The 288,358-nt window shown below is 39.6% G+C and overlaps 8 protein-coding genes across 14 annotated transcripts; 3 read left to right on the top strand and 5 right to left on the bottom strand.

The window, feature by feature from the left end:
- Positions 1-85,896: 85,896 nt before the first annotated feature.
- On the bottom strand, positions 85,897-96,818 carry LOC306902098 (transcription factor E2F3-like). 3 transcript variants are annotated; one of them, XR_013787408.1, is made up of 8 exons: positions 96,213-96,816; positions 93,474-93,585; positions 92,381-92,600; positions 91,083-91,241; positions 90,842-90,956; positions 88,900-89,041; positions 88,339-88,751; positions 86,969-88,221 (listed from the first exon to the last, which is right to left on the bottom strand). XR_013787408.1 is itself a non-coding variant. In XM_079470404.1 (7 exons), the coding sequence occupies exons 1-7, from the start codon at positions 96,480-96,482 to the stop codon at positions 88,510-88,512; spliced, it is 1,287 nt and encodes a 428-aa protein (XP_079326530.1). In that variant the 5' UTR covers positions 96,483-96,818; the 3' UTR covers positions 85,897-88,509. The 3 variants fall into 3 exon arrangements, 2 of the variants coding, with proteins under 2 accessions (XP_079326530.1, XP_079326531.1); XM_079470404.1 differs by having other exon boundaries at positions 85,897-88,778; positions 96,213-96,818; XM_079470405.1 differs by having other exon boundaries at positions 85,897-88,751; positions 96,213-96,818.
- Positions 96,819-100,699: 3,881 nt separating this feature from the next.
- Positions 100,700-111,481, top strand: mboat1 (membrane bound O-acyltransferase domain containing 1). The gene is made up of 13 exons (XM_079470440.1): positions 100,700-101,952; positions 102,254-102,399; positions 103,631-103,708; positions 104,211-104,306; positions 106,599-106,654; positions 106,781-106,835; positions 107,446-107,638; positions 108,033-108,225; positions 108,486-108,589; positions 108,695-108,759; positions 108,883-109,015; positions 109,512-109,663; positions 110,701-111,481. The coding sequence occupies exons 1-13, from the start codon at positions 101,863-101,865 to the stop codon at positions 110,831-110,833; spliced, it is 1,494 nt and encodes a 497-aa protein (XP_079326566.1). The 5' UTR covers positions 100,700-101,862; the 3' UTR covers positions 110,834-111,481.
- A 4,661-nt stretch (positions 111,482-116,142) lies between these two features.
- tmem65 (transmembrane protein 65) lies at positions 116,143-151,635 on the bottom strand. 2 transcript variants are annotated; one of them, XM_079470310.1, is made up of 8 exons: positions 151,163-151,635; positions 150,778-151,045; positions 134,472-134,516; positions 130,997-131,064; positions 130,526-130,580; positions 125,565-125,607; positions 119,183-119,288; positions 116,143-118,648 (listed from the first exon to the last, which is right to left on the bottom strand). In XM_079470310.1, exons 2-8 carry the CDS (start codon positions 151,010-151,012, stop codon positions 118,517-118,519), a joined length of 684 nt encoding a protein of 227 aa, XP_079326436.1. In that variant the 5' UTR covers positions 151,013-151,045; positions 151,163-151,635; the 3' UTR covers positions 116,143-118,516. The 2 variants fall into 2 exon arrangements, with proteins under 2 accessions (XP_079326436.1, XP_079326437.1); XM_079470311.1 differs by having other exon boundaries at positions 116,260-118,648; positions 150,778-151,080; positions 151,163-151,628.
- On the top strand, positions 150,921-156,804 carry ndufb9 (NADH:ubiquinone oxidoreductase subunit B9). Of its 3 annotated transcripts, none has more exons than XM_079470313.1 (5): positions 150,921-151,088; positions 152,255-152,453; positions 155,661-155,853; positions 155,965-156,078; positions 156,511-156,804. In XM_079470313.1, exons 2-5 carry the CDS (start codon positions 152,365-152,367, stop codon positions 156,640-156,642), a joined length of 528 nt encoding a protein of 175 aa, XP_079326439.1. In that variant the 5' UTR covers positions 150,921-151,088; positions 152,255-152,364; the 3' UTR covers positions 156,643-156,804. The 3 variants fall into 3 exon arrangements, with proteins under 3 accessions (XP_079326439.1, XP_079326438.1, XP_079326440.1); XM_079470312.1 differs by lacking the exon at positions 150,921-151,088 and adding an exon at positions 151,650-151,733; XM_079470314.1 differs by lacking the exon at positions 150,921-151,088 and adding an exon at positions 151,724-152,132.
- Positions 156,805-156,927: 123 nt separating this feature from the next.
- Positions 156,928-207,230, bottom strand: LOC306902034 (protein MTSS 1-like). Its single transcript, XM_079470309.1, has 14 exons — positions 206,692-207,230; positions 204,874-204,935; positions 200,107-200,180; positions 174,645-174,729; positions 173,545-173,636; positions 173,275-173,349; positions 168,653-168,810; positions 168,374-168,481; positions 166,808-166,905; positions 164,403-164,613; positions 161,635-161,871; positions 160,311-160,496; positions 159,880-160,039; positions 156,928-159,429 (listed from the first exon to the last, which is right to left on the bottom strand). The coding sequence occupies exons 1-14, from the start codon at positions 206,764-206,766 to the stop codon at positions 158,807-158,809; spliced, it is 2,244 nt and encodes a 747-aa protein (XP_079326435.1). The 5' UTR covers positions 206,767-207,230; the 3' UTR covers positions 156,928-158,806.
- Positions 207,231-213,101: 5,871 nt separating this feature from the next.
- scgn (secretagogin, EF-hand calcium binding protein) lies at positions 213,102-223,136 on the bottom strand. The gene is made up of 11 exons (XM_079469077.1): positions 222,920-223,136; positions 222,753-222,823; positions 221,359-221,451; positions 218,094-218,183; positions 217,492-217,548; positions 216,997-217,074; positions 214,667-214,722; positions 214,110-214,155; positions 213,941-214,000; positions 213,707-213,775; positions 213,102-213,436 (listed from the first exon to the last, which is right to left on the bottom strand). Exons 1-11 carry the CDS (start codon positions 222,987-222,989, stop codon positions 213,308-213,310), a joined length of 819 nt encoding a protein of 272 aa, XP_079325203.1. The 5' UTR covers positions 222,990-223,136; the 3' UTR covers positions 213,102-213,307.
- A 1,326-nt stretch (positions 223,137-224,462) lies between these two features.
- Positions 224,463-272,825, bottom strand: LOC306901350 (F-actin-uncapping protein LRRC16A-like; the record flags this gene model as incomplete). The annotated part of the gene is made up of 37 exons (XM_079469031.1): positions 224,463-226,142; positions 226,800-226,925; positions 228,014-228,130; positions 228,255-228,482; positions 229,006-229,054; positions 230,021-230,483; positions 230,674-230,786; positions 231,869-232,062; positions 232,777-232,843; positions 237,900-238,040; positions 238,288-238,375; positions 238,670-238,845; positions 240,092-240,223; positions 240,415-240,543; positions 240,764-240,862; positions 240,958-241,051; positions 244,546-244,614; positions 244,725-244,897; positions 251,749-251,803; positions 251,915-252,014; positions 252,751-252,832; positions 254,925-254,994; positions 255,097-255,201; positions 256,253-256,329; positions 256,701-256,778; positions 257,789-257,892; positions 261,545-261,631; positions 262,636-262,730; positions 262,840-262,928; positions 265,041-265,116; positions 265,497-265,570; positions 266,115-266,185; positions 266,279-266,376; positions 266,611-266,732; positions 267,293-267,352; positions 272,165-272,215; positions 272,805-272,825. The coding sequence occupies 37 exons, from the start codon at positions 272,823-272,825 to the stop codon at positions 225,994-225,996; spliced, it is 4,122 nt and encodes a 1,373-aa protein (XP_079325157.1). The 3' UTR covers positions 224,463-225,993.
- Positions 246,993-249,626, top strand: LOC306901280 (uncharacterized protein). Of its 2 annotated transcripts, XM_079468958.1 has the most exons (7): positions 246,993-247,138; positions 247,427-247,756; positions 247,838-247,927; positions 248,020-248,067; positions 248,146-248,247; positions 248,942-248,982; positions 249,059-249,626. In XM_079468958.1, the coding sequence occupies exons 1-7, from the start codon at positions 247,099-247,101 to the stop codon at positions 249,212-249,214; spliced, it is 807 nt and encodes a 268-aa protein (XP_079325084.1). In that variant the 5' UTR covers positions 246,993-247,098; the 3' UTR covers positions 249,215-249,626. The 2 variants fall into 2 exon arrangements, with proteins under 2 accessions (XP_079325084.1, XP_079325083.1); XM_079468957.1 differs by having other exon boundaries at positions 247,009-247,138; positions 248,020-248,247; positions 249,059-249,618.
- Positions 272,826-288,358: the final 15,533 nt, after the last annotated feature.

Below are 288,358 nucleotides of genomic sequence, written 5' to 3'. Positions count from 1 at the left end.
ATTAGAACGCAATCTACAGGTAACACACAATTTATCAGCTGATCTTTCAGGACCTGATTGAATATACCTGGCGATAAAATAAAGCCCTGTGGAAGTCTGTTATAAGAATATTGACATTTTCGGTAGTTAAAAGTCAGGCACGATTTAAATTCTTCTGAGATTGGTATACAGAAAAAAGCGTTGGCCAAATCAATGCATGTGAACCATTGGTGAGCTGGGGTCAAATTTGAGATGGCAGTATATGGGTTTGGTACGGCCATTGTTGGAGTTGCCACCAGGCTGTTTACTCGACGCAGATCATGGACTAATCTATATTTGTTTGTGCCTGGTTTCTTGACAGGAAATATCGGGGTGTTCCATGGCGATCGCCATGGAATAATGACACCTTTCTCCACTAAACCTTGAACAGTGGTTGCAATGCCTTCCCGTGCCTCCCTTTTGTTAGGATATTGTGGGCCCCAAACTGGTTCTGTCAATTTTAACTGAAATGTAACTGGCTTAATGTTACAGAGGCCAACGTCCGTTGGACCTTGTGACCAGAGGTCGTCCGGCTGGCTGTTAATTAACTGCTCAGCTCTGGGACCGTCTGTTAGTTTGCGACCATGGCTTCTTGTAATTTCGAGATGAGTCAATTGGCCCCTGTCGGCCGTTTTTTGTGGTACCCAATATGAATCTGTCATACGCGAATGCAAAACCCCAACAATGTCAGAGGGCTCCCAATCGGTCACCAAGCGCAACCTCTTTGTCATAGCTCCTAACCCTCGAGCTTCATGGCCTGGATGCAGTGCCATAGAAATGTGAGGTTCAGCTGTGTCTGCCATTTCATACCATATCTGTTGTTCTGGTGTCAGTGTAACAGGGACTACTACACCCTCTTGTCCTACATATAGGCCATCCCCTGTGAGTGTCCACATTTGGCCCTCAATGTCATGGAACATTTCCTGATATGTGACAGTGTCATTTCGGTCATAAAATAGTGTACAATGCAGGGGGTCGATGGGAGGCAAATAAACATCTAAGTCTTTGATCCAGGGCCACTGATTCTTATACAGTGCCCTGGCCCCTGATTGAGAATCATCTAATTCCACCCAATATATGTCTGCCATCTCCCGCAAGGGTCCTCCCAACAAAACCTGCTGGTGGCCCTCTCTATTGTATGCCTGTGAAAAGTCGACTTTAGCGCCGTCCGGGAACGTGACTGTGAAACCCTCTGGTGAGCATAACATTTTTGCACCCAATTTAATCAACAGATCTCTGCCCAATAAGGGAACAGGTGCTTTTGTGGAGTACAGAAATGAGTGTGACAGGGACTGATTTGCCACTTTCGTGGTAAGAGGAACAGTAAGATGCCAATGTTCTAACCCTCCAGAGAATCCCATAACTCCAACAGTCTTATCACTTAGGTCTTTGTCAGTGATTGTGCCCCTCGTTACTGTTGAGTATGTTGCTCCGGTATCTACCAAAGCTGTTAGTGGCCTGTTGTTAACCACTAAAATCATGTAAGGCTCAGCCAAACCTCGCATGATTGTTCTCTGTTGGCCTCTTCCCCTGTGCCTACCCCCTGGCCACATGTTGGGTGCATGTGCGCATGAAACGAGTGGGGAGGTGGGTGTTGTTGCTCCAGGTATTTTGGAGTTTGTGGTCCTCTGCCACGACCACTGGGCCCACCTCTATGAGGATCCCATCCCACCGCAGGTGGTCCCATATACTGGCTGTCCCCTGCCATGGGACAATCTTTCCTCCAATGATCAGTCCCCCCACACTGATAACATGCACCCCTTGGGCACTCCCCTCCCCCACTCGGCTTCCCCGTCAAAGCCGCTGCTCACAGGACGTTGTGGCATTTGTTTTGTTTTTTTACTGTCTGCCTTAGCCATTTCTAATTGTAGTTTTAACAATTGTTGCTTTGTCTTTTCTAATTCCTCCTGTTCTTTATCATGTTAATCGACTGATCTATCAATATGGAACACCAGATGTCTTTCCCACATTTCGTTGCTGGCTACTGGAGTGTCAGGATTACATTCCATTGCCTGCTTGACACCGTTGGGGGCCCCTGTCATCACGGCAGTTCTAAATATATCACACGTAATTGGATTATTTAGACTGTTTTCTTCTACCATCTGCTCCCATTCAGCTGCGCATCTAAAATAATAACTCGCTCCAGTCTCACCAAGCTTAATGCGGAACTTAATGTTTTGGTATACGGTTGGGGGTGTTGGAAATTTTTCTCTGAGGGCCCTGGCGATCGCTGTACTGACAGTGGTATACCGTACGTCATTGGGTTCATCTTCAAGGTTTGCATCCTTCTCAAACTCTGCCATCTGAGAAACAGTAAAAATTTGGCCCAAAAGGCATCTTATGTCACCTACCGCCAAGGTGGTGCCGTGGCACAATGCCATCAACTTTGTAAGCCATCTGCCTCCACCAGATGTAATGGGGGCAATTTTGCCAGCACAGCTGTCATGTCACTATGGCTCCAGGGCTGGTACTTTGGTACCCCTCGGTTGCCCTGTATCAGAGGCATATTAGTTGCCCCTCCTGACATTAGTTGGGCGTTTGGCACATTTACATTTCTTTCATCATACTCACTGCCTGGGCGACACAATGTCCCATTGTCTCTCTAGTACCCTGTGACACTGGGGTGGACATCATGGTCCCTTTAATGACTACGTCCCTACATACCTGCGTTGGCCCTCCATCCTCACTGTTATTACATGTTCCCTGTCCCTTCATGTCTTTGTCTTCCTCCTCATTGTGCACTACTCATGCACTTTGGCTTGTTATGCTATTCTTTCTTTGTAACGTTTCCTGTTTATTTACCATTAGTTATAATTGTGCTGTCAACACGTTTATTTGATCCTTTAAAACATCTAGATCTGGCATGTTTACCTCCACCCTGGAATCTTTCACATTCACTTGCACTTGCTGTGATGCTGGTATGTAGGGCAGTGGCAACAGCTTATTCAAATCAGGATACAAGGGGGCGGTCTCAGTATGACACGAGATACTGGCCCCTGCACTTCCAGACTCTCTCATCAGTTCTTTCTCTGACTTCTCCGACTGCACATGTTCTGTGCTCTTTTTAGGAGAACTCAAAGCTATTGCAGTCAGCGCAATGCATGTCCACAATCGTAATTCTTCTCTCAGTTTCTCTTCCTCCTTTTTATGCTTATTTTTCTCTAACCACTTCACATCTTTTCCTCCTTCTACATGTTTGTTTAAACTTGCATGCGCTTTTTCCTCCATTTCCCTGATTTTTGGAGTGATCTTAATCAACACTTTCTCCGATTCCTTCCATACATTTTCCATACATATCTGACTCCATTTACTTTCCCAGATTTTTCTCTCCTTTTTATGATTTTTCGGCTCCGACTGAGCCATTAACATATCCACAATCTTTTCCCACTGCATAAATACCGGGGAACACCCATACTCCACACACTTCCTTTCAAATTCAGACATTTTACGCAACAATATTACAGTATACAATACACAATTAATGTACACAGTTTAATCGGCTTTTAGCGTGCCGCAGGACTTTTTTTAATACCCACGGGCGTTCTTAAAATAATTTTTCTATAACTTTTAGCGTGCCGTGGGACTGTTAAGACCCACGGGCGTTTTAAAAGATATTTTCTATAACTTTTAGCATGCCGTGGGACTGTTAATACCCACGGGCATTTTAAAAGATATTTTCTATAACTTTTAGCGTGCCATGGGACTGTTAATACCCACAGGCGTTTTAAAAGATTTACCAACAATAGTTTCTGATCAACAAATATCAATGATTTTTAATTTCTAATCAATGGTACGGATATACTTCAAACTCAACACATAAATTTGGAATATCCAATCTGCAGAAGTTCGTTTAAACAGGTCTCTGCTTACCTTATTCTGTCGACAGTGCGTTGAATTAAAAGTTGTCTCGTCACGGTTTTCGGTCAGTCCCCGAGTTTTACAATTCTCTTTAGATGCCTTTTTCTCCAATCGCGTCCGGGGTCACCATCTGATGAACATAAAAACAATGTTCTACGTGTTCAAAATTGGAGAGAGGCCAGTTAAGAAAATGTTGAAATTTATTGATCAGAAGTCTCAAACAATACAGCTGCTGGGTGAGTTCTCAGACGCAAAGTCTTACACAAAGAACCGACCACGAAAAACAGTTTCACAGCTTTTTATAATATTTCACGACGGGTCTCTTCTCCAGTTGGGGGTTAGGACTCATCCAATCAGCTTTCTCTTCTTTGTCCTGTCTCAGCCAACCAGGTCACGCTGCTTTGCTCTCGGACCATCTGCAACACATTATATGGAAAAACACCCCACGCCACATTCCATGGGGCTCCGTGTGTAATCTAATCTTTACACACATACATACCGTTTCCTGTGGAAACACACTCAATATCATCCTAACTCTTGGTTATCCCAACTCAAAGACTGGTTATATTTTCAACATATTATGCACGGTTAGTAATCAATAATGAAATCATAAAGCATATTAAATGTAAAAGCACGTTTAAACCACAATAAAAATCACAATAAAAATCCTACAGTAGATTGCTTTGGTCATTATGGAAATCAGATATTGCTTATGTTTTTAATTTAGGATTCCCAAGAAAACCAATACAGAATGCTGCTGCTAGAATTCTAACTAGAACCAGAACATCTGACCATACACTAGTCCTCTGGTCCTTTTATTGGCTTCCAGTTACATTGCAGATTTGCAACAGATCACTAGCACTTGGATCAAGTCAGAAGTTTTTTAATTCCTTGTTTAAGTTTTTTATGTAAAACACTTTGAATTACCATTGAGTACACAATTTGCTATATAAATAAACTTTCCTTGCCTAAAAGAAACACAAGTAAATGTCTGTAACATGTATCTTTCAAATTTAGTTTTCTGGATCTCAGGAGGGTAAAGTAAACTAATTTAATATCTTATATATAATGAAAGAGATAGACATGTAAACAGAGACCGTTGCAATTATCTTGCAACATAATATGTAACCTTGGACAACAAAACTCTTATGGGTCCATTTTTATACAATTACATTTTTACATAATCCTAAAGCTGAATAATTAAGCATTCTATATCTGGTGGAGATAAAAAGGTTGCAATTAAATAAAATCTATGTGAAAGTTGTTAATCAGAGGCAATGTAGCAGGCCATCCACGTTAATACAAGTTTTTATGGTTGTAAATATTTGGTGTAGGAAATGTACAAAATATATTAATGGTACATGATCTTTACTTAATATCCTAATGGTGTTTGGCATAAAATAAAAATCTATTATTTTAACCCATACAATGTATTTTTGGCTTTTACTCAACAATGATCCCGTGCTACTTAAGACTTATGTTTTGTGATCCAGGTTCACATACTTATAACAACATTAACTTTTTATTATGCGTAAAAAACGCAAAGCAATGCTTACGTGTAATTTGCTGCCTTGCATGTGCTGGTGGGGCAGTTGGTGCAGATGGGACTGGTTGGGAAGGTGGTGATGGTGGTGGTGGTGGTGATGGTGGAACTGGCACAGATGGCTTTCGTTTTCTTATGATTTCTTCATCAGAAGAATAACACTCATCAGGGTATTTTGAGTTTGGTCTGGTGTAAGTAGAAGAAAACGATACAAACTAAATTTCAATAAACTACATTTTATAAAATGGTAAGTTCCAGTCCTTGATTTTGATAAATCCCTGTACCTACCGATTCTGTGTATCAAAGCATAGCACTATTAACAAAACATTGTGTTTTCATTCACAGTCGATCAGGGACTAGCCGTCTTTTTTTCAACAAATGCAAGACTTTTGATTTTACTTCATGAAGTTTTGCATTGATACATTGAACAATGTTTTCGGAGCTACTTCTCTCAGAGTCTGGCTACTCCAAGATGAAAACGTGGTTTGGAAGATAGATGTGTTTTAATTTTGATAACTTTATTCTGAAATAATCTGGGTACTTTTTCCATCTGCAAATTATGATATCAATCCAAAAACAAGGAAACTTACTTTCTTTTTCGGTGGAATTTTCCCAGCATGGTGTTGTTTTCTGAAGCAAGACAAGAGGATGTCTCAGCCTTTTTGGCCTTCTGCCTGGCCTTTTCATAATCTTCTACAGAAAGATAAATACATACAGTTGAAATTTGTAATACCATTTTACAGATTAAGAATTGTAGTTAACACACATAATCACAAAAATCACTCCAGTTTTGCCTTTAATCTGTATTACTATATTTATTGTGGTAATTCCATTACAAAGTTTGTTCAATTCTGTTAAACTCAAGAGTGACAAAATCAGACACACAGTTTGCCAAAACAGATAAAAGCTGTGAATAAAATTCAGGCAAATTCCATCATAAAATTAAAATTGAATTGCTCTTAAACCTAAACATTTTATTTATATTAACCTTACATTCACAGTAACTTTCATGATGTTATAACTATTAACTCTTGTTTTTACCACTTGAAGTATCTTTGTAAAGTACTTTTACATACAGTTATCAGTAAAAAGGATAAATGATAACAAAATAAAAGTTGTGACTGTGACTTTCGTGTGGTGATCACAAGTAACTACATTACTGTACTGTAATGTACAATATTACTGTGTGATGCATGATCCAAAATCTGTTTTTGTAGCGTTTATACAACAGAAAATGTGACACACGTAAGTAAAAAAAAAATCGATAGGTGGCGCTAAATAACTTCAGTCCTAATGACTCGAAAAAATCCTTGAAAATTATCATTTGTACCGGCTGGAGATGCACGTGTGGACCTGCTCGCCAGAGGAATTATTTGGATACATTTTCGACGGGACAAATTGTGTCTCCAAAGTGTAAGTGACTTACATTTCTTTAAATAATTGATCAGCAATCTTCCTGATATTTGCATAGAAAAGCACACTCTGTTGGCTTTAACTAGGGCCCATGTTTTGAAAACAAGAACACACACATATATATATATATATATATATATATATATATATATATATATATATATATATACATATATATGTTCTTGTATATGTTCTTTTATATATATTTAAAACAATAATAATATTAGAAAATCGATTAAAACTTTTCGATAATTATTTAAAAAATCGCACGCATGTCTAGGCTACACTATGGGAAACCAAACACACCAAGTGTGATACGAAACAAAGCAGTGTCGTAGAGCTCGCGCAGTTCTGACAGAAGGGCGACCTTGATATCCTGGGCATGATACAATGTTACAATGTCATACACATATTGCCCAATTAAGTTGAGCATATAATTTAGGGGATGCAAAATGGATCCTTATTGGTGCTTTTTCAAAATGTAGCTCTTGAGTAAATGCACTTTAATGGTAATGCAATATTTTCTTAATGGCTTACTTGTTTTGTAAATTGACTGCACTTTGTATATTTTCCAGTCAGCTCCTGGTTGCTCATGTTGCATCTGAGCTTTTTTAATATTGCTGGGAAATTTATGAGGAGGCCAATAGCAAGCATCCTCTCCAGACATCCACCTACTGCTCACAACTTCCACCTCTCCCCGTCCCAAAAAATCCACGACATGGAAAAATGGTGAGTTCATCTGGTGTATTAAATAAAAGATGAAACATGAATTAGACTGGTTAGGTTTGCCCATTATTAGTTAATTGTAAAAGTAAAATTACTTCTGGAAAATACTAACCTACTTATTTAACATTGTAGTTCAGCATTTTGTCAATACTCAAGTAAAGTCATTAAGATTTATGTACATGGTTTGTTAAAGTAGAATTAGGGGCGGTAAGTCAGGAGTTATCTCAGTAAAGTCTATGCTTATAAAACAATAATTTGTAAAATTCTCATAAATCTTGTTTTATTTACAGATTAGAACAATTTAACAATATAATTTGTCAAACAAAACTTCTCACAGGCTTTGAAGATGCCAATGTCTTGGGAGTAGTGATGGGAAGTCCGGCTCTTTTCCACGAACCGGTTCTTTCGGACAGTTCGTTTTAATGAACCGGCTCAAAAAACCGGCTCATTGGTTCATTTACGCCAGAACGTAATGACATATTTCTATGACGTAACGACGTTCGGTCGGGATGAAAATACATTTTGCTGAACATTTAATGAAGACACTTTAAGTCATTAATTATCATCACTTAAAACATCATCATGATCTGTTTATCACATTTAAGTTTGGCAAATAATGCACACAGATACAGACAAGGCAGTAATATGCAAGCGAACGTTATAAAGTGAATAATCTGTTATTTATTTGTTATTAATTAAACGTACGTTTTGTCAGATTGCCCCGCTCGTCTTCGTCACCCGTGCTTATTGTGTTCATACATTGTTTTTTCTCAATTCCAAGAAAGTGTTTAACTTCAGAGTGAGAGAAGGCTGCTAGTTTTCACATGCACGCATGCTCAGCCGCAGTTTATCAACTCACTAGCGCTGAACCGGTTCACATGTATATTATTCACAAATCGGACGTGTCCGAAAGACACACGGCTCTCGGTTGATGACCGGAAAGCCAATGCAATGCAACCGATTCGATTTTGTGACTCAAGATTCTCTGCGAGAACGATTCAATCCGCTTGTGTCGTTCCCGTGCATGATAATGTTTAGATTTGTAACATCTTGTTTAAAAATAAAATAAGATATGTTCATGAAAATACCATGGATTCAACATGAAAGAAATGAATGTGTAATTTAGTTTTACAAACTGATAGCCTATGAATTGTTTTCAATCTTTAAAGTAATTTTAATGCAAAAATGCACAATATTAATGCATTTTAAGCCACATCAACATATAAATAAAATACAAATAGTTCTGACAATTATAAAGTGTGTTCCCTGTTAATGTTTTTATGCTGCAAATGTAGTTTCTTATGTATAGTATATGTTTTGTGTTATTCTATTTTGGTGTATTTGAAAAAGCACAATAAACATTTTTGTCCACACCAGTAGCGGCGCCAGGATTTCGATTGTAGGTGGGCCTCCAGAAAACTGGATGGGCCAGTTAAAATAAGCCCAAAAAACGGGTTCCCCTTTATCTCCTTTCAGCGCTTTGGACAGAGGACAGCGACTCAGTAGCCGACCTGTGTGGCTCTTGTGTCGCTGTCCTCAGCTCAGTGCTGAAGCGGACAGAGACGTACACCTTGGCAGTAAGCCTAACTTCATTTATCTCTTTTGAACGTTCAATACACAAAAAGACTGAAACGGAATTATATCTTTGGAGGGTCTGTTTCTCTCTCCATTTATTCACCCAGCACAGCGGGAAGGGAACTGTCCAAAATGATGGAACTGTTTCTTATGAATTCAGAATGACAGAAGAATGGTAAAAAATGTAAACTACAAATCTGACAAATGTTTCATATTACCCTTTCAATTATTAAATTATGTTGATTTGTGGCCTTTTAAATGCCAAAAAAATATGTTTTTCATGCTTTCTGATGATATTTGTTTGGTGCACATAATCCATTAGTTCAGATTTAGACATGTTAGTTCACGTGTCACTGGAGGTTAATGTACGTAAAGTTAATAATGGTAATTATGTATGTGACAATAAAAATCTCGAACAGTAAGTGTCTTTGTCCAGAAGAGGGCGCTCACCCTCATTAAATCAGTATCAATCATTCTGTGCTCCGCTGTACACTGCTTTATAAAGGCCTGAGCGTTTTGGATACATTTTTAGTTGACTTAAAAATAGTTTTTAATAGATTCGCTAATTGTATGTAGAAAATCTTCGCTTTTATGTGATTCATTTAGTTTTCTACAATTGAAGAGTTTTAAAAGAATGGTACCATTTTTACCCAATGGTAGCGCCGCGGCTGTAGACAACCAGACACTAACGTTAACATTAGCCTAACTGTTAGCCTACTTGCCTTGCTGGTGTGAGTGGGTGGCTATGAGAGGACTTGATGGAGAGAGGGCGGCCGAGCAGGATGGTAGCTGGTCACTAACCGCATTACTTATGGCAGGAGTTTCCTCCTCCTGCTCCTCGGAGCGTTTCTTACTGAAATTAAATGAAAATAAGCTGCTTTGCTTTGCGTTTCATAGCTACCGTGTGCAAAGAAAAACTTGGCTAGGCTACAGAAAAAAAGAGAGAAGAAAAAAAAAGAAGAAAAAGTAGCGGCTAGTTTTTCTTCTTTTTTTTCTTCTCTTTTTCATTCATTGAGCTTGCTTAAAAAGCTTGCGCGCCAACGTCATTCATTTCATTGGATCACTAGCTGGTGACGATGCAGCCTGTGGGCGGGCTTAAGAGTCCACACGTGGGGTAGAAGGTTCTCTTAGCCGCTGAAAGCTTTCCTCGGCCTGGGTGAAAATGGGCGGGCCCAGACCTAAAATGGGTGTGCCCAGGCCCACCCGGGCCCAATGGTAGCGCCGCGGCTGGTCCACACTTTGTTTTTTTTACATTATTACATTTTATTCTTAAAATATTTTTAAGTATAAACGTTAAAAGGAACATAAAGCAAACTATTATATAGGCAAAGGGCTTATTAATATGCTAAGACTCTGCCAAGGTAAACTTTGTGTAACCTCAAAAGTCAAAGGGCATGAACTACCCCTTCCCCCATACAGTTGCATACTGTACAGCTACTTGAGGGAAGGGTTACCTCCTTTTAACACCTCTCATCCCAAAGGTTACAACAAAGACAGACAGGTAAAAAGAGCAGCTACAAGATGAGCTCCAGAAAAAGAAGCAATGTCTGGCTTCATTTTGATGAAACTGGACCTCAAAAAGCAAAATGTAAGCTTTGTAATGTCATTTTGTCAGGCCATGGAGGATCAACGTAAAATTTTCCGAGACATCTACAAAAAAAGCATCCAACTGCATTGCTTGAACATGTGAGACAAGAGGTTTCTGCAGAAGCTACACCAGCCACAGGTAGTACAGCTGCTCTCTCTTTTACTTCTACTCCATCAACATCTGGAACTGGCACCAGTGCACAAACAGCAAGGCAAAGCCGTCTTACAAGCTTTGTGCGAACACCTATTGGCCCTATCAGACAAAGCGAAGTGGATGAGGACTTGGTTAAAATGATTGCCCTAGACTTGCAACCTTTTTCAGTTGTTGATGATGTGGGATTTAAGAGACTCTTGAAGGCACTTGATCCATCATACATTTTACCGAACAGAAAGACAATTTCAAACACTCTGCTGCCACAACTCCACAGCAAAATCAAAGATGTGCAAGGGAAAGTCAGCAAAGCTTCAGCCCTTTGTCTGACCACTGATTGCTGGACATCGAGAACAACAACAAGTTTTATGGCAGTCACTTGTCATTTTATTGATGAAGATTTTTCACTTTCATCATTTCTTCTAGACTGCTTCTCATTCACAGACAGACATACTGCTGACAACTTGGCATGTGAGCTAAAAAAGATTTGTGATGAGTGGGGAATCACAAACAAAGTTGCTGCTTGTGTCACTGACAATGCAAGCAATGTAAAAGCAGCTATTCGGAAAAATGAATGGAAGCACTGTTGTGGAATTTTCTTATTCCTTAATCAAGGTGAGTCAATTTTGACAAACGCAACACACAGAGACATCAGGTACTTTGCAAAGTATTTTATTGTCGTTTAATCTGCATCATAAGCAATGAGCATGGTGCAGAGCAAAGGCACTCTTTCCTTCTGCACCCAGAGTTTATATATTAAAACGTGAAAACCCCCTCCCTTTGCCCCCTAGCCAGAATCCCGAGCTGGTTTCCGAGAAGTGATGCCCGTTATTCCAAACAGAACATCTTGGCCTCTGCTCGAGGGCAAAGGCAGAGTGGTATGACGCGTATAGAGAAAAACATGATAACATAGAGAAGAAAACATAGATAGAAACTTCATAAACATATAGATAGACACATCAAGAAGCTAGACTAGAAAATTTCCATTACATTCCCCCCTTTTATCATATATGATAACCAAAATCTTTATACTTTGACCCGTAAGATGAGCAACGCCCTTTCTCTTACAGGTTTCATTCTTCTATCTAAACAATTCTTAAAATCCCACTAGAATTGGTAACACCGCCTGCTTCAGCCCCACTCCCCAACTTTAGCAATTCCACCACTTCAACAGGCTGTTCAGTCATATCATGAATGTAGAAACAACAACTGACCCTGAGCATTTTACACACACAACGCTTTTCTCTGCGGTGATCACATCTAAAACTAACCTACCCTGCAATCCTAATTCCCTACTTCCAAACTGTTCAATTCTGTACTTTACTTACCACCTGGTTCTCTGCACTGTCTTTTCTTCGGCCTTGTTGGTACAGTTTGCAACTGTCAACAGGGTTGTGACTTCGCAGGGTGACCCTTTAGCCTCTTCCGGTCCTCTTATTTCAGAAGACTAACTTTCCATGCCTGCTCGAGTTGCATACACCACTAACAACTGTCATTCACTCCAATATTGCCTTAATCATACCTACGTTTGTCTCTCCTGGGTCTATCCATGTTCTAGCCTCTACTCCTTGTGCCTCTTCTTCTGCCTGCTCTGCGGCCTGAAAATTCCTTGGCTGCACTGATATCTGAACCTTCTGACCTGTGTCCTTTATCTCCTCAATCTCATACACCAATACTGACCTGCTTAAACCTTCATCACTTGCTTAAACCTTCATCACTTGCTTATTCCCACTCTTATTGGGAAGTTCCTCCCGTTACCTCATATTTAAAACACTTTCTTTTGCCTTTTTATTTGGCCGTCCCAGGGGACATAATGGCCCACATTTTCAAATTTTGTTGCCTTATCCAGAACATAAACTTAGGTACACGTACCTCTACACAAAGACATATTTGTTCCCCAGTACCTAACAGAATTAGGGTAACACTGTCCCTCCCCATACCATTTTATTAAACTTGGAATATAGTGTTGCACAGAAACAAAATTCTATAATCTCTAATTTCTCGGGGTTCGATGTGTCCCCGACTCGAACTGTTGATTCCCTTTGCGAGCACCAATAGTGCCCCTCCTGTCGCTTCAGTCAGCACGACCATTGCGAAGAGCCATTGTGGATGCCATTTTGATGGGCCTATGGTTGGAGTTGCCACTCCTTGGAGACCTTTTTGCAGTGGGAGGCGTGTCTTTTCCATGACTTCCTGGAAGCTGTGTAATGATTTGTCAGCTCCATTTGCTACTGCTCTTTTGACCTGCACAAATATTTTGAGAGCAAAAACACAAAAACACATTGCCTTGTAACATCCCCCCTTTTGACGCGTGGTCTAGGCCATGCGTCAAAATCGCAAAAGCAGAGAAAAAATGTTTTGGCAAACAGGTCAAGCACATTGTCTGTGTATTTACATGAGCACTTCTTCCAAAATGCACGCTCAGCTGGTTCTGCAAAATATTTGCATCTCTGCAAGAGAAAGAGTTTTGTTAGTGATTTCTGGAGAAAATCTGTCTGTCTCTGATGTTGCTTGCTTTGCTGCAAGGTCAGCTCGTCGGCTTCCTGCAAAAAAATAGTTTCAGATACAAAAGTGTGTGTGGCATAGTCACACACAACAATGGCTGATGGGAGAAGAATGGCAGATAGCATATCAGCAACCTGTGTGTGATAAGGAATGTTTTTACCATCAGCTTTTACAAAGTTTCTGTGTTTACACAGTGTGCCAAAATCATGAGTTACAACAAATGCATTTCTACTATCTGTGTGAATGTCTACATTTTTATTCTTTGCTAATTCGCATGCGCGTGTGAGTGCAATGAGCTCTGCTGTCTGAGCAGAGAAATGGTCCCTAAAAATGATATCAATTGCTTCTTTTCTTTTGGACTTGCGATGTCTGTAATTGCAGACACGCTTTGCGGACAGCTGTCTGCCGCGGTCAGTATTTTCGTGACCCAAAAAACGAACAACTTGTTTTGCCAGCTGGACTTTAGATACATTTACTTTGTGTTCTTTTCTCTTATCTTTTTAACTGGAAACAAAGACCTGCGCACCGGTAAATTTGGGCATGGCACAACTATGCCTTTATTTTTTAATCTTTTTAAACTCATTAAATATTGGCCTTATGCCATTAAGGTCTTCTGATTTTAGGCTTCTGTTTTGAGGGGGTATTGCTGTTTGCGTGGACGAAAATTACCCTTGGGCGTTATCACAACAGGTTCACAGTTCCTAATCAACCAAACATAATATTTTCCTGTTATCAACAGTTGAAAGGGCACCTTTCCCAAAATGTATGGTATGTCAATACTCATCATTAATCTTTTTGTGTGTGAAAACACTTCAAGTCCCCTTGTTGCTGACAGACAGGCATGATTCTCACGATGGGCGTGCAACAAATTTGAATATTGCACGTCATCCCTTTTAACCCATTCTATGGCGTGCGCATATTTGTCAGCAAAACACCCACATCTCCCCACACCATTGTAATCAACGTCATGAGGCTCTGTGAGGCAGAACTTTCTACATCATATTTACGTAATTCAATATTACATCGTACAGCTGTACGAGCGCTGCACTCGGGTCGTGTTGGTATCATGCTCAATCTGTCATCATACACATTATGACTCTGCCCAGCAAATGAATCGGGCAGCAGTCAGACATGAGAGACCTGTGTTGAAATTTGACACTCCCCAACTCACATTGCACCCTTTTGACATAAATTATTTTACATTAGAGCCACTAGCATTTAGGGAAAACACAGCTAGTTTAGACTCTGGCAAATTTAAACACTTCTTGTGAATCACAGTAGGCTATTTGTTGCCCCTGAATCTATCAAAAATTCAAGCGGTTTGTTGCACACAAGCATTGTGCATTTTAGCAAAGTTCAGAAAGCGTTTTCATTCATCATGGAATGTGAGCTAAGCAGATCTTCGTTGCATACAGTAGGAAAAAGCATTTCTTCATTGCATATGCTAAGGGAAATCATACTCACCACCCTCGGAATGATGCCTCACCTCCTCACTTCCATCTACCTTTTGTTTTGACCCCATTGGTCTCAGAGGCTCCGGACAATCATTTCGCCAGTGCCCCGTCTTTCCGCAATTGAAACATTTCTCTGGATCATAGGTGCTAGAGGGTTTAAACCCTCCTCTCCCTCTTCCTCCATGCTCTACTCCGATATTCATTAGAGCCATGTGGAGTTCTTTATCTTGTGTGTTTTTCTTCTGAAGCTCTTTCTTGCCTGTTTGTCTTTCGGCGTGTACAGCATGACGGACGATCTCACTCATTCTTGCGCGATCTGGCTCGATGCATGATTTTTCCACTTCTCGTCTCAGCTCTCCCCTTAGGTTTCGCAGAAAAGCGGATCTGAAATGTCCTTCGAACGGACCAATGTCTGGTCCGTCTGCATCAGGTTAAAGTTCAGAATGTTCTTTAAATACTTCCTCCACAGGCCATTTACCCTGTAACTTTCTCAGGTCAGATGGTTTCAGTTTGACTTTCAACAGTCTCTCTAATTCTTTCATTGAGGGTGAGAATTCTTTGCAAAAGGTCAAAAGTTCTTTGTCTGTCGGTGCTAGATGCACTCTTTCTTGCTTTTGACGCACCGCGGGCTGTGGCATGTGCGGCACTGGTGCTGGTGGAGATACTGGTGGGGGCACTGGAGCTACCTCGATCGGGTTCAGATGTCGGTGAGGAGGGACACAATCATCCTCCGGTTGGTGTTTGTACTCAGTCATAGATGGGGGTAAAGAAGACAGAGGGGTTAAATCATTATATTCAAGCAAAACAGGGTACAATGGAGTTTTCGGTGGTGGCAGTTCTTCCAATGCCATTCCTTTAAAAACATAGTCACGTCTATTAGCTTCCCTCTCCCATAACTCTAAACATTTACACGCTTCATCATATTTTTCCCTTTCTCTTTTGGACATTTTAAATATGTATTTTTTCCCCATGTGTTCTCTTATTTTCTCTAATTTTGTGGTACTAAATGTACCGTTTTCTGGAAAGTTAGCTTTTTCTATTAAATAGGGTACACCTTGTAAACTTCCCGTTCCCCACCTTTTCCTCATTTCTCTGTATGTTGGTTTATCCATAATTCTGAATAGTCTCCCAGACTGTTTAGAATCTATCTCGATTCTGAGTAGTCTCCCCTCTTTAACTGTCTTAAGCAGTCCTCCAGACTGTTTAGAATCTATCTTGATTCTGAGTAGTCTCCCCTCTTTAACCAGACTGTTTAGAATCTATCTTGATTCTGAGTAGTCTCCCCTCAGACTGTTTAGCGCTAAGTAGTCTCCCCTTTCTTCTTAGACTGTTCAGAATATTTTCAACTCACCGTTTTTCACTTTTGTGCCTTGCACTGAGTTCTTTTGGGATCACGTCAGCCTGGGGTCCGGAGTAGAGTTCTCTCGTCCCTGTATGGGGTTAGAGCTGGATTTGCTATGTCCAGGATGATCAGTCAACTCTAATCCGTTCTCCATCAGCCTTGTGATCCCATACCTCGTCGCCAAATTGTTGTGGAATTTTCTTATTCCTTAATCAAGGTGAGTCAATTTTGACAAACGCAACACACAGAGACATCAGGTACTTTGCAAAGTATTTTATTGTCGTTTAATCTGCATCATAAGCAATGAGCATGGTGCAGAGCAAAGGCACTCTTTCCTTCTGCACCCAGAGTTTATATATTAAAACGTGAAAACCCCCTCCCTTTGCCCCCTAGCCAGAATCCCGAGCTGGTTTCCGAGAAGTGATGCCCGTTATTCCAAACAGAACATCTTGGCCTCTGCTCGAGGGCAAAGGCAGAGTGGTATGACGCGTATAGAGAAAAACATGATAACATAGAGAAGAAAACATAGATAGAAACTTCATAAACATATAGATAGACACATCAAGAAGCTAGACTAGAAAATTTCCATTACAGCACCTCACATGCTTTGCCCACACTTTAAATCTTATTGTAAGGGAAAGTTTGAAACACATCCAGGAGACAGTGGCAAAAGTGAAACATGTGGTTGAATATTTCCACAGAAGCACTGTTGCATCTGAAAGATTAAAGGCAACACAAAAACAAATGGGCATTGAAGAGCTGAGGCTCAAGCAAGATGTAATAACAAGGTGGAACTCCACCTATTACATGCTAAAAAGATTTTGGCAGCAGAAAGAACCAATCATTGCTACCCTTGCACTGGTCAACCCCTGTCTTCCAACCCTGACACTTGATGAGTGGGACATCATCAAAGATGTGTGTGAGCTTTTAAAGCCCTTTGAAGAAGTCACTGTTGAAATGAGTGCTGAAAGGTATGTACAAATTAAATTAACTGGTTGAACTGCTGAAATATTTTAAGTATAATATTGTGTAAGTGTCATGTTTTAACCAACCTCCTTTATACTGCTTTATATTTTTCATAATAAATAATTACTTATTTGATTTTAATTGGTTCTTGTGTCCTTTTACTTTGAACAGATATGTGACTGCATCCAAGGTAATTTTGATGGCAAGGGGATTGCAAAAAATTGTCCAGCGATTGTGGGGTGCTGGGTCTAAACATGCCCCAGTTATTGCACTGATGGACTCACTGGCTGAGGACATGCAACATCGCTTTCACAATATAGAGCATTTTCGTCTGCTTTCTGAGGCTACCCTGCTTGATCCCAGATTTAAACAAAGGGCCTTTCATGATGCTGCAGCAGCAGAAGAAGCTTCCAAAAATGTAAGTGCTGCTGCTGCTGCAAGGGTATTGTCCAGTACAGATGGGCAAGCTCAAGCTGTGGGGACCTCTTCTGGTCCAGCGCATCCTGTATCCGAACATCAATCTTCAATATGGGAGGATTTTGATGAAAGAGTGGCTGATGCAGTCAGCATCACAAACTCAACATCTAATGCAGTGGCAGAAATGAGAGGGTATCTTGCAGAAACACTGATTCCAAGAGCAGAAGACCCACTGGCCTGGTGGAAAGCAAGGAAAGCTGTATATGAAGGGTAAATTGCTATTATGAAAAGGAGACTGTGCATAGTAGCTACATCTGTGCCCTCAGAGAGAGTGTTTTCAAAAACAGGCCAGATTATTTCAGAAAAACGAAACAGACTGAGTCCTAACAAAGTTAGGCAGATTGTTTTTTTGAATACAAACCTACCCTCACAATGAAGGTCAAGTTGCCTATCATCGTCACCTTTTAAAGTTTTTTTGTACTTTTTTGATTGGACATTAAAGTGTTAACTTGTACGTGCACTTTTCCTAGCAATTGTTTTTTGTTTAAAATGTATTCTTTGTTTTACAGAAGTTGTGTTTGGTTAAAACATTCAAATCTTTCTTTGTCTTTGTTAGACACAATAACTTTAGTTGTTTACAGAAAACGGTTATAATCTTAAATAGGCTACCTACCTAATAATGTGAAACATCAAGAGCTGACTGGAATGTGTAAGTGCACTTTTTTTGCAAATGTTCTTTGTTTAAATTTATTCTTTGTTAATAGAAGTGGCATGTTGTTTGAACAGTTTAATAAAATTGTATTAATATATTGCTTATTTAATACAAACAATTTTTCTTAGTTTGTGAATGTGACTTCATTACCCTCATTACATTAGCTACAGTACAGGTAGGCCTATTTAATAAAGCAGCATTAAACAACTTTTCTGTTATTATGGTTCAACATCCTTAAACAAGATCATAATAAATAAAAAATATATAACCTTGTCCTGATAAACACATTCTTTTAAAACACCCAAATAGGCCTACATTTATATTTAAAAAAATGTATTTGAGTTATTTAAAAAGCTAATCTATGTAGCTGAGCCAAACACATCTTATGTTTTACTTTATTACAGACTGTTTCACAAATATATTTTTATTTTTCATAAAAACACAAACACGTACGTGCATCAGCTGAGCTCATCAGTTGAACCGGCCTGGTTCACATCTCGAACGTGTCCGAAAGACCGTGAACCAGCTCTTGGTTCAATGAATGTACTGGTGATCCAAAAACTGTTGCAACCGGTTCTTGAATCATTAACGAGAACCGCTCTAGGGGGTGCATGCGTGGGTAACTGAGGAAATATGTGGATCAGTGCTTTCTGGAAGCGCGAACCACTTTGAACGATTCAGTTCGATTTGGTGAACCGGTTCGACCGGCTAACTATAAAGAACCGGTTCAAAAGAACGATTCGTTCGCGAACCGGTCATCACTACTTGGGAGTTTATTGGCTCTGTGTACAGAGGGGCCAGATCCAAAAAAATTAAGGAGAATTAAAGTTTCTTTAGTGGTGGTGTCGTACAAGATGTTCTCAACCAAGCCAAGTTGTCTATCAATCTTCACGCAGTTTTCTCCCCTCTTGCATTTAATTTCAAAATGTTTAAGTGTGGCACTCTTGTACTGTAGTCTTGACACATCATCTGGCACTGTTGGTCCATTAGAGTGTTTTCCATGGAGTTTGGGTTTACCTGGGTGGTAAGTGGATCTGTTTTGTGTAGACTGCCTCTCTAGAGCATTTGTGATTTGCTGAAGAATGTGTTGTGGTTTTCTGACTTTTCTTTTAAGGTGTCCCAGGAAGTTTTCAAAACAAAATGCAGACACACCATCTAAAGGACCAAACCTCCTCACATCATCTGCCAAATGACATAGAGAGTGAACGTTGTAGACAATCTCCTCAACCCCATACAAGGATCTGAACTGTTCAAGGAAGTACTTGATCAGGTTATTTGCAAAATCGCAGTAGTGGGTGCACAAGGTTGGAGAAAGCATCAGATAGATGCTAATGGACAGCGAAAGAAAGTTATTGTAAAGTGGAATTGGGAGGATATCTGTCACAGATAGCCTGTGACTTATGGCTAAAAGGACTTTTCTCAAGGCTTAATGTTTGTTGTGTTATATGATTTAACATTTACAGAAACCACTCCAAACTCTTTTACAAATGTTAAGTTTATTTTCCCTGTAACAAACCAACATACATATACACATATACAATACTATTGTACTCACATTGTGGGTTACCTTTCTACTGGCAAACCCATGTGCAGCGACGGCTGCCATTTTGAAAGCTTCTAATTGCCCAGTAGGAAGGGCACTTTCATTGTCAGTGACATCACAGGGGTAAATCAGGGAAACTAACATTTTTCAGACATTTCTCTTTGCAATGTTTAGACATCCTGTTGTAATTAATAGAGTGATGCATAGGTTGCATATTAATAACATTTGATTAAACTATTTGAGTAATGTGATCCTTCTTTAAAAATTATCAATTACTGCTACATGGTATGTTCCAGAAATGGGAGGAGCCTACTCCTATAAAAGAGCTCCTGGTAGCCTTTTTAAAGGGGGGATTTTCCTAGTATGTTTGGGCCTGAATATTGGCATAGCCAGAATACACAAGTGAACCTCGTATAGACTGATAATAATATTTGTTTTGCTTTAATTTTTGTCTTTTTGCTTGGGAATCACTTTTTGTACCAAAATAAACACCCTGGATTGTGAATTCTTCTCCATCGTCATTGATTTTACACCTTCACCGACGGTACACCCTAACAATATCCTTTAGTACTACTGGACCAGTATACAGGAGAAACTGCCTGAACTCTGTAGCTTTCCAGCTATCTAATTCCGACCGTGATCTTGGCTTCCTGGCAAACTCACTAGGTATGTACTTTGACATCTGTAAAAGTTTTTCTGAGACGGCATTGATCTTTTGTGAGCTTTGTCTGTACTTTAAGTTGCCTTTGGTCCAAAAATTTAGCATCTTCCTTGTCACACCAAGACAGACAACATGCATGTAGTCAAGCACAAATTGTGTGACCATTCCTAAATGTAATGATCGACCTTTATGATGATTTTCATCACGCAGGTCTGAAAATGACTCATCTGTTCTTCTGGTGGCATGTGTTTCATGAAATGTCAATTTCCGTGCCACATAAGATCCCTCCTGTGTGCAACTATCGCAACCACTGTAGCCTCCATGGCCCTTTGTTTGCTTTATGAATGATCGTGCAGGAGCATCGCAAATAAAACAGTCCAGGGACAAATTAAACTTCCTCTCACCCACAGTAAATCCTTGTTCCAAAGAAGAAACTTCCTCAACAAAGTATTGAAGAAATTGGTTGGGATTGTGTGGTTTGCTGTTTCCACAAAAGACCCCTATTACAAATGGATATCTCTCAAAAGGCAATTTCCCTAAAATTGGCCAAAGTTGCTTCAGAGAACTTTTGAATAATGGAAGTCCATCTATGTTGACCTGGGACCCGTTTCAATAAGGAGGTTCAAGCAACACTGAGTTAAAATATGTACTCTGAGTTGATTTACTCAGATAATCGCTACTCTGAGTTTTCTGTTTCAGAACAGCTGGTTTCAATGAGTTCAATCCACTCTGAGTAAATTCACTCTAGTTTACGCGTGATCACCGTGGCTTTAAAAAGCCATCATCAATTGAGCGAGGATAACACGATTCACCATGGCAACGCAACGTGACAAAAAGCGCTCCCTTTATTTCTCGCCAGTCGAATTGGAGGCACTATATATATATATATATATATATATATGTATATATATATGTATATATATATATGTATATATAAACATATATACCTACGATTTTTGTCATGTAGGTGCAATCCTTCTGCAATAAAAAGAACATGGCAGCAGCTGAAAATGAAATATAAAAACATCCTTCAGTCCGGTGAGTTTAAATGCTCTTGCTAATAGGATGGGAAATGTTTGATATATTTAATAAACTGGCCTTGAAAGTTGTGAGGACATGAGAACCGAGCACTGTGGCTGTAGAAGACAGAAAACTGGCCATGCTTGCCCCTGCTCCAGCTACGTGTAACGGAGGCCAGCTAGTGAAGAGCTGTGCAGTGTGTAAGCCTCACTCCCCGACCAACAGAGACGCACTAGCGACAGACGCTATAGAGACGCACTAGCGACAGACGCTATAGAGACTGCGGTCTTTAGCCTCCTCGTTAGAGCGCCCGTCTCTCATTCGGACCGACGGCAGTTCGAAGCCCGCGCAGAACGGGACGACTGGAACCTTTTAAATGTGCACCCAATCACAATGGGAAATCCTAAAGGGTATTTGAATTATTAGAGGTGGCAGCAAGACCACATATATTTGATCAGCCTAATTCAGAAAGACGTTCACCATTCACCTGCAGTCCTATGAAACTCCTCTTTGATGGCTCTCACAGGAAACTTAACAAAAATGTATAAAAAGTGCTTGAGGGCGATAAAAGTGCTTGAGAGCGATGCAAGAGTTAACTTACTCTGCATACAGTTGCCTTGCTAACGTGTTCTGCATCCCCGGTGTTATATAGAAAGCTTCCATAAGCAAAGAAACGTAAGGCCATACAAAGAATCTGCTCAGATGTAAGAGCGCGACCTCGACGAGTGAGGTTTGTGATGTAAGGATGAAGCAGATTGTGAATATATTTAATGGACTGTAAAGAAAAACGGTCTCGCTCAAAAAAAGAATCCTCCGGATATGAAAAAACAGCCAAATGGGGCTTCACCATATATTCTCTCCCGACGTAAATTTAACTCTCTCCGAATGAATGCAGCTTCCTCATCTACGGGTTCCTGAATAAACGGACATGCCATTTAAATGTCTGTGTTACGAACTTGTGCGATTAAGGAAAACGAATGAACAAACAATCGGCGAAGGCAATTTCAACACCGCTCGCGCTTTTTAAAAGGGGCGGAGATTGTAACAAACCTCGGGTTAGTGGAATAAAACCTGCTGCCGACCAGGTTAGGTTCACAGAGTAGGTTACTATGGTTACTCACTCTAAGTATAATATACCTTGATTTCTGAAACGGGCTTGACTTACCCCGCGGTCACGGGTTTGATATACCTCGCGTTCTGAAACTGAAAACCAAGAGTATCCTGTTTTCTGGGGTTAACTTACACTGAGTTTGCACTTACCCTGCTTTCTGAAACGGGTCCCTGTAGTTTAATAGTGTCAGTTTGTGACAGAAGTCCATCTTTATTACGGAGCAAATGTTCCAATATGCCAAAATGCACACACTCCCCACCGTCAATTATTTTCAAATCATGTGATAGTATTGTTTTATCAAAGTTCTTATACATTTTGGGAGTGAGGGGATGTATTTGTTTAACAGTTTTAGTAGGCTATCTGCTGCATTTTGTGTCACACCAGACTCTACCACCCACTGGCACAGATTGTTTGGGAGGTCATCAAAGTTGCCGGTGTCATCTGTGTCACTGAAAAAATAATCTTCCTCACTGAAGTTGCTCAGACAGTCAGTGAATTTGTCATTATCTTCATCAATATCACTGTAATTTCCAAAATCATTGGTAAAGTCACTGTTGTTGTCTGTGTTGTTTTCAGTGTTGTTGTCTGTGTTGTTGAAATTACTGAATTGTCACAAGTGATGTCCTCATAACATGATGCTTCATAATTTGACAGAAGAGATTCCTGGGGACTTGTCACTTCGGTGTCTGTGACATTTTTATGTGGAGCTTGGAGCTCATGAAGTATATTTTTCACACGCCTCCATTTGGTGACAGAACTCGCAGCTCCAAATTGTTCCATGTGTCTACAAAAATGTAAGCACAAAGTGATCTTGGCTTTCTCGCAGACTTGCATAGTATGTACTATGACATTCAAAAACATTTTTCTTTGCATGTAGCCTTTGTTTAAAAAAAATGTAGCATCTTTTTAGCCGTTTGTAGACTATATTCTGAGTTCTTTAGTTCTATTGTTCTTGTACTATTCCATTAAAGTCTGGTTGAAGAATGTTCTCATTAGCTGCTTAATTTATTGAAGTAATATATATATATATATATATATATATATATATATATATATATTTACAGTTGAAGTCAAAAGTTTACACCCCCTTGCAGAAACTGGAAAATGCTAAACATTTTGGGGGAAATCAGAGGAATTTAGAAAATTTAGTAAGTCCTGCCTTTAGCAAGTTATTTTACAAAAAAAACATGTTAACTTAAAGTTTACACCAAAATATAATAAGATAATTTCTTATCTTAAAATAGCTGAGGTCATAAGTTTTAATCCCCCTGATACTTAATAGTGTATGAAGTTACCTGAACAATCAATTACAGTTTTTACATTTTGGTTTAGTTGTTTAAGGGTTTCTTCTTGATTCTTGAGACATTAAACTTTCCACTGATATTCAGAAAAATCATCATGGTCCTCCAAAATCTTTGCTTTTTCATTATTTCTGTATTTTTGACTTATATCCAGCAGTAACTGTATGATGTTGAGATTCATATTTTACAATAAGTACAATCAAGAGACTTGTTGAAAGAAACATTCAGTGATGCTCATGAAGTAACACCATTAATTTAAAGTCAAGTGGGTGTAGGCCTGTAAATAACTACTGCTATAAATTGTTATTGTATCTTATTTTTTCATTTATTAATATCTTTCAGAAGCTATAAAAATACATAGATTTTCTTTCTCAGGAACTAACAGACTAACAAAAAACCCTTTAATTTTCTAAACTCCTCTTATTGACTGTTTAGCATTTTCCAGATTCTGCAAGGGGTATGTAAACTTTTGACTTAAAGAATAATCATATTTGCTGGTAGGTTTCTGCAAAAATATAGACTTTTGCTTTTTTGAAGGATAAATTATATGCAGAATAAAAGAAAGAAAAGGTTGGCACTACCAGAACAAACTGTCATGTGTAAAAATAGAAGAATTACTATCAATAACTTCATGCGTTGGCAACCCAAGAATGGAATAACAGTTACTGACCCTGAAGCAATCTTGTTTTGGCCTAAGTTTAATTGCTTCAACTTTACATAGTTTACAAACCATATTGAAGTTGCTGGGTGCAAGATCAGTAAAGCAACAAACAGTGAACGCACAATCATATTTGCAGTGAACTATGAGCATTTTAACTTTACTGATGTTGTTAATGCTCAGACGGCTATAATGCACACTAACTAAAGTAAAAAAGTTAGAAAACTGTTAAACAACAGTTTCTGATTTTTCGATATCTTGTCATGTCTCCGGAGGTAGTGTTTTGTAGTATTAGTCTATTGTAAATTATGCAGTATATGTAATGTGTCATAAGCATGCTTCAAATAAACAGTGCAAATAGTGTATCAAATTAAAGTTGAATGGTGTTGCATGTAGTTTGTTCTGGTTGTGCATACTTTTTTAATCATCTATGCATATAAACCTTTCTCCATCAGATGGAGAAAGACACAAAAACAAAGGAGAGAAGAAAATAAAACAGTAGTCATACTGAATTCATTGACATGTTTTTCAGCAATTGTCAGTCGTAATGAACATGAGCTGTCATCATTAAAAAACATTCAAGAGCAGTTAATCGAATTAAAGGATGGAGACAGATCGCATTTAGGCCATAAACTGTAGACCCCCAAAAAGCAATAACACTTGAAGCATCAGGAAGAATAAGTAAGTTGCGAGATCTTGTCACACACAAATATTAGTTAATATACACTAGCTAACAGCTTTGAACAGCTTGTCCCACAATTGTTTTAGCTTAAAAAAGGGCGATTGTGTGTTTAGCTTGTTTTCTGCACAAATGGACACAAACCAGTCTTTAAAATCTTTTAGTTTTTTTCCCCCACGTGTCAGAAATTACGAGGAAGGTAGTCACTGGATTGTTTTTCCCTGGTGGGCGTGGTTCCCATATTATGACGCATTGGGCTCTGTCTCTGGGCCTTCTGATGTGGTGACTGGACTTGCGCTGGCGCTATGATTTCTGACAGTACATGTATATCTGTCGATAAGGGGGGTGTACTTACAGAGTCAAAGATGATCTGCTGTGTCTCTAAAAAAGAGCCGGTGATAGCTTATTCTGACACAAAGAAATGAGAGAAAACAGTTGTCATACATTGCTGTATTGATTTATGCATATGGCAAATAAGGGATATGATGTTTATAAGATTTATCACTTACAACAGTCAGATGTCAAATATAACCCTAAGAAAGGACGTAAAGAAAGTGTTAATTTTAATTGCCTCAAGCTTTAGTGCTCTTTAATGTTAGTCGGAGCTCGCTCTTAAGTGAGAGCTTAAATCAGTCAGCGTTATATATATATATATATATCTGTAAAAAGTATAAATCTGTCAGAGAAAATAACAAGAGCCGCTTTCCCAGCTAAACCGAGAAAAATTAGCCCTATCATACAGTTGAATTCTTTTCCTTGGACTAACGTTATCTGCGCTACCATAAAATCTAAATATTTCCTTATAAATATTTGAAACCTCCATATAAATAAAAATTAAGATGAGTTTTTGCTTACACCTTTTATGCTAACTTTATATATTCATATATGTGTGTGTTTCTTAATACTTGTAATTAACAGTGAATAAAAGTGGAATAATAAATTTACCTCAAGAAGACGCTCAGTCAGGTGATGCCCTCAGAGTTGAGTCGGGATGCTCTCGAGCTTGCCGCCTACAGCTTTTCACGCAGCCAGGGTACAGTAAGCTTATTTAAATATATATATTTTTTCAATTTGTTTTAATTTATATGTTCAGTATTACAGTGATAAATAATATAATTTAGAATAATTTTTTTTTACGAAGGATAAATATAGCCTATAATATCTGGTCAATAGCAATCCTTCTTCCTTTTTAAAAAGTAAGATGATATTTTTTTGTTGCTGAAAGTGTCAAGCCTATACATTTATTTTAATAAAAATACGGTAAAACATGTTAAATATTATTACAAAATAAAAGTACAGTTTAACCCGAATTTTAGTGGCTCCTCCCCTAATCTCACGCCAAACGTTTCCTAAAACCTGAAAGCCTCAATTGTGTTTTATTGCGTTGATTTCTAGCTTGCACGTATGCAAACCCCAGCGGACATTTTAATAGGCCTGTGATCTTTTTTTAAGGGGTTCAATGTCGTAGACAAAATTTAAAGCACAAAGTGAAAAACTATTATTTGAAGCATTTCTTTGGGAAAAGAAAACTGCAGCAAGCACATGTGGATGGTCGTCCGTTACACACAAGGCCGGACTTACCATTGGGCTTGACTGGGCTCAAGCCCATGGGCCCCGCCCAATAGGGGGCCCCGCCCTTTTACGTTTGATTTTTTCAATAATTTGTCAGTCATTTAATTTTTAATTTAAAGCTTGTATCAGAGTGGCTCGCTTAAAAGAAAATTGAAGAATGAAAGACAGCAACGCAAAAAGGAAGTTCTCAGTAAAATGAAAAGGATTACTGGACTTTTTACACCACAACTTGATGTGCAAGCGGAGAATCCAGAGGACAACATTCTGAACCCGTTGGAAGAAACGGTTGGAGACGATTTGAATTCACGAGCAGAGCAGCCCATCGATGAATCATCATCTCTATGGTCAGAAACAGCGACCGAACAATGTCCAACTCCAGATTCTTTATCCACTGATCCTGCTCGCTGGGGTAAAATTTATGAAAACGTGCGTGCTTATTGGTCCCGAAAAGGTCCAGAATCCGTTCAAAATAAGGATGCTAATGTCAAGGCTTCTGAACGCCACTACAAACATCAGAAGAGACTGTTTTCAAAAACTCATTTCAAACGCAAGCATTTGAATGGTGAGTACTTGCCCAGAGAATGGTTGCTCTACTCACCATCCACTGGTTGTGTATTTTGTTTTGCTTGCCGCCTTTTTGGCAAGGGTGCCGGTCAATCCCTTTTTGAGTCTGGCTATAATGACTGGAACCATTCTACCAGACGCATTGCCGAGCACGAGAATAGTGACAGTCATAGAAAGGCTATGTTTAATTACATAAACAGAGCAGCAGCTGACGGAGTTATAGATTCTCAGCTTAAAAAGCAGTTCGAGTCGCAATGTAATTATTGGAGTGAAGTTTTGCAAAGAGTGGTTGCAGTTGTAAAATTTCTGTCAGAGCGGGGTTTGGCTTTCCGAGGCTCCAGTGAAATATTTGGTCGAGCTGACAATGGGAATTACATGGGAATCCTGGAACTGATCAGTGAATTCGACCCATTCTTGAAATCACACATACAGATATATGGCAATGCTGGGGTAGGAACCCCCTCATATCTCTCATCAAAAACGTGCGACGAATTTATCGAACTAATGAGCAATAGAGTGCTTTCTGAAATCATTGCTGAAGTGAAAGTGACAAAGTACTTTTCCATTTGCGTTGATTCAACTCCCGACATGACGCACATTGACCAGCTTACATTTATCAGAAGGTATGTTTCACCCGAGGGCCTCGTAGAAGAGCGATTCTTAAAATTTCTCTCTATATCTAGCCACACAGGGAAGGCACTCTGTGATGCAGTGCTCACAGCTTTACATGAGATGGACATAGATATTAGTAACTGCCGTGGACAGTGCTATGATAATGCCGCAAACATGTCAGGAGTGTGCAACGGGCTGCAAGCTCACATCAAAGACATTAATCCACTAGTAGAGTGGGTGCCATGCACCGCGCACATGCTTAATCTGGCTGGAGTTAATAGCGTCAACTGCTGCACAGAGACTGCCGATTTTTTTAACTTCATTCAGACTTTGTTGAACTTCTGCTCGAAATCCACAGCTAGATGGAAGGTGGTTACTGCAGGTTTGCAGCCTAATGAAAAGCACCACATTGAGACACTAAAATCTCTCTCTGACACCAGGTGGGCTGCGCATGCACAGGCCACCAAGGCACTGTGCAGCAATTATGCCAATATTCAAGAGTCACTGATTGTTCTGTTCTTAACAAATTACAGCAGTATGTAAATAAGCATTTAGTTTAGTTTCAAATGCATTTAGTTTAGTTTCAGTATTCTAATGACAAAACAAATTTGCCTTTATTCATGTATAATTTGTCATTGCTCTTTGTGTGTTGCAGTTTCACTATTTTCCTTTTAACTTAATTAAACCTGTAGAATTAAGAATTAATCTTCAGAGTCTTGGTGTTGGGAAAAAGTTTAGCTGGCTGTCAGGATATTAAGCAGACATATCGAGGACGGCACAGTGAAACGATGGCTATCAAGCAAGCGAGATAAAGCAAAGCAAGTTGGAAGCTACCCAAACATGTCTGCACACGCATCCAGTGGACGATCAACGGACCATACTCTACAGTCAAGTGCTACTGGAACAGCGCACGCCACAGAGCTACAGGCTAAAGAAGAGAGTTCGCATGGAAATATAGCAGCACAGGAGAACCCATACAGTGCATCAATAAGGACACGCTCGCAAGTATGTTGTTCCGTGAGATCCAGTTCATCATCAGTGGGGTCTGCAGCTGTCAGAGCGAGAGCGAGGGCCGAAGCAGCAAAGGCACGCCTATGCTATGCTGAAGAGGAAGCAAATCTGAGGCTACAACAAGCTAAGTTGGATGTGTCTATAGAAATGCTAAAACATCAAAAAGAGACTGCAGCAGCCATTGCTGAAGCAGAGGCATTTGAAGCTGCTGCTGATTTAAAGAGTGTGAAACATAGTTGTGACCTGAACAAAGACACTGTTCCTTTAGAAGCCTCACAACTGTAAAAAGCAGTATGTGCTTGATCAACTAAAAGAAAGGGATTCAGAACTTAAGTCATGTGAAAAAGGTGACACACCAGCAAAGGCAGAGCCGGTCACCAACCACAACGTGTCACCTCCACCACTTAAGCCTGAAGCCAGTCCCTTCTATCCGCACCAGAACAGTACTGCTCCACATCATCTCACCTCACAGCAGCCTTACATCAGCACATACGAGGAAAGCCAAAAGCCATTCAGTAGGACATCTGGAGATGTTCGTCTACCTCACTTCAAGTCCAATGGTGAGCATGCTTGGCCTACACACCACTTTAGAGCACAAAATCACGACACTCAGCCTCCTCTCGCACACCATGCCATACGGCCAGACTCCTATGACTGCAGCTCATACATAAATGATGGCGGATCACACATAAATGACTTTGTCAGGTATCTAGCCCGCCGTGAGGTCATGGCTACAGGCTTGCTTCAATTCAATGACAAACCCCAAAACTAAAGAGCATGGAAGCGTTCTTTTTTGACTGCCATCAGAGGCCTTAGCCTGGGGCCGAGTGAGGAGATGGATCTTCTGCTAAAGTGGCTCGGGAAGGAGTCAGCCGAGCATGTGGAGCAGATAAGAGCAATACACATCAATCGGCCAGAAGCAGGACTCGCCATGGCATGGGAAAGACTAGAGCTAACATATGGCTCAGCTGAAGCAGTAGAAAATCCTCTGTTCAAACGCATTGACAGCTTTGCGAAAATAATAAACCGAGATGGACCTAAGCTGACAAAGCTGGGTGATCTACTAATGGAACTGCAGGCCGCTAAGGCTGAAGGAGACTTACCAGGGCTGGCTTTCCTTGACACTGCGAGAGGTGTCCACCCGATCGTACAGAAACTCCCGTTTCATCTCAAGGAGAAGTGGGTGATAGCTGGTGCAGCCTACAAGCATTAAAACCAGGTGCTTCTTTGTTGATTTTGTCATCCAGCAGGCTCGCATTGCCAATGATCCAAGCTTTAGCCTCATCACCAACACAGACATAGCCCCCAGGACAGGGAAGATAGTGTGGAAGCCGAACAGACAGCGGGAAGTCTCCGTCCACAAGACTGAGGTATCACCCAGAGCCACATCTGACATGAGTGAGCCTCCAACAAAATCTGACGACAGCGAAAAACTGTGTTTGTTGCATAAAAAGCCACACCCTCTCTGTAAGTGCCGGGCGTTCAGAGAGAAGCCCATTGACGAGCGCAAAACACTCCTCAAAGAAAACAAGGTGTGCTTTAAATGTCTGTCTCACATAGCAAAGAATTGCAAACTCAATGTCCAGTGTTTTGAATGTAAGAGCAACAGGCACAACACTGCGCTCCACCCTGGACCCGCACCCTGGCAGCAGGAGGATGGCCCTGCTGAGCACGGCGGGGAGGGGGATGAAGCTTCAGCGTAGTCTCAGGTAACCAATAAATGCACGAAAGTCTGCAGAGGTGAACTCACAGACCGCTCCTGCTCGAAAATATGCCTTGTTAGAGTGTTCCCAGCTGGCCATAGAGGAAAAGCTGTGACGTTGTATGCAGTCATAGACGAGCAAAGTAATAGGTCACTGGCTCGCTCACAGTTCTTCGAAATGTTCCATGACCAAAGTCCTAGTGCTCCTTACACACTGAGAACATGTGCTGGAGTGAAGCAATCAGCAGGCAGAAGAGCCAGTGGCTATGAAGTGGAGTCACTAGATGGAGCTGTTCGCATCCCGTTGCCAAGCCTGATAGAATGTAACAACATACCGAATAACAGAGAGGAGATTCCAACCCCCGAGGTAGCTCTTCATCATGCTCATCTAAGGTCAGTTGCTCACCTCATCCCAGACATTGATCCGCAAGCCCCAATTATGCTTCTCTTAGGACGGGACATTATCAGAGTGCATAACAGTCCGCAAACAGGTGAATGGCCCTCACAACCTGCCTTACGCACAGAAGTTAGACCTGGGGTGGGTCATTGTTGGGAATGTGTGCCTAGGTAATGTTCACAGGCCACTGACAATTAGCACGTTCCACACGAACACCACAGAGCTGCAACGGCCCACTCTCTTTGATGCCACGAGTGAGCCTCCAGCATATCCTGAGGACCAGCCTATCTGCGAAACCGACCACCTTGGATGCACAATGTTCAGGCTGACCAAGGATGACAACCAGGTGGCTCCCTCCATTCAAGATACAAAGTTCATGGAGATAATGGCTCAGGGACTGCAAAAAGACTCGAATAACAGTTGGGTGGCACCATTACCATTCAAGAGCCCACGACCACGGCTCCCAGACATAAGGCTACAGGCGCTGAGGCGTCTCATGTCTCTCAAACGTAACTTTGAGAAAAAGCCTGAGATGAGAGACCACTTTCTCTCCTTCATGGGCAACATGTTTCGAAACGGTCATGCAGAGTTAACCCCCCCTCTCAGCCCGGATGAAGAAAGGTGGTACTTACCAACGTTCGGGGTATATCATCCGAAAAAACCCAAGAAAATCCGGGTGGTATTCGATTCCAGTGCCCAATATAACGGTGTATCACTCAACAACGTGCCGTTAATGGGACCTGACCTTAATAACACACTACTGGGAGTGCTGATTCAGTTCAGAAGAGAGGCCATCGCAGTCACAGCCGACATAGAACAGATGTTCTATTGCTTCTGGGTAAGAGAAACAGACCGTGACTTGCGTTTTCTCTGGTTCGAGAATAATGACCTCTCAAAAGCCATCATGGATTACCGCATGAATGTCCACGTCTTCGGCAACAGCCCGTCACCTGCAGTGGCTATTCATGGTCTACACAAGTCTGTCCAAGGCAACCAATTCCACGTCGACCCAGATGTGCAGCACTTTGTGTTGCATGACTTCTATGTCGACGATGGGCTGAAGTCCCTGCCCACAGTTCAAGATGCTATTAGCCTGTTGAAAAGGACACAGGATGTGCTCTCTAAGTCAAACCTGAGACTTCACAAGATTGCAGCGAACAACAAAGAGGTCATGGACTCCTTTCCATCCAGTGACCAACCGAGTGACCTCAAAGACCTTGACCTCGACGCAGACATGCTGCCGATGCAGCGCAGCCCCGGGCTTGACTGGAATCTCAAGACCGACTGTTTTCTTTTTAATGTCTCCAGTGAGACCAAGCCTTACACACGGCGGGTGTCTTGTCCACTATCAATAGCCTCTATGACCCACTTGGATTCGTTGCGCCCGTCACAGTCCAAGGCAAAGCTATCCTGCGAGAGCTCACGACGGAGAACGGTGACTGGGATGCGCCCTTACCTCCTGCCATGGAAGATGCCTGGATATCATGGAAAGCCTCTCTGTCCGAGCTCGCTAAGCTTTCCATCCCAAGGCACTACACAGAAGCTTCACCATCCGCAGCGGTAAGAAGAGAACTGTGTGTGTTCTGTGATGCGTCAGTCAAAGCTATCGGTGCTGTGTGCTACCTGAAAGTGACAGACAGTAATGGCAACAACCAGATTGGATTTGTAATGGGAAAAGCCAAGCTGGCCCCCCGCCCTGAACACACAGTACCAAGACTTGAACTCTGCGCGGCAGTGCTTGCTGTTGAGTTAGCAGACCTGGTCTCAGCAGAACTAGACCTACAGCTTGATGCCGTAACGTACTACTCGGACAGTAAAGTAGTCCTGGGCTATATTTGCAACGAGACCAGGCGCTTTTATGTCTATGTCAGCAACCGAGTGTTATGCATCCGAAAATCCTGTCGTCCAGATCAGTGGTGTTACGTGCCTACAGACATGAACCCTGCAGATCACGCAACACGTTCAGTCCCTGCTAGCCAATTGAAAAACTCCAACTGGTTTAGTGGACCCAAATTTCTGTCCAAGCCGGAGCCCAGCATTTCTGGGAGCACTTATGACCTTGTTGACCCGAGCTCAGACCCAGATATCCGCCCTTCGGTGTCTGCCTTAAGCACTACAGCCTCAAACCAGCAACTGGATTCACAACGCTTTGCAAAGTTCTCTACCTGGAAGTCCTTAACTCGTGCATTCACTCGCCTCATTCACATAGCCTGTCATTTCAAGACAGCCCACAGAGAGAACAGTGCATGCGAGGGCTGGCATTACTGCAAAGCTGAATTCACAGTTGAGGAATCAGAGAAAGCGTCAGCTGTAATCATCCAAGCAGTTCAAAAGGAAGTCTACAGTCAAGAGATAAAGTGCATTCAAAAACATGAAAGGATGCCAAAAACGAGCCCTCTCAGAAATCTGGACCCGTTCATTGACACACTCGGCCTTCTCAGAGTGGGAGGCCGTCTTCATTATTCAAGTGTCGATCAGAGCGAAAAGACTCCCCTGATTATTCCTGGCCAGCATCACATCGCCACTTTGCTTATCAAACACCACCACAAGCAGGTCCAGCATCAAGGTCGTCACTTTACTGAAGGGGCGGTCCGTTCAGCTGGCCTTTGGACAGTTGGAGGGAAGAAAAGAGTGAGCAGCATCATTTACCAATGCATAACATGCAGAAGGCTCAGAGCTCCACTCAGTATCCAGAGAATGGCTGACCTGCCAGCCGATCGTCTTTCAACAGATCCTCCATTCTCTAATGTGGGTCTTGATGTGTTCGGCCCATGGAACGTCCCCTCACGCAAAACCAGAGGCGGCTGCGCTCAAAGTAAAAGGTGGGCAGTGATTTTTACGTGCATGATCATAAGAGCTGTGCACATTGAAGTCATAGAATCCCTCGACACTTCTAGCTTCATCAACGTGCTACGGCACTTCCTTTCAATGCGTGGGCCGGTCAAAAACATTCGTTCCGACCGCGGCACGAACTTCATTGGTGCCTGTAAGGAACTGAAGATAGCCTCAAACATTGACAGCACTGCCGTTAAGACTTACCTCTCAGACAAGGGTTGCATCTGGTCTTTTAATCCCCCTCATGCATCCCATTGGGGTGGATCATGGGAGAGAATGATAGGGCTGGCAAGGAGGATTCTGGACGCAATGTTCCTCCAGCTGAAAGACAAGCTCACCCACGAAGTGCTGGTTACTTTCATGGCAGAAGTCGCAGCTATCATCAACGCCAGGCCACTTGTTCCAGTGACTATGGACCCTGATGACTCGTTCATACTCACGCCAGCTGCTCTTCTCACACAAAAGCCTAACAGTGTGCCTGCTCCTGCTGGTGAGTTTGTAGTTGCAGACCTCTACAAGTCCCAGTGGAGGCAGGTTCAGCAGCTGTCCAACACCTTCTGGGACCGCTGGAGGAAACAATTCCTCCCTACACTTCAGGCCCGCAAGAAATGGCAGTCCACTCAGCCAAACATTCAGCCTGGAAGCGTTGTTCTCCTTAAGAACAGCCAAGCACCTAGGAATGAATGGCCTCTTGGACTAATTACTCAGGCCTTCTCTAGCAAGGATGGGAAAGTACGCCAGGTTGAGGTAAAGATCATCAAACCAGGCCGCTCTGGCCTCTTTCTCAGACCAGTCAATGAAATTGTTCTCCTTCTACCTCCAGAGGCACAGTAAATGGACAGTTTAGTAAATGGACTATTTGAAAAAAAAGGGGAACTGTGCATGGACTGTGGGGTCACGTGTGTCACGTCAGACGGGGAGTGTTCTGTTCTTAACAAATTACAGCAGTATGTAAATAAGCATTTAGTTTAGTTTCAGAAGATTTAGTTTCAGTATTCTAATGCATTTAGTTTAGTTTCAGTATTCTAATGTGTTCCGGGAATATGCATTTTTTACGCACTTATATTCAGGTCATGGTCACTTAAAGATCGCGCTATTCTTATTGTCCTCTTGCGTTATCCGTAGGGGGAGAAGTGAACACTCACGCTCTTCATGCGCGTTTCTGCAATTTCCTCCAGTGTGTAAAATTCACAGTGCTTCCTTTCTGTCTACTCATGTCTGACGTAGCATCGTCGGTATTTATACTTTGTTTTGTGAGATTATTCTGGAAGAATTATTTGATTTTTTTTTTTTTTGTTGAAATCTTTTTATTGGAGGATCAAGGATGTAACATTTTACAGAAAATAAAACTGTTCTCCAGTTTCTTTTTATCTGAAACAACTTGAACATTCCCCCCCAAAATTAAACAAAAAAAATAAAATAAAATAAATAATAATAATAATAATATATATACATACACACACATATACATACTTATAGTAAAAAAAATATTTATATATATATACGTATATAAATAAAAATAAAAATAAATGTTTTATATTTGACAACATTCTGGGAAATACATCAGTTGGTTAGAAATTTAGACTTACTTTTTCACAATTGTTAAACAGGTTACTCCGTTCCTATCCCATGAGGATATTGACCACTGATTTGATCAAACACAAGTAGAATCTAAAAAAGGATGTCTCATACTTCAGGCAAGACTTTAAGATTCTCAAGATATGCCAAAAAGGGCTGCCATTTTAAGTAAAATTTCTGGACTGACCCTTTCAATGTGAATTTTAACATTTTCTAATTTAAGAAAGAACAGAACATCCATTAACCATTCGGACACCGCCGGTGGAGTAGCGGATGTCCAAACTAATAAGATTCTACGACGGGCAAGAAGTGATGTAAAAGCAATAATGTCCAATTGGTCTCGGGTTAAAGTTAAACTCTCATTTGGAATACCAAATATTGCAATCAGTGGACAGGGCTTAATTTGAATTTTTATGACTTCGGATAAAGTTTGAAAAACAGACGACCAGTATTGATTTAGACAGGGGCATAACCAAAAAGTGTGTGTTAAATCAGCTGAAGAGAGAGAACATCTACTACAACTCCCGTCCATTCCCGGGTATATATCTGCTAGCCTAGCCCTACTGAAATGAGCTCTATGCACTACTTTAAACTGAATGAGCCCCAAGCGTGCACAGGATGAGGATAAATTAATCCTCTGTAGTGCATCCTCCCATTGTTTGTCCGACAACTCAATCATCAACTCGCTTTCCCATCCTTTCTTTATTTTTGAAAGGTCACGATTTTCAAGAGACATTAGTTGAGAATATAAATGTGATATCAATCCTTTTTTTGGACAGAGGAGGGTCACTTCCTCCCATGTTGTCTCAGTAGGAAGGACTGGGAAGGAAGGGAACAGTGCATTAGCACAGTGGCGTATTTGGAGATATCTAAAAAAGTTACTGCGTGAAAGATCATATTTCTGGCATATATCATCAAAACTATTGAACCCTTCTATACTGTACAAGCTTTTAAAACAGGAAAGTCGCTTCCTGTCCCATTGAATGAATGTTGAATCAAGAAAGGAAGCTGGAAATAAGTGATTTCTACAAATAGGGGCTAGGGGAGAGGGAGAAGTGAATTTGTAATGATTCCGGAACTGGGCCCAGATTTTAAGGGTGGACAGTACTATGGGGTTGGAGGTAAACCTGGACCACTTTGTGGGCAGGGAGGAGTACACCAAAGCGGGGAGGGATGATGAGTGGCAGGAGTGCGCCTCAAGTGTACACCAGTCGGTGTCTGGCAGATGGAGCCAGAATAAAATTTTCTGTAGGTTGGCTGCCCAATAGTAGTGAATAAAACTAGGGAGAGCCAGTCCCCCCACATCGCGACCCCTCTGAAGTAAGCCTTTGTTAACTCTTGGAACTTTATTCTTCCAGATAAAGGAGGTGATGGATTTATTAACTGATCGAAAAAATGATTTTGTCAGGAATAGCGGCAGACATTGAAACAAATACAAATACTTTGGGAGTACGTTCATCTTCACTGATTGTACCCTCCCTGCAATAGTCAAAGGTAGACTGCTCCACCTTTGAAAGTCAGCTTTCATTAGGTTAACTAGACGTGTAAAATTAGCCCCAAAAAGAGAGGTGAAGGAACGCGTAATGTTTATTCCAAGATATTTGAAACCCGAGTGTGTTAAGTGGAAGGGAACTGCTTCTTGTTTAATTTGCATTGCCGAATCATTAATGGGGAAGCATTCACTTTTCTGATAATTAAGCTTGTAGCCAGAAAAAGACCCAAAATTGTTCAATAGTGATATAATTACGGGGATGCTGGTTTCTAGACTGCTTATATAGATCAAGAGGTCGTCTGCATACAGAGAGACGCGATGTTCCTCAGTCCCACGCCTAACCCCGCGTAACACCAACGACGACTTCAGTGCAAGTGAGAGAGGCTCAATTGCCACTGCAAATAGGGACGGGGATAGAGGACATCCCTGACGTGTCCCACGCGACAGGGGAAAAAATTTGGAATGAGCTTGATTAGTTTGAATACATGCTTGTGGGGACGAGTAGAGCAGACGTATCCATGCCAGGAACGTGTCTCCAAACCCAAACCTTTCCAATACGGAAAACAAGTATCTCCACTCCACCCGGTCAAAGGCCTTCTCCGCGTCCAGAGAGATTACAGCTTCTGTAGTCGAAGAAGGACCGGGGGAATAGATCACGTTAGCGAGCCGGCGGATATTTGAAAAAGAGTGACGACCCTTTATAAAACCGGTTTGGTCCTCAGAGATTACTTTAGGGAGGACGGTCTCCAAACGATGTGCTATCACCTTGGCTAAAATTTTTATATCTACATTTAGGAGGGAAATAGGACGGTAAGAGCCACAGTTAGTAGGGTCCTTGTCCCTTTTGAGGAGTAACGTAATCTTCGCTTGTGTGAGGGTTGAGGGCAAGGAACCGTTTCCCAATGATTCGTTAAAAACTTCAAGCATAAGAGGTGCAAGTTTATCACTAAATTTCTTAAAAAATTCGGGGGGGTAACCATCTGGTCCTGGAGATTTCCCGGTTTGCATGTCTCCAATGGCTGCAGTGATCTCTAACTGTGTAAGAGGTCGGTCCAACTCCTCCCTATCTCCAGGCTCAATAGTAGGTAATTCTAAATTATCTAAGAAACTATTCATATTCGTAACATCTGATGGGAATTCAGAAGTGTAGAGTATAGAGTAAAATGTAGCAAAGGTATTATTGATTTCTGTTGCGTTGGTGACTACATTTTGATCCTGGTCTCTCACTTGGGGTATGAGCCGTGAAGCAGCCTGACGTTTCAGCTGGTGAGCCAGCAATCGACTAGCTTTTTCACCGTACTCGTAGTGAGTGGCCCGGGTCCGCAATAATAAGTGTTCAGCCTGATTGGTGGATAGCAGATTAAGCTTAGACTGCAAAACTATCCGTTCTCTATATAATTCTGGGGAGGGGCTTTCAGAATATTTGCGGTCTAATTTAAAGACTGAATCCGTCAGGTCTTTTATTTGTTTGCGGCGCTCTTTATTGACATGTGCTACATAGGAGATGATTTGTCCTCTTAGGTACGCTTTTAAGGTTTCCCAAAGTAGGGAATATGATATACCTTCCTTCTTGTTTATTTCCAGAAAGGTATCTATATTAGTAGACACATATTCGCAGAATTTCTCATTTGAAAGCAGCAGGGAATTAAGTCTCCAAAAGGATTGCTCTCTAACGTTTAATGTGAAAAAAATGTCTAAGATGAGTGGTGCATGATCTGAGATGATGATGGCTAAGTATTCAACCGATTTCACTGCAGGAATGAAAGAGCTATCTATAAAAAAGTAATCTATTCTTGAGAAAGAATGGTGGACATGAGAAAAGAAAGAGAATTGTTTGGAGGTCGGGTTTCGAAACCTCCATGGGTCTAGGCAGCCATTTCGTCTCATAAAGTCTGAGAAGACCTTTGACATTACAGATGGTGAGGCAGATTTGGGGCTAGATTTATCAAGTAATGGGTCAATTGTACAGTTAAGATCCCCTGCAAGGATCAATCTATGTGTATCTAAATCAGGGAGAGATGACAGGAGCTTATTGGCGAATTCAGTATCATCCCAGTTAGGGGCATACACATTTACCAAAAGAACTGGTATTTGAAATAATGGTCCTGTGACAATAACATATCGACCATTAGGGTCAGCAATTATTGCATTTAGTGAGAATTGAGTTCGTTTATTAATCAGAATTGCCACCCCTCGTGATCTACTATTAAATTTGGAATGAAAGATATGATTAACCCATGCTTTACGGAGTCTGGTGTGATCTTCCAACCGTAAATGTGTCTCCTGCAAAAACAAAACATCAGTTTTCAATTGTTTGATATGAGAAAAAATCCTAGAACGTTTCACAGGACCGTTCAACCCCCTAACATTCCAGGACATAAACCTAATTGCAGCCCCCCCAACTGGGCTTGTACCACCTGTATCATTTATCATCGGAGGCATATTAAATGTATATGATTACACCTGATCCACACAGTGGAAGTGCATTTGTGGTCGTAAGTGATGTCAACATACACTGTGCAATGTTGTGTAGGGACGAAATTAAACATTGATAATAACGAACTTAAGATACAGTTTAACTTAGCTGTGTGCATTTTTTTTAAAGAAAGTGCTGTCATGTAAATAAAATGTTCCGTAGTTCTCATGAAACTTAAGTTGGAAAAAAGAAAATAATAAAAATAATAAAACAGAAAAAAAACAAAAAATATATAATTATAATAATAAAAAACACCCTGAACACCCCAAACCTAGATTCTCTTCCCCAAACGAAGAGAACCGCAGGAATTCCCAGATGAAAAACTTCCAAGACATCCAGCGTTGTCTATAACTCCTATCCTAACCTGAGGTTGGCTCCTCTTACTGCAGTAAGTGATTTGTGTTCTACCTATGTACGGTTATCTATTCGGCTCTTGAGAAGACAGACAACAGGGACCAAACTAAGTCAGCAAATACAATTTAGAGTATAAAAAACATCCCTGATTTTCATCTGGATCACCAGTGCTTGCTGTGCAACTATACAGAGCACCATTGCACTGATGGTTGTATGTAAAATAAATAAAAATGGATGTGAAATAATACTAGCTGTGGTATTTTTGAACAACACCCCTGAATTGTTACTGAACCATAAACATGTATGATAACCACATTTGCAAATATTGCAGTGTAGGCTTGTAGTTTACTCGAAAAAGAAAAGAGGAAAAAAATATATATATATCCCTCTATATATTAGTCAAGCGAACAAATAGTCCCAAAATCAAAGTGTCTAAGCAGAAAGCTAGGCTTACTTTCACCTTCTCATATAGGTTTATAGTCTGCCTTCTAGCATACCGGTAGTTGACTCTCCCCAATGACGATTGTAAAACTCTCTGGCCTTCTCTGGAGTCTCGAGGAACAGCATCTGTCCGTTGTGAAGGACACGGAGACGGGCGGGATAGATAAGAGCGAACCTGACGTTCTTTTTGTATAGGAGGGATTTCACTTCTTTAAATGCAGCTTGTTTCTTTCCGAGTTCCGCACTGACATTCTCGTGGAAAAATACCTTATGGCCCCTGAAGAACACCTGTTCTCGTTTCCTCGTTATTATACGGTGCTTATTTTGAAAGGCGTGGAAGAGGACGAGAAACATCCTCGGCCGTTTGGAGCTAGGGCCGGTGTCAGCGGCTGGATTTGGTCCCACTCTGTGCGCGCGGGAGATAATGAGGGGTTGCGGAAAGAAATCTTTACCCAGGACTTCCTCAAAAAACTGAGTCATGAATTTGACTGTGTCCGGTCCTTCCATGTGTTCTGGGATACCGACGACTCGCAGATTGGACCTACGAGAGCGATTTTCCAAATCCTCCACTTTGTTTTTCAGCCTCTCGTTCTCAGCTAGAAGTGCGGTACATGTTGTTTCAATAGCCTCGATCCTGTCACTGTGGCCGTTGAGCCCCTCCTCTGTGTCACGGATGCGCTCCTCGTGAGAATCAAGAGATGCCTTTACCAGTTCTAGGGATGCCGAAAACGGTGCCAGTGCCTCGCCGAGTGCTTTTTTCAAGAGGGAGTCCGTTTGCTGCGCGAGGTCAGACAGAAGCACTGTGTGTAACTTAGCGAGATCAGCAGGTAGCTCCGAGCTTGAGCTAGCTTGTGTAACGTTAGCGTTAGCCATGTTGTCTGTACTTGTAGTATCGTCATACATCGCTGTCGTATTTCGCCCTCGGCCGCGTTTCTTTGGACTCATTTAGTTGTGCTGAGTTAAATCTTAATGTACCCGTAGTAGACTCAAGGTGTGCCAAAGTTTATGCCGAAAAAATGAGGTAGAAATTATAAAGTACTTCGGGAGCCACTTCCCATGCGTCTGCTCACTACATGTTCAGACCGGAAGCCCCTTGATATTTTTGACAATCATTTTTAATTTGTAAAGTGTAATCTGAGGATGGTTTCAATGCACGTCGGCGATGTACATGCTAGCTCTCACGTGTTCATTGTTAACGAGCTGCACGGTAAAAATGCTATAATGTCCTGAATTTAGTTCACATGTATTTCTTGTTAGCTTAAAATCAAACTTTGACAACAGTAATTGTACAAATTTGCCTTTATTCATGTATAATTTGTCATTGCTCTTTGTGTGTTGCAATTTCACTATTTTCCTTGTTACTCCATTAAACCTGTAGAATTAAGAATTAATCTTCAGAGTCTTGGTGTTGGGAAAAAGTTAAGCGGGTGGAGGATTTTTATTGTGATTTTTATTGTGGTTTAAACGTGCTTTTACATTTAATATGCTTTATGATTTCATTATTGATCATTAACTGTGCATAATATGTTAAAAATATAACAAGTGTGTGAGTTAACCAAAGAACTTATTTGGAGTGAACTTTCTGTACCAAAATAATATGTGTGTGTGTGTAAAGATCAGATTACGCAGAGCTCGTCGGAATTTGGTGAGGTATGGGGTCTCCACAAATAGTCAGGAAAAACAGTGTGAGCTGGTTGGCTGAGGCAGAACAAAGAAGAGAAAGCGGATTGGACGTGTTCCCAGGATTCCACGTCCGAGAAAGGACATCAGCTTCTCGGACTAAGAAAAGATATCATAAATATTATAAATACCATGTAAAATTGTTCTTCGGTGTGGGTTTGTAAGACGTCACTTCTTTGTGTGAGACGTGTGCGTCTGAGGCAGCCCACCCAGCAGCTGTTGTATTTTTGAATCTTCTGATCAATAAACTTCAAGATTTTACGTTGACTGGCCTCTCTCCAATTCTGAACACGCAGAACATTGAAGAATTGTTCAACAGATGGTGACATCTGACGTGATTGGAGAAAAAGGGCATTTAAAGAGAATTGTAAAACTCGGTGATTGACCGAAAATCGGGACGTGACAACTTTAAACTTCAACACACTGTCGACAGAATAAGATAAGGTAAGCAGAGACCTGTTTAAACAAACTTCTGCAGATTGAATATTCCAAATTTATGTGTTGAGTTAGAAGTATATCCATTGATTACAAATTAGAAATTGGTGATATTTGTTGATCAGAATAAAAGAATATTTTTTATATTATATTACGGGTAACCAGGCCCGCGTTACGATTTTTTATATTATATTACGGGGTAACCAGGCCCGCGTTACGATTTTTTATATTATATTACGGGGTAACCAGGCCCGCGTTACGATTTTTTATATTATATTACGGGGTAACCAGGCCCGCGTTACGATTTTTATAATATATTACGGGGTAACCAGGCCCGCGTCACGATAGTTAAGAAGAACTATTGTTGTTAAATACTTTTGAAACGCCTATAAGTAACCAGGCTTATTGCACACCAAAAGGTATTTTTTTGGTATTTTTCCTATGTACCAGCATCACAGCAAGTGCAAGTGAATGTGAAAGATTCCAGGGTGGAGGTAGACATGCCAGATCTAGTTGTTTTAAAGGATCAAATGAACGTGTTGACAGCACAATTAGAAATAATGGGAAATAGACAGGAAACGTTACAAAGAAAGGATAGTATAACAAGCGAAAGAGCACGAGTAGTGCACAATGAGGAGAAAGACAAAGACATGAAGGGACAGGGAGCATGTAACAACAGTGAGGATGGAGGGCCACTGCAGGTATGTAGGGACGTAGTCATTAAAGGAACTATGATGTCTACCCCAGTGTCACAGGGTACTAGGAGTCGTACCAGAGCCTGTCAATACACTCCAGCCTGTCAATTCACTCCCCCTCAAGAGAGACAGTGGGACATTATGTGTCACCCAGGCAGTGAGTATGATGAAAGGAATGTTAATGTAACAACAACCCAACTAATGTCAGGAGGGGCAACTAATGTGCCTCTGATACAGGGCAACGGAGGGGTACTAAAGTACCAGCCCTGGAGCCATAGTGACATGACAGCTGTGCTGGCAAAATTGCCCCCCATTACATCTGGTGGAGGCAGATGGCTTACAAAGTTGATGGCATTGTGCCACGGCACCACCTTGGCGGTGGGAGACATAAGATGCCTTTTGGGCCAAATTTTTACTGTTTCTCAGATGGCAGAGTTTGAGAAGGATGCAAACCTTGAAGACGAACCCAATGATGTACGGTATACCACTGTCAGTACAGCAATTGCCAGGGCCCTCAGAGAAAAATTTCCAACACCCCCAACCGTATACCAAAACATTAAGTTCCGCATTAAGCCTGGTGAGACTGGAGCAAGTTACTATTTTAGATGCGCAGCTGAATGGGAGCAGATGGTAGAAGAAAACAGTCTAAGTAATCCAATTACGCGTGATATATTTAGAACTGCCGTAATGACAGGGGCCCCCAACGGTGTCAAGCAGGCAATGGAATGTAATCCTGACACTCAAGTTGCCAGCAACGAAATGTGGGAAAGACATCTGGTGTTCCATATAGATAGATCAGTCGATAAACAGGATAAAGAACAGGAGGAATTAGAAAAGACAAAGCAACAATTGTTAAAATTCAATTAGAAATGGCTAAGGCAGACAGTAAAAAAACGAAAAAATGCCACAACGTCCTGTGAGCAGCGGCTTTGACGGGCAGCCCGGGGTAAAGACCCCACCTTTTCCCATAGTCACACCTGAAACTTTTGGCTATGCTCAGGGAGGATATGTCCCTAATAACCAATTAATAAAACCATGGGGAGGGTATAGGCCACGGGGCAATAGCGGATGGTCTAGGGGGAAGCCGAATGGGGGAGGGATGCACCCAAGGGATGCATGTTATCTGTGTGGGGGGACTGATCATTGGAGGAGACATTGTCCCATGACAGGGGACAGCCAGTATATGGGACCACCTGCGGGGGGATGGGATCCTCATAGAGGTGGGTCCAGTGGTCGTGGCAGAGGACCACAATCTCCAAAATACCTGGAGCAACAACACCCACCTCCCCACTCGATTCAGGCGCACATGCACCCAACATGTGACCAGGGGGTAGGCGCGGGGGATTGTTGAAGAGGCCAACAGAGAACAATCATGCAAGGTTTGGCCCTGAGGGCTCAGGTCCAAGATTGGGAGGGTATCTCTGGAGCAGAAAGTGGAGCAGTAAGTGGGACATAAGCACCAACAACAGTGGCATTAAAAATCTAGTGCAAAAAGCATGTGGTTTGGACAAATTAGATTTTCAAAAAGTCAAGAATATATTGAGACAGGTGTTCACAGGAGTACAGATAAGTGATAACTATACACTCATTATAATCAAGGGTTATCAACATTTTCGTATTTATTTTTATCATAATCTCTATATCTTAATTTTCTTTCTAATTCTTTATTTTTCATATTCATTATTGCTATTGTGATTTGCATACTGCCATATTCATTAATGTATAACCATTTATTCCTTACAATTAGGTAAATTTTGTGTGATTTTAACTATATATTTTTTCTTAATCGCATATTCCCATTAAGTATACTGTGTGTTTAACCATTTAAATTTTCAAGAGTGTGTTTATTGTTCCTTTAAAGTCCAAGAGAGGGTAACGAGATGAAGCTGTGGGAAAACTGTAAGCAGTTGGGGATTCTATTAATTTTAGGAGTTGTAGTAGGAATAATTTTTAGCCTAACTGAGGGTCAGGAAAGCAACAACATATCGAAACCGAGATACAAAAGAGCCATAGCCGATACGAGGTTACCATGTGAACAAGTTGTTATTAACTATGTTTGGGGTAAGACCACATCATTTACTTTCGACCTATGCGCTGTCATAAATTGTGGGGGAATAGCTCATGGAGGGGGTACGAGGTATATGTATGTATGGACGGGAATATGGACAGTGTTTGTAAGGCGTACCAGTCTAGGCAAACCCATAGGGGTGAATGGTGTCTGTCATGGAATAAGGTAATAGCATATACCAGTGGTTGGACCCCGAAAGAACCCAGCCTTTGGACCCGTACCTCGGCAAAATTTGATTTTAAAATGCAAAGAGAGTACAGTACAAGCCAAAATCCACTCACCCTTTCAATATCCACCAGAACAGGATCAGCCAATTATACAGGGGAATTTTTCCTTATAATGGGGGTGCACATGCAAGGAACAGATAGAAAAGCAGTAATAAAATTTGTTGTGGACAGTTCACCTGAGGAGGAAAGAAATGGGACAATAGCTAAGCCATTATCGGTAGGACAAAAGAATGGGGTAGTAGAAATAGATTATACCATGTTAAAACCAGAAGATATGATAGAAAGAGCCACAGAATATAAAATAATTTGTGGCTGGAATGGATAATTACCACAGCCAGAGAACAGAGCTTAGATGATTGTGTAGGATGTGCTAATGCAAGACCCCATTTATATATTGAACCAGCCCCGTTGTACCAAAACGATACGTGGGGTTATGAGTGTATGTTGGCATTGACACGGATGGCCAGTCCAGCAAATTGTACCACACTAGCAGCAATATTTCCACCAATAACCAATCTTTCAAGGGCAGGTCCATTTACACCAAAGAAAGCAAATTATACTTGCTATGATATTGAACGTCAATCACCAACTAGCAACCTGGGGGAGATAAACAAGGAGTGGTGTGATCAGATCATAGTAGATAATGGAACTAAAATAGGTAAGTGGCCTAGGGCAGGTTTGTATTATTATTGTAGAGATCGAAGATTGTTTACTAGGATACCTGAGCAGGCAAAGGGAGTGTGTGCTTTGGTAAGACTGGGAGCCCCAATAACCCTGATAGGAGATAGAGCAGTCAGAACGGAATCCGTGAATTCTGCAACATTGACTAGAAGACGTATGAGACACATCATTAGAAGGAGAGCAATAGGTTCAAGTGTACATGTGACATTAAATAGTCCCACGTATATCGATGTGATAGGAATTCCACGAGGTGTACCAGATGAATATAAGCTAGCCAATCAAGTGGCAGCAGGTTTTGAGAATATACCAATAATAGCTGCTATTTTTCCAGTCACCCCGAACAAGAATGTAGATAGGATTAATTATTTGCATTATAATGTGATGAGACTAGCAAATATGACAAGAGATGCCGTAGATGGTTTAGCGGAGCAACTTGCACCAACCTCATTGATGGCCATCCAGAACCGTATGGCTTTGGACATGTTATTGGCAGAAAAGAGAGGAGTATGTGTAATGTTTGGTGATCTTTGTTGTACGTACATTCCCAATAATACTGCCCCAGACGGATCAGTAACGAGGGCATTGGAAGGATTGAAAACTTTGTCTATCGAAATGAGGGAACATTCAGGAGTGAATAATCCTATTGGAGATTGGCCAGACAAGGCACTAGGCAAATGGAAATCAGTAATAATGTCGATTGTGGTATCAATAGCTGTATTTGTAGGTATTTTGGTCTCATGTGGATGCTGTTGTATTCCCTGTATCAGATCACTATTTAACCGATTAATATTAGCGGCAATAGAAAAAACAAACTAACCCCTCCCAAATATACCATGCCTCTCTTGTCTGGCGACCACTTCCTAGATGAGGATGATAACGATGATTGTGATGATGTATGACCACTTTCAGTGGTCAAGAGAGGGACTGGAGGATTTTTATTGTGATTTTTATTGTGGTTTAAACGTGCTTTTACATTTAATATGCTTTATGATTTCATTATTGATCATTAACTGTGCATAATATGTTAAAAATATAACAAGTGTGTGAGTTAACCAAAGAACTTATTTGGAGTGAACTTTCTGTACCAAAATAATATGTGTGTGTGTGTAAAGATCAGATTACGCAGAGCTCGTCTGAATTTGGTGAGGTATGGGGTCTCCACAAATAGTCAGGAAAAACAGTGTGAGCTGGTTGGCTGAGGCAGAACAAAGAAGAGAAAGCGGATTGGACGTGTTCCCAGGATTCCACGTCCGAGAAGGGACATCAGCTTCTCGGACTAAGAAAAGATATCATAAATATTATAAATACCATGTAAAATTGTTCTTCGGTGTGGGTCCTTTGTAAGACGTCGCTTCTTTGTGTGAGACGTGTGCGTCTGAGGCAGCCCACCCAGCAGCTGTTGTATTTTTGAATCTTCTGATCAATAAACTTCAAGATTTTACTTTGACTGGCCTCTCTCCAATTCTGAACACGCAGAACATTGAAGAATTGTTCAACACTGGCTGTCAGGATATTAAGCAGACATATCGAGGACGGCACACTGATGAACATTGCAGAAGACAGCAAACACAACCCGACAACACAAAATGATGCTTGGTCACTGCATAAAAAATGAACAGACTTGAGACTGCTTTTCTTTGCACTATGTGGAATTATGTTCTCTAACACTTTCATGGGACAAGTGTTGCACTTCAAGCTGTGGATCTGGACCTGTGCAATGCTGTTGATTTGGTAAGGTCACTGCGTGAATATATTGTTGGTTTCAGAGATGAATTTGATTTGTTTGAAGACCAAGCAAAAGCGATGTCTCCCACCGTTTCAGCAACATACAAACAAGACACACAAAGACAAAGAAAACGCAAGACTCACGTGGGTGAGTCTGCAACACCTGAGATTCACTTATCAGGAAGAGAACGGTTCTCATCTGGTGTGTTTCTAGTTGTGATGGATAGGCTGCTGGCTGAACTTGATCGCCGTTTTCAGTCCTATAATGACCTTAACAGCACTTTTGGTTTCCTGAACAACACATCTACCCTCTCTGCAGAACATCTTCATAAAAAAAGCTGCAGATCTACAGAAGAGATACCACACTGACCTGGAAAATGAATTTTGCGAAGAAATCATCCAGTTCAAATAATTAATTTGCCATGATGAGCCATCATCTGCTAGAGAACTTCTTTTGTGCATTAAAAAAAGAAAACTGCAGACCATCTTCCCAAACGTGAATGTTGCTTTCAGACTTTACCTGACATTACCAGTCACAAATGCAAGTGGGGAGCGCAGTTTCTCCACACTGAAACTAGTAAAAAATAGACTAAGATCCACAATTGTACAGCAGAAATTAAATCATCTCACTCTGATGTCAATTGAGAGTGACCTTCTTCGTAAAGTGGATTTTACTGATTTGATCAAAGACTTTGCTGCAAAGAAATCCAGAAGATGCCACTTCTAAATAGTACTATGTTAATATCTTTTAAATGAGATGACATACATTAAGTCATAACCTGATTACCTTTCTCTCTCTTTCTCTACATTACCTGTTGTTGTTTTAAATGATCAGCCTCTGGATTCTGTTGTTGATGTCATGCTTTCTTAAGATATAATAGTGTACTATTTTTATTTTATTTTATTGACTGTACATTTCTAATTTGTGTGCATAGTTTAGTTTTTACTACAACACTTACGTACTGCACACACACACACAATTTATTTTGCACTTTGTTCAATGAATTATTTTGCTATATTCTTGCAATTGAAGGCACTTCCTATATTATAATTGCTATCTTATATTAGCCTACCACTACATTTGAACTAAGTTAGGCATGTTCTATGAAGTTCTATTTATGTATTTTTGCTAGAGTACTAAATTACATCTAATGATCTTTAAAATGCCATGGTAATGAGAAAATGCTTATTTAAATTTGTTATATATTATACTCTAAGATTGTAATTTATGTGATGTAGTAGACATACTGTAGGTCAAAGTCAGCCTAACACTGCCTATATGTATATGGAGATGTATATAATCTATACAATATGTCAGCACTTACCAAGAACAGTTTTTTTTAAGATTTATACACTCATAGATTTAGCTATTTATATGTAATACAAATGATTTGTTATGATTGCAACCTTAAAAGGTATTTGTTTTTCAACATGGTTTTCAGGTAAATAAGTGTTTTATTCTCATTCTGACCAAGACATGTGTGCATTGCAATAAACACATCATCACTTTGAACTTTTTTAAACATTATTTATTTATTGGAAAAAACTTTTTCAAGCTTCAATCAGTGGTCATTCAAATAAATGATCACGTTGTTTGTTGGTTTTTTATTTTATTTTTTACATTTTTATAGACTTCAGCAATTAACATAAATTATGTTATTTTGTTTAGTTGTTTGTTCAGAATCGTGATCTCTATTTTTATTCTCAGTTTATTCAGAATTGTGTTGCTCTAATACATAGCTTGTGTATCATTTTGTTCTATTTAAAGTAATGTATAGAAGGTAGGGCCCGAAAGCGACTCAAGCCCAGGGGCCCCCACCACCCTAAGTCCTGCCCTGGTTACACACTTTCTGATTCGCAAATAGCAGGGTGAGTTTTATAAAACTTTTTTATCATCAAGTTTCATGTTATATCCTACTTTAGCTCTTTTGCAAGGGTAGCCTCCAAACACTGTTACAATTCGCTGAAATGTTCATATGTTAGCTTGTTTGCTAATAGTAGCCTTACAACAAAACCGATGTTAAGAAAATTGTGGTGCCATTGTGCTTAAAGTACAGTACATTATATGATATTCTACGTTTCATTAGTGCTTTGTTAGTTGGCTGTATTTTTGATCCAAGGTTTTTGGTAGAATACAAGTTTACTTTCTCCATTAAATTTGACTGAAACTGAAAGCTTTCAAAATATTGATCGTGATAACAAATACATGTTATGATGAAGCTAATCATTTTGAGCTTTTCACAGATATTAAAGTTCTGCATGAACATGAGCTTTCCATGGACAAAAGCTGTGGACTTCTTCTACAACAAATCATCCAATGCTGATGACAGGGCAGATCCTTTCATTGCACCCAGACCCTCCTGCATCATCTAACTTCTGATTGGCACTTTTTGGAAAAAAGTGAAAGACCTGATCCAGAAAGACCTGATCCTTATTGCCAACGGGTGGCTTTTTACACCATACTATACCATATACACCAGTGTCCTGCAAGCGCCCAGAGCTGGACTGCACTCCACCACAGCACCACAGCCTCATGAATTTCTCGTTTTCAAGTGCTCTCTCCACGTGTTGGCTGGTTCCCTGTGATTGTCCAGTTCTCCTTCAGGTCTGTTCTCACCTTTGTGTGACATGGACAAGTTTGCTCTCCACAAATCTATCGTCCAGTCAAATGTCTGTTTTTTAGGATTATTTTTCCTGTGGGCTGTTATTTTTTTATAACTTTATTAAAGCCTTGTTTACCCCACACTTGATTCTCAGCATCTGAGTCATGACACACATCCATTGCAGCTATTTTAGAAAGGACACCAACCTGCACTACCTCTTACTCTTTGACAAAAGCAGTATTTAAGGATTTCTTTACAACACTTAAAGAGACGGTTTACAAAAAAAATTGTATCTGCCATATTTTAACTAAACTAATGTTGTTCCAAGATTTGTTCATCTCTGGAACACACATGAATATTTGTATCCATCCATAAAACCTTTAATCCTTTAAAAAATTAATGAATTCTTTCAAATTGGCACATGCATTTATGCACAGAGCAAATAAGCACAAACACTCTTGTTTGAACTCTTAAACCATGTTTATATAAGGATTTACATGAAACAATGTGTAACTCCAAAAGAATGCCACATTATCTACACAAAGTCATAATAGACTATTACATATCTTAGTAAGTGTTCTTTCGATTAAAAACATCTTACAGTGTACAGTGGTTCAGTCATGTTTCCTTAACATGAAATTAACATGTAGCAAGAACAAATCACCTTTAATGTGCTCCGTGTTTGCTTAGTTGGGCTCTTGAGTTATCGATAATGTTAGATTACATTTACCTGATAAAAAATGTCTTGCTGTTCATTGTTTGTGGCAATGAAATTAAGGGTCCAACAGGATCAGGTGTAATTATTATGCAGTTACTGCAGTTTTCATTTTGTTAACATAATGTGATGCATATTGTAAAAGTGGTTATTTTTCCGTAATCATAGGGGAACCAAACTGGGGGGTTCTTTGGGATGTCTGGGGTGCTATATAGAACCACTGAAGAACCATACAGGGGCTTTACAGGTTCTAATATGGAAACAGTGCTATATGAAGCACCTTTTTATAACCTTTTGTGCCACACTTCCTCAGATTTTTTTGGGTTTACTGTAGGCCTACAATTTTGCACTAAATGAGTTTTAAGGCTTTTGTTTTTTGAAGAAGCTTTTTATCAAAGAAGGAAAATCATGCTGCATTACTTGTGTTTAATGTTTCAATGGACACTGCTAATTATTATTTATTTGCACTGTACTTTTGAGGATTATTTGTAAATATAGCCTACAACTAGTTTAAAAGTAATTTATTGTATTGGATATTGTGACGTAAAATATCCGATTTCCGACTTCAATCCATTTAACCACGTTTATCAGGTCGGGATTGATGGATCTTCCCCCGAGTTCAGAGGTCGGATAACTTTCTTTGGCATTCTAGACGTACACTACACTTCCGGATTGCACGCAGCATACAATGCGCCGTTTGAGTAGGTGCAAAAAGACTGTAATCTGCCGCCACCTACTGGCGCTTGTTGATCCACCATTTTATCTTTCTAGATTTTAAATGTCTAAAATTAGTGCAAACGTATTTGCCATGTTAATTCTTTCTTCCTGAATAGATATGTTTTACGTTCCAATTTAGTATCAATGACAATTACTTAGGTCTAATTAGTCATTTTTCAATTAGCCTATTTATGTAAATGTTTACAGAAGATTTGATAAAAAATGGGATGACTTACTTATCTAAGCAGTTTATGCAACCAGCCTCTGGTATTAGACTCTAAATGATCAACTACAAACCAACACAATTTTAATATAATACAATTATCCAAGCTTTTACTTTATACATTTTATTGTCTTTGTGTCTAAAAAGACCATAACAAAATTTGCCCAATGTCAATCCAATTCCAATATATAATGTAACAGAAACTCTTTATCTGCCTTTTTATTGAAAAGCTTTTTTCCCCAAAAGAAAATACTGTGTAAATAGTAAAGATATGTTGATATAGAATACTGTGAGTATACTGTACTTGTAAATGACAGACCGATTTCTAGAGGTGGGGTTTGTATTACAAAAATATATTCAGGCTAAAAGTACCTGTCTTAGAAAGTACATCTTTTAAAAAAATGTCAGCAATGCTTATTATATATCTGCTAACTGTAATGATGTGCAGACAGGAAGTCTGCATGTAACTGTGACCAGTGAAATCATCAATGGGATGGATTTTACATTTCTGTTTGAAAAAATTCCATCTTTAATGGAATCTATTCAGGGCTCTTGTGGGTTTTCTGTGGCCAAGCCCAGTGGGGCACATTTAGACAAATGTATGTGGGCCCCACATGGGCATATCCACGCAGGGCCCCTGTGGGTTTTTCTGTGGCCAAGCCCACAGTGGGTTTGGGCAAACGTATTTGGGCCCCACATTGGCGAACCCATGCGGGACCCGCTTGGGGTCTGGTGTGGGTTTGCCCTGCCCACACTGTCCCACAGTAAACCCACAGTGGGCCCACACGCGCATGTTTGCTGGGTAGGCGTCACGTGTAGCAGTGGAGTTATTTGTTTTCATTTTTGCTAACACGTATTGTAACACGCTACTATACACGGCTTAATGCAGTGTGTCAAGCTCTACTTTGTTAACTTTCACTTCACTCATTCCTCTCAATGAACTGCGTCTGCAGTCTGTCCTGTCCTAGTAACTAACGATAATCTGCTGTTTACTTGAAATTCTGTTAATTGTGTTACAATGGTAAGGACCTGGGACCCGTTTCAGAAAGCAGGGTAAGTGCAAACTCAGTGTAAGTTAACCCCAGAAAACGGGATACTCTGGGTTTTCAGTTTCAGAACGCGAGGTATATCAAACCCGTGACCGCGGGGTAAATCAAGCCGTTTCAGAAATCAAGGTATCTTATACTTAGAGTGAGTAACCATAGTAACCTACTCTGTGAACCTAACCTGGTCGGCAACAGGTTTTATTTCACTAACCCGAGGTTTGTTACAATCTCCGCCCCTTTTAGAAGCGCGAGCGGAGTTGAAATTGCCTTCGCCGTTTGTTTATTCAATCGTTTTCCTTAATCGCGCACAAGTTCGTAACACATTCAGAGAGAGTTAAATTTACATCGGGAAATAATATATGGTGAAGCCCCGTTTGGATGTTTTATTATATCCGGAGGATTCTTTATTTGAGCGATAAAGATTTTCTATAGAGTCCATTACATATATCCACACTCTGCTTCATCCTTACATCACAAACCTCACTCGTCGTGGCCGCACTCTTACATCTGAGCAGATTCTCTGTATGGCCTTACGTTTCTTTGCTAAAGGAAACTTTCTTTACAACACCGGGGATGCAGAACACGTTAGCAAGGCAACTGTATGTAGAGCAGTAAGAAACGTGTGCATCGCTCTCAAGCACTTTTTATACATTTTTGTTAAGTTTTCTGTGAGAGCCTTCAAAGAGGAGTTTCATAGGATTGCAGGTGAATGGTGAACGTCTATCTGAATTAGGCTGATCAAATAAATGTGGTCTTGCTGGCACCTCTAATAATTCAAATACCCTTAAGGATTTCCCATTGTGATTGGGTGCACATTTAAAAGGTCCCACTCGCCCCGTTCTGCGCGGGCTTCGGACTGCCGTCGGTCCGAATGAGAGACGGGCGCTCTAACCAGGAGGCTAAAGACCACAGTCCCTATTGCGTCTGTCAGTAGAGCGTCTCTGTTGGTCGGGGAGTGAGGCTTACACACTGCACATCTCTTCACTAGCTGGCCTCCGTTACACATAGCTGGAGCAGGGGCAAGCATGTCCAGTTTTCTGTCTTCTACAGCCACAGTGCTCGGTTCTCATGTCCTCATAACTTTCAAGGCCAGTTTATTAAATATATCAAACATTTCCCAGTCAGGCATCCTACTAACAAGAGCATTTAAACTCACCGGACTGAAGGATGTTTTTATATTTTCAGCTGCTGCCATGTTCTTTTTATTGCAGAAGGATTTAACTTACATGACAAAAATCGTAGGTATATATGTATATATATATATATATATATATATATATATATATATAGTGCCTCCTATTCTATTGGCGAGAAATAAACGGAGCTTTTTGTCACTTGGCGTTGCCATGGTGAATCGTGTTCTCTTCGCTCAATTGATGATGTCTTTTTAAAGCCACGATGAACGCGTGTAACCTAGAGTAAACTTACTCAGAGTGGATTGAACTCATTGAAAACAGCTGTTCTGAAACAGAAAACTCAGAGTAGCGATTATCTGAGTAAATCAACTCAGAGTTCATATTTTAACTCAGTGTTGCTTGAACCTGCTTATTAAAACGGGTCCCAGCTGTCAATCTTAGTTATGCAGTAATGCTTTGTGTAAAGTATTTGTGAAAAACATTTAAGTCCAAAACCATTTACCACGTTGACCAATCTCACATAGGCCTATACGGCATGCTTGTTTCACTTTTTTTTTTGTCGTGACCACGAGATATTACCTCTTGGGAATGTGATAATATGTTGTGAGCCAGAATAAGCAAGGCAAATGTGAGATCAGTCAATTGATTACAACATACTCAAACTTTTATTTACTATTCCTAAAAGATAGAATACACTTACTTTCAGTTAATAACTGTTTAAAGGTATTGTCAATATAAAAACATAAAATTGGTTGTATGTTCAGGCAGACGTCACGTTCAGTGGAACGTGTGTGTTACATTTACATTTACATTTAGTCATTTAGCAGATGCTTTTATCGAAAGCGACTTACAGATGAGGAAACATTGGAAGCAATTATAACAACATAGGCAACAAAATACATAAGTGCATCAAACTAGTCCATTAAAGCCTAGCACAGTATACAAAGCTAAGAATAGTGAGGTTAGTAAGTGTGTTTTTGTTTGTTTGTTTTTTAAAGAAGGAAAGGGAAGAGAATTAGGAAAAATCAATCAGCGACGTGTTACATCTGAGCAGATTCTCTGTATGGCCTTACGTTTCTTTGCTAAAGGAAACTTTCTTTACAACACCGGGGATGCAGAACACGTTAGCAAGGCAACTGTATGTAGAGCAGTAAGAAACGTGTGCATCGCTCTCAAGCACTTTTTATACATTTTTGTTAAGTTTTCTGTGAGAGCCTTCAAAGAGGAGTTTCATAGGATTGCAGGTGAATGGTGAACGTCTATCTGAATTAGGCTGATCAAATAAATGTGGTCTTGCTGGCACCTCTAATAATTCAAATACCCTTAAGGATTTCCCATTGTGATTGGGTGCACATTTAAAAGGTCCCACTCGCCCCGTTCTGCGCGGGCTTCGGACTGCCGTCGGTCCGAATGAGAGACGGGCGCTCTAACCAGGAGGCTAAAGACCACAGTCCCTATTGCGTCTGTCAGTAGAGCGTCTCTGTTGGTCGGGGAGTGAGGCTTACACACTGCACATCTCTTCACTAGCTGGCCTCCGTTACGCATAGCTGGAGAAGGGGCAAGCATGTCCAGTTTTCTGTCTTCTACAGCCACAGTGCTCGGTTCTCATGTCCTCATAACTTTCAAGGCCAGTTTATTAAATATATCAAACATTTCCCAGTCAGGCATCCTACTAACAAGAGCATTTAAACTCACTCGACTGAAGGATGTTTTTATATTTAATTTTCAGCTGCTGCCATGTTCTTTTTATTGCAGAAGGATTTAACTTACATGACAAAAATCGTAGGTATATATGTATATATATATATATATATATATATATATATATATATAGTGCCTCCTATTCTATTGGCGAGAAATAAACGGAGCTTTTTGTCACTTGGCGTTGCCATGGTGAATCGTGTTCTCTTCGCTCAATTGATGATGTCTTTTTAAAGCCACGATGAACGCGTGTAACCTAGAGTAAACTTACTCAGAGTGGATTGAACTCATTGAAAACAGCTGTTCTGAAACAGAAAACTCAGAGTAGCGATTATCTGAGTAAATCAACTCAGAGTTCATATTTTAACTCAGTGTTGCTTGAACCTGCTTATTAAAACGGGTCCCAGCTGTCAATCTTAGTTATGCAGTAATGCTTTGTGTAAAGTATTTGTGAAAAACATTTAAGTCCAAACCCATTTACCACGTTGACCAATCTCACATAGGCCTATACGGCATGCTTGTTTCACTTTTTTTTTTGTCGTGACCACGAGATATTACCTCTTGGGAATGTGATAATATGTTGTGAGCCAGAATAAGCAAGGCAAATGTGAGATCAGTCAATTGATTACAACATACTCAAACTTTTATTTACTATTCCTAAAAGATAGAATACACTTACTTTCAGTTAATAACTGTTTAAAGGTATTGTCAATATAAAAACATAAAATTGGTTGTATGTTCAGGCAGACGTCACGTTCAGTGGAACGTGTGTGTTACATTTACATTTACATTTAGTCATTTAGCAGATGCTTTTATCGAAAGCGACTTACAGATGAGGAAACATTGGAAGCAATTATAACAACATAGGCAACAAAATACATAAGTGCATCAAACTAGTCCATTAAAGCCTAGCACAGTATACAAAGCTAAGAGTAGTGAGGTTAGTAAGTGTGTTTTTGTTTGTTTGTTTTTTAAAGAAGGAAAGGGAAGAGAATTAGGAAAAATCAATCAGCGACGTGTTGACGGAAGAGATGCGTTTTTAGGCGTTTTTTAAAGATGGCAACCAAGTCTGCTGATCTTGTAGCAGCTGGTGGATCATTCCACCAATTCAATTCAATTTTATTTATATAGCGCTTTTCACAATTTGCATTGTTCCAAAGCAGCTTTACAGGGGAAAAACGAAAAACCCAAGAAAGGGTAAAACACGCTACATGGTGTTTTATATAATAAATCCAATTATTCTAGTAAATAATATCTAATGTCAGCATCTCCTGGTGGTTTATTTAGCACTGTAGCGACAATGAGTCTTGGGGAAAGATCAACTCAAATGGATTGAACATTCATTGATTTATGAATATAATCTGCTGGTCGTTCATATTAAATCTCAATTTTCCCGATAAGGAAAAATGTTTAATTTAGTACAAGTAACCTCTTATAGAATTGTTTAAGTTGTATGATTATTTCGTTTGTCCTGCAAACTATAGTCATAGACTTCCCACTCAATTCTCAATAAGGGATTACTGCCTTACGAACGTCTAAATAGTCTTAATTTTCTGATCAGGACAAATTAATACTTCCTAGGTTCGTACTGTTTATATCACTGAAATAGTAATACACTAAAGCGTAGGTAACGTTAATATCTTAGTTTCATTGACTTCGAGCATGTGGTGCAAATAACATATTCCGTTCACATGTACCTTTTTGGGATTTTAATAAACACAACTAGAGAGTATAACACTACGGTTTCACACAGAGTAAATATGCACAGACATATACGTATAATAAAACAAAACAATTAAGGCACAAAAAAGAAAGGGTAACAGGAAAGAGAGAGAAAAGAGAGAGACACAACGTTTCACTCCGTTCCTTACAAGAGACCTCAAACAGCTTAAATTATCCCGAAAGGGAGCAATTAGACGACCTTTAAATGCAGTTTGATTGAAATAGGAAGATACTTGCTTTGGGCTGCTTCGTGCGTGTGTGTGTAAATCGGGTAAAATGTTCTGCGGCGTTCAATAGTCCTTTCCGGGGCCTGTGTGGTGTGGCTCCAGTCTGCTCAAACAAGGTTGCGGTTGCTAAGTGATAAAAGTCCGTTCTTGCTCGCGGCTATACAGAACTTCTGGTCGAACTTAGATGACCAAATAAAGGAAGTTATACGCGAAACGAAAGTTACAGAAAAGCAACGAAAACTTCTTAAAAAGGTGTCTGGCTGTAGAGGAATCCTGGAGATGTTCTTAGAAGTTGGTGTTGGTTCCTCTTTTGGCGGAATGCCGGTCTCTCTTTTGGCGGAATGCTACGAATAACGTTAGGCATCTAATTTTATAGATAAGATCGACTACCGCCTCCCTTCTACGATTGCCCAATCGGATATAAGAGATCGAGGCGGGAAGAATTCTCTTTGTTTCGCGGACTCCCTCCTCCTGGCTTATCTAATGGGGGTAGCGAAAAAGGGCATTTAACCTTTGAAAAGCTGGTACTTCTGTAATATTGCATCGTGTGGTAATCTCTAAACGAAATTCGATATATTCGAGCTTTTGTGGTTACAGAGGTATCAAACACTATGATTCTGTGCCTCAGGAATGCATAGATGTACAATTATTACCGTTACCGGCATACAGGGTTCATTGAACATACAGTTAACGTCGTGGCTGTTTTATGTATAGAATTTGAAAACATTGAATCAATAAACATATACATTTAATACAGTTTCAGCTAGTTGTTGTCAATGAAGCCCTTATATGGTCATCCTCGTGAATTCTTTGGTGTGTGCGTAAATGCAGTCCGCGTGTGTTTGGGGGGTCATGTGTGTGCGAAGTGCGGAGATCATCTGACCTCGCCATTTGGAGGCAATAAAAGTCACGCGGATCTCCTGGAGGGCAATAAACTGACTAATTAATCTGTTCTGCCGCAGACAGGGTGGCGTCTTCAGGATAACTTATGTTGGTATGCTGGTGTGAACAACAGGGCTGTGTTTAGCGTGATCTGACAACGTGCCTGCCAGATGGCCTACCATCCTCATTAGTGTTACAGCACATTTTGGATTAAGTGAATGCTTGGCTGAAAAGATGCGTTTTTAATCTAGATTTAAATTGGGCGAGTGTGTCTGATCCTCGAATAATATCAGGAAGGCTATTCCAGAGTTTAGGTGCTACGTATGAGAAAGCTCGACCCCCTTTGGTGGATTTAGTTATTCTAGGTATTATCAAAAGTCCTGCGTTTTGAGATCTTAGAGAGCATGATGGGTTGTAGTGTGATAGAAGCTCTGTTAGGTAGGTAGGGGCTAAACCCTTTAAGGCTTAATAAGTGATTAAAAGAACTTTAAAGTCAATACGATACTTAATGGGTAGCCAGTGAAGGGTTGATAAAATTGGGGTTATGTGATGGTATTTTCTGGACCTGGTTAGAACTCTGGCAGCTGCGTTCTGTAGTTTGATGATGCAGGACAACCACTAAGTAGCGTATTACAGTAGTCAAGTCTTGAGGTCATAAATGCATGAATAAGCTTCTCCGCGTCAGCAACACACAGAATATTTCGTAACTTGGCAACATTTTTTGGGTGGAAAAAGGCTGTTTTTGTGATATTTGAGATGTGATATTGCAATGACAGGTTCCTGTCTAATATAACGCCTAGATCTTTTACTGTATTTGTTGGAGTAACAGTACATCCTCCAACTTGCAGTTTATAATCAGAAATATTCGGTTTGCGTGTCTTTGGTCCGATAAGTTAAATTTCTGTTTTATTAGAATTTAAAAGAAGTAAATTACAGGTCATCCAATGTTTTATATCTACAATGCACTCTGCCAATTTGGATAGCTGGGAGGAATCATCTGGTCTTGATGAGATATATAGCAGAGTATCATCTGCATAGCAATGGAAGCTAATTCCATGTTTTTTAATAATGTTTCAGGGGGAAGCATGTATATGGAGAACAGCACGGGTCCCAGAACCGATCCCTGAGGTAATCCATAATTTACTTGGGTTAGATTGGAAGTATTCCCCATTTAAATGCACAAATTGATGTCTGTCTGACAAGTAAGATCTAAACCATTGTAGTGCCTGTCCCTCAATACCGGTATAATTGTGTAAGCGATCTTGAAGTATGTTATGGTCTACGGTATCGAACGCAGCACTAAGGTCAAGCAGGACCAGGAGTGAGATGTTACCTTTATCTGATGCTATAAGCAGATCGTTTGTAATTTTAACGAGCGCAGTTTCAGTGCTACGATGCGATCTAAAGCATGACTGAAATTTTTCAGTCATGCTTTTCAGTCATGTGTATGTCGTTATTTTGTAAGAAAGAGCACAACTGAGTGCACACTACTTTTTCAAGAATTTTAGACCGGTATGGAAGATTTGAAATCGGTCTATAGTTTCCTAGTTCATTTGGATCTACGTTTGGTTTCTTGATTAGAGGCTTAATGACGGCCATCTTAAAGGGTCCTGGGACATGTCCTAGATTGATTGACGAGTTGATAATGTTATAAATGGGCTCAATTGGAACAGGTAGTAAGTCTTTTAATAATTTAGTTGGTATGGGGTCTAGTAAGCAAATTGTAGGTTTAGAAGTTGCAATAAGTTGAATTAAATCTTCCTGTTTTATAGGTGAAAAACGCTGGAGCCTTTGTTTTGGAGCGATGGTTGGTGCTAATTCATAGGACAGATTTGGAGGTTGAGTTTTTACAATTTTGTCACGAATGTTTTTCGATTTTCTCTGTAAAAATGTGGAACAGATCCAGATAAGGTACCGGAGAGTGACTTTTTTCCTTTTTGGGATGGTACCACTAGTCGTTGTTCCTTTGCAGACCGCAGTGATCTGGCAGGAACATAGATCTGCATTAGCGAGTGGAGATACAATGGTGCAGACCCGGTGTTGGTCTTGTAGGCCAGGAGCATAGCTTTGAACTTTCTGCGGGCGGCAACAGGGAGCCAGTGTAACCTGATGAAGAGCGGAGTTACATGCGCTCTCTTCGGTTCATTGAAGACCACTCATGCCGCCACATTCTGGATCATCTGGAGAGATTTAATTGTGCAAGCAGGAAGTCCAGCCAGAAGCGCATTGCATTAATCCAGTCTGGACAGGACAAGAGCCTGGAATAGGACTTGCGTATAGTGCTCGGATAGGAAAGGTCTAATGTTCCTAATGTTGTAGAGGATGAATCTACAGGACCGGGTGGTGCTGGCAACATGACTTGTGAGGTTAAGCCGATCATCGATTACCACTCCCAGGTTTCTGGCTGTGCTGGACGGTGTAATCATTGATGAGCCTAGTTGAATGGCAAGGTTGTGGTAAATGTTTGGATTGGCTGGTATCACAAGCAGTTCCGTTTTTGCAAGGTTTAGCTGCAGGTGATGATCCTTCATCCAAAGCGAGATGTCACTCAGGCATGCCGCGATGCGAGCAGCGACCGTCGGATCGTCCGGTTGAAATGACAAGTAGAGTTGCATGTCGTCGGCATAGCAGTGATAGGAGAAGCCATGCTTCTGAATGACTGAGCCGAGGGATGTCATGTAAATGGAGAAGAGTAGCGGTCCAAGCACTGAGCCCTGTGGCACCCCCGTGTTGAGCTGTTGAGACGCGGAGACCTCATCACGCCAGGATACTCTGAATGACCTACCCGAGAGGTATGACTCAAACCATTGCAACGCCATTCCAGAGACACCCATAGCACTGAGAGAAGCCAGGAGGATGTGATGATTAACAGTGTCAAAGGCAGCATACAGATCCAGTAGGATGAGCAAAGATGACATGGATGATGCTTTTGCCAGTCTCAGGGCTTCGATGACTGAGAGCAGTGCAGTCTCTGTGGAATGACCGGTCTTGAAACCAGACTGATTGCTGTCCAGGAGGTTGTTTGCATGAGAAAGGAGGAGAGCTGGTTGAACACAACTCGCTCCAGGGCCTTTGCGATGAAGGGAAGAAGGGAGACAGGCCTGTAGTTTTCTAGCAGTATATGGTCCAGGGTGGGTTTCTTTAGAAGCGGTGTGATGCGGGCCTCTTTGAACGCTGTGGGAAATGTCCCAGTGGTGAGCGAAGAGTTGATGATGTGGGTCAAAGCAGGCACAACCGTTGGAGAGATGGCCTGGAGGAGATGGGTCGGGATGGGATCCAGTGGGCAGGTGGTAGGGTGGTTGGAACCAATGACCTTGGAGACATCACTTTCAGACAGAGGAGAAAAGGCGGGGAGCACACACGTGTCAGGGATGTGGGCGGGTTCGACAGGTGATGGTGTAGAGAACTGGCTGCTGATGGCAGTAGTTTTCTTTACGAAGAATGATGCAAAATCAGCAGCTGTTAACTCAGATGAAGGTGCGGGAGCAGGCGGACAGAGGAGAGCAGAGAAGGTTTTGAAGAGCGTTCGAGAGTCCGGAGAGTTGCAGATCCTCGAGTGGTAGTAATCTTATTTTACAGAGGTTACGTCTACAGAGAAAGAAGAGAGAAGAGATTGGTAGAGAGAGAGGTCTGCAGGGTCTTTTGACTTGCACCATTTTCTCTCAGCTGACCGGAGGCTGGCGCGATGCTCACGCAGTACATCCGATAACCAGGGAGCCGACGGGGATGCACGGGCTGGTCCAGATGCAAGAGGGCATAGATTGTCCAAGCAGGATGAAAGCGTGGAACACACAGTGTCTGTGGCATTGTCTGTATTCAAAAGAGAGAGCTACTCAGAGGGGGGGAGTGCAGAGAAGACAGCAGAGGAAAAACAGGAGGGAGGGAGAGACCGCAGGTTGCGCCGGAAGGTGACCATCGGTAAGACATCTGCGATATCCGGAGCAGAGAGGTCGAGGGTGACGAAGAAGTGATCAGACGTGTGCAGCAGGGTGACCTGAGAGTGATGAGTGGAGCAGTACCTTGAAGTCACCTAGTACCACCAGGGGAGTACCATCCTCAGGGAAGGATGAAAGAAGCACATCCAGCTCCTCCAAGAAATGTCCAAGCTGACCTGGGGGACGATATATAACTACAAAATGACTTTTAACAGGGTGGGTGATAGTAGCAGCATGAAACTCGAAGGAGCTGTTGTCACACATGGGTGTTAGCGGATTGAATTTCCAGTCTTTGGGGATGAGTAGACCGGTGCCTCCACCCCTTCCTGTGATGCGAGGGCTGTGGGAGAAAGTGTGGTTATGGGAGAGGGCAGCGGGAGTGGCAGAGTTCTCTGGTTTGATCCATTTTTCTGTAAGTGCTACGATGGAAAGACCAGAATGTTTAACAAAAGCTGTAATGAAATTAGCTTGTTCACAGCAGATTGGCAGTTCCACAATCCTATTGGGAAAGTAGAAGGGACAGTTGCTAGCAGTGATACATTGTGAAGATTATTAGCATTGCGTCGCCTTCGGCATGCAGCAGATGATTTACGTGTTGTGATAACAGAAAGGATTTTAAAACACATATTTAATAGAAGCAGAAAGAAAATAGGGAGAAACATTAAAGATAACAATAAAGGATTAAGTATTAGTGCAAAGAAGTAAGACAAAAAGTGCAAGTGTTAATACAAAACAAAATAAGTACAAAAGAAGTGCAATACTCAAGTGCCCTGTCGGTGTGTCCAGGCTCGGTGGAGTCGCGCACAGGTAGAGTCGATGTCTTTACTCTCTTCGGACTTCACGCGATGAGGGCTGCACGCAACCGCTGCCGCGGTGGGTAGACGCTTTTTATATACCCGTCTCATTACTTTAATTCAACAGGCCCCGCCCTCAGATGACACGCGTACACAAAGCAAACCAATTAAACTAGCCCAAGAACGAACGAAGGAACGATACTACACACGGTTTTACCACGTGACAGAGCGGAAGTAAATACAAAGCGATTTCTCAGTTTAACACAGTACTAAAACTCAACAAGACACAATTTAAATACACTTACACAATTCTGTAAGCTCTGCTGCTAAGTTGCTTCTCCAGTGTTCTGGTTAGTCATTTTTTTGGACCCTTTGGAATGCCATATATATGTATGTGCGAGTGTTTTATAGACGTGTGTGCGTGCGTGCGTGCGTGCGTGCGTGCGTGGGTTTCTTCACGCTAATCTCTGTAAAATTTGATTCGAGACTGTCTATCTTGTTGTTCTTAAATTCCTTAGAAATGTTTTGCTATGTGGCAGACCACTCAGCTCCTTTGCCCTTGAGCAAAGACCAGGTTCTGGTGAAGATAGGAGATGGCGACACATTTTTTGTTACCAAAGATACGTTCTTGCTCAAGGGAGGGGAGAAGAAGGGGTGTCATGTTTGGATCGTATAAAAGCCCTGTAAGTAAGAAGGAGGGCACCTTCTCTCTGCACCATGCTTGTGATGCAGACTGAATGTCAATAAATATAAAATACCTTGCAAGGTAACTCATCCTCTCTGTGTGTTGCATTTGTCTAAAGTGTTTAAAAACTCACTTTGATTAAGGAATAAGAAAATTCCACAACAATATGTGCGAGTGTTGTTTAGTTTTGTTTGTTTGTTTGCACGCATCGAGTTTATATGTATGCGTGAAAAAGTGTACATGCATGCATTACTAACATAATATGTATTGGTATGGATTTCACATTAGTGCGCACATGTTTTTCATATGTGTTTGCTTGAACATCCAATACTTTACATGTATATGTGAGCAATGTAAATGTGTGTATGCACGCTTTTATATATGTATTCATAAGCGCAGTTTGATTTAAACCCTATTCGGCATCTCACATCCTCGCTGCAGCCACTCACTCGCTCTGTTTGGTTTCATTACCGTGAGTGTGCTCCTTAGCACTGGGAGTTCCCTCTGCTGTCCATAAGGTGCCTCTGCATCAGTCATTTCAAACCCATTTACATTTAGGCATTTGGCAGACGCTTTTATCCAAAGCGACTTACATTTTGTCCTATACATTTATACATAGGTAACTGCAATCCCCTGGGTTCGAACCCACAACCTTGCATTGTTAATGCAATGCTCTTACCACTGAGCTACAGGAAAGCCATCCTCCAGTATTTGGGCCACGGCTCCTAATTTGCATAAATTCCTCAATTCTCAAATTCCCAATCCCAAATCCTCAAACCTAAATGGCTAAATGATTAAATGCCCAATCCTCAAATTCCAAATCCTAAATATTTTATTACAATTTCAGAAAAACGCCTCCCTGTTGGTAAACATGTTTCTCATCTTTATAAAAGATTGTTAACAGACATGGTTGGAAACACTAATATTAAGGAAGAGTGGGAAATAGAAGCTAATATAGTATTAGAGGATGAGTTATGGGATAAACTCTGTTACATGTGCCATAAGGGAATTAATAGTCAACAGTGGAAGGAATTTGACTGGAAGATTTAAATACGTTATTTTCATACTCTGGTTATTTCAAATTTAGTAAAAGACACATCTGCTGCTCTATCCTGGAGACAATGTGGTAAAACAGGTAACCATACACATAGATTTGGAAATGTCCAGTAATCCTTGCGTATCGGAAAAATATTAAAGAAGAGATGGAGAAAATTGTAAAAAGAGAAGTTCCCTCAAATGTACGTTTTCTTTATCAAAAATATAAATAGAAAGTTCTAAAAAAAAGAAAAGTATTAACATGATAGCAGAGCAGAGAGGACTCCAAACTGACATTTCCTGATTTCTTTTTGTCAGGTAATAGACTTAAGGTCACTACTGAATGTAAATATTTGGGGCACTATATGACTGCAGACCTGTCTGAAGACAGAGACATTTACAGACAGTGTGGCATGCTCTATGGACAGGCTAACATGTTGATCCGCAGGTTTGGAATGTGCTCAATACCTGTTAAAATCAGACTTTTCAAGGCGTATTAAACTACCATGTATACTGCACATCTGTGGAGGCGCAATAAAAAGAGAAGTGTGCAAAAGCTAACTGTAGCGTACAATGATGCCTTGCGGATGCTACTGAGGGTCCTACGATGGAGTAGTGCAAGCCAAATGTTTGTAAACTTGGGGTTGCCAAATTGCCCTGCGGTATTACGAAGTCTTATGTGCAGGCTTTCAAGCTCGGCGAACAGTATCATCAGTGCATTGACCAATCCTGCACTAAACTTGATAATCCTCTATTATTTGGACTCACTGGCTTATGAGCCGATCCAGGAGATAAATGTATGGTTTTTATGTGTATGTATATATATTTTTTTCTTTCTCTCTTTGTAATATGGACCTTTATTTACGTGTCTGAAATAAAAATAAATAATAATAATATTCTATTATAGCAGCTAATACATATTTCATCTGCTAGAAATAAATAAACCTAAACAAATGACGACTGTAATGTGTATGTGATTCAAGTCAATGTGAATATACACATCACTAGATTTCTGTCCTCTGTGTCCTGAAGGTTCTCTGTGGTCTATGGTTGTTCTTCCACAACAGACTCCTCAGATTGCGATGAGGATGAGGCTGATGATGCGATCTGGGACAGGAGAAGCTCTGGGGTCTCTTCCCCCAAACCAGAATCCTCAGATAGGGCTTGAGATGTGGTCTGGGGCAGCTCTGGTTGTTTTGCTTTCTCCATTGGTGCAGGGGAGAGGAACCATGGAGTCTTTGGTCTTAATGAGATGGGGCTTTCATCGTCTTTCTTCAGCTCTTCTTGAGCAGTGGACATCTAACTTTCTTCTTTTCCATCTCCTCTTACGTCTTTGCATCCTGGTGGATCTGGGTGATGGTCTTGGGACCAAGATTTGCCCCCAGATTTTTTTTATATTGGCAAAATGAGAATCTCACAAAACTTACAAGTCTCAGGTCCATGACGTCCTGCATCATGAAGTGGATGCGCTTAGATGTTTTGCGCTCCTTCACCAAAGTTTCCATCTGGTGAATGTACTCGTCCATTTTAATCTGAATGTGAAAAACACAAGAGTCAAAAACATCCACAGGCATCAATCAATTCATCTGTATGCTTTTTTGCTGACACACAACCAAACACATGAACCCTTACCTTTCTTTCCCCAACGTCGAGGTCTTTGCCCACTGTGGTGAGCAGCTTGCAGAGGCACTTGAGTGTTTCATCATCATGTTGGTTCAATGAGTTGGTGAGACACTCGTGTATGATGGTCTCCTTCAACATCTGCCGTTTGTAGAGCTCCCCGATGAAGTTGACGTTTCCAATGGAGCATCTTCTAGCTTTCGCCCTGGCCTCTACAAGCTCTTGTCTCAGTTTTTCCTGTTCGCCTGCCTGAAGGAAAGCAAGAAATATAAAATGAATTTCTACAATAATTTCATAAAAATACCTTTTTGAAGAAATTTTTGAAAACATTTTTTGAGTACTGAAACACTTACTGGTGCAGCCTCCATCTCCTTCTGTTTGATGGTGAAGCCGTCCTCTTTCACTTGGTTTTTGTCAAAGTGCTCCAAGCAGAATTGGAGCAGAATTAACTTGAAGGAGGAATATGATTTGGATGACTGTTTCGAGGGGACTTTCAACTACAAACACAGAAAACAAAATGAACTTGGATCTACATATGTAAGCTTGATCTACATATGTAGGTCAAGGGCTATTTAATGCAGTAGTATTTGAAGCATAACTCACGTTTGCCATATTCCTGCACATACTGGCATACGTGACAGAGAAGCTGGGCTCAGAGATGGCTTTCTCATGCACCAGCTCTACGACACGCCTGAGACGCTCCATCGTGTCGATCTGCAGCTTATTCACCTTCACCATCAGCTGGTCTTCTCAGGGGTCAATCTGTTGAGGATGCTCCTGGAGCTCAGCAAAAGTTCCTACATAAAACAAACATTAAACATGATACAATTCAAGATACAAATGAATGAAATGCAAATTTGAGTCAAGGTAATTAAACACACCTCACTTTTCTTGTGCTCCGAAACTTGACTGCTTGTCTCCTCTTTCTTGACGCTGGGCCTCCAAGTGTCAGCCGACTTTTTCAGCTGGACGATCATTTTGCATGCAGGTAGTCGACGCACTTCATTGTCCTGAGAAAAGAGACAGAATCATTTAACTCTGGATAACTTGAACAAGTAAATACACATCACTTTTGTTTATGAGTTAAACGACTATAATCCTGTTTTAAGTTTAAAGTATCCGTAAAGAATAGATTTTAAATGGATGTTTTAAATAAGACAAAGACAAACCAGTGATCGGCTGCTTGATGGAGTTTTAGGCTGGGGTCTCCTGGTGATGCTTGGACCCACTGGCAGCCTCTTTTCATTCATCTGTTAAAACAGCCAATCACAGAGCAGACACATGTTAAAATTTGGTAATTTTCTAATACTTAAAGAGTCAAGATTAGTCAAGAGAACTTCTGATTATTTGATATGTTAGAGCAGGACTTGACGTAACAGAGACTGACCTTTTCCAATATTATGGGGTCCTTTGGAAGACCCGCTGGCTTCTGCAGACATGGTGGCATGAACTGCAAGCTCAACAGGAAGTCACGACTATACTTCCTCTGCTCAGATTTCACTGGAAGCTCCTACAGAACATAAAACATACATGAACAGATTACTGAATGATCTTTGTGATCATTTTCATCACTGGAGAGACTTATGGTGTATATTGTCTTGAAATATGAAATGTGAAGAAACGCACCTCAGTTTTCTCTGAATCCTGGTCGTTCTTCTCAGCATTACTGTCCTTCTGGGGCTCAGATGGACCTGCGGACGATCCGTCTTGATCTTCAGTGATGGTCTCCTCCATCATGGTTGAGGTTTGTTGTTCCTCTTTTTCAGGCTGTTGGAGATTTAGCACAGAATTATTGAATCACTTGCATATGGCTTTAGATATTGGAAACAAAAAGTCTTCTAGTTAAATATTAGTTCAAAATAATCTTCCATGATAAATGATAAATCCAATATTGTTATATAAATGCAGTAGTTCAGGGAATGCAATCAAACTGCATTAAGGCATTTTTAACAATTGGCTGTTGTGTTATATATATATTGTTTCTTATCATAGACATTATTACTTTGTTGGCCGAAGTGCATATTACATATACATTTAGATAACACATATTGCAATGAACATGCTTCCTTCTAATAACATGTTGTGTATAAGAATAGGTGTCACCTCAGTGTTGGAGGTCTCTGGATCCTGGTCCCTCTGGGGGTCAGATGGACTTTCGTACGTCCCGTCTTGTTCTTCAGTAACGGGCTCTTCCGTCATGGTTGAGGGTTGCTGTTCCTCATTTTCAGGCTGAAAAATTAGCAGAGAAATATATTTCAAAACGTCAATGTCACTTACTTTGCATTTACAGTTGTTCTACATATAAACCACAATAAAACTAATCAAAATGTAACATGTGAAAAAAAGTTTTAGCACAATGACATATTGCTCACATAACTATTTTCACACATTTCGCTGCATGCCTTCAAATTGAAACATTTTATACGTATATAAAACAATCTTTATTTTTTTAGATGTTACACATAAAACATGTTTCTTTTAAAAACCTACAATGAGGACACTTACCTCCACTCTTTCCCGCCGAGCACGAGCCGATAGAACAGCAGGAATCGTTGGCTCTATGTCAATGCTGGCAGGATCAGACGGCAGAATTGACCCCATGGCTATGATGGCGGGGTCCGATGCCAGAATGGACCCCATGGCTATGATGGCGGGGTCGATGCCATTACGGACCCTATAGCCTTGATGGTGAGGTATGATGGTAGTATGGACCCCATAGATATGATGGCGCGGTCCAATGTCAGTATAGACAGAATTGTTGGGTCGGTTGGTAGAACTGACTTCATACCAATGGCCGATACCGATGATCTTCTTGTACCCATGATAGTAGTTAGGTCAAAGGGAACTAGCCGCACTTCAATGATGACAGAGTCGAAGTCTTGAAGTGGAAAAGCACTAGACCTTTGCTATGATGCCGAAAATAAATCGCTTTGAGAAAGTCATACAAATGTGCAGTCACGTGACTCATGCTGTACTCGCAACCTGTGAGAGACAACGTTTGTTTTTTAGGGTTTTTTATTAATGTGTTTCACATATATTATTACCTTTTGATGTGTTTTACTATCTCATTGCTTGCTTACAATAACCATTAACTTTTAACCCTTAACTTTGAATGTTATGATAAAATATAACCAGTGTGTGAGTTGAGTTAACCAAGAAACTGAGGGCTGTTATTAAATGTGTTTTCTAGAGGAAATGGTATGTGTGTGTGAGTATGAAGGTGCGAAGAATAGAGGATGTGTATGCAGAGAAGAGATAAATGTCATGCAACGAGAGGAGAAAGAATGCAAACACACATATTTCATTGCCGGACTTCTTAAAATATGTTGTTGTTGGGCAGAATTGGGGTGTGGGGGGTGTCATGTAATGTTTTACAGAAACTCAGAGTGTGAGCTGATTGGACAAATTCCAGGCTGCGCAGCACCCAGCTGCAAAGAAGAGAGACGGCGTGAAATACTATAAATATGTTGTGAAACTGTGAGACTGGTTGTTGTTCCCTTGTAAGACGTTGTGTCTGAAACAACCCAGCACTGTATTTTTTTAATCTTCTGATCAATAAACATCAATTTACTTTGACTGGCCTCTCTTCAATTTTGACCACGCTGGACATGGCTTAAATGTCATTTTCTCAAATATTTACAACTACTTCTTTACATTCCTAAACATTTCGCTTTAATAATAGGACTCTCCTTTCCATTTCCATCTCGATTCTCTCCATTACAGCAATCACAACCAGTGAATGTATCCAGAGTTACATTAAATAATGTATTATAACATCAAAACACCCAAAGACAATAACAACACAAACATAAAATGAATATTTGTTTCAATAGACAGACCTCCCCCTCAGTTCAGGCTGCATAATACATGAAAATCTTTAGTTACTGTGTTTGTATCAAATGCTATCAACTGTGTCATGATTCTGCTATCATGTCATGTTTATTCTTGATTTTGCAGCGGAGTCATGGCATAGCCTTAGGTTTTGTGCGAGGAAGACATGGCTTTGTTTTGATATTGACCTGTCGCCGGTGTTTCCCGCCCTTTTGTCTCCTTAGCTTTCCCATTAGTGTTTCATTACATACACCTGCCCCTTGTTAATTATCCTGTGTTTGTTCCCCTTTAAAACATCCTTGTGTTCATTGTCCTGTGCTCGTTCATTGTATGTTGTACGTCTTGGATTATTGTCGCATCGTGCCGCTAGTTCTTGTCGCATCGTGCCGCTAGTTCTTGTCGCATCGTGCCGCTAGTTCTTGTCGCATCGTGCCGCTAGTTCTTGTCGCATCGTGCCGCTAGTTCTTGTCGCATCGTGCCGCTAGTTCTTGTCGCATCGTGCCGCTAGTTCTTGTCGCATCGTGCCGCTAGTTCTTGTCGCATCGTGCCGCTAATTCTTGTCGCATCGTGCCGCTAGTTCGTGTCGCATCGTGCCGCGAGTTCGTGTCGCATCGTGCCGCGAGTTCGTGTCGCATCGTGCCGCGAGTTCGTGTCGCATCGTGCCGCGAGTTCGTGTCGCATCGTGCCGCGAGTTCGTGTCGCATCGTGCCGCGAGTTCGTGTCGCATCGTGCCGCGAGTTCGTGTCGCATCGTGCCGCTAGTTCGTGTCGCATCGTGCCGCTAGTTCGTGTCGCATCGTGCCGCTAGTTCGTGCCGCTAGTTCGTGTCGCATCGTGTCGCTAGTTCGTGTCGCATCGTGCCGCTAGTTCGTGTCGCTAGCTCGTGTCGCATCGTGTCGCATCGTGTCGCATCGTGTCGCTAGTTCTTGTCGCATCGTGTCGCAGTCCCTCGTGGGGTTTTGTTTTGTGTTTATTGTTAAAAAACCTTTGTTAACCCCTTCATCCCCGTGTCTGCCTAGACTTGGGTTCTTCCCCTACACCATTCCTGACAAACTGTGCTTACTGTGGTGAAACCCATGGTTAATTATTCTCATAAAAAAGTGATTTTACAACCCCAAAATAAATACTTAATCATTTACTAGTTGTTATTATGGCTATATTGTTAACTTTAGATCAAACTTTGGATTCCACTTATGATGTTTAATAGCAACAGAAGAGAAAGACTTGCAATAATAATAAAAACAATTAAATTGTATCCACACATAACAATAAATATGTGTTAGTATAGTACAAACTCACAGTATATTGTGTATACAGATCTTGTGCGTTTTAAATTGTTATATAGTACTCCAAGATAAAAATGTGAACAACACTTCTATTATCAGACTGTGATGCATCTAAATATGTATTAATAGGTCTAAATGTGCACAAAATGGTGCCAGGTTGCAATAGTACCAATGTACTACACATTTACAGAAACAATATTAATACAAAATTCAGATCCGCAAACAAGGTAAGCATAAATCATTCACATAAAATATCAATGTTAAAGTACAACAGCTTAGTTTAACCGTTTTACTTTAATATTAGTTCCTATGACATGACATCTTAAATTCTTGTATACTGTAAAAGATGACTTGCAGTCATTCAGTCCACAAGCACTGTTAAAACTGAGTTCATGTGACGTGTTCATAGTTTCAAAAAGGTTTTTCTTGTTGACCTTGTGCATCGATTTGACAGTTATTGGAAGGAGCTTTTCACCCACATCTGGAGGAACAAAGTAAGCACTGAAGACTCCAATAATTCCTTTTTAAACTCCAAATCTCCTGCAACTCCTGGTTTCCTCCTGGAGAAAGTCTTTTTCCAATCGGTTTTTACCAACTGTGCATGGAGCACCAGCATCACACTGTGAGAAAACAACATTAAAGACAACATTTAAAAAATGCAACCAGATTTCAATTAATCATAAACCTCTTGTTTAGTTCATATGGACCTTTTTCCGTCCTTGTTAGTGACTGTTTGTCATTGAAGACTGTAGTGCACACTTATGACATCATTTGTCCCCTTTTAAACCATACATGATTTATCCCTAAAAACAATAATGCACTTAAGAGTTTCAGGAAAAAAAAGTTAATTTTGCCATTTTGACCTTTGTCTTTATGTTAATGTCATAGCTCATCTTTTTGTTAATTTGTCCGGAACAAGTGAATGTTTTGTATGGGCGAGAGATCTTTTTATTTGCCCAACTGGCCTGAGTCCATGTAAGTAGATGTGGATGTGGAATCCTGTTATTTACATGTCATCTGGCTGTTCTGCGTGCCTGGGTGAATTATGTGCTCAGTTTAACATGTTTTATTAACAAAGTTCGGGAGGAACCTAAGCTGCTGTTCTGGGCTCGAGCCGGTTCCGAGCCTGGCGCACTTGCCCTGACCAGGGTAGAGTGCTCCGGGTTCGGATAGATCCGGTGAGCTCGGAGCCCACTCCCTGCACAACATGCCAAATACGCATAACCTTCATGCCCATGCTTTACCAATCTATCCTAACAAGGACCTGTTTATTGGCAAGGGCGAACTCGTGAAATACGACACGAGTGATGGTCAAGGACTTATCTGAGGATATGAACACATGAACGTCATCTCCAGAGGTCCTCTAAGAGTTTATTTACAAGTGTTTTACTGTCTGAGTGAAGCTATCGGCGAACACACAAAAACTCAAGCATCTTCCCTGCAGTATTTGTTATTGAAAATTGTAGTGCCCTTGTAGTAAGTTGATAAATACTGTATACTATAATAAATAAAAAAAACACTATAGTATCTAAGAATTTTACTACAGTCTACTATAGTTAATAGTATAGTATACTACAGTCATTTATGTGGAGAAATAAACCACTATTGTATAGTAAAAAAGGAAAAACACAGAAATTAGAAATATTTAAACAAATGAAGGTAATCTAAAAATGACATGATCCTAATTTATCCATCTGTATGTAACAATAATGTATTTTATCAGTTACCTGCCTATTCATGATGAACTGCACTTTCATTTTTTTTTTTAAAGATGACAACAGCTGATTTATACTTGTTCTACTACCGTTTGGCCTGTGCTACCAAACTTTAAACCTCTCTGACACCAGTGCTATGTGCAAAAAAAGTTCACTTAAAGCCTTAACACTAATAATAATTACTGCTTGCCTTTTTTTAGCAGTCACAGAGTCTTAATCCGAAAACAATTATATTGATTATATTATATAATAATTCAAATGAAATATATATTTTTTATTTGGACAAGTGATTTTTGTGAATGGCAAATGTAATAACTTGACAATGCTTAATGTCAAGCCCTGAGATGTATTTTATATTTAACCGTATTGTTTTCTAGCTGTTTCCTCTACTATTGCTGATATAAACAACATAGTCATGTTATTCCAGAACCGTAGTATATAGCCTACACAGATCTAGTGGAAGTGTAAAACACAAAGCTGTAAACTGACATTCACTGAAGAAACATGAAGTTCAAGTTGTTAGACAAACATACTACATGCAATACATGTTTTGAACAGGAGGGGCCGCTGTTTTCACAAACATGCTGACATCTCTTAAATGTAAAATAATGTAAAAAGCACAGACAAAGTCTAAGTTTGATTATATTTTAGAACACTTTGGAATTGTTAGTTTTATTTGATGTGGACTTTGTTTGAAAATTGCAGTTTAGTTTTGTAATTTTACAAAGAAATGTGCAGTTGTTCATTAAAATTTTTCTCATCTGATTTTGTTCAAAATAAATGGTATCGGGAATTGCATCGCATAGTGAACATTTACATGTCGTTACATCTTGCTTGCTCTGTAAGGGTCACGTCAGTCAACTCCCAAAGCAAACTGTTGATGAGGATACTGATAGGAACTACAAAGACGTCCAACGTGTTGAAAAGGCCTGTACAGCAGCAGCAGCAGCTAGCAGTGAAGTGGCGCTAAATAACGTAAACCAAGAGGAAATTGAAGAAAAAAATCCAGAAAAAATGCTTTGAAAATTTTAAACCCATGGATTGCACATACTAAGAAATGTATAGTATAAGGCAATGTAAGTCGCTTGGATAAAAATGTCTGCCAAATGCATATAAATGTAAAAATTAAATTGACCGTGTTCTGAGTAACAGGTGGCTTGACCACAGTGAAAAAAAGTGAGTTTAATGTTCACTCCGTCATAATTTATTCAGCAAATTACCTGAAGTATAGCTCTGACCATGAATTCTCAAACATTCACTTTGGTTTGAACCACCTCAGACAAACCCAAAACAACATAAACACCTTATAACTGATATTGGTTATATGTACCTCTGGCTTTAAACTGCATTTTTGTTTACTTTATTTACTTACTTTACCTTTGAACAAACACTAGAGAAAACACTTTTTAAGGGATAGTTCACACAAAAATGCCATTTCAAACCTCTTTTGACTGACATCTGCAGAACACAAAAGAAGATGTTTTGAAGATTGTTGATAACCGAAAAGCAGGGGTACCCATTGACGTACCCATGGTTTTGTTGTATCTATACAGTAGAAGTGAATGGGTACCGCCATTGTTAGATTGTCAACCTTCTTTGAAATAGCGCATTTTGTCATAAGGGGTACATAATAACATAACTATAATTTTGGGGTGAATTATTCCTTTCAGCATTATTTGGGGTAGCTTTTATTTTCCTCATAATCATTCCCCTTATAGCATTTTAAAGTCTTATTTTACTCTTCTAGTCATGGTCTGAAACTAGAGCGAGAAAGAGAGAAATGTCACAGCATTTCTGGAAAACGCAACTTTCTACAATGACCTTGAGATATTAGGAATGTTAAACATATAGAACACAAGATTGCAAGTGACAAAGGAGGCCAATCATCTAACTTGGAGAAGATCAATAAAATAGATTAAATACTATTTTAAGTAGTCTTGTTTTTGTCATTTTTATAGAGTATAAAAATTTTCTGACATTAAAATGCCTTTTCAAAATACCGTGGCTCTCTGGAATATCAAAACAAGGCTCTCCTTGAGCTTTCTGACATGTCTGACAACTTAACAACATTGGCTCAATGAATGAGAGGACATTTAATTTAACCAACCCAATGCATCTCGGGACAGTTCAGGATTAAAAAGTCAACATTTTCAATAACACTATACAAGACAAGATGTGTCTTTTTATTCCAAACAAGAGAAAATGTAGCGGCACTGCGCTTCTCAACATGCAATAACTTATAATAAACTTTATATGCGCAGGTTCATTTGTAGCTGCATCCGTGGGATTCCTTCCCTTCCTTTACTCACCATCTTTCCCGCCCCTCTTGCCGTCTGTGCAGACCTCGCTAAACCACACACACCTTTCCACAGATACATTTCTATATTTTATAAAATGCCACAGAATCCCTGGAACCATCTTTGGGTCCTCCAGGGAGCCAAGGCCTTCAGTTTTATAACCACTGAGTTCATTCATTAGCGAACATGAACTAACAATAAACAAAACTTTTACAGCTTTTATTCATATTAGTTTATGCCAATTTCAGTTTTTATGAATATATAATTAAAATCAAACTTTGTGATGGTTAACATTAATCGATGCACAACGAACTAACATAAACAACTGTACTGGCATTAACTGATTACAAAGATTAAATAATGCTGGAAAACAATATTGCACATTTTTAGGTAATGTTAGCTAATGCATTCATTAATGTTAAGTATTACAACCTTATTGTTCACGCCTGTGACAGAGAAAATGAACCCTACTAACATACAAATTCCCATCTCTCATAAACATCTATTGTAAATTTGGTATCTATGCACATGTTCCATGCAAATAAGCAGGCTAGGACGGAGAACCCAAAGCTTTGTACTCTCATCCAGATATCCCGGGCAGTATTTACCATTAAACAACCATTTCACATAATTGGGGTTCTTAGCCAGTGGGTTCTTCAAAAACAACCTTAAGGCTATAAAAACCTGGAGAGAAAGAAAATAATTGTTTTGAAACTCAAGAGGAAGAAACTCTTTTCTTTGTAAATGTAACTTATAACTTCATCACTCAACTTGTCTCTGTGTTTACCTGTTTGTCAAAACAGCACATTTATGACAAACAAAAAGTGTATGAAGTTCTTCCTCAGTCAAAATGAAGATTTATTCTGCTGTAGGCTGTAAAGGAATGTTTGCGCCCTCTTGCTGTAGGTGCGATCATTACAATTTAGCAACATTGGTGATTCTCAACCAAGTGGACGTGGCCCGCCAGTGGCTCTCAAGATGATCTAAAATAAGACTAAACAAGGGAGCTAAAACCGCTAAAAAGCTAAATAGTTGTAATGCTGTGTATTTTACTAATCTTTATCCTAAGATCTGGAATATTATTGTGTAGTAGCTTTGCCTGGGGTCTCCAAACACTATTGTGGAAAATGGAGGTCCAAAAGGATGAAATCAACTGGACTAGGATGCCAAATCCACACACACATGGCTGAATAACCTCATGAACTGTCAGTAAGATACTTTGCATCAGCCAATTAAAGAAATTACTGTAAAAAAGATTTCAACAGAAGAAAAGCTAATAATATTTTGAAAAATGCTGGTAACCAAACTACTTTGAACCCAAATGACTTCCATTGTATGGACACAAAACCACCGAGACATTTCTCAAAATATTTTCTGTTGAGAAAGAGTTTATTGGCACGTTTAATGGTGTAAACTGACCAATGTATGTCTACGTCTATCTACAATCATCATATTTGTATTTTCTTTTAAATGGCTCCTCCTTTGAGTCGACAAAATCAAATCGTTGCAATCAGGCTTTATTGGTACCATGACGCATGAACTTTCTCTGTTAACTCAGGCTTTGATCCTTAAGCTATGATTACTCCACGCACGCGTACACATAAAAGAGGAGCATGGAGCATACGTATGTATGTAAAAGGTGAATGTATAGGCTAAGCTATTACATCCTAAGAAATATTGATATTCATTGATTTTTAGATGCAACCCCAACTCCAAACGTTCCTGGCAGTAGACAAAAGACAAAACATAAAAATAGAATTCAAAGTGGTGAGTATTTACCACAAACTTTTATAATTTTTGTGAACATTTAATCACAAACACTTGTTTGCAGCAAACAGAAAAAAAGTGTGAAATGAGAAACTGGGGGAGAGCCTCCTCCTCAAGATTACACTGTGGCGGAGGAGTTGGCGCTGAGTAACAATAAGGGGCGGCCGATTATGGATGGGATAGCAAGTGCTGTACAGTCTGACCCTGGTGCTGGCTCCCCTAAGCAAGTGACACTGGGTATGTGTGTTCAACGCATTACTAATGTTTTAAAAAGTGTTAAATATGGCTGACTCTGTTCTGCAGCAGATGAAAATACAGTGTATCTGTTGTTGAAGCCAGCACACTTGCACACAGTCTCCTGCACAAAGGTCAGTATGCAGAAGACCGAACACAATGAACATAACCTGCTTTGTAACAGTTATGCTGTACATTGGCCTTTTATTTATTAGGGTGAACCAAATGATGAAGACACTCTGTCTGTGTGTTCTGAGACAGTTGCTGAGGTGAATGCACTGGGCTTTTTATTATGGCACACATTTGAATGTCATAATTAAGTGACTGGACCTTACACATCTCTTTTTTTGTAGGATTTTTCACAACCTGCCCCAGAAACTGAAGGCTCTACCTCAATGGGCTACAGAAGGAATGTGAACAAGGTAACGCTTTAAACCTTTGACATCAATTACAGTCAGTCCTATGTTTGTAGAAAGTCATGTCACTTTTTGTGATTTGATCAACCTCCAGAAAACGTGTAATGATTGTTTGTGGTGGAATTGTTTCAGGTGGAAACAGACTCGGTCAGGGCCCTTTACAAAAGGAGTCTAGAACTAGACTGACAAAAGGAGATCTCCAATTTTAAACAATTAAATTGGAGATCACACAGCTGGAAAAAACTGATCTCAGTATGTGAACTTTTTTTAACCAAGTAACCCTTTAGTATGAACACTTTTTTTATTGATGTAATTTTCTCTTGCTCTCTTTCTTCCCCCACATGACAAATAAACAGTTTGAGACCCATCTGCAGTGTCCGTGTGCTTTTCTTTAGTCAAATATTGTGTTGTGATTGCATCTCTGACAGCTGCGCCAGCTGGGTGGTCAAGTGTGATGGGGTCAATTCCATCAGGGAGAAGCTGGTTTTGTGGTGGTTCTCGCTCCTTTCTGACAGTGGCTATATTGTGCAGAATGGCACATGCAGCCACTGTCTGTGATGCCCGCTCTGGTGACACTCTTAAACGCCTAAGGCAGTTGAAACGTGCCTTTAGGATGCCAAAGGTCATCTCGATCTTGACCCTGGTTTTACTGAGGGCCACATTGAAGCGGTTTTGTGGCCCTGTCTGAGGGTCAGGATAGGTGGTTAGCATAAACCTCTGGCATGCATAACCTCTATCTCCTACCAATAGGCCATCAAAAAGCCCTGTCATAGAACAGAAAAGGGGAAAATTGTGTACGCTATTAAAATTGAAACTTTAAAGTTTACTGTTCCAAATTTAACTTGCCTTCCTCAAAGCGCTTTCTGTTCACATAATCTGCTTCATTTTCTCCTAGCCCTGTGGAGATTGCAACATGTGTGTCTATTGCTCCTATGACTCCTATCATAGGAATTAAAAATATATATTTAAAACCATTCCTAACAGGTAGCTACTGCATAATATTGTATAATAGATTTCTAAGTGTGAAATATGCTTTTTTTAAGAAAAACAAATGAGCGTGAAAGGTTCAATTTGTTCATGTGATGTCACCCTATCAAGTTATCTTACCGGCAATTTTATAAAAGCCCTCTTTTATGGACATGGTGGATAAATGTCCAGGAAACACAATGAAGCTATTTATGTACCCCTGCAGAGCGAGGACCACCTTGCGAATGGTTCGACAGACCGTGTTTTTCCCTAGATTCTCTGCATCACCGACCACATACAAGTATGTACCACTTGCAAAAAAACGCAACGCAATACATACCATTTGCCGTACAGTAAGGGCATGGCTTCGACGAGTCACATTTGTTATGTGTGCCACAAGAAGTTCGCAAAGATAAGACAGTCCATCCGCAGAAAATCTGTATCTTTCATACAAGTATCAGGAAAGTCAAGGGTATTTTGTCCGTCCCTAAAAACTCTTTCTTTACGAAGTGTGTAGTTTTCCATAATAATCAGACTACTACATGAATAGTTAACTTCAATACTTTACTTTCTGTTTGCAACAGTTACAGCAACAGACATAACATTCCATGTCTTACGCATGGCACATCTTCTTCACAACACCCCACAGTGTGGAACACAACACTTGTAATATAATGACACCTAGTGGTTACTCCAGGATACTACATCCCCTCCTTCTTAAGCTAAATACCCATAACCTTACTTACAGAATATAACACTGTAACAATCACATTCTCAATATTTTAATGATTAGTATTTTCTTTTAGAAAAAGAAGAACTCTTCAACAACTAACTCAATTATATTATTGATTGTCTTTTACTGACTTTACTTATGTAACATAGTCTTTCAAGTGCTCTGGAGAACGTATCTCTCTTGCAGACCTTCTCAGATTTGGAGGTTGTTTAGTCTCTTTTTCAACAACCGTCACTTCTAGCGATTGTCCTGTTTCAAGGGAAGACATCTCCTTTCCTGCTGATGCATTGACAACATCTGCACTAGGCAATGCTGAAGTGTCAACATCCTGTTCATTTTCTCTGGGTAGTACAGTCTCAAGCATCTCGTCTGTACTGCGATTTCTTATTTGGTCCACATGTCTTTTCACAGTTTGTCCATGCCCTAGAGAAGTCTTGTATGAAAGAGGTCCTGTACAACATTCCACTACTGCAGGAATCCATTTGGGTCCACCACCGTAGTTCCTCACGTACACTGAATCTCCCACTTCAAAACTTCTGAGTTTACAGCTTTTATCATGGCCTTCTTTTTGTTTCCGCTGTTTTTTTAGAACTTTGGACTTCACATCAGGCGTGAGTAAGTCAAATGTAGATCTCAACATCCGTGACATTAACATCTGAGCAGGTGACAACCCAGTTGTTGTATGAGGAGTGATTCTATAATTAAACAAGAATCTTGCTACTCTTGTCTCCACAGTGTCACCTTTCATCTTTTTCATCCCCTCCTTGAAAGTTTGAACAGCACGTTCAGCAAGGCCGTTCGACGAAGGATGATAAGGAGCTGACGTGACATGTTGAATGCCATTCCTCTTCAAGAAATTTTCAAACTCTGTACTGGTAAAACATGTTGCATTATCAGACACCAACATTCTGGGTAATCCATGTGTACTGAAACACATTCTCAGTTTCTCAATTGTAATTTGGGAAGTGGCATGTGTGACAGGATAAACTTCCATCCATTTAGAATGAGAATCTACCAGAATTAGGAACATTCTTCCTAAGAAGGGCCCTGCGTAGTCTACATGAAGTCTTTCCCAGGGTGAGCCCGGCCACTCCCACGGGTGCAAAGGAGCTTGAGCAGGTGCTTTTCTGAAACTTTGACACACCTCACAATTCTGAACCACTCTCTCTACATCCTGATCCATACCAGGCCACCACATGTATGATCGGGCCAATCCCTTCATTCTAGACATGCCGGAATGAGTCTGATGTAACTGTTTCAATACAGCCACTCGACCTTGTGATGGTATGATGATTCTCGCTCCCCAGGTCACACATCCATCTTTGACACTCAGAGCATCTCTCCTGTGATGGTACGGTAACACCTGTGGCTCTACCTTCTCAGGCCAACCCTGTAATATGTAGTTATGTACCGTGGAGAGTGTTATGTCGTGTGATGTCCACTTCCTAATTTGTGCTGCACTTACAGGCGAATCATCCATTAAGTCCATCATTAACACTTGATCATTAGTGTCATCCGGTTCTCCATCACCTGGCACTGGGAGTCTACTCAGCGCGTCAGCATTTTGGTGGTACCTTCCTGGTTTATACACAATGTTGTACTGATACGCTTGTAACATCACAGCCCACCTTTGCATTCTAGGTGATCCCATTTGAGGAACTGCCTTCGTTTCATTGAACAAATGGATCAAGGGCTTATGATCAGTACAAATTGTGAATGCACGACCATACAAGTACTTATGAAATCTTTGGATGCCAAAAATCACAGCTAAGCCTTCTTTGTCTAACTGTGAATAACGCTTCTCTGCAGACGTTAGCGTTCGTGACATGAACCCAAGGGGTTTCTCCACACTCTCTCCTTTTTTACGCTGCGAGAGCACTGCACCAACCCCGTATGGTGAGGCATCACAAGCCAGAACCAGTTCTGAATCTGATGAGTAATGGACTAGCACCTCTGCTGATTTTAGTAGAGCTTTAGATTCCTTAAAAGCTTCTTGTTGTGGCTTTTTCCACATCCACTGAACATCTTTTCTCAGCAGCAGATGTAGGGGGGCTAGTAGTGTCGCCAGGTTTGGAAGGAACTTATTATAATAGTTCAGCAACCCCAGATATGCTTTAAGTTCTGTGACATTCCTTGGTTCTGGTGCTTCTTCAATGGCTTTCACTTTAATTCCTAAAGGATGTAGACCCTGTGCATCTACTTTGTGTCCTAAATATTCCACCTCATCTGCCAGGAACACGCATTTTCCCCGTTTCAGTCGCAAACCAGCTTCTTTCAGTCTCAACAGCACTTTCTCCAGTGTCTTCAAGTGATTTTCTTGGTTTACTCCAGTCACCAATATATCATCCAGATAAACAACGACTCCCGGAATACCTTGCAGCAATCGCTCCATTGTTCTCTGAACGATAGCAGGAGCTGAAGCAACTCCGAAGGGCAGACGATTAAATGTGAATAACCCATTTTGTGTATTCACTGTCAAGTATTTCTTGGAGCTTTCATCCATGATGATTTGTTGGTATGCGTGACTCATGTCCAGTTTTGTGAACTGCTTTCCTCCATCCAGCAGAGCAAAAAGATCTTCCACCCTGGGTATTGGATACTGTTCCAAAGTTGACACTCTGTTGACTGTGAGTTTGTAGTCACCGCATAGTCTTATACTGCCATCTGGTTTCAAGATAGGAACAACAGGTGCTGCCCACTCTGAATACTTAACAGGTGAGATGATTTTGTCCCGCAGCAGACGATCAATCTCTTCCTCCACCTTTGTTTTCAGGGCGTATGGCACAGATCTAGGTCTGAAAAACCTTGGTATGGCATCAGTCGGCACATGAATAGTAGCAGTAGTGCCCCTTAATGTACCAAGCTCCTCTTTGAACACTTCCTCATGCTCGGATAGCACCTGCTGCAATGTCATCATCTCCGACTGTATCCGCTTTATTTCACTCCATTGCAGTTGAATTTCTTCCAGCCAGGCTCTGCCTAGTAAGCATGGTCCTGTTCCCTTCACTATAACAAGTGGCATTTTCTTTTCCTGCTGCTGGTACTTTACTTGCACATCAGCCACACCCACTATCTGTAATGGCTCTCCTGTATACGTTCTCAACTTGATTTTTGTGAGTCTCAGTTTGGGAGCTTCTGAGTTTTTCCAGATGTCCTTGTACATTCCCTCATTCATAAGGCTGACACTACACCCGGTATCAATCTCAAAGGTTACAAGTCTGTCATCCACATCTAACTCAACAGTGAGTGGTTTCACTTTCTTCAATGCATCCGTTTTTACACATGCCAAAGTGAACGTTTCTTCAGATTCATCACTCTCATTATTTTCACTTACATTAAATGCTCGATGCGGACGCACTCCTTTTCCCTTTTGTGCGTATCCACTCTGTTTGCTTTTGTTGCGACAGGCCCTTGCAATATGGCCTATTTTCCCACACACATAACATTTGTCCTTCTTAAATCTGCAGTCGTGGTTTTTTCCACTACATCTGTAGCATTCTCTGATTTCTTTTTGTGCAATCGTTTCTCCCTTTTTCCAGCGATCTGGTTTCCTCGCTTTAAACATGACGCTGTTACATGCCTGTACGCTGGATTTATTTTGCAAATCGAGCACGTTTTTGCTTGTCGCTTCAGTGGCTACTGCAATTTTAAGAGCATTTTCAAACGTCAGATTTGTTTCTGAAAGCAAACGTCTCCGAATCCGATCATCATCAATGCCACACACAAGCCGATCCCTCAGCATCTGGTCTAAAGTTGCTCCGTAATTACAATCTTGTGCTAACCGACGCAACTCTGCTACATATTCTGTCACAGTCTCTGTTGGCTTCTTCGTTCTCGAATCAAATTTAAATCTCTGTACAATCTCACTTGGCTGAGGATTGAAATGATTTTTTAGCATCGTTACCAGTTGCTGATAAGTCTTTTCACTTGGTTTTGTAGGGCTAAGAAGATTTCGCATCACACTGTAAGTTTGTGGTCCCACAACACTTATGAGAATAGCTCTTTGCTTACCCTCCTCTTCGATGTCATTAGCCACAAAAAATTGCTCCAGTATTTCAGAATACTCTTCCCATGTTTGAGCTTTTGCATCAAATGCTGCCAGTGAGCCAATAGTTCCTGTAGCCATGATTAATCCTCTTCACTTTTTCCTTTAGAATCGTCTGTTTCCACTACAACCAGTTATCAGCACTCTGCTCATTTTCATATCCTCAATCCGTTGTCATCACAGGCTTCCCGCTTTATCCTCGTCGCCAAAAATGTAGTATCTTCCATAATAATCAGACTACTACATGAATAGTTAACTTCAATACTTTACTTTCTGTTTGCAACAGTTACAGCAACAGACATAACATTCCATGTCTTACGCATGGCACATCTTCTTCACAACACCCCACAGTGTGGAACACAACACTTGTAATATAATGACACCTAGTGGTTACTCCAGGATACTACAAAGTGCTTGTACAATTTGCGTGGAGATGTCCACAGGATTTGGGAGAAAAGCCATTGCAACAAAGAACGGACGCTGGGAATTAGTTACGTCTCCTATATGTTTCTTTGCTCACAGCTGATTTGTTAAACTTCAGTCTGAGATCTCGAATACAGAACATAAACTGCCCCGGAGCAGGTAAGCCGTGCAGCTTAAGATACCATGGCGACGAACCACCTGAACCAGCTTCATGGTACAGGCCCCAGGTCACGTGAGTTTCTGGCCAATCAAGCACAGTAACAACATGGTCTTTGAACCAGCTTTTGGTACCTTTGGCAGTGTGGGCAGGTGCCAAGTCCTGCAGGAAAATTTAATCAGCATCTCCATGAAGCTTGTTAGCAGAAGGAAGCATGAAGTGCTCTAAAATTTCCTGGTAGATGGCTGCGTTGACTGAGGACTTCAGTGAAGTCCCTGTCCCATTTGTTTACATGGAGAGAGCGGGGATATGACCTGTCCTGCAGCCAGCCACCAGGGGACGATCAAAGAGCCCACGTCACTTTTCATGATGTGTGTGGCACGCCTGTCCGAAACATTCTGGGAGTGCGGTCGAGTTGAGAAACCCCTGAAATTTCGAAAATGTTCTGACAGCAGCAATTGGAAAACAATTAGTATTTTCAATATACCAATATAACGTATTCAATGATATAAACTCATAATTGACTGGAGCTTAATATACACTAAAACATTGCTGCTACATGAACATAAATATTACCACAAGACATGATTTTCAAAAGTGAATTTTTATTTTTATTTCTTTCTGCTTTAAAATAAGCCCTGCGTTGTGATACAAACACCTTCTAGTCTGCACAGCGCAGCAGACACATTTTCAGACACATCCCAACTATTATCGCTGTTACATTGTTAAAATTGCTCAACTTTGGAGTCACCAAAAAGTAATAGCTAGATGACTGGGTCAGAACATCTCCAAAAAGAAAGTCTTGTGGCTGTTATGCTATGCAGGAGTTTGAGGGATTGTTAGGGACAGTAGCTTAAAATAATTTACACTCTATTGTCTTTTCAAACCTGTATGACTTCAAAATATTATTTGACTTCTGCTGAAAAAAGTTGGGTAACTGTGGCAGAACCCATTCACATCTATTGCACAAACACGAAACCAATGCAAGTGAATGGGTACGGACATTCTTCAAAATATATTTTGTTTTGTGCGGAAGAAAGTGTCATACAGGTGTGAAATAACAAAAGGGTGAGTACATTAAAGACATTTTTTTTTTAGGGTGAACAATCACTGTAAAGTCAACATTCAAATATATGACAAAAAACGAATAGCACTATTTGGTTACGACCGACATGTCAAAAACACAATAGAGAGCTGCGTTGTCATGATATTGCTTTAATTTTACAATGTTCTTCAACCATCAGAATAAGGTTCAAATTACCCCCAAGAGTTTCCCATTAAAAGAAACTTGTTTAAACATTCATGTACAATTTAAATCAAAGCAATAAACAAAAGTTCATATACAAAGCTAAATCTACCAAATACACAATAGAAAGAAAAAGCCTAATGTACATTTTCCACACAGTAATTACATTCATGCTTGTATACAATAGAAAACAGATGGAGAACAGAATAATGCTCATTATATTTAACAGATAGAAGCATAAACAAATATGTCTCATCCATTATAAGAACAACAATAACAAACATGAGATATAAGAACATGCCATAAAAGATTAGAAAAGGGGAACACACAGCACAACATGTAAAGAAACTGCACTTGGTATGAAAACGGAGTACAGTTTACATTTTAGTAAATTAAATACGTAAAATCAATGTTAGATTTACTTGTTAAATAAATATTGAAAAGCTGCACCATCACTTCTGAATATTTACAATTATATATATTTTTTTAATTCTGGAGTTTGTGCAAGACAGAAGGATAAATTACCCTTATATTGGTGAAGCTTCAACTAAAAGTAATGAGGAAAAGATGAAATGACAAAGTCAAATTCATTTCATGCTGGAGAGTTTCTACAACCGTTTCAAGGAAACCTTAACATTTGATTTTCAAATTCATAAGAGCGGGTGCAAACCCAGCACAACATGCTGAAGTATCGAAGCATTTGCTAAGAGTGAGGAATTCCAACAATGTGCATGACAAGGGACATGTTTTGTGTGTCCACTAGGTGGATTAAAAAGACTCAGGGAAGGCTAATGAATAAAATATATCATTTACACTGAAATATCATAACCATAGGTATAGAGGTAGATCGTACCTAGTGACTTTCCTAACAAATTATATTGAATTTAATAAGTGTACCACACATTATTCACAAAATGGCTTCTTAAGGCACCTGTCTTGAAAAAACACCCATATTCCAAGACGTTTGTCACGAAACAAAACAGCAATGTGTATATAAACATCCCCACTTAAGTGACAAAAACCGGGTCACTAATCAAATGACAACTTTATTCCCATCACTTCACTTTAAAGACAGACATGCCAATCTGTTCTTACAGAGTCATCAGGCTGAGAATTGTGGGGAAATCGGCACCACAGATCCTTGCTGCTCTCAACACTGAACACACTGACAGAAACTGATCAGTATGATATAAACCATCAATGACCTTCAGCATGTGAATCTCACAATCACTTCCACGGTGATCTATATCCTGCCTGAAAATGTCAAGAATAACATTTGCATACAGAGAGCCTATTACATTAAAGGGACAGTTCACCCAAAAATGAAAATTCTGTCATGAATTACCCACTGTCTAGTTGTTCGAAATCTGTATAAACTTTGTTTGATTGAACACAGATAAAGCTATTTGGACAGTTCTTGGCTACCATTGACTACCATAGTAGTACAAAAATACAAAATGTGCCCCACTTTTGCCGTCCTACATTCTTCAAAATATCTTATTTTCTGTTCAACCGAAGAAAGATTTACAAGTGATTTTTCCTACAATGGTAGTCAATGGGGTACAAGAACTGTTCGGTTACAAGCATTCATCCAAATATCTATCTCTGTGTTCATCAGGAAGTTTATACAGATTTGGAACAACTCGAAGGCGAGTAAATGACGACAATTCTTATTTTTGGATTGCTTATTGTAAAGTATATTTGAAAAATAAAAAAGTATTTTTAATGGTTGTATTTTATGTGCTGAATGTAAAGTAATACAAATTCAATATTTACTTTTTTCAGACAGCATGATTTTAATTGCAGTAATAAAAATATTTAGGCGGGGTAAAAAAATCTTAACTCTGAAAATCTTATTGATGACCAATTATTTACTTTCATATGCGATTAGTGGTCTCCCAAGGGTCACTTTTTTATATAAATCGTCCTACATTAAGTGTCTTTTGTACCTATTCCAGTACATAACTTTGAGGCCATAGTCAAAGTTTCAACTTCAAGCAGATAAATGTCAATCTCCACAGGAACCAAGGAGACGCCGGATTATAAACCAAATAGCTTTGTTCCATTTACCTTAACCATGGTAAACATTTACATACACGACCACATTCAGAACATTCCCAAAATATCAGTAAAATATCATATTCAAAGTCCATGAGGCCGCTGATGATCAGAGGTGGGAAGAGGGAGTGTTCATTTGATGTGAGGCTCTGTGATGCAGATCTCAAATGAACAGAAATCCAGATACAGGAACTCTCCTGCCCTGCTCACACTGCAAGCCATCTGCAGAGTCAAAGCCACAAAGATACTTAATGAAAGCTAGCGTTTTCCAGCGTCAGCGGACGTTAACGCAACAAAGTGATAAGCAGCAAAGCGTTGTGCAGGTCACTATCTGCTTACAGTCAGATACCACAGAAGAGTAAAACCACTGGCTGAAACCAACAGCTCCGGAGACAAGCGATCTCCTCCTGCTGCTGACAACTTGGATCAACTGAACGAATGAGATGTTAGATCTGGTCAGACCTGAGTCTAGATTGACGAACACAGGAAGGAACATCCTTAGAGAGATCATCACAAGAGATCATCTATATTAGGAAGCCTGTCCAGGTCATCGAAGAGGTCTGTGATTCCCTCTTCTTCCTCAAGGCTCATTAGATAATCGTCACTGAACGGAGGCGAGCCTAGAGTGATGAAGGGCGCTTCATTGCTGGGGATCTGATCCTCTGTTTGCTGAAGGAGACTAGTGAACGGGGACGTGATGGGGGACAGACTGGTAACAGTAACAGCAGGACCAGAACGACTGGAAGAATCATCTAGAGATGGAGAAAGAGCATGAGAGACTGAGAAACAGAAGAAGATAACATTTTAAGATGAGGATTTTAACAAATGCATGTATTTGCCTGCATTCTCAGTCCCTTATGTTTAAATGTTAAAAAGCTCTCCACACTACTTTCACCTCACCATCTAATACTTTCATGAAAGGTGATGTGTCGCCCTTGACAACACTGTTGCCATTTTTCACAGGGCTGTCAGTTGTGTTCTCATCTGGACACAGGAAGACATCTATAGGAGCCTTAGTGCTGGTCAGGTGCACCTGTAGACCCTGCAAAGAATAAAGCAACAATATATTTCATAACACATATCTGCTTAAAGCAGATAAGAATCCAATATAGTTTTCAATAACTGCACCCAGTATCTAAAAAGAAGGGCTGAAGGGCCGTTCACATCATAACTATAACGATAAAGATACAGAGAACGATATCGTTGGGATCACTTTCGGAAGATTTTTTTCCAGCTGATAAAACGCTGTCAGACACTTTCTGGCAGAGAATGTTTGACTATTGGTGATCGCAACGCAGATTTTGTGTCAGAATTAAAAACTGTAGTGGTTAGAAAGTGGTGTCTCTACGGTGGGATAGTATACATGTAATGCTTATGAGGCAGCAAGCTAGCAAAATATATGCTTTAAATCCCAGACATGAGCACACCTTCAGAGAAAGCATTCAGCCTTTGCGGTTATATTTTGGAGAGAGGACGTTCAGGAATGAAAACGAAAGCATCAACAGGTCACCTACATACATTTTAGTGACCCAGAACTGTCATGAATAAATTAATAAATCATGAATAATTATCTACAAACGGGAGTACAGCACGTTACTTTATTTACCCCGTGGTAAGGAGGAATGCAATAAAGCATCTTACCATTTAAACAGTCAAACAGTCTCTTTCACCTTTTTTGCTTCACACTCTTTTCCGTTCTCCTGACACGCACGATTGCTCTCTGTTCAGAGAATGACAAGTTCCGAGAATCTGCACCGTGCTTGTTATATGCTGTGACTTTGGTTATATAACCATTCTTTTTGTATCATGCAGCGCAAAGTTCATTCCAAGTAACGTACTATGTGCATTTACTTACAAAGTGTTATGTTATATTTACATTTTTTACATTTACATTTAGTCATTTAGCAGACGCTTTTATCCAAAGTGACTTACAGATGAGGAAACATTGGAAGCAATTATAACAACATAGGCAACAAAATACATAAGTGCATCAAACTAGTCCATTAAAGCCTAGCACAGTATACAAAGCTAAGAATAGTGAGGTTAGTAATTTTTTTTTTCTAAAGAAGGAAAGGGAAGAGAATTAGGAAAAATTCTATTTAAATGCCCAATCATTCAATAAGTGACAAATGTTTGGTAACAGTGTACACATTCATTTGCAGGTGCGTGCGGAACGTGCTGCTTCTCTTTACCAGTCTCGCTGCACAGAAGATGCGGAGAGATGCGATCCTGCGCTGGGTAATAGCCAGACCTAGCGCTCATATGCGCCAGGGGTTACGGTACCCAACCCTTATCAAAAATAATATTTTGCTATGCCACTGCCCATATAACTAAAATGGCATGATCCCCATTGCAAAATATCTCTGCAAAGATTCGACTGTGAGAATGGTAGTTGAATCAAGCTCAACAACAATGCTGTGTCACCCCATGTTCGCAGTCTACTTAATGCTGCCGTCAGATTCATTTTTTAGGGTTTACCAGATATATCTAGAAAGAAAATACCACGAAGAGCAGGCGTATTATTGGCGATGCACCATGAAATATCGGAAGAACATTCTGAAGCGATTAAGGTCACGGGCAGCCCTTACAGCACTGGAAATGCAGGGCTATCTGTATGAGGCACTGCTACCAAGCGAACAGCCGTTGGTGTAGTGGCACACAAATAGGAGCCGCTATCCTGCGCTTTTTGAAGCTGCGAGAGTATACCTGTCCGTGCCCCGCTGTGTAGACAGCGAACGGATTTGACAGCATTAACTTTTAATCTGTTCTTAATGTTCGAGCACTGTAGACAGTTTAACAACATTCCATTTGACAAATTAAACAAACAGAGCTAACTTCTCACCTCTTGAGGATCCGGCACCTCTAGTTTTGTTTCTGACGGCGCTTTGACCACAATAACCGTTTGATCCCTCAGTTTGCGGTCCCTGCGCAGGTCTTGATATGTCACATATGCAAACGTGAGGGTGGTCAAGGAAAAGAACATAGATCACACTCACCACAGCAGAAAAGAGCAGAGCACAGCAACAACCACAACAACAGACAAACTAACTGGAATTTGTTTTTTTTGTGCAGAGTAAGGATATTTTTGATTGTGCGTCGACTCCGTCATACGCTTGACTTCCTGGGTGCAGCTCTGGATCAACTCGTCGAGTTTGCGCTCCTCCTCGACAAGCTGCGTTATCTCACTGCTCAGGGTCTGTCTCTCACATAAAACACCATCCACCTCAGACAGACTGCAGCCCCTGAGAAGAAAAACAAGTGTCAGCCATTTCTTGAAATCCGAAACAACAATGAAGGACTGCGCCTCCGAAGGATCTGATGGACGCAGACATGGCACCGAACAAGTCTATGTTGTTCTTCAGCCTTCCATAGCACATAATGCGCAGCTACCTGCTCAACAAAATCCATGTCAGCCATTTCGCAACGAGACTGGAGCCGCCTGGTAGAAGCCCCTCCCATGACGTGAATTTCACGCGCGAATGAAGCTAAATTCACTTATTTTTGCTCTTAAAATGCAGCAGATTGCAGCATTCAACAATTAAATATGCCCAATTTTAATACGGACCCCCCCTTGAGGAAAATATGTTTAGCACCCATGGTCTCACTAAATTATGTGGAAAACACTGGTCTGCGTTTTTTCAGACCTTCAGATTACGGCAAAGAAAACAAGTCTAAGTTTAAATTCAACAGACACTGGACTGGAACAGCCACAATACATCCAGAAATGCTGATTAAGTAAATATTTTTGGAATGGTCTCATAATTTTTACCGCAGCTGAAGCAAACTTGGTAAGCAATTAATGTGTGTTCACGTTACCACAACGAAGACTTTAAGATAAAGTTTGGGAGCTACTTGCTTTTAATGGGATAGGACAGTAGAGAGCTGAGAGGAAAGTGAGGGCCAAAGACCATTGAGAAGGGAATCAAACTCGGCACACTAACCACAGGCCTATAGACGCAGACCAAAAAATCATCAATGGCCTTTAAACGAACGGTACTGAAAACCACAAAACCTTTTAAATAAAGTGGTCTTTAAGTCCACAAATGGTTAAATAGAGATAGATTTTAGGTTCTTAGAATGCGTCATGTTTAAAAACAATTGTCATAAAAGCCACACTGTTACGAGGCGTGTTCATGCCTTTTCTAATGCAGCTACACATGGAAATAAACCACTGGCTGCAGTGCTGTGTATTTAATGTCCGCCTGTCGCCACCAAAGGCACGCACACACCCGGAGACCTCTGCAAAGTGAAACGGTGTTATGCGCAACCACCTAAAAGTCAACTTCCTGTACGCTGTGGCTGCAGAATGAAGCCCAGTGTAATCAAAAAGCATCAAAGTCATATTCTGCACGAGAAGCCAGCAAATTGAGGTGGTACATACATCCATTGAATGTTGTTTTTCGATTTCTTTTTAATAAGGTGAATCCCCTCGAGAACATTGGTGATGTCATAGAGGCGCCTCTTCTGGACTTTGAGGACCTCGGAGGCCTGGTTTAGGTCCACCACGCCGTCTGATGACTGTGCCAGAAGCTGCACAAACTTCTTTGTCAATAAACCCAATGAGGTATCGTACCGTGTCTTCTCTGATGGAGACTTCGGAGCTACAACGAAAGGGAAAGGGGGCTTAGACACACTTCAAAGTAAAATCCTCAAGCAGGCATAATGCTAAATTATCTTTTATAAAGATCATACAATTTTTAATCATGTCGCATGACAATGCTTTGGAATTCTCAAGCTCACTGACGGTTGAGGGGTTTAGTATGTAGTAATTACTGCAAAAACATAAATAGGGATGCACGATCAGCTATCGGCCGATATATTATAGCAGGAAAACCATAAATAATTTCCTCTGGTTAAACTTCTTCATCTGCACGCTGCTCACAGTTAAAATACTGTACAGTTCTGTCGTGATCATTCACTTACTGCTATTAGCAAAACATTGTAGATGTAGGAACAGTATGTAGATACAGTATTTATGAATGTGTAAATTATAGGAATCAAAGCTTATTGTTTGAATCAGACTGCTGTCTGAATGCTTTCTGTCTTGAGACCCGTTAGACTTGCGGCTATTAAGAATATTTTTCTGGGTTGCTCTTGGGAGAACCTCTAGAATTTGTTTGTGGAATAAAAAATATACCAGAAAAATTTGAATGTTAAATAATCTTTAACTAGGGTAAAGTAGGCTTGTACATGATTTTCAGGGGAAAAAGACAGAACTAACGGTTACCTTGTTTTTTGCAATGAATGTTTTAATAAAAAGTTGTTGTCCATATTTTGCCTCTTGTTTCAGTCTTAGGAAATGTTATATTAATATCTAGACACTGTATATCGGCCTATATATCTGTTATCGGCTTACAATGTAAAAGAATCATCGGTCATTGTTTTTGGCCAGAATTTACATCCCTATATATAATTAACTTATGTCAGACAAACCATTTGACAAGCTTAATATTAGAGTAAAGGGTTCTCCTTACTTTTATTTCCCTTTATAATACAAAGCGGATTTCCCGTTTGGGTCTTTGGCGTTTTGGCTCCTTCAGATATGTAAAGATGATCCGTGTCATCCAGTGCTAAACGCCTTTTTGCCTGAAAAGGAGAAAGTCCATCAATTACAGAGGTGAGAAACAGGCAAAGCTTGACACAACACCAATAAATACACCTTGGTCTATTCACACATCTTCATGATCATATTACAGAAAAGAAAAGCTGTCATGTAAAAACGGTTGCATTATTTCCCCCAGGGGGAAAGTTACTTTACATAAATGATATTTGACCAAAATGCTTGTATTAAATTATTTGGCATTAACACAATTTTATTGTCTTCATGCTAGTTGATGAGAAAGGAAGCGCATTTGTGAGACAGTAGTACTAGAATAAAGGACATGGAAGACAGTGTGTGGCCGTCTTCCATGGAAACACAGCTTCGGCTTTTGAGTGGTGCTAGTTTGGTTTGACAGATCCGGCGACCCTGGATTTATTTCAGGCAGTAGGGGCTCATCCTTCAATCACCTTCACCCACAGATATGAATCTGCAGATATTGGATTCATTTAACACCATCTGCATATCGGCAATAGCATCAGAATATGGCAGATACCGATGGTTTATTAATTAACTGCATGGAGGCAATGAGTTGCATGTCTGAATAATCCAATCTTTGAGCAAAATAATTAAATAGCAACAACACAGACTTTAAGTTTATTAAAGAAATGTTCCATGTTAAGTTAAATACGAGTTAATGGTGTTAATAAAAAATATTGGATAGCAAAAATCAGCTTTTAATGTTGTCATGTCGGTATCAGACTATATTTGTTTGTTAAAATCTGTACCGGAATTTATTCTAAATCGCCACACCCCTAATTTTCACTGGAAGCACTTTTTGCCAGTGCATATGGCTTCCGACAGTTTATCGTCAATAAGTGCAATATGAAAATGCTTAAAAGCATGGCCTTCACAGTGTGGTTATTTGTTGAGGGGGGGGCTATCCACAATGCTTTCAATAAGGCAACCAGTGTAGTGTAATGTTCGTCAAAATATACTATGCTGCGATTGGTTACCTTTAATCAGGCTTTTCCCAAATGACAGACAACATTTAGCAATATGTTTAGGAGGGTTCATTAAACCAGAGCAAAATAAGAGACAGTACCTGCTAAAGATCATGATGTCTGGTCCCCCGCATCAACTCACATTTTTACCCATCCGGCATCATTAATGACGGCAAACTTGGTTTCATACCAATCAACAGTACTTGCAATTTTTCTGTGCATGCTCAAACTTCACATGTAAAAACTCTAATGGCTTTTTATCTATACATGACAAATCTCAAGATCTGCCCATTTAAACTTTCAAGTTAACTATTCTGGTTTAAATACCGGTCAAACTCATGCCTGCCCGCATTCCATCTCCTTTAACTTTATGGCAGTGATTGGACTGACTGAACAGCCATTTTGTGGTGGAAATTGTATTGCCTTTAATGGAGCAAAACAGGACAGAGGTTTAAAACCCTGAAAATATTCAAACTAGTCCCTCGTCGTCTCATCCAAAAACACAAATTCATTTCACAAAGGCTAAAAACTGTTCACTTGGGACATAAGCATAAGTTTTGGTGAGAGATCTTGTAAATACATTGGAAAAGGCCGTTTGTAGTTGTCTACATGCATTTGAGAAGCAAAACTTATATCACAATGAAACGACATTCAAATGAATGTTTAATGTTAAATGCGATCAGAAAAATACCATTTGGTGTTGTAATAATGCAGGCCACACGTTTAAGGCTCAGCAAAACAGTGAGAAATGCAGCTGATGTCAAACCTGTTTTATACTAAACACTTTTTACCAAACATCACCAAAAGAAACTGGATGAGCTGAACTTTTGCTAAAAGTTTATTCTCTCCACATAAATAGGACGAAAGAGATTGTAACTCATACTTGCCACCAAAGCTTCACCAGTAGCTCACAGTGCATTAGCTTTTTACTGACATTATAATATAAACTTGGATTGATACGCACTTGACTGTAGTGAAGCAAATGCGATTGTAGACATGGTGCAGAAATTGAGAACACTTTGTGCACTTTACACTAAAGTTTTCAGATTACTTGTATACTTTTTGATCTTGTGCGCACCACTGTACATTCTGACATTCTGTCTTAGACGTGAGCGTTTTTACAAGCACGTGTGCGAATGTATGAAATGTAGCCTTAAGGTTGCAGGAAAACACATTTTAAGGCGATTACGTTTAGCAACCTCAGGAAAAAAAACTCTGCAACCCTTCCCCCTCCGTTCACTCACTTCAAAAACACGAGCACAGGCCTCGACATCACACCGGCCTTACACGACACTGTGATCATTTTATAACGCACAACGTGGGGATGTACACCACATATCCAAATAATCACGAACTTTGACCTACTGCAGAAGTCACACTGACCTTCTCCGTGCGTGCACGCACACGCATGATCCCCAAATATGGTCACAACCCAAACGGTCTTTATATTATCCATCAGTTTACATGCGTTAAAAACGTTACCAAGTTACGCACAGCAAAGACCCCCGAGCACAGTACGAAGTGCTTCGAAACCGAGCCGTTACGTTAGCTTTAGTCATTTTGCTTATTAGCAAGCTGCTTTAGCTAAGCTACATTCAATGAAGCAGCGCGTCGCCGCTTACGCTTCGCGGTTAAAACTATTTATTCACAAATGGCGTGCGTGATATTACCGGTGGTCGTCCCAACGTGGGTCGCTGTCCGGTTCCATGTGTCCCGTTTGGAGTGCTGTAAAAACTGGCCGTCGAAGGGTCGGACACACAGACACTGGTGGTCTGTGAAACGCACGGCGGCGGGGTTATGATATGTATATATGTGGCAGTGGGCAGAGTGGATGTAAAGCGATCGGACAGTGCTGCTAAGACTGCATTTTTGTCCAGCGAAGAGCCACCAACCCCTGCGATTATGACTCGTTCTGGGGCTAATGGGACGCCTCTTCTCATCGTTGTGGACTCGGGTGTCCTTTGTGCCTCCTTCTGTTTAACTTCGTTTTTCTGGTAATCCGCGGCGTTTATTTCACAAATATGCACGACGAGCGTGAGATTAAAGCGTCAGCTATCCATCTGACCGGGATTTGGGTGATATTGGTGGCGGGAGGACGGTAGATGCTTTGGATTTTGAGGAAGACGCGAAACGCTCCGCCGCCAAACTGAAAAATGGCTCCAGGAAGCTGACAATGAATGAGGGGATGCAGTTTACGCGCGAAGGGCCCTCCCGCGAAACTCAGATTTCCCGGGGAATTTTTAAACGATATTTGCATGGCACGCGCCATTGGATGCGCAAGCGACCGCTCACGCCCTTTTTTAACCGTTTCTTTGTACTGGATAGACCAATGAGTTAACGCCAACGTAGTTCCGAAGTCGCCATTGGTCAACGGCAGCACGTGTACTAAAACGTCGAAATGAAACTGACGCGGTGACGCACGTTTAAAATGAAATTAAAATGTACCGTTTGTATGCACGTGCTTTATTAAAGCATTAAATACTCGTCAGTAGTGCGTTATTTATTGATTTATGTTTTTTCTTTCATTTATCTTTCTAATGTTACATTTCTTCACTGTACACTATATATTTACTTTGATGTGTAGTGTTCTTAAATGATGAATTGAGACAAACACTGCGCAGTGTGTAGACCTCACTCCCCGACCAACCACTGCGGTCTTCGACTAGAACCGGTTTACATTACGAAGAGCCGAACAATACATTTCGGCAACAATAATGGCAATTTTTGCATTACAATCTGCGAAACTAGAACAGTGTGAATTTCTATTAAAGCTATAAAAGTTAGTCAACAGCAGTGAGTGTTGTTTTTCAAATGTTTAATTCATATCAACGGCAGAGAGGAAGTGATGTAATAATAAAATAAGTTCACATTTGAACACCTCAAAGAGAGAACAAACACAGAAAATCCAAAGAAAATAAAATCCATCCATTTTACAGACGTATACATACTCAGTTGAAGGCTGCAGGGCTTTAAATTCATACAATGTTGCAATTTTGACGTAACGTTATGGTTGAGTAGAGATTAAAAAGGAAGTAGCTGCGTCCCAGTTCGCATGCTATCCGTACTAAATAGTTTTAGACAATAGAATGAGTACGTCCAAAATCATAGTATTCATATGCTGGAATGAGTATTGTCAAAGCACCCGGATGGTCCGTAAAAATGTACAAATTCGAAGGGTGAATCCATGGACACTCAAACAGCTGATATTACCCACAACTCACCGCAAGAGGGCGGAGTTTAATGACGCTCCGCTGCATTAATACAATTAAATAAAAGATGCTTCGATAATGTTATAATACAGTGAACATAACATAACATACGAAATAATGAACGAATGCATTCAAAGTGCATGCAAAGAAGAGATGTATTTTGCTGTTTGTGACGGATCATCACAGTCTCGACTTCTGTTTCCTGTTAGTATGTCCCAGTGCGTCCATACGTTCAATGTACTTTTCCAAAACACACAGTATGTACTTTTAGTGAATGGTATAAGTAGGCGAGTTAGGACGCATCAAGTGTTTAGTTTTTTGAAGCCATGTACAGTATTTCAGCATTTTCCAGAATCAACTCATTAGTTGCATTGACTGGTAAAAGCAATGGCCATGAAAGGTACGATGAAGTGGAGAAGTGAAGAAGACGAAGTTCTCAACGTCTCTACACCTGCTGCATTTCAATTCATGCATGCTATTCTCTTCAATGTTCTTCAACAGCTTATAGTACAATTATAGTACAAATGATACGTTTAATAAAATCATATTTGAAACACTGAGTTATAGCTCCTAAAATACGTGATATTATCATTAAAAATGTCAAAATTGACTAAATATAAAAAAATAGTTTGACACGTTCTCCAGGTCCTGTAAAGAGAAATTAAACGTTCGCATTTTGAGACAAAAAAATAAAAGAGAGATTAGTATAATTGTATTTCCTTTTCTATTACAACTACATGAAAATAGCTACACTTCCAAATTTTGAATCATAAATATTTTTCAATTGAAATTTCATGTCAGAGACATTACTATGCAGAATTATGCAAAATTGATGTTGAAACGTTGCAACATGTTTTTTCTCAGTGTTATTTGGTGTAGGCCTATTGCACGAGTACAGATGCATTTGAATGGATGCAAGAGTAAATACCTGTAAGATTGACCTTATAGTGGGAAAATTGGTTTAATAATTGAAAACAAATAGATTTTTTTAAAGGACCAGTGTGTAAGAATAAGGGGAGTATATTGATGGAAATGCAATATAATATATATAATTATGTCTTGAAAAGTGTTTAAACATCTTACATAATGAAGCGTTGTGTTTTTATTACCTTAGAATGAGCTATTTCTATCTTCACACACCGCGGGTCCCCTTACATGGAATTCCCCATGTTGTTTCTACAGTAGCCCTAAACGGACAAACTGCTAGAGCGCATTTCGTAAATATAATGACAGGAAAAGAAGTAAAAACATCTTAGTGCCATAGTGCTTTGAATGGGAGGGGGAGCGGTGGAGTGAGCCGTGGTTTGCAATTTGCAACCTCATGCTATGCGCAAAAGTTTACTGACTGGTCCCCCAGATTCATTGTTTTCAAAGAAGATATAAAATATAAGATATTTATGTTCTTTAGCGGTTTCACAATGTGATTTTTACAGTGTTTTTTATTCATTTTTTATAAAATGTATTTATGCAATGTATTTTTGCTATACTAAATGTTTGGGAAAAGAAACAGCATAACGAAATGTCTTGTTTTCAGGTTACTTGACTGTTTATATGTGAGAATAAATCATGGTGGTTCGTTTATGATTTATTTCTATATTTAAATCCATCTAATGCCATCTGTATATGTGATACAAGTAAAAATTTTAGTTGCGAAAGGCCAAATTTACAAAGCTTTCTTTCTAAAGACAGCTGCCACTGTATGAAGTCATTGTAATGCATTTTTACAAAATAGACAATGAATTTATTATTTATTAATTGTGTAAGTAATTTACCATAGTGTTGATGTAGTCTAACTATGATTTTTGTAGTTAAACCATAGATGATATTGCTAAGAGACGACCTCTCTCAGACTCATCTCACGTTAACATCTTAAATGTTGAATTTTTACAAGGAACCTCTCCGACATGCCCATCTTCATAGGAAGGGGAAACACAAGAGCATGGTGCAAGATGAAACAATGAAACAATACAAAGAAACACACAACCCTGCTATTGAGAGGATGCATGGTTCATCTGTGTAATCTATGCAATGCGAATCCACATATATGCGCCGGTTTAGTTTAAGACAGGACTAGGCCTTTTGGAAAATGTGGATATTTAAGTCATTTTTAAAAACATACTTTACAGAAAAAATACATTAGGCTATAGGCTACTTTAGTTTGCATCTTGAGACAAAACTGCACGGATGTATTTTAAGATCTGGGACTATAGGCTTAAACTCTGTCAGGGAAACCTTCGCCCCATAACGTTTAGCACTGTGTTGTGTTTTTGTGATGCTCTGAATGCAATAAAACGAACAATCAGTAGGTGGCGACCTATCCTTACAAATAGGCATAAATTGCTTTCAAGGCAGCACAGTTGGGGTAAAACTATCTTCCTTTAAATATAATGCTGAAACTTGGCCAATGAGACATTTTGGTGTAGTTAGAAACATGTAGGCATGCAAAGCAATTGGAATCCATAATTGTTTATTCCATATTTAATATAAATCAGACTTTGCTTTTTATTTTTTTATTCAACAAAATATTGTAAATAATACAACAAATAAAAATGTAATGGACAAAAACTATATTTTGTTGCACAACCTTTAGAGTCAATCACTGCAAGCAAACGTTTTCTGTAGCTCTTAATGAGACTTCTGCACCTGTGAACAGGTAGTGTGGCCCACTCTTCCTGAGCAAACCGCTTCAGCTGTCTCAGGTGTGATGGGTGCCTTCTCCAGACTGCAACTTTCAACTCTGTCCATACATGTTCCATATGATTCAGATCAGGACTCATAGAATACCACTTCAGAATAGTCCAATGTTTTGTTCCTATCCATTCTTGGGTGATTTTAGCTGTGAGTTTTGGGTCATTATCCCAGATTTCATTGTGCCCTGCACAGACTCAAGGCACTCTGTGCCAGATGCAGCAAAGCAGCCCCAAAACACAACCGAGCCTCCATGTGTCACTGTGGGTTCACTTTATTTTGTCTGTGAACATAGAGCTGATGTGACTTGCCAAAAAGCTCGAGTTTTGACTCATCTGTCCAAAGGACATTCTCCCAGAAGGATTTGGGCTTGTCAATATGAATTTAGCAAATTCCAGTCTGGCTTCCTCCTGGGTCTTCTTCCATGGAGCCCACTTTTGCTCAAAAAGCGACGGCTGTTGCGATAAGAAACTCACGTACCTTCATCTTGGAGTTTAGCTTGCATTTGTTTGGCAGTTATCCTTGGTTCTTTTTCTATCATTCCCACTATCGTTCTGTTCCATCAGGGGTGGATTTTCCTCTTGCGGTCGCGCCCAGGGAGGTTGGCTACAATTCCATGGACCTTAAACTTCTTAACAATATTTGCAACTGTTGTCACAGGAACATCAAGCTTCTTGGAGATGGTCTTGTAGTCTTGCTTGTCTACTATTTTCTTTCTGACCTCCGCAGACAGCTCTATACTTTGCTTTCTCTGGTCCATGTTCAGTGTGGTGCGCACAATGATACCAAACAGCACAGTGGCTACTTTTCTCCGTTTAAATAGGCTGAATGACTGATGACAAGATTGGAAACGTGTGTGATACTAAAGAAAGAAACGAATTAGTTTGAAATATCACTAATCCAATGATGTCTTATCCAACAAATGTGTCCGGGCCATTCTAGAATATCTTTGTAGAATAAGCAATAATTCATCCCTTTCCACAGCTTCTTTATTCTCTGAAATACCAAAGGCTTTTAATTTCATCACTCTTCAGGATGAATGAAGCCTTATTTCAATGAGCTGTAAGGGTACCAACACATTTAAGCACGTGTGTATATAATAGAGACGAATTCCTTGATGTGGCGTTAATTCTCATGTTTTCAACCCACTCCAATGAGCTGAATCTACACGCCCATCTGACAGCTCCACCAGCCCCGCCTTGACAATCTGCTTCAACTCCATCTAAGTTTTTCACAGTGCACGGAAGGATTCAGTTTCTGTCTTCTATACGGAAAACCTCCTTCGAGATGCTGAACTCCTGATTGACAGCGAGAGCGCACGGACGCGACGCTTCACCTGCGATGTTTGGCGACACGAGCAGCGCGACGCTTTGATCTCGAAACCCGTGGCGTTATAGAGTCACTCTCATCCACATCATGCAGAATGGACGAGGACACAGACATCGAGTTTAAAACCACTGGATCCTCGCTGTTAAATCCGCTGAGTGATCTGGTGGGAGTTCCTCTGGATCAGGTCAGTGATTCGTCCTGGAAAACTTCATCTTTTAGGTTCCTTATGTTATGGTGTAACTGTTCTTTATTTGTAAGACATCGCCCCAAAAGTGTCATACTGTCATGTAGCAAAGGCTATTAGATGTTGGGTTGGATGGATCCAGACAGAACTTTCTAAAAGAAGGCAGTGTGTAACTGTAACAACTTTTCATCTGGTGTCATTGGAGCTTATCAATTGGTTCTGTTTATATTCTTTTCACGTGTTATGATTATTATGTATTTTAGGATATATTAAGCCTGTTATGCCCTCCTCTCTTGTACAGGTGAATTTCATTGCATGTCAGGTGTTTGGACTGGCAGCTGCAGTCTGGTTTCGTCTGTATCTCACTCCTCAGTTCACCACACCTGAGGTCAGACATGCCGTCGCTGCTCTCCTCGGAGCTTCATTCATCATGTTCTGCTTTGGCTGGTAAGACCGGTCCTGCGGTCTTTAAGGTTTTCAAATTCATTAATGTAAATGTATACATGGTAAAATATCAACTTATGTGATGGTAATAACTTATACAACATTTATTTGTTTGTTTAGATGCAAACATATAACTATCCAAAAATATATTTGGAAACATTTCACGCTAGTCAGTCTTTCCCTCCACCACCTGTTGATCTTAATACAGTAGTCAACTATTATTTTACAATTCATAATGAAGAGGAAGTGACATCACTTGTATCATCATGCATAATATATCCATCCCATGCAACCTATTACATCAATTCTATTGCTGTGCATTGAATGTTTATTAAAGGCCCTGTTCTTTCTTTTTGCTTATGTTTTTGGGGTGTTTAACAATAGATGTTCATGTTTCTAATTTAAAAAACGCTTTATATTTCAAGTCTATTGTTTCCTGCTATGGCGACTGAATGGCGTCAGACCGGTTATATTATTTAACACTAATAACAGAAGCGTTAGTTTTGCCTTTTTATATTGGACCCGAGTTGGATAATAAAACAAGGAGATTGACCTGCAGACATATGCAAGCAGGACTTCAAAGGACGTTTCATAGAAGTGTTTTAGAGGTTATGCGTACACACACACACACACACACACACACACACACACACACAAAATCAGTGTGTTACACAGAACAGCTTCCACAGCCGATGTTAAAGTCATGGATGTTTTTTGACTCTTGGTTATCCTAATGTGTGTCGCTGAATTCTTATTACCAGCTGTAGGACAGTGATGAAAGCTAAAGTAGTTTAGCGTGTATCGCAGTCAAATGTTTATAGTCTCTGAGAACCAAAAGCACCCGGAATAGTGACATCATGTACCCAGGAAGTAGAGGGCTGTAGTCCGATTCCAGCCGTTCTCTGTAATCCTTGAAAAGCGACTTCTGTTAAAGACATTATCTGGCTTGGCACTGAACTTTGAGTTTTATCATTTTGCAGGTATTGTTTATGCTCTAACAGCAACATTACACACTAACTAAAGGTTGAAAATGTGATCGCGCGGAATGGGACCTTTAAAGGATGCCACAAACTTATTAAGAGAGAAGCCGATTAAGTTTAAGGCTAAGGTTTATTTCATCCCGTCACAAGAATATCCCAGCTTGGTATTTCTAATGATGCCTTGGCCAAAAAAACAAGATTGTAATTATGTTAAAATCCTATATCAATTCTAGTGAATGTTCTTGCTTCGTCAGGTATGCCGTGCACGTCTTCATTTTGGTGTTGGCCTGCTATGGGATTATACTCAAAGCCAGTATCCACAATGTTCACAGGTGAGTAATTCCTCATTGCCTTCCAGTTGCTTTACAGGACGGGTGGGTGTCTTTTTTTAGGTTGCGCTTAGTGATGGTATCAGACAGGAAACAAGTCCTGTAGGACCTGTCTTGAACTGTTTTACAGCTTTCTCCAATTTTCGTGACGGAGTTGGTGGTGACCTTTTGTTTTGTGCATGACCCCTAAAGAAAGAATTTCAAAACCGGTATACCAACAGAAAGCAGATTAAAATAACAGTATATTGGCAAGGTCAACCCTACTGCTTTTGTATGTGTATTAAGGTATAAAATTGATGTCATCACCTCCTTTTCATACTGTATATAATCAGAAGTTTTTTATGTTTTGTCACCACAAAACGATTCATTACGCTCGCATTAGAGTTTTGCACTCTTGAAGTCTATAAAGAGGCTTTGATCATGACCATTTGCATTGGTTTACCCATTTACTAGGAGCTCAGCATGCTTCTGTGAAACCCTGAAATACTTTCTGCTCTTATTCCAGGTACACAATGGTCTTATCGATCGGATACCTCACAATTTGCCAAGTGAGCCGAGTCATCATATTCAACTATGGAATATTGTCCACCGACTTCTCAGGGTGAGGAATTTATCCGGTAGTCTGCTGTCCTTTTGTATTCATCATGTTAATCCTTAGGTATGTGTTTGAACATATGCAAATGACTCCATGGGTAGTGGTTATAAAAGAGCATGGGGTTTCGGTCAAATGTGATGAAATTTTGTTTGGGTCCCCCGCCCCTTACAAAATTGTAGCAATAAGCTGTAGGGCGTCAAATGGTTGAGTAATGGTACCTTAGACCAACCGAAGAGATTTATGGGTAGTGGGAAGGCACTTTTTGAAGAATTGTGGTCAGTTGAAGAGTCAATGCTGAAAATAGACCAGAAACCACATTCTGAACTGTGACTGAACTGTGCTCTTTACTCTCAGTTGTGTCCGATAAGATTTTAAACAAAGAAAATCATTCTTCAATATCATTAGCGGGGCACAGCCCATGAAGGGAGATAAAGGATGCAGTATATTTTTGTTAAATGTTTTACTGTGGCGAGATTAAACCTCATTTATCAATCACTTATCTCATATTCCAAGTTACAAACTCTGTCTCGCACATGAAAAATCTCCCGTCTACGTCTGTGTTGATCTGGCCACTCCTCGAGGTTTGGCTTAGTTTCTTATCTGCGAGTTGTTTCCGTTGGCTGTTGATGTGGTCCAGTCACAGCCCTCAGACGGGCGTTTGTCCCTCACCGAGGCTCGAGTTTGACCAGCTGAATCCTATTAGCTAGTTTTCTGCCAGTTTATTTGTCGTTTCTTTCCCTCCATCAGCAGCCTCTTGTTCCATTTCTCATGGATACTGCCGTTCTCTGCATTCCAGACACGACGTCATGCCGTTGAGTGCTGACAGGGTTATTTCCTTTCAATGAGGGGGTGATTTGCCAAGCATGATTTTAACAGCATCATCCAATTACCTATATTTAGAGATGTTTAGATTGTCTTGTTCCTGATGGAAAAACTGTCTAAAAAGGTTTAAACCCTAAACATACAACACAGAGAAAACTTTGGCTGTGATGTTTCACTGGCACGTTCTTTTACTGTGCCACCCGCCATGCCAATTCTGGCCTGTGCCAAACACGACCAACGTCACGTGACCCCTGTCGCACAAAGTCAGCAGTATGCAGGCAGGACAGAGAGCATACTATTTGCCCACCTATTACTGCAAATCAACCCACAGTAGCGTGAGAGGTCACAAACGAGTCACGGCTGGGCCGAGTTTGCTCTTTTTGTCATTGATGGAACCTAAAAATTTGAGATTTGTGAAGAAAAATGTAGGATATCTGCTCTCAACAAAAAAAGGGGCACCCATGACTTTTAATGGCAGCATTGAGGTATAGAGAACATGTGACCTTTTTAGACAAATTTACTGATGTTTATACCCCTGGAAATGTTATCACATAAAGCATTTCGGCAAATAAGGATCATTCATAATAATGATGAAATGTGTGTAGGGATTCAACATGTCGTGTACTGGGGTGTGGTTTAGTTTTAGCAAAAACAAATGCCAGTTACCATAGCCACCCATTTACTATTGGGAAAACAAAGAGAAATTTCCTACTGGACCAATAAAAAATACAGAATTTGATCAGTAGTTATATAACAGTATATCAGTAAACTACATTTTCAAAGTAAATGATGTTAAAGATAACATTATCATCTGATTCAAATAAAAGATGATTCAAAACTATCTAAAGCTTTTCTTTATGTGACCCTGGATCACTAAACCAGTCTTAAGTAGCATGAGAACAGTTGTTTTAATAGCCAGAAATACATTGTACGGGTCAAAATAGAAAGGTAAAGGTAGTAAAGATCATGTTCCATAAGGATATTTTGTACATGCTCAACTGTAAATATATCAAAACTTACATATAAAGAAACTTTGACTTATAATTATAATTTAAGACTTGGGACAGATATTGAGCTTTTATGAAAGACTTGTGAATATGTTTGCTGTGTGTTTTTAGCAATTGAGTCAAACTATCTTCAAAAGCTATAGCTTTAGTCTACAAATGTGGCTGAAACCACATTTAAAGTAAAACTGTGTTTCATTTACATTTAGTCATTTAGCAGACGCTTTTATCCAAAGCGACTTACAAAGAGTTCAGGGAGCAATAATTTATATGTCATAAAAGAGCAATAGTACAATAGTTACTAGTTTTTAACAAAAGCTGGACCACTACCTGTTGAGAGAAGAGAGAATGTTAGTCTAGTTAGTTTTTTTTTCATTTGTATGTCAAATGAAAATCTTTTACAAGTTGTTTGTGATGTAAAAGATGCTCTGTATGTTGTGAATTTATCTTACATGTCTCCTCTAAATTTCAGGCCTTTAATGATCATTACACAAAAGATCACCTTACTGGCTTTTCAGGTGCACGATGGTGAGAAATAATTTCTCCTGTCTAATCTAAAATACAATGTATCTAAAATACAATGACATTAATGTGTTATATACCGCATGTATAACTTTCAGTTAAGGAAACACTCATTGTTTTTCAATGTTTCAGGGATGTGTCAAAAGCAGGAGAAACTTACAGAAGATCAGAGGCGGCTGGCAGTAAAGTATGAATACTTAACGCTCTTATTTTAACAGTAATGGCAAATAATTGTTCGCATATAATCAGATCAAATTCTCCATATCACTGCTGTCTTCCATAACTTTTGGCCATATTTAGTGATTTTTATTTTGGCCATAAAACCTTATTATGTTTGGTCTCAGGGTTTTGCAATTATTGCATCAATAAAAAGAATCAACAAGTTGTCAACTTAGTTTTTTTGGCTGTTTGGCCATAATCTGTAGAATCTAAAAAAATGTACCAGATTTTAGTTTGTTAATATTAAGTATTTTATAATTTAATTTATACATCGAGATTTTCATCTCAGAATTTAAATATAAATGTAATATAATAGCAGAATGCACATTGCTTTAAAAGAAAAACGAGTCAAACAGATGAAACAATAATAAATAAACACAAAACTTTGACCTAAGAACTCAAATACTGTGTCCGTCAACTTCCTTTCAATGTTTAGGATTAAAACATATTTTATTTAATGTATGCAATGTTCTACATGATGCAGATGTTTCTTGGTGGACATCAGTAATTGTTTCCATTCAGTGTTATTCAAGAACAAGCCTCATTCCGCATTGTGAATCTATAATCTCCATTTACAGCTCGAAGCCATCGCTGTTGAAGTACCTCAGCTACAATATAAATTTCCTGAGCATCCTGGTTGGGCCTTGCAGTAACTATAAGGACTACATAGAGTTCATAGAGGGCCATCATGTCCAGGCCAGACTAAGAAGAGTTAAAGACAGCAGCTCGCAGCAGAATGGCTGGGTCAAAGTGCCCGAACCGTCGCCTGTGGTAAAACAGATTCATCCAACCGATTCCCTTAGAAAGAAAGACCAGTCACACTGGCTCAAAAACAAATTAAGAGTAAACGGTTCTGGAGAATAGCAGGTTTATGCTGGTATATGTGGTTAGGCAATTCACGTCTAAGTAAATGTAATGATATAGAAACAGCAAAAAATTAACTCTGTCCCTTTAAATTTGTGTCATGCTTCATTTGTTTGTCCTTGTTGTAATATTGGACAAACAGTTGTCATGATCAAACCCTCAATTGCATGAACTGTCAAGGTTTCTGTGGTTATGTGAATTAACAGCAGTGGCACCACATTGTCATGCATATTTCCCAGAGTGCTTCTGGTTTCGGCGTTCATTTCCTCCATTGAGATAAATGACTACTGTTCTTTCACAGAGGGCTGTCATTAATAAGCTTCTGGTGTGCGTTGGCTGTCTGCTGTGGTTCTTCATCATCACCAAAGCATTCCCCATAACCTACAACGTGGACCCGCAATTCATCAGCGAGGCCTCGTTCATAACCAGACTGGCCTACGCCTTCATTTCCATCCAGGCAGCCAGACCCAAGTTCTACTTTGCGTGGACCCTCGGTAAGCGGACGGGAGAAGTGGATTGTTACCAGAGACGGAGACAGAGACACACTGGCTCAACTGTTCACGTTTTCTTTTGTGCTATTCAGTGTAGGCAGAAACACAAGATCGACACATAAGAGTGTGCGATGATTCTACCACCAATTCTTGGATATCAGGGTTTTAATGATCACAGGGAAAACAAATCTATGTGGGAAGCGTGTAAAAAAAGAACTGGTACGCTACTGGTTCAATAAACTTCCATATGGTTTGATTTACAGCGGATGCCATTCATAATGCAGCGGGGTATGGAATCAGCGGCACGGATGAGAATGGAAAAGTGTCCTGGGACCTCGTCTCCAACGTTTACATCTGGAAGATAGAGGTTTGTTCACTACTGCAGTTTTTTTTTGTATTGTGGAGCTTCAATATCAACATTTTGTCAAATATATTGTTTCACATCAGTAAAAACAATGTTTTTTCCCCGCAGACTGCGACGAGTTTAAAATCATTTATTGACAGCTGGAATATACAGACTGCTTTGTGGCTAAAAAGGTGCATTTTAATTTTATGCATAACAGAATAAAGTGATGCATCGCTAGTCATCTTTTCTGATATTTATTACCGTTATTAACAGTCTGCTCGGTTATTTCACATGTTTTCCTGTGCTTTGCCTAGCGTGTGTTACGATCGAGCTCCGTATTACCGCACGGCCCTCACATTTGTGCTGTCGGCCATCTGGCACGGAGTTTACCCAGGATACTACTTTACTTTCATCTCAGCGGTACCCATCACCTTTGCAGCTCGCGCTGTGAGTCTCGCACATACACATTTGCTTTCGTATCATATTGTTTTTATACTGAGCTTTTCTCTACCTTGACCCTTACAAAACATTGTTTTTACTTAGTCATTAAAACATTGTTTGTATTGTGGAGACCCCTGATTCCTATTGTTTTCATATACAGCCTATTTATATTTACTTTAGACTAGCCATAGATGTAAACACTTAACATTTTTAGAATGTAAGAGGAACATACATTTTCTTTATGAACACTTTCAATGTCCACAAAATAAAGTTCGGTCAGATTTTGCTCAATTCAATGTGCCGTTGGACTGGTTGCACTGCATTTTCTGTTCTCTCTCATTCTCTCGGCATCTGTTTCCGTTTCCCGACTGGGCAGACATACAAGTGTTACACACTGACTCATGAATGAATGTCAGATGACTCGTTTATCAGTATTTATTCTCAGCCACACCTGTGAACTACTCCCACATTACCCCCTTTTCTTTTGCTTGGATGTTATCAGGTGCGCAGAAACTTCCGGCAGTATTTCTTGTCCTCCCACCAGCTCAAGTTGTGTTACGATGTGGTGACCTGGGCCGCCACTCAGCTGACTATCTGCTACATTGTAATGCCTTTCCTTCTGCTAGCAGTGGAGCCCACAGTGATGTATTACAGGTACAGTGTCTATTCGGCTAGTATGGCAGAAAGCAATTCTAATGGTAGACGGACAAAAACAAGCACATTCAATGTTATTCAGAAAAGCAGAAAGTGTTTTGATTTTCCTCTTTTTACTAACATTCGAACATTAAAGGGATATTTCACCAAAAATAACAATTCTGTCATTATTTAGTTATTTAGCAGACGATCCTTTATCCAAAGGTACTTGAGGTGAAACAACACAAGAACAACATTTGTTTGGATCACCTTTGAGTTTTTGTATTTGTTCTGATGTTGTACATAGAGAAAGATATCTGGTTATAATGCTTATAACCAAACCTGTCTTGGCCACCACTGACTCCCAGAGTTTATCATTTTTATAGTTGGACAGCAAACATTTCTGGGGCACTTTTGACTGCCATCGTCATTTTTCCTACTATGGTAGTCAATGGGATCCAAGAACTGTTTGGTTACAAGCATTCGTCCAGATATCTTTCTCTGTGTTCAACCAAACAAAGAAATATACGCAGGTTTGGAACAACTAGAGAGTGAGTAAATTATGACAGAATTATCATTTATGGGTGAAGTATCCCTTGAAAATAGGATAAAAAACGGCAAAAATAAAAACAGAATTTAGACTAGTTACCTTAAGAATCCAGAGATATTGCTGTTCATACTTTTTCATGAGATCAGTTTTCCGTTTAAGGTGACGAAAAGGTCATAGACAACAGCAAAAAAAACAACAACTTAAAATATGCGGAATATTCTACAGGTGTAACTCTTGAACATGAAAGCAATAAAAAAAGAACGCGTTTGACACGGGAAAATGGATGGTAGGCCTGTCATGGACAATTTAGGATGAGAAATGTGTGTAATTGTGATGAGAGTAATGTCACAATGCCAAAAGTCATAATGGTCCTCAGGAAATACTTTTTATAGAAAATATTTAAATATATAATTAAAGCTTAAATGTCTTTCTAGTCAGAGAAAATGCTGCTTTACGATTGTAGCTTGTGCATTTAATTTGATCTCCGCGTGTCCTCTGCGTTCCTCAGGTCGATGTACTTTCATGTGCATATCATCAGCGTTCTGGCTATGATCCTCTTACCCAGCAAACCCAGGGGCTCCGGGACTCTAAGGACTCTAAGCCATGCCCGGCACTCCAACAATAACCTGAAGGTGGACTGAATGCCTCGAATGTGTGTGCGTGGACGGAGAGCAGAGGCATGGGCAGACAAAGGCCACTTTGTGTGATGCACATACAAAGAGCTCTGCTGGGCCTTCGCTCGCTGGCAGAGCGGCACTGAGGCGTTGCACATACACATCACACTCACACACATAGCGTAACATCCCATTCAAACAGACACACACTTGCTGGAGCAACGGTTCACAGGCACAGATCAGGTTCTGGACTGGCTGGCTTTCAGCGAGGCCGTACTGTTCCTGCGCTGCACGCGGTACGAATGGAAGCCAGTATGTGACACCGTTACGAAGTAAATGAATGCGGCCCTTGATTCAGGGTCTCACAGTGCTAGAGCCGTGAAAGTGTCCCTAGTTAATGCCACCTCATTTATTCCGGGTACAGCTGTGTGAGGTCTTTATACTGACGTTGAAGAATGTTTTTTTATATGTTTTGTTGTTGAATTTTTAATACCTTGGTTTTGTATTGTTGAGATGTGCATTTTGAGGATGTGAAACGGCAATGCGGTACTGAACGGCTATGAATGAACATACTATTGCAAATGTCAACTGAACAACTAATCGAACATGCAGGCTTCAGTTATTAGTATTACATGTGTTTGAATGTGATACCTAAATAAAATCATTTCTCGAATGAATTCTTGGGAATTGAACATTGTAACAAAGTTCCATAAAAGGGAAGGAAGGAGGCGGGAACTGGCGAACCTTAAACAAACTTTAATCAAATCAAATAAACAATAACACGGAAGTAAAATGCCTCAAGAACATAAATACAAACTTAACAAATGTCCAGGCCCGGTCCTCTCTCGTCAACAGTCCTGCCGCTCGTCCTCTTAAGCTCCCAATCTCTGTGAGATATGCGGGACCGGTGCGCGCACAGCTGATTCCAACTAATACTCATGCCACCGGCCCCATCATTTAAAATTTTAAATGAAAAACTGAGTTTCTTTTGGCTCTAAGTATCAATACGTTAGCCGTTTACATCTTAAAGAAATCATGCTTCGCTTCAGCTTCTCATCATATTTTTCAGCCCTTCAATCTAAACAATAGTGTCTGTCGCTGCTATTGGCAATTTTACAAGAGCAGGAGCCGCTGAGAATGTCGACCTTAATTTAACCCAAGCTGTCACTGGGGCCAGGCCCCGTACTAGACTGGGGGGCAATCACATATTCTGGTTGGGCGACATTATTCTAGTCATATACTCTACTACCTGGCCTGGTACCCTTTCAAAATGAACACATTTGCCCCTTATAAGTGCATATGTGTACATCAGAGGTACATATTTGTGCCAAATGCATACATATGTGTACCTTTATTAAAGATACAGCCTTTTTCAAGTTTAATAATGCCTCGAATGTATTTGCAGATTTATTCACACGTCATTGGGTCTTTAAGACATGAAAAACAGTGGGGTTTGTGTTGATTTATTTAAGATATGTCCATTTCTAGTTAAGATAGCTCTATCGTGCATCTTAGTCTTGGACTAACTTAAGCCCTGTCTGGGAAAACACCCTTAAATCTGTTGTTTTTATTATTAAACCTCACAAATTTCTCAAATGCATTCAAGCATCTGTACTGTAAGTTATTGCTTAATACCCATGCACATAACTTCCGTGGGCATTATATTCTGCAGGCAAACACCGTGAACGTGTGCTATTTTGTTCTTCTTTGTCCTACAATATAAACCTACAAGCTTTTGGTTATTAGCCCTGGTAGACTAATCCTAGACGTAATCACCCCAAACCATAATGACAGGTTGTGGTGAGAACCTGGATATAGGTGGGGTTTTAATTTATTACACACAGTGGACAAAAACTCACTCTGCGAGTTCAGCAAGGCTTTGTCTGGAGGAGCCTAAAAGACTACATGCATGTGACCCCGCCTACGACTACAACTCTCATCTCTGAATGGAAAATAAACGAATACACAGACCCCACGCTGTGGTCTCTATGTGCTGTTGTTTCTCCTGACAACCATCACACTCATGTTTATTTGTATTCACATCACTGGTCGCATAACTGCATGTTAAGCTTTCAGAAAGGTCTCACCTTGCATGTCAGTAGCCGAAAAACCAGTTCTGGGCTGTTTTGTCACTTTGGAATTCTGATCATAGACCAGTTCTCACTCACGCCAGTTCCTCTGTGGGGGTAAAGAATAAACTGATCTTGAATAAATATTTGCATTGCTGTGTGTCATTTCAAAGGAATGTCCTGTATTAAGTCTATGTGTGAATGAAAGTCATGTCAGACATGGGTTGAGTTTGCAATCTGCTGGTTAATTAATTGTCAAAGCAAACTTTTAATGCTTTGGCACTTTTATTTTGTATAATATTACAGTATTATAAATATTTTCGTTATTTCGTTTTGTATACAGTACTGTATATTCATAGCCCGTTTACAAAATATATATTTGCAAAACATATTTATAATAAATAAATCACATATATTTTATAAATATAAATATTATTAAATGTTTATCATAACTATATTTATAACAACCATAACGTTATAAAGAAAATATTTAAAGCGATAGTTCACCCAAAAATGAAATTTCTGTTATCCTCATTTTAAAACTATCTTCGGCAAAACACAAACCAAGATATTGAAAGTTGGTAGCAGAACAGCACTGGACCCCATTCACTTCTACTGTATGGACACAAAACCAATGCAAGTGAATAGGGTCCAGTTAACATTTTTCAAAATATCATTTTTTGTGTTCTGCAGAAGAAAGAAAGTCATACTGAAATGACAAGAGGGTGAGTAAATACAGACAGAATGTTTATTTTTGGGTGAACTATCACTTTAAATGGGTAAAAACCATCAGCATTTAGACACCAGAGGGAGCTCTGCAAATAAGAAATAGCAGAGCAGCATTCGGTTTTTTCCTTTTTTTTGTGATAGAGATAACACATGTGATCATACATGGACGCACTGTAGTTTAAAGCATCTGTTAAATACATGAATGTGTCATTTACATGATGAAGTGACGGGCCTCACACACTTTATCACTACACCGGCAGGATTGCAGACAAGATTGAGAGACTGAAATTTAAACACAGTTTTATCTTTCCCAACTTTATCATGTAGTAGAATCTGTTACATTCAAATGTAATTAAACCAGAATCATGTATGCCATGCACCTGTATGTTCCCGACAATTTAACCGTGGGCTACTAAAATGTTAAGGGTCAAATAAAAATGTGCTAAATAAAGTGAGATTACAAATCAAGTATTTTATTATTTATTTACAATATTTTGATATTTATGAATTGCAATTTTAAAATATTGTAGAGGAATTTTCAAGCCCATCAAAATAAGACAATGTTAAGCAGTATTTATTAGTTAAGTCTTTTCTTTCTTTCTAGCTTGACGTCATCCAGCTTCTATGTCCATATTCAAGGTGAGAACTGAGAAGTTGGTTGGAAGGTAATTTAGCATCTACCGTTCTTAACTTGTAGTCAAATCATTGTATATATTAAGATATTAAGGTTCTATGGGTAAGACATTTTTAATAACAATCTTAATAAACAACTGCTCCGCAAAGTATACAGGAAACTTTAGGCATTTCTAATTATAGGCAGCTTGTGGTTGCTAAGCAACAAGAAGATGCTGCATTAATGCGTTGACTTTGTGGCTCGTCTAATCAGAATTTGGGGTCAAACTTTTTCTGTTTTATGTTACAATCCATAACCATGACAGGTGTTGGTCTGTCCTGGCATAAAGAGAGAGCGGGTAAAGAATGAGAAGTGACAAGGTCTAGAAAATGACACAGAAGATTTGCAGTGTTTTGCACCATTTTCTGCTAGAACGATACTTTTGAGGGATGACGTTCTTAGTTCAGACCATTGGTTATGAACTCCGGCTCAAATTGAATTGTAGGCAGTTAAAATATCAACAAGTGCTTATTTTTATTATTATTTTATATCGGAAAACCTAGGAACGATTAACAGGACTTCCTTAAAAATGCAAAATTTCTCAAAGTCAATAGTACACTAAAGAGGTCAAGGGTAAAGGAGGGTGCTCCGTCAGCTACTAATGTTAATGCATGCCGGAGGATGTCAAGGCATTACGCTTCTCAGCCTTTTGACTCTCGCATATATTTGTAACTGTAAGTCATAACAAACCGTATAGATGGAAGGTGACTCACAGAAATCTGCAGCACAAGTGTCAAAACACAGATGCTACGGTTTGCCTCCATCCATACCTTATTAAGCTAATGCAGAACACGACCCTCGGTTACTTCCTCCGGTCTCACATCAAACAAACTCAATCTCCGAAGGGAACTTGCTTAAGTAGCACATATATATGGTGAATTGGATAGATCCTGTTTGTTTGTGACTGGAAATGAGAGTTTAGAGGTCACATCTCACAGACTTTTGAAGCTCGACATGATGCAGAGATCTCTTGACTGTACAGAGACCCAGAAGCGGAGAATCCTTTCATCACACCACACACAAGGCTCAAACCCATTAAGAAAAGTTGACTTTAGACACTCCGAAGTTGACAGTGTACTTCACTTTAGTCTAATGAGGTTGCCAAAGAAGAACAACACGACTGCCTAACCATTCAAGTGCAAACTGTCACTTTCGTAAAACCACCATTGCCATATGGCTTGATTTTCCCATAAAAGACCACAACACCAACAAATCACACCACAGCCTGTGAAGTACATCTAATGTGCAATCTCAAATGCTTTCACGGCACCACTGATTCGGCAAGAGTAACAAATCACTGTTGAGCTAATGGATTAAAGCCAATATTGAACTATAAATTTGTGTAAATACATTTATCTTGAACTGTATTATCAACATTTCAAAAGTCTCTGGACACACAAACCCACACCCATCTGAGCTCAAACCATTAATATTGAGATTTCAGAAGCACGATGAAGTTTGTTCTCTCTAATAGCTGTTATTCTTCAGGAAAGGCGTGTTTGTTGGAACATGACTGCAAGGATTTGCTTTCATTCAGACACAAGGGCATCAGTGGTCAGGCATTGACATGAGATGTGTGATGGGGTCTGGCTTGCAGACAGTGTTTCAATTTATTCTAAAGGTGCTCAAGAGGGTTCAGGTCTGGCTTTGTGCAGACCGATTAAGTTCAATGGAAAACAATTTTGTTTTAGACCTCGCTTTGTGCAGAAGGAGCAGAACACGGGCCTTTCTCACCTACCGCTTTACAGTATGTTGACTTTGTCATTGTGTGATTTCTAAAATGTATTCTTAGTGGATTCTATAAAACATTACCATTTTATGAGCATACATTTTTGTTAAAAGAAACGAATCCATTTGACCAATTTCACTTCTATCAAAACATAAATATTTTATTTTAAACCAGTAATTTGTTTGCAGATCTTTAACAGGTTCTAGCTGTACTGCCAAATGTGCATGCATCTATTTTACTAACCTGTCTCATTAAATGTTGATATGTTTTTATTTGTTTGTTTATCAAAATCACTTTCATACAGCAGAACAAACTTCATCATGACTGAGCTGGCGTGCATTGCAAAATTTAAGCAAGAAACGTAAATATTCAGCAACAGTTTACAGTGTTGTAAACAAAAAAGGATACATTTTTCTCGGTTTTCGTTAACGGACATGATGCTGATTTATTCAGTGCAACATAAAGTTTCCTTAACAACATGCAAATAAGATTGAACAATAAAAAAGTTTAAACAAACAAATCTAAACAATGATTGACAGATGACGATTTATAATATCCTAATAACATAACTAAATAATTGGAGATGCATGCAGGGAAGAAACGTCTTCCAACCTTTCCATTCATCATGATGCATAGATTCAACATTACGTTTTAAATTAATATCACTGTTATATCATTACAGGACAAAGTTTACGGTGTGATTTCAACCACATATTATACATTATATATTCCAGAACTTGTCAAAATCTCTTTCACGTGGTTAGATATAATCTCATCGATCTTTGACTTCACAACTGAGAACGACACACATGCACAACAGTTTGTCATGCTAGTTCGTCTGAGAGCAAAACGGGTTTGTGCTTCGTTTATCTCCATCCCTTAAATTACATAAAAATAAAGTTATTTTTAGACCAGCCTGGTGATACGGGCGAGCTCAATAGTGATGCTCTCTACTGAAGAGACGGAGAGTTGCCATGGTTACGGTGTCAGCTGTGCTCATAGAGGCTGTGAAGTATAAGAATGCACAACTATTAAGAGCTAATCTGTGTTCTGGACCTTCTTCAAATCAACGTGAAGTCTTACTGTCAACTAATAGTGCATTATTATTATTCATACAAATCTTTCCCATCATATTTTCTTATTGAATGCCATTACAGCCTTAGAAGTAACCAAGTCCAAATCAAACTCAAACCTTGTCGTAAAGAACACTTCCCACAATCCCTTCACTTTCTGCTGAATCGCATCCCACCATGATCTCGTTCTATATCTTGCTTCCCACATTACAGAAGTTAAATAATTTGTGAATTCTGTCTCACTGTTTCACGAGTGTTACTTTTGTAGACAAAACACAATGTAAAACAAACAAAACTAAAATCCGACCAGACAACACAACAAAAATAAATGTATAGATAACATGACATAATAGCTGTGCAAGAATTGTTGCGAAAATTGTTCTGGACTCGAGATGATGACATTGCTCAACTTCAGAGCATCAGTTATGTCCCGTGTTTAGGTTTATAGGTTAAAATCTCTAAATTATGGGCTAGTTACACAAGACAAACCCCAAGCCAATAATTAAGCATTAGTCTACTTATGAAAGCATTCAGATTTCCAAATGCATTTATGGCAACAATTGACCGCACCTCCATTAAGGCACGTTACAATAAGTTACAAATCATTTTGAAACTGAATTAAAAACTGTCTGAACTTTAAAACATTGAATAATAATTCCAATAATAGAAATTCTACAACATGACTCGATGCTGCCAACTGGTGGCGGGAAGAGAAAGCATCATGTCTTATTTTCAAGCTTAGTGTAATGTTGTGGGGGTTAATATGATTAAACACAATAACAACAGCCAAACCAAAACTCAAATAAAATAACTTCTAGACAAGAACTTAATAAATTTTTGTTTGCTTGCTCTGAAATACAATATTGTGCGTGTATGCTGTTACTTTCATTTGACTTCTGTGTAACATCCTTGAACAATGACGACAAACTTCATGTTAAGATCAGTGTAGTGTTAGATAAAGAACATCTGTAGAAATATTTTAGTATTCGTTCCCGCACATTTAAGATTTGAGAAAAATCGTGCCGTACTTAACATTACACAAACAAACTGTCTTCATAAATCCACAACGTTTCTTCAGTATACCTCAAGCGCCAGTGGCCTGATGATCTCAGCATCAATGTTACATCAATGGAGTGTCAAGAATATTTTCATACAATTGATACAGTGGTCTCTGAACACCACACTGAAATAAAACATCATTATATTAAATCATCACAATAAAAACAACGTAACCACTAAAAAGCAGGTATATATTCCGGTTTCATTTGTGTATCTCTGCGTGGGGGGGTTCAACACAACTTAAAGATAAAAACCCATGCACTTGCTGTCAGACGGTTAGTTTAATCTGCTGCAGCCGCGGGCATGGGAGTCTAAATGCGATCGGTTTGCTCTTCAGTTTAGTCCGTCTTTACGAGAGATTTCCTACACAGAGGCTCCTCATGCGCTTTTGGTGTCCTTGGAAGCCGCCTGACCTTCTTTTCCTTCTTTCTTTTTCTCTTCGTCATCTTTGAAGAAGAGTAGAGGAAACATGCCTAGTACGCAGCCGATGAACACACCGATGGCTTTGCCCTGAGAAAAAAAAGAGAAGAGAACAAATAAAATGAAATGCACAGGAAGCACAAAGCACTGTGTTGTTCTAGCATTGGTATGAAGTGAAACAAAATTCTCAAACAAAATGTTTAAGGGTCTTTATGGAGCCATTCAACCAAACAAGGTTCTTCTGTGGCATCACTGTGAAGCACCGTTTTTTAAGGGTGCAGACGGTAATCGAATAAATTCGACAAATACATTTAGGACAGGCATCTCGAAGCAATATCAGGGACTTAACCAGTGATAGAAACTTTGGTGTTTTGATGCAGTTATATAAAAACGAAGGGCATTCAGTGTTTGAGAACGAGCTCGTCTAACTGCAAATGCCACCAAAGAGTTTCTCTGATCCGAGAGTACTGGTGATGTCGTAGAGAGATTGACGGAGAGGCCTGAAGAAAGAATAACAATTTCCTTGTCCTCTGCAGTGCAAGTAGGATAGATAAGGGCTGTTTTCTTTGTCTCTCGGTGGTACAGCACCACTCGCCTAAAGGAAAGTGTAAAAAAACTACTTACGGCGTGAGAACTGACTCTGGTCTGCCACATGTCTGCCTGTTTGGGACTCATATCGGGAATCTGCATACCCAGCCTACATGCCAGCGCTTCCACATAACCTGCAAGACTGATTCACACGCAAACAGATACTGTGAAAACTCAGCCTGTCTGATAAATGAAATAGCACAATATAAACCATGGGTCTCAAACTCAGTTCCTGGAGGGCCACAGCTCTGCACAGTTTAGCTCCAACCCTAATCAAACACACCTGATTCAGCTAATCAACATCTTCAGGATTACAAGAAACTTCCAAGCAGGTGTGGTTCAGAGCTGGTTGGAGCTAAACTGTGCAGAGCTGTGGCCCTCCAGGAACTGAGTTTGAGACCCATGATATAAACAAAATGCAAAGCAAAACTCAAATAAAGACATGGGACCCGTTTCAGAAAGCAGGGTAAGTGCAAACTCAGTGTAAGTTAACCCCAGGGTATCTTGTAACCTGGTGAGTAACCATAGTAACCTACTCTGTGAACCTAACCTGGTCAGGAGCAGGTTTTATTCCACTAACCCGAGGTTTGTTACAATCTCCGCCCCTTTTAGAAGCGCGAGCGGAGTTGAAATTGCCTCTGTATGGCCTTACGTTTCTTTGCTAAAGGAAGCTTTCTATACAACACCGGGGGATGCAGAACACGTTAGCAAGGCAACTGTATGTAGAGCAGTAAGAAAAGTGTGCATCGCTCTCAAGCACTTTTTATACATTTTTGTTAAGTTTCCTGTGAGAGCCTTCAAAGAGGAGTTTCATAGGATTGCAGGTGAATGGTGAACGTCTATCTGAATTAGGCTGATCAAATAAATGTGGTCTTGCTGCCACCTCTAATAATTCAAATACCCTTTAGGATTTCCCATTATGATTGGGTGCACATTTAAAAGGTCCCACTCGCCCCGTTCTGCGCGGGCTTCGAACTGCCGTCGGTCAGAATGAGAGACGAGCGCTCTAATGAGGAGGTTAAAGACCACAGTCCCTATAGCGTCTGTCAGTAGAGCGTCTCTGTTGGTCGGGGAGTGAGGCTTACACACTGCACAGCTCTTCACTAGCTGGCCTCCGTTACACAGAGCTGGAGCAGGGGCAAGCATGTCCAGTTTTCTGTCTGCCACAGTGCTCGGTTCTCATGTCCTCATAACTTTCAAGGCCAGTTTATTAAATATATCAAACATTTCCCAGTCAGGCATCCTACTAGTAAGAGCATTTAAACTCACCGGACTGAAGGATGTTTTATATTTCATTTTCAGCTGCTGCCATGTTCTTTTTATTGCAGAAGGATTGCACATGACAAAAATCGTAGGTATATATGTTTATATATACATATATAGATATATATATATATATATATATAGTGCCTCCAATTCGACTGGCGAGAAAAAAACTGAGCGCTTTTTGTCACGTGGCGTTGCCATGGTGAATCGTGTTATCTTCACTCAATTGATGATGGCTTTTTAAAGCCGCGATGAACGCGCGTAAACTAGAGTAAACTAGAGTGGATTGAACTCATTGAAAACAGCTGTTCTGAAACAGAAAACTCAGAGTAGCGATTATCTGAGTAAATCAACTCAGAGTTCATATTTTAACTCTGTGTTGCTTGAACCTCCTTATTGAAACGGGTCCCTGGGACCCGTTTCAGAAAGCAGGGTAAGTGCAAACTCAGAGTAAGTTAACCCCAGAAAACGGGATACTCTGAGTTTTCAGTTTCAGAACGCGAGGTATATCAAACCCGTGACCGCGGGGTAAGTCAAGCCCGTTTCAGAAATCAAGGTATCTTATACTTAGAGTGAGTAACCATAGATACATACTCTGTGAACCTAACCTGGTCAGGAGCAGGTTTTATTCCACTAACCCGAGGTTTGTTACAATCTCCGCCCCTTTTAGAAGCGCGAGCGGTGTTGAAATTGCCTTCGCCGTTTGTTTATTCAATCGTTTTCCTTAATCGCGCACAAGTTCATAACACAGACATTAAATGTCCGTTTATTCAGTACCCGTAGATGAGGAAGCTGCATTCATTCAGAGAGAGTTAAATTTACGTCGGTAGAGAATATATGGTGAAGCCACGTTTGGATGTTTTATCGTATGCGGAGGATTCTTTATTTGAGCGGCACAGTTTTTCTTTACAGTCCATTAAATATATTCACAATCTGCTTCATCCTTACATCACAAACCTCAGCGTGGCTGCGCTCTTACATCTGAGCAGATTCTCTGTATGGCTTTACGTTTCTTTACTAATGGAAGCTTTCTTTATAACACCGGGGATGCAGAACACGTTAGCAAGGCAACTGTATGTAGAGCAGTAAGAAAAGTGTGTATCGCTCTCAAGCACTTTATATACATTTGTGTTAAGTTTCCTTTGAGAGCCTTCAAAGAGGAGTTTCATAGGACTGCAGGTGAATGGTGTACGTCTTTCTGAATAAGCTGATCAAATAAATGTGCTCTTGCTGCCACCTCTAATAATTCAAATAGCCTTTAGGATTTCCCAATGTGATTGGGTGCACATTTAAAAGCTCCCACTCGCTCCGTTCTGCGCGGGCTTCGAACTGCCATCGGTCAGAACGAGAGACGGGCGCTCTAACCACTAGCCTAACGACCGCAGTCCCTATTGCGTCTGTCGCTAGAGCATCTCTAGCTGGCCTCCATTACACATAGCTGGAGCAGGGGCAAGCATGGTTTTTTGTCTTCTATAGCCACAGTGCTCGGTTCTCATATCCTCATAACTTTCAAGGCCAGTTTATTAAATATATCAAGCATTTCCCAGTCAGGCATCCTACAAGCAAGAGCATTTAAACTCACCGGACTAAATTATGTTTTTATATTTTATTTTCAGCTGCTGCCATGTTCTTTTTATTGCAGAAGGATTGCACCTACATGACAAAAATCTTAGGTATATATGTGTTTATATATATATATATATATATATAGGCCTATATATATAATATCTCTTACATGTAAATGTGTATATATATACACACATATATATATATAGTGCCTCCAATTCGACTGAAAGGAAATAAACGGAGCGCTTTTTGTCATGTGGCGTTGCCATGGTGAATCGTGTTATCTTCGCTCAATTGATGATGGCTTTTTAAAGCCGCGATGAACACGCGTAAACTAGAGTAAATTTACTCAGAGTGGATTGAACTGATTGAAACCAGCTGTTCTGAAACAGAAAACTCAGAGTAGCGATTATCTGAGTAAATCAACTCAGAGTTCATATTTTAACTCAGTGTTGCTTGAACCTCCTTATTGAAACGGGTCCCTGGTGTGGTTTAGAGCTGGTTGGAGCTAAACTGTGCAGAGCTGTGGCCCTCCAGGAACCGAGTTTGAGACCCATAATATAAACAAAAGCAAAGCAAAACTCAAATAAAGACATGGTGTAGGTATCTCTCCTTGTGTGGGGGAAACACAGAGATCAAACAGTTATTCTCAGTCTTAACACAACCAGCCCATACAGCAGTTTTTGCTGGTTTTCTTGTCATTGTGCCTCTTGTTTTGTTAATGTTAATGCTTTCGTCTGCCACATCGATGTAATGTCCTGAATTATTTTAATCTGGGAGTTACTACAGTATTCATTCTATTCGACAGTGGTTATGCACAACATAAATTGTGTCTAATAAATGACAACAAATAAATCCACAGTTACTAACCAAAACTAAAGTAAATCATTTAGAATAATATCGTAACAAGCATTAAATGGCAATCTAAAATAACCCTGAAACGAACAGACAGAAAGCATTTAAATAGCTCATCGAAGCAAGCAGCAAGAGTCTCATAAACACAAATGAATCTATAAACCAGTGTGTGAAGTATGAGAGATATATAAAGCCAGAACACACATCATTGCCTTGTTACGGCGACTTCACATTTCATTCTGCGGACTATCAGCTCAAACCCTCGCTCATCATGCCAATGTAGAGGAATATTCCACCTGGAGCAGTTGTGATGGAAAACAAACAAGTGCTGCAGTAAACAGCAGATGTGAAGGACTCTCTGTGCAGCAATATTTCACAGGCATGAGACTTGTGTGCTGTGGCCAGATTACTGGCAACACAGAGCTCAGATTGTCATGATTCAGCCGCATCTTGTCATGTTTCTCTTGGTTTAGTGGCAGGATCATGACGGAACCTCCTGTTTAATGTGGAGAGAGGTGATTATTGTTTATTTGGCTTGCCATATGCTCTCTCCGGTCTCGTCTCTGTTCCCATCCTCTCGTTTCCTCCTTATTGCTTGTTAATTATTTCATGCCCTACACCTGTTCCCCTCTTGATTTGGTCCTTTATTTAATGCCCTTGTGTCTTCTGTCTTGTGCTGGTTCATTGTGGTTGTTGGGTGAGTTCCTGTGTGGTGTTAGTCTAGTGTAGTTCGTGTTTAAAGTTAATTTAAGTCTTGTTTAAGTGTAGTTAGTCTTAGTCTTTTCAAGTTATTATTTTACCGTGTTTTGTTATGTTACCCCCCTCGTGGGTTTTGTATTTATTATTAAACCCGCTGTCTGCACCTGGGTCCTCTGTCCTTGTCTCACAGAACTCTGTCTGGTCTGTGCTCAAAATTTAAAGAGACAGTGAACCTTAAATTGAAATCGCCATTTAAGATTTGTTTATTTTATATCACATTTTATCTATGCCTTAATTATGTTGTCGTTAGAACGGACTAAATAACAAATTATTTTGATAAGCTAAAATATTATATAAAAATGTTTTCATTCTCTGTTTATATAACAGTTTCCTGCTGAGCAGTTTGTCTACTGTAGAAACATGGCGAATTCCATGCAAGGGGACCCTGTAGATAGAAAAGGCTCATTCTAAGATAATAAAAGCATAACGCTTCATTATGGAAGGTCTTAATATACACAACCATGTCTTCAGAGGTGTATATTCCTATCAATAGATCCTCCAAAAAATGACACACTGGACCTTCGCCAGTGGTCTAAATGGTCTAAATCCTAAGCATTCTGTTCACCGTGCTGAAATGCGAAGGGCAGAAAACACAATGTATGCTACATTTGGTAGACAGTATTGCAAAAGATGTTTCTCGGATGGAGACGCCTGAATGATCGTACCAGCACTGCAAACATATAATGAGGGCAGTAAGGTGAAAAGGTCAAACAAATAACAGCGCAGGAGAGAGAGAGATGCACACTTTCGGTAATTGGCTCGGATATGGTCTAAAGCTCTCGAGAGGCCAATGTAAGATCCGCCGGGAAATGTTCTCCACTCTTTCATTATTATTATTGGGTAATAGGTGAAATCATTAGGGCAGCTGCTCCTGACAGCTCGAACACCTCCAGATTCTGACATGATGTCCTCTAATACAGTACAGAGAAAAATCTACCATTACACTCACAAATATAGCATTCACCTTTCTCCTTTGTCTGGCTAATATCGAAGTGTGTCGGTATGTAAACATTAAATAATATACAGTCGGGTGGTACATCAGGGTCTTGTTAGGGTTTATTTTAAGATAATGACTATATTATCCTTCACATATTCCTCCATACTGAGCACAGGTGTCTGAACATCAGAGCGCTGAGTGAAAATGAATATTCAGATGTCCTTCTGCTGAGAGAACAGGCTAGATGTTGTGTCTGGATCTGTATATCAACTCAACTATCTCAAGAAATCTGCAAGGTTGTGTTATATAGTTACCCAACAGATGTTGTTTTAGTGTACAGGTAACTCGAAGGCTAATTTCACCAAAACAAAATACCAAAGCATTCCTTATAGAGCATGTCGAAATATATAAAACATATCGATGCTGTCCTTCTGAAATGATCTGTGTCCATTATTTGTGGGTCGGAAATCATTCATAACGGCGATCCTTCATGTTTGTCGCTGGAATTTGTAAACTAATAAAAGGATTACAAAGTGCTTGTCAACTTTGTCAACAGAGCATTTCATCATTTTAAAAGTAGAGTGTTGATCATTTCCTGAACAAACAGCCAATTTGTACATTTGAGGTTTCATTGATATGCAATATATTTTTTCTAAATGATTCTCAGAATCAAGCCTGAATGTGTTTGTTTCCAACCAAAAACCTATATTTTAATATTTGCTCAGCATTCCTTACGGAAAGAAATACGAAGCAAAGGAATCCTTACTCGTGAAATGTGCCAAAGTATTTCACAGGAGACATCTCCATCAGCCCACTGTGTTTCCATCTAGTTCTCTATTAGCACATGCTCTTTTCCTTTCAGGCATCATGTTGACTCATTCATTCTCATCACTTGCCAGCCATTAACTAAAGGTCACGTTTTTCCTGCACTATAGTTTGCTGTGACACCAACAAAGTTTTGAGCAGGCTGAATGTCTCAGCTTGAGTTTGTCTTAGATGAGGCGATTTCTAGAACGATCAGACTTGAGCTCTTACCCGAGTCCAGCCAAGTCCGAGACCAGGTTTCCAAGGGCAGCAGCTGCAAAAACAGGACAGAGATATGTTGACAAACGACATCTTTTTCAATTCCTTAGGTAGAACAAGCAAAGTACACAAATCAATATACACTTGCCAACAACAAGTCTGAAATCCTCCCAGTTCTTTGTGTCAAGTGTACTTTATGACGAACAAGATAGCTAACATCACACACTGTTAACAGGGCTTGTTGTGGTTGGCTGAGGTTAACCTCTGTGAGGACCGTCCGGTTGAATCACAGCCCCACAGTGGGTAATTCTGGGATGTAGGAATGGTTTATCCGATCAATAGCTTTAGATGTCAAAGTGCCATTAGAGCTCGGAGGGGTCTTTCAGACACAGCAGATGCTGAATAAACCTTTCACGAACAAAATGCATAAACTGAGTGTGACAATACGAAAGGGAATGTAAGCTGTCCGTTTTGTAATGCCGTCATTATTCCTAAAAGCAGACTGAAAACAGGCCCCTTTAATATGATATTGAATGAATATTAGATTTTAAAATAAGAAAATGAGGATGATGCGTGCCTGTGTAAAACGCATAGGCTGATGTTCAGGTGTTATTGGCGGTCATCAGGGCATTGCTATGTGGTTGCCAAGGTATTCTGACCTAGCAATGCAGTTGCTATGGCCCTAAGTCCCAAATCTCTATGAGAGCTCATCTCCAAATCTCTAATTTGCGATTCTCAAAATGTGTCTCAGGTCCCTTCTTCAGTGTAAGCTAAGATTTTGGACCGTCAATACATTGAACAATCCTCGTCATAAAACAGCACATATCCATTCAAAGGAATAGTTTACCCCAAAATAACAATTCTGTCTATATTTATTTACCCCCATGTTGTTCAATCCCTGAAACGCAAAAGAAGATATTTTGAGAAAGGTCTCCGTGGTATTGTGTTCCTACAATGGAGGTCAATGGGTTCCAGTGTTGTTTGTTAAAAAATGTTCATCAAATATTTTCTATTGAGTTCTGCAGAGGAAAGAAAGTCCTACAGGTTTGAAATGACACGAGGTGGGTGAGGAAATGATGACAGAATATTTATTTTTGGTTGACCGATTCGCACAAATGATGTCGGGTTACACTTATGGTTAGAAGCTTGTTCGAGTACATATGTATTTATAGTAAAAGTGATGCTTGCCTTAGTAAGCACCGTTGCTTATTAAAATCACATTTATTATATTGGCCATCTGCTATAAGAACTAATATTTGGCAAAGCCTGGTATTTAAATAAATGCTTTCCAAATAAAACATTGTCCCGCAGCTAGTGTCCCAAAAATACATTAGGACACTAAAGCCACACAAGACATCACTTCATTGGAAAAAACATGCAAGGTTTATTTCAAAGAGCACAAGCATACTTTCTTTGACCAGTAAAACTTCTTAATCTGAATATCTCACTTTAGTATCACTTCTATGAGATGACAAGAAAAGTGCAAAACAGCGTTGTACTGCACACAACAGCCGACTGTTTTATCAAATGGTGATAAACTCAAATGCAGAGCGATATAGATGTACAGAATCTCCAGTATCAGTCCATTTGCGGTGTGCAAACCACATCAAAACAAAGCACAACACATAGAAACCTAAAAGCTCTGAGAAGGGATTTCGGACAGAATTCAGTCTGTTCTTAAACCCTGTCTTCCTGAAGGTGTGAGCTGTAGATCTCTCGCCTATTTCTCTATCTCTTGCTTTTTCACCACACTTGATCTGAGAGCATCAATTTGTGTTCCACCACCACACAGAGAGAGAACAAAGAGAAGGAGACACAGCATCGATTGGTCTCCATAAACTCAAACAATATCTTCTAGTCTAACAGACCTGAAATATCTCTGCGGCCAGTGGAGTACAGTGTGACCGTTTTCATGTCTCAAACACACCGACAGATGCAAAACAAATGAACCGTGCTTTGATCACAAATGCTATACTATATTACTCTAATATTATACAAAACATGTATGCTCTTAAAGGCATAAGTATTACTGCTGTATCTTACAACTGAGAAATTATAATAAAAAAAAAAACGACGTTGAAAAGGCGTTTAACTCTGCTTGAAGGAGATCCTGTATGAATTTATTTATATGCTGGACGACATATTGAATTTGTAGATTAAATAAAATATGATTTTGTTACACTGTGGATATTGCCAGATCATTTTTGTTACAATTGTAAAAATGAATGGAAATATTAAAATTAGGGCTGTCAAATGATTAATCGTGATTAATCGCATCCAGAATAAAAGTTTGTGATTACATAATATATGTCTGTGTAATGTGAATATTATATTTGTATTTATAAAAACATACACATACAAGCATATATTTAAGAGAAATATCAAACATAAACATTTATAAACATTTAAATAAAATTTTAATGATTGGGAAATTTGGATAAATACATCTACAGTAAATATTTCCTAAAAATACAATATATTCATGTATGTGTATGTTTCTGTGTTTATAAATACAAAAATGTACACAGACATATATTATGTCAACACAAACTTTTATTTTGGATGCGATTAATCACGATTAATCATTTGACAGCCCTAATTAAAATGTATTTTTCAAAGGAAACTAAAAAGTATTATTTAGAGTAAACTAAAATGCATATTTACCATTTAACTTTACAATAACAATTTCTATGAAATGTAATTTTTAGCGATCATGTTTCTTAGTCATCATTAGATAGACAGACAGACAGACGGCAGATTAGACAGAAGATAATAAAGCAATAAGCCCTATTAGCTGTTATAAAACGCACTTTGCTTTATAAAATGGTTATTCCATATGCGTAGCAAGGTTTCATACATAGCCTAAATATCAATTAATTTACTTTAAATGCGGTCAGCACTTATAAATCTGGTATTTTATAACGTCTTAGAACTCGCCTCAACCAATCAGAATCAAGGACCAGAACCGAGCGTTTTATAATTACATTTATGTTGTTCAGCATCCTAATGGACGCCAAAGATAAAAGAGAAAACTGAAGGAAAGCAGGACACTGACGGTGGTTATAGTGTTATCAATAGTTGTTTTAGTGCTTTGTTATAAGAGCTGCTATGATTCTCTGCAAAGGCTAAAGCTGATCTCACAAACACAAGTGAAGGGTTGCGTTCACAGCAGACGGCCAAATAAGAAAATCAATGGCCTTCCTTTCCTCTCAGCCTGACACCGAATAGGAATTTGATGATATATCATTACCCTGCTTCTCAGGACAGCTTTGCATCTCATCTCCTTTTGTTCAATTTCCTATGAATGGGGTTTATGCACACGGGACGATGACATACTTACGCTAAAATCTCAGCCAGCTAGGTCACTGCTGAGGGGATTTTTCTACAAATATGATAACGAAGAAATCGTGCAAATTTTGGCAAACCGACAGCACTACGGGTGAGCATTGTTAAGTGCGTCTGTGATAGGGATGGGCTCGATCACTCTTGTACTCGAACGTGACAGCGACAATCGATCACAAAAACGATGATCTGAGTTTAAAAAACAGTTCAGTGCTAAATATGCAGCGCCAAGCTGTCACACAAATCTACCACAAGTACTATGCGTTATCATCTAGTATTTGTACATAAAATGTCTTCCGATACCACCAAAGACGCAACTCAGACGAGCATCGCATCTTTTACCGTCAGACAGAAATGCAGCGCAGCCAGAGGTGAAAAGATGACACAACTAATCACCGAAATGATAGAGAAGGATTTGCTGCTTATTCGTTTTGTTGAAGGAGCAGGGTTTAAAGATCTGATGAATAACGTTGAACCCCAGTATAATGTCCCATCGCGCAAGACAGTCACGAGAAGAATAGAAGCTCTATATGAAACGACTGCTTCTTCACTGAAAGACAAACTGTCAAAGACAGCGATGATGGCTATTACTACGGACGCATTGACCTTTGCTGACCACTGAATCCTATATAATGCAAACTTGTCATTACATCGCTGGATGGGAAATGCATAGTGCAGTGTTGGAGACGCGCAGTCTTGACAAACAACATTTTAGCCAATATATTGTAAAATAACATTTTGGTTTATCAGAAGTGCTAATGTATTCCAAAATATTGCTAAAATATTAAATTGTTATCATTGTCTCCATGACTCTCATCTGTAAGTCGCTTTGGATAAAAGCGTCTGCTAAATGACTAAATGTAAACGACGGACATCCCACCACCTCCCCCAAACATGCCCCGCCCCCCGATGACTCGAGTTCTCGTTTTTTGAGATCTATCAATGATCGAAATAAGAAATTGACAAAAATGACCACCCCTAGTCTATGATCATGCTTCTAGTAAGTCTAAAAGTTCACTAAGCTTTTTTTCATATTTGTTGATGTACCTTGAAACGTATAGCCTGAAGTGCTTCTCCTTTTTGGTTGTCGACGTACGGCAAAGTGATCACTCACGATGTTGATCGTAATCCTGTGTGCATCCTGAAGCGAAACGCCATTGTTCCCTATGGTGCCGGCTGAGATTTTAGTGGAAGTATGTCATCGACCCGCATGCATTGCAGTTCAATTCCTGTTGTTTCAATTAAACTCACTGCGGGTGGTGGCCAATTCATTCGAATAGCAAGTCATGATTAAGCAAGCCAATTCTTTCATTCTAAATGATGCCCAACCTTGCTGTATAGGGGTCCTGCATATAAGAAGTATTCATTTAAAATATTGAAATTCTACATTTTGTGAGGAAATATTTCATTTCTATTCTTTTAAAATCAAGTGAGCCTTGGAAAGAAATATGAGAGGCTACAGACACAGCAGGAACAGGAAGTTTCTTTTCTCTTTCTGTTCCTCTCATCTTTGGCTGCCTGCCACATTCACTATGAACCTGGAGATGGTTGATCCCGGCGAGCATTACAATATCCAGATTCACTAAAACTGTGAAATCATGTGGAACAAGTTGTGTCATACAATCACTTACCGGCCATGGTCGAGATCCCCAGTATGACTCCTATAGATAATTCAATCTGGGTGCCCTGCAGAGATAACCATTAAACATTTAGTGTCCATTCTAGCCAGACGTCTGACATCCAGGACAAATTTCAGTCTTTGTGAGCATTCTTTCAAAGTTTCGGGGTTTCTAAGAACATACACAACAAATGTGTGATTCCAGCTTTATTATTCAGTTCAGGAATCTAACCGAGCATTGCAAAACATCTAAAATGGTCGATGTGTCTTATTATTTTTTAATTGACTGGTGCTGTGACAGTGCTACAGTTTTCTCACTTGTGAGCTGCGAGACACTGTTCTTTGTCCTTAAAAAAAGGTTTCAATGCAAGTGTTATTAAAAATGTTCATAGTTAAAACAAACAAATGTGAGCCGTGAGGTGTTAAACACACAAACACAAAATACCATTTAGAGTCAGAATAATGTTTGGTGAGAGAAACTTACTGCGACGATCATGATGGCATTATCCAGGAAACCAAACCCGACGAATGGAATGGCATTATGGAGCAAAACTGCAATAGCAAAACAGAGGCGACTATTAGAAGAGACATTATTAGACACAGACCACAATCTTTCAGGCAACCAACATTACTTTCATATGATTTCAGCATTATTTGTAAGTATTTTTATGGCTGAAATTAAACAGAAAGCATTAAAGTAAAATAGTGAAATAGCTTCAGCTCAGTACTGTCTGCTTTTCATTATGTTCAGCATAATTACTGTAAAACTGGGTTGTGAAATATTGATAAAGTAACAAAGGCATTTTGTACAGTTCAGTGGTTTTAGCAAAGCATGTAATTAGGACAAATATACGCGCCAGGAAGGTAATAAAATAACAGTTAACATTTCTTAACTGTAAACAAAATGAACTTCTGTCAAGTTATATAGTTCATTGGTCTGTTTACAGTTGCCAGCATTAATGGCTTTGTAATGTACAATAGCAGAAAAAACTAAGAGATCATTTCAAAATCCTTTTTGATTAGCATTTCTAGATGTGTTGTGACCATTCCAGTCCATTGTCTGATGAATTTCCACAAAATCAAACCTGACAGCAAGACAAGACGCATGAAATCTGTCCTAAAAATCAAGGTAATCACATAAAATAATGTTTATATAATAACCTTTTACAAATACATACTCAACTATTACCATTGTGTTGCTTAAAAGTGAATATGAACTTGTTTTCTTTGCAGTATTTGAGGTCTGGTTATTTTGACCTGTTTCTCAAGTTTTCGTTTTCTGCGAATAAATGCAAACGCAAACAACCTATATACAGTAAATAAAGAAAAACTGAAAATAATTTATTTTTGCAACTGTATATATGTTTTGGTTAGTTGTCCTTCGTTTTAAATGTTTTATGTTATGTTGTCATTTCCTGTTGTAGTCATGTTCTTCCACTTTCAACCCCCCGCCCAATTGTGTGCATGTATTTTGTAAACCTTGATGTATTTCCAGTGTACCTTGTGAGTTACTGTTTGTTTTAATATGTGCTATTCATAGTCTACCTCGTTTTATTGTTCATAATTACTTGAACACAGTAGATATCATGCATCATGTTTTTATGGCTTGGCTTATACATTTGGGATTATTAAACTGTTGGTCTGAACACAGTTCACAAATGTTCGCCACGATTGCAGACATCAAATAAAGTAGAGCGGTTACCGGTAATTCCTCCAACAGAAAATGTCTTTTTACATCATTAACATGCGAGTCAGAAGCCATGATTTATGACATTACATTGTTTTAGAATGAATCACACCGAATTAAGAGCTTGAATTGACAGCCCTATTAAGAAGCATTGCAGTTACACATCGCTTCTTCTAATACTGTCAAATCTGATCTAATAATAGTCTGTGAAGTGTTTTCCTCTACTGTGACAGGGAAGAAAATAAGAGATGGTTCATTTAATAAAATATGCACAATGCAACGACTTCTCCCCTCGTGAAACCACACAAATATCGACCACATCTCTCGCCAACAGACTCCAGATCAGTGGTCCTGTTTAGTGTGCTCTGGATAAGAGGAAACAAAGATTTTTATACAACATATGTGATTCGTTACCTTAATGTGTAGAGCATTGTGTTAGCAGCACAAGGGTCATGGGCTCAACTCCCATGAAACAAACACATTGAGAAAATTGTCTATTGACTGTCCATTAGGGCTGGGCGAAAAAATCCTTTTTTTTTTAAATGCAGTCGATTCAATATCGATTCTCAAAAGCTGTGAATCTATTTATTTTCATTCATATTTCCGCACACATTGAACATTCATTAACGTGAATGTTATTCCTACAACTATCCACAGGATGTCACTTTTCTTTTTACAACGGGTTGACGTTACAACAGGGAGCATATGGTTCAGTCATTGCTTCATAGCGGATGCAGGTGTGTCGTGGAATTTAACATCACCTTCACATAAAAGGCATCGGTTCATATGATTGCAGCGCCTCTTTACAGATAATTTTGTTTGTTATACTGTATGTTAGATGTAAAATAACCTGTTCTGTTTCAATATACCAAAGTGTGTTTAAATTTTAATATACAGGTTTGTGGCTCTTCATTTCATTTTTTAATTCACCACTCTAATGTGATATTTACTGATCTTTTTTTGAAATATCAATAGGATCTGTATTAAATCTATATTCATTGACTCGAATTGAGTGCTTGTGAATGATCTGAATCGATACCCAGCCCTATTGTTCATGACCCGCTTCGGGATGAAATTGTCTGCCAAATGCTCAATTGCACCTGTCTGTGACACATCCAAATATTACTGTATCATAACCCACATATCAATGTAATAGTTGTGTTGATATCGTATAAACAGAACCCTTCTGAACCTCCAACCGGTCTGGACCGATTTTAATCCTTTAATAGACTGACTATCAGAGGCTTGTTCGGTGTGCGGAAGCCCTTATCAACATCACACGATGTTAAATAGCATTAGGGACGGGGGGACATGACCCCCTCAGATTCATAGTGACGCGACCCGTCCCCCTCAATGTCCCTACGAAAGGCTGCAAACATCGGAAATTGGATTAATCAGGGTTTCCGCTGTGTGCATTAGCCTAAGTAGTGGCGTACAGGCCCGCCGCTCATTCATTATTTTGCCGTCACTTCTTTAGAATCGGGTCAGCCTGCTACGACTCCTGACCCCGGGGTCTTATGAGGAGATATTAGCTGCCTCAATTGTGCCTGTAGTAGCGGTAACCATAGTGGTCAAATGCTATTGTCTATGACTGGACCGCATAACTGCCAAATAAAGGCAACGAAGAGACAAAAAACTATCACCTCGGTTCTTCAAAAACCAAACAATGAAAGTATCCTATGCCTGTTGACTTTTCCCAGATTAGATTTGTTATTTATTTGTATAGCTAGTCTTTTGCACTTAGCAAACACAGCAAAACGTGGAAAGCATGACTACTCAATTAGATGAGTGAACAGAGGCAAATAGCAAAAAGAATGGTCGGATAACCTTTGTTCATTGTTGTTTATCCATGACTTTAAATAAGAATCCTCCAATGGCATTTTAGTGCAAACCATTAGCCCAAATTAGGCAAAATAACTAACGGAGTTGAAATCATTTGCTGACAGCTTGGTCCCCCCCAGTCAAAAAATCCTATGAGGCTGTTTCTAAGAAACGGCTGAGAAACTCCACAGATCCACGTTCTTTCCATCAGAGATGGACCACCGCTGCATTGTGTTATGATGACGTGTGCGGGAAAATATACAGGGTGTGTGCAAGTGCAAACGATGAGTTGCTATTTAAGTTATTCAGCTCTTTTATCTAGTGCACTTAGATCTTTTCAAGCTTTATCCTCTTGAGAAAAGGAGAAATCATCCTGATTGAAGGCTGTCGGTGAGCAGCAATTTACGGAAAGGTGTGTTTGTGATGTGCCCGCATCCATACATTAACTTACTGTATCTCAGCTGTGCAGTCGTCGGGGGTGCCATCTCAAATTGCTCTGTAAGAGAAGATAAAAAATCAGTGTCAGCAATAAAACACAAACGGATGTTATTTTTTTCTTAAGGAGAAGGAAGACTCCACACACAGTCATTCTTGTGCATGACAGCATTATAGACAATAAGACTATGCTATGACGCCAGGAAGGTCTGCATAGTGACATGCAGTGCAATGTGACATCCGCAGGAGTCCAAACAATCCAAGCTCATAAGAGATGCTGCCTGCGTACGAGGGACGGTCTCGAACCAGCAGTCAATGTCACAAAGTTTTAAAACCAGTTTAAGGAATAGAGCATCCAAACAATGGTTTACCCTCATAACTTGTTTCTTCAGAGAAACCCAAAAGAGAGTGCTTTACGAAAACCAAGCATGAAATCTCGGCAAAAGCTTTATACATAAAGGGCCCAGATGTCAAGCTTTTTAAAGACCCTAAAAATATGCTATTTCATTTGATTTGTGCACTCTATTTGAACTCGGCCAAGGTTTGGACTGGAGACTTAACTTCAGATGTTATTTATTGAAAACACATCTCATAGCTTTCAAATATCGTTGGCATTTTCATCTATTAGAGTTTCGTGATAACTGAAAGGTGTTATTGACATAGAAGTTCCGATTGAAAGAGCAGGAAGATTAAATCGCCATACGACAATTTAAAGTGCTACATATCACCTAGACAGAGAAAAAAACCAATGTGCAGACAAACATAGCAAGTAAATGCTAACATAAGTTTCCAGTATGATTATGTCTTGAAACACTGTTCCATGAGTGTAGCCAGTCAACTCGCTTGCGCTGCTAGTAGTTTCATCTCTCTAAAAAGCTTTCTGATCTAAAACACTTCCTGGTGCCTGCCAAACTGTAAAATCGTCTGGTGGTGCGAAAGCCCTCTTGGTTTTGGTGATGTTCTATACATTGAAAAGGTCACCGATTATGCTTTTGTTATTGAAGAATCAAAACTGCCTGAGTCAACCATAGACATTATTTTTTCAGGGCTGCAAAAACTGCCAACCGTGAACATAAAAATCTATTTCACAACTCTTTATCCTGAGGGAAATATATAACATTTGATTTGATATGATGTAGCCCAGGAAGATGTTGAAAGTGCGAAATTAGGAAACTTTTCTGAGATGTCAGTGGAATAAAAGGCAACAGCCAATACACTAACTCACTCCCTCACCACCTCTAATCACATTTCTCTTTGTTGATCAGATTCAAGAGTTAAGACCAAAATACCAAAGGATATCTTTTTAACATTCTTACTGCTTCAACTGGACAGAGGTTTGTTAATTGTCCCTTCAGAAAACCCGAGCAAATTCACATCATCGTAGGCTCATCATTGCCAAGATACTAAGAGCAAGAGAATATGCCACACGAACCTTCAAAACTAATTGATCTCATAGAAGTGATAAATTTATGACAACCGTAGTCAGGATTTTCTTATTGCTCGGGAATGTAAAACAAGGCAAACTTTCAGACAAAGCTGAGATGCACTTAAGTCCCAGTGAACCGGAAGTTGTGACTGTTTAACTTCCTCATTTTTATGCATTTCCGAGTGGAATGGAATATCTATTGAGAAAAGTAGTGGGCGTGGCTTTTGTCTTTCTCTGCGATTAGATGGGATGTATAAAAACAGAGATTGCATTTTGAAATCGAACTGGCAGCAGACAGACAAGTTAAATGGGAGGAGATAACGGATGCTCCGCCCCAAGCCTTCTAATATGTGATTTAAGATTGATAGTCATTACAGGAAGGAAGTGCATTTTCAGATTTTAACTAAAGATTATGAGGGCACACTAATTTTTTAAAGAGAATTACTATTTACAATAAACACTGCAATATTTCATGAAAAAATAGGCTTTGTCATTTTTTATTTCACTGGGACTTTGAACAGCTAATTGTTACATCTCCAGAGCCATGAACTTCTGAGAAATAACGTGTCTGTGGATAAGCCAATTAAAGCCATTAATTGGAAGTTCATTTTCCACACTTTCCACAATGCAACTTTACATTAAAAAACATCACTTTCAAAATTTTGAAGGAAACATAATTCAAATTTCAGTTTGCTGTATCGAAAATGTGTTTTTTAGTTTAGTTTCCAGCACGCGTCAGATGTCTGTCCAAGGCTGAGTTTATACAAACAAAAAATATTTTATGTAATCATTTATTTCAATGTAAACGGTGTATATGTTAACTACTGTAAAACCTTTGTGCTCTCCCTATCTTTTTGTTTCTGTTGAGCTGCTGTGCAGTCCTGCTGTGTGGATGACATTTAAAATAACATTCAGTCTCCCAATTAAAATAATCTGCATGTCTAAATGACACAAAAGCATTTAAGTTGCATTACTATGATTTAAATTTCTTGTAAACTAAAGCAGGTCACACTGTGTGAGATGTCAAGCACCCAACTGCAGATCTTATATGACCTCTCATGCAGGACACCGTGTCACCGTCTCTTCTCCTGCATGTGTGTTATCTCACAGCTGTGTTCCCACCCAGCCACTATTAAATGTCTAATGCAAAATGTAAAGTGCTACGCATAGTAATTACAGGCAATTTGAATGTCTACATGAATATTAGGTCTTTACTATGTTATAGCTCATTCAAAGCAGAGAGCTCATTATGAAGGTTACTGAGCTTCGCACCTGTGCTGGCATCAGTGCTGTGTCCAGCAGGGCTTGTCTTGGGGCTATTTTAGAGTAATTGTGTAGAAGAACTGGCGGGGCTTTGAAAGGTTCAGGCTCTCCTGCAGTGTGTTAACAGCAACTGAGAGGCTCCTGTGTTTGTGCTTTCGGGCACAAAGACGCCTTTGATGTCACTAAAGTCTTCCAAGAGTGCTCAGTATGTGAAGATACAGTGCCTGATAAAAGACAAAGAATGTATATCTGTTGGAGGTATTGCTTACTATAGCCAACAGAAAATCATGATGAAAAACATGATGTACTGTTTGTGCGTCATGACTGAAATGCAGCTGCTGTGATTTGGGTCAGTAAGTAATGACACCCAAGCGACCATCCTGAACACTTTGTCCTCAAACCATGACCATAGGTTGTTTGTCACCCACAGGAACGGCCACACGGGAATTTATCAAATTTTGCAAGACAGGTAAGGGACTATGTAAAAAGTATGCACATTAAACGTGGTCACGGTGGCCACAACACTGTTGTTATTTATATGCCAGGTAGAGGGCTTAAGAATCAGTGTGGTGAATTTAGTGGCATCTAGTGGTGAGGTTGCAAATTGCAAACAACGGGTTACTCCGCCCTTCCCGCCTCCCTTTCAAAGGAATACGGTGGCTGACAGAGCACTAAGATCTCATCCCATTTCCACTTCTTTCCCAAATGAGATAACATGTTTATGAAACACTGTCTGTGGAGCAGGTTCTCTGTTTAGGGCTAATGTAGAAGCAATGTGATGAATCGTTGCAAGGGGACCCGCAGTGTATGTAGATAGAAATTCTAAGGTCATTAAAACATAGTTATGTATACTATATTGCATTTCGGTCAATAGGTCCTCCACTATACACTGGACCTTTAACTTTAAAACGTAATTGAAGTTTACAGTATAGGACCTACAGTCACATGTTTGGGGCCGTTTTTGGAAGAAAGCATCTGGCAACCACATGGGATTGGTTAAAGAACAAGCAGCCGCCTTAGCATTGTCCTGGCAAGTTCTGCATTAGAAAGGTCGACACTGAAATGTTTGGTCTAGAAATTACGCTACACCTGTAATGCACTGTGTACAATAAATGCACGTCCCAAATTTGAGAGAACGCCTCAACTTGTAAAAACGACAGGAGGTGAAAAAGATCCCATACCAAATGATCAGAGAGCCAGTAAGATGGCTGGAAATGAGACACCTCATTCCCATGAGTCTTCGGAGTGTGAGTAAAATATTTCATCCCTCGGGTCACATGACTCATGACTTGCTTTCTGTAGAAAATCATCTGTTGAGTTCTCTGTTAGGTGTTATCAACAAAGCAGCTGGATGCTTCAGCTTTAAAATAACAGGAGGACAAAATCATCACCGTAAACTGACGAGAAAATTGTGTGATACTGCTAAAGTCCCAGAAAGGGGTCCAGATATAGTTTTCCCATCTCTCTTTAATAAGAGAGTATCTCTGGAGAAGCATGTTTGATATATAAATATGAAACAGACAATATGTACACGAGAAAGGCATTATTGGGCGATATGCTGTATTCTAATATGTTTAGAAACGGGTCTGAAGTTGCAACAAACAAAACTACATGATGACATCATGAATATGTACATTTACCTATGACGCCATCCAGCTCTTTAAAATCCTGGCAGAAACACTTTAGTTTATTGTTGTAAATGTCCCATTTCGACAGTGTGTGCAGTTTTCAAAGAGTTGAATGAAACGTTCATCTAATATACTTTGATGCATTTGTGAGCTATTAAAAATGTAACTGCATGTGTAAACTAGTCAAGTAATATCAAAATATTGCTTCAATTAATAAAATTGAAAACATTTCCGAGATATCGTCAAATATCGAATCGCTGGCGGAGAATAACGGTACGGCATCATATCGTGATGAACTGTCTGATTTACACCCCTAGTTCTAATGCGTTCTATTGTCTTTTGTCATGTCCGGTGTAGACACGTTCTGTCAAAATCATAGAAAAGACATTTTGGCAGCTCTTCATGCAAAATGCGTCATTTATTCCTGTATGCATATATAAACTCTTTCGTTCATTTAAACTGAACTCTAATAACTCAATCAGATCGACAGGTGTCTTGAGTGAGGAATAAGCCCTTTTGAAGAACTGGTTCCCCACAACATCTTCTCTTGTGTTCAACATAAGAACCCAAATGATCCAAGGAATGTGCTCTATATACAGCATCCTCTCCCTGTGGTTATTCTGCTGGTAGGAAATTAAAGCTTTCCTGTGCGGATGTTTCATTTTCTAGTATACTATGTAAAAAAAAACTACAAATGAGTCTCTATTGTGCTGCATTACACTATATGGAAGACCTGCTTGTTTCAGCCTATTGTTACTTTGCTATGTCAGTCTTCAGAAAATATTGCTGTAAGCGCAAACTGAGACAATCCAGACGAACACCTACACTACAGACCTATGTCATACAACACTTTAATACTACATCACTTCATAAAATACCAATCATCACTTGATGTGCATCCAATAATTTGACTCACTGACAAAATAAATAAAAAACTCTCAAATTTCTACATAATGCAGACATTGAATAATCCATAAACTTGAATAATTGCCATGCAACACTATTTATCGAACTGCTTTCAAATGATTTAATACCTTGCACAGAGGCAGCGCAAAGCGGTCTTTGCCAAACAAATCAAAGAATGTATGGTTGCCAGATTTAAAACAACAGGACATTCTCCATGTTAAAATGTTGAATTGTTCTCCAGGGACCATGTTTTAGTTTTTCATAAAATCAGATGACACAACACCCTGTTTAGAAAGCATGCGATTCACACGTGAAATCTCACTGATGCACAAGTACATTCAGAATTTGCCATATGTTTTTGAAACAACCAAATGCAATCCACAAGTCAGATTCACATTACACACCCTTCATGGAATTACTATACTTACAATGCCACAGACTCCACATCGAATTCTATCTCCAGTCAAACCCCTATATAAACCGTTAATGGGCATGAAATGAGTCTGTGTTTGCTGACATACATGTTGTAATGTGGGAAATCCCATTAGGTGAGACCAACGATGGGGAAAATCAATAAAGGCTTATATCCAGTCGAGCACATGAATCAAACAATGACAGGCTTACTATGAGCCAGCTGTCAGCCAATCCACCGAACCACAGTACAAAAGAAATATATACAGTCAGAATGAGCAGAGATAAAGGACACCGTTGTGAAACAGGACCTTGTTGTGCCTACGGCTAATATAGATCAGTTCTGTTCTTATGTCTTTTACATTGACTAGCTTACACATGTAACTGCAACACATTTGACAAGTAATGCTAATATATTGTTATAAGACGCTCAGTTCTGGTCCTTAATTCTGATTGGTAGCGCCGAGTTCTAAGCTGTTATAAAATGGGCCGTTTTATAATGGCTGACCGCATAGCCTAAATATCCATTTTATTTACTTTATTTAATGAAACCTTGCCATGCATATGGACTAACCATTTTATCAAAGCAATAAGCCCCGCTAAGGGGGTTTTAGGCACAACGCCCTTAGCTGTCATAAAATGCACTGTAACCCTCTGCTTCTTGCTGCTCATTGCTTTATTTTGATATTTTATAGTTGCGTTAGTTCAATACTGTAATGTGCGATTACTGTAAAAACCTGATTTTCCTCTGCAGCAGCATTTAGTTATCTGATGTAACTGGTGCTCCTATAACCTCACCTGCTCATGCACTTGTTTCCATGAGGGTACGGAAAAGATCTCCTGCTTTACCACCTGACTAAGATGTTACAGCTTCAGAGATATTGTCTTCCTAAGACCTATTAGAGCCAATCATAACAGAGGACATTTAAACTTAAGGTCAGTGCACATCGAGTCGAAAATGTGCGTCTGAAATTTCCGCACGTTAAAAAAATAAATACAACCTCACATTGTGTCATTTATGCACTGCTTCCGATATTTTCGTCCGTCATAAAAAAATTCAGGTTAGATTTATTTTCTGCGTTATTCGTATCCGTAGCATGAATTTAGGGAGGTGTTTTGACAATTCACCGACGCAAAGCAGAGTGCCTAAAACGCCATTAGCTGTTATAAAATGCAATTGTTACCCACTTCTTCGCTGGGCTTATCACTTTTATAAAACGTTTATGCCATATGCGTAGCAAGGATTGATAAAATAAAGTAAATAAAGTGATATTTAGGCTACGTAATGCGGTCAGCAGTTATAAATGGGGGTATTTTATAATGGCTTAAAACTCGGCTCAGCCAATCAGAATCAAGGACCACAACGGACGTTTTATAATTAGTTACATTATTATGTATTTCATTACTAAATCTAGCTGATTACGTTAGGTTACATCTTCAAAATAACTTGCTGTAATTGTTCAAAGGGAGTTTAGGAAAGAGCAATAACTGCAGGAAGTTCTAAGATTGGCAAAGTAATGCAGGAAGTCTGGGAAACGGGGTAACGTTTTGAACGCTCAGGACATTTCTACGGGCATAAATCTTGTCAAATCCCCCAAACACCTATTAAAGCAAAAGAAAGCATAAGCAGGATATAATCAAGGCAGCCTTCTTCGCCCTCAAAATGATTCCTGGATGAGAGAGAGTGCTGAATCCTGAGAGATAAGGCATGCGAGCTGCAAAGAGATGCTGCACACACACAAACACGCTGACACACGCTTTTGAAGCGTCGAAAAGGGTTGAAAAAGAATGAAAAGACTGAATCCCCGCTGAAACACACGCTATGTCAATTTTGCGATGGGTGGCATTTCTAAGTAAAAAAAATCTTTTTAGCTCAAACATGTTTCCTTTTTGACAACTGTGCCAAATTCAGATAATGTAGAGCTATTAGGTGTTAGTGAGCTGAAAAAGTGCCTCTGAAAACTCATTAAATGATGTTATTCTGTTGCTTCTTCAACACCTCACTCAGAAATGACCGGCAAGAAGGGAAACTGCACCCATCTGGGTTCCTTTAGTGAATCTGGCATTGCAACCAAAAACATAAATGCTGCTATCAGTGATATAGAGCGGCACATAGTGAATTTCCGCACAGTCAATCTGTTTGTCTCCAGAGGGTCTGAGAGAGAAACACATTATCATCTGTTGTATCTGGGCTTCATCTAGCTCCTCTACATCTGTGAACTATACTGAGAGCAGTATTGTTCGGAAAGTCAATGAGCATTTGCATGGTACAAATCACGGCTGAATGTCGTTAAAATTGTGTCTATAAGTAAATTAGCTGTCCCTTCCACAAACTCCTCCTATTATCATTATGTATCTACCAGTCAAACATGTACACAAACAACCATTTGAGCTATTCCATGCAAATGGCAACCTTAAGATGAAAAAAAAACCCACACCATTCCTTCTCCATTTGTTGGCCATTATTCCTTCTGGTTTGCACATTTTAATTCACAGAAGTCCACAGTCTCTCAAAATTGTGAAACAATTTTTACACTAGAATTTAAATTGACAAATTGAATGGATAGGATAATAAAGTAAAAGTAGACACCAAGTGTCCAGCAAACATATGAATGACTTGAATACCTCAGCAGCTGAAGGTACGGCCCATCAGACACTTTTCACGGACACTAAAGTCACACTTATAAATATTTAAAAAGCTTTTATTCCCTGAGATTTTGATTGTTATATTCTAAAAGCATTGTTTCACCACATTCTCATTTACACAAAGGCTTTGCTGCATAACTATTTCTCCAAACATGAATCCTATTTTTGAAACTTTCACCTTGCTCGGACATACATATGTTGTTGTGTTTGAACTTTTACCACTGTTTATGTCAGGAAGATGTTTTTGCCGTCCATTTAAAAGCTACAGGAGGGTACAAGAAATGACAGGAAATACTGAGCACATAAAAAAACAAGCGTGCAGATGTGCAAATCAAGTCTGATTAACAAAAACACTGATACTTGAGTCAAACGCTTCTTTTAGCTTAACATGGTATTTTTATTGAATCTTGAATACAAGATCGTATCATTCTACTAATTCAGCATAATGGTATTACCACATGATGGCCTCACTGTACTATAGTACGGCCACAGTCAGGAAAGTATTTAAATATGCAGCACACATCAGCATTTATTACACAGAACAGATCAGGCAAGGCTTCGGTGATAAGCTGAAGGACAATATGACCTCCTTCATCATCGACAGGGACGTGGCCATAATTAGCAGGAGTCCTGTGAAAGCACCGATCATGAGTTGTAAAAGGAGCCTGAGCGTGAACTCGTGTGAAGGTGACATTGATAAACATAAAGAATCAGCATGACAGACACACTGATTCAGCAGCTTCACTCACAAGTGAAGTGATCATATGGAAATCTGATTCTCCGATCTGATTCTTAGTTTGTTCTCATGATATCAGTCATCTTAGCATTACTGCAAAGCTGCACTGGCCTTATCCACACAGCATTACCTATAAAGTACGGTATTATTCCAAACTAGAGCAACGCAGGTGAAACACAATAAGCGCGCCTTGTTGGTCTGGGCCCAGTGAGAGAGAGTTTAAAGGGGGGATGCAACAGTGTTTCATGCATTCTGACTTATTTACAATGTTAAACGTGCTATCTTCTTATGCTTGATATGGTCATCTTGTCAAAAAACGAGTTGTGGACGTATGACGTTGTATTCGTATAGGTTTCGGAAAGTTTTTTCGAACATGTAAATCCGTTTCATAACAACTTTACTTAGTCCCCTATATGGCAATTCTCCGGGAAAAGCACGCCCACGGCATGGCAAAAGAAACCGACGAGCGATGGGAAGACCCGCTTACCAGATTGGCTGCGCTCTGGGCCTGCAGCTGCAGGTTGTTACTATTGCGATTGTGAGAGAACTTGAGGTGTGTTTGTTTGTTCACCGCATATGTGATAGACGATGTTATATAACCAGTGGCTATAACGCTGGATTTTGAGAACTGAAAACTGAAACTGATAGATGGCCCCAGCGCTAAAAGATGCCGGACATGAACGTGGTGAAGTTGAGTCATATGTCTAATGCTATGTCTGAAACCGCTCCCTATCTCCACTCTATGGGTGTCAGCCATTTTGTAGTGGTGTCCGAAACCTTGAGTGAACAACTTCCTTCCCTAAATTCGTTCATGCTTTTTTTTACCCGCAATGCACTGTGATTTTGAGTTTACATTCAATGTACAAGAAGCGGCGACCGTTTGATTAGAATCATCTGGAGAAGTGTGACCGTTAATCCCAAATAATGCACGTCTATACGCTTGTGTTTGTTCTTGTTGACAGTTATATTCGTGTTTTTGAGAATTAAATGAATGCATATAGAAAGTTGTGCTTTATTTGAAATATATTAAATAATCGAATTAAACATAATAAACATTAAGAAACATATAAAAACGTGACAAATAAGGTGAAATTTTATATAGCAATCCATGAAGCCACACAGGGGAAATATATCAATAATCAAATGTTCGTGACAGTACTGTCAGACACAGGTTATATTATGTGAGTGTCCGAAATCCTTCACTCATTTTCATTCACTTCTTCCCCATATAGTGGACTCAAATGTCATTCGCTATAAACGGTTTCAGAAACAGCATGTGTTTTAGTGCCGATGGGTGTGCATGTGCTTTTGTTCCATTCTTACAGTTGTACAGAATTGTATAGTTTTATTTAATTAACACTGCATATAGGAATTTATAGTCTGTATGATATTTGACCTGTGTTTTGACTTGCATAACCTTATATGTTTAGCTTATAGTCAATATGTTTTCTTGTACAGCTGCTTTGTAACAATGAAAAGGGCAGGGGACCCTTAAGATGAGAGTTGCATGGAGCAGGAACCCTCTTATACTAAATGTGTAAAGAGCCGTTTAAATAAAAACAACCCTTATTGTCACATGTTTTTATTGTAAGGGATTTGCAGCCTCATGCATTTTCATTTTACTGCGAGATGGACACTTCTTATTAAGGCTTCAATGAGATGACTGAACCTGGTTAATGGCACAAAGACAATTCTAGGTAGAGGTTGTCTCTGATGCGAAATAAATCAGTGCAGATGTTATGCATTCTGTTGCCGCAGAGACGCACGCGGAAGAAAAAAGAAGAATTACACGTAATAAAATGGCAGCAGGCCTCATAAAGGAGAGCAACTTGTTTGACGTGCACCATCAGTACACGGTACACATTCAATGATTTTACACACGTACGATAGTTTGTGAGTTTACAATGAGTTTACATTGCAGAAGCGGTGTGGTGTCATTTGCCTATCAAATTAGTGTTTTACAGCTTTAACAAATTTGATATACAATAAAATAGCGGACCCCTTGCAGTTCCACCGAGGACCCCTAGAGGCCGCGGACCCCCAGTTGAAGTCCCATGCTCTAAGTGTATTTACAATATCAGAAGTTGTAAGACTGCCTTAATATTTTGTTTGCATGCTATGTGTGAACAAACCAAAACAACTAACAGTTTCACCATGTACAAAAAATCTGTCAAAATGTCTACTCTAAACCATCATCTTATGTGGGCAGCAGAAACAATCCTTGTTTTCCAGCCCTATAAAGCAATCTGATGTCGGTCGGAAGAAAGAACTGGCAATATTCCAAAAAGGCTTGTCAGTGTGTTGAAAATGAGGGAAACGACAGGATTGGCTCTGTTATTGTACTACACATCTGAAATGTTAATGCTATTTAGTTACATAAGTCAAGTCAAGTCAAAGCAGCTGTACAAGAAAACATTGACTATAAGTAAAACATAAGAGGTTATGGACATAACACATGGCTTTATGAGATGCAAAATAATGTCTGAGCCAGACTCATATCTGACAGCTCAATGTAAGAGCTGATGTTTTACGGCATGTACACATTGTCCACGTTACATACAAACAACACACCCTGTTCAATAAACATAATATATTAAAACAATAATAAGGGTTCAAAATGAAACTCCGTTGCTGTATCGATATGCATGTGTGGAGACTACTTTTCTGAAAACCTGACGTTTGAATTTACAATATTTTGGTACATGTTTGAATACTTTCATTGTGTGAACTAATGATTTCCAAACATAAATATTGTTTTTAAATGTAAAAAAGATTTCAGTGACTGTTTATAGTATACTATATATGTGCTACCTAATGGGGAAAAAAAACTTAAATTAGTTATGAGAAGTCAGAGAACTGTCTATACCTGATATCTAATCTCCATGGAAACCGGCTAAAATTACTGGCCAGATACCAAGACAACAAACTCATCGATCTTTCTCTGCCCATCACGATAAAATAAAAAAGGTTATGCAATTACTCTTTCATTTGTAGAAACTTTCTATCTAACATGTACAACAGGGGTTACCAAACTATTTCAATCCAGGACACACCTAGACAAGTATAATCTAACAATACAATAAAAAAATAGAACAATAGAGGAAAAGACACATTAATTCTCTTCAAAGAGACAGTCGTTTTTTTACTTGTCAAGAATGATAATCGTCTAAAGTATCTTAAGGGCTGCATGTTTATGGCATTAAAAAAGGTTGAGCTTGTTTTACATATTTTACACATTAAACTCATCATAACTATGGAAGTAACTACGGGCTGGGTGATCTTCCCAAAAACGCATATCATGATCTTCATAACGAAGAATCTCGATCCACGATCTGAATTGAAATACAGGGCGGTACATAAAAATGTTTGCACATAGCACTGGTGCTACAGAGGTTTAAAGTTTTGTAGCACAGGCCAAACAATAGGTAGCACAAGTAAAAAACATCTGTTATCATCTTTTTAAAACACAAGTGCAGGTTATCACATAAACAGTCTGGTTAACAACAAAGGGCCTTAATGTTATATACAAATAGATCAATTAGGGTCATATCATTTATAGTTTATCAGTTTTTTCTGTGTTGTCCATTTGTTACTATAGAATAGTAGTATATTTGTCCACAAAAAAATACTGTAGTAGCCTAAACTATAGTATTTACTATAGTATTTATGTGTAGTTTATTAAAGTATTTATGTGTAGTTCAGTGACGATAGTTTTTCTCAAACAGTGAAAACAGTTAAACGAAATCAATTCTCAGGGCAACTCTGGACATGATGTTCATGTGTTTATGTCTGTATACAGTGAGACGCATCCAAATCCATGAGCGTCACATGTGTAGCACGTTAAACAGTGCAACACATTCACTCATAACTGTTGATGACAGATTTAAATAGCAGGACGTGTTCCAGTGTGTTCCACGTCCTCATCACGGAAATCATAGGGCTCTATATACAGTATATGAGCTCAATGCACACCTCTTGTTTTAGATGACAGAGAAGATCATGATCCTCGTGAAAAGAGGATTGTGGATGTGTTCAAGATCGATCGCGATTTAAGATCGTCAGATCGCCCGCCCCTAACTACAGGAATTGTTCGTGAAGAACATCTAAAGTAACGGTAGTGTGAAACGGTCCCTGTTGTCTCTCCTCCGTGAGAGATGCGAGACTGATGCATGCACAGCTGTCGCTCATTATCCCTCACGTGACCGGCCTCGCGTCTCCCCCTCTTGGCCCTCGTCCCACCCTGCTCACCTCAGCATGCGTCATCCACAAATGCATGAACTAGTGAACAAGTGTCATTGTTAGCCATTGCAATAAACTTTTTTAACAAAAACAAGAGTAATGCGCCGCGATAGCCAAATGACTCCCACCTTATTCCCCTGTGCGTCCCACAGTTTGGCAACCCCTGATTTGTAGTATGCTGTTTATTCCTATTGAGAATGTCCCTCAGAACAGCCCGTGTGCGTCTATTGATCAAGGCCACAATAGCAGTAAAAAATGAATCACACCTTGTTTGAACTCACAACCTTTGCAACTAACCCAGATATTGAACCACTAACCCAAACCACTGCAGGGTGAACTCAGTTGTACATTCAGTCTGAATACCACACACCACTGAGACATTAAATAAGTCCAGACAATATTAACCATCTAGAAAAATGGGACCTGATAAAGACTAAAGGGGTTTCTAAGCTGAGAAATGCGAATGTCACAGTGGGCTTGCTGCTGTAACTATAATTTAATGACTTTCTTTCTAAGATCCACATTCTGATAAAACAGGACTAGGTGAAACTGGCTGAGGCTCTTTTTTATTCTGACATGTGTAAACTAGTTCATGATAATACACCTTAAAGGGATGATTCACCCAAAAATAAGAATTCTGTCATCATTTATCCAGCCTCATGTAATTATAAACCTGTATGATTTTCTTTTTGTTATCTGTGAAACACAAAAGATCTTATGCAGCAGCACAATGTTGAGAACTGACAGCTTCAAAATGGCTTCTCTTGTGTTCCACAGAAGAATAAAAGTCATGGGTTTGGAACAACATGAGGGTAACAGAATTTTCACATTTGGGTGAACTATTAATATATGCATATTCTAACATTTAGAGCTTATTTTATCCAGACCAAGTGAAAAAAATATTTGTATTCATGCAGAAGCTATTTATAGTTAATAATACGTTTTTACTGGCTCTGCTCTTTGCACAGTATTTAAAAGGCACATTGATCCAAGGAATCTGATCCAATATAAAGCACGTGCCCTTTCTACCATAACCGTCATCATTTCTCAGTTAATATATCATGCATTTCAAAAAGATTTCATGCATTCTGACAAAATACAAGATTGTTTCTTGTGAAGAGAAAAACATTCTGCCTCACTCCTAATTCTTACATTGAAATAGCTTTTCCATGCAGCTTTGTGGTTCTGAGGTTAGCAAGGGGTTAAAGCTGCCCAAAGTCATTTTAATACAAAGTTCTGCGTGTGAACACGCAATTAAAATGAATATTCAGGCATTTCATCCAGTTATTCATTCATAGTCTTACGTTTCTGGTATTCATAAGAATACTTGTGTTAGTGTTACAGTGCTCAAACGTCAACTTTAAACGCACACATTACTGTCCATGCCTTCTTTCAGCAAACATCAGCCACACAGACCTTCATCTTCCGATGAGCTTTGTGGAGGAGCTGTTCGGACTGAGGAGAGGAAATATTCTTTACCCAAACATTGATGCTTTGGAATGCACATCGTTTTCCTATGTGCTGTTTGAAGCTATGGTCAATTCTGGGATCTCAGATTTGCAGCATGTTAATGCCAAGGTCATGTAATAAACACATACAGAATCTTTCTCGTGTGATTCTCAAGACAAGACTGATCACAGGGTGTTATGTGTGCTCTGAAAAAGGATTGCATGATTTATTTGTAATAATGGTTATATATATCGTTTTGAACAGCACCATCTACATAACAATATATCTTTATTCTATTCTGTTCTACTCGAATCCACTTTCTTCTATTCCACTTTCTTCTATTCCATTCCACCGAATTCAATTTCAAGGTACTTTATTCTGTTCTATTCTATTCCACCTTATTCTGTTCTGTCCTATTCTATTCCACCTTATTCTGTTCTGTCCTATTCTATTCCACCTTATTCTGTTCTATTCCACCTTATTCTGTTCTGTCCTATTCTATTCAACCTTATTCTATTCTATTCAACCTTATTCTGTTCTGTCCTATTCTATTCAACCTTATTCTATTCTATTCAACCTTATTCTGTTCTGTCCTATTCTATTCCACCTTATTCTGTTCTGTTCTATTCTATTCCACCTTATTCTGTTCTGTTCTATTCTATTCCACCTTATTCTGTTCTGTCCTATTCTATTCCACCTTATTCTGTTCTGTCCTATTCTATTCAACCTTATTCTGTTCTGTCCTATTCTATTCAACCTTATTCTATTCTATTCCACCTTATTCTGTTCTGTCCTATTCTATTCAACCTTATTCTATTCTATTCAACCTTATTCTGTTCTGTCCTATTCTATTCCACCTTATTCTGTTCTGTCCTATTCTATTCCACCTTATTCTGTTCTGTCCTATTCTATTCAACCTTATTCTATTCTATTCCACCTTATTCTGTTCTGTCCTATTCTATTCAACCTTATTCTATTCTATTCAACCTTATTCTGTTCTGTTCTATTCTATTCCACCTTATTCTGTTCTATTCCACCTTATTCTGTTCTGTCCTATTCTATTCAACCTTATTCTGTTCTGTCCTATTCTATTCAACCTTATTCTATTCTATTCCACCTTATTCTGTTCTGTCCTATTCTATTCAACCTTATTCTATTCTATTCCACCTTATTCTGTTCTGTCCTATTCTATTCAACCTTATTCTATTCTATTCAACCTTATTCTGTTCTGTCCTATTCTATTCCACCTTATTCTGTTCTGTCCTATTCTATTCCACCTTATTCTGTTCTGTCCTATTCTATTCAACCTTATTCTATTCTATTCCACCTTATTCTGTTCTGTCCTATTCTATTCAACCTTATTCTATTCTATTCAACCTTTTTCTGTTCTGTTCTATTCTATTCCACCTTATTCTATTCTATTCCACCTTATTCTGTTCTGTCCTATTCTATTCCACCTTATTCTATTCTATTCCACCTTATTCTGTTCTGTCCTATTCTATTCCACCTTATTCTATTCTATTCCACCTTATTCTGTTCTGTCCTATTCTATTCCACCTTATACTCTTATGCACGGACTATGTTGTTATTATAATGTTATATTGACGTGTTTGTTTACCTTGAGCTATGGCCATCGACTCAAACCTGTGCAGTTCTCGCAGCAGGCACGTGCGTTCAGTGGCATGCAGGCTGTAGATGAATTCCCGAGCGCCCTGCGGAGAGTTCAGCGGCTCCATCGGATCCTTGTGCGGGTGTGTGCCCAGAGCGCAGCCGTGCACCCGCGGCACCGCGCCACTGACGCGCCGCAGCAGAGCGACGCTCGGCCGCAGGGCGCTTCGCAAGCGGGGCAGCATTTGTTTGAAGCGGGCTGAGGGATGTCGGTCAACCTTGTTGGAAAGTTAGGGGTGACAGCACAGTGTCCCTAAACATGTAAGTCACAAGTATATGACTCAGAAGATAAGTTGTAAGTTAGGCACACAACAATAAAAGTGAAGCTCGCTTACCTCGACGAGATTGTTGGTGTGTCCCGTCAAAAGAAGAGAGTGCTAAATATTCTTCTGCATTGAATTAAAAGCGAAAGCACGGTTTGGGCTGGTGGAGGTTTTCATACGTCCATTATTCGTATACTCCGCCCGGGTCAAGATAAAGATGAAACGAACCGTAACATTTCTCTTTTCGTGTATCGTCACACTGGGTGTAAACTGACTTCTGTCTGTCGCTCTGCCCTCGTGATGTCCGCCCTGTCTGTCCTCGCCAGCTATTACTTTCCGCTGGAAGACAAGCCACAGCCTGTGCGTAGTGATGACGATCTTTTAATGCTCTTCACAGCACAGCCGTATCGTCATTCATGTTCAGTCTCCTCATAAACTCGGCGTTGCCCTTAACGTACTATTTTTATCGCTATAAAAACAACCAACCACGCCACTTGATGCAACCTCCCTGTGGGAGCTGTAGTTCTTTTCCCATCGCGGTCGCTGGAGGGGCGGACTCACGTCAGCCCACAGAACTACAACTCCCAAATATAACTGCGTCATTATAAGCGGCGACCGGTGGCGTTGTGAACTGGAGCACAAGGTTATTTTACTGTTGGTAGCTGTTGCGCGTGTTTAATGAGATTTTATGCTGTAATGAGATTTTAATGCAATTTACAGTGTGTGATATGTCAATTCCACATGCAAGCGTAACGGAATGGCAAGGCCCCGCCACATGGAAAAATAGAAAAGGGTGTAAAATGGTTCCACCTTGTGTTCATCGTCTTATTTGTACTCGAATTTGGTCACTACGGTAGATTTTCATCGGTGTTACACACAGGAGAGTCAAATATAAACCACTGAATACTTTAAATAGAAACTATATAATACAAATGTTCTAAGTTGAATATTTAGAATGCAGAATAGAGAAAGACATCTGAAACGGAGAGTAATACACAACACAAACGTATAATTATGCGTATTACCGGGTGATATTAGACATGTACGTCAGATTACTGGCTTTAAAATGTCTAGTACGCTAGAGCATTAATGTCGACATTTGTCTGCCAAGCCCTCTTGTGTACACAGACTTGCAATTGTTTATTTCCATGTATGTTTATATAGCATAAAACTGGGCACTGCCGTTGCGTCTCCAGGCCTACAGGAGGCAGCGCTGAGTCCAGCGATCCCGCGCTCATCTGCGAGATTCCTGTGAAGGTGACACAGTGGGAAAGATGGCGACGGCCTTCCTGACCCATCAACAGAAAGTCCTTCGACTTTACAAGAAATCGCTGAGACATCTAGAATCATGGTGTATATTCAGGTAAAACCACGACACACACCGATCGTTCAATCGCAGATGTCTTAGCTTTATCAACATTAAACGGCGGATCAGAACAAACGAACGGCAGAGATCGTGCTGACGCTGCCGCAGCCGCAGCTGTTGTTTGGGGGGTTTGAGATGAATAACACTTTTCAGTTTATCTACATCCATGTCATTTGGTTTTAAGTTTTACTGGAGGTGATGCATTTATTTAGGTGGGTTTGTATTTGTTCATATAAATTCACGTGTCCTTGTTGGGTCATTCCGTGTCGAATCAACTACATTTTAATATGTTTGCAGAAGCAAGATCAACATCTGGAATGATGTTAAAAAATATGAAATGCCACAGATGAAAAGTGATTAAGTCATCAATTAATGTGTTCACCTGCAATTTGGAGCCATATGAGAGGGGGTAAAATGAGATGAGATATGCCAGCATTAGCATTTTATTTTGACTAAGAGATCTGTTCATTTGAGCAATCCTTGATGCATTTACCAACGGTGAAAGCTCAATATGAAGAAAGGGCACTTTTTGTGTTCAAAACGTGCATGCCTTTAACTCCAGAACTGTTAGAGATACTTTAATGTCTTTTTAGATACTTGTAACCGACCAACTTGTCGTTTGGGAAGTACATTTGTAAAGCCCTATAAACTTTGATCCAAGAGAAATGAGGATCTAAATGTGTCTGCGTGAGAAAACTGTTAAAACGGACACATATTCAGTCATACAAAACTACATGTGGGTCATTTTTTCAAATCTTTCATTTCTTTTAAAGAGGAATGTCTGAAGAACAAATAATGTTGAAACTAGGAATGTATCTTTTTTTCTTTCTATTAAAACAACTGTGCTAAACAACCGTTTCAGCGTCCTTTTGTCAGAAATGATCCGGTTAAGGCACATTAACTTGCTCTGAATCGTTTATTTATAAGATTCTATATTTCTTTGAGGGACATTTTGATAAAGGGATGGTAATATGGCCCGAGTGCAGATGATGTGTGGCATTGCTCCTTTTGTTATACTCGAAAACTGATGAAAGTTTGCATACATGTCAAATGGGGTGAAAATGTACATCTGATAGGCTTACTGGTATTATTTATATATCCCACACCGCAAGTCTCCACAAGCGCATCTGGCAATATGCGGCAACTCATGCCTGGATCCGCATTTCAAACAAATGTATCTAACGGTTTTGCTTATTTCACTTAGATGAAATGAAACATTCAACACATTTTCTACTGATTTTATAATCCCAAATACTTAAAACTGAATAAATCAGCCTATTTAACCTATGTACTGTTTTCATAATTCACTAACACAATAGAAAACTTTATGCATTTAAGGGTTATAATGGGGGTTGTATTTGTTTGAATGGAAACTATAATAGTACACTGGTATCTGGGTTCTATCGGTGAGATGTAATCTGGCTGTTGGCAACCAATAGAACAACAGCAAGTCCTGTTTGAAAAATGCCCAAAACAAGCTGAAGCTGGACTTACAAAAATTAAATCGCAATGTCTTGTCAAAAAAAAATCGTATTACATATTTTCCCCAAATCGCACAGCCCTAATATTATTGTGGGCTTCAATAGATGATAGAAGGATCGTAGTAAACAACTAAGATTTGAATACTTTTTAAATGTGTTTTATTTAATGTGGGACAGCAGATTGCACACAATCTGTAGAATGACCCAGAGATTTCATTATATGAACATCATTAGTTCATCATATTGTCTACAGTTCTTTGCCATGTTTATTTGCAATGCCTTTGGGTTTTTGTTCAATGGTGTGTCCATAGTGGCCCTGAAAACGGTTTTGCTATAAAACATGAACATTAACCACCACTGGCCAACACAGTATGAGGGTTGCTTTATTGAAACATTGTAGGTGGCCCTATAGAGCCATTTTGCCACACTTCATACTGAAAACCATACAGATGAACATTTTCACCCCATTTGACATGTATGCAAACTTTCATCAGTTTTCGAGTATAACAAGCAGAGCAATGCCTCACATCATCTGCGCTTGGGCCATATTACCATCCCTTTATCAAAATGTCCCTATAACTAAATATAGAATCTTATAAATAAACTATTCAGAGCAAGTTAATGTGCCTTAACCGGATCGTTTTTTGCAGTAACTCGGTGCCTGAGGGACGTATGGCATATTTCTCATTTCATTTTACCCCCTCTTATATGGCTCCAAATTTCAGGTGAAAATTGACATTTTTATCGCCTCTACACATTAATTGATGACTTAATAACTTTTCATCTGTGGCATTTCATAATCTTCTTAACATCATTACAGATGTTGATCTTGCTTCTGTAAAAATAAGAAGAAAATGAAAGTTGAGCCGGGACCTCTGGTTGACTTGACATGGAATGACCCTGTTACATTGCTTAGAAAGCTGGGATTATTTGATTTTGCTTGATTTGTAGTGATGACAACAGCGTCCCGCATTTGCTAAAGGAAAGCATTGCTCTGTCCATAGCAGTGCGAAATACTCATTTTACTGTAGATCGAACTGTGTGAATATAAACTATAGATAAAAGCGTTCCTGTAGCTCAGTGGGAAGAGCATTGAGTTAACAACGCAAGGCTGTGGGTTGGATACCAGGGGATTGCAGATACCCATGTATAAATGTATAGGATAATGCAATATAAGTCGCTTTGGATAAAAGCGTCTGCCAAATGCGTAAATGTAAATGTAATGTAAAACTTGTTTGAGGTCAGGTCACAATTTAGCTAGTGATAGTAGATTTGCAGTATTTGGGCTTTAATAAAAACACACAAGCAAACGATTAAAAAGAAAATATAAATGTACACATAATAAACAGATGTTCATTAAATATAACACACTATATGTCGTGTATTCTGAGGTGAGGTTTCTTTTTCAATCTAAAAATAAGGGTTTACAGTTTTTCCTATTCACATTTAGTATAAACGAATAAGAAATAGTTTTTGTAAACCATTAGAATTTCTGACATTTATTATTGTATTTATAGTTATAGCTAATATGTATACTGTATATCCATCCATACAAATATATAAAAATACATTTATATTACGCTGACTATGACGATTTAAGTTGAAGTTCATATATGAGCATAGGCTAGACTTATTTATTTACAAAGATCCTACTTTGTTCATTAGAAACCATAGTGTGTGAAATGGCTCGTACCAGTATCCGGTCCTCTGTGTTTTCTTTCAGGGATAAATATCGCTTCTATGCGTGTTTGATGCGAGCACGCTTTGATGAGAACAAACAGGAGATCGACATGGTCAAGGCCACCCTGATGCTGAAGGCAGGTGAGGAAGAGTTCTGGGCCAATCAGCACCCACAGCCCTACCTGTTCCCAGACTCACCTGGAGGAACATCCTACGAAAGATACGAGTGCTACAAAGTAAGAGGGGAAATATATTGTGTATACTGTGTACAGTACGTGTGTCTGTTTCTGTCATTTTATGTTATTCAAACATCGATGGAACGTCATATCCAGTTTCTACATCTCTAGGTTCCCGAATGGTGTCTGGATCACTGGCACCCATCAGAGAAAGCCATGTACCCTGATTATTTTGCTAAGAGAGAGCAATGGAAGAAGCTGAGAGCTCAGAGCTGGGATAGAGAGGTATGTGTGCTCATTACAGTCACACTGCATGTTTCCAAGCTTGAGCTTCTAACTTTGAGACGTACTTGATGTGTCTGACTGGGGAATAATGGAGGGTGCACCAATGCTAAATCAATACTGAAATGTTTGCCTCGCCTGCGGGTTATTCTGCACATTCGCCCCCAGTTCGACAGGGATGCTGTCAAACTAGGGGCAACATTTCAGTTATGCGTAACATTTAGGACTGAATTTACAGTATATACATGCAGGGGAAAGTCTTGCTATCAGGAGAACACTGTATTCAGACAGGACTGCATTCAAGTTGCCATTCTCACTTTTTTCATAGCTTTCTGACTGTTTAGAGTAATTTTAGTCAGTAAAGTGCAATAGATCCGGTTCTGTATCCCAGTAAATGGATATAAAACGATCATATTACTCTATTTTGTTGTGTAGGTCCAGCAACTGCAGGCTGAAACCCCTGCCGATGGTCCTAAGTCCGAGGCCCTGCCTCCTGCCCACAAGGAGGGGGATCTCCCACCCCTGTGGTGGCAGTTTGTCACCCGCCCCAGAGAGCGGCCCATGTAAGGTCTCAGAATTGACCTCGGAGATGTTTGGCACCTGTACACTTGAGTTCTATGAGTTCACCCCTTATAAATATAAATAAATATTATGTGAATTACAACATTTTCGTGTGGATTTTCGTGTATCTTATATCTCTTGTATTCAATTAAACATTAGGGAATATTTAATGTTGGGCCATTTTCATCTATTCATGTTCTGTGTAGATACGTCTATCCATTTCATTGTCGCCAGGTTATTATAAAAGCAGGATAAAGACCAACACCAATATAAAACAAAGACCCCAGATCATTCAATAACTATATTTTATGTATGCGGCAGTAGTTATACAAGAAAACATACAGAAAGGGATTTTAACTTCAACTGCACATAGTTCAAATCAACTCTCAGTACAAACTATTAAACTATGATATTGTGAACAAAAACAAAGCCAACTTGTACTAGATATCAGCCTTTAGGAAAAAAAAAAATTGTTAGCATAAAATTTGTTTACACAGAATTCTGTAGCTTTAAAATGATCTGAAAATGCACTGAAATTAAATAGCTAGATATTCCTCATCTGAAATACAGGCTGTTTAGAACCGAAGATTTTTTTACATAGACATTTTAAAACATTTTAGTAGAGAGCGAGAGTACATACAAGATTATAGCATCATATGCAGGTAAGCATCCGCTAGTTTGTTACGAATTTCACAAAATTTTTTACACGTTTGTACCGAGACAACATTACTAGGCTGGTCCACTGAGAAGAAATCATTCTGATCACTGACGCGTCACGTAACTGTAAATTTGTATTTGACGGTTTCACACAGCGTGACTACATGGTACATGGCGATTGGATACTGCACATCAATATCATGAAACGGACACGGTGAGAAATTGTGCTTCCCCTAAACACCTTGTGCCTACGGACCAAAGATGAGTGTGTGTCGTCGGCCTCAGTGGAGCTGCTGGCCTCAACCGGGTTCGAATGAATGAAAAATAAATTTGTACAAAAACAATACGAACAGAATCAATGCATCAGAGGATGTGATCTTTACAAACACTTCACACACAATAAATACGGTTTTGCTCCACTTCAAGATGCAGAAGAAAAAACTGACGGGGCAAAGGAAGGTGATGGATGTGTGAATTACACACTGGTCGGAAAAAAACTAAATAGACAGCGCGTGCGCCAAACAGTGGAAACATGAAATGATTTAGGACTCAGTCACACCCTTTACAAAATCCATCTGACCTCTCTGATGTTTTTTTGCCGACTGTTGATTCGTGCTCAGTTTGACCATTTAAAAGCATATATATATATATATATAGATGGTACAATAGGACATGCTTCATTACATGTAAATGACAAGGTCAACTGTATATCACATGACCTCAGATTTACCCTTTGTAAATCCAAGTTTCCCATTTTAAGCACTTGATCTAATGTACCGTACTATTTGGGCACCGCTCCACCACTGTCAACTAAGTATTGATAGTAGACTGCATACTATTCTACAGCACTGCTAACATCCGCACTAAGAACTTCAGAGAAATAAAGCTGTCCTAAAAACGTCAGAGGTGTAGGAAAGTGTGTGTGTGTGCTTGTACCGACTAATTTACCTTGTTCTGTATTAACACGATATACAAAATAATCTTGGAAAGCTTATCTGGTAAAGGATTAAAGCAGAGAGTGCTGATAAATAAATAAAATCTGTGGGTTCCGTCTTACCTCTGTCAATATTTACATTTTCATACAAACAGATAAAAGTACTTTTGTCCGCTAATGCTTAAAGTATATACGAGCAGGGAATTAATAACTGAAAGTATAATAACATGCCATGTGTGTCGTAACTAAGATCTAAATATTTAGTTTTTGTAGATTAAGCTTATATCGAGTTGATCTACATCAACTCAAGGTACAGAAGTACGGCTGCATGCTTGTGTTATATATTTAAAGAATATAAATGTTTAAACTACTGCGAACTTAAAAGCGCCAGTAAGCAAATAGAATCGAACGTAAAACTCCTTTAAGTCTTGGGACATAAGGGCCACATCGAGATGTCCCACAGCGTGTGGTCTTCACTGCTTTTCTGCAGCTTGTCACCAGTTGCTACGCATTATTTCCCTCTACTAAGGCTTATTAACAGTCTTTGTACAGTATTAATACACGTTACTTAACGCTCTATCATGCAATTTTTGGCGCAGAGCGATCGTTGGTCATGGTCTTCTTTAGCCTGACTCCTCTGCGGATGGCCAGAAGCATGGTGTCGCTCTCCGGGTCTTCAAAGTCCATGTCTTCTGGGTCGTCTTCAAGTCCACCCGAACCTCCAGGTGAACCATGTTGTCCAGGTGGCAGAGGAGGGTTCGTGGATGCCTGCCCACTCCAGGACGCCACAGGCAGGATTCCCACCCGCTCCCTGTTTTCTCCCAGGTTGGGTGAGTCAGGGCTAGCTCCCTCTTCACTGCTGCCCCCTAGTGGGCCGGGGAACCCACCTGGAAAATCCGGCACAGTTGGCGTCTTCACTGGGATGACTGGGGTTTTGATGGGTATGGGGCCGGTGCCCATGGTTGCTCTACGGACGGAGGGTTTGGTAGAGGGTGTACGACGGATTGTGGCCGTTCCGGGCGTGACAATGACAGGGCCGTGTGTGGAAGGTATACCGGCCGTGGAAGCTGGACGCTTGGCCTGAAACATTTTGCGGTAGGACTGGCTGATGTCACTGTTGCGTGGGATAGTCGACGATTTGTCAAAATCCTTCTGATCCCCCTCTGGTTCTCCACTTACCGAAAAATAGTCGTAGTCTGAAACTGAAACAAAAGGGCACAAATAACGATAGGCAAGGAAGTTATGAGCTCATAAAATTACAATACCATTCGTAAGATATGAATCAATTGACTTAAATCTAATTAGTAATCTATAATATTTGATGCATCTTCCTCTCTAACCCCAATACCTGCATGTCCTCCTTCACCACATTCACACATTTTTCCTCCTGCCTCCATCTTCTTCATCATCATCATCCTCTTACCAATATAATCACTATCCCTCCTTGCACATGTCCAAACCATCTCAATCTGGCCTCTCTTACATTGTTCCCAAAATGTCCAACCTGCGCTGTCCCTCTGACGTGATCGTTCTTAAAGGGATAGTTCACTCAAAAATGAAAATCGCAACCCTGCCTTTCATTCACACACGTGTTCTGTGCCTTTTCTATGAGACGTGTTTGCATCAAAACTTCTCGAGTTGGCAATAAACACCTTGCGAGGGAATGGTGTCCTCGGAGCAGCAGGGTGTTGTTGTCTGAGTGCTGTAACCACTGGAACACTGCAGAGAGTCTCGACTGGAGCGCTGAGTGTCCAGCTGAAGGCCGCGGGTCAGAGCCAGGGTCAGCTCCTCGTGGACCTCCATGTCATCCAACTACACAACCACAAAACAAAGAAAATCTCAGCACAAGTGATGGTTCAAATTTGGAGCTTGTAACCAAAACGATTTTAAGCCCAGCAACTACTTAAAAATCTCCATTAATGCAAACATTTGATGTGAACTTGCAGCGTTTACTTGCACGCATCAATCAATGTAACGTCATTCCTGTAATGTCTGGAATTATATCTGATCTAAACTAAACTAAAAGTATGTTTGAAGCTTTGGACATGTTCAATGCATGTAAGCATCTGTGTGAGTGGCTGACCTTCGGCACGGCATTCATGCTCCTGGCACCCTGAGTGTCCTCAGGAGGAGAAATGCTTGTGATTGGTTGAGAGGAGGGGATGGTCCCGTTTGAACTGCCGTTTGTGTCCACTGCTTCCTTTGGTTCCTTTTTTCTCCTCAATGTGTTGACCATGGGCTGATCATAAGGACCAGGTTTAGCCCAGTCCTGAAACAACAACAAGCGTATCACTGGACTGTGGGCACATGTTATTTAAACACTGGCCACTTGGTGGAGGCAGTGGATAAACTTCACTATATATCTGACAGGATACACTGATCTGTAGGTTCTCTGTTCTTCACTTCTAAGACATTTTTATAATACATATTTTTATTAATGTTGAACAAAGAAGCAAACAAATCTGTGTACTATTGCTCTTTGTATGACATATCGCTTAGTGCTCCCCGAACTCTTTGTAAGTCGCTTTGGATAAAAGTGTCCCCTAAATGACTAAATGTAAATGTAAACATGAACTCTTGGAAAATACTTCAACTTGGTACCATTTCATTCATCCTCGTGTTATCATATACCTCAATGACTTCTTCCATGAAACACAACAAGATATTCTGCAGAATGTTTAGGCGGAGTCATAATTTATTAGAATGTCAATGTCAATATTACTATGTGAAAGGTTAAATGCCATTTGGCATCATCATGCCAAAACCTGTCATGTCACGTCATATTTTAATTGTCACTGGCCTTCCAAAATTCACAGTTTTTCAGGAAATGGAAATTCACTGTACATTTAATGATCAAAAACTGTGTCTGTCAAAGTGGAAACGCACTTTTTTTATTGGTTAGATATTTTCAAAACCCAGTGACAAACAAAGGGTGACTAAAAAACTATGTACGACAAAACTAAATCACTAAATATGGAGATACAAGGTTTAAGAAGGATAACAGTTATATGCAAACACGTATAAGTGACATTCTGTTCCTCAAACGTTCAGAAGTCATGGGGTATATAAAAATATAGTGCTTTTATTATGGAATAGTTTTATGCTTCATCTTGACAGCTCCAGTCCCTATAAACTTTCATTGTATAGAATAAAGTACCCAAACATTCTGCTGAAATCTCATTTTTCCCAGAAGAAATACATGTAATGACATGAACTGTTTGTCTAGCTCTAAAAACAATCAACAAAAAATGTCAAATTAAACTCGTAACCATCCGCTTTTTAGTCATTTCAAATATTAAAGCAAATCCTTTTAAAAAATCTGGCAATGACAGATCCACAAAGTGAATGGACGAGGGATAAACTGAAGAATAAAAATGGTGTGACAGTGAAGGGGTGAATGGACAAACCTTCCAGCCGGGGATTTTGGAGGAAGGGATCATGCCTGGGCCCAGGGTGCAATAGTGAGTGAAATCGGGCAGGAGGGCTGAGGCCGGACGTGACCATGAACGCAGCGTGGAGGAAGAGGAGGAGGAGGAAGAGGAAATGGAGGCGGCGGGGGGAAAGTAAGAGTACACCCCTCCCATACCCCCTCCGCTCAGGTACGACGACTCTCCCAGGCTGTAATGGTCATAGCCGTTTGATAACTGAGCACATGCAGGGAGTGAATGGGACATGGAAATAAAAACACAAAAAAATGGATGAAATTCATGAATGAACACAGGATAAAGAAACATTGTGGCTTAAATCAACTAAATAAACGGCAGATGCATGAAAAACATTCAGAAAATAAATCAGTGACACATGGGCGTAATTGTCGGGCATAACACAAGCATATGGAAATTCCTGGACCCGGGATATTGAAATCTAGCGGCAGGTACGCGGTATAGTGGTGTTTTGGGAGACATGAGGGCCACTGGGGTTTCACCTTTTCTGAACAGGCGGCGGCTCCACCTGAGCCAATGGAAGTGGGAGAACTGCACTCGCTGATTGATTGACAGGTCTCAGAGGCATCCGAGGAGGCGGAGCTGGAGGTAGTCTGAGACGTGCAAGACGAATGGAGGACGGAGACAACGACAGCACACACAAGTTCAGAAACCACACATGGAAGAAAACACAAACACAAAACAGAGAGCGGCACGCACGAACAGCAAAAGGAGGTCAACACGTTGACAACACAAAGAGAGAAAGAGACAGAGAGAGGCATATAAAGCAGGAGGTTAGAGGCTGTAAAATAAATCAAAACAACACAGAAACCGCAGAGAAAGTTTCAGCAGAGTGAGCGTGCCAAATCTACAGCGCAAAAAAACAGCGACACCAGTTTCATTCAGCGAGAGTCAAACTGATGCCGCAAGCTTTGACTAATTCATGTTTGTCAGATTCTTGGACGGGTGAAAACTGACAAAACAACAGACAGCTGGACAGTTAGAGCGTGTGAGAGACGGGCGGCTGCCTAACCGCCGAAGCTCTTTCCAATCCACAGACGTTGGAAGCTCTGAGACCATGCTGGGACCTACTTGAGGGGGGCCACTCGATGACATCACTAGCAAAGCATGGCAAACCTCAAATCCCTTCGACAACTTTGCCAAGCTGCCTCGCGGTCAGTGCATTGAATGTTTCAGTTAGGGTGAATATAAAGTCAACCCGCTGTTTGAAAACCATCGTTTCTTCAGGGAGTTCTGTCGTGTTTCCTCAGGCAACTACTAAATTGTGGCGAGTGGCAACATTTTCCACGCATTTTAGGTGAATTTGAAGGCATTTGTTTCTATATAAGGGCCATATAATTGTATATTCTTGCATAACAAACTAGTCTTTGATCTGTGAGGCACGGGTCACGGTCAAGTCAAGTGTGAAGAGATGCACTTCCTGATGAGGGCTGAGGACAGCGACAACTCTAAAATGCCTTCTTTCTCTTCTACACATTGTGTATAGACAGTTTCAGCAGCAAAATAAAGAAATGTTATGTATAACTTCCGGCAGATCTACAAAAAGAAAACTATTAGGAGTAGTTTTAATTTAATACAGTTAATATACAATAAAATATGAATATATGTGCGCCTTTTTAATGAATAGGTTTGAAAAGAGTGTGTGCGCGTTTCATTAACAGAATGGCCGTCGGTTTGAGCGTCCAGATTTGTTTGTTTGAGGCCCACATTGTAATTCGACAGGACTTCCTTTCAATTGGCAAGTCCATTTGGTTTTCAACTGATTTCGCTTGCATTATTTAAAATGGAAACCGCGGCACTTTCTCCAGTCAAATGACCCGCAGTGCGTGTGGCACTCTGAAAAGTAGAACGATTTCCATCGCAATGCTGCGCTGACGCACCTACAAAAATGTGCATGCCACAGCGTTTGCTATTTGCGTGCGCCTGCCGCGTATCTACATGTTAAATAACAAACTTTCCTGCGCAAAAGCCACGAAATGTGAATCGCCCCTTCACCTTTCTCTGTTCTGAAGAACACAAAAGAAGATGTTTCGAAGAGACTTTGTAAACACACAATATTGGCCGCCATTGACTTCCATTGTATGGACACAAAACCACTGAGAGACATTTCTCAAAATACCTTGTGTGCTCCATATGGAGGTTTAAACCACATAAGGTAATGATGACAGAATTTTTCTTTTTGCATAAACTATCCCTTAAATATACCTACTACTCATTCTAACTGATATCCCCAACTGTACCACCCACCCACTTTCTCAAAAGGGGATTCATTTAGCAAACTCAGCGTATGTTCTTTCAGTGGCAAGCGGTCTGAAGGCACCTCTTCAGCTTGTTCTTGACTGACTGTAATTGATTACTGACTGACATGGGAATGAACCGCAGAGTTGAGCAGCGTTCCCTGCTATGGGCATAGTTGACCGATACTAACAGAGACGCAAGCCTTAGCTGACAATCGCCACAGGGCATCTTTATAGGTAGCGTGCAGCCTTTAGCAATGAAACACAACACCTCTCAGCCTTTAGCAATGAAACACAACACCTCTTAAACGACAAGACGAAGACACTGTGAATGATTTTTCACCTTGAGGGAGCGGTCAACAGGTGGGTGGAGAGGGCTACTTTATTATCAGTCGTAAAGTTTCCTGTCATCTGAATTGATGTTTACAACAGTGCATTTGGAAATGGGAACATTGCAAAACATTGTAGGCACACGGTGTCCCTTCGGGCTCTTACCTGCGGGGCAGATTCGGAGGGCATCGGGGACGGAGACTTGGACTGGAAGGCGTCTTGCGAGATGAAGCCCGAGTCGTGGGAGGAGATGCTGGAGAGGCGCGCCGGGGCCTGCTGGGGCAGTGTCGAGCTGCGATAGCGATAGTGTGGGGAAGGGGAATGAGAGTGCGACCCACTGGATCTGGAGTCACTACTGTTCACACTGTTCAGACTGCTGTTAGGGACAGAACCGAAGTGGAGGGGTGGGGCACAGGCAGGGGGAGGGGACAAACAGAGAAGGGGAGGAGACCAGGAACTATTAACACTCCACACAAACCCAATGCAGCAGGCAGACGAACATAAACAAAAGGCAACAAAACTCTGAGCCAAAACCAAATTAGAGGAGTGAACGGATCAAAATCATAGTACACAGAATGGATCCTTCCCTTTAGGACAATCTCAGTTAGTAAACTAGATGTTTAAAAATATGTGAGTGGTAATGTGCACCTGCATTTTTAGGGTGTTTTGGATGGTTACGGGCCGTTGATATATAAATATTTTAGTGGTTCAGAGTGATTCTTGGAGCACTGCAATATGGTTTCTAGGGTGTGCTGGGTGGTTAATGGGCCATTGCATCACCCAAAAATATATATTTTTTCATAATTTCCTTTTTCCAAACCTGTATGACTTTCTTTCTTCTGCAGAACACAAAAGAAGATAGTTTGAACAATGTTGGTAACCACACAACATTGGCCACCATTGACTTTTATTGTAATGGAAGCAAAACCAAGGAGACATTTCTCAAAATATTTTCTGTGTTAAAGAATAACGATTCATATGCAGATTTCGTATGACATAAGGGAGAAGCAATATTTTTGGGTGAATTATATTTTGAACTGTTCATCTGCGCATGATCAAATATCAATAGTTATCATAATGCTTGCTTCATCAACAAAAAATGAAGTAGTGATGATAATAATAATAATAATACAGTTCTAGGCATAAACAAATGCACAACAACGACAGCGGGTCAGTAAGAGGTTATGCTATTTCAATGTGCCTGATGCTTTTAAAGAAGAGCGGTAGTTTATGACCAGAGGGCTTGAAGTAAGAAAAGCTGTCGATCCAGAGCAGTCCAATGAAATGATGGAAGATAATTACAACCTGCCCTAATTTATATTTTTAGCTAGTTGCTCTAAAATCCGCACCCTCGGCCAACGCTTCTCTCAAAAGTGTGCGGGGATCCAGCGGGTGGGGGCTTGTTGCCAAAGAGAAGGGTACAATGGTGGAATACATCAATATGAGAGGTGACAAAGGGGCAGAAGCCGTGCCAGCAAGCGTATTTCTCATGCTCAGAGCTCCTGCAGGCGTGACGGTCATTAAAGAAGCATTCATTTGTCACTTAAAGCTGTGAATTCTGAGCGCTTGCCAGTTATATTGTGTGATCCCACAACTGTTGCAGAGCGAAACTTCAACACTGGGTCGGATACAACAATGCAGAATAATGATACAGCTGGACAGTTACATGGAATTGGTTGGAAATCTTGACGAAAGGTCATATTCGTAACAAAAAATGATTCGAGATCAGGTTTGTAAGTTGCTGAGGTTGGTACAAAAAGAAGCGATTTCCTCCTACGTCATTTCCTTTGGAAAATCAACGCAAGAAAAGCTAGAGGTCGGCCAATAATGATACAAATAAAATCTAAATATTTGAGCTAATGCAATGATAACACAGCTAAGAATAATTGAAAGGCTATTTAAAGGCGCAGTTTCTGCATCGCCACATCAACGTTCAGCTTCCATTAGTTTGAACAACGTGTACTTTACACTTTCGTGTGCATCTGCCTATAAATAGCTTACTGACAGATGTCTCTGTTTTAACGTTACGATTTAATATCTAAATAGGTCTTTATAAATCAATAAATTTGCAAAAATCGTGCATTATCCACGTATAAGACATTAGACTTTGGAATTGAGAGAAGGCACTTTTGATAAACAGTAAAGTGGCCACAATAATCGATAACGTCGAAATGATTGGGTTTATTATGCCTTCACTTATTGATACAAGACACAATTTGTATTGACAGTTGTAGAACGTTCCCCCACAGCGAACTCCTTAGCAACTCATGCTCATCGACATCATTCTCAGAAAATATCATTCAATATGTTTACAGCAAACTAGAACAGACTCTTTGACCCCTATTAATAAACAAGTCTTCACACGTCATGCAGGCTGAAGCATTCCAACACACAGACACACATTAGTGTAAGTAACCATCTCATGTGCAGAGACCTTGAACCCTACAACCCACCCGTGAAAATGGGCAATTCAACAGTCATCACTATGAGTAACATGCTTAACATACATTTTCAAGAGGAGTGTAGAGATACCACTAGATGGCGCTTCTGTCATCGATACATCAGCTTACCTGCATATGCTAGACTTCCTGGACATTGTGGTACTGGGAGAAGATGGAGGGGTTTGATACGACCAGCTGTAGTCTGAGCCTTTCAGATCATGAATGACCTACAGGATACACACATGCAAACATGAAGCAGTTTATATCTCAATGCATTATCAAAAGGAGTGCAATAGCAGTCAAGCTTGTCACAGAGAGATAATAACATTTTAGGAAACATCCTCGGGACAAGCAAAAAACGTGAAAAACTGCTTCTAATAAACTGCGTTTCAGCAACAGATGTCAATCTAAGAGCTCGAATGCCTCTGGGCTTTCAGTATGCACTGGAAAAGCGACGCAGATAACCTGTCTGTCTTCCAACCGTGATACGAAAAGTGGACTGTTCGTAAAATCCCCTTTCTTCTGACACATGAGTTGTTCGGTGGCAATGAAGTGTATTCAACCATGCTAAAGAAGACAGCATTTGTAAAACATCGCCGGATATAATCCAAATACAATAAACAGTTGTCTAGGGATTGATCTGATATAACTGTAACGTTTCACTGAACTCGGGTTGCCAAGTCTATGGTGTTCCTGCAGAACTGGGGTACCTTTAAACAGTTGGCGCAGATTGTTTTCGGCAAGGAATAATTATACATTAAATACATACAATTACATGTAATTATACAATGTTATAATAATTAACAACATGTACTTACTACAGGGGTTAGGATTGGGGTGTGGTGTGGTGTGTGATGAGTTACATGTAATTCATTTATAGTAAATAATACAATAAATACATGTAACATGTCTAACAAGGGAACATTCAAATGAAGTGTACGCAAGGATTTAGTATATCAGCTGTCATTCTTATGGCAAGTTATTTATGAAAACACTGTTTATGATGACTACTATACTGTCATCATTCATTTCAAGACATTCTGTGTATAATGCAAAGCAAAGCAGACCTGGCAACCCTGCACTATAAACAGTATATATATATATATACAGTATTTTAATCTGCTACTAGATTCCTGAAACTAAAGCAGTCTATTTATAATCACCTGACTAGGTGACTTATTTATTATTCCTGCAGGGATAACCAGGGGTTACGTGCCCTGCCCAAGGCCACCATGCTGTTGACTCATGCCCCGCTCCTTGTCTTAAAGAGCTAGTTCACCCAAAAATTGAAATGCGGTCATCATTTACTCAACCTCTTGTCATTCGAAACCTGTACGACTATCTTTCTTCTGCAGAAAACAAAAGAAGATATTTTGAAAAAAGGTGGTGTGCCAACAGACAGGGTCTATTGATGACGCGACTCAGCACTGCCCTCTGAGGGTCGGGTAGAGCACACATACTTCTTTGTATTACGCGTTTGTCGAACTAGGACGTCCGCGCTTAATCCCTGATGAGTATGCTAAAGAAGCCGTGCAGATGCGTTTGTGCGGGAGACGGACGCGGAAAGTCCTCCTTAACAGGCTCATTCAAATGTTTTACATTCAAATTAATCCAACGCATACTTCAGCTCTGTAGATAACATGTTTAATGATGATAGAATGATTTGGCTCAGAGCTGGGCCAAACGTCCACAGACCTGCTCACTGGCAGGGGGCAGTTTGTGGGGGTCCATGGTCAAAGCCTTCAGGTCATCAGCAATGGTCTGCAGGTGAATGATCTCTCCAAGCATGGACATTTCTTCATCCTGACCGATGACAAGATATAAAATGTATATCATAATGTAAGCAGTTGTCATGTGTAATTGAATCATGTTAACTAAACAAAGAAACGCCAAACTTGCTTATCACAAAATACATTTCAGGCACGGATCATTTTCCCCATGTCAGTAATGTTGTAAAAGAAAAAAGGCGCTCACCACCACAGGTTTAAGCATAGATACGAAGACACAGAATCGTCCCCTCTCCTCGATCAGCGCCCTCCTGACTGCCTGCTTCTCAGTCTCCTCCAGCAAGATGTATTTATCACTCACGTCCTGCATGGCGCTGTCCAGCTGCGGCTGAATATCTCCTCTCCCTGCGACACGGAGCAAAACAAATCACCATCTGGATTATGTCAGAGTATATGGCCCTATCACCCCGTTTCAACCCTGATGTCAACAATTAGCCTAGCAAGTCCCTGTTTTGTACATCACTGAAACGCACACAATATCATTTCGCAGAATTTACAGAGCAGTATCATGCATATGCATGTCTATATCGTCCTATATGCCAAACATGTCTCTTCTCACAATCCAAAATTCTTCAATATAGCTCCACCCAGCGTGTGTATCCGGCAGACACGTTGGCAGCGGCCCATGTGCCCGGTGCGTCTTGAGGACACGACCTGGGAGTATCAGCTGTCGCCCCATGACCTTCAACACCCCCCCCCCCCATCAGGATCTAAGATAAGAATATTTAAGCAGAGGAGCTGGGAAACGTCCCGCTTGAGATCATCCATCGTATTCTAGGTTTGGGTTCTGAGCTACAGGTAATAAGAACTCTTCTATTGAAGACGATATGACAACAGCTCGACTTCCTGAGTGATCCACTTGAAAGAGATGTTATTTATTTGTAGATACACTGGAGCTACAGATATATACTGTAAACGAATAGTTTTTCCTGTAAAATTACAGGACATAAGGATATATATATAAAATCCATTTTCTGCCATTTTAAATTTTTTGACTGTATTTAAATAAAACTGTAAAAAAACATTCCTTTAAAGAAATTTACATTTACTGGCAGCTGGGGCGCCAGGATTATACATTTCCCTAGAACATTTCATGTTTTCCTGTTTTCTTAAAAATTTTCGGTTTGGCTTTATGTCTACAGTTCCTGAACGTCGAGAATGACGGGGCTGGAAGCCAAAACTGAAATTTAAAGAAATGTAGAATCAATTTGTAATCCAATATAATTTCCTCTACGTTTTACAATATTTTAATACCTCAAAGCAAAGACGACTAGCAAGATTTGTGAGTGGTGGCCACCCATGGAAAACTTGCCACAATGCCAGGGGGGTTGTGGCTGCTCAACAGAGCGTTAGTATGCCATTGCTGGGTGGTTGCTATGGCATTGCCAATTAGTTTAAGGTGGTCTATTCAGTTGAGAATACGTCAAATGGTTTATTAACAGCACACCTTGCAAAAATTGTTGTATAATTCATGTCTAAAACAAATACAGGGCACATATTAAATACTTGTGATTAAGAGTTTAATCCCAAGCACAAGCGACACTTATAGTCATTCAAGACAAGAAAACATGGCACTATGCATATGATGTCCAAAATCAAACACCTCAGACGTTATGTCACAGAGACACAGATCGGCACATCCCCGTGCATGTGCTAAAAACATCGAATCAGGTTTAGATCCAGATGCTAGAGATCTTAGATCCACATGCACACAGAAGAGACAACAGGTCCAATACAAGACCAGCAATTACCCGCCAGTGTACATTTGCTTACATGCACAGGAACAAGGAGACGTATGGAAACACTGGACACTAGGAGGTGAGATGAAAGAGAGGGCAGGGAGGGGTTAACCAGGGTAATATCAACTCTATGTGGTTCGACTGGAAAAAATCCCATTACACAGGAAACATGATGGATCACTGGACATCTCTCTCTGAGAATATGACTTCGCCGTGCTGTCAGTGTGTCTGCTGTCCGTGCACTTGTTTGGCGTTTCAGCGGAAGCAGACTGTGTTTACATGGCTTTTCAAATGTGGGTCAGACAACACAGATTGGATTTCCACTATAGTCTTGTCTGCTCATTCTGATTCCTAATTTAGCACAATGACAGAATAGAAGCAAACTTGGCATTGCAGAGATGAATTCATTTCTTTTAGATACTTAGCTACGTGATGCTTTATACCCAATTGAATTAACAACACAGCAAATACATTATATGCCAAATTTGCCCTGAAACGAAAAGCCATCAATACTATTGGTCCACTTTTCCAGGAAGATAAAATGTTAAGATCTGATAAAAGCACATTTCGTCTCGTGGGAGTACATTAGTAAATACATTAGCATAACATCGACCACTATACTTTTTCAACATTTATTAATCTTTGTTAATGTCGATACAATTTGTTTATGTTAGTTCACTGTGGATGAACTAATCTTAACAGCTTTTGATTTCAAAAATGCATGAGCAAATGCTGAAATGAACTAAGATGAATAAATGCTGTACAAGGATTGTTTAGTGTTAGTTAGCGAATGCATTAACCAATTCTGATCTAAAAGGCTTTTCAAAAAAGAAGATCAGCCGTAGACATTCTCAAGATGAATGTGCACGTGTCCCACAATCGCAGTCCTCCGTCAACCTGACCCCAGGTCATACAAACACATTCACGCCATTTAACAAGACTTTCAAGTTCTTTCAGTCAAACAGAGAATCTGGCATGGACAAATCACGACTTGAGAGAAAGACAGCTTTGTGCTAACTGACATCTGACCCCTGAACATATTCACGCATCGCGCACGACACCCATCGTGCGACACAGAAGTTACAGGACACCCTCTGAAAAACCTGCATCTCAGCGGGGATGAAAAAAACAAAGTTTTTACCCCCGAAAGTGGCCTTTTCATTACACGGCGGTCACCAATTAGAGGAAACTGCACTACATCCATATTCATTAGTGTAAACACACACAGAGCTCTGGTAATTGGGCTCCTCTGGGGTATGGAGTGGAAAATCGTCACTTTGTCTCCTTCGCAAAGGCTGTTTTTGTGGTTCGGTAAAGCTAAGGAACAGGAAAACAGAACTCTGCCTTTTAGGGCGAAGGGGTAAAACTGGACCACACACACGGGGGAATGTGGAAACTGACCAGTCAGTGAGCATAAGGGGAAAATGCGACATTGGCAGACGAGCTGGGTCTTCGGACACGCACACACACAGGTCAATGCGGACACACACACACACTTACCCAGAGCATCAGCTGCTTACAACAGGTGCAAAGATGGCATTGAAGAGAAAAAGGGGTATAGGTGCACAAAGGAAATGTTTTCGTCAGTCTAGTGACTATAATCACATGGCCTTACAGAAATTCTACCCGTCGTTCTCATGAACAAACAGAGCTGAGAGCATGAAGAATGTGCCTTGAGACAATAGGGAACTCCTGTGAAGTGAATTCTAACACTGATCTGTTTCATGTCACATACTGTACACTGGTACAGAGTCATATTACTGTCTTTGATGTGAAGTTGAAAATGTACCGTGATGTCCCAGAAAAACAGTCTGTTTCTTAGCACAGAGTCAAGAGCGTCTTCCTGTTAGGGTGAGGTTTGAGACGCACGCTTTGTTGCGTACACAGAGCACATTGTAGTCTGGAAAAACACGTTTCTGGGGTTTCTGTATGACGTCGGGTTTGCGTTGATTATGTGTTACGTGAGAAATCGACTGTCTCTGATTGGAGGACGCGATTCAGAAATGTGTTTCCACAATCCGAGAGCAAAACAACTGGGAGTGCGCGTCTTTCGACGACACTAAAATGACTGTATGCGGTTACAGAAACGTTTGCGGTACAACTGAAAAATGTTTGTGCAGGTAATATAAACTGTACATATGACAATATAAACTGTACTGCTGTACGTCTGCATTTCCAAACTAAAAGGCCTGTATCTTGTAACCAAATTATACAACATTCTTTCTCATGACCACATGACCAATCATCAGTATATAAATGTGGTTTTAATTTACCCCAAACTTTTGAAAAAAAGGCTGTGTTCTTTTTCTCAGTATGACATCATATAATGCACTTTCTCATTGAAGCAAAATTGTTACAGGAATCCGCATTACCAAAATATATCTAAGCTATTATTAGGATCATTAAAGGGACAGTTCACACAAAAATGCCGTCATCATTTATTCACCCTCAGTTTGTTCCAAATCTGTGTAATTGTCTCTGTTCTACTGAACACAAAGAAAGATATTTGGAAGAATGTCAGTAACCAAACAGATCTCATCCCCCATTTACTGCTATAGTATTTATTCTATAGAGGTTTGGAACAACTACAGGGTGAGTAATTCACAAGTTTTCATTTTTGGGTTTAAAGATTTTTTGCATAGCGCATAGTTTTTATTCTAGCAACAATTTCCACCCAAAACATTTCCCTGTAAATTCTCAGTAGAGTAATTTGTAATAAGAAAAAAAACATGACATTTAAATATCTAAAATACCTATATTGTAGATTATGGTAGTATATTCCATTAATAATTCGTCATATAATAAGTCAGTGAATCATAGGCTGTTTCTAATCATTTCTGTTATCCCCAATTAATATATATTTTGTGCTTTTAATGAAATATTTTTCTTTGCTAAGTGTCATTTGCAGAAAGATGCTGTAGTGGTTCCATTCATCACTGAGAGCACCTGTTACTGTATGACAGATAGGAACTATCTGGCGGATTTAACTGGACTCATTACATAATGTTCTGTGTGCAGCGTCCAGATAAGGTTATCCCACAGGAAGTGATGTCATGAGAGATATGCTTACCTTTCTTTGCTTTCTTCTGGAGTTTGAGGGTATCTGAAGATTTCTTCTTGATCTCCTGTCGAGCTCGCTTGTATTCTGTGTAGATAAATATACAACAGTGACCTCATATGTAGGGGGCAAACCCCCATAAGAAGGACATCTGTTAAAAAACGCAGCTGTATCGGTTATGTAACAGTTTCGTGTTGGTTTAACGGATCCTACTGGAAACAAACGATTTAATAGAGATAGAGATGCATTATAAGATAAAGTTGGCTTGAATGATTCGCTGACCTTTAGCGTGATCTTTATCCAGCGTGTTTGCCCCTCGCTTCCATTCCTCCATCTGCTCCTGGAGGGGGTTTATTAGACATTCAATAAATGCCCTGCAAAACAATAAGGAAGAAATTGATGGAACAGAAATGCACATTTACGTCACACTCCTATAACTAAAAAAAATATTAAATCAGATTAAAAATCTGATGTTTGCTTAAGCGTATTATAAAATCTCATTTAAAAGTGTTGTTGCAAGCTACATGTCTAACTGTTACATTTTGACCTAATCTTTTTATTTATTTAAGACCACCACAAAAGTCTTAGTCCTGAGATGAGAATGTCACTTTCCAGTAATCTTTATTTGTTTGCCTACTATATGCTTGGGTTAATCATTGGCAACATGTCACACTTTCTCATGGCATGCTGGGAGCTGGATGGTAGGGGAGGAACTTGAAAACTCCAGCAATCCCTGTTTTTGAGGCCGTTGTCAGGAATCTAACAGCCTGACCACAAATGTCTGATTTATAGCATAGCCATGGAGACGCATAAAGAATTTCCTCCCGAATTAGAGCTCGGAGTTTGTTTGCCACATGGAATTCTGGGAGAGTTGAACTGGGGTTCCCTGCGACTTTACCACCACAATAACAACCATCGTTGTTCCCTACGAATAAAACTAACACAAAATGCCAGTAAGACTCCTGGTTTATGGTAATCCTTATTATGGACGATCATAAATCTTGATTTGATGATCTATTAATCTGCCTGCGGGTGTAACATCAAATGTCTGGGCTCTGTGATGTATGAAAAGAAAATATTTAACGGGATCTCTATATAAATACTCCTAGTGCTAGTAGTGCTAAATAGTTGCACTACTTCTGTGTTTTAGAACAAAACTTCATATTCACTAACCACACACATAACTTCACATTTCCATAGATATTGCAGATTAATTTACATTTCTTTAACCCGACTGCTCAATCTATAAATGATGTATTATTTAAGTTAGCATTCGTTAACCGTACTTTAATGGGATGTGTGTACATTTCTAGCGTGCACAACAGCTAAAACGTGCTCCATTGGCCTGTATTGTGCAACTTGATATGTCAGTGGATATTTACATTGAGAAGTGCCGTAGTTTGGCTTCAATGCTTCTGTGTCTCATGCACATCCTGGTGAGCGCTGAGCCGATGTCTCTGGTGCCACCTGAAACACAGAAACACAACGACATATCAGAAAAGCACCACACAATGAGTAGCAGAGCTCTTAAGTCAAAGCTTCCAAAAATGTTAGGGAGAGACATTCTGACCCTAACATTGACAAAAGGGTCACATTGAGGTAACAGGAGTGACCCACAAGCTTAACACCTCATTGCCACCGTTACAGCCCTGTGATAAACACATAGTGCATGACCTCATCCCTTCAACAAAAGCCTTTGCCTTTTGTTAAGCTTTCTTTTAAAATGTTCTTGACAAATTCTTTTGAAAGCAGACACCCTAAAAGGAGCTGGGTCTCTTGAGAGTGGACAAAAATGACCATACTGAGCAGCTGGGTGACCCAGACGGAGACATTGTCCCTATGACAGGGTCTCCCTCCTTTGGCTTTGTATAGATGTTTCATTGACTAATAAATGGGCAGCGACAACCTTCATTCATATCAGAAAACTATAATACAGAATAGTTATGTGTATAAAGACACACAATGGGCATTTTTCAATAATTTCATATTTGAGCTCATAAAAACGAATATTTGGTTATTTGAATTAAGTGAATAAAGACGTAATTTTTACGTCACAATTTCGCAGGCAGGGGATGGGCAGCGATGTACCGACCCAAAACACAGAACTTACAGAGTGTGGTTGGTGCTGCTATGAGTCTCTCGTATTAGCGCGAATAGTATTCGTCCAGTTAAGAATTTTAGAGACATTATTTTAAGGTAACAAAATTACAGAGTGTTGCTTCATGCACCATTTACTCATCCTCATCCACCAGTATAAAAGTACAGAAGGTTGACGCTGCTATTTTTCAATGAAATGAAAATATATTTATATATAGCAAAAAGGAACTATCAATATCCACAATCTCCTGCCTGTCCTCCCACTGCCACAATAATATGTGATCGACCGTTCTGCCCTAAGGCTACTGGGGTCATATACCAAAGCTCTTGAATACAAGTCCTCATCATTAACAACCTTCTCAAAATCCCACGAGTCCTTCTAAACACACACCAAGAGTGACCACACAAAGCAATAAACGTCTGCTCACTAAACCACTTTTACCAGTGTCAAGTAATTTCCAACCGAGATTAGAATGATTCCAGAGGAGATTATTGTGAAACACAGAGCCTCCTTTATTCGAGACTTCCTGAATTTGGAGGGTCTTTAAAAGAGCGGAATCTCACTCGGAGGGTTTGACAGCAGGGTATGAGGATCAAGCAGGTGTAATGAGGATGTGCGAGTGATTCCTGTCACCCGGTGACCAGAGAGAGGGACAGTGAGAGAGACGGACCAGCCATGCCCCAGACGGGGAGGCCAGTCCCAGGTTGTTGTGCTCTAGAAGGGCCCCACATGAGAAAAGCATTGGGCATTGTGAAGCGCTGCTTTTGTTTGGCCCTATAGAGAGCCACTTGGCTCTGAGCGGCCCAAAGCACCAGTCACCAGAGAATAAATGAGCAGCCCTGTTGGAAGTGACTTTTAATCTTGCTCACAAATGACAAACTGCCTTTGTGCCTTCGCTTGTCAGGGAGGAAAAAAAAGAGATGGAGAGGTTCATTTGGACCTAGACACCCATCCCCCATGTCAAAATCTACGAGCGTGCTGTAGGAACTATGCTTTAACTTCACCTCAGCCTGCCCAGGGGTGACCTGCGCTCTGCTCTTGGCCCCTGGAAACAATATGTGCTTCATACAATGGTGTGTTCGAGTTTGTGTGTGTAAGAGACACAGTTCAGACGTCTTGAAGGGTCCAGTGATCTCGTAAACAAAATCAGCCGGTTTTAACCACAAGGCTCTGCGGCAGTCACACCAAACCCCTTATTGCAAACCCGCAACGTGAAGTATTGCGGTCAAGTGAAGAAATGTGCTCCGAAAGGCCAGATTTTTCAATAAAATGATCTTACTTGGACCGCCAAGTAAGGAATAAATCAACTGTGGTGGATGAATTAGCCTGAATAGTGGCCAAATTGAAGAAATTCTCTTCTTTATGCATGCTGAAAAAATATTCCAGGTCCAAAATAAGTAAGTTTGAATTGAAGATGGTCTTGATAAACTACAGACACAGAATAATTTTAACTTGACTTGAAAGTGTACAGTGCTACACTTACAATACATGTTGGAGTTAAAGGTCCAGTGTGTAATTTGTTATGAAATACATAGCAGAGGTGTATAAAGACATACCTATTGAAGCGTAATGTTTTTAATACCTTGGAATGAGCTATTTCTATCTACATACACCGCGGGTCCCCTTGCATGGAATTCACCATGTTGTTTCTACAGTAGCCCTAAATGGACACACTGCTCTACAGAGTGTGTTTCGTGAATGTTATCTCCTTCGGCAAAGAAGCGAGAACGTGATGATATGTTTGTCCTGTGTCAGTTGCCATAGTGCTTCAAAAGAGAAGGGTGAGCCGTTGGTTGCTATTCGCAACCTCGCCGCTAGATGCCGCTAAAAGCTCCACATTGCTCCTTTACAAGGAGGAATTAGTATCTTGCAATTGTATTACAGTAACTTTTGCCTCTTTATCGCCATCTCTGTTTTAAACATAAAAGTGCAGGTTATTTTACATACTTATCTTTCTGAGCGTTGCAATCAAATGGCGTTTCACTTACAATTCCCACGAAAACATATCTTGCACATTATGAGAACGTTACTGGGTTGAAATGTAATAGTAAAATATATTGAGCTTTGTACAAACAAGGTTAGAAAGCCATTATAGTTGACTTGCTTTATTTTCAGAAAATTGTTTACTTTAACATTTATTCCACTTATGTGTTGGCCTATAGACTTCCATTGTACGTTTATTAATGTAAACTGGCGTTTTATTTAAACCAACTGAAGGATGAAACTATTGCCTGTGGTAATACAGTTAAACAGAACACGTGCCAATAGAGCTTAACTTGCTTTATTCTGGAACATTCCTTTACTATAGAGTTTGAAACCAGAATAAAGACGTGACTGGTAACATGAAGCACCGACACCATTCATTTTTTTCCATTCACTTCACAGCTCCTGTAAATCTGAAAAGAGTCCAGTGATCCCTGTAAGAAAACATGGCTTTAATAGGACTTATGAATCACATTTGTTCTCTATTCACATCTGTATTCCCATAGCCTGACGCTCTCAAAGCAACAGTGCACGCGCCATGCTGTCAAGAACAGGCCACTGCTTATTTCCCAGTTAAATAAACTCATTCATCCTGATTTCATCCTACCCACTACATAAAGCCCTATTTTAACCTTAAAAATCAGCTCACTGTCTCTGTAAAAAGTGAAACGTTTTGGTTATAGCTTTGGTTTTGATTTGTTGTTTTTGTATATGGCGAATGAGACTCAGAAAAGGCCTAGAAAGGGGCACGTGCGGAGATAGCACAAGCCTCCTTTTCACATTACCCAGAGACAAATGACAATGCAGTCCCAGTAATATTTCCACCCCGACCCCTCCTTAGAGGTGGTCTGTCGCTGAAAGCAAGCTTTCCACATTTAATTGCATGGATTCTGTTGCACGAAAGCATCATTGTATTTAATCCACTACATTCACCAAAAGCAACTGTTATCAAATGGATGATGGTTTGTTAAAAGATAAAAAATTATTTTATTACGTTACTCACCCTCATGTCATATTAAACCTGTATGGCTTTCTTAATTCTGCAGAACACAAAATAAGATATTTTGAAGAGCGTTGATAACCCAACAACATCGGCCCCATTGACTTCCATTGTATGGAATCACTGAGAGACATTTTGAGAAATGTCTCACAGTTTCAACCGGTTCATCAGATGTTCTTCTATAATAAGTTTTTGCATGCATTTGAAAACAGCTAGTTAGTGAACAAGACTGAAGAACCGTCTGAAAACACATCTCCTCCATTAACACCTGACCGATTCTTTTCTACTCGTTCTACAATCCTTAACTTTGTATACTCTGGTTGGCTATATCCAAGACCAGCTTTTACTGCACTTGTGCTTTTTTCTTGTCCTCATGTTGTTCAAATTGTTTCTATAGTTTTACCTTTGGATAAAAGCGTCTGCTAAATGACTAAATGTAAATGAATTCAGGCGTCTTGGATTTTAAGACAACCGTTTACTCAAGTGACCTGTCCAAAGCTGTAGTGATCGCTTAATACACCAAATATAGTCTTCAACATAAAATATATACAATAAAAATGTACATTAGATAGATGGACCTAACAAACCAAACAGATGCTTATTGGATGACAGTTTTGATCCATGTCTAGTTGGTAGCCCCTTTTTCAGACAGATGTAGGCGTTACAGCTCTGAAATCAGCTCCAAAGAAACTCCAGGGAAAACTAACAAGTCCAGACACAGCTTGTGCTGGTAACAAATCACTTATCAGCCTGAAATTAGATTACAAGTGCTGTTGAAGGCCATGTGTTTACACAAGACCTTTGAAAAGACCCAATTTGAGGTAGTTTGTTCCTAGTCTCTGCTGTAAATGACAGAAAAAATCGGATTCCCTCATTTCATTCCTTATTTTCCAAACACACGCTGACGTACTGCAGACAAAGTTTTAGAGTTTTAGTAACAAAACTGTCTGTTTGAGGTTCAGCGCGGATCGACTTCACTGAGGGACGACCTCACATAAGTCACTTGTCAGTTTGTCAGGGGCCCTCATTTCCCGCTCTGCCACAACACATCAAGAAATCTTATATATCAACAAGATCTGAGGCTGTCCTGAAGCCCCCTGTCTGTAACAACAACAAAACGGAGAGGAAAAAAAGGAAAAAATGCGCCCCCCTGTTGCTCTGGAAAATCTAAGACATTGGTGGCTGTAGTTGACAGAAAAATATGTTTGTGGTGTCTCCTGAATGTGGTCATCATGGTCGCGATGGCGGCGGGAGGGCGTCTCTGTCCTCCTTCATTACTAGTGTCTGAGGAGATGGGCATCACCTATATTCCCTTCATCGCTGCTGAGTTTGGCCCAAAACATAAAAGCACGTATGGCCATCGGAAACCCACATAATCGTCGACCACTAGCTACTACTTGACTGTAAAAAGGTGATAATTACAAAGACGTGCTAGGGTCTGCACAGGGCTGGGTAATGATGCGTCTCTCTCTTTGACATGAAAGACTGCTTGAAAAACCGCTGGAGAGCCAAAACGTGACGTGGAGGGTTGTTTTCTTTCCTATTAACCTGCTCAGCCCCGGTCGCAGTGGGAATGGTATTTAAAAGCTGCTTTCTAGAGTGATTCAGATCCTGTGACCTCTGAGTGTATTTTTAGCACAGCTGCGGCGCTGCGCTCCAAATGTTTCATCCCCTCCCAGAATGCCTGATGTGTAGATTGGCGGCCATTATAAATAGCCTTGACATGACTGGCCTGTATGACTGGTGCATTGCAGGTCCACCCATCTCTGCTTCTTGTCCTACTCTACTCACATTTTAATGTTATGATTAACACATATTCATAACAATTGTTTTCTTTCCGTGGGCCTGTTATTTAGTAATAGCAGACATTGTATCTGTTTGTGTCCGTTGATGTTATCTTATAACCATACAATGCAAAACAAAATCATTATACTATGAAGGAATTTTCCGTATTGATTTTTGTACAGATGTTTCACCTCTATTTTGCATTCTGCACGCCGTTGCGCTGTTTATAGAATCGAAAAAAAAATGTAAAGAGTAAAAAAAATCTATGTTGAAAACATTACTTTCGATATGGTTTCAACATGGCTTGCGATGTCTGATTTGTTTTTATGGATTGCAACAGTATAACACGACTGTTCCCTTTCAGAAGTTGCACTGATGTTTTATTTTCCCTGCAGAGTGAATGCAAAACATTGCAAATATATGCGAGTCATACAATTTTCATAAAAAAAAATTGCAACGCAACTTTAAAATCAACATTTCCCTGACATCATGTTTACCAAGATCAAGGAAGGCTAGCAATAATTTTTGCCCTTTCACACTGTTCTGGGACAAGTTCCCCACCCCAGAGCAAAATCCAGCCTGATCCAAGATCTGTGTAAAATGGCAGCCCCCTTCGCATGTGAGAGACAGACAGTTCACCGCAGGGGCATTCGAGAGTGAGGTGATGATACACAGACTGTCCTTTACTCCAGATTCCCTCTGAAAGACAACGAGAGGAGTCGGTATGTGGCACTTCCCTGCCAACACAAGCGTAAAGGACACCGGGGGTGGAGCCCTTCAGGGGACAGAGCCCTCAGACGACGCTGCCTCAGCGACAGCTGTGGAGAAACGCTGTCAGAGGAGCTTACAGAAAAAGCTTTATGGTCATAAGCATTTACAGCGGCCCCAAAAAGTATTTGGATGCATGTAAGCCACACCCTGACGTATAAATATTGTTGGATAGGATAAAGCAAAGTTAAACTATGTGGCGTCTGAGAATCATGCTTGACCTTTTTTCTGAAACAACTTTACTTAGTCTTTGTTTGCTTTTGATATAATGGTCAAAACTTTATTTTGGGCAGGATTGGTTAACTGATAAAGTGCAGTTTAAGAGATAATTCACCCACAAATCATGCATTAACCACCGTGTCCTTCCAAACCTGCTTACAAGTCTTTCTTTTGTAAAACAAGTTTTGTGTTCACACAATAGAAGTGAATGGGTTCCGAAGTGCTTGCCGACACGAGTATGAGCAAATGATAAAAGAACTTTAACTGTATCTCAACAGTAGATTACCATACCATTATATGCAGTCTGCCAGTTCATGTCTGAAAGGCCATAACCCGTTTCTGGAAAATCTCAGAGGTCACACTCAATACATCTGCTCTTCCCAAATCTGATTGTATGCTGGTGGACTGAAACCGCCTTATATGAGAGCTTCTATAACAGATGCATTTGCATAATGTCTATCTGACTGCATCCCCTCTTTTCACAGCTGGACAGAATGTTCTGGAAGAAAGAGGCACCCGAGTATAAAGATCCACTTCAAGAACTTTACATATTCCTGGTTTACAACACTTAAGTGATTGAACATCGATTTTTCAGAACACTGTACACGATGTACTTGCTTTAGATGTTTTCATTTTCTGAAGAAACCTTCTCCAAATTATTTTTATATCTCAGGGAAGATTGGTCCCACACATTTTTCCCAATATAAGATCTAAGACCAGCCGTCGACTGGACAAAGGTATTAGATATTCCAAGCATTCAATTTTACATGCCTTCTGCAATTGCATAACAGCTGGTATGTAACTTATCTACAATAGTGAGTCTCACAGGGAAAAGGGAAGTCCATTCATTCATACCATTGGATGTCCTCTCTGACAGATGCATTATATAACACTTGGTAGCTTGTATGGAGGGAAGGGTCAGTGAATGGTTCCCCAGTTTTAGAAGGTGCTTTGAAGGGAATGCACTAGAGATTTAGGGTGTGTCAAAGGATGTACAAATAATGTCCTATGAGCGCATTTAAATAAACTGTGTGCCGTGACTCAGCATACTATAACAACATGACCAGAGTTTCCATGGGTATGAGGAAATATTCGAGTCAGCACCTGCTGTAAAGCATACGGGTGACATCAACAGATCAAAGCCACGGTATTGTCATTTGTCACAGGTAACATAAGGCAGAAAGAGAAATGTAACATGACCTCAGGAAAGCAAACGTAAGCGGGACATGTATCAATTGAGTGCTTCAATTAGCTTCACAGTTCATTCTTACTGTACAGTTCATCTCAGTCTGGTGTTGTTTGTTGTGGTTTCTGTGTGAAAATCCAATCGTGCACGCTAAGGATTGAGCATCCCATCTGAGACACGGGAAAAAGATTGCAGATTTCACTCATTACACATCACACAAGCATTGCGTTACACAGGCTTTCTCTGATACAAGGGGAAACGAAATTAGTGAAGAAGAAATAGAAACGCAAACATTGGCAAATGTAATTGGGCTGAATTACAGCCCAAAAATTGCCTTTTCGTCCCTGAGGGTCCAGGTACGGTTGAGAGAATGTTATGTACAGAGTTTCAAGTTTCCCTTAAAGAGGCAGTTTACATAATGAGGGATAATAGCAAAGAAATCCTACGAGTTTCGTTTTAAAGTATCAAGTACTAATAAGTATCCTCAATTTGCGCCAGCGGTCCTAAACGAGACTAAGCCAATTTAATGTAGAATATATATCATGCACAGTGTTATCTAACAGATCCTAACCAGCTCCTTTTTTAATATATTTTCTGAGAAAAATGTGGGCGGTTGCTAGGGCCCGAGCCATTAAAATCGTGACAAAGGATGTTCCGCGTGTCAGGTGATTCATGGAGCCTTCGGATAGTTCCAGGAAGTTATGTTTGTAAATGCTTAATTTCTTTAATTTTTATTAATAATTTAATGACTTACATCTTTAAGCTCTTCACAATCAGTGCTTTTTGGGTTACTAGTAACTTCTGGGAACCATTGAGAGGCTCCATGAACCGCCATTGCTCCACTGGAGTGAACCGAGTTGACGCAACTCTCTCTCAATGGCTCTGCTATGGCCTTGCTACGGGTTTGCTCGAAGTGTTCTGATTGGTTTTAGAACGTTGCTATGAGGTTGCTGGGGTGTTTTGATTGGTTGCTGCATGGTTGCTTCTTGACCCAATTTTTCTCCGTGCACCACGAGAAAATATAATATCCACAGATGAGTAAAAGTGCCTCAGCAAGCAGCACTAATGACAGCGTACAGTATGAGGAGAAATCCACCTCCCGAGCAAAAGGATAGAGGCCCAATTACCAACCGATTGACACCACTCACTATTTCTTGTGATGTAACACAAGGGATCTTATTAGTGGAACACTAAAGATTATTTGCCATCCAGATGTTCTCGTTTCCCACAGGCCAGACTCATGAGATAGAACCAACAAGCAGCTTGTTGATGGCTAATTAGAGGCAGTGAGGAAGGAGATCCCGGACCGGCCCCTGACTGATCCAGATGATTGCTGCTTTGCTGCAGCTGGGCATGAAACCGCTCCAGAGGGTTCGGGCTAACCATGGAGACCAAAGGCATGGCATTTCCAAAATGCAGGGCTTTGAAAAGCCACCAGCATGAAGCTGCTATTTATGTTCTCCAAGAATGCACCACGGTGCCGAAGGTGCACAGTACATTAAACAAATGTTGCTCTCAAAGGTAAAAGTTAAAGAAAAAAACTAATCTAAATAAAACAAACAAAACGGTCCATATTTGTATTTAAGGAGTTTTAAAGCGTTATCTTTTAAGCAAAGCTGCTGGAGATTTGCCGTTCATATTGTTGTCTGAGACCCTGACAGTGGGGATATGATCGCTCTGACAGCCGTGACAAATTCGATTACATTTACCCTACAGGCGCAGCCACTTTCATTGACTTCTGTCAAAGCCACACTGAGACCCCTGACATCCCCCACTTCCCACTCACCCCATGGTCTTCTTTAAAGGGACACTCCACCCAAAAATGAAAATTCTGTCTTAAATTACTCCCTCCCCCTCCAGGTTGTTGCCATCAATTTCTTTGTTCTGCTGAACACGGGGAAAGATATTTGTAAACGGACATTTCGGAGACATCATTGACAACCATAGTAGGAAAGATCAAAATGGCAGTCAAAGGCGCCCTAGAACTGTTAGCCTTCCTACATTCTTTACAATATCTTATTTTGTGTCCAACATAACAACGAATGAACATTTTCCCAAATCTCTTTTTAGAGGGTGAGTAAATGATGATACTTTTCTGGGTGGAGTATCCCTTTAAATGATACAGAACAAACACTGCATGATAGTCTAGGATTCAATCATATTGCGATAAACACAAAATAATCATTTCTGTTTACTAGTAGCAAAGTATGGATAATGTAAGTAGCTTTCATTTAACAGAACATTAATGATGGAGTCTTCAGATCCTCTTCTCGGTAATGGAAAGAAATCTTTAGAGCACACTAGCATATAAATACCCCTAAAGCAAACCGACCGACTGCGTTTGTGATCGCAATGGTTTCGATCACGTGTTTATGCGCAGCTTGTCTGTGAAGCATGGGTCTTTGATCAGAAGTAAGTGCTTCCCCATCTGAAATCAATATGAGTTTCAGGCGCTTATAACGTGCATTTGAAAAAGCAATACCCATCAAACATCATCATTATAAATGTACTTTATTATCATGAAAATACCTGAGAAGGCTTGAAAAACAGTTATAGAAAGATCAGCATAACCATTTTCTGGAACTACATGTGTTGGCTTTCAGATGCAGCACCATTTGAACTTGAGAAAGTTAATCGCGTGCGTTTTAACGCGTGTTATAGACCTGTCCTAACAAATCACCTGAGAATGAGATGATCAGATTTCCCTCTGAAACTGACTGTGATAACGTGGCTAAATGCAGGATCCTTCTAATCGAGGCTGTGAGGCAAAATCATGCTACAACATGTAGGGCGGACGCAGCTTCCATGGCAAACACAAGGAGCTGAAGGAGTGGCATCCGCAAGCTCCCAACGGCCTCCTTGCCGTGAGCTTGAGCAAAAAGCAGCGTGAGGTTAACAGAGGGTGTTGTTCGCAGAGGTGGCCTACATATGCCCCTTTTAATTAGCCACCATCCGAACCACACCACTGCATCTATCAGCAACAGCTGATGGACTACATGACTACGCCCACCCAGAGCAGGACGGACAGGTGGTGAGTGAGCGTCGCTCAGGCTTGTGGGAGGAGAAGGGCTGGGTGATGTGTGCATTAGGAAAACCGCAAGACTCGGCTGGTACGTCGATGCATGCACGAATGCAAACTTGCTGAGCCTGCTGACTAGTCCCAGCGAGGCACACTTGACAGCTGCCGGCATACCAGAAGTATTCAGGGAAACAGGAGGTTTGGGGGAAAAAAGTGTTGTGAATAAAAGATACATCCAGGGTTGGGGGACGCATAATCAATGAGAAATGTTGACCAGTTGGTTACCGAGATTCTTGGTTTCTATGGTCTGGTAAACGGTGCTACGTGAGTAATGGAAAATAATAAATATATATACATTATGTATACATATGCTAGTCAAAATCTGTGGATTGGCTTCAGTTCAGGACAGGGGCCGCAGCGCATCTGGCACGAGCCCACAGAAAATACTGTATATTTCTAAACCTACTTGGCTGCTATATTCCTGTCTCTCCTATTCACGGTCAGACCACCACACGTTTCCTTTGCATCTATACTATATAATTTCCCTTTTATAGAACATAAAGAAAAAAGTTGCAATGTGCTCAACCTCCATAAAAGGCCTTTCTTGTTGTTCCGGAGTCTTAAATGTAGGAATTTATAAACTGGTCGTATCCAGACAATCTATTGATTTAATGTGCAAAAATGTTAATGAGGAAATAACGGAGATGGTTTCAATATTCTGATTCTCAAAATCACACATGAAGCTGTTGTAAAATGACAAATGGCGAGTTGCTAAAATCCACAGGCAACCACAGCCTACAGTTATTGCTATATTGTGTGTTCCTTTCAGATGATGCATTATATTACTGGGTCAAGCTGTACTTGACAAACTGTACCTAACTTTTGACATTAAACATACAGTCCACATTTTAGCTGTCAGCCAAACAGATTGGAACTTGCCGTTTTATGGAAAATCTTGCTGGTTGAACAATTAAAGGGCTTTTCTGAATGCAGGCAAGTCACAAACCAACTTTAAAACACAATAAGTCTGGGGTGAAATGTTGCTGAATAGAAGAACTTTGTGTGTCGAGTGAAACTATGCCAAGCAGCAGAAATAGCAACAGATGCTAGCATAGATTCCATATAGGCCAGATCTAAATTTAGGTGAAGAAGAGCTTTAAAAATTATAATTCCAGAGAGTAAGTGCCTTTACGGCAGTTAGAAATTTACATTTACGCATTTATCCAAAGCAACTTACATTGCATTATGCTATACATTTGTTTCTAAGTATGTTATAATTGGGATCGGACTCATGACCTTGGCATTGTTAGCGCCATGCTCTTACCACTGAGCTACAGGAAAACTGTACACACACAACCACGATTGATTAACCAGATAATATGACGCTGATCAGTAAAATAAGCGTTTTGTATGGTTAATAGGAGTGTAACTATATTACAAAGTGTTGCATATTATGGTACAAAACGATTAAGATATGTGAATATTATGTTTAACGCTTAATTTTCTACTACTTTAGAGGTTCTCTCTTCGGGTATAGCTTTCTTAAAAGACCATAGTGCATTTAAGTGGCATCTAGCGGTGAGATTGCGTATTGCAACCAACGGCTTACTCCACTCCCCCTTCTATTCAAAATACTAAGATGTCGTAACGTTTTCGTTTCTCTCCCAGATTATATAACGTATTTGCGAAGCGTGCTCTGTAGAGCAGTTTGTCTGTTTAGGGATACTGAAAAACAACACAGCGAATTCCAGTTCAAGGCGACTTGCGGTGTATGTAAATAGCAATAGCTCATTCTAAGGTGATAAAACATAACTGTTCATTATGTTAAATCTTCATACACCTCTGCAGACACTGTTATATTATATTGCATTTCTGTCAAAAGAGCCTCCAAAACTTTACACAGCACCTTTCATTATTTTCCTAATTTTAAATTTGTTGAAAAATTCAGCTTTATATTTTAGTGAGAGATCTATACAAAACGTTCTATTAAACCTTGAATGTTGCCAATTCTTCCGTTTTACTTTTTGCTAAAAATATCTTGATTTAACAATCAAGTATGGTGTAATTGCAGATAATGTCATTTATAAAGATACATTTGTTTTCTTATGAACTCTACTTCAAGTATTTTGTAGTACTTCATAATGTTGCCAAGGTTGAGCAATATATCGTGTAGAAGCAAACCACCCTTGTGAGAAGATAAATATTCTGTTCTGCTTATCTACACATTCCAACAGTTCCACTGAGGATATCCACACGTATTTAAGACCTGGAGTATGCGTGGGTGGGTTTCACCTGTGATAACAACTCACTGTAAGAAGATACCTGGAGAGGAGCATGATGGGAAAGGAGAAGAGATGACTACATTCCCCTGGACAGCATTTCCCTTGCAGGCCAAGCTACTGGATTCGAAGGGTTTGAATTTCATTTCTCAAGTGTCCGTGAGCAAACCCGTATCTTGTTCTTTGCTAAAGCCCAGAGGTCTATTCTCTGTGCTGTGGTGTTAGTTTTTCATGCTATCCACTACCATCAATCAATCCAACAGCTCAAAGCTTCCAGAGCCCTCTTCTTTTCTGGGCCAAAGCAGGCATCTACTTTTAATCTAGCTACGCCTGACACACATTCCTATGACAGGATTATTTGGGTCGCGTATCAGTCTGTCAGAGTTGAATCCCAAAGTGGGACCAGCATCACGGCTCATCTGGAAACAGAGAGCAAGTGATGATCACAAATATTGAATGGGGAATTGTGGGTTCAAGAAAAAAGACGCTCACAGCAGAACACTTGCATTTTGTTTTGCTAAAAGGCATCTAGTCACAACCACAAATAAACTTCTGATGGATCCTTCAGGTAAAAAAATAGGGATGTTCCTTTAAACTGTCGGGTGGATGAGCCCATACTACCAAGTCAGGCGTATCATGACCTGAATAATTGACTAGAGAAAATCTCCACATCTGCCTGTGGCTTCTACAGTTGAAACACAACATAAACATACAGTAGGTGTAACTGTGGAAAAAGAAATACTGTGAAAGATGTGATGGTCTTATCCTCAATCTGGCTTGTCGACAGTTTACGTTAGTCCTAATGCACTGGTGAAAAGACGGAACCAAAGAGACCGATAACAGTTTAGCCAGTTTCAGCAAAACCGGAGCAGCTTGTACAGATAAAAACCATCTACTGACTGCCGTGACCAAAAGCAGGTCGTCAAATCGGATCAGGACAGATAAAGGGACAAAGTCAAGCCTACTGTAAAAGCATGAGCAGTATTTACTTTATTGCCTCATCTGTCTAACTCTACAGGAACAGCACACTGGGAAATGACAATGTGTTGATCTTGTAAGGCTCACTTACAGATGACACTGTACACAGTGAGACATGATACATGACTGCTACTACCATGGCAACAACCACAAACTGTCACTCTTTAGCTCGACAGAGCTGATTTTCACATAGTTAAATTCAACATGCAAAGTAATGGAAGCGAATGTGACTTCAAAAATCATGCACCTTGCTCAGAAAACACCTCTACCCTTATGTATTCTTATCATGGTAATACCAAGAGGTAAATCATTTTTCACTTGCATACGAAGATGAGTATGTCCTGTGCTGTGCTACAAGCTGTGAGTGGGGCGCGGAATGAGGTCTTGTTTTCATTATATTAGCCATTTGGCTGTTTCTGCTCAAACTGTAAATAAAGGGCCAATGTTTTGATGTTTGAGTTTATAGGTCTCAATACTATTTACATGGCACATGTCTCATATGTGAAACTTTAAACTTTGCACTCAGTTCCCTTGCTTTAACTTTGTCGTGGGGCAAAACATGCTGGCATTTAAAAACTACCCACTTCAGCAGGGGGGAGGATTGCTTAAATCTCAGTAGATACTAGATAGACTGCATTTCGGTTTTCAGACTGTATGACTGCAGCAAAAGTGCCCCAGGGTTGTGTTCTAGGACCAGTCTTAATGCAAACCGCACATACGGAGTTCCTTTGAATAAACTGTTCTCAGATCAGTTTATTGAAAGGCATCTTCATCCAAAAAGCCACTGAACGGCCTGTTCCCATGGCAGATGGTCGACCCAGGTAGGAAAAAAACAGATGAGCCCCCCCCCGTTTTGCAGAAAGCAGAAATCTGTTCCTGTCCTCAACGCTTCGAAATGAGAAGCTTTTGTATATTTGTTGTACATTGTGTCCTTGAAACAACCAGTCCAAAACATATACAAACACTGAGTTCAGCCACAACAGACTGGCACCCTGGAGGATTTTTTACGATACAACATATTGCCAGGGAAAAACATCCCTCAAACACTTTCACATTTTATTTACTTGTTCGACCGTGGGTGAACGCTCACACAAAGCTGCTATGCGAGTGCACTTCATTCGCAACTATGAGTTATGCTAAATCACATTTTAATGCACATCATATCTAGAGTTATACACTTTAGTATAAAATATTCTTTGTAGGTTTTCCTGGAATTTAGCAAAGACCCTCAAATTTTTTATACTGAACTGTCAAATGATGATAGATGTTAATTGTTGTGATGAGCTCATATTAGCATATATTGGCATAAGAACCCATTGCCTCAGGCGCAAGACCACAGTGGTAAACACTAAAGGCAAAATTGACCAAACAGTTGTTGACAGTTGCTCATTGCGGTGTCCAAACTGCATTCAACACTGAATTCTTGGACGTCTTTCCGCCATTACTTTATTTGCATAATGCCTTTTGTAAATTGGGTGCTAAAACAACAGCTATGTGTGAAAATAAACAATGCTGTCAGCATGTGCGTTTCCATCCAAAATGTACAGTCCAAACAGAGAAGTCGAGCACGATGCCAGATGAAGCGTCACCGAACTGAAGCGAATGACAAACCTGCTTTCTCGAGGATTGGATTAAAAACTCAGACCGGACTAAAGCTATACATGCATAAATGTAAAGCAAAGATGTGCAGATTCAGGCCACGTCGTAAATCAGGGCTGGGACATCTCTTTGTGCTCTGGCCTATTAAATGCTTAATTGCTTGTCCCAGCAGTCCACACATTCACACAATGAACACATCGAACCGACTGGCAAATCTATTCAATTTATGGAGAAATGGGATTCTCTATGGGCTATGTGGGGGGTTCTTTAGATGCAAAGCGGAGATGCATCCAGACCTATGGAAGATGTTGCAACAAAGTCTCTTTACAGATCATTTAAAAATACAAATACATAAAGATATGCATTCCTAGTTTTTCAACATATTCAAAAATCACGTTTTTTATTATGTTATCATGTTTTTCTGGTGTTTTCTTGTGCGAGTTAAGTGTATTATTTTGTTATTATATCAAAACAAATCAACAGCAGTTTGATTGATATTGATTGGAATGCACAATTAAAAAAACTTGGTTTTTGAAATTTTTTATAATTCTCTCATTTTGGAACCAAACGCTTCATATATAATGTAACATTAGAAGCATATGCAGTTTTGCCAGCCAAGCAAAGAGAAAAAAACATACATACATGCAGTACATAACTACCTATGAAACATACAGTACATATACTGTATATACACACACACATCCAAGCACTTCCTGTTTCAGTATTTAATTTTTAGTATTCCATTTGTGTGTTACAAAACAGGAAGGAACAGGACGTTTTTCTGGACCATTGTTGTTTACGTCTTACAAAATCGTCTGGTTTCAGGTGTCACTTTAGGTTTCTAAAAGGGATTAGCTGTTCAGCTAAATTGAGTTCAGAGTTAACTCATGTACACAAAAATACTTTAACTTTATATCCTCCATAATGCACTAGACTACATCTGCAATTACCTTTTCTACTACAGTAAATTGGAAAATGCATGTAGTGCCCACTTTTTCACCATCGACAAAGTTACAGGAGCGGAGTCCTGTATTTATTGACGTGCTTATTAAAGCCTTCAGATTCATCTAAACGTTCGAAGTCCGTAGTGCTACTGAGGACCATTCCTCCCCCACACACCAAAGGAACCTTAACCTCAGAAATGAAATCGGAGCATTTACTGGCCACGGTTCATTTGGCTTTGTTCTAAACACACACAGTGATGATTTACAAGATCATTTCTAAATCATATTCCGACGCAGGAGCTGAGGGACAATCACCACGTGCTGACAAACGGTCGCCGTCGGACAAGGGTCAGAGTCTGAGGGGGTTATACAGAGGACTGCGTATGTAATTGGTCCAGTGTAACTGCAAACACATGCACAATGTTAGGTTGTAAAGTCAATAAAAATGGCAGCGTATGTCCAGCAAGTAACATTAAAACATGGTCATTACCTTCACACCCACCCAGCTACTGTTAACAACCCTGCAAGACCAACGAAGGGGTCAGTAACGGGCCGCTAACCGCCTCATTACCAGATTAAGAGTGCATTGCCAGCCATGTGTATTGGGAAATGGCAGCAAATGGTTTCAATAAGAAGTACCATCGGGGGGGCTGAAGACCCGTGTCACATAAGCCCTTTTTCAAGCTAACACCATATAGCTTTTTGGCAATTCTCTAGTCCTCCCATTTCTTTCAAACGAAGGACAAAGTAAAAAACAAAAGTGTTTTGTCACTTTCCCAATTTATTCGTTGAATTTATGTCCCCAATATCCCTAAGAAACTCATTTTGGTATCAATATACTAAACAAATTATTTAGGGTTTCCATTAGCTCATCCCAAATTTCAAAAATAATATTTTGTGCATTATTTTCTTACTCTCAGAGGTATGCTGTTTCAACATTTTATGGAGACAGCTGAGAGCCTTGCCTGTCACTGAGGGGCCTCTCTAGACTTCTGCTTTGTCTGACTATGATTCAGGAATGCAAGAAACCCTGAAAATGAACCCACACACTTGTACCACAGCCTGAGGTTTCAGCTCACACTCCCATCAGTTGTCGAGGGATATTCCCGAGAGGATTCTTCTGGAGTTGCCATTAGACTTTCAAAGTAACATTGTTTTAGGGGTAGTGACATTGCCCTCATGGGTTTTGCGATGGAAGGTGCCACAAGGTTCTCTGTAATTTAGCCCACTTAGACCACCGAAGTGTGAGGAACCCCACCCATGAAATTTTGTCACCATCCCGGTGAATTTCAGTGATGGCTCTGTGACTTCAAAGAATTTGAATTGGAAACAGGATAAAAGAGATACAAAATAAAGGCGACTTCTACCACAACAAGAGGTTTGGTTTCATTCATTTCTTCCCAATGAGTCACTATGTCAAACCATTTTTGAAAAACCGGCTGGGTGGAAAAAAGCTTGGTTAAAAGAAAAACATTTGCATTTATGCATTTGGCAAACACTTTAACCAACGTGCATTCCAGCTAGACTTTTTACCCATACACGCATTCCCTGGGAATCGAACCCACGGCTTTTGGTTTGGTAGCTTAAACGTTTGGTAGAGAAGAACGGCCATATAATGATGTAGGAGATGGGACAGCTCCAATCAAATCAAGGGAAATTCTCATATAATGTGCCCACTCAAATACAGCATTAACATACATTCTGGATGATCCTTCATTTTACACGCAACCACAGCCATCAAAGCTGGGCGTCTCAGTTTTTATTTTATCTCATGAATTATGATGAAACTGCGTGGAGATCGCATACTTGAGCACTGGCCTCTTCATCAGCAAAATCTTGTTTGCGACAAGCACGTTATCTCTTGCGACTCTTCATATGAAGTCAATTATGACGACAGATTAGAAAGCGACAGGCACGCATTCTGCCGCGTGATCCTTAAAACTAGTCGAAAACACACTGCCATAGCTCAAGCAGGATTTCACCTTTGTTCACAGACCACAACAAAAGCAAACACTACTGATTTAGAAACACAGCGAGGATGCTTTTTATTTGTACTGGAACAACACAATGAGAAGATTTCCTGATCAAAATCTCAAAGCTATAAAAACAGTGTTGTTTTACACAGTAAAACATCATGTTTTTGCAGCAAGTACATCTGAAGAACAAAGCAACTTGTTCAAACTGCACATCAGATGTTGAGGAAACAAAGCAAATACATAACTAAAGCCAAAAATCGGAGAAAAAAAACAACAATGAAAAGTCTCCAAGAATACGTAGAGCTCACACACAGCACACAGATGAATCACTTTTCAAAGACTTAAAAAGATACGGAGAGGGAGAGGAACAGGTTTTCCTTGAAATGTGATCGTCTTGGACGAGTCGGAGCTCATCGTAGGTGCTGACAGAAGTGCAGCGCGCTGCGCGAACAACAACACACACTCTTTTGGCTGAATTCGCTTAACCTTGTGCTCGTGAAGCTATTTATATGCACAATGACTTAACTGTGAAGACCACGTGAATGAAGATGTGAAAATGAACTTTCGGGATGTTTGGGACAAGTGGCAAGCCAAAACAAAAACCTGCTCGTGCCAAAATCATTTTGGTAACCAAACAATTGCGGTATTCCTTGACTTTGCATTGGTTTTGTGTTTGTAGTGAATGGGTAACGCCATTGTTCAATTACATTCTTTCAAATATCTACTTTTGTATTCTGCATAAGAAACTTGTACAGGTGTGAAATGACAAGAGGGTGAGTAAATGCTGATATTTTGGGGTGAACTACTAGTAGGTTAAGTATTGAAGCTAAGGAATAGGATAACACAAGAACAGATCAAAACAAAGTAAAGCAATAGTGTTGCAAAATTGTTAAGGATTTGTAAAGTGTAAATGGAAAATAGCCTGTTGTCTTACTGTATAGGCTTGCTTATTTTTGTTAATCAGAAAGGAAAAGAAAAAAATGGTTTTGCTTTCATTCTGCTTTTAGCTTGACAAATGATAAACAAATAAAATACTAAAACAAATTCAATAGACCTATTTTGGACATGAGCTATATCTAGAGACCAGGGGCCGAAATCACAAAACATTCTTAAGAAGAAAATTCTTCTTAATCGACATATATATTTACTTAAATTCTAATTTAAAAAAAGTTAGGAATGTTATGTATTCACAAAACAACTTCTCAAGCAATCGGAGCAGAATAGCAAATGGTGTATCACAACATAAGCGAACTAATGACGCAACCAGTCACAAGACAGACAAGAGCCAAACCCATTTCACAATCAAAGCTGATGTTCCGGCAGCAATTTTTGAAATTGTACGCAACTGGAACCGGTTTCTACGGCAGACAGAGAAGGGAATCGCTATTCTTTGGCCTCGGAACGCTTGGAATAATTGTACTTTTTGAATAAATAGCATCTGTGGCCGCATCTGCCTGTTATGAGTTGTGTTTTGTGTTATAATAATCAAACTGTTAGGTTTAGGTGTAGGGGTGGGGTGGGGTCTGGGTAATTGCTAAAATGCATCTAAGTGTGAACAAAGTAATAATCGTGCACAAAATACCATGTACACCCAGTTCACGTCATGAAGGATAAAACATTCGAAAATCGCCCCATTCTGCTAACATTACTCCACCTTCATGCATGCGTGTCAAATCCACGCCTAGAGGAGTCAATGCGTAATACGTGTTTAAGAAATATTTGAGAATTTTTAAAGATATGTTTGACAATCGCACTTAGGAACATGCTTACGAACTTTCTACAATTTATCTTACTGTAGGAACAATCTTATACATTTTTGTCTTCAAGCCCCAGAATAGCAAAGCATAATTCGGATTGCCTTGGGAAATCTTAAAACATAGTTATACTAAGTTATTCTACTGCACGTCAAACCAATGTAGACATAATTACATTTGTGGCTAGATAACAATGTGAGTGCAGCAAAGAAGCGATCACTCACTACTGTGATGACAGCTCTGAGGTCAGAGGTTAAGCCCCATGATACCATCGTCCGGCGCTACAGCAGTCAATATATGAGGGACGTGTACTGGGTCTCTATTGCAATAGGCAGTTTCTGTAAATGTCATAAACCTACAGTTGGCTGTACAACAGAGCTACACATATTGTGGTTTGCTTACCATTCCATCCTGTGAAAAGGGACGCAGGTGAAACTGAACTCGGGATGGAGGCGACTTCAGATAAGCCCCAATTAACTACGGGCCAAAACCAGGCCTCACTTTGGATCACATTCATTTCAAAGCCATGACTTCATGCCCATTTGTTCACAAGCTCTATCATTTGGCATTAGCACGGGTGAAGACTCGACCCCACGAAGCTCACAATGGACCCACTGTTGGGCCGTACAGGAGCCTGAATGGGCGGCCCAGTTAGAGCCTCGGTCTGCACAATGGAACAGAATAAAGTCGAAGCATTTACACAGACCCGCACACAAGGCCCGCTTCAAACTGCCCACGGGGAGCATTTATACATTCAGAGGAAAAATGATCTGAGGATAATCAGTATAGATGGAAAAATGAATTGGCTTCAGTGTTCACGCAAATACCGAGCAGACGGGCGTCTTTGAATTTGACGTATGATCTGCTGAGTGTTTAAGTATCTGCCTTTGTGGTGTTCGTGTTTAAGGTTCGCTATAAAAACCTCAAGGCAGATATTGTACTTGGAAGAAGAGGTCAATGGTTTCATGTCTTGACTGTAAGACTTTGCCCGGCTTGAGACAGACGATTTTATCTCCAAGCCTCTGCTTAATTATTTAATCAAATCTGTGAAAATTGAGTTTAATAATTAATGGCCTTGTGGTAAACAAGTCATGAAGCATTAAGAGACGGGGAGAGAAAATCTGGACATCTTTTACAGGTTATGAATACAAATAAAGCATGATGACGCCGTCGGGAAACGTTTCAAGACGTTCAATCTGATAAAAGAAAGAAAAACTTGAACAAAGAAAAAGATTCCTAAACAATGAGAGGATTGTTTTTTTCACCAAGGATTCCTCAGAGGATTCCTTCAAAAAACCAAAAGAACAACAACTGGCACTTCAAACTTTGAATCACCGCTTGAACAGCGAAGATTAGAATAAGTTGATACTGTAAATCTCCACAAATCCTTTGTTTCAAAAACGTCCTCGTTCGATGACAAGCAAAGCCTCGATCGGTGCCAAAGAAAACACGTCAATGTTGAAACTCTCTCCTGAGCATGTCCGCACATCACGAACACGCTTCACATGTGACAGATTTTAAATCTCAGGGTTATGCACAGGCATGCAGGCTCTTAACACGGAAGAAACTGCACTGTTTATTCAAAAGATGACAGCTCCGCACTCTTAACATCTCTGTAGATCAGACTGTAAGTAACATGTGAAACATGAATGATTCATGTGACCTATAAATAAAGAAGGTATAGAATATAAGATATTTATATGACCCAAAACCGCCAGCCCAACCTTTATATGCAGATTGCAAATATATAAATGCATACATAGGACAAGCAACCAAAAATATACTATTTATGTGTTTAGGTAAAATGATAATTTGTCATTGATTCTGTAAACTACTGACAATATTTCTTCCAAATTTCTATTTGCTGAAAATGAAAACTGGAGAAACGGTTGAAATAACAACACATTTTACCTCCAATACTGCAAAGAAAACAAGTTCATATTCACATTTAAGCAACGCAACACTAATATTTGAACATGTATTTTCAAATGTTATTTTAATAACCTCTGTTTTTTTTTGTTTCTTGTCATGCTGCAATACATTGCTGCTGGCTGGATGACTTTATCACGCCCGAGGTTTGATTGGGTTAATATTAAACAGACACAGCTTGAAATGGCCACGATACATCTAGAAATGCATATTAAATAAAACATTTGGAAAGGTCTCTGAATTTCTTTAAGATGCACTATTCTGTAATTATGTTTAATCAGTAACCAAATCGAATGACCAAGTCGATTGCTCATGTCACATCAAAAACATGTTTATATTGCCTTATATTGCACTTTTTATCTGCTACAACAAAAGTACAGACAGCACTGATACATCCGACCGCACCGGGACACTTATTTATAACCTGAAAGTGAAACAGGAGTGTAATGCTGCTCGAGCACGTACATCTCCAGAGGTCGAACTCCAGCATCTCTAACTGACATGAAACGTGTGTATAAACAAACTAGTGCATTATGGATAAACATACACACAAATACATTTAACAGTCTCAAAGTTTGTGCCGTGGAAAAACAAAACGATGTAAAAAACAACTTTAAGAGGTAAAAACTGCTGACCATAGATCAGACGCCACTCAAGGTGTCATTACCACAGATTCCCACAATCTACTGCTGTGCGGCTTAATATAATCCTACTTTAATAACCCCAGTGGGATGACATTTTTATATAACTTTTAACACCGTGTCATCAGATGGAAATGAGATGGCATGTCATTTTCTGTAATTATTTCTTCAATATCAATGCTGTGATGTTTTAAGTATATTAAAGCCGATGAAATAAAGAGACCTCATCCCCCAAACCCATTTCCAAATCTCTAAAACGTCCAAATATGTTGTCATGGTGACAGCCCCTCGCCCCCAATCTGTTTTTCAAGTGGCGAATATAAAAGCAAGCTCAGAGATATGAAAGACAAAAATGGCTGCCACGATTGACGCACTGTCAACTGCTCCCATGCTCATTCAGACAAATCAGTACCGACGACAATATCCCCTGAATTCCCTTTCAGCCGTTCTTGTTAACAGAGGAAGTGGACGATCATGAGAATTGTGGGAAATGGGTTCACGCTCTGACATGTATGTATGAGACGTATCTGTGCATCTGTCACTCCCATAGGCTCAGCCAAACCAACAGTAATTAACCCATCGAAAGAAAAGCTGATGGGGGAGATGGGGGAGATGTGTGTGGTGAATAAATCATCAAGCGCTCTTCCCTCCAAACAGATCCGAGATGTGAATTGATAACAGGCATAAAGGCTTGAAGATTTAATTAAACGTGTACGTTCTGTACTCAGCGGAAATGAGCAATTCGGCAGCGCAAATGTTAGGCACATGTGACATCACTGAGGCAACAGCTGAGATATAAAAGTGAATCGAACGGGGTGTGATCCTGGCCGCACACACACACAATTTCCATTCGGTTGCTATGGAGACTGGTGCATGCCTCTGAGATTCTATGCCGCGAGGAGGTCACGCCACCATATTGCTTTACCTTGCAGAATATCGAGACAGTGTTTATGAATGCGTAACACATCAAGTGAAGAATAAAGAGAAGGGATAAAAGAACCATGTGACTATGACGTAATGACCTGTATCTAGAGACTACATGTGGTCTAACCTGAGACTCCTTGTATTCATATGCTCTGCGTAAACACCCAGTAACCTTCAATAAAACCCACATATACTATATATAGTTACGCGTGGCCCTTGGAGAGCATCACTGCTATTGTGGCTCTTTTCAGTCACATCAGAGATCAAAATCAGTTTTGGCATCTCCACCCAAACAACACACACCCATACAAACACATAACTAAATAAACTTCTTGCCACACCTGCAATCAGCAAGTTAACTGAAAAAACGGACAAAATCGGACAAAACTTATTCACATGGTGGGAATGTGTGATGACAGCTGTGCAGCCATAGTTAAAAAATGTCTTTGTACTTCTTTGTTTTTCCACTGCACAAACTTGGAAGCGGTTAGATGAATGGTATATTTCAATGACTGTGTTTGATGTTTAATGTTCAAGTCATTGGCATGATTTTGTCTTACTCGATAACTATGGTGAAAAACCGAAATACAGTCTTACGTGTTTTCTAGTCTAATTGGATGAGTGAGTGATGCACCAATGAAGAATGACATGGATGGCAGCCAACAATAATGACATGGATGGCAGCCAACAGCACTACCAATTTGGAGAAGACAATCTGAGTTTACACTGCAGACCCGTTTTCACCAGGTTACATCAGAAGAGGCAATATGACGAGAGACAGAGAAAGAGATGACAGGGAGCTCTGCAGGCCAGTGATGAATGAAAGTGCTTTATAGGTGACTATTAATAGGATTGTGTGGAGATCAAGACTTAGGCTACTTCAGACACTCCCCTTTTACCGTAGTAGGTACCTCTCCTTTCTCAATTCTTTTTCATATTCTGTGACATTGACAGTTTGCACATTTCATATTTGACCTCAAAAATGTGTATAATTTACAGTCAGCCGATCATTATCGCCAAAAACAAAATGCGCGGTAATGACCGGCTGATTGTAAATAAATTTTGCAGCAACTTACTAAAGAAAAAAAGACTACGAAATGACACTTGAAAACAACCACAGCTATGTAGGACATACAGATGACCGGATATCAAGCAAAAATAAAGCGACTTTTGATCACAAAGGTCCACTTAAAACAGTAGCTAATAAAATACATTCTTAAAGGGACTGTTGAGCAAAAAATACGAAAAAGTTCTGTCCTCATTTATTCACCCTCATGTTGTTTCAAACCTGTATATGTCTCAGTGGTTTTTAGGGATGTATCGATTCACCGTGAGCCAGTTGAACATCAATTATAATACGTGATGATTCAAGCCGGTCAATGTTGTTTGCTTACCAATGTTCTTCAAAATATATATTTTTTGTTCTGTAGAAGAAGGAAAGCCATACAAGTTTTGGATAGACATGAGGGTGAATAAATGATGAAAGAATGTTTGGGTGACTTTCTCCTGAAGAGGAGACGAACAAGTCATCATCTCCCTTTCCTTGAAATCTCAACCTCAATAGGACACGCATGATGCGAAGTCTTACACTACATACACCAATAAGATGCATTTGCACACAGAATGTGAAGGAAACAGACTTTAAAAGCCACTAAAAGCACATCACTCCTAGTAAAAGGCCAAAAAACGCTGTATTGCGTAATCTTATTTTAGCTCCTCCCTCTCTTCCTCAAGCATATCTGCATCTCCTCCATCTGCTCACCTCGTGTGCTGGTGGCCAGGTCAGCCACTTTCTGAAAAGCGTCCAGGAACGCTGCCACTGCAACCACAGTTGTCCTGAAAATAAAAATCACACACACCTGGTCAACATTTCACCCTTATCTAAGACATTCAAACTCATGTGTACCAGGGTCACCTGGTTGATAACTTCAATCTGACGATGGTATCAAAGGTTATTTCATTGTTGGAGGTAAACGGATGTTGATGGGGGTTAATTGCGTCGTAAAGAGACATTCACTCATGTGCTGGTTGCTAGATCTCTGTGTTTGTCTGCCAGCTGACGCAAAGACCCATATCGTGTGCTGATAATGCACGAACCTTAACCGTAATGCGACCGGGAATGCTACGCCATTCCAGAGGCTGAATGGAAAACGAGACGGAGTGAAAATGGAAAGTCAACGCTTTCCTCGGCACTACAAGAATTTCCCCACCGCGGGCTGGGCGCCTGACACGAGCAGACAACTGTGAAATCTGATCGCGTGTTTCCACGGCAGCATGCAAAGGTTTGACTGGGAGGTCATGTGACAGACCTCATGAACGGCCGTACAACCGTGTGGGATTAGGTCTGGTTTTAGTATGCGTGATGCAAATGGCAAAGCAGATACTAGGCGGAGAGTGCCGCAGGCACTACTCAATGGCCTACGTAACATGATGTTTTGATCATTTGGAATAAACCAACGGTGCGATCAAACAGAAACGTGTGACAGGGAGGGGGTTTGATGACATAACATGCATCGTTCAGCAAAACACTTGGTACAAAACACACTTGGTTAGTGTTTGTGTTACTGAACAGAGAATTATCTTTATAGTTATAGTTTGTGTTTTTAGAACGACTGGTGACGCTGGTAAGAGAGAGATGTCCTTCTCAGACAGAATGTGAAACATGCATTTGGTTGTATAATCCTCAGCATTAATATAATTTGAATATAAAATTTGAATTGTACAAACCTTACGCATTATCATAATCACATATTGCATATCACCTTATTGAGAGAAGTTATTACAAACATTATCTTCAGTATTGTGCAGCTCTACTTGAACAAATGAATATTTTGGTTAGAATATTCTTTCAAGCTGCGGAAGACTTTACTTTTTTATGGAACACAAAATGAGATATGAAACATGTTAATGGCGAAGGTTTCCACATTAAAAGCGTAAAGTGGTGCTCAATGATATTAGAATGACATTGGTTTGGACGTGAAAGAATTTCCAGCATCTGGTGAACTATTCCTTTCGTTGACGTTTTAAAGGGATACTTCTCTGCAAAAAGAAAATTCTGTCATCATTTGCTCACCTTCGAGTTGTTCCAAATGTGTATACAATTTCTTTGTTCTGATGAACACAGAGAAGGATATTTGAAAGAATGCATATAACCAAACAGATCTCGACACCCATTGACTACCATAGTAGGGAAAAACACAATGGCAGTCAAAAGTGCCCCAGAACTGTTTGCTTTCCTACATTCTTCAAAATGTAAACAAAAACAAGATAAAATATTTATCCTATTATGGGAGTCAATGGGTGTCGAGATCTGCTTGGTTTTAAGCGTTATTGCAAATATCTTTCTCTGTGTTCATCAGAACTAAGAAATGTATACACATTTGGAACAACTCGAAGGTGTAAATGATGACAGAATTAACATTTTTAATCACTATAAAGCGCTTTAGTAAGCTTGTTGAGTTTGTTATTGTTTCATTTCGGTTTCGCCGTTAAACATTTCCAATCATCTCCTCCATTCAGAGGAGTTGCTGAGAGATGCTGTTTCTTTTTACAAGAGAATCACAACCCTCGTGAATTCCCACACCAATAAAAACAACATCCCTCACATGATGACCAAAAGAAGCAATAATCCAACACACTCCTTCATAACGCTAGACAGAAGTGAAGACTCAACTTATTGAATAACAGCAAGGTTTGAGTGTAACAACGCAAGTACCAGAAGCAATTAAACATTATCCATATAACACGGGTTAATATCCTATAGGCCAGAACGTAAACAGACCCACACAAACCGCTGGAGGGCATCGGGTTCGCAAGTGAACGTGTCAAAAGTTAAAGTGGTTATAAAAACTGGAAGAAATATTGAGAAAGCAGCAGCTGCTTTACGAATCAGAGCGGGAAAGGGGAAAAAGGCACGTCTCGGATCATGTGCATGCTGGATTTTCAGAACCGTCGCTGCGGTCAGATCAGACAGGAAAAGAGACGCGATATTTAGCCACAAACTATACGGACGACCCAGAAAACAAAACTGTAATTTTGGAGCACAGCGTCTTTAGCCTCTTTGAAAGAGATGTGATTATAGAGCATGTGAGACTTGGATTTCATTAGGTACTTCCCAACAAACAACAGTGCCCTAGCATTACAGAGACTGATCACAGAACTGATGCCTGAGATGAACTTTAACCATCAGCTCTTAAAAAGGAGAAGTCCAAGATTTCAAAGTGTACCTGGGAGCATCCTACGCATGGGGACTTTGAATACTGGTCTTTAGTTGAAAGCAACGTTCTCTCAAACTAGCCCCTAACCAAAATATGAATATGCTCAAACCCATATCTGGTGTTCATAAAATGGTCTTTTAAAAATGAAGGGCATCAAATTGAAAAACACTTTCTCTTTCTGCACGATCAAACCACATATTGTAAGACTTTATGCATAAAGATAACAAAGGTTAGTTACAGGTTCAGCTTTGAGTCATTGAACATGCTGTCGGTCTGAACCTGCGTAATGTCGCTCTTGACCTTTCTATTGCCTCGCCAGACCAAACAGACGTGTTGTTTGCAGATGAAATTTCCTCATATTTACAACTGCCTGTGTAAACAGAGTCGCTGAAGTACTGAACAGGTATGACTCACCAACAAATGAGGACGCCATGTTAAACGGGTGCCTGGCGTATCTGCCATTTAAGATCTTCAAAGCACATCTGGAGTATCTCTTTAATCCCTACTCTTGCATATCATATTGAAATTTTAGTATGTTGGCAATATCAGTATAAATAAAGCCTGCTTAAAGTGGATATTTAGCCAAGACACATCAGAGGTTCTCAGTGAGGTTGTTATAGTTGAAATTAAAGATATTTCATGGCTTGATGGAAACTCTCCATTCACCAACACACATGAAGGAAACCAATGCTGGCGATCTGCATGACTCTCTCATTGGTGCTTAAACCACAGCAACCTTTTAAATCCCAGGGAATTTATGCAGCTATATTAACGGGGCTCCGGACGCGGGGGCACTGTTGCCCCTGACTGAAATTTTTAAGAGCAAACGCAGAAAATTCAGGGTCACACCTTAAATCAGCCTAAAATGCAATTGTTGAAAAATGTCCCCGAAATAGCTGTATTACTGACAAATACTTTGATAATAAATAGACTAAACTCATAGAAAGGACAATGTACAGTTTTATTTTCATTGCTCAATAGCAGGGAGGTACGGAATCTGCAGTTAATTCCGTGCTAAAATATTGGATAAGCTGCAGAATTCATTGTTTAAAAAGAGGACGAGCCTACAAAGAGGCTTTAAGTGCTGAGAGACGGTATAAACTCCGAACACATCAGATCAAATTAATGAATACCAGAATTCATTTGAACCAACAGAAAATGCGCATGTCATTTTGTATGAAAAATTATATATTTTATTGTGTAAAGTTTAAGCAAAACGAAAGGGCTCAACTTACGTTCTTTAATGAATTATTTGTGTATTAGGAACAATTGTGTCATATTCACAACAAAGATAACTTCACATAAACTTAACAAGTCATTCATTCTTGTCGTGAACGGATTGGAAATGGTTCAGCGCTGTCTCAAGTAATGCGTATTCTGAACTCATCCGTGGTTAGTTTTGTTTTAAACGTCTCAAATATCAAATTGTTCATCCTGAGGCTCAAAAAATCCGTCACAGCAAACAGCGGATCGTAGTAATGTGCTTTCGCAAAATGCAACCATTTGGTCGCATTTGCTTTAAAGTCCTTATGTGGACTTTAAAGCAAAACTGTGAAAATATGAAACACATATGATGAAATGATAAGATACATCTTAACAGAAATCTGTTAAGGCTGCAATTTAAAACTTTTATATCTATATACGTTTGAAACATACAATTGTAGGTTAGTTAGCGTACTAAAGATGACAAATGACGAAATCTTTTGCAACATTTAAAGGTCCAATGTTTCTTTTTTGGAGGATCTATTGACAGACATGCAATATGATGTACATAACTACTGTATGTCTTTAATAGTGTATGAAGACCTTACATAATAAAGCGTTATGTTTTTAAGACTAACTTATAATAATGATTTTTAATTTGAACTGTCGGATACGATTTAATACGATATAATTTATAAGCTTACCTCCTCCCCCAAAACATTTGTATTGTTTAAAGTTCAATGCAATTTGTACAGGTGCAGAAACGATTACATCTTCCAAACATGGCTCTCACGTCTGCATTAAGCTGAGGAGGGTCATGCATTCTTCACAGTTTAAGTAAAAACACAAGATCGGGCTTTAATGACAACTGCAGATATTCACAGGCTACAAATTATAGCCGCAAGCTCTAAGGGAGGGCCGCATGTTTCCCCTTAACACGGTACAGGTGAACGCCACCGTTTAATAAAGATCTATCAATGGTCTGCTGTACTCAAGGCTTTACTCCATTAAAACAGTAGTTATAAAAATAAATAACCCCAAACAGCATCGCTCCTTTCCACAACCAGAACATTGGTGATGGCAAACATGCGGGCGGAAATGAAACTTACCTGAGCTGAGACTGCAGCTTCACAGCTTTGCTGATGAAGTCCTCCCAGATGGGATAACTGCTCTGTAGATGTAAAAGACAAATAATAGATGAATGAATTACCACTGTATTGTTAATGGCCACAAAGCAAACATCTCTCTCTGATGGTAACACAACGGCTTCAAAAGCCAAAAGGAAAGGCTTTATTTTCTTTACCACAAGAAAGAATTATGAAATACTAGTAAGTAAAGACAGTAACCAGTTTCACGCCCTTTACAAATAAATGTGGTGGCACTATGGTACCGAAATGTTATCGTTTGTAACGTTCCTACCCTCGCATGTTACTACAACCACATTCATATAGCAAGATATTTACCTAATACCGTTGATGTACTTTCTGTATGTACTATTATTGTTGTTGAAAAATGCACTTAAAAAACATAAGAATAATAACATTTCAAAATCAGCTTGCATTGACGGAACTTATCAGTGGGTTTCTGAATGCACGAATATGCATCTTAATCCACATAAGGGGATGCAGATATGCAGCATATCCTTTGGCTCTCTGTTTTTTAAGAACTGATCCTTAATTTGATGTGCATTATCTGAGACCACTTAAGTTATCATGCTGATGCGAGACTTTTCTTGTCTTGTACTACCAGACATATGGAAACCAATTCTTGAGTGTACACCTAAACTCCGAAAGTAAATACCTGTAGCACATTTGACTGTGTGGCGTCACGAGCAGACAACACAGATAACTCAAAAAAGTCAAGAGCAAAGTGAACGAATCCCCTGATCTGTATTATGGAGTACAACGGGCCGAAAATGATGAACTATAAACCAAGTTATAACACATACAATGCAATGGCGTGCTGTGCTGGCAAAGTTCTCAAAACACCAGATAAATATTTCAGAGACCTGGAAACTGACCCCGTCACCAAGTTACAACAAAGCAGCGCATACAATAGACTCCTATAATGCTGTACAAACGGGTTGCCAGGGTGACATACTTTGCGTCATTTTTCCATCCACCTCTTTTGTTGATTACATGTTAGTCTGAAATAAACGACCTGTCACTGTGGACTACAAGAACCACAAACAAAGCACCGAACAGAGATGCAGATTCATCAAATGTAATGTTGTACTTGTGAGATGAGCTTACTCATGCCTGTCTAGATATAAACAAAGCCATCTCAGACAACCCTTCCCGTACTGCATGAGATCACAGACAAGCCATTCGGAAAGCTCGCGTATAAAATGTGATGATGTATCGTTCAATAAGACACAGGGCTCATGATTCCTTATAATGACATGGACCGCAGACGCCAGCTGTCATTCCTCCACATTTAGCTCTTCCCACCTGAGACCTCTGAGGTCAACAGAAATCCAACATTCCTTGGACTCGGAACAGGTGTGCTCACAACCATTAAACGTGCCAACAAACTCTAGCTGTACCACATATACTCCCAGACTTCAGATATGATGTGTACATTATTAATGCACGGACTGATGGATATCTGAAGTGCATTGAGTCGGACGGTGTTCGATCCATCTACACTTAAAATAGGTCAGCATGACCCATGCATCTCAAGCATGCATGCATGCATTTGCATCCGTGACCCACAAATCCAGCGTCACGCGGCTGCAATGAAAGATGCGATGCATGCATGAAATGTGATTGCAAAACATACTGCATCAGGGTGACGTATCACTTATGTAGTCGAACGCAACTGGTTTTCCAGCGCAGCTGACTTTGTTGACACAGCCTTGTCTAGTTCACATGCAACAACGTTTAGGAGAAAACAAACAAACAAACAAACAAACAAACAATCTTTACCTTCATGTCTGTGATGATGGTCTGAAAGAGTCCGCCGAGAGCACTGCACTCTTTTTCATTCACAGCCTCCATCATCTGAATTTACGCAATAAGCGACTAACTCGTCTCGTTTATTGGTCTCGGTTCCCTTTAAATGCGAATGAGACCGGCTTGAAATCCAGAGTCTTAAAAACAGGCTTGAGATCAGATCCAGTGTCGTTATAGGTATGTGGTGAGGCTCAATCGATGCAGTGGGGCAAAGGCAGATTTAATAGCCCCTTTCTACCCCACCATAACACACACTCCATGACCCTGAGCTCAGAAACATAGTAACGCGAGTCCAACTAGAGAGCAAAAGCGCACAAAACAAGGAAAGAAGGAATAAGACCATCCAATGTCGACCCAAACTCTGTTAGGCGGCTGAAAACACAACAGATACCGACGCGACTGTCTGAAGCTTAACCGCAGCGCAGATGCAGCTGACTGACTGTGTACACACAAGCGCGCACTCGTGTCGCCCAGCCTCTTCTGCACCTTCATGCGCGGCGCGCCCTCGCGTCGGCCCGCCTCTCCTCCCCTGCACCTCCCGACGCCCACAGTTTTATTTTCAAAGATTGTATATATATTGTTAACGTAGACATGTCCGTTGCCATCAATCAGGAGGCGTATTTATGACGTCATTTATTTGTATTTATGCTACTTATGTCAGAACATAATGTTTATTCGAGCGCTCCAAACATAGTTGTTTGCTATTAAGGGCATCGCTTGTTTATTTCGGGACGCACCGTGTTACAAAGAACCTCTCTCGCCATCTAGTGGCAGTCAACTGAAACCACTCGAAAGAATTATAACGATGACGCCTCTAGACCTGGCTGTGAACCATTTCGCATCTTTTTTGAGAAAGATTATTTTGGAAAGATATTGAAATCTATATTCAAGCCCGTAGGCAGGGGGGGTTCGGGTGGTTCGAACGAACCCCCCCTCACTGCCAAAGGTCCAGAATTTAAGTCGTTTTTTTCATGTGATTATTGTCATCATTGTTTTAATCAATGCTTGTGACAAATTTCTGGGTTGCTGTTTCAAATTAATACGATTATTATTGCAGGACGCGTGTATGTGCGTGCACAGACAGAGAGAGTTCTCGCATACACTTTTCAAAGCAACGTGAAGAAGCATCGCCTCTGAATGATGCGAGGGGAGGGGTATATATGAATGTGGTCCGCCCACAGATTTGGACCGGCCCTCTGAACAATGCCTTATAGCGCGAGTGATCTAAGTCAATGCAAAGATGCGATGACCTACTTGCGGCGCGATTCACGCGAATGACGCGCATTGAGCGTTCGCGTGATTCGCGCGAGTTTAAAATCTGAACTTTGGTGAAAATTTGCGCAGCGTTAACCAGTCAGGAGATTGCGCTAGTAGGGCCGTGAGCGAGCGTCAGAATATTGGCTTTCAGACCCAAATTTCTCTAAATTACTCACATAGCCTAATAATTTGTTAAATTCATAACATACCAATGCGATAGAACTGACGCGCGAACCATCGGAAAATTTCAAAGAGACGACAAAATGGCCAAGCGGTTGGGAAAGAGAAAGGTTAATTAATATGCAAAAGAAAATGTTTTGAATTTGAGTAGCACTAAACTATATACTATTAATAAACTATTCTACCATTAGGAGGCATAATAAATACATTTCAAATCATAATTAAATCTCCACAATAATTCAAGTAGTACCTCCGGCCCATGTAATTTTCTGTTACAAACCGACCCGGCCCCCCATTAAAGACAGGGAGAATTATGTGGCCCTTGCAGAAAAAAGTTTGGGGACCCCTGGTCTACAATATAATAGCCATATAAACTTAGCGTAATTATAATAATAAAACATAACAAAAAGGCATTGACAGAGAGTCAAGAAATTATGATGAGTGGAATTATTATTAATATTTCAGTAAAGTTCATTAAATCTGTTCTGTTGTTAGTGTGGTTTTTAAACTTATGAACTGTGTATGGACTGACAAAAGTGTTACTTGAGGAAGCAATTTGACAACAATGCAATAAATATTTTAGGTACATCAAAAAGCGTGCTGGTTAAGATACCAGCAGACAAACTAATCCAGCAGAAATTAGTGCATAAAGGTATTTGAACCTCATAATTAAATACAAAAGGAGGAGAAAAACTGCAAAAAAGGTCCACTTTAAAAAAAAAAGAACCTCCCCTTTCAACTGGCTGGCTACGGACCTGATATTAACAGAAAACTGGAATGTATGATAGAAATTTGTGCTTTTTTAAACAGAAAATGAGAATTTGAACCGTGAACAACAACATATTATACATTTGTTTATTCTATTAGGAAAATTCCATATACATAAGAAAAAGTGGGCTCAATATAAACCAAATTTTTATCATTTTATTAATGACTTCAAATTGTATTTAGCTTTCTTGGATCAAACAAAGAACAAAAAAGCACTGAAACCATGTAAACATTTAAGTTGATGTAATTCTATTTCTTTATTTTTTCTGTCTTTTTTATCTGGCAACGAACGTTCATGTAACTTGAATATGTAATACCTCTTGTTCTTATGGCATTGATTTAATAAAGCATTACAAAAAATAAATAAATAAATTAGCTTCTGCTGTAAAGTGAATGTACAGTAAGTAGTAAACAGAAAACTATGATATAGTTACGCTGTGTCGGAAAGCCTCACACAATGGCCACTGTTGTTTGTACCTGCCATTAGCTTCCATCGTAAGAATAAATAGGTAAAAAAAACTATCAAATATTCTTGTAAGTATAGGTCTCGTCATAGTGTAAATCATTTTAGTCCTCATGTTAAGATTTCAACATTTTTGCTCCAGGAATATTTCACAAACGCTTTTAACTTCTGTGAAAAGGTTAGGGGTAGTCGAGGACTCACTAAGACCATTCTTACCAGATTGATCATAACATAGCCGAGAATGTTGCCTGTGTTTAATGTGTAAAACATCTGTTCACAATCAGTTATGAAATTCCAATATGCATTTACAGCAAAAGAGGAGTCAGTGAATTGCTAATAAGTTATTTGCTTTATAAGTTGCTAATATGGCCTATTCAATGCGATTTAAATGAAATCCAGGTTCTGTAAAATATCGCATTAAATGTACTTGGTTACTGTACTTAAGTATATTTTTGCTTACTTTGTCGTTGTACTGAGTATAAATGATGTTTGCTACAGAAGAAGCAGCAACAATGCCATTTACAGGAAGCTATCCTGTGCATTTTTGCCTTTACTTACTGAAACTTGTCAACATGGCTTCTTTATGCGAACACGGGTGCATTATCAGGTAGTTGACATCGCTGTGTTTTTATGTGTAAAGTGTACATGACTCCAACAGCCCAAAACCAGCATATCTAGAGTGCCAAAAGTGCTTTGACTTTTGTCATTTTTTACTTAACATCTATCCGTTTTACTGGGACATGTTTGAAGGATATTGATTTCCTCATGAGCACTTGAGTTTAACTGAGACTTGGGTGATGTCGAGGTTGACCTTGGTGTTCAGTTTGATGCGATTGCTTTCCTCACGAATCAACTGTTCCTTGTGTTTCACTGAGATGTCTCTTAAGTGTTGAGAGCTGCTTTGAGCCTACATTCAGTGTGAGTAAAATACTCAAGTATACTGTTCAAATCAGATATTTTAAGACTTTTCCTCGAGTCGTTTTGGAATTGACTTGACTTGTAACTTGTAATGGAGTAATTTTCACTGCAAGGTATTTGTACTTTTACTCGAGTATGGTTTTCAGGTGCTCTTTACACCTCTGTGAAATGTATGCTTTCATTGGTCATAAACGGCTTTAAAGAAAAAAGAAGAATAGAGAAGCTGGATGGATTTATATCTAGTGGACAGCATACGGTCTTCACTGCTCAGATGACGTCCATCAATGGGATTTAAAGGCATACCGTTACTCTTCAACCAAAGGGATTTTCATGTTACACCCTAACAAATGTTGATTTAGTTCAATCCAGAATTTGGTTAAAAATGGACAACCTCAACCGTTTTGTTATAAATTAACCAATGGTTGTTTGTTTCAAGCCAAAGTTGTTTTAACCCAGTGTTGGGTCAAACATTTTCTGGGGCTTTAACCCAACAGTTGTGGGTTTGTCTATTTTTTACCCACGATGGTGTATTAGATAGTGTTCATTTATTAGTATTGACAGCCCAGACCAGAAATATAAATTCAACCTTTTCCAGTGTATAACACCGTAGCCTACTCAAGCTCAACACAAAACAGTCCTTATTTATTCTGTGCGTATATGGCCACCCCAAACATCATTTTCTAGACCTTCCCCTGCACTGGTGGGATCTCTATGGATAGTGTAAGAATTTTTAATCTGCAACCCGTAAAGCGGACTTTACCTTGACTATAATAGCGGCACAGGCTAGATTACATAAAATGGTTATCACGTATTAGAAAGTTTTAGAAATTGGACGTTTTTTTTTCATAATTTACTTTGTCCCTAATGTTTATTCATATAATTGAATTGCTTTATTTACCACACATCTAGTTAAGAGTTCACAATCGAATATCATTCGTACCAGCAGAGGTCCTCAGAGAATAAACATTGCGTAATAAAGTCTTACATTATCCACATTTGTCTTTGCGATACTTCTCACAATAATGTGCTGTTTAACAAATTGCAATAAAGGCTTGATCTGAAAAAGGTTTTCCGTCACTTCGCATTACATGGCATTAAAGCTCAAATGATATGTTGAAGCCACATCTACCTCATCCTAAGAAGTGTATCTGGATAACAAACACTGCTATCAGAGCTCAGCAGGCCTCTCTGGACAGAAGCATTATTTTATAATCACCTCCTCATTGAAGGAAGCACTAGCTGAAAAGCAATGTGTTTATTAACCGCGGCGGACGGACTCATTTATTAACACACATGGGACATTGTGACAAAGCAACAGGATTTCTAATGTCCTTCATTTCATTATCACTCCAGTTAGAAGGATGGAGTGGGCTCCATACGCCTACATTTAGATTATCCATGGTTAACATTTTGAAAAGATCCGAAAATATCGGACATTACATTCTTGTATGCCTTTATGTGCTTGTTTTTGAGACTGAATATTATCCAAATGTTACAAAATTATATTTTTTTCCTCGATATAATGCACACAATAATGTTTTAGTTTAATAATGTTTAATTTATATTTTAGCATGGCATTACGGTTTACCCTTTGCTTATAACAAAACAAACTGAAAGACGTGCCTGTTAAATTCACAGACACACACAAAACACACAAACACACTATGAATTAGTAATGCAACTTTCACAAGTTTATCACTGTTTAATGAATAATCTTGACACCTGTTGTGCTAAATAAGAACACATCCTCCCCCTAATATTCATTACCATAACACACGCACGCATGCACGCATGCACGCACACACAAACTGGTCTTATTATAGGCCTACATGTGCTAGCCTCATTTATTAAATTACAAAACAATGCGTAAAATATCTGGATTATAGACATTTTCAGATTTATTTTCTTCAAACAGGCCTCTGTGTTCTTTTATCTAGGAATGAAATGCACATGAGTTATTCACGTTTTCATGAGCTTCACCCAGGTGCAAACAGGAGCTCATTTAAAATGTAAACATGTTTATGTTCTTTGGCTGTGGATCAAACAGCTGTTTACTCCACGTTTCATTGAAACCCCCCCCCCCCCCCCCCCGAGTCATTTTGACCTTTATTGCAATAGATACGGGAAACATCTCACACATTTAAATTTGTTTTGCACCTCGGGTAACTGCATCATTCCCTGGTTCACCTGCTGCCCACTTCAGTTAGACTGTAAATCCATCCACCCTGATGGCCGTGGGTTTCTATAGAGACGAGCTCTGACAACTCACACAGTGTCACGGAAATGTTCTTTCTTCTGTACCCCTGCAGGTCACTGTCCTTGAGTGAGTTTTAAATGTATTATGAGTCAGCTTCTATTTATTAAGTCGTGAATGAGGTCTATCAAAGAAAAGCACTGTTTTTGTATTGGATCGTGTGCTGAATTTTGGATATTTGGATAAAAGCGTCTGCTAAATGAGTAAATGTAAATTTGTTATGGATTTAAGTGCATAACACAAATGTATGAATAACTACCATACTTCAACAATTTCCAAACAAAACACCTAAACACACGAGCTGAGCATCTGTTTGCCAAAGGCAGGACTGTAACAGAATAGCAGGAATTAATAGAACTGATCCAGCGTCAGAAGGACACGCTGTAAACCCCTGACACACTGACAGCTGATGAACATTCGCTTTATAAAAGCAAGTTGGAAAAACGATTTCCTTCAAATATAATTTGAAATCATCCGAAGACGAAAGGGCTTTTTACAAATGAACCATGAAGTTTGAGGCAAATTCATGACAAGTAACCAAGTCGAAGTTTGTTTCTATGCTTTAATTCTTAACATAGAACCAGTTGAAATTCCTTTTACGTGCAGATAATTCTAAAGTATTACATCACTTTAAATAACTGTTTTCACAATAACATCATGGAAACAGACACATTAATCTTGCTTACAGTTTTGAAAATGTAGTCATTGTAGTCAAAGTCATGGGAGAGGTTTAGTGTGCCCTATGTAGACTATTGTTTCATCTTCAGCCCCAGACACAAGGCCAGCTCGCTCTTCTGGATCTTTCCATCTTGATTAACATCACAGTGATGCAGCAGGACTTCACGAAATTTGTCCAGATCTACTCCACTGATGCTGGGCTGAGATATTCAAAGACACAAACTCATTTATAATAACAATGCTTTGAAGTGTTTTACGTTTTTCTGAAGAAAAGCTGGTACTGTACGTGCCCAAACCAAACTGTTGAATGGTTGCCAGTACGATGTTTTTGTCCAAACGCTGGGTTGAAAATAACCCAGTATTTTTTAGAATGCACGTTATTATAATACTGTATGTTATGTGTGTTAATGTAAAGGTCATTACAATATAACTTGTTCAATTACATTCCAAATCTTGATCTATTTACTCACCTTGACAAGCTCCATCATGTCTTTGACAAAGCCATCCACCTCTGGTCCTTCAAGAGCTCCAGTCTTACTCTAGAACAAAAGATGAATCTTCTTTTGCCTTCTTTTAAGTCATCTTTATTCGATAACTTTGTTTTTACTGACAGATATAAGATTATGTTGCACTCACTAACAATGGCACAACCTCACAAAATGTGTGACTTGATCACTTAATCTAACAACAGAAAGAGTTCTTACAACATCATAGTGGGAAAAGATCTTCTCAAAGTCTCTCTTTCTCTCCCCTTGACTGCTGGCCTATGGGAGGAGAGGAAATTGACATAGTCTGCAACGTATGCAATGGTCTGAAGATGATTATTGCATTTAGGAGTAACAAACAAGGAAACGAAGAAGTTTAAACACTGACGTCCATTTTGAACTGCAACATGAAGTTCTCCTGAAGAGCCAAGATCCTGAACAGAAGATACACATCAACAAACTGTTCAGATATGACTGCATTTTTAATGTAAAGACCCCTGTGGTGAAATGTGCTTTAAGACAAACCATGTGCAAATAAACTATTTTAAACCATTGCTGATTATTGTATTCATAAAACTTAGCGGGGCTAAATTGAATATTCATGAATCTGCGTATATTAATGAAGCTGAGGCTTAGCGTTACATTCAAGCTATTTTAAGGCAGGAAATTGTATTTTCACATTAAAAAACATTTAAATACTTTGGTCAAAGATTAGTTTTAATGGACACAATTATTGACCACAGGGGGACTTTAAGACTTGAGGATTCAGAAAGTGAGTTTCTTTGTGAAAATTCTCAGTTAAAACCAAGTAGTGCCATGGTGTTTATGGTAACTCAAGATGTTAACACTGTACCACTGTTTTAATTTCTTCCCAATAAAAACCCCTCCAGGTCTAAGCACCTTCACATGCACAAAACAAGTGTTCTCAATACAATTACACTTCACCTTGCCAGGTCATTCAGATCCAATCTGCCATCTTTGTTTTTGTCAAAAATGTTCATCTTCGAGAGAGAAAACAATCAATTAAAATATGTTTAACTTGTGTCAAGCCTGAAGTATTTAAAGTCAATAATAACCTACTGCAGCGATAAGCATTCCTACAATATGAATAAGCATGCGTACTAATAAGTCATGTTACTAATACCTGTAAGTCACATAAAAGTGACCGTTCACCCATAAATAGAATTCTGTCATCATTTACTCACTCTCATGTCATTTTTAACCTATATGACCTTCTGTCTTCTGCAGAGCACAAAATATATTTTGAAGAATGTTGATAAACAAAAAACAGCGGTACCCATTTTGTGTGCATACAATAGAAGTGAATGGTTACCGTTGTTTTTCGGTTATCAACATTCTGTAAAATATCTTCTTTTGTGTTCTGCAGAAGAAAGAAAGTCTGACAGGTTTGAAATGACAGGAGCATGATAAACGATGACAGAAGTTTAATTTTGGTTTTCCTTTAAGATCATGTTAAATAATGGTTGTTTGAAATGTGCTATAGAAATAAAATAAACAAACAAACAATAAGAACTAAATAAGTCATTTTCTGCACAGTTGTCACTCTCTGAGATAATAAAAAGACCCGGCCGGCTTGTTGAGATCAGACACCTTCTCTTAATCTCCTGATTCACTGTCTAGCATGGATGAGTTATAACAGAGATGTCATTTACTTTCGCAGATCTCCGAAAGGAGAAACACAAGGGATTGTGTACTGTTGTATTACAAGAACACATATTTCTATTGAGCTGTTTGGATTCGAGGGATTTGGGATGACATACACTCTTAAGAGATTGACTCTTTAGAGTTAGAAAAATAACTTTAAAGTTCAAATATGAACTTGTAATAATCAAAAAGGTTCAAAGTTGAACTTATATTATATAAGTAAACCCGTTGTTATCTGGTATACTGTTAGAAGTTCTTTTTAGAACCTCTATTGTGGCTAAAGGCCTTTAACCAAGGTTCCTTTTTCAACCGTTTCTAAGATTTGATGTTGACTGATGATAAATATAACTTTACTGTTATCTACCGTGCGAGATGTCATTAACTTCTTCAGCTCTGTCATTTTAGATTTAGAGCTTAAAGTCAATTGTTATTTTATTCATCTATTATTTTTTATATGTCAGTGAAGCCTACACCACTGCAATGTGGCAGCTGATGGGCAAAAGGTCATTTTAAATGTTTTTTGGCCACATTTTTATAGTGTTGTATTTGCATTAAAACAGAAAACAAAAAACAAACTGTGGACCTGAAACTGTCACCCTGCGGTACTGAAGGATCATACTGGTGGTGGGTGAGGAGAGACCCCCTCATATGATTGTAAAGCACCTACAACAATAAAGCGCTATATAAATGCCTCATTCATTCAGGCATCAGTGTATGGACTTTCTCTCGGATGTTAGGAAGAATGTTACGGACTGACAAAGTCACCATTCACTTACATACAGAAACACTACTCAAAAAGCAAACATTTTTCTCTTGTGCTTTGCAAAGGAAATAAATTCAGGAGCGTTTGGAATATGACGGTGAGTGAATGATCACATAACATTACAGATATTACAGATTACAACGGGCATTTTTGTTTGTTTAAATAAATGTAGCCTATATACGCAGTGAGGCGAGGTTGCTTTATTTTTGCAGATTTTTTAACTTTGTTAATGTATCACAATCAGATGAAAAATAAAATGTATTGTAATTTTGTGCTTTGTCTGAAATGTTTGCATGTACGCAGTTCAAATTTAATGGAGAATCATGGTGTTGTGTCTGTGTTATGAAATGTTGCGATGGTATAATAAATTAATAAAATGTAGAAAGAGAAAAGTGGTACAAAAACTGTAGATGATTGTTCTTTTTTACATATTTACTGTACAGGTGTGAGACATTCACAGTGCATTGATCATGTAGTCGATTTGCATCGCTGTAGTAAAAATTAAAGGCGCTGAATGTGTCAAGCTGTGTGTTTGAAATGTTAATGGCCTGTGATCAATATGCATAAATGTCACTAAAAAAAAACACACAAGCCGCCCAACACCGAGAACCCTTGCGGTATCACAAATGCCTGTTTTGACACTATAGCTGTAGAAACAAGTGTTCATACATTCTTACAATAGGATTTGTAACACACCCGAAATAATAAAAGCACACATGAACTGTAGTCAACGATCATGCACGGGACTGAGCAACAACAAGAAGGAGAAGATCATTCTACAGGATTTATTTAAACAAATAATAAATAAAAGGTTAACGGAGAAATGAAGAAGATAAAATATAGTTACCATCGTATCAGTGTATTCATCCAGCTTGCTGGAGAGAATATTCTTTTTGTGCTGGAAAAACAGGTCCTTCAAGAAACCCTGGTTTAGAAATAAAAGTATTTCATATTTTGATTTATATTTAAAAACCCCACAATTAGATATTTAATATCGGATTATTTGATATAAAACTGTGCTCTGCGATATTCTCAGATTTGTGTGAATATACAGGTGTAAATGTGTTTGCCCCTTTAACAAATTGCTGTAAGTGATCCGTGCTAAATGGATGGTTCGTATCTCGCAGGGCTGTGTGTAAGTGTATTGACACAGTAATGAAGGTCATTGGAAGCAGACAGCCGCCTCTGTGCTTTCCATTGAAACGTTGGAAAGGAGCATGAGCCGGCATAACATTATCAACTTCAAGTGAGCTCAGTTAAACACACTTTCAGATTTTGTAGGATTAATGATTGTTAAAGTCGAGATGGTGTTCATCTACCCATGAACCGTGTGTGCATTTACCTTTAGCTCCAGAGCTGATATGTAACCACTGCTGTCAGCGTCATATTTCCTCCAGATCTACGGTGAGAAACATCAAAGCACTTTTAACACTCGGACAGCATTAGTTTAGCTGTTTTGATAAATTACTTGTCATCGCAATCTATAACCTAGAGATAATGGATTTCTTTTTTAAATTATGTACAAATAATTATTTTAAATTATTTGGACAGTATACTGTTTTTTTTCATTTTAGTGTCCAGATGTAATGATGATGTACGGTATTAACAGTAACATTAAAGGAAAAGTTCACCCAAAAATGACATTTACGCCTCTTGCCATCCTACTGTAGGTGTATATGTCTTCCCTTCTATAGCCGATAACAATTGGAGTAATATGAAATATAATAATGTCAAATTCAACAGCAAGGATTTTATGTGCATTATATGTGGTCATTTTAAATAATCAAACTATATGACTTCTATGCAATATTACCATATTACCATCTCTTTTTTCGTGCGACAAAATGATTTTACGTTTTCTTTCCCTTTAAATATTAGTTTATGTATTTTGTGTCACATACGAAAAGTGAAACTAGAGAGTGACAATGTAAAGTGAAAGTTTACCTTCATAAAGTCCACACTGTTATCTAGCGGCGCCTCTCTGCGGAAGATAAGGAGGAAGTTCTCATCCTCCGGCAGGATCATGTTGGCTAGCTAAAAAACACACAAAGACAGACAGACGCAATGATTTGTTGTTATACCGGAATGGGTTCTGTCTCAACTCATAAAAGTAAATTACTCCCTTAATGCAATGTGGTTATGTTAGCTAATGTTTTTGCGGACCCATATGCTGCATGACGACATCGAAAGGATTCTTAAAGCTTTTATCTGTTTTGATCTCCTTTAAGGATCAAATCATACGAACCAAATCGTACAATGAACGCAGAATGATGTCATGCGAACAAATTCTAATGTCTGAAGTGTGGATATTACGGCCTGGAGAGAAGAGAAGTGTTCTTTGATAAATGCCAGCCCCAATGCTAGGGTCTTGTGGGTTGAAAGGGCATTGCTATTTTGTTACTAAACTGCTTTTTAGATTGTACTTTGAAAGCATTCTGGGGGGTTGCTTACTAGCATGACAAAAACACCCAATGCCATATTCTGGTCAATAGTCGAAGCTAGGAATGCACCGGTATAGGGCACGAAACAAAGCTCATGTACTCGTACTCGTAAAAAATGCACCGATACCAAAGACCGATACCTCAGGTGACATAACTGAGAAATTTGTTGTGGAATTTGCGAAATGTTTGTGAAAAACACACATATTTTTATTGGTCTAACTGTGTTGTGAAAAGGTACAGGCATTGGTACTTGTACTCTGTCTTTAAGAAACGGTATCGGTGCATCCCTAGTTGAAGCACACCCTATCAATGTAATTTAGTGTTGTTTCCATGTCCTTCACGTACTTGTTATTCCTCGGCATGAGCCTCTTTTCTAATATGGGAAATTGCCATCTCATCTTGCTTCTGTCAAGGTTAATGTAGAATTGCCTGGCATCTTGGCAGGGTGAATCGAGAGCAAAGTCACAACCCAAACATACTCGGAACAACAGGCACACACACACACACAGTCATAAGTGCCTGTCTATCCAAGTGTAGTGTCCTTATTTCTTAATTGTGTTTGCTGTTCAGCTCATTTCTCTAATGGACAGCAATCACAGCATGTTTCAACACGGGGGCAACCCAAGCGGGCCATAACTCGCAGCTGGAGCTATAAAAGAACACCGCTCTGTGAACGCTGGACTGCTATCCACATGAACAAAAAATGCAATCAACGTTGATTCATGATTCATAACAAGGATGCATTACACCTTTAGTAGATTAATAAAATGAGCGTTGGGTTGATCATGTGTCAATATTTTATTCAATATGTCATATGTCTTTCTTCTGCAAAAAAAAAATGAGAGTGATAAGAGTTTTCATCTTTGACAAAAACTAAATGAATGGTTTGCTTTAACCAAAAGTTTACCCAAAATGGAAAATTCTTTCATCCTTTACTCCCTCTTGTCATTTCAGACCAGTATGACTTATTATTTTGTTTGACCTGTGTGACCAATATTTTTAAGAATGTTGGTTACCGAACAAAGGTGCCACCTATTTACTTCTATTGTGTAGAAACAAAGCTGATACGAGTAAATGGGTACCACCGTTGGTTACAAACATTCTTCAAAATATCTTCTTTTGTGTTTGCAGAAGAAAACCATACAAGCTTAAAATGACAAAAGTGTGAGTACATGTTGACGGAATTTTAATTTTTGGGCAAACGCCATAAAAAGACACCATAATATTTTCAAGGTAAGTACCCGCTTTCATCCAGATACGTGTTCAAATATAAATTCTGTGTCTAAAAACGCATGGAAAATGTACGGCACTTTCTCTTTTTTCAAAGCGCTCGGGAGCTTGGGCTGTCCTGGCGTCTGCCGTTGCTAAGCGACCGTTATTCACGCTCGACGGCAAAAAAGCCCAACTCTTATCGATGACTGACGGCCACTAACAAAACATTAGAAAACACATGATCAACATATCTAGACTAAAAAGCACTTACTGCAACAATCGATATACCGTATATAACCGCAACTCATCTGCAATCCGGCATCTTTAAAGTCACGCCATTTAGTCTGCTATTAGCAAAGCGTTTTGATAAAAGGTGGGTGGCTCATAATGTGCATGTTGTTTTTCTAACTCGGTTAACATATGTGTAATGAGCTTTCAGATGCATGAATAGAGTTCTCTTGTCACAGAATGGGATCAGGTCATATGGTTACCGCACCGTTAATGTGTGCATAGCCTGGAGGCCTAAAGGCAAAACAAGTTAAAAGCTTGATAAATATGAATTCAATGCTATTTTCCTCCAGAATGTGATTAGGGAATGATAAATAAACACTGAAATAAAAACGTAAAAACACGTTACGCAAGAAACCCACCTAACACGCCACCTATTCTATACTTTAAGTGCATTTAGTTATTCAAACCTTTAGGGTGTTAAAAATGAGGACACATTTCTTTAAAATTGTGAAACGGAAGAAGACCAACAAAGAGGTTTTGCAAAGTGTATGAAAAACACACTTGCAGGAAATGTATAACTTCAGTGCCCTATCTGAGGTTTACAGTGAACAGACTGCAGACAGACCTTCCTACAGTAAAATATCAGTTCAGTCCTGTTGATGTAAAGGGACAGTTCACCCAAAAATACAAAACCTGTATATGACACAAAAGAAGATATTTTGAGATATGTTTTAGCGGTTTTCATTTCCTAGTGTTCATACAATGGAAGTCAATAGGGGCCAATGTTGTTGGGTTTCCAAAATTCTTCACGGTATCTAATCTGTTCAGATTAAGCCTTTAGTTTTTATATCACCGTGGTCTTGCTAGTCAGTGGCGTTATCGTGGCGACATTAAAATCTTAAGAGCTTTTTCTTAAGATCAATATGCTTACATCCTCTGCAAACAAGGTTTTTGATATAAGCGGTTTGCAGTAAGGGAAGCCAAAGAACCCTTTCAACACGAGAAGTCAAATAACACTTCCTTTAACATCTTAAAAGTGGTTGAGGTGTCTGATGCAGCAGCGGACGGAAACCACACAGCCGCTTCTATTTCACACAGAATGAGCAAAAGTAAACAGAATAGCTTGCAGCAATGAGAAAGCACGACAAAAAGACTACAGCATTGCTAAAATGTGGGGGCATGTACTATATAACACCATTATATTATATTTCATTAAGTTTCCCCTTTATAAGTTTCAAGCTGTAACTTGTTTTATAAACACTAAGGGATTGCATTTTGAAGCATTTTATTCTACAACGATCCTTCTGAAAGTAAACAACATGTACCTCCTGGATCTGCAAGCGTCCATCAGCTGTGAGGTCATACGCGGACATAAACCTCTTCTTTATCTCCTGCACCCTCTCCCCTGTTATTTTATCCTGAGGAGAGAAAACAAACCTGTTACCTTGACCACCCTTCCATCATTTACCTCTCATTAAACATCCCAACGTCACTCAGCAAAGCCATTGGACGGGGAACACCTGTGCATCAATAGAGCATCTGGCACCTTCTTTATTCATTATGTTCATCCACTTTAAACCTGCAATCACAATTCTGCGCAACCTTTGTAGATTATAAACTCCACCGTTCAGGTCTGAATTACAGATTTGGTTTCATGATCAGCGATGCAAAGAACACGGCTAACCACAATTTCCTGAAAATCAAATGTCTATGCTGTTGCACGGGTTTCGGAGTTCTCAAAAACACAGGAGACACATATTTACCATAGCAAGCAGTTTCTGCAAAAAAAAAGAAAATGTTTCTGTTTCAACCAAACTGTGGCTTCGCATTAAATGACTGACAGTTTCATTCTTTAAATAAGAACATACATTTTGTGTGAACAAATGAAACTGTTTTAGGAAGTTCAAACCTAAAGTCAGCAAACATTCAGCGATACAAAACTATCATCATGTACTCTATACTTACAAATGTACTTTACCTTTCAAAGCATTAAGCAAAAGTATGCTACTTTGTAGGAAGGGGTCACCAAAAATATCAACTGCGCAAAAAATGGAATTCAAGAAATCTATAACAAAAGACTTCCTATTGTTTCAATTCATAAGGTTGTTTGCTTTTTTGTTTCAACAAGCATACATCTATGTATGTCACTAAACTAAAGTATAACCTGAAGGTTCAGCAGGTTTAAATGTTACTGTAACTGAGGATAAATGAATCCACTCCAAACCGTATTGTTTTACCCTGAGGTTTACCAGAGCTCTGTAAGTGTTTTCATCTAAACCAGTTACCCACGGCGTTAAAAAACAAACAGTCTTCATGTGTATCAGGTGAAGAGAGGGGACAGAGCCCAGTGTGTAAACAGCACCGATGACCTCACTGGATACAGTACAATAAATACATATGATGGACCTCTTTGCTCAATGGCTATAATTATGTCGTGACAAAGTGATAAAAGACTTTATTAGAAATAAATGTTGTGAAATTAAAACCATTTAATGTTACTAAGTTGCAAAGTATTAGTTTAAGCTTCATAATGACTCATTGATGACATCTTATGATCATTATGGATGTCTGACAAACATATTTATTTACCTGATAAAGCTCACATAATCTGTTGTATGTTTTATCACCTCTTCACTACTTTGTTAAAACCTTCGTTTTAATTTACACGATGTTTAAATACCACACAGAAGTTGAACTCAAGGCTCTTTTCTTCACGTACCTCTGGCCCTAATTTTTTCAGCATGTGTCGGAAAAAGTCATCCAGCTCTTTCCCTTCAATGTAGCCATTATCTGTCAAAAAGTTAAGATCATAAACGGGAATATACTGAATGCATTGTAGTGAAACTGTAAATAACTGAAAGCAGAATGGAAATATTTTGTTCTCACCATCAGCATCAAAGTGTTGCCAGATCTGTAGGAAACCAGCAGCATCTATATTGTCAAAAGCGCAGTTCATGTTGGCAAATAAAAGAAGGTACAGTGATACAGAGAGAGTGAGAGGGGACAACTGCTGGACCTGCTCAGAGAGAGAGAGTGAGTGAGAGAGAGAGAGAGAGAGAGAGAGAGAGAGACTGTAGATGTGTCCTCTTTCCTCTGACTCAATATAAGAGAAACTCCTCCTCTTTCAAACCTCTAATGTCACTGATATGCTCAAACAATGCAAATGTTGTGACGCAAACCTATATATTTAAGTAATGTGGAAATGGTGCTTTTTATCTGTAACTTTACATTCAATAAAAAATGAAATAAACACAGGGACAAGCACATCACTATATTAAAGTACTTTACAGAACTATACATTAGACACAGCTTCAGCAGTTCAAAGTTGAGTAAGGGGTTAAAAGTAAATAATAGATATGCATTTCATACACAAGGTTATATATACATATATATATATATCAACAGCAGGACTGTCCTTAGCGCCATCTGCTGGCACGATAATGGCACCGAAGCGCTCGCAACTATTACCTTAATTTAAATGATTATTTCGGTACATGCTCCCGTCGAACACTGCAGTATAGAGAGAATAGAAAGGGTTTAGTTGTTTGTCATTACTCAATTCGCATTGCAATCATTATGTCATAAACCATTCGTGTTTGATTGTGCTTTGCTCATTTGAAACAAAGCAGCGCCGACTGGTGTACAGGCTCAACTGTTCAACCTCGAGATTTTCGGATGCATGTTCATCACGTATTAATAATAAAAGAACATACAAAATTCATCCTCCTGTTGAGTTTTTGTATGTTTTATATTTAGACAGCAGAGATTCAACAAAGCTTTTTGTTATGCTAATTTGATCTTATATGCAATAATACCACTTTGCGAACACTTGATAGGAAAACAAAAAAGATTTACTCTTGAAATATGCATTAATATGTAGCATTTTGCATTATATGGTGTGGTAGGCATGCCCTTCCCAAAGGATTCTTTCCACGGCGAGCTTCTAAATTGAGATCTTAAACATAATGTAGTTTTATTCAAATGTGCTTTAATATTGATATTTTTATTCTTATGTTCATTATTTATTTTGGAATGTGCTTTTGCCACTTTCTCATGCATGCAATAATTGTTATATCTCTATATAGATCTACTTCATTTCATGTCAGTTTAAGTTTTTACGTATTTACAGTTCATTATTCATTTATTAATCATTTCAGTCTTCGGCTTACAGAGTATTAATATTCATTTTTGTTTTGATGAAATTTTGTTATAACAACCCTGAAGGGTAACCGGTCCACATAAAATCAAATAATGCTTAAGAACGAACTGTTACAACCATTTTGCTGTATGTGTGAGGACGGCGCAAGGTTTAAAAGCAGACCGGCTACAATTCTGATGAATTGTTCAGTTTACCATTCAGTATATAAAGTGATCACAGTACGCAAGGTAATATACTCCCCACAAAATAAATCCAAACAGGCAAGTTAAATGTAGTAAAATCAGTTTTAATTGAACTGACATAAATAGACACAATAATGAAACGTCCATCACGATCAAATGGAACATGTAAGTGGAAAACTTTAAAGAGTTAACTCGCATGGTTAACCCCCCAAATCCAGCTAATGTAGTAAATACTGCATGATGAACAAAGAAAGAGTCGAAGACTGCTGCCCAGGGGAAGACACACTATTAAAGAAATACAAGATTTAATCGGATCAACACTGATTACTTACATGAATCTTTTCATCAAAGTTGCCCTTTCCCATAAAGAAAATATGAATTCAAAGTGCCCAGCAGTGTGCATTAACAAAATGATTAGAAACTGCCAAGCATCATACTGTATCAACAAAATGTACATTCCGATTTAGGAGGAAGAGCCGGTTGTGTCGATTAAAAAGCGGCACCAATCGTCAGTCGTCATAATAATAAAAAGACAGCGACTTATTCAGCAGTGCGATTAGTACCATACCGATAGACTGTGTAACCCGTGTACACATACATACCGCATGTGTGTGCATACACACATATATAGACATATATTAACTGTTAACATTTCAAAATCAAATACTTTATACCTCAATTGATTTTCTTGTGTAACACAAATTTGGTTTAGTCCTAGACTAAACCGATTTCATTGAAAAATCATTATTAGCAGTGCAGTTTAGTCAAGGTTTTCTCCGTCCTTGAAACCAACATATAGAGTATAATGTACATACATACACACACACACACACACACACACGCGCGCATTTCTATCATAAAAGCGTGCTCTCTCTCAAACATACAAACACACACACAGACGCTTCTCCTCATGCATATCAGACATGTGACACAGAGAAAAAAGGCTTTCTTGCAAAGTTAATAAAATCGGATTGGTTACGAGATAAAAACAGAAGGAAGTTGCGCCAGTGTACGTTGTGTGCGGAGCAGTGAAAGAAATAGAAGACGAGCACTTAAATCACGTAGAAACGGAACGAACTCGGATAACAGACATCAACAAATAAAGAAAGAAAAGCCACCAGATTTAGGAATGTTGACTGAACCTGAAACAAAGGTAACTTAAACACAGAATAGTCATTGTGTCTCCACGGTTTTGTTTTCAAACCCCAGAATAAGAAATGCGTGACTAAGGCATACGGGTTTAATGGACACAAAAGAATGACTCCAGAGATTCCCTGCTGCTTTAAGAGTAAAGGGTTATTCTAACACAGTGAGAGCGCACACGCGTGTAGTCTAACAGTGCTCGAGCCCTGGTGCTCACTTATTACTCAACGTATTATAATGCAACAAAGTCTCCTCCTAAAGCAAGACACGTCGTATAGAACACCCATCTTTCTTTGAGAGAGAGAGAGAGAGAGAGAGAGAGAGAGAGATAAGCATGCAAGCATGCACACGAGAATTTGACGACTCCCGACCCGTACACGCTTCCTGGTATGCTACAGTTAGGAAAGGTGGCCAAATATTGAGAGGTTTGCATTTGCAAGATGAGACGAGATGCACGGTGAGGCGGTCTTTAATTCTTAGGTAAAAATAAAGTCTTTGTCGGCCTCTTCCCCAGATTCGGCAGATTTGCCGCCGTTGGCTGGCGTGCTTTTGCTCTTACAGCCGCTTTCTTCCGAGTTCAGCCGACTGGATTTCTGGGAGGGGTCGGTCGCCGTGGACATCCTGACTGAAGAGTGGAGACAGGTAGAACAATAATGAGTACAGTACCATCCATGGATTGAGAAAGACCAACATACATCTCATACATAATTCATACAGCTTCAAACAGAAGTGGTTTAAAATGGGTAAAGCCAACTTAGGCCGTCATCCCTATTCCAAAAGGAAGTATATGGATCACTACTACCGGGCAGTCATGGTTAAAAGTGATTCGCTCGCTGTCTAAGCTGCAAACTAGTCGTAGGAATCATGAATCTGATATGAGAGAATTTTGGGGGGGGGATGAACCGATGGAAACGCTTAGACACAAAGAAGAACACAAACAGTGCACACAACACATACAAGGGATAGTTCACCCAAAAATGGCAATCTATAAAATTGAACCTGAATTTTCCGAATATCGTCCTCTCCACCAAACCTCTCATATCTCATTTGTATGCTTCTCTATCATTGATTTGCCGTTTGGATGAACTGTTCCTTTTAAAAATGAGACACTGAAACAAAGTAGCCTTTTTTGTTCTAAATGACACCCCATTTACATCTGTCTGACTCCTGCATGTTGAGTCATATTTGTCATTCAGGTGGCATTCAGTCCAAAAAATGCACAAGATTCACAGTACGTGACATGCACCAAAATAAAGACATGTGATGTGGTGAGAGGTCTGACCGGGCCTGGTGAGAGGTGTGCTGTGCTCCTCGTGACTCTCGTCCTCTGAACGCTGCTGCGCCGATCGAGCTCTGGAGGCTGATAGGCTTTTGTCCAGCTCAGAGTCGGCTTCAAACACGCTAATGTCTGTGAGGGGTCAGAGATGGGCGGGCCGTTTTTAGCAATGAATGTGAGCAATGGATGTTACGCAGGCAGCTCTTAGTGAACCGTTAAAGGGATAGACCACCCAAAATGGTCATGAATAACCATCAAGTTGTTCCAAACCTCTAAATATGGTGACCCCAGAACTGTCAGCTGCTCACACTCTCCCAAATATCGTTCTTTGTGTACGGGTTTGGAACAACTTGTCGGTGAGTAAATGACGGCAGAATCTTGGGGTGAACTATCCTTAAAGGTGCCATGGTAGTGCTACAGAGCTTAAGAGTTTACAATCCCCTTAAGACTGAATTTGCACACGGGCCTTGAGATCTCGACCAGTGGGCTTAAATATGAATATCCTCTCCAATTGATCAATATGAGCAAATGCGGCAAATCTTCATGTCAGGTGTGCGAACAAAATGAAATCAGTGATGGCTGTTGGACAAAGACTGGTGGATAGTGATTAATGCAAAGTGCGGAGACGTATGACAAACATTTAGTCCAAGCAAACGGCACCATTCACTACTAAAGATACAAATGAAATTGGTTTCATGAACTCTGTGAATATTACCAAAGATATTAATATCAACGCGATGCACCACTGCGTTACAATGAATGGGGAGGAATGCAACGCTCAATGTGGCCGCTCTAGCGATGGAAGTCCTGCCTTCCAGTAAAACGAGCCAATCGTCAATCAGTAAAGACAGAGGACTCCCTTGATTTTTAGCGCAATTTAAGCTTAGCAAATTAAAGTTATAATGCTTTTAATAACAGATCGGAAATATGCTGTTTAATCGTGACCAGCGATTTTTCCCATTCAAGTAGATAGGACTGTCGATGTGCTATGACGTATATATACTCATATGCTCCCATGATATATCCCATGATGACTGACAGAAAAATATAAGAAAACAATGAATATGCCAATGAACACTTCAATAATGAATTGTAACAGTAAATGCATAACGTAACTTTTCTGAAGAACTTATTTTACTTGCACAAAAGTTATTCTTAGCTGAGACAAAAATGCTATAGTGAATAGTGAAGATTTGCACATATTGTGGCGTAAGATCTACCTTCCTGAGCAGAGTTTTTGCTGGTCTGTGAGGGACTGCTGGGTCCCTCTTTCTCCGAGGGCATCCTCCTCAGGCCTGGGCCTTTGGGGCCTCCGGTGGGAGAATCAGAGCTCTCATCTGAGAAACGGACAGAAAAGATGACGATTTATAACATCACAGAATGTACACAATAATAAAGAAAAATGACATTTTATTACAAGTTGTATAGAATTAAACTCAAATACGTATTCTGGTTTCCTACCTATGCTTCGGACGCTGCTGGTTCGTGGTTTCATGGCAATGGCCGGTCGTGCGGCTAGAGTTGGTTTGGTGCCTTGCGGTACAGGTTTGGGGCTTGTGGGGGTTGTGGTGGATGTGGAAGCCCTGGGTTTCAGTGCAGTCTCGGGCTTGCCTTCCCCAGAACAACGAGAGACGCTCCCCTCAGGTTTGGTTATTGCTGAAGAGCGGCTCTCGGGACTATGTCCCTTTCCTGATACAGACACAGAGTTAGAGAGAAAGGTTAGGGTGTGTCAGTATGTACGGTTACTCAACTCACCACAACACAATACAACGCCCTGTATAATGAATGTAACCTTGCAGTAGCGTACATTACAATACATTTGTTTTGTTTTGTTTGCAATTCAACTTGGAGATGTGTGCATGTGCATGTTGTTGGGTGTCCGACTGAGTGCGAGTGACAGATCCTTGTTGAAATAATCTCTCGAAACACACCGCATAGATCTTTGTTATTATTAAGGATTATTTGCATGAATAAAAAATATGATTTTGAATCAATGTCGACAGCCCTTATATAAACATGTATGTAGAACCTGTACTTTGAATTGAATCATAATATAGGACTTAAAAACATCTTTGAGTCAATCATACTACGATTTTGGGAAATACTAATTCTACTTTCGAACACTATTTAGGACGGATAGTATGCGAATAGGGACGCGGCATGAGTATTTAACCAGATCACTTAGATTTGAGCATCTGCACACTTCATTTACCGGAGGAGGGTCCATCTGTCTTGTCTGAGCTTGACGATGAATCTGACACCTGGAAAAAACACCAAAATTGATCAATTAGTCAAACATTTATGAATATAAACAACTATGGGAAATAAACAAATATAGGCCTTATATCAATATCACTAACACTCCATAATCTGTAAACTTTAAAGCCAATTTTTAACATTTGAATCTTTACAAAGAACAATTCAGACCCTAACCCATAAACAAAAGCTTTGTGTCTTTTGGAGATTATCATGTATTATTGAAAAGGACAGCCACATTCAGGGTCTGATCAAAAGGGCAAACTGTCATAAGAAGGCACATTACGCTTTAGATCGATGCTGTAAGAATCACTCTCAAAGGGGCATGTTGTCAGATTTAGCTCACTTTGAAGTGCAGATACGCAACTACACACGGTTCAAATTCATTATATAAGTGCTGGCTTAGTAAGTGTAAGGTGTGGAGTTAAAAGTTCGGCTAATATCATCGCTGGCATCTTACCTAGAAATATATAGCCGAGTGTTGATTTTTCTAACGGGTGGTCATTATGACAGATTTGCTTTTTTGAGCAGACTGCATTTTCAATCTTGCTTGTTCAGTGAATCTGTTTAAATGTTTGGCAAGGGTTAGTGAAGCATAAAATATGGCCTGTAATGACCACTTGGTGGTGCCGTTTCAACATGCATGAATGGCGACATGCAACAAAGACATTGCAACCTTTCAATCCAGTTATGTGATATAAATTCAGAGCAAAACAAGACATAGTGAATGAATGATTTATTTTGAATATAAATCTTACAATTCATATAAATAATGATTTTAATTTCTGGAAACTTCATATCCATTTTTTGAGTTGGAAAACATATTATTTTTGCTTTATCAATGTTGTTCTCCAAAGAATGAAGTTTAGCAAAAGACACCGCTTCACCCAGATCTCAAAGTGACACCGCTTCACTTTGAGATCAAAGTATTTACAGGCACTCAAAAGGATCTACACCAGCGGTACACATACCTTGTGCGAGCTGAAGGGGCTTCTTTTCTCCTGTTTGGCCTTCATTTCTGCCAGCAGTCCACTGCCCATAACCTGCACGCCGTACCTGCGGCTGCCCTGAGGACTACCCTCTGATAACTCGGAGTCCACGGAGTCCGGTGTTTTCGGCTCCTCGGATCGCTCCGAGCCGCTGCTGTGGTTTGTGGGTGGGGTCTGGGATTTGACTTTAGTGTCGGGTGGTGGGCTCCGGACCGGGCCCTTGGGGGACGAGGGCTCCTCTGTGGCTAAAGGAGCCGTCTGACTCGGGGCTGGGGACGGAGATGGTGCCGGAGCTGCAGCGGAGGCCTGGTTCTTCTCTTTGTCTTTTTCTTTATCCTTGTCTTTATCTTTACTCGAACGGGACTTGATAAGGTTGAGAAAGCCACCCTTGCGAGATTCTCGTTTCTTGTCACCGTCTTGAGACTCAGCTCTCTTTAGGGACGACCTTATAAGGGGACAAAACCAGTCTCAGTGGAGAGTGCATTTCAATTATTGGAATCAAATCAACTTCACAAGGTCAAACAAACTATTAAAGGACATTGTGCATAATGCGTATTACTTGCTCACATGTGCTAAACTCAGCTACATACGTCGTGTTGGGTTTGTTTGGAGTTTGTTGTAGTTCTGATACTCACTTGTGATCGTTTATTATGGTGACTCTTTTAGAGAAGAACTCATCTACGCCTTCATCCACTCTTCCCATGAGGCCATTCTGCTCTCCCTCCTGAGGTGGAGCGCCGCTGAGCGACTGCAAGATCAGAAAGCAAAAGACCATTAATGAAAAGAACAATTCCAATAAACTTCTGAAATGTAAGGGTTGAGCTCCCGTGAGTAAACGTGAAATAAATGGCCGACTGCAATCTTTCATGAAGGCTTAACTAAACATTCATACCCTACATATTTCAGCAAAATTATTAAGCGTACGATGACGCAATATATTAAAGAAATTCTGGTAACACTTTACAAAAAGTTTCTATTTCAAAAACAATCAATATAGTTTTTCAGCATTTGTTAGTCTTTGTTAAAAGCGAGTTAATGTCAATACAGTTATCTATGTTTATTATGCATTCATTTTTAACGTAAACACCTTTAAAATGTATTTCTAAATGCTAAAATTAACATGAACCTAGATTAATGAACGCTGTAAAAGTATTGTTCATTGCTGGTTTATGTTAATGCCTTAACTGCTGTTTACGGATCTCAATAAATGTTTAAAATGATAATACTTTAATCCAACTGAATGTTTTACTATAGCTGCAATACTAAAGCAATAAAGAATTAAGGCGGCTTCTGTTGTTATTGTATTTTTTTGCAGGACTGCATTAAGTTGAACACATCTATGATTTCTAGGCCAGTTAAAGCAAAACCAGGGAGGACATTACACTGGGTGGAAATACAAATTTGGAAATGGAAACATCTGGGATAATCCGAGTACAAAGATGAACTAAATATATAACACTATATGCTAGTGATTTTTGGATGTTATATGTTAACAGATGGTTAAACGTTTCATAAGGAGGTTAGATTCCAGGAAAGCAGTTTTCCTGTGACTCAAATCACCGGAGTGGCATAACCACATTAACTCAAATAATGTTATGCAAGAACCTTTAAAACACAACTAAAGTCCAAAGCTAGTTGTCGAGCCAAAATACGTCTTTTGTGATTAAGATCATTTCCATAAATGTCCATTCTGTGAGAGCTCTACAGAGAGACTACCGCACTTCCTCATAACAACATCTATACATTTGTACGTTTCAGGTTTTTTACACAAGCACTTACGAAAGTTTGGCATGAGCGAAATATATATGAACTGCGTGGAATTAGACTCACAGGAATTTTACTGGAATTGGTCTTTTTATTTCTCTTGGGCCGCAGTTTGGTGTAGTGTTGTAGTTTCTTGCATTCCTCAGATGGGAGTTCTGCCATAGTTGTAGATGGCTTTGTTTCCAGCTTGGGAGGTGGGGAAGGGTCTTCTATGTGTATGGGCACATCTTCAAGAGCCTTGTCCAAGTCGAACTCCATCTCTGATGAACACAAAGCCACGGAGCAGTGTAGACAGGCACAACTTACTTATCATTTTAAATCATATTACATTTTTTGTCATTTTCTTTTTTTAATGATCAACAACAGTCAACAAATAAAGGGAATAGCAGCCTAAAGCAATCATCAAAATGAATGACTTACATGACAGTTTAAGTCACATAATGGCAAAAGTAAAACTTAAACATTCATTATAAGAAATATAAGGTTTATGAATGAAGTAGAAGACCTTCTCCAAAGTTTCTTTCTTATTTATATAGTAGTATTATATAAGTTACGTGCATTATACAGATCTCCTATGTGTACTTAACATAGAGGGTTCCTATACATTCCCTAAATTAAATATTGTCAAAACAAATGGTCAGTAAAAACAATGCATTTTTTTTCTGATCAGTGCGAGAACCATCTAATGGGCGATTCACATTTCGTGTCTTTTGCGCACGAAAATTAGTTTTTTTAAATGTAGACAAGTGGCAGGGGAACACAAATAGGGAGCGACGCGCACTAGGTGCGACGGTCCTGTTTTTCTAGGCCACAAGAGAAAGCAGTGAGACTCGCGATTTTAGACGTGAAATGTGAATCGCCCCAACAAAGTCACACATTTCAATAAAAAGTGCATCTTGGGTGACAAAGGATCTACAGTCATATCCGAAGTGAAATATTACATTGCTGTACTACGGAGACACAATGCAACTCACCAAACGCTCTGGAGACCGGCCTCAGCATTCGACTGTGAATGCTCTTCCTCTTGGACTTGGGCGTCATCTGCAACACACAGATAAAAGCATTAAGATACAGCACTTACTGTGCCAAACTGTGCGGCAGTAACAGTTCTGACAGGCCGCACGGGGGGAAACAACAAAAATGTGTTCGAATACGAACGAGACCCATACAAATACTGCCATTATCAGCGTTCGCAATAACCGAAAACAAACCTCAAGCATTTACCACAGACTGGCTTTGGAGCACTTAGTTTCATACTGCGTAGAAAAATGTCTAAATGATTCCAACAATCCGTTTGAACCAAAAATGAACGTCCACCACACTTTAATCACTTTTTAACTGTTATTTTGTTCTTGTTCTGCAAGGATATGTTTCTTAACGGTTAATTCCAAGTGTTTCACGCGGCGTTGTATTATAAATGATTTATTCAGGCACACCATCATTTTTTTTGCATTCATTTGCACTTGTAATCTTTGATAAAAAACATTAAGCAACTCTGCCCTCTCAACAAAAACTCTCCACCACATGAGGTCAGCAACAATAAAGAGGTGGGACTATACTGACTGTCCAATGGCCAGGCATTTTTAGCTCTCCCCTCCAGGTCCAACTAACCAATCAAAAAGGGAAGGGCAAAATAAAGCCCCGCCCTACATTTTTATCTAATTTCCGAAGCCGTGTCACTCGGATACACATCACGATATGGAAAATAAGTCAATCGCAACTTCCGTTTCATGGTGACTATATTTATTATTTCATTTATAAGTATTGCATTGGCAGCATACATACAGTGCTGTACTTACAAGGCCATTTGCACACTTAAAATATACAGGACTTCATTTTATAAGATTTGATAAGAGTTTCTTTAATCATTACAGGTGGAAAAAAGCATAAAGCATCAGATGCTAACTGAGACTCAAAACATATACAAAAGCGATGAAGAAGAGGGACTAATACAGAAAAATAAAAATTTAGACGAGAAAATTCAATTCGGTTTTTTTCCGACCCAAGCCTGTTGCACACAGGTATTATCTTGAAGAAAACCAATTTGACAATTACCTCTACATTGACACATAACCTTCCTATTGGTCTTAAAACTGATTGTTTTCGCTCCACTCATGAACAAACTGTGGCTGACCAGTCTTTGTGCTGTGAGACGTGTGCAAGACGTGTTTAAAAGGCCTGAAACAAATAACGGTGGCATGACAGATTTATTGAGAAAAGGTTGATCGTGCTCTTGAAAGGATGCAATATATATTTTTACAGCTGATGTAAGGTCATGACCTGTCTATAACATCTCTCTATTGATGAATTGTGATTTATACCAAGGGGCTGTTGAATGCTTCAATCTGATTGGTTGACAAACGTTCTCTGGGTATTCAATAACTTTCAGTAAACGCACACCTATGAAGGTGTTCCAGGTCTGCAGGACGCATTACTGTTCAATATTACTGCGCCAACTTTAAACAACAGAGAGGTTATAGTGTCCCTACAGGCCATTTCGGCAAACAGCACCCTGCTCTTGATCTGACGTTTATAATGTCAAACTTTACTGTTAATGGAAACGTGTGCAGTTTTGTTTCAATAAACAAAGCATTTCAAAAACAATATAAAAATAGGCCTACATATAGTCAAGTCAAGTCAACTTTATTTATATAGCGCTTTAACCGTTTATTTTTCATTGTTACAAAGCAGCTGTATAAGAAAACATGGACTACAGGCAAAACATATGAGGTTATTCAAGTAAAAACAAAAAAGGTGAAAACACAGAAGACAGACACGAAGATTCAGACACACACACAAAACACTCCACACAACACGCACCAACATAAACAGACACACATAGAAACAAACACGCACACGCACAGGGGCCATCACCTGGAACCTCACAACCAAGAAAGGGAGAGAGAAACACAGGTCAAATATTAAACGGTCTATAAAATCCTATATGCAGTATTAATGAAATATATCAATATATAAAATATATAAAATTCTAGCAGCCCCCCGGCCCAAAACCCCCAAAACTCCATTGGAGAAAGAAAAACCTCAGAGGGAAACAAGGCCTAACCAGAGGATTCCAGTTCCCCTCTGGCAAAAGCTGCACTGCAGTTTCACAACAAAGCAAAATAAAACAATTGTTAGATTTATGATTATCATTAATATACTGAACATTAATATACATAAACTGAAATCAAATAAATAAAAGGACTAAAACAAAATGCATTAATAAACACTGATAGCCTACTGGTTCGTTTTCCTCTTCATGCTGCTTATAACTGATAACAAATATTATTTGATAGACCTTTTCTTACTGCTGATGCTAGAAACAATACAAGGAATAAATCATTTATTATCACTGGCTTTTCTGTGATGACATCATTTGAATTTTTGGATGAACTATTCCTTTAAGACATGTGAAATAATGGACATACACACGGGTTTCAATTAAAGTTTGTTCTGCCCCATCCTTATAAGTATATACTGTACCTATTGTAAACTTTTCGAAGCATGCATGCTCTGCCGATCTCAGTTTTAAAAAAGCTTTTCAAGATAAACACTTGGTCACCACAGTCTAGTACATCTGGCAGGCAAAATACATTTAGGAATACAAAACGTTTTCTGATGGGAAGCAAAATTGTTTTGCAACAGAAAAGGGTTTGATTTGATTTTGCATTAACACAGGTGGGAAAAAGTGATTGTGTTACATAAATAAGAGCATTCATTGCCTAGCTGAGAGAGAGAGAGAGCGTGAGGGAGAGAGAGGTGCTGAGGTATGCTGTTTGTCTGCAAACACAGTAATAAAAAAACAGGTTCTTTCTTCGTGTGCTTTTATAACAGAGCGGCAGGGAAACACAGAGGAAAGAGCGAGCCCAAAACAGACAAATACTTACACTCGTGCAGCACAGAGTCTCCATGAGGCAAAGGATGAAAGAAAGAGGGGCAGAAGAAAGAAAGAGAAGAAGGAAGAAAGTGATAAGACTGAAGTAAAGCTGTATGTTCGTATAGAAACAGAAAGAAGTTTTTGGAAGAGAATTGCTTCATCTGCAACTACAATATGAGGAATAAAGTTTGGAAATACACATGACTGAGATAAACAAGTAGAGCAAAAAAATATGGAAGAGCATTCTGGTCTAGTTTTCAATGATATACAACCATTATGCTATAAATGTGTTTCATACTGTATATAGACAAAAGAGAGGAAAAGGTCAAGAAAATGTTTAGTGAATTAAATAAAAGACAAGATGGCAGTGGCCTTTACTATAATCCGACGACACCCTTGAGATTATACCCAATACTGTGCGTAGTGCGGATACCGCATGCAGTATATGAATCTTTAATTTAAAAACAAATAAATACTTTAATTATTAGCCGATGTTGCATTACAACGGTATACAACAAAGCGCACTGTGCAGAATACGGTGTCCCATAATGCACTGCGCTCAACTTGAACTTTCACTTTATAACAAAAAACTGAAAGTCCTATCAACTGAGATATTTGGAGTTTACACCTCGTCTCATTGACTAAACAAAATTATGCATAAAGATGTTTGTTCATATTTAATAGTGACATAATAAACTCATTTGATGAATACCACTGTATACTGTATATACAGTACAATGTTAAGCATTGTACAACAAGCAGTCATTGTGACACACAATTCAACATATTCAAATGCAGCCTAACAAACCCAACATGTTGTTTGTATTACGTCACAGTTTGCCATTGACACGCCTACAAAGGCTTAAGAATGGACCTACGGTGTATTGCGTGTTTGTTGGGCAGGATGGGAGTGGAGGACGACTGTGGGTTGATGTTGACCTAGACTGACACACACCTCAGCGTTATTACGGCTGGCACAAAGGGACATGCTTTTTTATCTGAGTCCTGCATACAACCCTCAATCTGTGCTGCTTAATTCACCCCTGACCCCAACCAAAGATCCCTACACAGGTAGCTGCACAGAGTGTTTACACACTCAAGGTAGTAAAATAACATCAGCTGTAGTCAGTGTGTGTGTGTGTGTTATACAAGTGCATTATCAAAATGTTGTCAACATGTAAACTAACGGTACCGTTTATCTAGCAAGGCCATGCTACTAGGAGGATTGAAGTAAAGGAGAGAAAGAACAACAATATATATATATTTTAGACACAAGGCTGATAAGACAACAGGTGTGTTTTGAGTTGTTTTATGAAAGTTGTGAAGGATGCTGCAGTTCGGGTGCAGGTTGGCAGTTCATTGCACCACAGGGGAACCGAACGAGTAAAGGTTTTTGCAAGCGATTTGGTGCCCCGCTGTGATGGAACAACCAGGCGTCGCTCATTGTCAGACCGAAGAGGACAGAAGGGGATGTACACCTGGAGCGACTTGTACGTTTCTGAAGGCCAGTGTCAGCGATTTAAACTTGATGCGGGCGGCCAGTGAAGTGAAAATGAGGACAGTGAGAACTGAACAAACTATCTATACCGGACACGATGTGACCAAAGACGATAGAACGCATTAGATTTGAAAACTTTGTCCACACTGGATGCGGCACGACGCAACGCCACAATCCCTCTTTAGAACAAGGGCTGTGTAATGCCACATCGCAGTGTACGGTGTAGACGCGGTGTAAGACAGTTTGATCTGGGAGAAATATACTGTAAGCGGATCCTCACTCCCTATAGACATGGATTGGAATTCATGTTGAGCATTTAAAACACAAGGAAGGCGATTGTATCCAAAGTGACTTATTGAGTTACAACAATTATGTTTATCAAACTATAAGCACCATCCACCTAAAAAGCATAACTGTGATGGCATGGAAACAGACAAAATGCATTTCCAAATGAATCTTCTCACATTCACAGGGAAAAAGAGGAATTCTGCCCAGAAAATATAAACTTGGTATAATGCGTTTAACTGTACTGCTGTTCATAATCTACCACTCTTTCAATTACCAGCATGAACATTTAGCAAAGACGCTGAATAATCTTTGTGAAATAAAGCCTAAGTTATCAAAGAAACCTTGCAAATGTCAGGAAATACCCCATTTTTCCTCCAGCAAACGCAAATCAAATATTATGAGAGAGAGAGAGAGAGAGAGAGAGAGACACTCACCATGCAGGTCTCCAGTTCATCCAGCCTCTCAGCCTCCATTAGCTCTGTGGTGGAGCGTTTAGGAACTCTCTCCTCCGGGACGTCCAGATCAAGAGCTTCTTGTTGCTGCAGGGGGCGTCCTTTACCTGTCAAGTGCTCACCCTGTCCCGTCATCCAGAAACACAAGAAACCGATTATTCAGGAGCCGCTAAAACTTAAACCAGCCTTTCTGTTGATGTGTTTCACACATTTTTTTGTATTTGACTTTAAATGTTTTTTGTGCTTCCAGTTCTTTGAAACCAATTCAAAGCACTGTAACATAGTCTGTAACATAATCAACTTATATATATATATATATATATATATAAACACAGAAGTCGTCTATGCCTGTGTGTAGTTCCTGTCTCACCAGTGTCTGCTGTGAGCTGGAAAGTGCCTCTAAAATCTCATCAACGATTCGATCAGACAGGAAAGATGCCAGACTGAGCTTTACTTCGCTGTGGAGAGGGATGAGCAGAACAGACATGAGGGTGAATGCGTTAAAAGAAAACCACGGTGGCTGCTGACAGGGTTATTATCACCATCACAGCAGGCAACAGAGGACTGTCCACACACACAACACTATCATTCTCTACACAACATCAGACACTGTCAGAGGAAGAACTGTTCAATGCTAAGAGAACGAGTCTTTTGAAAAAGCGACCTGTTGACTTTCTATTATAGATTTGTTTTATATAGTGCTGTCTGGAGGAATACGCGGTTTTATTTCTTTGACTGGCAGATGTACTGACCTGATCTTGTTCATGATGTCAATGCCAGACTGCTCAAGCAGTGTGTTCTTGACAAAACTTCGAGGAATGACCATCTTGGTCATGCCGGCTTTGATGAGATCCTGCCGCAGGTTCGATTTCCTTAAGACGTGAGGACAGAGACTCTCAGCTGCACAGACCATCGACTCGAGCAGCGTCTGTACGAGAAACGTTCAAACGAAGACACAGCCAAAATAATTGATGACAGCAACATTATCCCCATTTCTATGTTTCTTTAATAATTCCTCAAAAGTCCTTCTAATGAAAGACCTCTTGTCTGGTTTACCGGCTCCGTTTGTATTCCCTTCATGTCTGTGGTGTCAATGCAACAAACATGAGGGCTGGAAAAACTCACTCCGTCACAATCTCTTGTTGTTACTCTCCTGCCATTACAAGCACTTATGAACTGAATGAAAAGTGACTAGCCCACATGTGAGCGCAGCAACAAACTAAGTGGCAAGCAGCCAATTTCTGCACACGTATACAGGCCGCGGTCATTTATTTAGCTTGACAGCAACTTGAAACATTTCCGAAAGGCTCTCAAAGACATTGACAGCTCTGAAACCGTGCTGTGAATACTGATGTACTAAGGGAAACATGTTTGGATATTTATGTGAAAGAAATGACAAACTAACAGTGATGGATTGCCAAACAACTTCTGCTAATTTAAATAAAACCGTTTTCACACAAGCTTCAGGTCAAAAGGGCATCTACATTGAGTATAATAAAAACACTTCTGTAAGTTTCAAACATCAATAGTTCTGTGTCTGACAACATGAATCCTAATGTTAAGACTGGTCTCCAAAGTTATAATAGATTTCATTTAAGTTTGACTAATATTTTAAATGAGCTTTTATTTTTAGATTTTATGTTTTTAAGTTTTCACATTTTTGGTGTGTGCTTTTGTCATTTTTTGTTGCTATAGAAGATGAAAGAATTTTGTTTATTATTATCATTTTGGTGCTTTAAACTTATTTCAGTTTATTGTTCGGGCAACACTTTAATTTAGTTTAACTTTTTCCAATAATTATTTGGTCAATATTTGATTATATTTTAATGTATTTATAGTTTTAGTAAACTTGCAATGTGGCAAACTGTAGAGATTTTGTCTTACAGTTTATATAAAGTTAAGGTTTTAGTTGGAGAGATGAATATTTTCAGTAATTCATCTTGAATGTTTAAATATTTTGAATGTGGTTCACTATTACAATACAGAATTAAATAAACAAATAAAACATATTCATATTTTGTATGCATCCATCGTTCAAAGGAAAAGTGAAAACATATGATTTTGTACACCTAAAGAAGCCAATTCAATATGTTTTTAATACCCTGCTATTTATAAATATATATATATAATTAGAAAAGGACTTATAATGTAATAGAAGATCATATCAACCCTACCTGAAGCTGCTCATCCATAACCTGTGCGACCTCTCCTGCCATAGACTCCAGTTTCTCTTGGATGGGTCCCACAGCTGACGTACTGACCTCCTCTCTGGACGCACCTCCCAGGTGGTACAGGTTGGGCAGAAGCTACAGGTCAAGAAGAGAGTGGAAACAAATCAAATCAGTCAAAGTGTGTCAGAGTAAAAAAGCGTAAATAATAAATAAATCAGAGATGACTGACAGTAACTGCATAAATGAGGAAAAAATGTCAATGGCATTACTGACACAATCACAAATGAAATCAATTTTGATACTCTAAGGAAATAACATCGGCCTACTGTTTTTGAATTTTTTGCATCCTTCATGAGATTCTCCGCTATTTTGACATCTTCCTTGACGGCATCTTTGTCTGTGTTCTTTAGCGAGTTGAGATGGTCTTGGACTTTCACACATATCCGGTCAATCATCTAAAGGAAAAAGTTGAATATATATTTAGGAAATACAGGCACTTTATTTGCAGTGGGACACCCCTTTAATCTCTCAATCTTCTCTAGATTGTTTCTTGAAAAGAATTATCAAGTGCTTTTTTTCACAAACCATGAGCCAACGTCATAATATGTATAACCTTGTCTGTAAAGACTCTAATGTTTTCAAAGAATCTTCACATGGGCATGAAGGATCTCTCACCTGCTGTGTGGTTGTTGTGACGATGCCCTGCTGGAGTCGGTACGCTTGCTCTTGGACATACTTGCGGGTTTCGTGGTTCCTGTACAGGTAGCTTTCGATCTTAGTGAGAGAGAAATCAATGTTATGATCTTTTTAACTTTTTTCACTGGATATAGTTTGCATGCAATTCCAGTGGAGGAAGCAAAGGTCCAGACCTTCAGTAAAGCATCCTCTGTTTTCTCAGGACTGGCTTTGAGTGCCTGGGACGCATCTATGATGGGAAGGGGCATGAAACGAATGGTGAAGTTCCTACAGAAAGACAAACAAGAATTGTTAGATACACGCAGTCTAAGAGATGATGAAGATGAACATGACAATAAGACATTACAGACACATCATTTGATATCACCATACGATGTCACTTTTAGTACTTTTGGTAAAGCAATGTTGAACAGTTGTCATTGCATGTAGACTACAGTATAGCTATAAAAATAACACCATATCTAGATTAGAGTAGAATAAAGCAAATTAAATTAAGACTTTGAAGACCCAGAAGACATCGGATTTGAAGACTCTTGGGGGACGCTGAACCTCCCCAAAGGACTTGTAATGCACGTTACAAAAACATGCTAATTTATGTAAATAGAGAAAAAAATCGATATTTCTCATATGGGAGATGAAAGGATGCGAGAGTAACACAAAGCAGAGACTGAAAACCCACACAGAGCTCTGGGTGGAGGAGGCAGATGCTTTCCTAATAGAGCTCACTAAAGAGAAGATTACTCTTTCCACAGGCAGCAGGAAAACAGCAGAAAAATAGCAGCGCAGTCACCACGGGTGACGAATCGGGCGTGAAACAAGGCCATCTCTTACAGTAATTGATTCAGACTTGACATCATTACGGAGGTTACAGGTCTTCTGAAAATGGAGAACGTACCTGACATCTCCTATCAATTTTTATGAAATATTAACAGATAGACATTTCGCAGCACACAGACAGATATAGGATTGTGGTAGGTGGGAGATATTGAATGGAGCAGGTCTCATTCCATAACTAAAGAGAATTTTAGATGACAAACATCATGTACATGCGATTGACACCGACTGAAACTGTGATGCTCCGTGTGAGATGGGGGAATGTCCTTCCACGGGGAGCTTTAACAGTCGAAACTTTCTTAAAACCTCTTCAAAAAGGAAAGGCATGATTTTTATTTACATTTATAGGCTGAATTGTGCAGAGTTAGACTCACAGACATCCGATTTTGAAAACCCCTCAGCAAACACATTATAGTCACTTATAAAAAAGGACAAACATTACAATCCTACAAACCAAAGGATGAAATATTCCCTCTGCGCTGTAAAACAAATGAACTAATTTTCTATTTAAAAAAACAGACAAAATGTTCCATTAATGACAAAAAAATCAACATCCGCTGTTTATGCATCAAGAGTGCCAGGGCCTGAGGGAAATTGTACAACAGCATCATATCAATAGACGGCACCAGTGATTAACATGTTGTACTCCAATGAACGAATGATCCATTACCCTGACAAAAAAGAAATGAATACCACAATAAATCAATATTTTATATTTATTACAGTATGTGTCGCTTATTAACATTGGGGCTGTCACTAGTGGTGAAACGGATCGTGCTCTAGGGTTCAGAATGCATGTGACCCGCGGACTGACTAACTTATACTATGCCCTTATATACTTGTACATGACATGTACAAGTATATACATTTTAGTGCTTTTCAAAACCGCAAAAGAAAAACTTTTCAGTTTTTCATCGTGTAAACGTGGCATAATATTATCCGATTCAGCTTTAATTTAGTTTCTTTTGTGTTTTTTCTTTTTCGGGGGAATGAATCGCACTCAAAATATACGTTTAGGGAATCAGACAGAGAGCTTATTTGAATCCTAAATGGGCGTCAACCACATACTGGCACTGAACCTTTTACAATATGATCATGTCGGATTAGCACAACGTTGATAATCATTGTTTTTAATATTTAACATTATCATCACCGGTATATTGTGACACCTTAGTATTATACTGTAGCTTGTTTACATAATGTTTTGTTTACATACTTAATCATATTTTCTTTGTTTATCTTAAACGAATCACCAAAGCCAAATATGGCACCAAAGAACAAAAGAAACAGATTTGGACTTCATTCGGATTTACAATAACACCATTTACCATCACATAAATATTTTGCAATAAACACAGACGTCTACAAAACAAAGCGCTGCACCATTAGGGCACCTTTGATCTTCTATATTCAAGTATGATTTATAATGCACCGATCGTTCTCTGTCATTCCATAACGCATGTGTGCCAACTGGGATGTAGTCATGGTTACCAAGAGACATCTATAGTAGGGAAAGGCATAATGGAAAAGATTCAATTCAGGTTCAGTCACGCGTACCGAGGGACAAAGTTAAACATACACATTTCTGAGTAAATGTATGTTATTCAGGCTGAAGTTGATTAAAGGAAGTGAAGCGTTTTTCCAAAAACTGTCCAAGATGATCTCTCTCTCTTTCTCTCTCTTTCTTTCTGCCCGACCATCTCATCTCCCCCGCCTCCATCGAATATCATCTCCATCCTTTTGTCTCTTCCCTCCCTCATGTGTTCTCCAGACTACCGCAGGGTCTCCCCCTCGTGCCAAATAACCTCTCTACAGAGCACCATTTGGCGGGAAGCAGCCAACCAATGCCGGAGTCCCGGCGAACGTATGGAAATGAGATTTTAATGAGTGTGATGGAGGAGACAGACAAAGGATCAGACTGCATCTCTAACCCCATCAATTAGAATAACTCATAACAGTATTCCCCTAAAAATACAAGGTCCATTCCAGCACGTGCAACACTGAGGATAAGAAGCATTGGCACATGAAAGAGAAGACAGGAATGAGGAATCCCAGAGGAGAGAAGAGCTGTGAGTAATATCTCTCACTGATGTGAAGGCTTCTGGCCACAGCGGGTACTGTATCTCAGCATGTGACTGAGACGTTCACTTTATCTCATCTTTTTATTACATATTGCATTCCCATATCCACAAAAGTCGATGCTCTACTGAAAATGATTCTGTTTTGCAAATCTTTTATTACAAAAATGTAGCCATAATTTTTATTAAGAAATGTGACTTAAAAACTGATAGCTAGCGTTTGGTATTCCCTTCTCATGCATCCGAGCTGCCAAAACTGATGATCCATTTATCTCATGACTCGAAAACAGTCCAAAGAACATCTTGTGTATAAGGAAATCTGATCTGATCCGGTGTTAACATGGTCGATGTCTCAATATGTTGCAATTGGCTCAGATTTGAGATTATACTTAAAGGGACAGTTCACCAAAAAATTAAGATTCTGTCATGAATTATTGACTCTCTAGCTGTTCCAAACATGTATACATTTATTTTTTGGGTTGATCACAGAGAGAGATATTTGAAAGAATGCTTGTAACCAAAACAGTTCTTTAACCCCATTGACTATCATGGTAGTAAAATTACTTATATGTTACTTATTACAGATTTTTTTGTTTTGAAGAATGCAAGACAGCAAACAGTTCTGGGGCACTTATGACTACCATTGTATTTTTTCCAACTATGGAAGTCAATGGGGGGCAAAATCTGTGTGGTTATACGCATTCCAAATATCTTTCCTCGGTGTTCATCAGAACAAAGAAATTTATACCGATTTGAAAATCGAAGGTGAGTATTTTTGGGTAAATTATCCCTTTTAACACAATGACATAGTTGTTAGCAAGACCGGAACTGGAACCATCAGATACTCACTTCTCCAATGCAGTGGCCACATCCTGAAGACCTTGCGGACTGACATTATTTCTGTCCCAGATGACCGTCCTGAAGAACAAGAGTGCCAAATCACGTTTAATCACATGACTGTTACATAAGCACACGCGGTAATTCATTTAAACGTGAAACACTTAAAGAATGTTATTCTGGGTTGGTACCGTAGTTTGCTGTTGATCTGCAGGGCTTTGGCCAGCATTTTCGCCCCCATGTCTCCCATCCCGTTTCCACTGATGTCCACCCGCGTCAAAGAGGCATTACTGCCCAGAGCGTTCAGAACCAGGGTGAGGTCAGTCTTCAGCTTGGAGTCGGCCAAAGAGAGAGACGTGAGGGGCTGAAAGAACAAGGGGCTTAAATTCACTACGTAAGGAATGTTATGCGTGACCACTTTTATGGTTTTATCATCCTGTGCACAAACATAAAGTGACTTGTACAATGCATTTACTTTAAAAGTGTGAGCAAACAAAAGAGAAGAACCCTGGACAGCTTTCCTCAAAGGCCTCGATTTGTTTTCGACAGAAGAAATAAACAAGACGGCTTGTATGCCACATGGGTGAGTGAATTATCATGACATTTTTAAGTTAAACTACTGCTTTAACTATTGACAGGAATAACCTGAATGAAGCAATGCCTGAATATAGCTACAGTGTTTGGCTGATGGCTCATTTCATCAAACACGGACATCCTTTTGGTGAATGAAACATGAAATAATACATTCACCAGAGAAAAGAAAACTTCACCGTTAAGCTGATCATCAGTTTATCAACACTTATTCCCCATCAAAATGACATTTAGCAGGAACATCATCTTTTACAGACCTGCTATAGGAGTTATTTATAGGATTACTTAGAAAGGTAAATCATTTCTTTCCATTTTCCTTCCTGTATGCATCGGTTTTAATCATTCCGACAGGATAATCGCTGTCTGGTGTTTAACACAAGACATCAAAAACGGTAAGTTATTGTAAAGCCAGACGGCTCCATATGTTGAAGAGTGAAGAGATTATGTGAGGTAAGTTTGAGTATAAGAGATAACCGACGTCTGTGGGGATGGGAAGCGTCACATATACAGACTGAACGATCTTGACAACATGCTCAGTCTACTGCTGCTCAGTCAAATATCTAAGAGACCAGGCCATGAGCTTTGTTTTTTCCCAACATAATGTGTAGGAATTTCTCTGAATGAAGGGAACATCAAAAGGCATTATAACTTACAAATATGAAAAGAGCAGACTGAAGACCAAACTGAAGTAAATTCCTTTATAAATGTCCATTTGTTAATTGTCCACAGGGGCAAAAGGTGACTGTGAACCCGCTGCATATCGTCACTTTCGGACTGAAACGTTATATCTTATATCATTTCTTCATTATATATATATACACAGCAACAGCTCATTCCAAATAATAAATTTATAAGCATTTCTAGATGTATTGAAGCCCTTCCAGTCCAGTGTCTGTTGAATTTCAACAAAAAATCATCTTTTATTTTATTTCGATCAGTTTTTCCGGTTTTCATTTCTGCAAATAAATGCAAATAGAAACAATGTTTTTGTTTGAAGTTTGGTAGAAATATAGTTTGTAGTACACAGAATAAAACAAAAATGAACTTCACACACTTATAAATAGTAAACAAAAAAACAAGAACATTTTTTATGTCTTTTAGATTTCTTTCACAGCTGTATTTTATTTTATTTGAATACATTATTACGGTTTGTCACCCTTTATGTCTGTCTGTGGGTTTTGCAAATATTCAACCAATGGAAATTATTGAAAAAAGCTTGCCAACTTGCACAATGTTTAATTCTTGAAAAAATGCAGTGCTTTTATAATTTCCTGTAAAGTGCTCTCAGTCTGACAACGACGATATGAACAAATGTCTAACAATAGGCACAAAGAGCATATGAGGTGGCCAGTGTTCACAGGAAACCCAAACCTTACAAAGCTGCACAAACCATCATCTGCTGCTACAGCCACATCTATCACCAGGTCACCTACAACGTATCTCTAACGTGTCAAAACAATACAGAGGTTTCAGGAAAACATGTTCATGTTTAAGAAAATGTGCCAGAAGCAAAGAACAATGTTGAAGGGTAAAAAGGTGAGCCATTCAGAGGTCTTCCTGTGATCTTCTGGTAAATAATATTCCTCATGTATAATATTATTTTTGCTCATTTAAAGATAAAATCCGACCAAAGGAAAGATTGTAAAAAGAAAGAATGTCGCTGGATGGTGAGCACGTTGCATTCTTCACAGTATTAATGATAAATCCTTTCACCCGATCACTCGCGTTACCAAAGGATACTCGCACACATATTTTTATCTAGATGGGAACTTCCTGTGGCCGACTGTAAACCGAAGAAGACGTGTGACCATGCAAGTTGTGGGCTGCACCAACGTTTTGAGCAGAAACAAGTTTCATGAGCAGAGGGCACATTTTGACTCTAGCCACAGTACAAACAACATCTGACCACAGGTGCATTCTGCTCTCAAACACCAGACAACTTTAGTTTTCAGAAGCTTTTTTTATCTTGAAATAATGTTTGGCAAATTGACCATTGTCGTCATTCTCTTTACAGGTAAGAATGATAAATGATTCAGTAAATTTAACAGTAGAGCTTTAGATTGTATAATAGTATTATTATTAAAATATGATATAGTATAATATATATTAGTAGTAGTATTAATCAAGATGACTGTTAAAATGCAAAGATTTTTTATTTTATTTATATTCTCAAACAATTTCAGAATATAAGCAGAAAAACACAAATAGAAATACAAATAGAAAAACAACAACAACAAAATTTAAATCAATGGCATTTTCAAACTCCAACTGGTAATATGTCTTTCTTTTTCTGTCTTTTCAGTTCTTTGTTGTACATTTTGTGAACTCAATTTAAGCGCTTACAAGGGTCAGACGGCCAACATCGAATGCGTTTACGGGGCGGAGAACATCTTCAACACAAAGTACTTCTTCAAAATGTCAGCGGGCCGCAACATCAAATCCATGTACACCATTAAAGGACGAAGGGTCCTGCATGATGGCAGAGTATCAGCGAGTGATGATTTTCAGAGGAGAGTTCTCTTTATATCTATAGACGAATTGACTGAAAGTGATTCAGGACTCTATGCGTGTGCAGTTGGTAAAGGTCACAGTCTGGAAACGTTTGCTGTGGTTAGACTTTCTGTAATAACAGGTAAGCGTTCTGTAACTTTCATCACAGGTTCAGAAAGACTCCACATATTGGGTCTGACTAACCTAGATGTTTTGATTTTAGCCCCTCAAATAGTAAACATAGACAAACCTTCAGTCCCAACTGTGAGACCGCTCCTCAATCCATCCTCAGAGACAACGAAAAGTGTTGACGGTAAAACTGTTTTAATCTTCTCATCAAAGGCCGTGTGTTACAGTAACAGAACTAGTTTTGTTGAACACTTGACCTTCTATCTCTGTTCACAGGTGTTACTGAAATGGCCAAAGAAAAAGAAGTGTTACCACTATTTTCAGGTTGTCCACATATAATCTTGTTAAATTGTGTGAGTGTTTGTGATCTGTATGAGGACTGTGCGATCTGTCTTTTCTCAGATCGGAGGTGGACTGCTCTTTACGTGGGTTCCTCTGTTCTGATTGTCGTTCTATTATCATGTGGACTGATCCTGCTACTTTACCACAAAGCCGGGAAAAGATGTAAGTTTCAGGTTTATTAGTTCATCTAATTTAAGTAAATGTTCTATATTGACAAAATCAACTTGTAGAAAAGTAGCCCTTAAAGGTCTTTAGATCATTCTCAAATTGTTGAAAATACATTAATATTTATATTAAAAAGAGTTTTTTTCATTACGTATAAAACTATTTATACATTAATTTGCGTTGACTACCAACATATTTTTTAATATATTCAATGTCTTAAAATATATATGAATATATATATATATACAGTATATATACAGAGAGAGAGAGAGAGATCTGTTTTTAGACAGCGAAATTTGCTTTGTTGATAGTTTCATATGTAATTAAAAAGGCGAATTGTGAAATGAGAATTAAAAACATTAAAAAGCATTTCAGAATCGCTCTCACATATTTGGACCCGCTGTATATGATATATTTATTAACATTAAGATGCATACATTAATATTATGATAACATTATTATAAGATTAGGATGTCCTGACAACTCTTTTCCATGGTGAAAGTGAATTTCTTACTTAAGGATTGGAGCTGTCAAGACCGAATATTACATCATCAATGAAGAGTTGTCACTGTGCCATATTACATGAAATATTAGCAAGTCGCATGGACTGCTTTTATAGCGTTGAGGTGCTTTTTGTCATGAAGTAAAAAAAGTCTAACGCCTTCTAACCACAGTTTCCGGTCTCTCGCAGCTTCACAAAACAAAAGACCCAAGAAAAGAACGAGTAAGGGGGTGAGTAAAAGGTTTCAGAAATACATGAAAGCAAAAGATTTTGCAGAACTGATAGAGTTTTATGGTTTCCATATAGACTGATAACAATGGAAACGATCAGAAAACAGAAAATGACTGCAATGAATTAGACGTACGTAGCAAATATCCAGACTCGATTTACCACAACATCAACAAGAAGCAGTCTGATCCAATTTACTCATGTTTAGACAACAGAAAGACCCTTAAACACTAACTGGGTTTGGTTTAAAATAACATACTTGCAATTTATTTGGAAGGTCACATAATGCCTTATAATAATTTTTTTCATTGTTTCCACTTGGAAAGTTTATTTGCAAAAAATTGATTTAAAATGATGTTTTATTATGTTGTAAATTTTTCAAAACAAACCAGCCACAGTTTGACTGATATTATTTGCAATGCACGATAAAAAGAGTATTTTGTACAAGTTAAGCGAGATCTATTTTTCCAAATAAACTCTTAACTTGTTAATGTCAGCTAAATAAAAATATAGATACACCACAAACTAAAGCTACTATAGTGTTCATTATATTTTTAGTAATTTACCGTGATGTGTACTATATGTATTTTGTACATAATAATGAAATCATTCTTTTCTATCATTAAAACTCTCCAATTTAAACTTTTATTTTGTTTCTGAGCCTTTAATACTTCATGTCTAGTCCTGTAAGTCACGCGAAAGACGATAGTAAAGTACAGATTTCTAATATGACAAATCCTCCAATCAGAATCTTATTTAAGATATTAAACATGCACTTTCAGTTCACACTTCCGTTCCAGATCTTTTACGCACAGTGATGTACATCACATGCTCGGTGCAAAGGACAGCAAATGTTTCAGATTCTCCACACCCATAAAAATACTGCTCCATAGACCGCGGAACTGGGGGGGCCAGGGGGGCCACGGCCCGGGCAACTTTTGTACTCTGACAAACTATCTTATATGAATAAAAGTTTTATCCGTGTTTTTACGAGCCAAACAATAATAGTCACAACACAGCTTCACTCACTCTCACCAACTGACTGCTTGAAATTAGTGTGCATTGTTTATCGACGTGGTTACTAGGTCTGTCATGTGCGAGCGTCATCGCGAGCTAACGGCGGGCACCTGTTTAACCGCTGGCGGAATTACCAGGCTGCGACAATGAAGGGACAGAAGTCAATATCTGATTTTTTACAAATAAACTGGCAAAACAAAATGAGCAAACTACTCCAGCTTCCACTGTGGCCTCAACAACAGACCCGGGGCGTCCATCTCCACCACGGACTCAGACGAGCCCTGGCTAGCTGCTCTCCTCCGGCTTCAAGCCTAGCTACCGACAGCCACTGTACAAGTGAGTGCTGCGAGGGGATCTCACAAAACCCTGCTGTTCTTATGAAGACCAAAAAGGTACAGGGGACTGGGTCTTCATAACAAGCAAGATCAGTTCAATATCAGTGGTTCAAAAATGTTTTAACCGGCTGACATTGTGTGACACGAGCGGAAAACTTTACTTGCTTTGTGTGTGTGTGTGTGTGTCTGTGCGGCTCTGCACATCAATCTGATAATAATGTCTTGACTTGTGATGATAATGACTATGATGTTGATTTAGATTAAAGGCAGCAAGATGAGTTGTGGTTGTGGACTGGATGTACTTTATGTGTTTGCTATAGTTTCATCTGTGCGTTTATGTGTAAATAGGCTTGGCCTGTTGTGTGTGAATGTTAGAGTGGGATCAGAGGGGTTAATCTGAAGAAGCATGTGTACGTGTTCATCATGTGTGTACTGTAGATGTGACTGTGTGGTGTCGGAATAAAGTAAAGTGCTCCGCAACATTATTTAATATCAGTAATATTGTCTGTTTCAATGCATTTGCGCCCCCACCCCCTCCTCGTGACTTGAAATTATGGCCCCCCCTTGTTCAGATGCGTTCCGCGGTCCATGCTCGTAACCATGAATTACAAGCATCGTCACAGCTAAATTTCCATCCAAGGGCGAGGTCTATGAGAGAGTTAATAATGGCGGTCCTCTGTGTGACATTTTCCTCCTCTCGCGTTGCTCATGGGAGACAAATATATGACTGACTTTAATCTCCTTGCCACACTGCTGTAGTCAGAAGCTCAGGGTTGTGACTAACACAAGCACAGAGATAAGGGCAGATACGGCATGACTTTGTTAGTAATATTAGCATGGACTGATTTCTATGTCACACTGTTGGGGTCATGTTGGGCCACGCGTCGCTGAGAGAACACAAATCACACATCATATCTGCAGACTACCAGCTAAGAGTCTGAACCACATTCATCCATTAACCTCTTGCAGACAAGTGCACTGCTCTGGGGTCCAAGACCATCACGCACGCACACACTTGTATTCCCCCTGCAGACCCCGATAAACAGCTGCTCCTATAAGAGCAGTAACTCAATAAAGCCATTAATCTTTTCTGCGCAAAACAGTCTCAACTACAGATACCGTACAGACAAGACAGACTCAAAACATTCACCCATCCTTACCCGAGATATCAAATCATTGCAAACCCATGACAAATCTTATTTCATACTACATCATAAGTGTTTGTGAAAATGAACCTCAATAAATTGCGCTTTCTAACAAACCCTCTTCAGTTGCGATTCTGCTTAGAAGAATGAGGTTCCAAGGTTCTTTCATATACAGTATGCTACTCCCAAAAAATACTGTATGACACTTTCATGGTACCATGATGTATGGTAAGCTACTAGAGCAGTAAACACATGGAGTTTCATTTCTCACCGATTCTTCATCTTGTATCATGTGTACCAGGTTATCCAGAACACGAGCCAGGTTTCTGAACATCAAGAGAACACAAATATCAAATGAATAAACTTAAAAAAATGAACTTTTGACCATAATCGTATACGGTGTCGACTGTTGGTCAGTAGTGATCTCTGGCTCTTACTTTGATTTGATGTTGTTGAAGTTCTTCCCCAGGGACAGATGCCTTATGGAGCGGTTCTTGGCCAGCCATACCAACAGAGTGGCCATGTCAGAGTCCAGACCTGAGATCACAGAAACCGTAAGATTTTGAATCCATCTAAGCTGAACCAAAGTCTTTGTAGAAAAAGGTCCAGCTTTGATCACGCTGACATACAGTAGACACTCGGACACGCTCAGAAAAGTAAAAAGAAATCTGGTCCTGATAATCTGAATCCGCCCTTTCACTCTCAAAGATTTAAGGTCAAAAAGTAAATGAACACTTTAATGAGGAGTAGATGAACCAGATCCAGTGTCGAAATAGATTGACACCTTCTGAAAAAGCCATTTTAGATTTCCGCTCTCGCTTCCAGTCAAAACAGCGACAGTAATTATGTTTAGCCCTCAGGTTTTATTTCATTGCTAATTACAGATATGAAATGATAGAGCGACTGTTGTCAAGCTATTAACATACTCCTAAATGTGCTCATGTAAAGGTTATATTAGAGTTCACCCAAATCATTTACTCACTCTCATTCCAAACCTGAATGACTTTCTTTCTTCTGCTACGCACAAAAGAAGATATTTTGAAGGTCACGTTGGTCACCAACCAACATTGGCCCCATTGACTTCCATTGTGTGAACACAAAACCACAGAGACATTTTTCTAAATATCTTCTTTTGTGTTCCATTTAAGAAAGAGTCATGCAGGTTTTAAACCTGTATGTTGGTTTATAAAAGACTTCTGTGGAGAGCTGCAAATGGATTGGAGATGAATGCTTGTCGTGTCACGTGATTCAGCGTTCCTACTGGTTCACTGACCGTTATCAGAAATGTCCAGGCAAGAGATGTTGGGAATTTCAGCAATGCAGCCCTCCAGGATCTGAGAGCCGCCCGACCGCAGCTGAAAACCAGAGGGAAAACAAAACCGAAAACCATCAGAGAACTATCTTAAACAAATCAGATTCTACACAGCTTTGGTATGTCAAATCTCTTTGGAGTCAGACATCCTTTTTCACGAACACAAAAACACACCATGTCATGAATGTGTACATGAAACACAATACATGAAACACAGTACAGCATCTCGACTGAAAGTTGAGACGTTAATACACAGGACGATGTTGGAGTGATGGAAGAAGCTGTATGGAGACAGGCAACTAATGATGAGAACCATCAGAGATACTTACGCAGTGACCGAGCTTTAGAGAGCAGAAAGAAAAGGTGATGGGCATATGTTAGAACAGCCAACATTTACTAAAACACACACGCACGCACACATCATTTGATAGGAAGATATACAAATGCTTAGGATTACTTTTCCCAGATGGGTTTGTGTTGTTTATTTGCAAACATTTCGGCGGAGATTCATTAAATGAATAACAGCACATGCCTAAAGTGTACAACCCAAAGGTGATTATCATCTTGCCACTCCCTATCTTGTCTACATCCCATTAACATAAATGAAATATTGAAAGATTTTGGGACATATGCCTTCAGATAACGAAAACATTTCAGTCAAATGACCTATACATTTCACAATGCAATGCACACTATACACTCACAACAGTAATTCAAATGAAACAAATATCTTTGCACAGAGGAAGCAGGTGTTTGACGGAATATTCACACCTAATTTGCAAAAGTGCGACATAGTTTAGTGAATTCCTCCCCAGTGTGATCTTTCAGCAACAATTAGGTACAGATAATACCGTTGGGATTTATCTAATCACTTTTCCATCCATTAGAGCTTATTCATTATCTTAAGCACTTTGCAATGGAAAATCTCAGCATGTGTGCAAGCAGACACATTAAGCCACAGGCGACAGGCTTGACACTATGAATTTTAGCACACACACGCTAGGTTTCCATGTTTAATGGGGACTTGACTTTCCATAGATGTGTTTTTTTATACTGTACAAACTATCAATTCTATGCCTTAAGCCTCACGCTACCACTGAAACGCAACCTTTCTGCATTTTTTACAGTCTCAAAAAAACATCATTTCGTTTGATTTATAGGCTTTTTTCCGACAGGGACCAAAACATTTTCCCATAAGGAGAAAATAATACATGGGATCCCCACACTGTGAGGTTTACATGATCAAATACATTTAAGAGTAAAGGCCATTGAGTCCAAACCAAATACGATAGTTTCGTCGGTCATAAAAAAATGGACTGGGTTAGATTTTCTGCGTTTTCCGCATGCGTAGCAAGCATCTTGAGAGGCGTTTTGACGATTCAGAGACACCGCACAAACAAAATACCGAAATTTTTGGACTGTTCGTGCAAAGCCATTTAAACTAAATATTTTATATCAAGTAATGTGCACTTTTTTAAGTGTTGCAGAATCACCGGTGATATAATTGATCTAGCATAAAATACGCTTAAATGCAAAAATAATACATTTATCAAACATCATTCAGCAAAATATTCTTTTAAATATTTCTTTTATCAAACCTTTCAGATGATTATATCCATTGATGCTATACAGAGCGCCGTGTTCCACGGGGTGTTCAGTAATTCAAACATCAGACTGAGACTTGCTTAGATCCACACAACCTGTCATGACGTTGCCTACTGGAAATCTCCACAGGGTTAGGTTACTCCGAACCTCCAAACCCTCCGTTACCATGAAAGTACGATCTTGAATCTTTTGTCTTCAGGGTAAATTCTCAGATAGATAAAGACCAAACCTGAATTTCGCATCAAAACGCTTTTCCGTATCCTTTATACATCGTGTAAATAGGGACTGAACATCGTCAGAGGAACGGCTTAATATCGTTTCTAAACCGCGGGGGTTGAGATGGTACAAGACTTTCAGATAAATATAAATGAATCAATCCCTATAAAGTGAGCTGAAAGGGATCATCTATCAAAATATGCTGTTGTCAATTTAATGAACGTGTACATTCAAATGAATGAATTGGCAAAATGTAAAGTATCCAAATATTATTGTGCACTTTTTTGCACATTAGAGAAAATACTGTACGTTACCTCACAGCAGCTGAGATCCAGAGAGACATCTTTAACATTAGGATTACTGGCCAGACCCAGCAGAAGAGCTCTGCGAGAAGAGATGTCAACGTTATCGTCTTTATAGTGTACTTATCGGTATCGCACACAAACACACACACTGGTGAAAAGGAGAGTACAGTAGGTGTCTTACTTCAAGGCCTCGGGGGGTAATTTGGTTCCTGATATGTTGATGGTGGTGAGAACCATTGCACTGCTGAAGAAGTGTTTAAATGCAGGAGGTGCGTCTTTGCCTTTCCTGTTGACACGTAACAACACTCACTCAGTTCTGGTAAAGCGAATGTGACATTTTGTGTTTAGATGTCACTTATTACGATTACAATAAACTGTAACTTCAGCTAGGCCGAAATTCCAGCAAATCTAGAAGATGGTTTCCTCTCTGGAGAAGCGTCCAGTCTTTGCTCTTGCAAATTCCACCCTGTTAATAGCGAATCCGCCATAGCACGCGGGGCAACCCATTTAGACCATGCGCCCGGGCACGCCGACCGTCTTCCCGCCGTTAAACTAGCAAAGTGGATTCCGACCGTGTGTTTTAGGCCATGCGTTTAGAAGGTTAAAATAGGGCCCAATGATTTGAGAATGGAATATATTGGCAAAGAGACAAGCCGTCTGTGAATGTTGATCTGAGATAATGTGCATGGTGTTGAGGGGGTCAGTGATAAATAGAGGGAGGATACTGAAAGCAGGTTGGAGCATTCTGACCCTTCCCAGATGGCCTGCCCCTTGGGGAAAGAAGTCTAACATTACACCATAAACCCACAGAGAATTCAAATCAATCTAGCTCCCAACCTAATGCTACTCACTCTCTCTCCCTATTTAACCTCATTACTCATTCTTACTTGCACATAAACACATAGAAAGGCTGATAGAGAGAGAGAACTAGACATCAATTCAATACATTGATGGAGATCCGTCAGGCAAGCTTAGTCTGGTGGTACCATGAGAGATGTGTGTGCTTTATTAAATATTTTGCTCTTTCTACCTCCTTTGTGACATAAAAATGCAAAACCAAATCTGTCATAACAGATACATGTTCAAGGTCTGTATGTGACAAAATCCTCACGGCCCATAAAACGTTACTAAAAGGATACTTTCCTGAGAATTGTTACTAATTTCTTACATGTATGTCTGTAAAAATATGTAGTAAATATATATTTTTCCGACTTTTGAGTTCTGTCATGTAGTATATGGGCTGCTGTGTCAACAACAGCAATGTTATTTAATGCGAGTAGAACAGTGTAACAGAGTAGTTTTCATTGCTCTGGATGAAAATACAAATAGGTTTTTACCTGAGAGCAAAGATGCTTTTTGACACATTAAGGACGTTGAGGTGCTGGACGGACCCTCGGAGTAGTGCAGCGCAAACCTAACACACATACAGTCAATATCTCATCCAGCCTGTGTTAAGTTTAACCAAACTGCTTTATACGTATTGTATGGATAAAAGCATCTGTTAAATGATTAGATATAAATGTAATTGTAAATACTGCATTTACAAAACCAAAACTCCAAATTAACAAACATATAACTTAGAAAAGTAAAGGATAAAACGCTGTTTGGTACTAATTTTGCAATTAAATTCATAAAATAAAAGAATAAATATACATGAGTACAGAAAGCACAAAGTTATTACAAATATGTATACAATTAAATGACCAAAATGCCACTACTTTCATTAATAATTTATCAAATGTAATTAACAGAATCAATAGAAAACTTTCTCTAGTTTTTGCTCACCAGGTCGAGTGAGCAGTCTGTGTTGGACAGGTCCAGAGTATGCAGGCTGTTTGGTTGGCCAAGGAAATTGTAGAAAATCTAAGAGAGTGTTTGAAAATAAGTTTAAGGAGTATTTGATAAATGTTCAATGTTGCAGAATGTATTGTTAATAAAAATCTGCAACAGTCAAATGTTTTTTTTTCACAGTTTTTCAAATCACCAAAGATAATTTAATTTCAATGATAGTTGGCTTTCTAAAGTAATATGTGGAGAATGCAGTTGAAATTGAACCACAGTGAAACCGCATGTAAAGCTGAACCAAAAATCCAGCTTCAACAAGCCGTTTACACATTAGATACAATAAAAAGACAAGAGATCGAAAACAAGTTCTTACGTCTGTGGCTTTGAGGTCATTGATTTCATGCTGTTTTAGAGTAAAGTTACATGCATGTGGATAAACGCCTGATCGACAACATGCGACCCCACAAAGACACACACATCAATACTGTCCTTGGAACAGCCAATCAATAATGCATGAGAAGTTTAAGAAAGGAGAGATTGTACGGAGACTGAAAGCAGATCAATCTCTGTGAGCGAAACACTTGTGCTGAACATTAAACAAGTCTGGTATAAGATATCAGATGTCAATACTTGATATCGGTGTTACCAAAATGTTGGCTTCGGTAAAATATCAGATTGCTGAATTAATACAAAATCAATACGACAGGCAGTTTGTCGCGTCGCGCCACATTCAGTGTGAACAAAATCGGTCGTGCCTGGTGTAGATACGGTGTTAGGCTACACATAAACATCTTCGGCGACTGATGAAATGTCAGATTGACTATACTGTATACATGTGGAGAAGTGGTGGCTTCTAGTAAGTATTTGGATGACACAGACGTTGAAACAATCGAATCATTCAAATTGAGATGGGTTTGGTCTTTTGAGAGTGTGGAGAAAGCTAACATCGCCGCTCAACAGGTTTCCCAAAAGGTTACAAAGAGCCGTCCATTCAGCCGTCAGGTCAAGAGTCGTTTTTTTTGCCTCAGGCTCAGGTGTGTCTGCGCTGGAATGTGAAGTGAATTTAAACAAGTGAATAGAAAACTCACCGTCAGGTCGTCCCCCCGCAGCACGTTTCCTGAGAGGTCGAGGTGGGTGAGGGTGTTGGGAATAGACTGGTTGGCACTCAATGACTGAGCAAGGCTGTTCACCCCTATAAATCAACATGAACACAGTAGTCACGTCACAGTCTAGTAAGATTACTGATGCCTTAAAACTAAAAAGACATAATTAGAAATGAAGTTGGGTTGAGCATTTTGGTTATTTCATCTATAAGCTGGTTATTTTAAAACTCGGCACTAAAAGTGTCCCATGTGTTCAGCTCCATACAGCTGTGCTCCGTCCAGCTGGCTGAATGATAACACCACATGTCCCGTGCAACTGGCCACTAATCCTCTTTATAGTATTAAGTGCTCTTGTGGACTGAAAGTGACCGACAGTGTTTAATGAATGAATCAAAACAGAGGGAAAAACCAGGGCCAGATTCAAACCCATGGTGTCCACGTGAGTGCCACATCTATAAAGTTTAAAGACTGCTCGCAACCAATTTGCCTTGGACCCGCGATCACTGCTTTCGCATGAATCAGCAATGATCTAAAAAGCTGGGTTTACACACACACAATGACTTTTTGTACTTTTAGCAAGTGGCATTTTCAATTGGTAAAGTGCCACCGACTTTTAAAAGACCTACTGCTGTTGTTGACATTTCTGCTTAGTGGCTACTTATGGGCCTCTAATTGGGTTATGAAAGATAGCGCAAACTAATAACGTGTGTTATTTCAGCCTTCTGAAAAAACAAGTCTCAAATACCTCCACACACATTACGCAGGAGCAATAACTAGTGAGAGGACTGAAGCCTCCCTCCTGCTCCGACACGCTGATCATTTTGAGGCAATTAGCAGCTGTAAATGGCAGAAGTCTTGTTAAACGGCGGCTTTATTAACCGTGAAGCCCAGTGGAGAGACGCAGATGAAAACAGCCAGCTGAATCAACTCTGAACCAATGGCTCAATATATTCTACTGCAGAGAAAGCTTATCAAATATTTATTTGCGGTAACGAATGTGAACAAAAAACAGTGACATTTGTAGGCTTCATAGCAATCATGCTCCACAAAAGAAGCATAAACGCATCCAAGGCACCTGCTTCTGAAGCTCATGTATAATCCCAAGCATAGCATGTCACTCACAAAACAAAGTTATGATATATTTACGGTAGGAAATTTACAAAGTATCTTCATGAAACCTTTAAATCCTCATGATCCTAAAAAAAATCTATAATTTTGATGTTTTTTGGCTATTGCCAAACATGAAATTCGCCATGTTGTTTCAACATTAGCCCTAAACGGAGAAACTGCTCGACAGATTGCGTTTCGAAATGACATTATCTCCTTTAGCAAAGAAGTGAAATCGCCGGTGACATCTTTTTCCTGTGTCAGCCACCGTAGTGCTTCAAGAGGGAGGGGTGGAGTGAGCCATTGGTTGCAATTCGCATTCTCACCACTAGATGCCGCTAAATTTAATAAACTAGACCTTTAACACCATGCTGATGTCATACTATCTATATAAACTGAGCGGACTTAATGCTTAATTCACACGAGTAGTATGTGTACTGTATGTGGCGAGACTGACTGGACTGTCATTTAAAAGCAGCTCACTGTAGGGATCAGATACATCACCGCAGGTTATGTTTTGCTAGTTGCAGTATAAATTGAGTCTACTAGAAAGTCAAATATGAGCAAGGTTTTAGTTTCTTGCATCTCTGTAGGATTCCTCTTGCTGACAGGACCTCAAACTGCCCTTTGACCGTATTCCCACTGATCGGACTCAAAGACAGGAAGCACTTCAGCCATGATGTAAAACTGGAGATATTTTCATAGGGTTTTGATTGTCCAGATGTCCAGTGCAGGCTTTATAGGGATTGTAAACCCAACAATTTTAATTCTGTCATCGTTTATTGACCCTTAGGAAACACAAAAGAAGATATTTTGAGAAATGTCTCAGCGGTTTTATGTCCATACAATGGAAGTCAATGGGGTCCGATTCTGTTTGGTTACCGACGTGTGTTTTTAATGTACACCCGTGTGATGAGAACAGGTCGTGTGGCTAAACAATGTCTTTATGAAACGATGAGATTGACAAGGAATAATAAAATGTTGTTAGTTTGTAAAACCTATTGCATTAAAGAAATCATTTATGAACCCCCATGCTGTTTCAAACATACCTTTTGACTTTCTTTCGTGGTACAAAAAGGACACTCTCAGTCTCCATTTACTTTCATTGCCTGTGACTGAGGTGACTAAATGAATACAGATATTCAATTTTTTAGTCAACTATCCCATTAATGTTGTCCAATGCTTTTATCATAAGTCTCAATCAATCTAAGGAAATGGCTCTTCTACAGTAAGTGCAGTAGGTCTACTAAATTCAGTTAGTACGTACTGCTACACCTTACAGTCTCCTGTGTAATATCATCACTTCCTGTGAGTAACTTCTCTAGAACAGACCAATCCATCAATCCAACATGTTCTGTGACCATTCAAACCCTGCCAATAATCCTCACATAAATTCCAGATATAATCCACCTTTTGCCCTGTACTCATTTATCTTCTGGCAGGTTTAAGAGTTGCAGTCTAGGAAATGACCCTGTAAATCTTTTAGGACTGATCTTACAGCGGACGGAAAAGATCAATAAGCAAATACATTTTCAGCAAATATACAGTATGTACATCCAGAAAGGAAACATGCAATGAAAGAAAATTCCAATTTATGTGACAACCATCGCAACCGCAAAGGCAGGTATATGAAGCCAACGTAATAATCAATAAAACAGAATGAAAGTACGTTAGTATTAATAATGACTGTTGCCAAGGGCAACACTAAAACCTGTAATCCGGGAAACCCTTGTGCTCGAGTTTCATTATTGATACAGGCAAATTAAATAATTTGAACTCATCTGGATATTTTATGTCCATGCCATGTGATCGGTTGTACAGTCAATATTAGCGCTTTCTGTTTTGAGGTCCTCATCACTCTGACTGACGGACATTATCTCTAACATGGCAAATGAGCTTCTATTTGCACAGAAAAAATGAAACTTCAGAACAACTCTAATTACACAGCGCTAAATGTGTTGCCTAACCTGGTAATATAGAGAGCATTTAATGACACTGTGAACGTGATGGACTGAAATAAAATGACACACAACTCAGAGTGCCTGTATAATTTCAATCTCCCAGTTTGCAAACAAACCAAAATAAATTTAGCAAAATAATGCCCTACGAATTAAAGTCTATAGAGAATGTGGCGCTAACATCACGCTGTATTGCATGCTGGGTGTCGCGGCCATACATGGTGGGTCGGTTGTGCTGTGTTATAAACTGCAACAGCAGTTGTCATTTAGGACAGAAACTAGACAATGGAATAAGATTTTTTGTTTTCAGACTTGTAAACAACGCGAAGGAAATCACATCGAGGATTGCCCAAGCATGAAACGAGCCGTGACGTAGATCGACAAGCTCTATAGGGGCAATACATTCCAGAGCGGAATCTATGATGTCTATATTATTACTCCAGATGTGTTATTGCAGTTGTATAGTTATTCAAATTGTCCTTTAAAAAGTGAGATTACTGTTGAGGACAGATAAACCTCCAATTATTTGTTAGCAACATGCTAAACGATTAGCAAGCAATTCTAGTCGTGTAGAAAAAACAAGACAAAATTATTTTCTGTAGCAATTGAAAACAGAGATTGACTTGGAATGAACCGAGGCATTTTGTCAGGAAGTGAAGGAGGTTCCTTGATGTACCTTTGGGTGACAATGAGGTTTTGGAGAAGTTCAGATGCTTGAGGCCCTTGCGGAGTTTGGCAAACTGTGCACCCAAAGAGGCAATCCCTGCAAAACAAATCAAGAAGTTATCAACAAAAAAGGCCATTGACAGACAGTTGCTAGGGAGTTTTGGGTGTTAGATAAGGTGTTGCTACCGCAGGATGCTCTGATGATAGCTGGGGTGATGGAGTCTGGCTGCTAGGGTGCCCTACATTTGAGTTCATTACAAAGAAGACATTCTTTGTCCCAAGTAAAAGCCGTCCATCCTCAAATCTTTTCTGGGGCCTATGACTTGAGTTCTAATACGGATTTGAAATCCTTAAAATTGTCCTATTAATAGGAATGTCCAGCAGACAAACACTAAATGCTGGTAATGCTTGACATTAAGATGACTGTTAAAAAGTGTCCCAAGCTTTCTGAATTCACCCTGTATTATTATATCACATGAGTCCAGCTTGCCATCTTGTTGCGTATGCATTTTCTCTCCAGCATCACTCTAAGTAGTAATGTAAAGAGCCCAATGTCTGTATACGTCCCAGCTTAAAAGACAGACTAGTAAAACTGCACGCACAATATTTTCTCCTCCAGTTATATCTTACATGTGGTCAAGCACATCCACACACAGAGCTAAAGATCCACATCCATGTTTTATTCATAGTTTCAGTAAAAACTTCAAATATTTAATCCCTCGTAGGTTTTAGTGAATGGTCTAAAATGTGCCCCTTACTACACAGACAGGATAATTCTGGGTCACATCTGAAAGGCTTGAAAGACTACGTGCGCTTTCCAACCATCGCGACAAACCATCTTCAGCACGGTCTGGAGCGGTTACAGTTATGTTTCCTGGTGAGCCTGGTTCAACACGGCACAATTACAAACTGTTCTCGGCTCGATAAAGCAAGGAGAATGGTTTGGTTGCGATGGTGGTAAAGCGCTTCATATATTGGCTGGTCTGTCAGGATCTGCATTGATGACAGAATAGGTTTTGTTGATGATGATAGAATTTGTAAATGAGTAGAAAGTAATGTGGGTAATAATGTGGCGATATTAATGCCTGGACAATAACTCACCCCTGTCCTCGACAGGATTGTTGGCAAGGTTTATGGTCTGCAGTCCTGAGCTGGCGTTGTGACCGAGGGCATTAGCTAATTTCTGAGCGAAGTCCCTGTGAGGAACAGAGAAGAAACACTCTGCAGAAACTAAATGGGTTTCATAAACAGTGAGCAGAATATGAGCTTTAAAAAAACAATGTGACATGTTATAGATGCACTCACGTTTTGAGTCCAGCATTGTCTAGAATCAACTCCTCCAGTCGGCTGGATCGGGCGACCACTCTCAGAATCTGATCACACACATCTGCAGACTAAACACACCAAACACGACTCACACACTTTAAAAAAGACAAAACCTTTCAAGACAAACATTTTTGGGGTTTATAACAATAGCACAACCTAGTGAATATCGTTTTCAAATAACACTTCCTGAAAACACCGGGATCTTTTCAACAAGTGATGGCAAAAATATATAAAAATAATGGAACAATTATATACTATGAATGGGATTGGAAATTTTGGAATTATTTCTAAATATCTCTGCATTGACTTGAGTTTACTCAATTGGGAACTCACTCCCTAAACCAAAACATTTATCTTGGACCATACTTAATTAAAATTTAAACCTTGAATATTATCTTCTAAACATCTACTCGTACAAGAATGAAAACTTAGATGATCAAATGCAATTGTTATTTTCAACAATCCGCCCAAGTAAATGCGTACGAGAGCTCACCAAACCGTTAGTGAGTTATGACTGCCAAGAGACCAAACTAAATGTGGACAGGATTAAAAATGTAAAGTCTCTGAGCTCTGACCCAGTACTGACATCTAGGATCTAGTCTGCTGCAGTCTTGGGAGAGAATTAAACCAAACAGAGTTTTCTGCTGAGGTAACTTTGTTTTTGAGGAATCATTTATAGTCTGTCAGCCAAAACCATGAACCCACATGTTGTAAATAAATCTTACTTTATCATTTTTATCAAATACTATTACTGAGTGACGTCAAGGATCACATGTTGAGGCCGGTATATGAGAGAGGCCTTTCAGGACTGTGAGATTCATGCATTGGTCGAGTGATGTGAGAATCTATGAGTAAAGCGGCCAACAGCTGCTGTGAAAGCCGTGGAACAGAGGACGGTCCTTTAGTAGGTCAAAGAACAAGACCGATGTGTCATACAGAGCAAAAACATCACAGAACAGCCACAGATGACTGTATTCACTGCTGTAGCTAAATATGCTCATATGCTCAAATATAATATTAAATGTTATTTATTAATCATATTATTAAAAAGTATTTTGTGTTATTTTTCTCCCACAGATGTTCGCGTCAAAAGACGTTACCACTTTACACACTGGAGTTACTGGGATTATACTTTAAAGTCCCAGTGAAATAAAAAATTATACTTCCTATTTTTTTATGAAATATTGCAGCGTTCATTATAAATAACTTACCAATGTAGGTCATTCTCTATTTAGAATTCATGTGCCCTCATAATCTTTGGTTAACATCTAAAAATGCCCTTCCACCCTTTAGTGACTATCGATCACAAATGACGGAAGTTAGACGGCTTGGGCGGAGCATCCGTTAACTCCTCCCCTTCAGCAGTCGGTATTCTCCCGGTTCCATTTCCAAATGCAAAGGCTGTTTTTATACATCCAACCAAATCGCAGTGAAAAAACAAGCCACGCCCACTTTTTTTCTCATTTGAAATTCCACTTAATTGGAAATTGGTCAGAATACGGAAGAAAAACCTATCGCTACTTCGGCTTCACGAGGACTTTAATAGTGGATGCATGAGCTTTTTGATGCTTCATCATGTAAATAGATACATATATATTTTGAAATGTCACAGTATCTTTTTATATGTCAAATGCATTTGGGAAAATGAAGGGAGAATTTCAATGTGTGGGTGAACCACAAGCTTTTCTGGCATGCTTGATAAAACGCCTTTTTTCATAATATTCAGGGTCTTCCTTTTTTATATTAGATATCAAAGTGGCTAAATGCATGAAATGTGTACAACCAAGACATTTAGCTCTCAGTCTTATCTCTGAATGGCTCTTGTGGGGGAGCTTTTGAATCATGATGGCTCATTTCACGCAGATTCATCAGCTGCTCGAAACAATTCATACAGACCCATGTGACAGCTCCTTATCTACAGAAACCCTGTCTAGCACTGCACTCATAACCCTCTCTGAACACAGGTTTACATTATAAGCCATTGATTGTTGCCATGGAGACCGTGTGTATAGACAAAGAAACCCATCGTTGCTCTTATGCGGTACGTGCAACACGATACATGTCTAACCTTCAAACCAGCCATTTATTTAAAATAAAACATATAACCTTTTATAAAAGTAATACTGTCTGCAGATGTGTTTAATGTCTTGTCTGTCTGTTGGGTAGACAGTTTGACTCACCAGTTTATAATCCTTGGTGGAGATCTTAGTGAACCACTGGTTGTATTCCAGCACTGCGATTATCGCCACCAAATCCCTGCACACATACATATATCCAGGCGTAAAACAAATCGTTCACTTCCACTCTGATGAAGCAATTTAAACCTTGGGTTGACCCGCTTTAATTCAGATTAAGTCATTTCACTAAAGTTGACATAATCCTTATCCAGATTTACATAATAATGTTGAACTCGCACAAATCAGGGATTAAACCATCGTGATCTTTGAGATATTTTAGATGTTTAAATGTAGAATATATATTTTGTAATTGAGAAAGTACACATACATAAATAGCAAATAGTATAAAATAATTAGTATCTGCAAGGCCTTAATAGTTTTTTGCAAGGCTTAAATTCTCAGCAGATAATATTGTTTCAAAACGGCTCGTTTATAGATCTACAGATACACGTATGATACCTGTTCTCCAGGTGACTGAAGTCCTGTAGGTTCAGCTCTCGTGTGTCCTGTGTCAGATAGATCGTGTCCACATCCTGAAATGTGAGAGGCAGACTATTTTAAATTGTTACTAAAGTACTAAGAAAGACAAATGTTCAGGCTAAAATGAAATATATCAGAACTGAAAAGAAATACAGGGTCCAAATTAAGAGTTCATTTGAAAAAAAAATGTTTTTTATTATGTTATCATATTATTTGTGTTAGTTAGCTGTATTTGCTTAGGTAATATTAGTTCATCAAAATAAACCAACTTTAGTTCAATTGATATTAAATTTGGAATGCACAATTTTAATAGTTATTTGTTTTTGCAAATGAACTCTTCAAATATTGATCTATTGTTTTCAAAAGATTTGGCTCAATTGAAGGATGGAAGGGCTTTTTACGACACATTTTTTGGCATAAATGCTCATTCAGATGATTCATTGGTAATGCTGAAAGCAGAAGGTGTGTTTATCTCTAAAAGTGGTCTCTCGAGGAACTCAAGCTGGCCAGAGGGAATCTTGAGTCAGACGCATTAGAGAACAGATCAATAGTGCACACTGTGTGTGTGTGTGTGTGTGTGTGTGTGTGTGTACTGACCCACTGAACCTCTTCTCGGTACGGAAGGCCTAGCCAGTCACACACGCACCTGTACTGCTGTGAGAACCCCCCTGGAGAAACCAAGATGCGTATGAAACTCATGTCAACCTTACTCCGAAGCAGATACACATGTTCCATGACAAAATGCATGATGGGAATTTTACCACAGGGTCCAGGGTCAGATCCGCTCTGACTCTCCCAGAGCGCCTGCAAAGTGCTGATCCTCTCAGGAGGCTCCATGGACAACCTCTTCATCACCTTCCTGCAGAAATCAGAGAACAAGAGCATAAATAAAGACTTCAACATGTCAGAAGGGATGTCGATCTTCGTATATTCATTCACCTGTTCTTTGATGTTCAGTGCTCTATGGTGCCATTGCATTTACATGGTTTTCTAAGATAACCAAGTACCATCATTCACGTCTTATACGGCACGTTTGCGTGTTTCAGTTGTGTGTTCATTCAGTGTTGTTTGTAAAGCTGTCAAAAATACTCACAGAGGAGACAGACCAGGCCAGATTCTCTGTAGGCAGCTGCCAATGTGAGCCACCAGCTCATTCACCTCATCTGTAGATGCCATCTTAAGAGATATCTGACCCCGCTCATACTCCACTGCAAACTGACACACAACATCAACACCGCATGCTGTCAACACTGGAATAATACAGCTCAACAGTCAACGTTTACAGGCATTTACATGTATGCATTTGGCAAATTAAATACGATGTGTTCTTGTTATTTACAGTTTTTTAAATGTCTATTTTATGATTTAGTTTATTTAATTGAAATAAAATACATTTTCTGTAACACTGTGCAACAAAGTTTCATTTCTTAATCCTAGTTCGTGTTCATTTGAGCATTTATACTAATACAACTTTACATTCAAAAGTTGTATCTGTTTACATTAGTTAAATGTACAGTGAATCGCTTTAACAATTGTATTGACACTAACAAAAATGAATGAGGATCAGTAAATAAACGCGGCAATCCTATATTGCTTAACCTTTTTGTACAGTGTTACCACATTTTCATGTATGTACTGTATATTTATTTATCGTTTCATTAAATGTTTTTGCATCTATGATTTTATTTTGCGAATATGAGCGAATGTATTAATTCATTGCACTGGGTAAGTGCGTTTTGGCACATCTGTAAGTACCACAAACTGTGAATTATTACCTGTGTTGGCTTGTTACATGTGATGCCTTGAATCTCCAAATAATTGAAAGTCTGCTCCACCTAAAACAAAGAAACACTAAGAATAAATCATGACCTCAGGCATTAAATGTATTCGTTTTGTTGTCCAAGCTCAACGTTTGAGCCTAGCAATAGCAGCATTTACAACCCAGAGGGTAAAACATGACTCTGTCCTACCACCATCACGCGAGCATATCTTTACAAAATATAAACGAATAACACAACCTGATTTTACAGGTATAAACTAAAGTCTAAAACCGGACAGGCCTGTTTCTAAAGACTACATTGATCATTAATAATGAACTTTTACACGGTTAATATTCACAGACACGTCCTCAGACGGAACATGTACAACAGCACCCACACAAACCGCAGTCACACACGCCTTTTGCACACAAACACACATCATAAAGATTCTGATGGGCTTGTCAGAGCGTTTCCCTATATTGCCACACACACTGCATGACTGGTTCCCTTGCCCTACAGTTCAACAGATTCGGCATCAAGATAAAGGACTTCCGCACCGCACTAGCACACACAACACACGCTCGCTCAAGGGATGAACGCTGACATGACAAAAAGTGACAGGCCACTCTCCCATCATGACCACTGAACACACCACCACACAAACTCCAACCACAGTATTTTGGCGAGACTACTGATAGAGTGAAATAAAAAAAATTATCCTGAAATATACATTTTCTGAAAATGCCTGCAATGAAACTCACAGGTATGGCGAAATGCAAATGTTCGATTAACCACAGTCTCATTTATACTTGGAAAAAGAGATTAGGCTCATATCCTGACTGAGCAAAAACCCACAGCCACATATACAGTATAGCCCAATAACACACCCATTTAGACACTTTTCTGTGGGTACAAAACATTTCCGCAACATATCGAGAAGGTAAATTAGTTGTATTGACAGCTGTAGGTGTGTGAATTGAGGAATTAAAGTCAACTATCTGTCAGTTTCATACACTGATAAAACCTTCCCGCTGATAAACACTTTACCTTGGTTCCCCTGATTCATATATGAACATATAATCATTAAACAACTAAAGCCCTTGTGAAGATAAAGGAAGTAAAATACTGTAATAGAAATGTCTTCTGTTTTACAAATCAACACAATAGAGATGTTGTTGCATTTGAAAAAGACCAGAATATTAGGATGGGCTCTTTTGACTGGGCCAGTAAGCGTCCCATAATCATAGCAACCAACTTAAAGGGCAAGGTCATCCAAAATTCTAATATGTAATATGTGACTTTTTACTCACCCACATGACATTAAATATATTTTGAGATCACCTGTCGTCTTCAGAGCACAAATTAAGAAATTTTAGGTGACATCTGAGAGATTTCCAGGCCTCCTCATAGACATAATGGTTATAGTTTTTGTCAAAGTCCAGAAAAGTACTAAACACATCGTTTCACATCAATTGGTCCATCCAATCACAGTGGTTCAATAAATTTTTTTTGAAGCGACGAGAATGCTTTATATACGAAAAAACTAACCAAAATAACTAATGGATATATTCCCCTCTGTCTTGTCAGTCTATGGTGAACGTTGATGAGAGCACTCGGTGGGCAGACGGCGTTCTGACTTACAACCCGGAAGCGCAACTCTGTGTTAACAAGCAGACGCACACGCGGTATATAAGCTGAGCTTCGCAAACTGAATGCATGTGCGTCGAAGTGCTCTTGAAATGAGATTTTAGGTTGAGTTTACCCTTTAAACCCATAGCAACCACATTTCCTTAAGAAAGTGAACCCTTGTTCGATGAATGTGTTGTAATCACAGTGTGAATTGAATACTATTTACATTACCATTGTTTTTCTAGAAATATCAGAATTGAACTATATTCAATATAGTGAGATCATGGTACATTTATGGTTACTATAATTTAACTACAAATAAAACAAAAATAAAATATGCATAAAATAGTTAAACCGTCTCTCAAGATTTATATGTGCAAAAAACCAAACAGATCAAAAGATGAGGGCAATTAATTCAGTTAATTTAGCAACTTTAATTAGCTCTGTGATACAGGTTATTATTACAATGATCTCAATAAGACCCCCGCTGACACTAAATGAAGCTCAAGAGCTAATCTCAACTCATTCAGATTAGGTTGAAGTGTCAAGAGTTTCTTTAGGGCAAGACGCCGTTGTCGTGACTGTCAAAATGCAAAAACTGGGACATCAAGCGTATGCGAGTGTGAAGCTCACGCTCCATATTCAGTCCATTCCTAGGGAAGCTGATCTTCAAGCTTGCATGTTAGACCTTCCATTGGAATGGACTGAAAACCACCACCTACTCCGCGACCGGAGAACTATAAAACAACATAAACATCAAATTCTGTCTCCACTGGATGTGACGCGCCTTTGGTTTCTATTGTGTTTTGCCATGTTGCATCGCACCACTCATGTGCGTCGCAGAGGATGTAAGATGATAACGAATCGAACTTGTTGTAGACTTGTATGCCAGCTTGGCGCTGCACATCTTGGACATGACTGCATTTTCAACAAGTTAATCAGTGAAGCCAGACATCACTGCATGCTTTTAAAGCCATATTCAAGTGTTCTTGTCAAAAAAGTCAGAAGGGTAGAACCCATGAGCAGGCAGCGGTGCAATACATGTTTTACTTTAATAATACAAAATAAAAGACCCACTGTGGGGAAAACTAGAACAGAACTAACAAACTATAAACGAGGTACAAAGAAAAACTTACCACAAGGGGCAAAACTGAGAAACAGGACAATCTAAACAAGAGCTTCGGCAGGGTAGATACGGTACATCACACAAGGCGTGGCAAATATGGTAAACATAGTAAAATGCAACAGCACAAGACTGCAGAAACGAAGGAATGATAAAGGGGAACAAAAAAGGGATAATTAACAATAGGCAAGTGTGGGGAATCAAACACTGGCGGGAAGCTAAACGAGGGGGCGGGGTCAATGATGGGACAGGAGAACGGATGATCATCGTAAACAAACAATGATCATGTGTTTCCACACAAAACACCTGGGACTGTCATGACCCTGCCACAAGACTAGAAAATCATGACAAGGTGTGGCAGGATCATGACAGTACCCCCCCTCAACGGACGCCCCTTGGCTAAATATAAAAATAAATTATTTGATATAACATTTTATTTTTAGACCCACACGATCATCCATAACCGATCCTCAAGCACTCAGGTACTCTAGCCAATCACTAAGAGGAACAACCCAATAGTAGGTTACTAACAGATAGTAAAAGTAAAAAAATATGTTGCACATGCTACGAATAAATCTGAACGCATTTCAGACAGAGACTTTTAATTATGCATTCCAATTAAAATCAATCAAACTGCAGTTTCTTTTGATTAAAGCCATGATAACAAAAAATACAGCTTACTAACACAATAAAAACATGATAACATAATAATAAAAAGCATGCTTTTTGAAAAATGATATTTATGTGATAAACAATGCATAAATATTTGTATGTGCATATTTCTCTAATATAAAATAAGTTTTGTACTTGCTACCTCTGTAGCACCAGTGCCACGTGCAAAAAAAAGTTAGCCCTGCCATATTCAAGACCTTCACAGCTGCAGTACATTCTACAGACACCCCACACACAAGTGCCACACTGCTGGACCTGCCGTAGTGAGCAGATTTATTTCATGCTAGTGAACACATACAATGTTTTACAACTGTACTTACCAGTACCAAGTTTTCCTACTAGACACAATATTTTGTACGCCTTGTATTATGAATGACTTAAATTGGAAATGTCAATTATGCATATCTAAATTCTGCAATGTTTTCTCTATGTTCTTTAGTGAGTTGCAGTCGCAGCCAAAAGAAAGCGTGTTCACACTTAAATCCTATAAGAGAGCACCAAACATGTAACCAGTTGTCTTTGCATATGCATACCAGGACTTCTTCTCTCCGGTGTTTACGTTAAACACAAAGTAAAACCAGAGCACTAGGTGTTCATGAGGCACACTGTGATCACAAGCATCATGTAAAGTGCACTCAAGACTATGCAAAAAGCAACCAAGTCTTAAAATGTGTGTAGTACTGTTGATTTCAAATGAAACACAGTACACTAGATCTGTTTTAGTCCAATTGTAGACTTGGTCCAACTGAAGTTCTCCAGGTATGCTGCATGCTTAAAAAAACAGTAGGTGAAGAGTTTTATCTCTTCAGAACATGACCTGCATAGTTTTCCTTCCTAACATAAATGCTTTGAAAGTCTTTGAAAGTCTGAAGGCCTCAGTCGGCCAGACTGATAGACCGACTGAACCTACAATCTGGTTTCAATAAACAAAAAAAAACCAAGCCTTTCACTTTTGTATGTGTAAATGTAAGGAAATAAAATTAGCTCAGAACAGAAACCATTATATTTGTGTAACATTGTGTGCATGGTACATGTCATGTACAATGCAGTGCCTTTGGTAGCTGCGTGAAGTCAGTCATTGCCCAAGTTGATTTACTTAAGCTGTTCAGTAATCTATCTGATCCATTTACTAGTAATAGGAAGCCTTGGTCTGTGGCATTATAGGATGTCACAACATGATTAACCTATCCTCTGCACTTTCAGCTGTTGTTACAGTGAGTGTCAATGGAGAGCAGGTCACCAGCGAAAATAACTCATCTTAATCCGCCGAAGCCCAAAGCAGAAAGAGACAGCATCTATTTCTTTAAAGGTGGAATGGAGGTGTGTGATGCATTTTAGTATTTCAGTCCTATAACCACTCAACCCAGATCAAATTCTGCAGAGAATACGGTTTTGAGAAAGACACATTGGGCAAAAACAAATAGTTGATTAGTACTGCTGAACCACATACTAAATGTTCTTACCTTGGCGGGGATCCGTGCACTGAGGAGATAAGCCCGATGAGATGCCAACGCCTGCAGATGAGACAAAGAAAAATATAATCAATTTCAAGTTTTCGCACATGGACCTCATTTAAAGCCATGCAAAGCCACATATGGGTCAGGGTGCTCAACACCGATCCACAAAATCAAAGCTTTCAAATGGAGACCTCTGGTTGAATTGACACAGAAGGGCCCCTTTCAATCTTTCAAGCCTCAGTTTAGTTTAGGCTAAATTTTGAAAACATATCGATACACCCTCAGAAATGTCACAGCCCTATAAAACAACAGCCTTGTGTGGATTGCAAGGGAAACTGTAGGTTCAGGTATGTTGAGCTATTGTGGTTTAGGGTGGAGGGAAACACAGTAGATGCCTGTGTGTAAGAATGCGAGAAAGTATTAGTGATGATTTTGAGAAAGAAGCACAGTCTACCAGTCCGACCCCACAAGTTACATTGGCTCCCTATTGTCGCTCGCATTAAATTCACAGCTCTGCTGTTGGCCTTCAAGACCACCACTGGTTCGGCACCCCTATATCTTCACTCGATAATACAGACTTATGTATCTGCCAGATGCCTAGACTCTGCAAACCAATAACGTCTTGTAGTGCCATCCCAAAAAGTACCTTCTCTGGACTGTTCCACATTTGTGGAATTATCTGCCCGCTGTTACAAGACCAGCAGATTCTGTAGCCATCTTTAAGAATCGGCTGGAAACACATCTCTTCCATCAACACCTGACCGATTAGCTCTGACTTCTTTTCTACTCTTTCTATCCTTTAAAAAAAAACATAGCTCTGTATACTGTGGTGGGCTATATGGGACCAGTTTTACTGCGCTTAAGCTTTTTATTGACCTTATGTTGTTCCAATTGATTCCGTTGTTTACCTCATTTGTAAGTCGCTTTGGATAAAAGCGTCTGCTAAATGACTTAATTTAAATGTTTAGACATAAGATCACGAACATACTTCTGTAAATATGCAAAGTTTGATAGCCAGACGGATTCGCTCGGTGCTCTGCACGGGACAAACACACTAATATTGGTAAAATAACCGCTCTTTTAATGTATGTGTATGATGATTTTGTCATACGATGTGGCAATTCGTGGAAGTGACTGTCATTTAACATATAGCACTAATGAGTCGATTGAATTATTATTTTAAACCCGTTTAAATGTCTGACAGTAGAAAACGTCAATAAGAATGATTTTATTGGAAACTCAGTTGTATTAAAACACAATATGTGTACCAACACTAGTCTGACGGAGCACAAACATGACACGATGACATCTTAAGTCTTAAATATGCTAATTGGTACGTCAACAATCGTGACCCTAAAGGCCCGTTCAGATTACGGGATGTGCGAAAAAGCTAAACGAAACCTGACGAACCAAGTTTTCATATCAACGACGAAACGAATGTTCGCTTTCTTCTATTTGACACCGCACGGTAGATGGCGCTGAAGGAGAATACATCTCACGACTAAACATTAGGTGGCGCTCTACCACTATTCAGGCTTTGGCAGCTGAGAAGAAGAAAAGCTTAAAGCTTAGCGTGTAGCAATACAGGCTACTAGTACCGTTTGCTTTACGTACTTCTAACAGCAGATTACTCCAGCAGCAGCGAAGATGAGTTTATTGTTTTTTGCCTGAATGAGCAAAGGGAGAGGAAAAGACGATATTGGGTTCACCCTATTCTTGAGAAGAGAGAAGAGCACGGGGAGTTTAATAGACTGATCCAGGAGTTAAAGCTGTACCACGATCATTTTCATCATGACCGAAGGTTCTGTCGGTTCTGACACCAACCACAGTAACAACTTGACATCCATTGTAGCAGAACAGTTTTCTGAGCCTGTTGCGCCACCACGTGCCCTCTGTGGTTCTAGGCGTAAAATGCTCAATTCTTATTGGACGGTCCATTTCTTCACTTTGCGATTGGGAAACGATTTTTCGCACTACACGGGAAAAAACCTTCACATTTTCGCCGAGTGGATATTCGCGGTTTATATGAAAGGCTTCATATATCTATTGTTTTTTTTCTAGAACGTTATTCGCACCGAATATTCGCGGGCAATCTGAACGGGCATTTAGAATCGAATCGTGAGCCTAACAATCGATTTTGAATCGGCTATATGGTTACTACCTGTTCTGGTTGTTTGTTTGGGCATAGGTGGTTGCCTATGGGGTCTCAAAGTCAAAAAGAACCCACCCCAAGTCTCAACTTGAGGAACAACCTGAGGGTGAGTAAAGGGATAGTTCACCCAAAAATTATCTCATAAATTCAAGTTAAAAATGCAGAAAGTGTTCTCAAAACTCCCAACAAAGTTCTAACCCTATTGGAAGGTATGAGACCATGAGCTTCAGAAATTATAATGCTTACCATCGCAAGACAAATGAATACTAAAGACGGTTAAAAAAATAAATACATAAAAACTGAACATCAAAAACAAAGTGTTGACACAATCTTGATCCAGTAGAACACTGAATAAGAAACAACAGCCTGACTCCAGAGAAAAGCTCAGAATTTGTCAAAAAAGCAAAGAGAAATGAAAGCACAGAAAGAGACGAGAGTATTAAGACTGGCACAGAGTTATGCGTTTGGCTCTGGAGACACACAGCTGAGAGGCGATGAGCTCAGCTTCACTTCAAAGACAGAACAGGATATTACACATGCATAGCTCATGCCCCTATTACATCACAAACACATCAAACTGAAACTGATATTAGAATCACCATTTCTATCTGAAAACGTGTTTGATGCGAGGCTGATTGACCGACATTAAGACTTGCTGCACCCATACTTGTACACCTCCTGTTTCTGTGTTTCTTTCCATCACTGTGGCAAATCATCTCTCAGCATCTCCAGATGGCAGCACCAAAGCATGAAGTCATGATGGACACACCCTCGCAAACAACAGACACACATACGCTCCAATAACCTATATTCATTTTTATTCACTCACACAATACAAAAGGGATATGTGGCTTCCTTATTTTATGTTTATGGTGAACATCAATTAAATAACGGCCAATAAAATGGGAAATATTTTCTAACTGAATTATTTGAAACTGGCAAAATACATCTTCCACATGTAGGAAGTGTGTGGTTCCTTAAAGTCTTTAACAACCGTTTATTAGACCTTTAAAGTGTCTAGACATATTAGCTGTGGACAAGACAAAACATTATTGACTGTTTTGTGATTATGAAGTATACTAAATTGGTAGAACATCTGTGACCATGACACAGACAGTATGCTGTTTATTGCCGCTAGCACAGAAACTTTACATTTAATAAACAATACATAAAAAGTACAACAATGGTACCAGTAAATACATTTTAAGGGAGGTTCAGGTTAATTTACCGTTTATTTATTTGATCCTAATCTACTCGCTTGAGAACAAGGATTAGGTTTTGTTCTTCTTTACTGCATGCATGCTTGGCCTCTGATTATCCTCGCCGTCAAACCCGTGTTCTCGTCACCACTTTCCTCCCTCCTCCTCGTCCTGTCGCCATGGAGACATTCACCCCATCTTATCCCGGACAAAAAACTTTTAGCTGGTGGCATTAAAACCCTGCCAAACACTCAGCCGAGCAGCAGGGTGCTGGTGTAGCCTCACAAAATGACTCCAGACAAGATGAGGAAAAGAAAGAAAGAGAATGAAAGACGGACACAAACCCTCTGAAAAGATTTCTAACCCTCATTTCAGGTTTTCTATTGATTTAGTAACATACGATTTTTATAACCAAACCGAACTTTTAGACTGGAAACAACATGGGAGCTATATTTAAGCTTTAAAAGGCATAATTGATCAAAATTGTACGTATGGTGAGTAATAAATAAATGTTTAACAGAGTCCCTCCAGTGAATCTGTGGTCATTTCCAGCACTGGATATATGTCACAATTCACGCCTTGCTGCTTACATATTTCCGCCTATATCTCAGTTTTAACGCGGGCATCCGGTATAGCATTCTCCCATAGCAAAACGAAGTCCTAGCGTGGTCTTTTTCCCATATTATATTAGCATATTTTGAATAACTAGCGAATTCGTTTAATTATCGTATATTATATATACAGTATACTATTTTTTAAATACATTGTTGTAGTAATGAGTTCAAGAAGCTTTAAATACCTGAAGAGCTTTTAAATACTAAGGCAACCATTGGTAAGCAATCCATAAGCTAGATAACAACCGGGCCTAAACGCGGAAGTGGCCGTGCATAGAGGGAAATCAAAAGAAAACACCACCGCAACTTAGTTTCCGCATCTATGAGTATAGAAATCAACCCGTAATGTTTAAGGCCTCTTTTGGTCAAACACGACTTTAAAGCACAGCGAAATAATTCGACTCGTATGCCTGCCTACGCCATCGCCATCATTCTCCCACATTCAACATGCACACGAGAGGAATTGAACAGAAGACAAAATCTGGTGTGACCGCCCCTTCAGACCTCTATTCAGTGGAAAGCACTTACGCTTATTTAAAATGACTGCCACACATCGAGAGCAGGAAATCACCTGAAATCTCAGCCAAGTGCTTTTTCACACTGGAATGCACAATTTAAAACCTGCTGTTCTTGCGATCTGTGTGAGTCTACTAGAGCAGGATCCGTCCTTCTGACCTTCTGTCACACACACATCTGTGATAACTCAGACCTGCAGACAGGTAATGATCACCTACAGGCCTCAATAAATCTTTCAGCATATCCATGCTGTGTGTTACAGACAGCTTGTGTACGTTTTCTCTATACAAGTCTGCATTGTCATGTAGGACTACTGCTTGTCATGGTGTGTGTGTGTGTGTAGGAGTCCCTCTGGCTCTTCACTTTAACCTACTTACACAGCCGTACTGTGGGGGAAGCAGACAGCGAGACATGACTAATCCTACACATGATGGACCCTGGCAGGGTCCTAAAACCTCCACATCTCACAACAACAATGCTACTCTATACTGTCTGAGAAGCTAGCAAGTAGTGGGCTACCATAATGTTCCTTTATGATTCCTCCAAATTTCGGTCTATTCCAACAAAGAAACGTTCACTACAGGTGTCGTCACCATCCGATCAATTTAGCGTGGAGATAATGTGTAATATTTTTGCATTGTCACTCTTTGCCTCAGGATACATAACATTCTTGGTTTAAACAAAAGAAACCATGAAGCATTGCATCATACGTGCAGTAAATCGCTTTCCCGCTCATTCTCCTTCACAACTCCTTCTTGGTGGAACATTCTACCTAACTTGGTCCGGTCAACCACATCTCTCAGAACCTTCAAAAAACCCATCTCTTCTGTGAATACTTGACAGAAAAATAAAAATGTAGTGTACACTAACCCTCTCTCTTTCTCTCAACAGGTAGTGGTCTAGCTTTTGTAGAAACTAGTAACTTTGTATTAACACCTACTGTACTATTGCTCCTGGATGACTTCTTCTGGATCTCTTATTGCTCCGTGAACTCTTTGGTAGTCGCTTTGGATAAAAGCGTCTGCTAAATGACTAAATGTAAATGTATCCTCTTGCCCATATCCGCTGATGTAAATCTTCGTGTTTCTACCATAACCAGCGTTTAAACTGGTCCCACTGACAGCAGAAAATTATTTTTACAGAGTTTCTATTGCTCCAAATGTGCATTCACTAATGAGTCTGAATCTCTTCTCTTTTCAGTCTCGATGGTCTCTTTCCTGTCGCCGCAGCATTCATAATTCTCATTCATACTTTCTGTAGACATTCCAGCACGTAAATCAGATCAAACCTGTAATAAAAGCCCAACATTTTTTTGACATGATGTAATGAAGTGCAACAGAGCCAAGAAGGCTTGAGGCGCAAGTCGGCACATCACATATAAAGAGATGTGTGTGCACAATTATGAAGCAGGTATAAAGAAATGACCAACCAAACCAATCCACTGAGACGGCACCATTATAGGTCACAGAAGCACTGTGGCTAGCCAAGGCGGAATCCAAATCCTCTGTCCTGATACTGCTAGACTTATCTGCACTGTTCAACACTGTCAGTTACCAGATACTGCTAGCAAACCTGTCATCACTAGGAATCTCAGGCATCCCTCTCCGGCAGATCCTTCAGGGTGTCATGGTGGGGCTAGCTGTCCACTGCTCACCACATGTTCACTGGCATCCCTCAGGGATCGGTGCTTGGACCGCTCCTTTTCTCTGTCTACACTACATCCTTGGGACCCATCATACGGGCCCATAGCTTTTCCTATCCCTGCTATTGTGACAACACCCAGATTTACATCTCCTTTCACCCAGACGATACCACTATCACAATCCCTCCTTCCAAAACAGCCAGGAACCTCAGAGTCATGTTTGATGAACGTCTGTCCTCCAAGGATCACATTGCAAAGACAATGTGGTCATGCCGATTAGCCTTATTTAACATTAGAAAGGTTAGACCCTATCAGCCTACAGCTTCCTTGTAATCTCAAGGTTGGCCTACTGCAATGCTCTCCTTGCTTGTCTACCTGCAAAGGCCATCGAACCATTTCAGCTGGTTCAGAATACAGCAGCACACCTCATCTTTCAACAGCCCAAAAGGGCTCATGTGACACCCCATTTCATCTCTATCCACTGGCTACCGGTTGATGCCCGTATCAGATAAAGTCACTGATGTTTGCCTACAGGACTATCACCGGATCTGCACCGGCATACTTTCACACCATCCTACACCACACGAAGAACCCTGCGTTCAGCGAAGGAGCTGTGTCTTCTATTGCCTTCTCAATTTCCGTCCGGTCAACCTAACTCCGTCCGGTCAACCACAACGATCACAATCACAACAAAAAACTACTTAAAAACACATCTCTTCTGTGAATACTTCAGAGGCAAATGAAAAAAAAAACTAACCCTTTCTTTTTCTCTCAACAGGTAGTGTTCTAGCTTTTGTTGAAACTAGTAACTTTGTATTAGCACCTAATGTATTATTGCTCCTGTATGACATATCGCTGCATTGCTCCCTGAACTCTCTGTAAGTCGCTTTGAGTTAAAGCGTATGCTAAATGACTAAATGCAAATGTTATACAAATAAAACAAAGGCTATGAAGAGCAGAATAACAGTCAGCTTAATATGAACAATATTGTCTTAAAATTCTACGTCCCATTTACTAAAATATTTTAACGCATGAAATGTCGCACTGTGAAGAAATGAATTGCTGAATTAATGGTTTGAATAGATTAAACCAGATAGAAATTATTCCATGCCCAAAATAATAGTCATATAATTTAGCACTACTTTCACATCAATAAATATGTCGTCTATGCCGATTAAGCTCAACACAATGCAAAAATGATTAACACCACTAAGATATTCAACAACAAATTGTGATGTTTTGTCATTTGTCAGTTCTAAGAGGTTATTATTCTAATATAACAGTTTAATAGAATAAGATACACTCCCACTAATTGCTTGTCATTCCAGTCATATCCCGTGGAAGAACATGTTATGTACTAGAAGTCCCCGTGGAGAAAATTGGCCTGTCCCAATCAATTCACCCAGAGCGAAGCCGGCAAACCTGCTGACAGAGCAGCTGATGTACGAGACGCTGCGGCAGACCTCTGTGGCCGTTTATCAGTGCTGAGAATCATGGGAGGAGCCGCTATCTACATGTGTACGGCTTTGTTATCTTTCCTCATTCGCAATGGAGTTGATAAGGTCCGTTTATGGAAGGTCGGAAGCATTTAGCTTACAAAACCACCTAAACAATGTTTCACATAAAGAATGTCTATTATATTATGCAGAATAAGAGAGTACAGGTTAAAATAATGTTAAACAATAATTACGCATTATATCTTCACAGTCATGGCTAAAAGTGAATGAATTGTAATGTATTACATTACAAAATTGCACACATTGAATTTTTAAGAAGGGGAGAATTTAAAGAGGCTTTGCAAAAACAAAACACACATGAGCAAAGCTTTTTGAAGAAGTCTCAGAAGAACGGCTACAAAATATTGCGTACGAAATGTTAGTCATTATTTGCTTGATTTTACTATATTTATATTCCCTATGGTTTTAGCCAAATAATTCCAATAATTACCATTCAAGTTTAGTGATTTGTCCATTTTGTACCATACACCTTATATTCTGATGGTTAAATCAAACCTGAGGGGGGCGTAAAAAGCAAATATATTGCCATCGCTGTCCTTCAGCTGAACAGTGACTGCTTTGTTGATCAGCACACAAGAAGTGCACATAAGGGCGACCAACCGCTACTGTGCTGAGACCAGTCCCATGCTTCCTTTTGCAATGGCTATGGTTGGGAGATGAGTAGGTAGATGATGCGTTTAACTAAAGCACAGCAAGCTAACTATGCATAGTTGCTAAGAAAACTGATGAACATAAATACAAACTTACAATAGACATAACATGGATAAATTGGTTACTGTACAAGTAGTCGACCACCACGCCCCCTCCCTATTCTATCATCTTTGTCTCTATCTTTAAACTAGGTTTTGAAGATATGGATGACATCAAGATGACGGCGTCGACTTTTTGTCTGTTTTTAGAAAGAGGACATGGCAAGAACGTATCTGATACGAAGGCAGGCTGCTGGGCGGTGGCGTTTCCTGAACGGCTAGAGTTGTTGGTTGCAGGCCCAATAAGGTCGGTGACAGTTCTTTGAAAGCAAACGCTCAGTCTAGTCTGATCGCTTGCGAGGTTTACATAAATCACACTAACCTCGGGGAACATTCAGCACTGACAAAACAGCAAAGCGACTCTTGCTGTCGTGAAGCAGATTATAATTTAGTTTAACATGATTTCCTGTCCATTTCCTGACCTCAAGTTGCTATGAGGTCTTAAGCTATTTTAGGCGATTTAAAAGACTATTTATGGAAGTCGTGCTCTTTTATGCATAGCAAGATCACAGTCCTATCCATTTGTATGGGGGGGAAACGAGTTTCGAAAATCACTAGCAAAAATCACACTTAAAGGGACGGTTCACCCAAAAATGAATGACTCACACTCTTCTCATTTCAAATCTGTATGACTTTCTTCAAAATATCTTCATTGTGTTCTCCAGAAGAAGGGCCCTTGGTGCTTTCTTTTATATTTTTTATATGCACAACAAGTGGTTCTGATGAGGTTTCTAACATGTTCTATGCCGTTTCAAGTGCAAACGATAAGTAGGACAAGCAGTTCAATACTTTAATAAGCATGACATGGAATGAAAATACTGCAGTGGTAAAGTACACAAACAGATACCAAAAGGCATGTGACAACACGTGTTAGACCCCGCAAAATGGCGATTGGAGTGAAAGAGTCATAATTATCATTCGACGAGCCCATAACAGTTCAGCTTTGTATGCCAGCACAGACTGCGCATTATACCGTCACTGGAAATGTGTGTAGGACTGCCAACGACTGTGATGCTATCATTCTCCACTTCTGTAAACAAGCAGGATTCCCAGAGCCAAAACAATCAGCGAGCCTTGCGTAAAGCTTTTCATCAGCAGACGGGCACTCCGGACCTCACCCATAACAGTTTTCATCGCATTGCAAACTTCATGTAGAGAGTTTTACATACAGTAACAGGGCCTGAACCGCTGATACAAACACATGCTTACACTGCCGCACATTAAATGCAGGAGAAACAAAAGCACTAAGAGGACTTGCCAGCACTGGCTTTTTAGTCTTTCTAGCAGCTGTTACTCCAAAACATCTGTATTGCCTGTATTAGAAGGACTAATGTGAAAAATACAATGTTATAATCTGATTTGAACTGAAGGACATTTATGATACACACATTCACTGCTGTCAAGTTTAACAATTGAAAATGTTCGTCTTATTCCTATATGGAAACCTTCAAACTGTTTTAGAAGATTTCCGTCTTTCCCCGTTCAAGCAGACAGGAGCATATTGGCATGACTGAGAATTGCTCCTCGGGGCAGCAACGAAGATGTGGACTGGCTTGCTTTATAAAGACCTTTGTTTGAGGTACAAAACAATAAAAGAACACAGCTAATATTTCCTTTCTTACTTACCACTGCTGACCACTCAAATCTAAAAGCAGCATCAAATTTCTTTACACTCAACTCAACGTTCAGCCGGCATGTTTTTAGACCTTTAAAACTTTATGTGCAAAACGTGAAGGCTTAAAGTCCCCATGAAATCAAATGTTTTGTTTACACAGAAAAAGTGTTTTACACGGTGTTGCAATGATTATTATAAATGATTTATCGGTGCGCACCATTATTTGTTTTTATTCATTTGCACTTGTAATCTTTAATCAAAAACATTAAGCTCCTCTCCCCCTCTCAACAACAACTCTTCACCACATGACAAGCAACAAAAGAGGTGGGACTATACTGACTGTCCAATGGCCAGGCATTTTTAGCTCTCCCCTCCAGGCCCAACTTGCAACAAACCAATCAAAAAGTGATACATTTGTTTTCTGATTTCAGAAGCCGTTTCACTTGGATACATGTCACGATATGGAAAATGAAGTCAATCGCGACTTCCTCTTCATGGAGACTTTAAGCTATTAGAACTTACTGTGGTTGTACTTCATAGTGTAACCTGGCACATCCACAGGGTCGTGTTCAGCACACCACAGTTGAAAAAGAGCCGCAACTTCCTGCAAGCAGTCGTGCTGGCAGCTCTCTCTGGCCGTGAGAGACACAGAGCAGGTGTCCGCTTGTGGGCAAAGGCAACCATTCATGAGCAATCTGGGGTTTATCTGGCATTAAATATTCTGCCCCTGATCTGTGTCTAGCTTCTCCTGAGAGAGGTCATTGTAAGAAATAATCTTCTCTATCGACCTCCTGAGATCAGTGACAGTAATTTTGTCAGCTGATATTCAAAAGAAAAAACAGATGTAGGAACAGAGGGACCCTTTGCGTAATGGCTGCGACTAACAAGTAATTGAGATTTTATTTAGGTATGGTAAAGTCTAGGAGACATCCCCAAAGTCACTTTACCTAAATAAATATTTGAGGCATGCTTGAGTACCAAAGAAAATAATTTCAACTTGTCCAAGTAATGCATTTGTATGGGGATATGGAATATGTTTAAAGAAAAACTATCATCCCTGTTGTGCCATTATACTTGGAGTATAAACTGAAGTTCACCTTCGGGAAAACATTTAAGAAAGTTTGGCAAAAAACACGTATATAAAGCCCAAAAGCCCATGTATAAGGTAAGAATCAACAACAAATAAAATGGTGGTCGATGGGCCAAATTTTTTATTTGCATAAACCCCATTTCGTGATATGCTGTAGGTTGCTTTTTTGCCTTTGGCAAATAAAGGTTTACAGTGTTTGTACAATACATCTCATTATTTAAATTTTTTAATCCATCCTGAGGGGGCAATAAAAGCGAACACTGTATAAAACATGTCCCTCCGGACATCACTGTTGGATACGGTTTATGTATATAGGTTAGAGTTGGGCCAATTCCCAAACATGTTTCACGTTCGTGACGTGACTCTCTCTGCTTTCAGCTGCGTCACATTGTAAACATATATGAACAAAGCTGAGGGGCATAAAACCTTTTATTGAATATAACGTCAGAATAACCGTGGAGCTCGCGCTGTATAAAAAAGATGCGTCTCTGCGCGGCTCGTGCCAGACGCGCCTCACTTTATAACGCTGCAGTGTAATGTCATCGGCCAAAAGTAAGTGAAGCAACCGTGGCGAAAAATATAAGAAAGCTTCGCGATCTCAGAGCTGATGTGTGGGTGTGCTTTGTTTTTTTTTTAAAGTCATGGAGTAATGAGTTATAAATCAAATAAATGTTGTTTGTAAGCTTCGCAAGTCATGATGACCCACCAAGTCACTTGCCTACTGCAGTGCATTAGACAAAAAGTGTATTGCAAAAAGTAACAATGACATTTATTGTGCTTTCACGGATGTGACACCAGCGCATTTACAGCACGGATGAACCAGGGGCCCATGTTCATTGTTTTAACTGTAATGCACCACAACAGCCAAGTGACTTGCGAGACCCACATTACTCCCCTGGTCTGCCCACGAGGGGCACAATTCACAGTTTGGGAACCAAAATATATTGTAAATGTGTATCGTATCGAAACACATAGCAATATACTGTATCGTGACCCATCTATCGTGATATGTATCGTACAGGGACACGCACTTGCCAATACACAGCCCTAGTATATGTGCTAAATTATAGGCAGGAGAGAAATCTGTGATACAGACCGAGACCTTGACATGAGTCTTCTACTCTATAACTAACTCTAACCTTATGACAGAACAAGCAGAAAAAGGCTACAGTGGTTACCGTGGTACTGTTTCTTAAAATACCTCTAACCCACAAATCTGCTGCTACAGTCACATCAAGGAAAGGCCAAGACTTGGTCATTTCTCCTTAATAATCATCTCGAGCGTCATATAAAGGTCAGGTTTCTTTAAAGAGTATTGTGTGTACATAGCAGACAGAACATATGACTCATTGTGTGTGTTAAACATCAGTTTCAGTGCAGCAGGTCATCATGAGACATTTTCCCTTAAGCATAAAGGAACATGCTCCTTACACTTACAGCTGACTTTACTAGAGCTTTAAAATCTTGCCAGAAGAAAAGTATGGTAAACAAGAGGTTGCAGATGCCTGGAACCCTGCAAGTGCATGGCGTGAGGGGGACCTCGTAACAAGGGACCTTAGGGAAGTTGTTCTCCACTTATTCTACAACAAAACCCACAGAAAAATGGATCATGACCTTTTCTCCCAGGCCATGGGACTGGGAATGGATGATGCTGTGCTGTTTTATGAAACATGAGTAATTATTTGTTGTCCGTTTGGTTTTATTGATGTTTTGGAGACATAAATAAGTGGATATGCAAATATCAATTCATCCCATAATAAACAAGAATGTAGTTGGCAAGATTCCCGTTTTTGTTACAATATGGTTTATTTTAAATGAAAAATGCCTAGACTGGTTACACTGTTTTAAGGCTGTGGAGAGCCTTCAAAAGAATCAAAATCTCTGAAGTTCATAAGTGACCGTAAACGCAGAAACCCAGAGGAATATGTTTTGGTTACAGCTTCTACAAGCACAGAATAATTTCCCAGACATACCAGCAAAACCTTGACCCCAAGATACTCACACACACAATAGGGCGGTGCAAGCAATGTGCACTTATTCACGCATCAAAGTGCACTAAATAATCTTTGGAAAGCAACAGACCTTAGACTAGATAAATCTTCATTGTATTTAGAGAAACAGCCACATATAAGCATGACATGAAAGAGCCAGAGACGGGGCAAGCTGAGAGGTAAGATGAAACATCTCCATCTTCAAAAGAAACTCACAGCGGGCCTGCTTCACGTTACAGGTTTTGTTATCTGTTAGTAAGTTGAAGAGAAAGAGAAAACAACATCCAACCCAAATGAGACGGGTTGAAAAAAATATATGTATAATTTGATGTGTTCTGAATCTGCACAATGTTTTGTGGTTGTGCTGATGAAATCAAGCAATGGTATGTCAGGTGATCCCTTGCTTGTTCGAGTCTAGTCCCTCCGTGTCTCCTCCTTAAATCTGTGTGACCCATCTGATCTAACATTCATATTGAAGAAGGCTGAGAGGAAATGACGAATCCAGTTAAAACGAAAGTATAGTTTGTTGAGGCACAACAATATTAACTTTCTGTCAGGAGTTAGAAGAAAAGTGAAGTGATAGTGATGTGAAATGGTCAGCATCTTCAGCCCGTCAGACAGGGTGAAGGTCTCTCCCCTGTGGACTCATTACACTTAGTGTATGATGGGTAACATAAAGTGCAGGTGAAACGTGAATCACACCATACTTCGTGTTAACCATACAGCAAGCAGCTCCAAACACCAGCGCTCCGAAAGCTTGTGAATTATATATGAGCCAGACGGCAGTGAAAATACTGTGACAAAGTAATTACGTGCACAGAATCTGGTTCATCATAACACATTTTTCACCTAGTTGGACACATAGGGTCTGTTGTCATTGCACGATTCCCTGTAGGGTAAAACACTGTGAGGTGTGCTTCAGCGGTAGTGTACACTCTTTCTTTAAAGAACCATCTCTTTCTTACCTTTTGAACAACCTTTTTTCGCCAGAAAGAAACGGAACGTTTTTTTGGATGTTAAAGGTTCTTCATGGGACCATTTAGACAAAAAAAGGGTTTTCTGAGGCATTGGGAAGCACCATTATTTTATAGAGTGTATGTATACTTTGGTAATGGATGCTCAGGTTTGCTGTGGACTCTTTCTACAGCTCAGAATAAAACTGAAACATGTAAAGATCAAATATTTTCATTACCTTTGCATAATAGCACTGACAGTGTAGACAGTGTAAATATCGATGTCACCGCAGCCCATATATTGGGTCAATGCGTTTACATTTTTACAATCGGGTAACATCTGGTGAGCTCCAGTTACAAATTTCCATTTAAAATCCAAAAGACATCTTCTGCTAAAGTTCCTCTAATTTCTCTTCCAATACCCAGGCTCACGCCACAGTGGCTTGATGGCATTATCGAGCATCAAGCTGAACATGATGAGCATTAGGACCCTGTGTGTTGTATGAGGTTCTTTGTCGCAGTGCCCTGTAATCTATGTCATGTTAAGGGAAGACATGAGTAAACGCTCAGACTCTCACATAGTGATGTGGAATTTAACAGTAAGGTAACACATACATGGTTTAATCGTCCACAAGGCTCCGGTTCAAAAGCCAGAACATTGTTGAAGACCTTTGTGATCCTGGTGGCCCCCGAAAATCTGTTGTCCATATGCAGCAAATGAGATCCATTTACACGTATGCATTTAGAAGATGCTTTTATCCAAAGCGACTTACGTTGCATGATGCTATACTTTTGTATCAGAGGTTCGAAGCCATGACCTTGGCGTTGCTAACGTCATGCCTTAACCACTGAGCTACAGGAGAGCCAAAATATATGACGGCCAACCATCAATGTGAAATCATCTATAAGACTTTGAACTGTAGGCTGCATCAGTTGAAACGGTGTGGGGTTTAAAGGGCCGGTCATTGTGAACATCACCCTGGCAGTGAATAACTCCACACAGATGGCCTCATTCCCTCATCCACACCCATTATTCAGACAGTGGACGCCCAGAGCTGAACAAAAGGTATCGGATTTCTCATTGAGAACTGCAGAACTCTACACCATTCCATTATAGATGACTGTGCATTATTCGTTTGCTATTCAACACCGATGAACAGCCATCAATCCAGTAAATAAATATACGACAGAGCTAAAGTGCATTTACACATTACATTGAAATGTTATATTAAAGAAGAATAAGACTATATACTATACTGAGTACTATTAAAGAGTAACTATACTCTTTAATAGTACACTTAAAATTGATTTGGTTGCTGTGTGTGAATGTAAGCAGTCTGCCAAATTGTAAAGCCGCAGGTGAACGCACAACGAACTTTTTGGCTCGGGAGAAAAGGAGTCGACTCTGAATCACGCGAGTCGTCTGTCGTTCTAATTTCAGTTCCGGGAAAGATTTGCGTCACTCCGTGTAATGCCCGCCTATGTTCCATTTACACTGACGCGGTAGACCAATCACAGCGGTCCAGACCCTCCGACCAATCAGATCAAATTAGGCTGACAGAAAGGAGGCGATTACACAGATGAATCACCGAACGAATCATTTCAGAGTCAGTAAAGAAGTAAGGTGATAATAACTGCCTATTATTAATAAACTAAAGTGTCTTTCCATTGTGTATGTACGTAAACTTGTTGTTGGACACTTCATGAACCAAAGTAGGACTTTAAAATCCCATCATAAAATCAAAATAAAAAATTCACAAAATATGAATGTGTTGTAAATGATGTAAACCCTATCCAAGTATAGTATGCTCCATTTGAACTCATTATTGAAGTGATCACCTTTGGTCGGCATACAGAAACTGCATGCAAGATTAATACCAAGAAAAATAGTAAGACAGTAGCATATTCCAGACAGACCACAACCTGAAAGTAATACTGGAGATGGATTTGAATTCAAAATTGATGCGAAGAGTTAGGGCTGCTCGATTATGACACGGTCCCGATTATTTAACACGATTACTCATTAACCTTTAAAACAACAAAGTTGGCTTTTAAACTTAATTTCACTGAAAATAAATGTAACGGAATAGCACTGCTGAACCACTGTAAAGGAAAGGGTGCGCTGTGGCTTTATACTACAAGAAACGAGAGGATCCTTGCAA

Source organism: Barbatula barbatula, assembly GCF_947034865.1.
Source record: "Barbatula barbatula genome assembly, chromosome: 12".
NCBI lineage: Eukaryota > Metazoa > Chordata > Actinopteri > Cypriniformes > Nemacheilidae > Barbatula > Barbatula barbatula.
Note: the sequence above shows the minus strand (reverse complement) of the source record. Positions and strands in the feature narration are given on the sequence as shown.

Bases quoted from the DNA above. Each gene is read 5' to 3' on its own strand.
- LOC306902098 (XM_079470404.1), bottom strand. From the start codon at position 96,482: ATGAGAAGAGGCGTCCCATTAGCCCCAGAACGAGTCATAATCGCAGGG. The intron at 91,242-92,380 runs GTATGTACCACC...TTTTCTTCTCAG, and splicing joins AAAAACAACATTCAATGGAT to GGGCTGCAGTCTGTCTGAGG. The intron at 90,957-91,082 runs ATATCCTTACTC...GACCACCCTCAC, and splicing joins GAGTCGACGCACAATCAAAA to GTTTGCATATGTGACATATC.
- mboat1 (XM_079470440.1), top strand. From the start codon at position 101,863: ATGGACGAGGACACAGACATCGAGTTTAAAACCACTGGATCCTCGCTG. The intron at 102,400-103,630 runs GTAAGACCGGTC...TTGCTTCGTCAG, and splicing joins ATCATGTTCTGCTTTGGCTG to GTATGCCGTGCACGTCTTCA. The intron at 109,664-110,700 runs GTACAGTGTCTA...TGCGTTCCTCAG, and splicing joins CCCACAGTGATGTATTACAG to GTCGATGTACTTTCATGTGC.
- tmem65 (XM_079470310.1), bottom strand. From the start codon at position 151,012: ATGCTGCCCCGCTTGCGAAGCGCCCTGCGGCCGAGCGTCGCTCTGCTG. The intron at 134,517-150,777 runs GTAAACAAACAC...CTTCTCTTACAG, and splicing joins GTCGATGGCCATAGCTCAAG to AGCAATTTGAGATGGCACCC. The intron at 125,608-130,525 runs GTAAGTGATTGT...CTGTTTTTGCAG, and splicing joins GGGGATCTCGACCATGGCCG to CTGCTGCCCTTGGAAACCTG.
- ndufb9 (XM_079470313.1), top strand. From the start codon at position 152,365: ATGGCGACGGCCTTCCTGACCCATCAACAGAAAGTCCTTCGACTTTAC. The intron at 152,454-155,660 runs GTAAAACCACGA...GTTTTCTTTCAG, and splicing joins GAATCATGGTGTATATTCAG to GGATAAATATCGCTTCTATG. The intron at 155,854-155,964 runs GTAAGAGGGGAA...CTACATCTCTAG, and splicing joins AAAGATACGAGTGCTACAAA to GTTCCCGAATGGTGTCTGGA.
- LOC306902034 (XM_079470309.1), bottom strand. From the start codon at position 206,766: ATGATGGAGGCTGTGAATGAAAAAGAGTGCAGTGCTCTCGGCGGACTC. The intron at 173,637-174,644 runs GTAAATATCCAC...ATTGTTTTGCAG, and splicing joins AAACTACGGCACTTCTCAAT to GGCATTTATTGAATGTCTAA. The intron at 168,811-173,274 runs GTAAGCATATCT...TCCGTGTCGCAG, and splicing joins CCAGAAGAAAGCAAAGAAAG to GGAGAGGAGATATTCAGCCG.
- scgn (XM_079469077.1), bottom strand. From the start codon at position 222,989: ATGAACTGCGCTTTTGACAATATAGATGCTGCTGGTTTCCTACAGATC. The intron at 221,452-222,752 runs GTACGTGAAGAA...TTCTCTCCTCAG, and splicing joins TGAAAAAATTAGGGCCAGAG to GATAAAATAACAGGGGAGAG. The intron at 217,075-217,491 runs GTAAATGCACAC...TTTCTAAACCAG, and splicing joins TATCAGCTCTGGAGCTAAAG to GGTTTCTTGAAGGACCTGTT.
- LOC306901280 (XM_079468957.1), top strand. From the start codon at position 247,099: ATGTTTGGCAAATTGACCATTGTCGTCATTCTCTTTACAG. The intron at 247,139-247,426 runs GTAAGAATGATA...CTGTCTTTTCAG, and splicing joins TGTCGTCATTCTCTTTACAG to TTCTTTGTTGTACATTTTGT. The intron at 248,983-249,058 runs GTGAGTAAAAGG...GTTTCCATATAG, and splicing joins AGAAAAGAACGAGTAAGGGG to ACTGATAACAATGGAAACGA.